The sequence below is a fragment of the Pongo pygmaeus genome, chromosome 5 (genome assembly GCF_028885625.2).
Source record: "Pongo pygmaeus isolate AG05252 chromosome 5, NHGRI_mPonPyg2-v2.0_pri, whole genome shotgun sequence".
NCBI classification, from domain to species: Eukaryota; Metazoa; Chordata; class Mammalia; order Primates; family Hominidae; genus Pongo; species Pongo pygmaeus.
Genome location: NC_072378.2, coordinates 155,269,493 through 155,513,285, shown reverse-complemented (window position 1 = coordinate 155,513,285; position 243,793 = coordinate 155,269,493). Strand labels below are relative to the sequence as shown.

General features: G+C 40.5%; 1 protein-coding gene, 1 non-coding gene and 1 pseudogene across 18 annotated transcripts; 2 read left to right on the top strand and 1 right to left on the bottom strand.

The window, feature by feature from the left end:
• Nucleotides 1-395: 395 nt before the first annotated feature.
• SCAF8 (SR-related CTD associated factor 8) lies at nucleotides 396-230,169 on the bottom strand. 17 transcript variants are annotated; one of them, XR_010126802.1, is made up of 24 exons: nucleotides 229,561-230,093; nucleotides 221,487-221,549; nucleotides 189,475-189,558; nucleotides 185,525-185,569; nucleotides 175,571-175,732; nucleotides 170,621-170,774; nucleotides 168,598-168,728; nucleotides 161,520-161,696; nucleotides 160,044-160,123; nucleotides 158,172-158,289; nucleotides 155,448-155,579; nucleotides 154,837-154,949; nucleotides 153,415-153,608; nucleotides 147,799-147,899; nucleotides 145,035-145,148; nucleotides 143,242-143,398; nucleotides 141,191-141,324; nucleotides 139,217-139,361; nucleotides 136,374-136,442; nucleotides 132,494-132,712; nucleotides 130,224-131,694; nucleotides 102,515-102,775; nucleotides 18,767-18,857; nucleotides 396-1,846 (listed from the first exon to the last, which is right to left on the bottom strand). XR_010126802.1 is itself a non-coding variant. In XM_063666754.1 (22 exons), the coding sequence occupies exons 1-21, from the start codon at nucleotides 229,588-229,590 to the stop codon at nucleotides 130,238-130,240; spliced, it is 3,879 nt and encodes a 1,292-aa protein (XP_063522824.1). In that variant the 5' UTR covers nucleotides 229,591-230,093; the 3' UTR covers nucleotides 54,096-55,242; nucleotides 130,224-130,237. The 17 variants fall into 17 exon arrangements, 10 of the variants coding, with proteins under 10 accessions (XP_063522824.1, XP_054349458.1, XP_063522828.1 ...); XR_010126800.1 differs by lacking the exon at nucleotides 102,515-102,775 and adding an exon at nucleotides 87,530-87,697; XR_010126801.1 differs by lacking the exon at nucleotides 102,515-102,775 and having other exon boundaries at nucleotides 1,813-1,846.
• LOC129039752 (U8 small nucleolar RNA) lies at nucleotides 57,746-57,888 on the top strand (annotated as a pseudogene).
• On the top strand, nucleotides 138,327-138,430 carry LOC129039702 (U6 spliceosomal RNA). Its single transcript, XR_008503420.1, has one exon. It is a non-coding gene; the product is annotated as a U6 spliceosomal RNA (small nuclear RNA).
• Nucleotides 230,170-243,793: the final 13,624 nt, after the last annotated feature.

Sequence of the window (243,793 nt, the reverse complement as noted above, 5' to 3'; positions counted from 1 at the left end):
TTGGCAACCAACACGGGTATTCCCCACACAGGCCTTATCAAAAGTCCAGGAGAAACAAGAAGGCCAGCACTTGCACCCCCTTCCCCATGTGCCCTCTGTAGTGATCCCAACAGCCCCTGCCAATGGCCACAGTGGGAGGTGGGGCTGGAAGGGAAGGTTGTGCTGGGCTAAGCCTTGCTTAGAGAAGCTGCTAGAAAACCAGATGGGATTTTCTGGGAGACTGACTTTTCTTCCCTTCCTTTCTTCCTTTCCTTCCTTCCTTCTTTTGTTTTGTGTGGTTTTTTGTTTGTTTGTTTTGTTTTGTTTTGTTTGGGTCGCAGTCTTGCTCTGTCGCCCAGGCTGGAGTGCAATGGCTTCATCTTGGCTCACTGCAACCTCCGCCTCCCGGGTTCAAGCGATTCTCCTGCCTCGGCCTTTCAAGTAACTGGAATTACAGGCGTGAGCCACCACGCCTGGCTAAGTTTTGTATTTTTAGTAGAGACGGGGTTTCACCATGTTGGCCAGGCTGGTCTCGAACTCCTGACCTTGTGATCCACCCGCCTCGGCCTCCCAAACTGCTGGGATTACAGGCGTGAGCTACCGCGCCCGGCCTTCTTTCTTTCTTCCTCCCTCTCTCCTTCTACCCTGCCCTCCCTCCTTTCTTTCTTTATTTTCTTTCCTTCTTTCTTCCTTTTTCTGTGGGCCTCTTGTAAGAATAACAGGATCGACAATCTCAAAGAAATATTTAGCTAGCAAAGCTTTCTGTGGATAGCTTTGGTCTTCTCTCAAGTCTGTCACTATCTCAAACTTGGCCCTTTGCAATCAATGTAAGAGATGCAGATAAGTTATTTTAAAAAGCATAAAGAAACAAAGAGAAACTTCAATAATGAACCCTTGCTGAGATAGCTGCACTTAACCGTTAATCTGAAAAGCATCACCCGACCCGATGGGAACCTGCACAGAGAGTGACCTGCCACCCACAGTATCAGGTATTAGCCTCAGCCACCAAGATAATCTTGGTTCAGGACATTGAGCCATCATTATACTTGAAATATATGCTATGGAATGACTTTTGGACTCTGAACACAATTATAACATTCACCAAGTCTGCCAAGTTTACCACAAGAAAAACATGTAGTTTAAATATTAAACAACTCAGGCCAGGCACAGTGGCTCATGCCTATAATCCCAGCACTTTGGGAGGCCAAGGCAGGTGGATCACCTGAGGTCAGGAGTTCAAGACCAGCCTGACAAACATGGTGAAGCCCCGTCTCTACTAAAAATACAAAACTTGGCCAGGAGTGGTGGCTAACACCTGTAATCCCAGCTACTCAGGAGGCTGAGGCAGGAGAATCACTTCAACCTGGGAGGCAGAGGTTGCAGTGAGCCGAGGTGGTGCCATTGCACTCCAGCCTGGGTGAAAAGAGTGAAACTCTGTCTCAAAAAAAAAAAGAAAAAAAAAATTAAACAACTCAATTTCTTGGACAATCCCCTCCTAAAGTATACCAAGAAATTCACTTGCAATCTGCAACCATTCATTTCACAAACAAGAGTGTGTTTCTGTTAAGGGGTCTCAAAGGTTATTCACCCCAGTAACAATATGGTCCCGTGGAAGCACCTTGAAGAACTGGATGGCTGCACTCCAGCCACAGAGCCACAAAGTTTAAAGTTCAGGAAGTGAGTTGATATCTCCATTTTAGTGTGCTGTTTTCAAATTCCCAGGTCAGCATTTGCTGGTGAGTTTCAAAGGAGAATTCAAGAAGATTTGGAAGAAGCTCCAGGCTTGCTGCCTCTTGACTGTTTCAGAGTCATTCTGCTCCTGAGTGTCCAACATCTCCAATCATCCTCAGTGTCCCCATGCTGCCATCTGTGAATAAGCGCATTGATTTGTGGTAGGTAAATGCCAAGCACTCAATCCAGGAAATTGTCATCTGAATGATTTACACACATGCCCTGAGCCCCATCGGGCACTAAAGAGATGGATGCTTTGCGAGTAAATCTTGCATGCATTAACATTAATTTAAAATAATCCGAGTTGGCAGTCAAAAGCATACTTTTCAATAAGCAGCCAACTTTTCTTCTATTAAATCTTCAGGAGAATATATTACCAACTTCTGGGAAATAGTATTTGCAAGAAGCTGAGCTTGAGTAGGTTTAAGAATTTAGCAGTGTTAAGCTGCCTGCCACAAACGTGTGAAGTCCACGTGTATGTGTGATCAGCACATCAGACTGTGTCAGAGCTTCTGTGGCCCCCACAGCTGTCTCTGTCCAAACACAACCACCAAGAGGGCTCAGGCCGCTCTGATGATGGTGCCGTCCTGAGAGGGGGACTGAGGAGCACTGCAGGGACAGAAGACAGGTTCAAAGTCTATGCAGAAGAAACCTGGACTGTGTGCTCTTGGAGATCAGAATCCAGTAAGGTGATTAGATGGCATGAGTGAGAGTGTAACAGCGGGTGGCCAGGTGCCAAAAGATTGGACAGAGCTGTGAGGAAGGAGAGAGCAACGTGCTGGCGTGAACAGGAAAGGTGGGACGGAGGTGACCTAGGCTCACCCTGAGCCAGGCAGAGGCCCAGGGCCTGGAGAGGACAGGCGGGGCATTGAAGGGAGCAAAGGCTGGAACAGAAGTTGTGATGGAATGTGGAGCTCCCTGAAGGTCAGCTTGGACTGCCTGTTCTCTACTGGAAAGCCCGGAGACCAGAGGTCTCAGAAGAAGGGAGGAGAAGAAGCCGATGTTATTATAGGGATGAGCACAGAGGCTGGGCTCTGTAGGAAGGAGGAGCGCCAGCCTGGCAGTAGACAAAGCCTTCGGGATGCTGCAGACCTCTGGGTCCCTGGGCTCGCTGATGGGTGGGTCCTCCCAGCTCTGCTCAAGGTCACCCACTGGGATATGAGAAGAAGATATCAGAATTTTGATTTGGGCCAGGTGTGATGGCTCATGCCTCTAATCCCAGCACTTTGGGAGGCCGAGGTGGGCAGATCACTTGAGGTCAGGAGTTTGAGACCAGCCTGGCCAACATGGTAAAACCCTGTCTCTACTAAAAATACAAAAATTAGCCAGGTGTGGTGGCATGAGCCTGTAGCCCCAGCTACTCGGGAGGCTGAGGCAGGAGAATCACTTGAGCCTCGGAGGTGGAGGTTGCAGTGAGCTGAGACTGCACCACTGTACTCTAGCCTGGGTGACAGAGAGAGGCTCCATCTCAAAAAAAAAAAAAAAAAAAAAAAAAAAAAGAATTTTGATTTGTTTTTACTTTTAAAAATCTCAACTTTTTGAGTTTCTATTTTACATATTTATTAGGTGGATGTAAAAGTGATTGCCATTTTTGCCATTACTTTCAATGGTAAAAACTGCAATTACTCTTGGAGCAACCTAATAAATGAACACATTAGTTTAACAGAAAGAGTATGTGAGGCTGGGTATGGTGGCTCATGCCTGTAATCCCAGCACTTTTGGGGGCCGAGGTGGGCAGATCACTTGAGGTCAGGAGTTCGAGACCAGCCTGGCCAACATGGTGAAACCCTGTCTCTACTAAAAATACAAACAAACAAACAAACAAATTAGCTGGGCGTGGTAGTGTGTGCTTGTAGTCCCAGCTACTCAGGAGGCTGAGGCCAGAGAATTGCTTGAACCCAGGAGGCGGAGGTTGCAGTGAGCTGAGATCATGCCACTGCACTCCAGCCTGGGCAATAGAACTAGACTCTGTCTCAGAAAAAAAAAAAAAAAAATAGAGAGTATATAATATATAAACAATCAAAAATTGGGAGAGTGGAATATCTCTCAAATAAACTTTAAAAACTGGGGGAGCACATGCAAACATATTTAGTTAATGTGCATGAACAGAAGACTCTGGGGGAAAATACTCTGCACGTACGGGCCTGAACTAACAATGCTGGCTGGTGAAGGGGTGAGAGCTACGAGAGGAAAAAGAACCTCCATGGGCCTGGGGGTGCAGGAAATGGAAGGAAGCGTGGTATGAACCCCATCTCTCGGGCGTTTCATCTGGGAAATCAGGAGGGATATCTCTACCCCTGTCAGAGATGAGGATGGTGGGAGTTGACCCCACAAGACGGGTCGGAGACCCCAGGACCAATGACCCCTGTGGAGGGCCCTCCAAACCAGAAGGGAAAATGTCAGGGAGGTGAAAGAAAAAATGGGAAATGCAGCGTCCCAGAGGTCGAGAGAAGAGAGACCTTCAAGGCGACAGGGTGGGCAGCAGGATGAAGGAGCTCAGAGGGAATGATCCCGAGAAAGGCCTCTTGGAATTCCACGAGAAAGTCACTGAAGACTTTTCATAAACGGCTTCAGCAGAGGGAAGAGTGTGGAGGCCGGACTGCAGGGGTTAAGAAGGGAACGAGTGGAGAGGAAATGAAGGTACAAGGTCCTGTTTAGTTTTCAACTATTAAAATGTCAGTGTCAAAGTCAGAACTGTAGGGGTGGGAGGGTGTAATGTAGAGCTTTTTCTTTCATCTGGGACCCCAGAGGAATTCCCCGTTACTATTTTAACAGTGGTAAGTGGTAGCTGTGGCTAGGGCAGTGGGACACAGTGTGGGAAATGGTGAGGCCATAAAGTGCCCCGTCCTGTCCCAGAACCCTCCAGACGGCTCAGGTTTGGTCTATGAGTTTGTGTAGTAGAGAATATACGAGAGCTCGGGCCAGGCGCGGTGGCTCATACCCATAATCCCAGAATTTTGGGAAGCTGAGGCAGGTGGATCATGAGGTCAGGAGTTAAAGACCAGCCTGGCCAACATGATGAAACCCTGTCTCTACCAAAAATATAAAAAATTAGCCGGGTGTGGTAGCATGCACCTGTAATCCTACTCACTCAGGAGGCTGAGGCAGAAGAATTGCTTGAACTCAGGAGGCAGAGGTTGCAGTGAGCCAAGATCGCGCCACTGCCCTCCAGCCTGGACGACAGAGTGAGACTTAATCTAATAATAATAATAATAATACTATAAGAAGAGCTCTAATTTTATAAAGGCAGAAGGGATACTTAATTCTCAAATCCATACGTGATTAGAAGTCTGAAAACTTTTCCCAAATATCACATCCTATTTGATACTTTAATGTCAGAAGATCTGAATAGAAATAAGTGGAAGGAAGAAGTGTTAATTATTTGACATCAGTATCAGACTCTCAATCCACAAGCAGTTGGACATCTGGTCCCTCTCAGGTGAGATGTCTGCAGAAGTGACCAAGGTTTTTGACTCTTCTGATGGTTCTCTGGAAACCTGGGAGACACCACTCCAGTATTTTGGCTTTACCCAGGTACAAAATTGTTTACTATCCATTTGACAAGTGTGAAAATAGGTTCAAAGCCACATGTAAGAACTAATTAATGCTTATAAAATTATTTGAGAGCTACAGATGAAAGGAGTGATTTAAGTGCAGAATATTATTGTCTGCTAACGATGGAGTGCATTGAACTAACCAGATTCTCCCAGAGAATAACCTATATCCTAGGAATAAAATCAGGAATTTGTTTGTTTGGTTGGGTGTTTTTTTTTTGTTGTTTCTTTTTTTTTTTTTTCAGATAGGGTCTCTGTCACCTAGGCTGGAATGCAGTGGCACGATCATGGCTCACTGTAGTCTCTGCCTCTTGGGTTTACAAGATCCTCCTGCCTCAGCTTTCCAAGCAGCTGGGACTACAGGTATGTGCCACCATGCTTGGCTAATTTTTGTATTTTTTGTAGAGACAAGTTCCCACTACGATGCTCAGGCTGGTCTCAAACTCCTAAGCTCAAGTGACCTGCCCATTTCAGCCTCCTAAAGTGCTGGGATTACACATTCGAGCCACTGTGCTCAGCCAAAAGTCAGTAATTTTGGAAGCTGCATTACACATTTTAGGTGAAAAGCAATAATTACTGATAATTATTCCGTAGCTGTTCTTTTCATTTCTAGAACTATCTTAATAGTTCACATCCTTAGACACCCATGGGCCTCATAGACTCACAGACTCTCAGGGCTGGAAGGGTTCTGGTGCTTTGCTCCTTAAACTCCCTTCATGAGTCTTCCTCTGCGGCTGCCCAAGCATGTGTGATACCTCCAGCAGGGGTCTCATTACCACCCATTCCCCTTTTCCTCTGTCTAAATCAGCTTTAAAAGTCTCATTTACCCTCTTCTGCATCTCTGCAAGCAGAGGCACATTTTAAGCTACTGCTGTCCTAAATCTCCTCTCATATCCATCCCTGGTCATTCACACCTCTTTTCCTAGATTTTTTGCACATCCTTTAGAAATCTTATTCCACTGGCAAGGCTCCAGATTTTCTGCAACAATAACTTAAACATTTTTTTTGCCACTGAGTGCTAGACTGACGAGGTCCTTTTTTGATCAATGGAATCTGATGTTATAATATCATTATTGACTCAGGCAAATCATGAACTGCTAGTACCAGTGAGTGCAGCTGGTAAGAATAAAGTAATGATGGGGCCCTCAGGCCTGTAATCCCAGTACTTTGGGAGGCCAAGGCCGGTGGATCACCTGAGGTCAGGAGTTCGAGACCAGACTGGCCAACATGGCGAAACCCCATCTCTACTAAAAATACAAAAATTAGCCAGGCATGGTAGCAAGAGCTTATAGTCCCAGCTACTCGGGAGGCTGAGGCAGGAGAATCACTTGTACCCGGGAGGGAGAGGTTGCAGTGAGCCAAGATTGTGACACTGCCTGGGCGACAGAGTGAGACTGTATCAAAAAAAAAAAAAAAAAAGGAATGATGGGGCCCACGGTTGGCTGCTTGTCCAGGCCTTGGCTCTCTCCTGCCAGATGGTCCTACAGACTTGCCTGTGCCTTGGGTTATGACGAGAGGGGCACAGTGTGGTTGGCTCAGCATAATCACAACATGTACCCCTGGAAAAACAGGAGCATCCACAAGAGGGATACCTGAGGCTGGAGCTCTGCCAGGGAGAAAAGGTGATGACAAAGAAAGATGGGAGAGCTGGGCATGGTGGCCCATGCCTATAATCCCAATACTTTGGGAGGCCGAGGCAGGAGGATCGCTTCAGCCCAAGAGTTCAAGACCAGCCTGGGCAACATAGCAAGATCCCATCTCTAAAAAAAAAAATAAAAAATTATCCAGGCATGGTGGCTCATGCCTGTAGTCTCAGCCACTTGGGAAGCTGAGGCTGCAGTGAGCCAAGATCTCATGACTGCACTCCAGCTTGGGTGACAGAGCGAGACCCTGTCTCAACAACAACAAAAGAAGAAAGGAGCCATAAGAAATAGGGCTTCATGGAAATATGTCTTGCCAAAGGGATAAGAGAGAGAGTAAAGTGCAAAGATGAAGGAGAGAGGCCAGGCACGGCGGCTCACGCGTGTAATCCCAGCACTTTGGGAGGCCAATGTGGGCAGATCACCTGAGGTCGGGAGTTTGAAACCAGCCTGACCAACATGGAGAAACCCCTTCTCCACTAAAAATACAAAATTAGCTGGGCATGGTGGTGCGTGCCTGTAATCCCAGCTACCCGGGAGGCTCAGGCAGGAGAATCACTTGAACCTGGGAGGCGGAGGTTGCAGTGAGCCAAGATCACACCATTGCACACCAGCCTGGGCGACAAGAGCGAAACTCCATATGAAACCAAACAAAACGAAACATAAAAAAAAGAAGGAGAGAATGTCGTTTGGGAATTACTCAAGGCAGCTCTTTCCACCCCACCCCCTTTTTTTTTTTTGAGACCAGTTCTTGCTCTGTCACCCACCCAGGCTGGAGTGCAGTGGTGTAACCATGGCTCACTGCTGCCTCAACCTCCCCAGGCTCAAGTGATCCTTCCATCTCAACCTCACAAGTAGCTAGGACTACAGGCATGCACTGCCACACCCGACTAATTTTTGTATTTTTTGTATAGACGGGTTTTGTCATGCTGCCCAGGCTGGTCTTTAATTCCTGGACTCAAGTGATCCTCCCACCTCGACCTCCCAAAGTGCTGGGATAACAGGCGTGAACGACTGCTCCCAGCACTCTTCCCATTCTTGATCTTTCCATGCGGATGCTCAATGCGCTTTGAGGGGGAGCCTCAATGTGCTCTGCAAACCCTTAAGTCTGTGAGTGCATGTGTGGCTATGGAGTAGGGGTTGCAGGCGAGTGTGCACGCCTCAGGGCAGGAAGGGGCTGGCTCTTACCTGCTTATTCTCCCTGGGCTCAGATGCTCAGGTGAGGGAGAAAACCCAGACGGGCTGCTGTGGGGTTTGTGCCTAATACTAAGGGGTCTACCCCAGGTGCACACTGACAAAATCTCATTCAGAGTTCAAAGAGGTAACAAAAGGAATGTGTGTGTGTACTGCATACGCGCCCACAGTATGAGTTTGGCACACATGAAGACATATGCCCATATGTTTACCCTCTCGAATTTTACAGTGCGAATTAGGAGGCTGGTTCTAATAACATGGCAATAAAACATCAAGCGTTTGTACTACAGTCTCTCACCAGGCATGGGAAAATGGTTTATCTTGGATCCTGGGGCAGCCACTCATATAATGAGAAAGTAATAGATAGAGGAACCATCCAGAAAGAGTTTCAAGGCCACAGAATTTTTCTTCTTATCCACAACAAAGTCTCAAGAATGCAAGACCACGGGCACAGGCTGGAAAACTGCACAGAAGTGGAGTTCTCCTGATGGGAGAGATTCACACGGCAGCCTCGGTTCACAGAGGTTTCATCTGGAATTTCTCTGTGGAGGGTTGTACAGGAAGCAGCTGAGTGGAGCTCTTGAAATGAGAGCACGTCCCAGAAAGACTCCAAAACTATGACTCTCATCTCACCTGAAGACAACCGCTCCTTTTTCATGCATTTGACAAGACCATTTTCATATTAGTCAGGCATTTAACTTTTATGTTCATATAAAAATTCAGTACTTTCACCAATAACAAGAAGTTTTGGTCTTGGGGTTGTTTTTTGTTTTTGGTATAGTTGGGGGTTTTGCTGTGTTGTCAAGACTGGTCTCAAACTCTTGACTTCACACGATCCTCTAACCTTGGCCTCCCAAAGTGCTGTGATTATAGGCAGGAGCCACCACATCTATCCTAACAAGAAGTGCTTTTGTGGGGGTTTTTTGGTTTGTTTTTTAAGACAGAATCTTGCTCTGTTGCCCACTGCAGAGAGGGCTCACTCCAACCTCGATCTCCTGGGCTCAAGCGATCCTCCCACCCTCAGCCTCCAAGTAGCTGGGACCACAGGCATGCACCGTCACGCCCAGCTAATTTTTCTTATTTTTAGCAGAAACAAGGTTTTGCTTTGTTGCCCAGGCTGGTCTTTAACTCCTGAGCTCAAGCAGCCCTCCTGCGTTGGCCTCCCAAAATGTTGCGATTACAAGCATGAGTCATGGTGCCCCGTCTAACAAGATGTTTTAGAAGAGCTTTTTCAAAAATATAGAAATTCAGGCAAATTGTTACCCGCCCCTCCCCCCGCAAATTAATGAAAAGGAGGCACCCTTTTCAACTTACCTCAAAAATCAAACTGTTTTGAGGCCAGGTGCGGTGGCTCATGCCTGTAATCCCAGCACTTTGGTGGATCACCTGAGGCCAGGAGTTTGAGACCAGCCTGGCCAGCATGGTGGAACCCCATCTGTATTAAAAATACAAAAATTAGCCAGGCATGGTGGTGTGTGCCTGTAATCCTAGCTACTCGGGTGGCTGAGGCAAGAGAATCGCTTGAACCTGGGACGCAGAGATTGCAGTGAGCTGAGATCACACCACTGCACTCCAGCCTGGGCGACAAGGCCAGACTCCATCTCAAAAAAAAAAAAAACAAAAAAAAAAAACAAAAAAAACTCAAACTGTTTCGAGAAAAGTAATTTTATTTTTTTACTAAAAAATTGTTTTGAATAATTTGGTACATTGTCACAAGAACTCATTGGCAACAAAATGGCTTACGAAACACAGTTACGTTTCATGTTGACAGGATGTCACAAGCCACACGTATGATATGTCTGAACTAATGCTACTCTTCTCTGTGCTCCCGTGTCACGTGACCTGCCTGTGACAATGCCACTTACATCGTCATTAGAGTTCCTGTGCCCAGCTACATGCCCCACCTCCAGCCTCCACGTCACTGAAAAGGTCTTGAAAGAGAAGACCAGGCTTCCTCCTCCTTGATTCCCCTAGAACCTGGGATTCCCCTAGAACCTGGACCAGTGCCTTGAAGAGCTGTTCCATGAACGTCTGGGGAGGGTGTGGGAAATATGGTTGGACATGGGTAGGTTGGTGCCAGGTTACATGGGGATTTAGAACCTGGACTTGACCCATCCTGGGCCAGAAGGAGCCACTTAAGGTTTTTGAGCAGAGGGTGATATGAAAACAAATTGTGGGGTGGGTGTGGTGGCTCATGCCTGTAATCCCAGCACTTTGGGAGGCTGAGGTGGGTGGATCACGAGGTCAGGAGTTCGAGACCAGCCTGGCCAATATGGTGAAACCCCATCTCTACTAAAAATACAAAAATTAGCCGGGCGTGGTGGCACAAGCCTGTAGTCCCAGACTGAGGCAGGAGAATCGCTTAAACCTAGGAGGTGGAGGTTGCAGTGAGCCGAGATCGCACCACTGCACTCCAGCCTGGGTGACAGAGTGAGACTTGGTCTCAAAAAAAAAAAGGAAAAGAAAAGAAAACAAATTGTGTTGAAGTGCAGAAATGGGGCACTGGAGTGGGAGCCCAGAGCAGAAGCTACTGCCAGAGGTCACAAGGACAGAAACTAGAGGCAAACCTAAAGGATTTTCAAACAAAAGCAGAACTTGGTGTCCCTTTCCAAAAGAAGGATATGGAAGGGTCAAAGTTGGCTCTAGAGGTTGGAGGGCTGAAAGAGGTGCCCTCCTAACAGATACTAGGGCGAGGATTTGGGGTAGGACAGAAGGTGGGGGAGATAAGTTCACTGTTGGTCATGTTTAGTTTGAATAGATCCCCCAGGGTGCAATGTCCAGGCAGTAATTATAACTCAGAAGAGGAGTGAGGGCTGAAGATTCAAATCAGCAAGTCACCCTTGCTTGCAGTGACTTCTCTGAAAAGAGAAAATGCTTCACCAGAAGAACAGGGGAGAGCTCTTAGGTATGTCCCTAAAATCTGCTTGCTAGGGTGGGATAAGTCACCTGGAAGGACCTGCCCAGGTGCTAAGGAAATTGGAAAGGGCTAGGTCAGGTGAGCCTAAGGGAACAGTTTCCTGAAGGGGGGTGGAAGAGGAGGCAGTAGGATGTCCACAGTGACAACTTTGGAAGGAAGGAAAAGTAGAAGGACCAAGGAAAGACAAGGCGGTGTTTTTAAAGGAAGTCATTCATACATGGATGGCAGACAAGACTGCAGCAGAGCAGCTGGGGCAGATGCCAAACCACAGAGCACAGACGGAGAAGAAAGAAAATATGAAAGAGCAGGAAGAGTGGCTGGAGGTGACACTTCTGAGGAGGCCGTTTGGAAGCTACAGGAAGCAGTGGCTGGAGGTGACACTTCTGAGGAGGCTGTTTGGAAGCTACAGGAAGCAGTGGCTGGAGATGACACTTCTGAGGAGGCTATTTGGAAGCTACAGGAGGCGGTGGCTAGAAGTGATACTTCTGAGGAGGCGGTTTGGAAGCTACAGGAAGCAGTGGGATAAAGGAGGGAGTGATCTTCATCCTGAGCATGCTCGCCAAACACACTCATGCCCATTGCACATGCTGAGATGTGCACCCAGCTCTCTTCTCCAGAGAGGTCCACATGGCACACATCTGAATGGCCCAGACTTCTGGACATGTGGTCCTCTGTGCCCAAAGCCTCCGGGGTACCTGGGGAAACATACTGGCTGCCTTATGAGCATGTGAAAGAAGCCCGGGTGCCAGACCTGAGCACTGAGCATTTCTTGGCACTCGTGCTGCTCATGGGGATTGTGTACAGAGAGCAGATTGGGCTGGAGGACCAGCAGGGGCACACAGAGGCCACCTCAAAGGGACATGGCAGCAGTACTGTGAGTCCCTCGCTCTCCCTATGAGTGAATGCAGTTTTGGGCAGCATGACTGAGTCCACCCAAATCTAAGCACATCTGTTGAGATTGCTGGGGAGCCAGTCATGGAACACAGACTCTGACCTCTCCTGAGTTGGAAGAGATTCGGGCTCAGAAGCTCCATCCTCAGCACCTCCTTCACACTCTGGAGGAAGCTGGAGGAATCTTCTCCCACTGCTATCTTTATGTGGCATGGATACTGTAGAAGAGTAGGAATGGGGGTCCCTGAAGGAAACTATTCTATAGCCAGAGCTTTGGAAGCCTTCAAATGGCCTACAAGCTTAGAGGCATCTGGAATCAAAGCCGTAGTGACACCTTCCTGCCCTGGTAATTCTATTTAATGAAGAATAACTATAAAGAGAGCAAGATGGCCAAATAGAACCCTCCAGCTATCATCCCACCCTGTCCCCTCCAACCTCACCCCTCAAGAACACCAAATTGAACAATTATCCACACAAGACAGCACCTTCGAAAGAACCAGAAAATAAGGTGAGCAATCACAGTACCTGGTTTTAACATCATATCAAGGAAGAGGCACTGAAGAGGGTGGGAAAGGCAGCCTTGAATTGCTTACACTACCCTTCCCCCTTCCCCTAGGAGCACAGCATGATGCAGAGAATCTGTGTCCTTGGAAGAGGGAGAGGGAAGTCATTATGGAGCTTTGCATTGCAACTCAGTGCTGCCCTGATACAGTGGAAAGCAACACAGGGCAGAATTAGGCTGGTGCCCATGGAGGGAGCATTTAGACCAGTGCTAGCTGGAGGAGAAGTGTTCGTCTCGGTAGTCAGAAGCGGAGTTCCAGCAAGCCCTGCCACTGCAGGCTCAAGTGCTCTAGGGTACTAAATAAACTTGAAAGACAGTTTAGGCCACAAGGACCGCAATTCCTGGGCAAGTCCTGGTACTGGGCCGACCTTGGAGCCAGTAGGCTTGGTGTGCATGCAACCCAGTGAAACACTAGCTGACGTAGCCAAGGCCTGTCCCCCAACCCCAGGCAGCACAGCTCACAATTCCAAGAGGAGAGGAAAGAGTAAAGAGGACTTAAGGAGGACTTTATCTTGCAACTTGAATACCAGCTTAGCCATAGTAAAATAAAGCACTAAAGTCCTGAAGCCCCCATTCGAGGCCATAGCTCCTGGGTGACATTTCTAGACCCACCCTGGGCCAGAAGGGAACCCACTGTCCTGAAGCAAAAGACAGTCCAAGAATAATTCACCACCAGCCAACTAAAAAGCTCTTGGGCCTTGAATAAATATCAGGTCACCGCAGGCCTTGGGTGAGACCCAATATTATGCTGGCTTCAGGTGTGACCCAACACACTCTCAGCAGTGATGGCCATGTAAGTGCTTGCGTCACCCATCCCCCAAATCTAGACAGCTCAGCATGGAGAGAGTGATTCCATTTGTTTGGTGGAAAGTAAGAGAAGGGTATGAGAGACTCTGCCTGGTAATCCAGGGAATTCTCTTGGATCTTATCCAAGATCACCAAGGCAGTACCTCTACAGGTCTGCACAAGTTACACTGTTACTGGGCTTGGGTTGCCTTGTAATGCACATATGACTGCAATGATCAAAGACTTAGATCACAACACTCAATTCCCTTTGAATATTTGGAAAGCCTTCTCAAGAAGGACGGGTACAAGGAAGTCCAAATTGTGAAGATTAGAATAAATACCTAAATCTTTAATATCTAGACATCAACAAACAACCACAAGTATCAGGACCATCCAGAAAAACATGACCTCACCAAATAACTAAATAAGACACCAGTGACCAATTCCAGAATGATAGAGATGTATGGCCTTTCAGACAGAGGATTCAAAATAGCTGTTTTGAGGAAACAGCAAAATCCAAGATAACACAGAGAAGGAATTCAGAATCCTATCAGATAAATTTAACAAAGAGATTGAAATAATTACAAAGAATCAGGCAGGAATTCTGGAGCTAAAATAAAAATTCAATGGACAAACTGAAGAATGCATCAGTCTCTCAACAGCAGAACTGATCAACCAGAAGAAAGAATTAGTGAGCTTGAAAACAGACTATTTGAAAATACACAGAGGAGTCAAAAGAAAAAAGAATAAAAAATAATGAAGCACACCTACAGGATCTAGAAAATAGCCTCAAATGGGCAAATCAAAGACTTATTGGCCTTAAAGAGGAGGTAGAAGAGATAGAGAGATTAGGGTAGAAAGTTTACTTAGCAGGGTGTGGTGGCTCATGCCTGTAATCCCAGCACTTTGAGAGGACGAGGTGGGTAGATCACCTGAGGTTAGGAGTCCAAGACCAGTCTGATCAACATGGTGAAACCTCATCTCTACAAAAATACAAAAATTAGCCAGGCAAGATGGCGTGTGCCTGTAATCCCAGCTACTCAGGAGGCTGAGATGGGAGAATGACTTGAACCCGGGAGGTGGAGGTTGCAGTGAGCCAAGATGGCGCCATTGCACTCCAGCCTGGGTGACAGAGTGAGACTCAGTCTCAAAAAAAAAAAAGAAAGTGGGGCTAGGTGCGGTGGCTCATGCCTGTAATCCCAGCACTTTGGGAGGCTGAGGCGGGAGGATCTCCTGAGGTCAGAAGTTGGAGCCAGCCTGACCAACATGGAGAAACCCCGTCTCTACTAAAAACACAAAATTAGCCAGGCGTGGTGGCATATGCCTGTAATCTCAGCTACTCGGGAGGCTGAGGCAGGAGAATCACTTGAACCCAGAAGGCAGAGGTCACAGTGAGCCGAGATTGCACCACTGCCCTCCAGCCTGGGCAACAAGAGCAAAACTCTGTCTCGATTAAAAAAAAAAAAGAAAGAAAGAAAGTTTATTCAAAGAGATAATAACAGAGAACTTTCCAAACATGGAGAAAGGTATCAATATTCAAGTACCAGATTACAGAACACCAAGCAGATTTAACCCAAAAAGACGACCTCAAGACACTTAATAATCAAACTCCTAAAGGTCAAAGATAAAACAAAGTTCCTAAAAACAGCAAAAACAAACAAACAAAAAAACAAAACAAAAAAGAACTCTAAGGGAGCTCCAACATGTCTGGCAGCAGTTTTCTTGGTGGAAACCTTACAAGCCAGGAGAGGGTGGCACGACACATTTAAAGTATTGAAGGAGAAAACTTTTATCCTAGCATATTATATCCAGTGAAAATATCTTTCTTTTCTTTTCTTTGTTTTGAGAAAGGTTCTCACTCTATTGCCCAGACTGGAGTGCAGTGGCACGATCTCAGCTCACTGCAACTTCCACCTCCCAGGCTCAAGTGATTCTCCTGCCTCAGCCTCCTGAGTAGCTGTGATTACAGGTGCGCGCCACTACCACCCGGCTAATTTTTGTATTTTTAGTAGAGACAGGGTTTCACCATGTTGGCCAGGCTGGTCTTGAACCCCTGACCTCAAATGATCCACCTGCCTTGGCCTCCCAAAGTGCTGGGATTACAGGTGTGAGCCACAGTGCCCTGCCAAAACTATCTTTCAAACATGAAGGAGAAATAAAGACTTTGCCAAGCAAAAGCAGAGAGATTTCGTCAATGCCAGATCTGTCCTGCAAAACATGCTAAGGTGAGTTCTCCAATCTAAAGGGGGTGTTAATAAGCAGTAAGAAATCATCTGAAGGAATAAAACTCACTGGTAACAGTGAGTACACAGACAAATACAGAATATTATAACATAATTATAATGTAATTGTGGTATGTAAACTACTCATATCTTGAAAAGGAAGACTAAAAGATGAACCTATCAAAAATAACAACTACAACAACTTTTTAAGACATAGAAAGTATAATAAGATATAAATAGAAACAACAAAAAGTTGACTGGGCATGGTGGTTCACGCCTGTAATCCTAGCACTTTGGGAGGCCAAGGCAGGTGGATCACTTGAGGTTAGGAGTTTGAGACCAGCCTGGCCAACATGATGAAACCCCATCTCTACTAAAAAAATACAAAAATTAGTGGGGTGTGGTGGCATGAGCCTGTAATCCCAGCTACTCGGGAGGTGCAGGCACAAGAATCGCTTGAACCCAGGAGGCGAAAGTTGCAGCCAGCCCAGATCACGCCACTGCACTCCAGCCTGGGTGACAGAGCAAGACTCAGTCTCTAAATAAATAAATAAGAAACAACAAAAAATTTAAAAGTTGGGGAAGTAAAGTGTAGAGTTTTTATTACTTTTCTCTTTGCTTGCTTGTTTTTGCGATCAGAGTTAAGTTGTCATCAGTCTAAAATAATGGGTTATAAGATGTTATTTGCAATCCTCATGGTAACCTCAAATCAAAAAACCTACAATAGGTAGGCAAAACAAGAAATTAACATATGCTTCCAGAGAAAAACACTTTCAAAAAAAGAAAAAAAAAAGAGACAGGTTTGGGTGGCCGAGGTAGGCAGATCAACTTAAGGTCAGGAGTTCAAGACCAGCCTAGCTAACATGGTGAAACCCTGTCTCTACTAAAAATACAAAAAATTAGCCAAGTGTGGTGGCACACGCCTGCAATCCCAGCTACTCGGGAGGCTGACACTCAAGAATTGCTTGAGCCTGAGCAGTGGAGGTTGCAGTGAGCCGAGATTGTACCACTGCACTCCAGCCTGGGCGACAGAGCAAGATGGTCTCAAAAAAAAAAAAGAAGAAGAAGACAGGAAGGAAGGAAGAAAGAGAAGATCCCAACACAACCAGAAAACAAATGACAAAATGACAAAATGGTAGTAGTAAGTCCGTATTTATCAACAATATTCAGTGTAAATGGATGGAACTCTCCAATCAAAAAGAAAAGAAGAGAAAAGAAAAAAGAAAAACAAAAGAAAGAACAAGAAATCAAAAGAAAAATAAAAACAAAAAAGAGAGTAGAATGTTGCTTACCAGAGGCTGGGAGTGGGGAAGGGGAGGGTGGAAGGATTTGGGGATGGTTAATGGGTACAAAAATAGAGTTAGATACAATGAATAAGATCTAGTATTTGATAGCACAATAGGGTGACTACAGTCAGCAACAACTTGTACATTTTAGAATAACTGAGGAGTACAATTGGAATATTCATAACACAAAGAAATGATGAATGCTTGAGGTGATACTCCATTTACCCTGATGTAATCATTATTGTATGCCTCTACCAAAATATCTCATGTGCCTTGTAAACATATACACCTACTATGTACCCATTTAAATTTAAAATATTTTAAATTAAAACAATAAGCATAGAAACCCTTAAGATGTCACAAAATAATACAGTTGCATTCAACTTCCTTCAGCAAAACTGTCTAAAAGTTCGAGATGTCCATGAGAACAATCATTGTTGCAATTTGCATGGCTCTGATCTTCAAGGAAAAAATGCAGTTTCATTCAACTTAATCTTCGGTATGATGAGCACTAATGAGGCAATAGTTATATAGCCTTTTCCTAGCACTGGCCCTAGGGCTCCATACACATCACTCAACAGGCATGGAACCCAACATGAGAGGTATTTTCCTTACCTCCATTTTATAGATGAGGAAAGCAAGCTAGGAAGAGATAGAGTCCAAGAGCTGACAGTCAGTAAGTTGTAGAGCCAGGGTTTGAAACCTGCCCCAAGGATGAGGAAGTCCCTGACCTAGAAGGGTGCCCAGTGCAGCGAAAGGGAGGAGAAAGCAAAAATGTCATGTCGCCATGGTGAGTGTGGGGAGCAGGTGTGTTCAGGCACTCTGGGTACAGGGAGGCATGCAGCCCGGGGCAATGAGTCCCAGAAAGGCTGCCTGGAGGGGATGACACATGAGCTGGGTCCTGCGTGGTAGACCAGGGCTGGAGGGGCTGGTGGTTGTGCCAGACAGAAAGGACAGCAAGAGCGAAGACATAGAGGGACCCAAAAGAGGATGAGTTCAAGGATGACGAAGGGGCATCAAGCAATGGGCTGAGGGGACTGTGGGGTTGGAGCCCGGGCTAGGACACCAAATTTTTTCCCCGAGGGAGATAGAGACCCATTCAGAGTATTCCCAGGGGAGTGACATGGTTGGACATGAGTTTTATTTTAGGTGGAAGATGGTGAAACTGGAGAAGGGAAAGGAAACCTAAAACAAGGTTAACGCAATGGGCAAAGATGAGCAATGGAGAGTAAGTGAGTTAGAAGGCAGTTTCTTTGTTTTTTTATTTTTTATTTTGAGACGGAGTCTCACTTTGTCACCCACGCTGGAGTGCAGTGGCGCTATCTCGGTTCACTGCAACCTCCACCTCCCGGGGTCAAGCAATTCTCCTACCCTAGCCTCCCGAGTAGCTGGAATTACAGGTGCCCACCACCACACCCAGCTAATTTTTGTATTTTTAGTAAAGATGGGATTTCACCATGTTGACCAGACTGGTCTTGAAAACCCTGACCTCAGGTGATCCGCCCGCCTCGGCCTCCCAAAGTGCTGGGATTACAAGCATGAGCCACCACACCCAGCCTAGAAGGCAGTTTCTTATAGCGAAGTTATTTTCTCTATATACAAGCAACGATGTGAGAGCTCCTGCATTGTTCAGAAGCTGTGAACATTTTGAAAGCAACAGAGGGAAGGAAGTCGCTTTTGAAATCTTTTCGAGGGAGCTTAGCCTTTCAAGTTAAACCACTTATTATCTAATTTTCTTTTTCACAGAATCTCTGAGGGAGCAATGCCGAGAAGGAGCAGATGAGCAGCCTCCACATCGTGAAGCTGGTGGTGGAGAGCTGCACTGTGAACCTCACCACACCAAGCATCTCACTTCTCACATCTGAGAAAACCTTGGCTTTAAGGCCAAGGTAGCTAGAGGAGTCCAATACAGGTGAGATGTTCCCGATCTCCCTGCTAACCTCAGGACAGCCTGCTCATTAGGAACTTCCAAAGACATGGGTACAAATGGAATTCACCACTGACCTGCTTAAACTTAACCCAGGTAGCTGAAGATGAAAGACTTCATATTCTGCTAGAAGCTTCGAAGCTCCATTATCTTCCAAGTCATTCTGTCCTAGAAGAAAACAACAAATAGGCTCGTTAAATTACCCACAGGTAAGCGATCAATCGACACAACATTAAATGAAACATTAAATGAAAAGCTCCCATTACATGGACAAGACGAGGTGCAATTCAGAGCGAACTACTATGATACTTCACGCAAAACGTTGGTTTTTGAGATTTTATTTACACAAGTAACAGCTAACTTGACTCTTCACTGGCTCTAAGGCCGGCTGAAGCATCCTTTAATCTTTCTACGTGATAGGAGCAAGAAATGATTATAGAGAAAACGTTGTAGGCATTGCATTTGATTAGACTCTGCAATTGAGATGTGTTCACTGAAATATTATCTCCTCATTGGTTAATACGTTACAGTGAATGTAAAACAAAGGACTCTAAGGTTCATATTTGGGGTCACAGAACTTTGGAGATGAATGGGATACACCTCCTCAAAGATGAAGAAATGAGATCCAGGGAGGCTGTCCCACCCACAATCTAGCAGCCAGTTAATGACCAAGTCAGAAGTTCATCAGCCAGGGCTCTGTCTGCTACATCAGACTTAACTTAGGGTCACAATTTTGAAATAACGGCTCTTATGAAGGCTTTTTTTTCAGAAAACATTCCAAATTTCACGCCGACTTTAAACTTTTTTTTATATTTTATTTTTATTTTTTTGAGACGGAGTCTCACCTTATTGCCCAGGCTACAGTGCAATGGCGCAATCTCGGCTCACTGCAACCTCTGCCTCCCGGGTTCAAGCGATTCTCCTGCCTCAGCCTCCCGAGTAGCTGGGATTACAGGTGCCCTCCACCATGCCCAGCTAATTCTTTTTGTATTTTTAGTAGAGATGGGGTTTCACCATGTTGGCTAGGCTGGTCTCAAACTCCTGACTTCAAGTGATCTGCCCGCCTTGGCCTCCCAAAGTGCTCAGATTACAGGCATGAGCCACTGCGCCTGGCCTAAACTTATTTTATAATCCTTCTAGATGTGGAAGTAATTTACATTTTTGCAATAAAATGCTAATAATCAGCTCAAGTCACACTTTTTCATGGAGAAATGAAAGGACTCTGCCCCATGACCTCTCACATTTTTGTCCAGAGCCTGACCTGTGTGTGCTGAGTTTCAAGAAGAAATTGCCGTCCCTGAAGGGCAATTTGCCTCCAGGCTCCATAGCATCCTGGAAAACCTTAACGCGCCTAAGCGGGTTGGGATCTGAGGCTAATAGAGTTCAAACCTCTCATTACACTTAAAAAAAACTGCAGTGGAGTCAAGCAGTCAATCCAAGAAAGAGCTAGGTGTAGAAATCCAGAAAGAAATGTAGGTTCATCAAGCAGCTATTAGCGCTGGGCTCTGTGCCTGCTGCTGTAGGTGCATGATCTCATTCTTCTCACAACTGCCCCCCGAGTGCACATGGCCACTTCCTTTTACAAATGGGGGCACGAAGACCCAGAGAGGCTGAGTTCTTTGGTTCAGTTAATATTTATCTGTGCATCTCCTACGTGCCAGGCACCAAGGTAGGTGCTGAGTGTATAAAGGAGAAATAGACACACTGTCTGCCCTCAGTGAGCTTACAATCTAGCAGGGAGGAGAGAAGGAGATTCAGGCATTTTAATCCAAACTCAGTTTTCTTTTTTTTTTTTTTTTTGGGCAAATTCTTCTAGATCCTGAATCAGAGCTAGAACTATAGATCCTGAATCAGAGCTAGAACTATGTTGTTCAAAGTGCAGCTTTCAACGTATTAAAAGGTCTTGAGATTCATTTAGTGGGTCTTGATTACCATTAAAAATACATGTATATATATATATACACACACACATATATATATACACACATATATATACACACACACATATACACACACACACATATATATATACACACACATATATATATAAATATATATATATACACACACATATATATACAAATATATATATATATATATTTTTTGAGACAGAGTCTTGCTCTGTTGGCCAGGCCACACCATGCCTGGCTAATTTTTGTGTGTTTAGTAGAAACAGGGTTTCACCATGTTGGCCAGGCTGGTCTCAAACTCCTGACCTCAGGTGATTCGCCCACCTCGGCCTCCCAAAGTCCTGGGATTACAGGCATGAGCCACCATGCCTGGCCTGATTAGCATTAAAAATATATAAATGAACAAACAAAGCAGAACAGAATAGCATAGGCTAGAAAATAGTGTGTATGTAGTAAAGGTAAGGAAGCTCACAAGGGCATATGTCTATGTATCTGTATCAATCACATAAACCTCTGTGTGTACTGGTTTGCTATGTAAACTATATTTCCTTTTGTAGGCCATGGTGGAAAAAAGTGTGAAAGCTCTTGAGTTAGAGGCTCATACAAAATGGTGAGGGCCAAGAGGAGCGAGTGTCTGCCTAGGGACTAACAAGTATCTAGCTGCAGTGAACTGGTACAATTTTGGTTTGTCACCAAGAGAAGCCTTTTAAAGGTGAGATGCCCAAATCGAATACCCAGAGATAGGAAGAGCTGGAGAAGGATTGTTAGGCAGTTCTAGGGATAAGAGAGGAAAACAGAGTCAGGGCTCCTTTCTCTTGTAGCCTGGGACAGGGGGTGGGCACCTATCAGGACATGAGGAGGCACCATGACACCAGTTCTGCGTTTGCATGAGAGCCCCAGACTCAACAAGATGGGCCCCCAATTCTAGCCCTAATTGCTAGAACTGTGGGAGCTGATGGAAGTCTACAAAACTGGCTACATCCCACTGCCAAAAGAGTACAGGAGAGCATCAGAGTCTGGAAGGCCAGGAGGTTAAGGAGTCAGACTCAGGAACCTTCAAACTATCTTTTTTTTTTTTTTTTTTTGAGACAGAGTCTCTGTCGCCAGGCTGGAGTGCAGTGGCATGATCTCAGCTCATGATCTCAGCAACCTCTGCTGAGCAGTGGCATGATCTCAGCAACCTCTGCCACCCAGGTTCAAGTAATTCTCCTGCCCCAGCCTCCCGAGTAGCTGGGATTACAGGTGTCTGCCACCGTACCTGGCTAATTTTTGTAGTTTTTTAGTAGAGACGGGGTTTCACCATCCTGGCCAGCCTGGTCTTCAACTCCTGACCTCGTGATCCACCTACCTCGGCCTCCCAAAGTGCTGGGATTACAGGCATGAGCCACCACGCCTGGCCCCTTCAAACTATCTTAATCCCCAGAACGGAGCCTCCTTTGGGATAGCAGGTTATTGTGATCTCCTTTATCAGGATATACTTATTAAATTTTCTGTTACTTTAATAGAACTTCCTTCAGACATCTTCTGGGTACCATGTTAGTAAGTTGAGGATCCAGGGCAACCCACCAGACTGTCACGTGGACACATTTTCTCAGGTTTCTGAGTACGGATTCGAGGCAAGAGAAAAAAGGTCCACCCACAGAGTAACCTGTGTCACTCATTCGTACTGTAAGGCTCTCTGACGTGCAGTATGCAATGACGCAGCCATATCAGGGCAGTCATATTTTGGTGCCTTGATTATTGAATATTTATCTGTTAACAAGCAGTAATGTGAAATGACATCAAGAAAAATTATCTTATCTATGATTTCATCCATATTTTCCCCATATAGGATTATGATGATGATGACAAGAATTGGATGTTATACAAAATAATCAGCCCCAGAAACATATAGAAAAATAACAACCAGATATTTATGTTTTATGTTTCTTCGCCCATCATGTGTGTCAGACTGTAAAAATAACAGGGTCTTTAACAAGTTCTCCTTCACTGTAGGTTACGGCCAAGGATAAAACACTAGTGTATGTTGAAATAGACAGAATAATTAGGCTGGGCGCGGTGGCTCACCCCTGTAATCTCAGCACTGTGGGAGGCCAAGGAGGGGCGATCATGAGGTCAGGAGATCAAGATCATCCTGGCTAACATGGTGAAACCCCATCTCTACTAAAATACAAAAAATTAGCCAGGCATGGTGGTGCACACCTGTAGCCCCAGCTACTCAAGAGGCTGAGGCAGGGGAATCGCTTGAACCCGGGAGGCGGAGGTTGCAGTGAGCCAAGATCGCACCACTACACTCCAGCCTGGGCGACAGAGCGAGACTGGAGTGCAGTGGTTCAATCATGGCTCACTGCAGCCTCTATCTCCTGGGTTCCAGTGATCCTCCCACCTCAGTCTCCGGAGTAGTTGGGACTACAGGCATGTGCCACCATGCCTGGCTAATTTGTGTAATTTTTTTGTAGAGATGGGGTTTTGCCATGTTGCTCAGGCTGGCCTCAAACTCCTGGGCTCAAGCAATCCACCTGCCTTGGCCTCCCAAAGTGTTAGGATTACAGGTGTGAGCCACAGCACCTGGCCAGGGCATGATTTTTTATCTTATTTAGAAACAAATGTAATAGTTCAGGAGAAACTGCTTCATGAATCAAAAGGTATCCTGTAAGTATTCACCATTTTCATTATTATCAATGCTAATACATTATTTTCAAGTAAAATACTAAAAGTAACACACCCGTAACCCAACCACTTTGGGAGGCCAAGGTGAGAAGATTGCTTGAGTCCAGGAGTTTGAGACCAGCCTGGGCAACATAGCAAGACCCCATCTCTATTATTTTTACAAAAAAAAATTAAAATAAATAAATTAAAAGTAAATGAAAGTGTATTCAATGTTTCCTGATTATGTGGTTTTGCACACATCTTAATTCCAAACCAAGGACTCAGGTTTAATTAACATGTTCAAGGATCAACATTCATAATAAGGCAGAGAGTTTAATCACAATTGTTCTTCATAACAGAAGTGCAGGTGGACTCTGGTTACTAAGTAGGTCCTATTGTCTTCATCTGATGGATGAAGTAAGAGGAGCAGAGAAGCTAAATGACTTGCCCAGGTTCACACAGTAGCAGAACCAGAGCAGAAAATCAGACCCTCCTGCCACTAGAGCCCTCACTTTTTATTCTAAGCTTGCTCATAGTTTGAGTTGTTGGTTTGCTCTTTCTTACAAAGTCATAAGCTGGGCCTGGTGCAGGGGCTCACACCTGTAACCCTAGCACTTTGGGAGGCTGAGGAGGGTGGATCACCTGAGGCCAAGAGTTCAAGACCAGCCTGGTCAATATGGTGAAACCCCATCTCTACTAAAAACACAAAAATGTAGGCGTTGTGGCGGGCACCTGTAATCCCACCTACTCAGGAGGCTGAGGCAGGAGAATCGCTTGAACACGGGAGGCGGAGGTTGTACTGAGCCAAGATCGCGCCACTGCACTCCAGCCTGGGAGACAGAGCCGGGCTCCATCTCAAATAAATAAATAATAAAAAATAAAATAGGCCGGGTGCGGTGGCTCATGCCTGTAATCCCAGCACTTTGGGAGGCCGAGGCAGGCGGATCACCTGAGGTCAGTAGTTCAAGACCAGCCTGACCAACATAGAGAAACCCCATCTCTACTGCAAATACAAAATTAGACAGACATGGTGGCACATGCCTCTAATCACAGCTACTCAGGAGGCTGAGGCAGGAGAATTGCTTGAACCCGGGAGGCGGAGGTTGCAGTGAACCAAGATCGCTCCATTGCACTCCAGCCTGGCCAACAAGAGCGGAACTCCGTCTCAAAAGTAAATAAATAAATAAAAATAAAATAAAATGTTTCATATCCGAAATGCACAAGTTTTTCAGCTTTGTTTCTTACTTTTAGGTTTTAATGAAGTTCAGAGCAACTCAAAATGTCCTTTCCCAGCAGGAGTAGTCAAGATAAACCCCAGGTAAATTCTACCAAACGGTGAAGCAGAGCCAGCAGTTCCATTCACTGCAGAATACCTGAGTCTGGGCTCCTGGCCAGCACTGGCGAAGGCCCCTACTGTACCTTCTGGCTTCACTCCAGAGACAAGAAAAGAAAGCACGCCGCCGAGCACACAAGCCAGGGTTATGCAATTCCAGCTCTCCAGAGTCTAACTTCACTCCTTCTTCTGTAGCTGAATAAAAAACGTTGCCCTTTTCTGTTTATTTGCACAGAGGGCCATTTAACATAGGAGCACAAAGAGTGGGGGAACACCACAGCCATGTGGACTAGAATGATTTCCAATCACAATAAACACTCCCAAAGAGGGAGGAAGATGGTAAGCAATATATTTCCTCTCTAACATTCTTTAAAATAAATGCACAGCCTTGGAGGAGAAGGCCTGACACGTTTCCATCAGACGAATGTGTGGGGAGAAAAACAGATCTTTGTACACTACCTGCGCTGTGCCCAGGCCCCATTCCAGACCACAGTTTGGCAACTGGATCTCAAGGGGCTGAGTATCTGGAGACTGTCTACAATGCAGTTCGTCTGGGCTGCTCTGAAATCAACAAGGCTTCATTCCTTTCCATTAGCTCTCAGCAGAGTAACATCCAGGAGGGCGCTGTGCTCTGACACACTGTGCAGAGCCTTCTGCATCCTCCAGGCTGAGTCTCAGGCCGCTGAGAACTGCTGTGATGGTTCAGAAACCCCAGTCACAGCGGGCCACAGCCAGGAGCCAGCCAAACCTAAATTCTGGGCTGTCACATTTTGGAGCTGTTCCCCCTGAAGCATGTGAGCAAAATCCACAAAAATTTTAAAGCAACATATGACTGTTGTGAAAGAGTATCAGGGATCCTATTTTCTTCATCCACTTCTGTGAATCCATTCCTTCTAATGGCTGAGTCCACGTGTCATTCTGCATTACTCACTTTGAACAAGACACAGAAACACCGAGCATCATGGCATGGGGCACACTACACACTAGGACGCCTTAAAACATCACCACCAACAAAAACGCTTGATTCGGCCACTGTCATCAGAAGGGGTAGAAGAGGCCAGGCGCAGTGGCTCACGCCTGTAATCCCAGCACTTTGAGGCCAAGGCAGGCACATCACCTGAGGTCAGGAGTTCAAGACCAGCCTGGTCAACATGGCAAAACCCCATTTCTACTAAAATATTAGCCAGGCGCCATGGCGCATGCCTGTAGTCCCATGTATTCAGGAGGTTGAGACACCAGAATCGCTTGAACCCAGAAGGCAGAGGCTGCAGTGAGCTAGGGTCGCACCACTTTACTCCAACCCGGGCAACAGAGCGAGAGTCTGTCCTTTATGGCCGGGCACGGTGGCTCAAGCCTGTAATCCCAGCACTCTGGGAGGCTGAGACGGGCGGATCACCTGAGGTCAGGAGTTCGAGACCAGCCTGGCCAACATGGTAAAAACCCATCTCTACTAAAAATGCAAAAATTAGCCAGGAGTGGTGGTGGGTTCCTGTAATCCCAGCTACTTGGGAGGCTGAGGCAGAAGAATTGCTAGAACCCGGGAGATGGAGGTTACAGTGAGCCAAAATCACGCCACTGCACTCTAGCCTGGAAGACAGAGTAAGATTCCGCCTTTTTTTTTTAAAGTCTTTTAGAAGGAGAAAAACTTCTCTCATTTTTTAAAGACATCCTCTACTCCTACTCAACACACACCTAACACTAATGACCTGACCATAGAAGGTTTCTATCAGATGATTAATCTTCACAAGGTTATCAAATTCCCATCCTAAACATCTTTATTTATTACTCAAAGCAGCAGTCCATGAACTTGTTCAGCTGAAGGATAAAAGGGACATATGGGGTGCAGGTGACATATTGCTATTATTAGTGCTGTGCCCTAGAGTTGTGCAGTGCACAACCTGTGAGACCACATGCAGTAGCCCTGATAATACTTATTACACCAGTATATACTTTTCACTCATGTATTTATAAAGTGTGTATATTATAAAAGCAATATGCATATTCTGTTTCCTATAAAGATCAGTTCTTTTGCATGTCCATGTAAATCTTATTGGTCACCCAATGCTTATTTACTAAGTGTCATTATTCTAAATGAACATCAATCAGTTATGTTTAGTGTCCAATTGCTAGGACCTCTTTTCCTTTTCCTCTTTGAATATAAATACACTTGAAAATCATACTTAATTTCACTTGAGGCATCAGTGATCTTTTTTTTTTTTTTTTCTGAGACAGGTCTCACTGTCGCCCAGGCTGGAGTACAGTGGCATGATCATGGCTCATTGAAGCCTCAACTTCTGGGTCTCAGATGATCCTCCCACCTCCACCTCCTGAGTAGCTAGAACTACAGGTGCACATCACCACACCCAGGTAAATTTTTTTTTTTTTGTATTTTCTCTAGAGACAGGGTTTCGCCATGTTGCCCAGAGTGGTCTCAAACTCCTTGGCTTAAGCAGTCCTCCCACCTTGGCCTCCCAAAGTGTTGGGATTACAAGCATGAGCCACCATACCTGGCCAACAATGATCTTTGATTTCACCAAAAGTTGGGGCTGGACTCTAATACTGCCTTATAAATTTTTATTTTATTTTATTTTATTTTTGAGACAGAGTCTCACTCTGTTGTCCACGCTGGAGTGCAGTGGCCCCATCTGGGCTCACTGCAACCTCCACCTCCTGGGTTCAAGCGATTCTCGTGCCTCAACCTCCCGAGTGGCTGGGACTACAGGTGCTTGCCACCATGCCCGGCTAATTTTTGTATTTTTAGTAGACATGGGGTTTTGCCATGATGGCCAGGCTGGTCTCAAACTCCTGACCTCAAGTTATCCGCCTGCCTCAGCCTCCCAAAGTGCTGGGCTGACAGGCCTGAGCCACTGTGCCTGGTCAAATTCTGCCTTATAAATGTCTCTCTCAAGTCTCTATTCTCTCGGGCCTTCTCTTATCTCCTCTGAGCCATTATATTAGTTTCTTAACCGTTGTTACAACCTCTAGTCTCTCACAAACCAATCTGTCACATTATAGCCGGAATTACTTCCTAAAACACCGACAGGTTTAGGTCACTCCTCTGTTTTAGAAACTTTAATGAATATGTATTGCCTAGGAGATAAAGTCCAAACAAATCACCATGGTATATGACCGATTTATAGTCCACTCAGCTTGTCAGTCTGAGCTAACTTGACTTCCAATACTAATCGATATCCACTCAGGCATCTATTCAAGAAAAATCTGTTGGGCCCTTGTAAAAACACAATGGAATTGTGGAATTACTGGAAAAAGTCAGTAAGACTCATTCCTAGATATCAGGGTGCAAACAAGCGGGAGATACAGACACGTAAATATATCATGATAATTGACCATGGTGAGTGCAAGTTGGTCCCGATCTGGCGCACCAGCCTTATATCCAGTAAATTCCCACTCATCCCTTTTTCCTACATTCCAACAATGGTAAATCTTTTGTTATCCAAAAATGTGCCATGTTTTTAGACACCCGCACATGTTTACTTCCTCTCCAGTGCTTAGAATGCCCTTCCCTATGTTACTGTCTGGCATTCTCTTGGCACATGAGTGGGTTAGGAACCCAATGGCAAAGCGGTAAAGGTCAGCAAGAGGGAAGTCAGTCCCTGGAGCAAGAGGCCCAAGCCACACCGCATATAAAGCAGCCAGCCTCTTCATGGCTGATCAAGCCCGTCTCACCCCCATGCACCTGTCCCCTTTCCCAATGTGAGGGAAGATGGTCTTTGTGTGGCTGAGCTTAGCCCAGACCGCAGAAAACTGTGGTCTCAACAAGGGAGGTAGCAGACAGCAAAGTGGGCACAGGACGCTGGCACTCTATAACATGACTTCTTTGGGGTGCCTTGCACAGCAAAAGATCCCCTGCAGCTAAATCCAGTATCTCCTGCTTCTTTAGGGCTTGATAACTGAGTATTGGGGCTCCGTAAAAGTGCCTTCTAGAAGCATTTAATTTTGCTTGGGATCAATATGTTAAGGCCACTGGTATAAATACCAAAGAAGAAATGAGGAATTCCTATTTGAAATGAAGTACAAATGACTTTCCTCCTTCTCGTCCTTTTATCCTTCCATCCTTCCTTTCTTTTGAAACAGGGAGAAATTTACATGTATGACTGGTAGATGTCATTATTGTATATATCTGAACACATTAAGCAATCCATTAAAAAATCCATTTCAACAAAGTGAAATTAACTTTAGAGTTATTCATTTAGTCTTTACTTACCCAGCAAAAGAGGGTAAGATGTGGAAGCTGCCCTCAAGAAATTCATAACTAGAGGCTACATTTTAGCTAGTTAGTCCTGCCATCTCCCTCAAAGTAAGATATTCCAACCTATAGATATTTATTAGGGAGAAATGTAAATAAATAATTTAATTATTTAATCAAATAGATCATAAGTCCACAACTCCCTCTAGGCTAAAAGTGGTGACTTTCTCAAGAAAAAAATGACTTAGCCAAAGCCCAAACGACAGAGAAGTAGACTAGAGTGTGTATGTCTGCAGATTCATTTCTGTACGTGAATATTCACCGAGAGAGGTGGATGAGCATGGATATAGATGCTTGTCACTGCTGTGGCCACATCCAGGTGAGCCAAGAGGCTGCAGAGCAGGTGGAAACTGCTAATGAAGTTTTCTGGCCAAAGATGATGTTGGGGTGGGTCTGTTGTCTTCCCCTACACCTGGGATCCACTGGCTCACCCACTCTGTGACTGGGACTCCCAGGAGGCCCAGTCCCCTTCTCCCTGGAGCCCCTGCTGGCCCCTACACTAAGCTTCCCGGCACACCCATCCCCGTCCTGGAGATGGCCTGCTCTGATGACAGGACCGGCTCTAGAAAGCAGGGCTCGTTCCACGTCCTTCTTACGCTAACTCCATCTTTTCCCTGGGAGATGCTCGCAGGCTCTGCAGTTCGGTCAGGTTTTGTGTCTTGAAGTCTTCAAACTTCTTCAGGCAAAAACCTCATGAAGTAAGTGCTGGGGGATGTTATCTTCATTTCACAAAAGAGAAAGCTGAGATGCAGGGTGGCTCACCAAAAAGATATTTAGTCAGTAAAAGCCATTCCAGTAAGTTATGAGAAAAACCAAAGATATGCCGTGAAAGTTTGAGGAAAGCACATTCCAGAGTGGCGGTTTCCCCCTCTGCAAAAGGCAAAGGCCCATCCACGCTCCCACAACGGCCATCGCCATTTCAGAATCTGAAACAAAATGTGCTTCCCAACTCTTTTCTTGCATAAAATAAACAGCACCACGTTTGAAATCATTATGTAAAATTAACTTCAAAGAAACAAGAAACACAGCCTAATAAAGGGAGGGGGGAGTTTCAGAAGTACCATTTTCAGAAGTACCATTCTCCCATATCCAACCCCCACCACTTTTCCAACTGAATGCAATTTTTGCCCAGAGAGCAACTTTGTCTGCAGAGACTACCCTATACTTGGGAAGGAAGAATGTAAGTAACAAGGTGCAAGCATCAGCGTAAGTTTCAACTTCAAAAGGAACATAATCACCGTTTCTGTAAACTCTCCCCTTCCAGATAAACAACTGTGTTCCCAGGTTGAAGATAAGTCATGTCCCATCCCCAGAGTCCTCCAAACCACACATTCCTCTTCCTGTTCCTGGCAGTCATTTGCATACATCTTAACTTAAACCAGGGTCGCTTATAAAAGGGCTTGTGTTGAACTTTATTCTATTTAATTCCAGTGCTTTCTTCCAGCTACCCAATCTGTATGTAATTAAAATCATATTGCAGCAAATGTTGAATGGTATGAAAAGATTTACCATATGTATACAATTGACTAGTTGTAGAATTTGGCATGTCTGCAATGATCCCATTAACGAGGAGCGAGCCTGGCTTATTTTGGAGTGTACGTTATATGCTTTGGATAGGTTCTGTTTTTAACTTGTACTAACGCTGTCCATGATGTTTAACCCTTTGTTAGCGGTCACCAAGAAGTGTTCCTGCATTTCAACAATGAGGACCACTGTACCCTAATCAAAACCTCAGGTCAAAAACGATTTGTCTAGTGGAGGAAGTTTCCTTTGAAAAATTTCCATTTTCTAAACCAAAATTAGCCTGCTCAGTCTTGACAAACGCTGAGCAGATACCATCAGAGCCTCTGGGATCAAGTTGAACCAAATGGAGAAAATACAGATGTAATCATCGCTTCCAAATACTGAGACCCAGGGTGCTCCTTGAAGCTTGAAAGAAATGATTTTCGGACAAAAAGAGGAAGTACTGTACTACTGCAGATAATAAACATTTGAAACTTATGTCCCAAGAGGTAGCAGATAAAATATAAATACATTCAAGAAGGAGTTAGCAAAGGTCATGCTGACAGATCTACCTTTGAGGAACATTCCTGACATTCTGTGACTGACACAGGGAGGGAAAACATCTTTCCGCCTCATCACCCTCCCCACCCCACCCACCTTTCCCACACAACAATTGAAAAAACTGGGGCCTTTGTCAGAGGAAGAACACAAGGTCAGATAAGCCTTTGGTCTGACTCTCTGGGTCAAGACTTGATATAATTTGTAGATAATAGAGCTGACCAGTTGCAATTTTGCTTTAAAGACATTCTTCAGTAAAGACTGCAGAATGAGTTGAAGTCTTTCTCAACATGTGCCATGAAGAAACATATGTTCTTAATCTGTGGGTTTAAAATTGTTTTAGAATTACATCAATGAGACATATCCTCAAAAGAAAAATCAGGCCACCAACCCCAAACACAAGAGTATAAGAGCAGTGTAGGATAATACTTCTTTCTAGCTTAATGTCTTACAACAAATCTGTTGTAAAAGTTCTTTAAAAAGGAACGTTCATCTGGAGCTTAAAAATATGCATATAGGAGATTTGACAGAGGGTATTAGTTTCTCGCTACAGGCAGGAGCCCCACTAAGCTGATCTGAGGATATAGTAAAGGCAAAGGTACCCAGCACCTCCAGGAAAGGGAGGTGGAGAAAGAAATGCCTTCATTTCATTCATCAGATCAAGTTCTCAAATCAGAATTCAAATCCTCAGTTCTCAGTGCTGAATGTTAAGCGACAGAATGTTAAGATTAGAAAACCGCCAAATGAACCTAAACAATTCATCCCTTAAAAAGGAGACGGTATTGTGATGAAAATTTCTTCTTTAAAGTTGGGTACCTGGGTCAGGTATGGTGGCCCATGCCTGTAATCCCAGCACTGTGGGAGGTCGAGGCGGGCGGATCACTTGAGGTCAGGAGTTTGAGACCAGCCTGGCCAACATGGTGAAACCCCAACCCTACTAAAAATACCAAAATTAAAAGAGGGAAAAAAATTAGCCTGGCGTGGCAGCGCATGTCTGTAATCCTAGCTACTTGGGAGGCTGAGGCAGGAGAATGGCTTGTATCCAGAAAGTGGAGGTTGCAGTGAGCCGAGATCATCCCACTGTACTTCAGCCTGGGCGACAGAGCGAGACCCTGTCTCAAAAAAAAAAAAAAAGGAATTGCTCTGAGACCAGTCCAGACAGTGCTGCCTCCATCACCACGCATGGCTTAACTGACACAGAAACACAAGATGCTTTCACCTAAACAAGGCCTCTGTGTTACCCGGACAGAGCGTTCACAATGTGGGAAGCCCCCATTTTCTCAGCCCTGGAGATCTGTTAAATCCTATCAGTGCAGGAAATTGAAAAATTCTCTTCTCAGGAGATAGTTAGGCTGAGAACTGATAAGTGGTGGGGTGAGGGGAATCTGCCTGGAGCTAGGAGGATGAGGCTGGTCCTTGTGTTTCCATAATCCTATTAAGCAGCTTCTAGCCAAACTTAATCTGGTCCTGAAGTGGATGGCTGGAAGATAATAGGTCTTGGGCTTTAAGTGTCACTTAACTATATAGGTAAAACTCTAATCTCTGGGCTCCAGGGCCCATCAGTGTAATCAAACTGAGGACTCTCAGAGGAACCTGCTTCCCCGGCAGCCTGGGGTTGTAGCAAACGGTAGTTACAAAGTGCTCCTTGGAGATAGGTGCCTTATTTGTGTGGAAGCAATTTACTCTGTTCACTAGAAACTCATCCTGTCTAGACGACAGGGTTGATCTCAAGTGTTGGAGTAAAGAGGAAATCCTCCATAACTTGCTTGCCAAGGTAAAGACTCAGGTTCACCCTTGGAGTAACTGTAATCAATCTCAAGACGTCCTCTGGGTAACAAAGGATGCTGAGACAGCTGCTTCTTCATTAGCCAGGAACACGAAGTATAAACCATCATGAGCAGAGCACCCATTAGCTGACTGCAGCTCAGCCCCCACCATGGATGGCCAATTTAGATGAATAAATGTGCTTTTGTTTAGTTGTTCTATCAATTACTAACAGAGGGATGTTAAAATCGCCAACTGTGATGGTGGATTTGTCTATTACTCCTGTAAATTCTGTCAATCTTTTGTTTTCTTTTCCTTTTTTTTTTTTTTTTTTTGAGACAGGCTCTCACTCTGGTGCCCAGGCTGGAGTGCAGTGGCACAGTCATAGATCACTACAGCCTCAACCTCCTGGGCTCAAGAGATCCTCCTGTCCCAGCCTTCTGAATAGGTGGGACTACCGGAGCGTGTTGCCACGCCCAGCTAGTTTTTAGTTTTTTGTAGCAACAGGGTCTCACTATGTTGCCCAGGCTGATCTTAAACTCCTAGCCTTAAGCGATCCTCCCGCCTTGGCTTCTCAAAGTGCCGGGATTATAGATGTGAGCCATGGTGCCTGGCCTGTCAATATTTCTTCATGTATTTTAAGCTCTATTACTGGACATACACAGTTTTATGCCTTATATGTTCCTGGAGAATTGTCCCTTTTACCTCTGGTAATATCATCCTGAAGTCTATTTTATTGTATATTAATATGGCCATTCGAGCTTTCTAAAGCATCCCTACTGTTTGTGTCACATACTCCATCTTTTTTCTTTCAACTTATCTGTGTTTATATTTAAAGGCAGCATATAGTTGGGTTTTTACTTCTGCATCCTTTAATTTCTGTCTTTAAATTGGACCGTTTGGTCAATTTTTATTTAATGTTAACTACTGATGTGATTGCATTTAAGTCTGCTGCTCGAATTTATTTTTAGTTTGTCCCATCTGTTTTTTAAATTCTGCTGCTCCTTTCTTACCTTCTTCTGGATTAATTAAACATTATTTAGAATTCCATTCTTACTTCCCTATTGCCTTTTAGCCGTGCCTGTTTGTATTATTTTTTTAGAAGAGTTAATATGATATTTACTTATTTATTTTTTGGAGACACAGTTTCACTCTCTTGTTGCCCAGGCTGGAGTGCAATGGCGTGATCTCAGCTCGCTGCAACCTCCGCATCCCAGGTTCAAGTGATTCTCCTACCTTCAGCCTCCCAAGTAGCTGGGATTACAGGCATGCACCACCACACCCAGCTAATTTTTGTATTATTAGTAGACACGGGGTTTCACCATGTTGGCCAAGCTGGTCTTGAACTCCTGACCACAGGTGATCCACCCACCTCGGCCTCTCAAAGTGCTGGGATTACAGGCATGAGCCACCTCACCTGGCCCTAATATGATTTTTAAAAGAACAAAAACAAATACCCTAATACCATCTGCCTCAGGATATCAAATCAATATATTAAATGATGTAATTGGTTATCTAGAAGAGCTGAGAATTCTCCCACCGTCACTCCTACCAAGTCCTTAAAAATAGAGAAAAGCAATTCTTCTAGCCGTTCTATGATTCTATACAGCAAAAGAATTGAGAGGTTTTTCTTTAAGTAATCTTTATAAAAATTGAAATCCCTGAACCTTCACAACTCCCATCCTAAAAACTCAGATTTCTGCACTTCTGTTATGTTTCCGCATGGCTCTTCCATGAATTTCCTCTGTACTCATGCAGGATTGCAATGCATTCTCTGAAAATACTCTCCAAAATCAAGTGTCAAGAGAGAACTAAACAAGTCTACGGCTTGCAAGGAGCGCCCTCTTGAGGTAGCCTTTATACAAATGTTGAAATCTGTATGCTTTGTCTGAATTCACGCTTCCAGCATCGCGGGGTAACAAAATCAATCAATCCAGAAGATACACCGGCTAAATTACGGATGTAAATATCTTCTTATTAGAAGTGAGTTCTAACTCCTGAAAGTCAAGATACTCTCCAGCAGAAAAAAAGCAAAAGCAAAAACAAAAAACAAAACAGTGCTTCGCTAAATGTATTCCTTAAATATAAAGTAATACAAAGCTAGAAATACACTAACAATCAGAAAGATAACATGATTCCAGCATTCTGGTGCTCCTGTTCATTTTTGATATTGTTCCTTATCTTGAACACAAAAAGGTAAGCTTTCTCCAGAGACACAGCTGGTGGGTGTGGATGTGTCACACAGTGGTCAAGAGAAAGACTCCTGATCAGAGGCACCAGAGCTTAGAAACTGATTCTGACACTTCCCAGTTTGCGTGAACCTGGGGAAGGTTTTTGTTTGTTTTGAGAGTGCAGTGGCACAATCAGAGCTCAATGCAGCCTTGACCTCCTGGGCTCAAGCGATCCTCCCACCTCAGCCTCCCAAGTAGCTGGGACCACAGGCACACACCACCACACCAGGCTAATTTTTCAATTTTTTTGTGTGTGGAGATGGAGGTTTCTGCCATATTGCCCAGGCTGGTCTTGAACTCCTGGGCTCAAGTGATTCACCTGCCTAGGCCTCCCAAAGTGCTGGGATTACAGGTATAAGCCACCACGCCTGGCCTTGGGGAAGTTTTTTAATCCCCTTAAGCTTAAGCTATGTACAAAATTAGGGTGATAAGAGAATCTACTTCAGAGGGCTGTGAAGAGAATTAAGTAATAAAATGCACATAGAGCCTTGAGCACAGGACCCAGTGCAGAGGGAGCCTTTGTGGGTGCTGGTGCTACTGATACTATCTATGCTTATAAGACTCTAATGGGGCCAGGCGCAGTGGCTCACACCTGTAATCTCAGCTCTTTGGGAGGCCGAGCCGGCAGATCATGAGATCAAGAGTTCGAGATCAACCTGGCCAACATGGTGAACCATTTTCTCTATCAAGAACACAAAAATTAGCTGGGCATGGGGTCGCGTACCTGTAATCCCAGCTACTCGGGAGGCTGAGGCAGGAGAATCACTTGAACCCGGGAGGCGGAGGTTGCAGTGAGCTGCGATTGCATCACTGTACTCCAGCCTGGGCAACAGAGCAAGACTCCGTCTCAAAAAAAAAAAAAAAAAAAAAAGACTCTAAGGAAGAGCAGGACACCAATAAAAAAAAAAAAACACTAAATCTGCTTCTCGTGTCCCTGATTATTACACCCTTTTAACTTTAGAAAAAAAAATCATTTTTTTCTGTTTTTTTTTTTTAAAACCATCATTCAGGACATTGTCTGCTAACTTTAAACAACAGCAAATTTAAGGTGTTATGCATATGATACTTGAACGAGCACAGTCAGTTCAGGGGATGAGTTGATTAAGTCACTTGCCCGATTTTCACGGTTCAGCCAAAGCTACCGGCACAGTTCATATGCCTACCCTCTGCCCTAAGCTATGGTGAGGCTGCCTCTCTGACTTGATGCTGGAAATGTGGAAGGACCATGTTCTGTTGAGATGGGTGATCTTGTCCCAAACTTCCCCTAACTACCAGCCTGGCATCAGAACAGAGGTCATGCTTACACCTTTGAACCTGCAGCCCCCAAGGTAATGCTGTTGCAAACCTCTCTGATCAGCTCTGAGTCTTCTATTTGTTTTTGTTTGTTTGTTTACTTGTTGGGCTTAGGTCTCCACCTCTGCCCGGAACACTGAAACGGCAAACAAAGCTGGGAAACTGGCAGGAAAGTCTGCAGGACTTGAACGATATTGGAGAAACACAAAGGAACGGGAGGCAGAGAGCTAATGACCTCGTTTTCCAACAGATGCAATGGTGCTGTTAGGAAAACACCCAAAAGGAAGCACCCACGTGGGAGGATGGAGATAATGACAAGACCGGAGAAAGTCGTGGGAGGTCAAACACCATCGGGCAGTCAGGAGTTGTCTGGAAGTTCCAGCAGGGCACGGCAGAAACAACTTTGCCCAGCACCCTGTGCACTTGGGCAGGGCAGGCCCAGGGGAGAGCTCAGGGCCACCACTGAAGCTTCTTCCCCAAGTGTGAGCTGGGGAACATCAGGTCACACAGAGCCGTAGGACAAACCCCAAGCATCCTCCCATAGCCTTGATTTTATTCAAAAATTCCTAGGAGGTGCAGTCGGAGAGTTAAGTAGTTTGATATAGTACAAATCATGACTTGTATATTAAAACAAACCTATATGTAGGAATAAAGGGTAAAGTTCACACATAGTTTTGTGGCCACACAGGAGTTTGTGATAAAACAAGCTATTTCATGCTTTTGGCAAATCTCTGCTGTGCCCTTGGCCCAGAGGACAGGGGATTTATTTTTCTCCTTTGCCAGTAAGAGTAACTGGGTGGGGGCCGGGTGCAGCAGCTCACGCCCGTAATCCCAACACTGAGAAGTCAAGGTGGGAAGATCACTTGAGGCCAGGAGTTCGAGAGTAGCTGGGCAACATAGGGAGACCCTGTACGTACAAATAGTTTAAAACTTAGCCAGGCATGGTGGCACGCACCTGTGGTCCTAGCTGAGATGGAAGGATCGCCCGAGCTCAGGAGTTTGAAGCTGCAGTGCGCTATGACCCAGCCACTGCACTCCAGCCTGGGTAACAGAGCAAGACCCTGTCTCAAAAAAGAAAGAAAAGAAAAGAATACCTGGGTGGGGAAAAAGTCAGAACTGCTGCTCTAAAACATCAGAAAGCCCTCCATCGTAGATGTGTGGTTTTGTGAAACCTCTTTGAGGCTTACCTACTGACCATTCCAAGTGCTTCTGTAACCCGAACCCAATTCAACTGATTAACCATTACAGGTGTAACATTAACCGTGTTACAGTGATGCAGAGCCAGAATTGCCCGGGCATGGGCAAAGGGAAAAGCTTTAACCTCCTGACTGTTCCCACCACAAGCCTGAAGTTGTATCTTTTCTTATCATCCGGTACCATCGCATTGGCTTCCGTGCGAGAAGCAAGCTCCGTGCTGGGTAACGCTTCTGACATGCAAGTCTTCACCTAGGTAGCAGGGATGCTTGGGGGACATGTAGAAGCTTCCAGAGAGTACCAGATGTTGTCCCATGTGGGGAATCCAGACTCCCCCCATGTCCTTGCTACAGAGCAGGCCACCAGCCCCTCTACTGAGAGTGGCTCAGCCGGCTTTAAAGGCGAGCCAACTTGGAGGCGCGGTGGGCTTACAGGATAGAGAGGAGCGGTGTGCTGGGGACCAGCTGGACTTCTCTCTCCTGCTGAGGATGAACTACAGCAGGAGACTGCGTTATCCCACCTTCCTCTTAGGACCTAGGAAGGCCTGGGAAGGTCCCAGAGGTGAAAACAGAAGCTATGCATAGCATTTCCCAACAGCCTCACCATGACATCTTTTCAGATCTTGATCTGCCCTGGATAGGAAACTTAAAATGGAAGTTGATAAGCCAGAAGCTTTTAAAATTAGGAACGTGTTACTCAAAGCCCCCCTTGGCTTTTGTCTTGGCAGATATCACAGCCACCTTGAGGCGTTTTCATTAGGATTGCTAGTGAGGCTTGTGGAAATGCTGTCTGTGGCCTCCTGAGGAAAGGAGGGGTGTGTGTGTGTGTGTGTGTGTGTGTGTGTGTGTGTGTATGAGAGAGAGAGAGAGAAGAGGTAGTCTGAAGTTCAAAAGCACTGGCAGGAAATACCAAGTTCTATTTTTAAAAAATTAACTTTCAATAATTACAGCTGACATCCTATGAAATAGGTAAATATAATTATCCCTTTTCTGATCAGAAAACCGGCACTGCAGAGTTCTTTTTCTTTTCTTTCTTTTTTTTTTTTTTTTTTTTTTGAGACAGAGTCCCACTATGTTGCCCAGGCTGGAGTGCAGTAGCATGATCTCAGCTCACTGCAACCTCCACCTCCTGGGTTCAAGCGATTCTCCTGCCTCAGCCTCCTGAGTAGCTGGAATTACAGGCATGCGCCACTACCCTTGGCTAATTTTTGTATTTTTAGTAGAGATGGGGTTTCACCATGTTGGCCTGGCTGGTCTCGAACTCCTGACCTCAGGTGATCCATCTGCCTCGGCCTCCCAAAGTGCTGGGATTACAGGCATGAGCCACCGCGCCTGGCCTCAGATTTCTAATATTAGTGCTCTTCCCTATGATAAAGTGTCTGACTCCATAGAGCTCATCTGGGTCCAACTCCTATTTAAAGTCAATAGAAATCTATTTTGAGAGCAAAGATTTTAGATCAAGGTCCTCTTTCAATTTATAAGTTTTAAAAAGCAAATGTTTTTAAATTGCATGTGTATTTTGATACAGGAATAATTGGAATGATGGAAACCCTTTTGGCCTCAGCAGGTCACATTGTGTGCTGTGTTGTCACTATCCTGAGTCTGAGAGGTTGGGGTAGCTGAACAAAGGGAAGGGGAGGGGTGATCAAACAGGAGGGGAAACGGCAGATGCCCCCGGGGAAGGAATCTTCTGGAGAAAATCTCCTCCATGGAAAGGAGCTTAACACAGTATGAGGGGAACTGCTCCCTGGCTTGCTAGTGCTGAGGACAGCAAGACCCAGCCCCCGACTGTGCTCAAATGCTGCTGGAGCAGCTGCAGGCGAGAGTCAGATCCAGAAGCTTCCAGCCCGTGCCTCCAGCCTGGAGAACACATGTGCCTCCTAACGCAGAGGGACGCCTAGGTCCCACTGCAGGTGTTCAGGGATGGAAACCCCACTCCATCCTGACCCTGCTTTCTAGTTTTCCCTTGGTGATCCTCAGAGGACACACAGCACTTGCAGGGGAGACCCAGGTTGCCTGGCATGCCTCACCCTGTCCTTTCCTATTCTGTCTATTCCGTCCTGGCTCTTATCAGGAGTCTGGCCCGTTCCTAACAGGAGAGCAGCTATCATGTACTGAGTCATCACCATGCTCCTAGCACTGTGCTGAGGGCTTTATCTAACAAACTCATTGGCTTAACTCTTGGCAGAGCTTCCATCTCTGCATTTCCCTACATCACCCCTGACCAGTGCATCCAAGGGATACCATGCGCTCATCCCCCTGGCTCTTCAAGATCCCCCAGATGACCACTACAGGGCCCCTTTGCTTTGATGACTACTTCCTTGTCTCAGAAAACGGCACCATGCCCAGCCCGTAGGAAACCGGGGAGTCATCTTTGACTCTTCCCTCCCTGTAACCTCCATACCTGGCCCTCCAGGAAGTCCTACTGAGGCTCTCTCCAAAAATATGCACCCTCCTTGCTCATTTCTACCTCCGTCTTCTTCCTCTTTGGGCAGCTCCCTTGGCCTATGGGAAGAACCTCCTAGCTGATCTCCTTGGCTGCCTTCCACCTTTCACCCACGGCAGCAGAAGTGACGCAATCAGAAAGACATCATTCTCTCACTTAAAATTCCTCAGGCCTTCAGCCTCTTGTTTGTTTTCATCATTGCACTTACTAAAACTTGAAATTATTTTATCATTCTTTTTTTTTTTTTTTTTTGAGACAGTGTTTCACGTCTGTCGTCCAGCCAGGAGTGCAATGGCACCATCTTGGCTCACTGCAACCTCCACCTCCCAGGTTCAAGTGATTCTCCTGCCTCAGACCCCAGAGTAGCTGGGGTTACAGGCACCTGCCACCAAGCTGAGCAAATTTTTTGTATTTTTGTAGAGACAGGGTTTCACCATGTTGGCCAGGCTGGTCTCGACCTCCTGACCTCAGGTGATCCACCTGCCTCAGCCTCCCAAAGTGCTGGGATTACAGGCAAGAGCCACTGCACCCAGCCAATCATTCTTTTTTTTTTTTTGAGACAGGGTCTTGCTCTGTGGCCCAGGCTGGAGTGCAGTGGTACAATCTAGGTTCACTGCAGTGTCCACTTCCCAGGCTCTGATGATCCTCCTGCCTCAGCCTCCTGAGTAGCTGGGATTACAGACATGCCCCACCACATTCAGCCAATTTTTTAAAACAAAATTTTCATAGAGACAAGGTTTTGCTACGTTGCTCACGCTAGTCTTGAACTCCTGGACTCAAGCAATCTACCTGCCACGGCCTCCCAAAGTGCCGAGATTACAGGCATAAGCCACTGTGCCTGGCCCTATTTTATCCATTTCTCGGTCACTTTTCCTATTAGAATATACAAAACATGCATGTTGCTCACGCATTAGAACATATGTCCCGTGAGTAACAGTCTGTGCTTGTTCATGATCTATATTCCAGTGCCTCAGTCAATATTTGTTGAAGGTTGAATAAATGACCCATATGGTACTCGGATGTTTGTCCTGCCCGCTCTTCCCACCCCACCTCATTCAACTCTCAACTCTTCAGCTCTCTTGGTTTTAGTGGAAACACTCCCACCAATGGCCTTCCTGCCAGAAGAGATTAGACATCCTACAGAGACCTTTGGTCTGGTCCCCAGTTCCCCGACACCTCCCTGAGAACTGCAGCACCTGGAGCCCGAGGTGGAATTCCTGGGCTGCATTTTTGTCTAGTCGATGCAGCCCAAGAATGAGAAAGGGCATCTGAGATTCCCTGGGTTTGACCATTTTTTATCAACAACTCATTCATCATTTCCTCTTCCAGACTGCCCAGATACCTGGCGTCTCAGAAGAGGAAGTGAGTTAGTCTCGGCTGGGAACTTCCTCCAGCATGTGAAGGCCTTCCCCCTTCACCCAACTCCTGGCCTATTCGGGCTCTGAGCCTCGGATGCTCACACCTCCAGCTGTTGACCTGTCCTTCCTTCAAGTTCTGCCTGGGTGATCCCAGGCTGGAAGGTCTGCAGGTGCACAGACATGGGGCTCAGCTCCAGTCCTCCCAGCTTCCACTAGCCGAGACACGGGACAAGTTACCCTCCCTTTCTAAATCCCACCAGCCTATGAGAGAGAACCCTTCACAGATCTGTTTTAAGGAGTAAGTGAGGAAACATATCTAAAATGCTATTAATATCTAAAAGGAATAAGAGCTATTCTTTCTGTGTGTTTGTGCCACTAGCTGGGTATGTGTGAGGGGGAGGGGAGACATGGTGCCTTCTTGCACAGAAAAAGCCCCAGTCCTGGTGCCCTCTATCCTGAGCCTACTTTTGTAGAAGGCTGGTCTCTGTTGAGGTCAGTTACCCCCAAGTGGCCCCACATCCGCCACTCGCCAGTTACTTTCCCCATTCTCTTCCCCAGTGGGGAGGGGAGGAGGAATTGTTTCAGGGACCAATCATCTGGCATTTAACCCAAGAACTTCCATTCTGTTTTTGTAGGCACATTTTATAAGGCCATTTGCATTTTTATTAAGGTCTTCTGAGGGATCGGCCAGTGCCCTGAGCCAGGGACCCTGTGAATTTCATGGGTAAGTCATGCTTTCCATACCCAGACTGTTGATAAGGACAGAGAGGAGGGCTGGTCCTGGGTTTTGGGTGAGTGACATTGTGAGCAGATGACTTCCATAAAAATAAACATTTAATTGAATTCCATTAAATGAGCACGCATCTTTTTTCAAGTCTGACATGGTAACTGCACCATCTTTCCCACATAAAAATGTGGATTCTCGAAAGATGGTGGAAATCCCAAACCTAAAGTCATCAGGAAGCAAGTGCAGGCAGCCCAGCCGACGTGAAGGAGAAGCTGAGGACACAGCTGATCTGATTACTCCCAGGTGTGTGGCCCAGGGCCATCTATTTCCCCTTCTCTCGTCCCACTTTCCACTTTCCAAACATTTCTCTGCACTAGGATGAGTAGGTACAAGAGGAAAACGTGACATGTAATTATATTGACTCTAGGCAAGCTTTTTAGCATCCTCTAAGGATTCAAAATCCCTGTGTTCTCCCTGGGACCCTAATATACAAGGAGGCTTTGTTCTATGAAAGGAGAGGAAAAACCAGGGTTTCTTGAGGGTAAGAAGAGCTCCCCAGATGCAAACTGCTGCCGGGTGCCTCCTGACAGCCATGCTGAGAAATGGAAGCCCGCTGCAGAAACAGCAAGAAAGTGCAGAACGCTGCCTTTGCTCCACGCTTGGTGCAAACATGCCAATGGCTGGGTCTAAAATGAGCATTAGTTCTCTAACCATCAGTCTGAGACTTGTCACAGTCCTGGTAACAAATGCCTGAAATGGATCTGGCTTGAATGACACCTTTTCACTGGCATGATCCTGAGACAGTCAAGCAGTGTCTTGCAGTCCTTCAGGTTCCCTGCAGCCTGTCCTCGACAGGCACGCTGGGCCTCATGTCTGGGAAATCAGGGTCCCCTCCCCACCATGCTTCAAGCCAGGGGTCCTTGTAATGCTAGGCAGCTTCTGTCTCCTTAAGGCCAATATCCTCTGGGGCTTTAAAAAATCATAACAAGGTACTTGGAGCTCCCACACCACTTTTCATCTCAGCATCTCAAAGTTGCTTGTATGCGGCTCACGCCTGTAATCCCAGCATTTTGGGAGGCTGAGGCAGGAGGATGGCTTGAGCTCAGTAGTTTAAGGCCAGTCTGGGCAACAAAGTGAGACTCTGTCTCTACAAAAAATAAAAAAATTAGCGGGCCATGGTGGTGCACACCTATAGTTCCTGTTGCTTGGGAGGCTGAGGTAGGAGGATTGCTTGAGACCAGGAAGTCAAGGCTATAGTGAGCTGTGTTTGTGCCACTGCACTCCAGTCTGGGCAACAAAGTGAGAACGTGTCTCAAAAAAAAAAAAAAAAAAAATTAAAAAATTTTTTTCGAAAGTTCCTTGTATGTAAGTGGAAATTATTAAAACCAAGCCTCAGTAACTTAACTAACCCTGGTTGTCATTTAGGAGGAGGCAGTTTGTCACTTGTGTCTGTGATTCTGCCACAAGGTGTCTTTTGGTTAAACATACCAGCTAATTATTTTCTATTTTTTGTAGAGATGAGGTCTCGCTTTTCGCCCAGGTTGGTCTCAAACTCCTGGCTTGAAGCAATCCTCCTGACTCGGGAGACTGAAACAAGAGGATTGCTTGAGCCCAGGAGGTCAAGGCTACAGTGAGCTGTGATTGCACCACTGCACTCAGGCCCATGCAACAGAGTGAGACCCTGTCTCAAAATATAGACATATATTAGATACCACATACTAGGCACATTTTACCCCTGAAATTCAAAGCTACTATAAAAAAAAATGGGCTACTGCTGATCCTTACTTTAAAAAAATTTTTACTTTATTTTTATTTTCTTGTTTTTTAAATTTTTTATTTGAGACAGCGTTTCACTCTGTCACCCAGGCTGGAGTGTAGTGGCACAATCACGCTCACCGCAGCCTTGACCTCCTGGGCTCAGGATTCTCCTGCTTCAGCCTCCTGAGTAGCTAGAACTACAGGTATCTACCACCATGCCTGACTAATTTCTGCATTTTTTGTACTGATGGGGTTTTGACATGTTGCCCAGGCTGGTCTTGAACTCCTGGGCTCAAGTGATCCGCTCGCGTCGGCCTCCCAAACTGCTAGGATTACAGGCATGAGCCACCGTGCCCAGCCCTTACTTCTTTTTAATGCAACTCTCATTATTGTAAAAATGGAATTTGAAAACAATGGTTAAAAAACGTTAGGGCAGCCAGGCACGGTGGCGCACACCTGTAATCCCAGCACTTTGGAAGGCCAAGGCAGGTGGATCACTTGAGGTCAGGAGTTCGAGACCAGCCTGGCCAACATTGTGAAACCCGTCTCTACTAAAAAACTTCAAATTCAAAATTAGCCAGGCGTTGCGGCCCATGCCAGCAGCCCCAGCTACTCAGGAGACTAAGGCACAAGAATCGCTTGAACCCAGGAAGCAGAGGTTGCAGTGAGCTGAGATCACGCTACCACACTCCAGCTTGGGTGACAAGAGCGAAACTCTGTCTCAAAAAAAAAAAAAAAAACTTTAGGGAAACATTAAATAAAAAGCAATTCATTTCCTGAGACTTTAATAAGACATTTTCCTCTATTGGAAAACTTTCTCTACTTTGGCTCTTTCCCAGATGAATTTTAGTCAATAATTCACTTCTCCATCAAATGCTTCTCTATCCCTTACCACATGTAAAGAGCACTGCACGGAACACAAAGATCAAACCCACCTTTTGCCCTTATGAGTACAACAGTCGTGGACTCTCCAGTGGCCATAGATGGACTGCAGGAGGTGAGTGAGTGCTGAACAAAACCCGAGAGCTGGACACACCTTTGGGCCACACCCTCACTGCACCGTTCCTACTGCCACTGCAATGACTGTTGACATTTATTGAAGATGCCTTTTGTCACAGGCAATGAGCTGAGACTTCAAATGTATCCATCTGATATAATTCTCTCAACAACCCTGTGAGGGAGGCATTATCATTCTCCTCATTTTAGAGATGTGTAAAGAATTAAAATAACATGCTGGCCGGGCACGCTGGCTCACGCCTGTAATCTCATCATCTGGGGAGGCCGAGGCGGGCAGATCATCTGAACTCAGCAGTTTGAGACCAGCCTGGGTAACATGGTGAGACCCCATCTCAACTAAAAATACAAAAATTAGCTAGGCATGGTGGTGGGTGCCTGTAGTCCCAGCTACTTGGGAGGCTGAGGCACAGAATCGTTTGAACCTGGGAGGCGGGGGTTGCAGTGAGCCGAGATGGCGCCACTGCACTCTGGCCTGGGCGACAGAGCCAGACTTCATCTGAAAAAAATAAAATAAAATAAAATAAAATAACATGCCATGGTCACAGAACTCGTGATGGGAGAGGTGGATGTGAGACTCACTTTCATGTGATGACTCCAAAGCCAGTCCTCTTCCTGCTTACAGACACCCACATAGCACCAGCCCTCCCAGCAATGCATGGGACTCACAGCAGTGCTGCTCCCACCAACTCAGCACAGCCTCCTTGCAAAGCTGAACTCTAAGTGGTCTTGAAAATGTTCCTGGGGCCAGGTGCAGTGGCTCACGCATGTAACCGCACCACTTTGGGAGGTCAGGGTGCGGGGGGCGGGGGGCGGATCACCTGAGGTCAGGAGTTCAAGACCAGCCTGACCAACATGGTGAAACCCCATCTCTATTAAAAATACAAAAAAATTAGCTGGGCATGGTGGTGGGGGCGTGGTGGTGGGTGCCTGTAATTCCAACTACTCAGGAGGCTGAAGCAGGAGAATCGCTTGAACATGAGAGGCGGAGGTTGCAGTGAGCTGAGATCATGCCATTGCACCACAGCCTGGGCAACAAGAGTGAAACTCCAACTCAAAAAAAAAAAAAAAAAAAAAAACCCACACAAATGTTCTTGGGACAATGAGAAAGAAAACCAGTATACCATAAACCACTGAAACTGACCCAGTCGTGCCAAACAGCCGATTGAACTCATACTGCCTTTCATTTTTTCAATGATCAGCCATGGCTTCCTTCCTATATCCTTCTGATCTCTGTGCACACAGACCTGCCCAGTGAGGTCTTCCCTGACCATCACATATAAAATATTAGCCATGACTTCCCCACTGCTGTCCATCTCATCCTCCCTGCCCTGCTCTGTTCTTTATGGCACTCATGTTCAACTAAAATATTACATGAATGCCACTGTCCTTCTCTTCCCACGAGAGGAAAACCCCTATGAAAGCAGAGGCTACAGCTCCTTCATGGGCTGAGAAGGGGAAACCAGGATCTCCCCTAACCAAGGGCCTATACTTTTATTTTTCAACTCTATTAACTGAACTATGCTTGGAGACAGCCCTCAATCCTTTAACTTTAATGCCATCTTAGGCCTGGAAGTTAAAGATAGAGTGAGGGAAATGAGCTTGGCTTCTGGGACTTACTGTCAAGTTGAATTTTCTGTCATTTAATTTCAGATCCTAGCTCATCATCAGTGAAGTCCAGCCTACTTATTTGTAACTATTAACCTTTCTAAAAGTTTGCATTGCTTTGGTAAAGCTCTAGAAATGGACGATGCTAGTGACTGCACAATATTGTGACTGTACTTAATGCCACTGAACTGTACACTTTAAAATGGAAAATTTGTATGTATTTTTACCACAATAAACAAAAAACCCTAAAAAAAAAAAAAAGAAAGAAAGAGGCTTTGTTTTGTACATTGGTGCATTTCTGGTGCTAGACAGTGTCTGCCACAAATTAGATGTGATCTATTAAATAAATGGATACATTTTAAATGAACATAATTAAAATACCACGGATCCCAAAAATGTTGTAGGGCTCAGGGTTTAAATAGAGTCCTGCGGATGGTTGTAAAGTTCCTTCATTCTGCCAAAACTTTACCTACCTCTTGAGCCTACATAAAAATTACAGTAAACAAAGAAAAAGGAAATACAAACTATCCTTGTTCTTTTTTAGGCCTTTGCCTACTTTGCACTTATGGGTTTTTGTTGTTGTTCTTGTTTGTTTGTTTGTTTTGAGATGGAGTCTCGCTCTGTTGCCCAGGCTGGAGTGCAGTGTGGCATGATCTCGGCTCACTGCAAGCTCTGCCTCCTGGGTTCACGCCATTCTCCTGCCTCAGCCTCCCAAGTAGCTGGGACTACAGGCGCCCGCCACCACGCCTGGCGAATTTTTTTTTTTTTTGTATTTTTAGTAGAGATGGGGTTTCTCCGTGTTAGCCAGGATGGTCTTGATCTCCTGACCTCATGATCCGCCTGCCTCCGCTTCCCAAAGTGTTGGGATTACAGGCATGAGCCACCGCGCCCGGCATGTTTGTTTGTTATGAGATGGAGTTTCCCTCTTGTTGCCCAGGCTGGAGTGCAATGACAGGATCTCGGCTCACTGCAACCTCCGCCTCTGGGGTTCAAGCGATTCTCCTGCCTCAGCCTCCCGAGTAGCTGGGATTACAGGTATGCGCCACCCACGCCCGGCTAATTTTGTATTTTTAGTAGAGACTGGGTTTCTCCATCTTGGTCAGGTTGGTCTCGAACTCCTGACCTCAGGTGATCTGCCTGCCCTGGCCTTCCAAAGTGCTGGGATTACAGGTATGAGCCACTGAACCTGGACTGCACTTTTGGTTTAAGTTCCTTTATGTCTGTCCAGATTCCTGTTAGCCCCCAAAATTCTGACTGATGTTTCACTGTAGGTTAAAATAATGAGAATTTCCAAACAGCGACAGAAGTTCTACCTTCTTCCTAGGACCTTCAGCAGACATAATGTCCTTAGCTAAAGAAAAATGGAAACCTCATTTGGTAGCAGGCCAGCACTGTCTGCTTGGGGCTGTGATTATCCGGTGAATTAGTTGAACCTGTGGCGTAAACAGTCCCTTGTCACAGTTAATGCTTAAGACTTGCTATAAAACTGGGGGAGTGGAGGTTGGGGAAAAGTGTGGTCACCTGAGTTCTAGTCCTGTTTTGCTTCTAACTGTCCACGTGGCTTTGAACAGTTCTTTTGACTCTGTTTCCTTATTCATAAACTCGAGTCTTTGGTACTGGAGGGCTAGCAAGCTCTTCTTGAATCAGACGAGAAGCCATGGCCCTCATAAAAGAAAATGTTAAATATGTCGAAGGTGTTTCCTATAATCTCAGGGTGTTCACCGTTAAGAACTCCTGGGGCTCAGGTGATGGTCTGAGTTCCTTTCAGCTCTGACATCCTATCTCTCTATGATTCTAACACACCACCAACCTCCCCTTATTATGCCACCGTAAGAGACCGCTCACCAAGGACAAAATGAGATAGACTTTCTATCCTTCCCCAAGTCTGAGTATTGGAGTCACATTCACCCCAGTGAAGTGCGATCAGCCATGTGCCCACCAAACTCATGAAGTCAATCAGCCCTTGTCAAAGAGTCCACTTCCCAATACTCCTCGGATTTATCTACCAGGCAGACCCTGTTCACAAAGCCCTGGGCAGACCCACCCCACCCTGGAAAAACAGATGAACACAATAGCCTTATCTCTGAATATTAGGTGGTATCATTCTTTCCAACAAGCTAGAAATAGATGAGCAATTCAATTGTCTCAGGGAAAGAAACCACATCCCATGTGACAGTGAGCCTGGTTGTCACCTACTTGTTTTCTTTTCCATTAAACTGACCTCACTTAATCATCCACAGTGTTTCCTTGCCTTTAGTTTACCTTAGGGATACAGGATGGCTATCATTTCCCGAGTGCCCAGCCTGTGCCAAACCCATTACATGTGCTATTACTAACCACCTAATGTAAACATGATTTTCATTATGCAGATGGGAAAACTGCCGGCACAACTATCTTCATCATACAGAGAAACCAAGGCTGGGCGGGGTTAAATGACTTGCTCCAAATCACACAACTCACAGGAGGCCCAGGCCTTCGAAAACTTTCCTTTCTTCCCTGTAGCCCAGGGATTCCCAAACTCGTCTGCATATTAGAATCCACCTGGAGAGCCTCTAAAACTCCCAATACCCAGGGCACGCTCTAGCAATCATAATCTTTGCAGAAGGGACACAGGATTCAGGATTGTTGAAGCTTCCCAGGTGATTCTAATATGCAGACACGTTTGATACCAACCATGGAAGCGACAGCAAGCATCTTCAGCTGCACACATTTACCAAATAATCCAAGTGGAAACCAAGGGCAAGGAATAAAAAAGCAGCAAACCGAAGACTGAGCTAAGAGGAGCTGAGGAGACACACCTGAGTGAAAAAATGTGCTTTCTTTACGGGTGATGTAAGAAATTTGGTAAGAGAAGAAACTTCCTTGATGTAAGCCTAGACAAATCCAATGGGATGCCGGTGTTTAGTGACTGTTTAAGAGATGAGCTAAAATACACTAAGCACATCTGTTTCATTAAATGGGTTTCCTTTTTGCTCTGTCCTTGGGAGGACAGTGACTGTTGTTAATGTCAATTTATGTTAGAAGCTGGTGCTTTATGAACTGAGCTCTGTGCCCAGAGCTGCTGCGGTCCCCAGTCCAGCATGGTGAACCCCATGGGCATTAACCCAGACCCGGAGCACCTCAAGGTCCTGATGGCCTTTGCAACAGCAAATACTGTTAGGATTATATCCAGTAGAGCATTTATGTCAGTTCATTTAAAACATGTATTCAAATTCCTGAAAAACTGGAGATCCATTGGAAAAACCTCAAGCCCTAACTATGCTAGAAAATAGTCTGTTGCTGTATTATCTCGGGGATCCTCAGCTTGAAGATTTTGATGGTCTGGTTGAGCATAATGAGGAATTACTACTTTTATTTGGAATGTAAGTAGGATTTTAGTTGAATGGAAGGAACATCATTACTTATGTCTTGGCTGAAGTCCAAGAAACAATGATTAGTAAATGCTTTGGGGGTGGTCATGCTTGTACTTATTCGAGTTAATCTGCTTTAAGCAACAAGTATTCTCTATAGTCTTCACCTCTGGACAGAGATGTTTGGATTTCCAAAGGAAACCTACATATCATAAGTCTTATATTCCATTTAGTTAAATTCCTGTACTTAGATCTCATGTATCCTTCTGCCTGAGAAAAAGATAGGAGCTAATGCTGAATTAAATCCACAATTCTCTGATTACCTATCGGCTTTAGTTTTCCCCCTTTGTATTTAATGTTAACATCTTTCTAAGTCAGATACAACTAGACTGAAAACATTCAATCAACTCTACTTCTATGCAACCATTCATTGTGATGGGGATCTGGGAAAACCAACCTTGCTTCTGTGTACTGCTAAGATGGCCCCAGGAAAATCAAACCAACTTCAGAAAAGAACAACTTTCTATCTTTCTATCCCACTCTCTTGCCATAGTCTATCCTTATTCCATGAAATACACTTTTTTTTTTTTTTTTTTTTTTTTTTTTTAAGTAAGAGAGACCTCTTGAGAAACTCTGAATTCTTTTGGTTTGATAGAAATAGTTTCTTGTGTTCTGTAATTTTCCAAACGTTGTAAAGCCAAAGTCCTTGTGTTTGAAAGTATTTTGAGTTCCCCCACCCCGTTTACAGGTGAAACGGGTCACTTCTCATGTTTAATTAAACGGCAGCATTCATGGATGGTGGGACCTGCATCCTTGCTAGAGTTTCAGGGTTTAGAAAAGAGGTGTTCACTAGTATAAGTCAATATAATCTCCAGGTTCTCAAATCCAAATAAAACTATAAAAGTGTTACTGGCTAGGAAACAGCAAAAGACTAAACAGTAAGAACTATTTTCTTTTTTACGATAGTGGAAAATTGAGCTAATAAAGAAGAAGTCATTTTTAGGGAAACTACTGATTTGCATCTGCCTCTGTGAGCTTCCTTTGCATTCATCTTGTGCTTAAGATGCAATACACACCCGTATTCCTATTGAACGTGCACGTTCTACTGATGTGCTCAAGCATAATTTTAATGCACTGTTCTATCTCTATCTCAAGCACAGCACCGTGTATTTAGTAAGCACTAGATACATACATGTTGGATGAATGAAGGAATATTGGTATTTGGAGACAAATTTGCAAGATTCTAATTAAAAAAGCCAAGCACAGGACCTGGAGTCAGTATGAAGAAGGTGGGGCTTCGGTTGTGGCCACACCTGCTGTACATGAGGTGAGAACCTGGGAATCACTTTCTGGGGCACTGGAGCCCCAGCTCTTGTTGCAGAACCCAGAGCTCGCCTCTTGGTCCCTGTGCTCTCCTGGCAGTCCCCAGCCAGGCCTCACCTTTGAGAGTTTTGCTTTGAGAGTGGCCTAAGAGGATTCTGGTCACTCTGCTTATGGCCTCCAGTCCCATGATGTGTGCGCTTGTGAGTGCAGTCACATTACACAGGCTAAAGAAAGCCCTTAGGCTGAGCGTGGTGGCTCATGCCTGTAATCCCAGCACTTTGGGAGGTTGAGGCGGGTGGATCACCTGAGGTCAGGATTCAAGACCAGCCTGGCCAACATGGTGAAACTCCATCTCTACTAAAAATACAAAAATTAGACAGGCGTGGTGGCGGTTGCCTATAATCCCAGCTACTTTGGAGGCTGAGGCAGGAGAATTGCTTGAACCTGGGAGGTGGAGGTTGTAGTGAGCCAAGATCGCACCATTGCACTCTAGCCTGGGCGACAGAGTGAGACTCTATCTTAAGAAGAAAAAAAAAAAGAAAGAAAAAAAAAAAAAGAAAGAAAAAAAAAAGAAAGCCCTCTAGTGCATGGACATTTCTGTACTCACATTACACAGGGAAGAGAAAGCCCTCGATTGCATGGACATTTCTGGCAAAAGTTACTTCCTTTTCCTCATTAGCTTTTTTCTTTTCTGTTGTCATGAAAGGATGGGAATGATGCAGTAAGAAGCAGTGAGGTCCCCCTTCCATTTCTGACTGCTGTGGCTCTTGGCCTGTGTGACACCGTGTGTGGAAACGTAAATATCAGTGCAACTCTCCATACAGGGTCCTTTAAGATACAATATAATATTTGCCAGTCTCCATAAAGCTTTGCAAAAAACCTTTGGAGTAGCAATTCCTTCCACTCAATAATATTGTTCCCATCCCATGATCAAGTGGACAAAATTAAAAAGAGGCATAGTCAGGCTCTTTCCCAGTTGTGCAAGCTGAGAGTCACAGCCATCTGAAAGCCACATTTATTTCTAGCACTATGGATCCTTTAGTGGATTTTAAAATTTACATCAATTTTATGAATGATATCTTTGTAGAAAATATATCTGAATACAGTACTTGAACTTGTATTTTTAAAAGTTTGGACTAAAAATGCATGTATTTTTTTCTAGTTTACAATCTTCTTTCCTAAGTCATCTACAATAATAGGCAATTGATTTGTATCTTACAGGATTGAGAGATGATTTAGTTTTGTAATAATATAAGAATGGATGAAAATGAGCATCATTTTATTTCCTTATAGCTCACAGGTAGAATATGTTTCTAAGATATTAAAAAAAGTTTTGAAAGAGATGTGTGCCTCAGAAGAAATAAAAGGAATAAATATAATATTTTTCACAGATACTAAAAGGTAAACATCTATAAAACAATAAATATGAACCAATCTACACACTGTGCCAAGCTGCCTCTCTCTGTAACCTTTAAAGAGTCCTCCAAGAGAAAGCCCTGCTATAAAAATGATTGGATTTGATGCCACCGCCATAGTCTGGAATGTTCTTCAATTTTCATAACACAGATGCAGAAATAGTGGATTTGGGGAAATCACTAATAATGAATGAAAGGAGGCTTTCTTCTGAAGCATCAAACTTCATAACTTTCTTAACTGCTTATACTTTTAAATCATTTAAAACACAAATTACTCTGGATAAAAGTAATCATCTATGTTTAATTCCTTTGTGGAGGCCATTCTGAAATAGTTTTTCCCCCTCTATGAGGAATTTATTAACCACAAAGAAATTGCATAAGACCACCCATCTCATTTGAATGAGATCTCTGTATTGGAATTCAAGTGAGAGGCCAGCATTTACTCACAAAGCCAAACAACCCCATGGGGGATTCTTTCTAATTGTGCAAATACCAAATAGCTTCAGTTTGTCAAAGTCACTTAATACTGTTTTAAAAACCAGCTCAAAACGCTTAAAGTCCCTGGAGAACGGTGACTTTTGAAAGCTTTCCTTTGCCATGGATGAAGCAGGGATGGAGTGTGGACTGTTCACTATTCATGCCGATTCACACAGAGAGCCTGTCCAGATGCTCAGGTCGAGGGGAGCAGGAGCTTCTGAAGAGGGAATTCATCCAGGGAACAAAAGCATCAACCTCTGCCCCTGTTATGCTGCCTTGGGATTTTAAAAAGATTACTCTTCCAACAGATGGGCCTTCGTGTGCACCTGGTCATTGGAAAAGCACCTCCAGCTAAGTGCTGACTGCATATGCACCCAGTGCTGAAGGAATGATCCTCTTTTACCTTCATTTGCTATTCTGTTTCTCCTCTCACCCTATCCACCGAAAAGAACCTCAGAAACTTCTATTTGGTTTTTTTTTTCCAATTTAATTTCCTAAATCATTTGCTCATATGTGCACAAGAATGGTGAGGTTAGTCACAAATCCACACTGTTCCTTTGTGGGGGGTGGGGGCTTGAGGGTGTGGGAAGTGGGAGCTAGATGGATGTTTGCCAATTGCAGGTTTAGTTACAAAAGAATAGAAGGAAAGGGATCTTTTCTCATTGCCATATCAAATTTGGTAGAGGTGCCAAGCAAGATCTAAGTTTTCTACATAGGCTCACATGTCTGTGTTTCTTTGGAGCTGTTTTATTTCTTACTGCAATATGATGGAATACATAAAATAATACTCCAACACTACGGGGCAGAGAGTCAAACAAAAAAGATCCTATCGAAAAGCCTATAATTGCCACTATATTATCTATAGCCTTCTCTAGTTTTCTACTTACTACTTAATAGAAAATATAATCAATTTAATAGAAAATATAATCAATTTAATAGAAAATCTGCTGTAAGGAGAAGCTCAAGAAAGCTTAGGTATAATCCTCAGGAATTAATTTTAATCCGTGTTATAGAATGCATATTCAAAAAGGCCTTGGCATTCAAAAATCTCTTGGCCTTTCAATAAATAAAAAGAGTGGTTGTTCAAATATAGAAAACAACAGTGAAACGCTTAAACTATGAATGTATCTCTACATCTCTATACATAAAAACTGCTCAGTTACTAGGCACAGACAGACCACAAAAGATGCACTAAGCTACACAGCAAAATAAATGACTAACACCCAAAATTAGTTTCAATTTTTATTATGAATGTCCAAAGTGACAGCATACTGTGAAAATGCTAGGTTCTCATTGATTAAATTTCAAGAGACCACAGACTACAGCATTCCAAGCACTTTAATTTTTGACAGAGCCAAAAACAAATAAAAGAAGGATAAAAATATTCTTTTGGGTGTAAAGAGTATTCATATTTGAGTTTTTGTATTTTTTTTTTCCCTGCAGGTATTGTGAACACTGATAATTTCCAAAACACAAATTCTGGTCTGGATACCTGCAGCAAACTTTTATAATCTCTGCCTGAATAAGAAGCTAATAAGAAATGTACTTATAAAGTATGTTTACGATACAATGTGATATGTCTGTTCATCTTCATTTCCTTATCTATCCTGCAAGGCTCCTTGTCTACCACCCGGGTACCTGCCGTCGGTAATAACAGGACAGGGAGGCTGAAGTGAAACACTCAGAAGAGTGTACTGAATCCTGGATTTTCTGAAAGCTGCATTTACTTTTTTTTTTTTTTTTTTTTAATGAAAGCTTAAGACTTTCAGTGTTTGAGAATGTTCAAGGAGATACCTAATGATAATGGATTAAAGCCACCAATCAAGAACTACACAGTCTACACAGATTGGGTTCAAGAAAAAAAGCCTTGGTTTACTAAAGCTATGTTTCTAGTAATCTGTAGGTCCAACACAATATGACTTTCTTTTTCCCCTCGAAGGGTTTCCTTGCCATCTGTCCTTTCCATCACTGGTACTGGATGAGCTACAGATGGAGTCTGTTGCCACTGATATTCCAATCAAATCTGGTCCTGTGGAGTGGGTATCTCTTACAGATGCAATACTGTTCATCTGAGTGGATCCCCAAAAAGAACAATTATGAACTAGAAACTCATAGAGTTTGTGTTTAAAATTTATAAAATTAAACCTGCTCCAACAGGTAATACAGGAAGGCATGCTTGCAACCTCTGGATTCAATCAGAAACAACGCCTGAGAGCACAGAGCCTTCTCAATAGGTAACGGCGGGTTCCTTTTAACGCTTCCTTAAACAAGATCCGATGTGATGCACATTAGAACTTTGAAGCACGTCTGTCTCATTTATTTCTACAAGGCCTGGGACACAGGAAGCTGCCAGGACTTCATTCATCATCATCTTGCCTGTTGACAAAAGGAACAATAACTGGTCATCACTGGTCAATGGAATAACTTTTCCTAGTTTTTTCCAAGATCATTCCTAAAGAAAAGATGGTGTCAATACAACAGCAAATGTTTCAATGTTTGATGAATTTCTGTGCTCTAAAATGCCATGCCTTCTTCCAACAGAGCAGGAAGAACCATGTCATGCAGTGTTCATTGCTCTCCAAATGCTGGAATGGTTCAGGAGACAGCCCTGTCCTGGAAGTCAGCTGACCCAGGCTCCACACATGATTCTGCCAATGACTAACACACCTAAACTTGTTGGGCCTTGGTTCCTTCACATGTAGACTAAAAGGCTTCAGTGGACCATGTCTAAAAAGAAGGCCATCCAGTGCTACCTTTTAATAGGATCATGTGGTCCTGCCTTCTTAGCTCCTTACAGAGCATAACCAAGTATGACCATCTCAAGCTGTGGCTTACAAAATACCTACACCTGGGTGTCCGTGGCCCTCGTTCAGCTTGGAGTTGAGAACCAGGTGAACTTCCAGAGAATTTTCAAAATATCTATTAGCATCTTGAAGTCCATTAAAATCTTAAATGATAGAGTGATGGGTACAGAATTCTGAAAATACACATCTCCACGTTTTCACATCTTTTGCTCTATTAAGGTCAAAGAAGTGTCTTTTTTTGTCCCTGCTTTCTTAAGAAATAATCGCATAAAAGCTAAAAAATACATTCATAAGTATAACAACATGGAAGCATTCTGTAAGAGCCTACTATCTAGTTATATAATTCTACTAGTTGGACTAGTTTAAGTAACTCCGCCAAGTAACTTTACCAACACACGTCTGGTAGCAGAGATGGGACCTAAACATAGTAAGTCTCACCCTAAAATGAATACTTTTTTTTTTTCCTTTGAGATGGAGTCTTGCTCTGTCGCCCAGGCTGGAGTGCAGTGGCACAATCTCAGCTCACTGCAACCTCTGCCTCCCGGGTTCAAGCGATTCTCTTGCCTCAGCCCCGAGTAGCCGGGACTACAGGCAGGCGCCACCACGCCCGGCTAATTGTTTTATATTTTTTAATAGAAACAGGGTTTCACCATTTTGGCCAGGCTGATCTCGAACTCCTGACCTCAGGTGATCCGCCCACCTTGGCCTTCCAAACTGCTGGGATTACAGGCGTAAGCCATTGAGCCCAGCATCATATATTTTTAAGGCATCCCGTCATGTGTGACAAGAAAGGTGGCTGAAATATTTTTCATCTTTCTCCTGTGCTTTTGGCATAGAGGGAGACGTGTGAATGATCCACACAAAACAAAACTGGTGCCCAAATATCATCTATTACTTTGGATTATTCTAAGTGTTTTGCTAATGAGTTTATTCTTCATACTTAAAAGCTACTTAAACAAAAAAAGTTGACTTAAAAGCTACCCAAGAAAGAAAAAGGCAATGAAGATAAGCTCAGTCATTTGACTCTCAATAGCAACAAGACTAAAGTTACAGAGTTATTTTCTTAGATCTGGATAAGATTTGCCAGGTTGTAACCGGATCGGGCAGTTGTCCATAGCAAATGGATATTTATGTGGTAAAGGCACAGAGATCACAATGGTGAACAAAAAGAAAATGATACAAATTCACTCAAATTATGGAGTGGGGACCTGTAAAATGATCTGTAAACACAGGCACATATACTAACACAGACTAAATGTGTGTTTCTTTGTTGCCAAATAAGAGAAATAAATGTTTCTGTCTTGACAAATGAACTTAAAATGTAAGTAAAATTTGTTATGGGATTCTGGCAAGTATTTTTATGACCATGGCTTTCTGGGATGATTTTTTGTTGTTGTTGTTTTTGAGACAGGGTCTCACTCTGATGCCCAGGCTGGAGTGCAGTGGTGCGATCTCGGCTCACTGCAACTTCTGCCCTCTGGGTTCAAGTGATTCTTGTGCCTCAGCCTCCCGAGTAGCTGGGATTACAGGCACGCACCACCATGCCTGGCTAATTTTTGTATTTTTAGTAGAGAAATGTTGGCCAGGCTAGTCTTGGACTCCTGACCTCAAGTGATCTGCCCGTCTCGGCCTCCCAAAGTGCTGGGATTACAGGTGTGAGCCACCACGCCTGGCCTCTGGGATGATTTAGTATATATTGTTAAGTGCCTGATGGCATCGCTACAAATACGTGTGAAATGATTCCTCGCTGAAGAAGGTGGGTATTGAAAAGTAGAAATGCAAGGAACAGTGCAGAGGCATGGAGATGATGGGCTTGACAATGTCTCTTGGAGAGTGCTTTAGTTTGCAAAGGCTTCTCACGTTTGTGCTCTGGTCCTTACAACAAGGGAGCCAGCTTCCACTTGGGGAGGCAGCTGAGATGAGCGAGCTCAGGCAACCTGCCCAAGGCTGGTGCTCACTTTAAAAACAACAACAACACTGAATACTTGCTCCCAACACTGAATACTGATGAATTTATTATTTCCTATGTTCTTCATCTCTTCTGCATAGTGTTATTACTACTGTTGGCACTCACATATTAAGTGCTTTATAACTAATTCTTGCAAAATGGATATAACAGAACATGATGACTGGAGCTTGCATGATATGTGATTAATGTCTCTGCATAATCAGGACTTGCAAAATAGATATAACTGTCTCCACAAAGAAAGAAACTGAGGGTCAGAGATGTGCTTTGCCCAGTGTCTCACGGCAAATAGCAGAGCTAGAATTCTGAGCCTATTAGCTTTCAATCCCCCAGTTCCTGCTTTCTCCATTGTGCATGGTGTTTTCGCGTATGCTGAGCTACTAAGCAGACACCCACTATATATGCTATGCAACTCCATTTTTAGATGTCAAATCCAACATGAGCTGCTGCATTCAAAGCCTACTCAAGTGGCTCATGCCTATAATCCCAGCACTTTGGGAAGCCAAGGCAGAAGGACTGTTTGAGGCCAGGAGTTCAAGACCAACCTGGCAACATAGAGGGAACCTATGTCTACAAAAAAACAAATAAATAAAGCCTAGTCTCTCATACACACTCAGCTACTCCAGAGATCTGTGAAGTATCTGGATCAGAGATCCATGCTGAGGGGACATGACAAAATAGGTGAGCTTATTTCAAACTCCATAAATAGCTATAGTTCTTGTGAAGAAGTGCATTCTCACTGAGTCAAGGATCACCCTTTATAAGCAGTTACCAGTGTGCACTGAGCTCCCATAATACTAGCTCTAATTTCATAGTAAATAAACAGTAGGAGGTCCAAATCCCTACTTTTCAATGGGAATATGGTGCAAAGGATAAGACCTCTTTGAAATAAATTTGAGAAGTGGTAGTGTCTGGAGGTAGAAGTAATACCTGGAGGAAAATGAAAAATTTTAGAACCAGTTTTCTGCAGCACAAATTGCCATAAACAATGTATTTGCTATAACTGTCCTTGGTTTCTAAATGCATAGTACAGTGATTCTTTCATAAAATGGACGACAATGAAGGCAAATGGAAATGAAGGTGCTGCTCAAACAGACGTCACTGGCTGGGAGTCCACTGGTGTCTGGTAACTTACATCGCTTATTTAATCCAGCCAAACAGCCCTGAAAAGTACTAGGTTGGTGCAAACGTAATTGCGGTTTTTGCCATTGAAAGTAATGGCAGCTGGGCATGGTGGCTCACGCCTGTATCTCAGCACTTTGGGAGGCCGAAGTGGGCAGATCACAAGGTCAGGAGTTCGAGACCAGCCTGGCCAACATGGTGAAACCCTGTCTCTACTAAAAATACAAAAATTAGCTGGGCATGGTGGTGCATGCCTGTAATCCCAGCTACTCAGAAGGCTGAGGCAGAAGAATCGCTTGAACCCAGGAGGCAGAGGTTGCAGTGAGCCAAAATGGCACCACTGCACTCCAGCCTGGGTGACAGAGCAAGACTCCGTCTCGGAAAAAAAAAAAAAAAAAAAAAAGTGGGGAGTAATGGCAAAACCGATTACTTTTGCACCAACCTAGATGTATTCATTAATCTCACACTGCAAATGAAAAAACTGAGGTTCAAAGGGGTTAAATAACTTAGCCAAGATGACACACCTAGAAAGTGGCAGAGACTGGATTTCAAGCTAAGTATGCCTGACCCCAAAATTATATGCCTTTTCTTTCAAAGGCTGCTTCCCCTACATACCTCAACAACTAGACATCTGGGCAGTCACCCTACACTGCAGCCCACGAGGCTATTTCTTTTTTTTTGAGATGGAGTCTCACTCTGTGACCCAGGCAGGAGTGCAGTGGCGTGATCTCGGCTCACTGCAGCCTCCACCCCCCGGGTTCAAGTGATTCTTGTGCCTCAGCCTCCCAAGTAGCTGGGATTACAGATGTGCCACCACCACACCCGGCTAATTTTTGTAGAGATGGAGTTTCACCATGTTGGCCAGGCTGGTCTTGAACTCCTGACCTCAGGTGATCCGCCCACCTCGGCCTCCCAGAGTGCTGGGATTACAGGCATGAGCCACCATGCCCAGTTGAGACTGTTTCTTGATGAGAGCCCAGCAGTGCTCAGGATTGCAGGGAGGCGCAACTGCTTCCAAAACAGCGACATCTCCTCTCACTTACAGAAATCCAGCTAAGGGACAGTGGCCAGGCTTCCAGGTCAATTTCATGAGGTCATAGAAGAGGGACAGAGGGAAAGGACCTGGCAGAGTGGCTCCTCAGAGAAACAACCACAAGGGGCCAACTGCATGAAGAAACATTGAGTTACCTTCAGTTTTTGTTTTTTAGAGTCAGGGTCTTGCTCTGTCACTCAGGATGCAGCAGAGTGGTGCAATCACAGCTCACTGCACCCTGGAACTCCTGGGCTCAAGCGATCGTCCCACCTCAGCCTCTTGAGTAGCTGGGACTACAATACTGCACCACCATACACTGCTAATTTTTTTTTTTTTTTTTGGAGACAGAGTCTCTGTCACCCAGGCTGGAGTGCAGTGGCGCAATCTCGGCTCACTGCAACCTCTGCCTCCCAGGTTCAAGTGATTCTCCTGCCTCAGCCTCCCTAGTAGCTGCAATTACAGGTGCGTGCCACCATGCCTGGGTAATTTTTGTATCGTTAGTAGAGATAGGGTTTCACCATGTTGGCCAGGCAGGTGTCGAACTCCTGACCTCAGGTGATCCGCTGGGCCCAGCCAACTTCAGTTATAATGTAAAGGTTCCTGTGATCTAGTTATCATCTGCCCCTCTTAGCTGATTTCCAAATGACCTATTAGCAGGCTGTAAACTGTGTACAGCCTGAAGAATCATCTATAAATTACAGCTGAGAAAGAGAAGGCTAGGAGGACAATATAGAGATACCATCTACAGAGAGGCTCTGACCCTTTTAAAATTAATCTCCATTTTCCCCCGGTGAAGGTCTTATCAGAGCTGCCCTGCCAATAATCAGCAAAGCTGGCAACTGGCATCCGACGTCCTCCTCTTCCTTTGCACTCCACAAAAGATGAAGGCGTGTGATTAAGAAGCCAGGAGACAGAAAATCCACGAGTGATTTGTCCCAGCACTAATGACAATGGATTAATAACCAGTGGGCTAAAAACATGATGGAGCAGTACCAAGGAAACTCGGTTTGAATGAGGGCCTCTCCCAACCACATTCAGCTCCAAGCCTCAGCCAGCCTGCCCTGCCATGTGGAAGGGAAGGTGCCAGAGTTGCTCATGGATGCCAGAACCCAAGCTGCCTCCTCCAGCTGATCCGTTTGGTCAGCCCATATGGGAGCAGAATGGCTGGCACCGAGCTGAAAGTATCAGTGTGTGCAGACACGTTTGAACATAATTTGCTAAATGTTTTATTGTTCTGTAGTTAAAAACCTACTTAAAATGTGTGGAGCTATGTCCCATTAGATTAGAACAATATGAAGTCATGTCTTTTCAAGTACCCACTGTTAAGAACAATTACAATAACATCAAGGCAATCATTTCCTATTAGGGAAGTTTATTCCTGTGATGGGGGATACCCAGGACCCCTGTTAACTGAAATCGTGTTTCCTGCCTCCTATCCATACGTGCATCACTCACACGATCCTTGAGAGTCCCCAAAGAAGCGACCTAAGTCTACCACCATGGAAAGAGGGATCCTATGAGAACTAAATCAGACCTTAGGAATTGCAAGGCACAAGGCTCTCATTTTAATACCAGAAAACAAGCTCAGAGGTTCTACACTTGCCCACGAACATACGATTGAGAATGCAAGTGATGCTCTGACTCTTGGTCCTACAATGCCCCTTGTTCATTTTGTTCAAATATCTCAGATATTATATCCTGAAAAATTATGTCATTTGGCGTGAATAATCCAAATATTACGTGAACTTTGGAACTATGATTCTGTTTTTGTTTTTAGTCACTTATGGCGGCAAGTTTCCATAGGTATTGGGAGTCCGGTGTCGTGAGCTGGTGAGAGGGAGGCATGGGGTCCCAGAGCATAGGGTCTCAGGGCATGGCAGAACCCCTCCAGCAGGCCCATGCATGGGCAGGCAGGTGAGCACAGAAGGGAGAAGCATGCACTGGGGATCTGGAATCAGATGCACTGGGTTTGCATCTTTGGTTTTGTTCTTTATTAGGCGTGCACTCCTTGGGCAAGCTCCTTAGCTACTCCCACTTTCCTCAGTTGTCAAATGGAGATTAACACCGCCCCTGAGGCTAACTGTGGGGTTGAGCGAGAAGCTGGAAGGGTACCGATTCTTCCTTCTGCCAGTCACGTTCTCAGACAGCCCTGGGGACCAAGGGGACAGCAGAGATGACACCTTTAATGACACCTGCAGTTACAGGAGCAAGGCCGGGGTTTCCCATTTCCTCTGCCTGGGTTGCTCTGCCCTCTCTGCTCTACCTTGAGGTGGCTCAACCAGCTACGCGTCTCTACCTAATGCTGCCTCCTCTGCCAGGCCTTCCCAGTAGGTAAGGCTGCCCAGTCACGAGCCTCCCTTGGTCATGTCTCCGGGAAGAGCCCTGTTCAGATCCCCATCTTCCCCCTCCTTTCCTTGACTGGGAGCTCCTCTGTTATTGATTTAAAAGGTGATGAAAAAGGCCACCTCCTTCTCATAGGTCCGGTGGCAGTGAGCGTGCTGACCACACACTCTCCACCTCCCTGGCCACTAGGGAACCAGGTATGCCCTTTCTCCACCCCAGCCCCAGAAACTAAATGGGCTGCCTCTTTCCCCCTCCACCTCCCAACACTCTCCCTCTATCTCTGGGCCATTCCTACTTGGATGAGAGAATCACCACAAGTAACTAGGAATCAAGGCACCTGTGTTCAAAAAGAAAGTCAATGCCCATGCTCCTGTCGAGGTACAAGAAAAAAATCCAAGGAATTTCTGCTAACAGCGCATAGAGAACCACACCTGATTGTTTTTGACTACGTATGACCTGACAATTCTGCACTTTGACACCCTGACACTTTGACACTGGCCTTTAGGGCGGGGGTTGGGAGATAGGACAAGAAGCTGCAAGAGAAAGAGGACAAAAACAAGTTGTTCAAGGCACCCACCACTCTGTCACCTGACAGCAGACTGCCACGTTGACAGGCTAGGAAAGCAAGAATGTAGACTCCCCATAGCCAGGGCCAACGTCTGAATTCATCTTGGTAAGATTAGACTTCCGGGCGTGGGGCTTAACGGCCATTCAACATTCAATGAAATGGAATAACACTAAATAGCTATCCTGGAAGAGGAAAGTCTACCTGCTCAGCATGTAATCATTTTAGGCCATTTGTACAAGGCAGCTTCATGACACTCATTCCACTGGCAGTACAATCACCTCGACTGCTTGGAGGCCTTCAGACTGCAGGCTGATGCTGAGAGCTGATGCATTTTACATGAGAGCTGACTTCAGATCCTTCTCCTTCTAGCTTAAAGGTAAAAAGGTTTGACTTTAAGTTTCCAAGAACAAATACTCTAAGATTAATGCATGGCAGGTCACATGATGTGCTGCTCTCACTTTAAAATCTGGCATGTTCAAAATATTTTTTTATTTAATTCAATTTAATTTAATTTATTTTAAGATACAGTCTCATTCTGTCACCCAGGCTAGAATGCAGTGGCGTGATTTCAGCTCACTACAACCTCTGCCTCCCGGGTTCAAGTGATTCTCCTGCCTCAGCCTCCTGAGTAGCCAGGACTACAGGCACATACCACCACGCCCGGCTAATTTTTGTATTTTAGTAGAGATAGGGTTTCACCATGTTGACCAGGCTGGTCTCGAACTCCTGACCTCAGGTAATCCTCCTGCCTTGGCCTCCCAAAGTGCTGGGAATGAGTCAAAGTGGTGGCATGAGCCACCGCACCCAGCCTCAAACTATCATTTAGTAGGATGTCTTCTTCCCCCTTGAAGACTAGAGTGAAAACTATCAACCTTTTTTTAGTAGAATTGAACCCATCAGATGAAAATTTTTAATAATTTTAAATGTTAACTTTAAAAAACTTTCAATATTTCTTACAGGCATGCCACATTTATGCATAAAGTATGCTCTAGAAACTCAAGGCATTAATTAAATCTTATTTTTAGTGTGCTGGAAGAAGTCAATGTTCGAAGAAATCCTATTGTTAATCTTTTTGTAGGCAAAGAAACCTTCCAAAAAGTGAACAATCACCCATTTAAAAAATTCTTCGATTTTCATATATCCAGTTTGCCGAAACAAACTCAATCTGGTGTCCTCAGCTGTCTCCACAACTGAATTGGAGAGACTATATGGCCGCCCATTTGAGCAGATGCTATTTTTTTTTTTTTTTAAATAGCTGAAGAAACTCATTTGCAAACTGAATTAGTGGCAGAGAATTGACGCGACTTAGTCAAGGAAATGACAAGCCACTCACTTTTCTGGGATGCCAGAAAATGCAGCCCAAGGGACAAGTGACCCCTGGAATATCTAGGACAGGAACACTTACCCACAGCCCTGGGTGGTGCAAGGTTAGGAGGGGACAAACGGCCAGAAAAAGTTCTTGCAGGGACCATGCTCAGCTGCCCTCGAAGGGAGGACTCAGCTATGCCTTCACTAGATCTTTACTTGTATGCATATACTTACAGAAACCAGGGCTTCATGTCTGAAAAGTGGGCACAAGGTAGCAAATACAATAATTAGGGTTATTTTTACGCTTAAAACCACAGAGCAAGGACGACTCAGCTAAGGTTCCTACTATCTCTAACATACCTAACAATCATGTTAGTGAAAGACTATACTTGAATTGCATGTCTCTCTCTATTTTTTTCTTTAGTGGAATAATAGTTTTTAGAAAGGCACAGTGTTGGCCGGGCGCAGTAGCTCATGCCTGTAATTCCAGCACTTTGGGAGGCCAAGGTGGGTGGATCACCTGAGGTCAGGAGTTCAAGACCAGCCTGACCAAATGGCGAAACCCCGTCTCTACTAAAAATACAAAATTAGCCAGGTGTGGTGACGCATGCCTGTAATCCCAGCGACTCAGGAGGCTGAGGCAGGACAATCGCCTGAATGGAGGGAGGTGGAGGTTGCGGTGAGCCGAGATCACGCCATTGCACTCCAGCCTGAGTGCAAACAAGAGTGAAACTCTGGGAAAAAAAAAGAGAAAAGAACAGTGTCTTATTTTAACAAGCTCACTGAGAACTCCAAACATGATCCAAATTAATGAACCACTAATAGATACTCTTTTTCTACAAATGCAGCAGATTCACGAACAGTTGTCTTGGGCAGATCCAAAAGGAAAGAATATAGAACAAGACAAGACTGTTTTAAAAAAAATGGGTGGCTTTCCATAATCATATTCCTCAGAGGCCTCGGCCAGGATTTGGGGCAAGAAAATTGAGGCCCGGGCGCAGTGGTTCGTGGCTGTCATCCCAACACTTTGGGAAGCCAAGGTGGGCGGATCACCTGATGTCAGGAGTGAGACCAGCCTGGCCAACATGGTGAAACCCAGTCTCTACTAAAAATACAAAAAAATTAGCTGGGCGTGGTGGCAGGCGCCTATAATTCCAGCTACTCGGAAGGCTGAGGAAGGAGAATCGCTTGAACCCAGGAGGTGGAGGTTGCAGTGAGCCAAGACTGCACCATTACACTCCAGCCTAGGCAACAAGAGCAAAAATCCGTCTCAAAAAGAAAATAAAAGAAAAGGAAATATCTCCCTTTGAAGTGTTTGAGAGCTGAGGTATGCTGAATCTGCAACCCACAGAGAATTCCCTCGCATGCTCAGAGGTGAAGAGCATGCAACATCCGCAAACACACCTCATACACAACACCCCTGGCAGGGCGCGTGCACTCCATCACTGTCCAGGCCTGTACCTCTTCACAGAAGCCCTTGACATTTGTGAGAGACACATCTCAGATATTAGCAAATCCCCAAATTACAAATCCCATAATAGTATGTAATACCCCCCTCTTAAAATAGGTATGCAATGATGATTTAAAAAGGCTGTGGTGGCCAGGCGTGGTGGATCACGCCTGTAATCCCAGCACTTTGGGAGGCCGAGGCGGGCGGATCACTTGAGGTCAGGAGTTCGAGACCAGCCCGGACAACAAGGTGAAACCCCGTCTCTACTAAAAATACAAAAGTTAGTTGGGCATGGTGGTGGCACACCTGTAATCCCAGCTACTCAGAAGGCTGAGTCAGGAGAGTCACTTGAGCCCGGGAGGCAGAGGTTGCAGTGAGCTGAGATCACGCCACTGCACTCCAGCCTGGCGACAGAGTGAGACTTCATCTCAAAAAAAAAAAAAAAAAAAGGCTGCGTGGGGTGCGGATGGCAGCAATCAACCAATCAACGAGGCTGATTCACCCACCTGAGTGACACATGGCCACCCACCCACCTTGCATCAATGCTATTCACATGTGTGCCTTAGCAAAATTAGAGTATTACCTTATGCGTTGGTTTGTAATAGCTGAAGCCATAAATGTTAGCACCAGGAATGCCAAGGTGCTCCTATTTTTCAAGCTAAGAGTCCAACGTGTAAAACCATGAGTAGCCAGCAGCTTGGGTGGAAGCTGAGTTGGCCCAGTCCCTTAGAGGGCCCATATAGTTCCCTTAGAGGAACATATAGTTCCTGCATCACAGCCTCTGTGATACGGGTTAAAAGCCACTCATCTAATATATAACGTATAATTGTTTGGAAAGCCTCGTTCCAAAATGATTTTAAGGACTACTGATGAATCTGTTCAAATCAGGGAGCAATACAGATGCAACATGCCCCTGGATCCACACAAGAAATCCCAGAGATTCCCTAGGATGACACTCTCTTCTTGTGAACTATGGGACATTTTCTTGATTGAAGTGTAATGCCCTTCAGGACTGCTTGTTGCTTTTTGGAGCTAGATCCCTGTCAACATCAGGCACCACATTCCAGGAGACTGAAATGTTTCCCTGGGCATGAAATTGTAATGTGTATTGTAGGAGAGCTCGATCCACTTTACAAACAATAAGTCAAGATGAAATGACCGCCTCCATTCAGTGTCAAGTGTTGTAAAAATGTCAGAAACACAAGTTGGCTCTTTCTCTCCCTTCATCGTATATACACTGAGAAATGGCCCACAAAAAAATTTTAAGTTGTAAGTACAGTTATCATTTGTATGCAAGTGCTAAACAAACTGTACAGTAAATGGACTCCTTTGTGTGCCAGTGGAAAGGCCGACCCTTTACCCGGCATTCCATCCACCACAAGGGACTGCAAAACTGGGTGACACTGGATTGCAAGGAAGGACAGGGTTTGGCCGGGCATGGTGGCTCATGCTTGTAATCCGAGCACTTTGGGAGGCTGAGGTGGGCAGATCACCTGAGGTCAGGAGTTCAAGACCAGCCTGGTCAACCTGACAAAACCCCATCTCTACTAAAAATACAAAAAAATTAGCTGGGCATGGTAGTGCACATATGTAATCCCAGCTACTCGGGAGGCTGAGGCAGGAGAATCGCTTGAATCCGGGAGGCGGAGGTTGCAGTGAGCTGAGATCGTGCCATTGCACTCCAGTCTGGGCAACAAAGTAAGACTCCATCTCAAGGGGGAAAAAAAAAGGGACAGGGTTAGGTGTTCTTCCCTTAAGTGGCTCGGCTGGGAGACAGAGGACTAAGAAAATATTCCAACAAGTCCCAGGACAACTTCAGCACAGCCCTGACTGCGAACTGTTTATAAGAAGTGTTACACAACCAGAAAATTATGGCCATTTTCTTTTTTGTGATGTTTCCTTAACAGAGAACTATTTATCCCCCAACAAGGGGCTCCATCCTAGTGTGGCTATAGCTGTTTGTGGTCTTCTCATTGCAGGTCAAATGGGAGGAACTGTCTGCAAGGGCGTCAAATGAACTCAACCCGGCAAAGGGCTCCTTTGCATCCATGACCCACAGCTGGGTTTGAGCTGTCAGCAAAGCTCATGTGGGGAAATCATCTCGAAAGGGCCTGATGGCCAAAACCTTTGTCAAAACTTTTGGCTGTCTTTCTCTTCAGAATAATGACAAGCTAGAATTTTTTCCCCTTCTGTAGCTCACTCTTTGGAACACCTCCCAGGATGCTCAGTAGGTATTGCTTTGGAGAAGGTGGACATAGCAGGAGCTGGACTTTGGCAGACACAACACAGGGCAACAAGGGTACACAAAGCGATGAGACAGGAAAGAGGAAGCCCACTGCTAGAAGTCACAGAATAAAACGAGGAAGGCCCAGGGAACAGGAAGTGGGCATTCGTGTGCCACAATTTCATCTGCATTATTGATTTATTTATTTATTGAGACAGAATCTCACTCTGTCACCCAGCCTGGAGTGCAGTGGCGCAGTCTCGGCTCATTGCAACCTCCACCTCCCGGGTTCAAGGGATTCTCCCGCCTCAGCCTCTCAAGTAGGTGGGACTACGGGAGCACATCACCACACCCGGCTAATTTTTGTATTTTTAGTAGAGACAGGGTTTCACTATGTTGGCCAGGCTGGTCTCGAACTGCTGACCTCGGGTGATCCGCCTGCCTTGGCCTCTCGAAGTGCTGGGATTACAGGCATGAGCCACCATGCCCGGCGTTATTTATTTATTTTTTGAGACAGAGTCTCACTCTGTCACTGAGGCTGGAGTGCAGTGGCATGATCTCAGCTCATTGCAGCCTCCACCTCCCGGGTTCAAGGATTCTCCTGCCTCAGCTTCCCAAGTAGCTGGGATTACAGGCACGCACCACCACATCTGGCTAATTTTTGTATTTTTCTGTAGAGATGGGGTTTCACCATGTTGGCCAGGCTGGTCTCAAACTCCTGGCCTCAGGTGATCCACCTGCCTCGGCCTCCCAAAATGCTGGGATTACAGGCATGAGTGACCGCGCCCAGCCTCGTCTGCATTATTCTTAACATCATGCTTCAGGAGTCTTGAAGTGGAACTAAGTTCTTGAGTGGAACCAAGGGATTCATATAAATATTATGTCTATTCATTTATTTCTTACTTAAGAAAAGGAAATTAAACTCGGGGGTATAATTTAGATGGGGCAGTATGTTAGCGTTTGTCTTTAAAAAATTTATATAAAATCCTCAATTACATTTCAAAGTAATCATTTAAAGATTATCTCAGTGGATTTGTTTTTGGTTTATTCTGTGACTCAGGCCTCTAATGTTTCTGGTATTTCTCAAACTGCCTAGGCAATTTTTATAGCAAAGTAACAATAAAAACGTGGTGGTGAATATTAACTCTGAAAAGATAGACTCATTTCTCATTTTGTACTTTCAAAAAGATTTTCACTACAACTATTTTTTTTTCACTACAACTATTTTTTTTTTCACTACAACTTTTTTTTTTTTTTTTTTTTTTTTAACCCAGGGCATGTTCTCATCTGGTCACTACAACCACTTAAATGGCTCTCTCAGTGGAGTTAAATTTTACCTTTGCTTTGTTACACATCAAAATGACACTGTTAACCCACTCTTGATAATATACATGTTTTGGGTTGTTTTTCTAGTAATGAGATGGGCTTTTACTGAGCCATCTCTATCTCTTTAGAAAAGTCCTCTTTGGGTTCAAGGTATTTTTTCTCTTGCAAAGAAAGCAACACATTTCTTATGTAAAATAAAATCCACACTCCTCATTTTCTAGCACTAAATTCTAAGCCACCCCACCCCCCCCAACCTTCCACATGCATCTGCAGGGTAATGCCAGACCATCTGAGAGGGGTGTCTCGAGTCATTCGCTAAGCTTGGTTGCAATGATAAAGTCTGAATCTGCAAATGATTTGTTTCAAATAATAAATCAGAAGGGCTCAAGGTTATTCCTGTAATAGTCATTCTTATTTATATTTAATGTTTTCTTGGGAGGGAGAAAAAGAGGTGGAGTTTAGGGGAGAGTTGTGTATACAAATGCAACTCTCCTCTAAAGAGTTCATGATATGAATTTCATGATATGTATTTCAGTCCAAAAAAAGTTCTGAATGAACCTTGGCTCTAATCAGCGGTACTGTATTACCAGGGGCAAGACTGACATTAGAGCTCAGATTTCTTTTAGGAAAACTGTAGAGAACGTTGAAAGGTCCTTGCATAGGGCCAACGATTATCAGGAAACTAGGGGGTATGGTTGCCAAATGTAGCAAATTAAAAACACAAGAAGTAATTTTCAGCATACATGTATTCCAAATATTGCAAGGACATACTTATACTAAAAATTACCTGTTGCATGTCTGCAATTTAAACTTAACTGGGTATCCTGCATATTATCTAGCACCCTACTAGGGAGTCGAGGACTGGATACCTCAAGGACACTGAACTAGCATAATAGGTTGTGTTCATTTCTACAGCAAGATGAGGGTGCTCCAGAACTGAAGACGGTTTTCAGAAGTTTATCCTTTACTATTTACCCCTGACTGTAAAAATACGCCCTTTACATGTTCTCTCCTTTTTTCCACCAGATAATAATCGTGAGCTTACGATACACACGCCTGGGACTGTCCTAGAAGCTGGAAACAAAAGGTGAATAAAGCCCCACCTCTGACCTCTGGAGTGGACACACTGGTGGACAGACAGAGTGACACCAAGTGAGCAGAACCACACTGTAAGAAAAAACTGATTAGGGGAAAAGAAGGGATGCGGGCATGGGATGGGCCTGATTTGAGGTAGGATGCTCTTTAGGGCTTTCTCTGAGACAGAAAACGTGCAAGCACTTGAGGAGTGTGAAAAAGTGAGAGGAGAGGAGAGAGAAGGGAGGAGAAGAAGAGGAAGAAGGAGAAGTGGTGGCTGACCTGTGCAAAGTGAAACACTCTGGAGCCATGTAGTATCGAAAACCAAGGGCTTTCAGGCCAATGCCATAATGCATAAAATGAGCATCCTAGGCAGTGGAGATGGGTGTCTCCATTTAGGAAAGAAAGCCTGGCCTTCTAGAGTGTAGTTTTGGAAAGTCAGTAGTTAACATGCTTTCAAATTGTGTTAAGAAGGTAAACCTGTGACCTGGAAAAATATTTCCTGATTTCCTACAAGCATTCCCATTTTGGGTGGGAAGGAATGTGTGTACAATGACTAGTCCAACATGTCCCCATCAGAGTAATCAGCGTATCCCTGTCTCTTCCTGAGAATATGTCAGAAACAAAGTTCCCATGGCTCTTGAATCCCTTCCCCTGTTCAAAAGGACAAGGACAAATACCTGACTGTAGGTTGTGGTCACAGCAGCACTGACGAGAACCAGGAAGGCTGCCGTCATTTATCAGTTATAGTTAATGACACTGCACCTCTGGCTTGTACAAAGTTCTAAGGAAGGACTTTGATAGTTACAGTAATTGGCTGGGCACAGTGGCTCATGCTTATAATCCCAGCACTCTGGGAGGCTGAGGCGGGCAGATCACTTGAGGCCAGGAGCTCCAGACCAGCCTGGCCAATATGGTGGAACCCAGTCTCTACTAAAAATACAAAAAAAAAAATAGCTGGGCATGGTGGCGGGCGCCTGTAGTCCCAGCTACTCGGGAGGTTGAGGCACGAGAACTGCTTGAACCCGGGAGGCAGAGGTTGCTGTGAGCCAAGATCAAGCCACTGTACTCCAGCCTGGGTAACAGAGCAAGACTATGTCACAAACAAACAATCAATCAATATTTAAAACAATAAACAAATCCTTAAAAACTTAAAAAATATTAAAATGTCTATCCTTATCACCTTATCTGAAAAGAAAAAAATTTTAAAAGCTTTAAGGAAAAAATACAGCTCACTTTAACCTATAAAAATGTGCTCTGGGCTGGGTGTGGTGGCTCACGCCTGTAATCCCGGTACTTTGGGAGGCGGAGGCAGGCAGATCACAAGGTCAGGAGATCAAGACCATTCTTAACATGGTAAAACCCCATCTCTACTAAAATACAAAAAATTAGCCAGGCATGGTGGTGCACGCCTGTAGTCCCAGCTACTCAGGAGGTTGAGGCAGGAGAATCTCTTGAGCCCGGGAGGAGGAGGTTGTAGTGAGCCAAGATCGCACCACTGCACTCTAGCTTGGTGACAGGGCAAGACTTTGTCTCAAAACAAACAAAAACCGTGCTCTGCTCTCTGGCACCCAGGAGTGTGGGCATGCAAATTAGGCCTATGGTCTCCTTGTGGTCTCCTAGTGCTGCCTCTCTTCCTGGGGCCTCTCATTTCAATCGAGTTCCTCCCTGAAGGACTGGAATGGGTCTCATGGAAGAAACTAGGTTGAAATTGATACCTTTGTCATACAAGATAACCCAAACTTTCCAGTTCGAATCATACCCCTAACAAGGAGACAATCTCAAATAGCACAGCTTTTACACCACCAATGTGGACGGAGCATGTGATGATTTGAGTACCCACACTACACGAACATATAAATGATAGAATGAGGACCACATAACCTCAGGTCCAAAGGGGCCCAGGTGTCTTCAGATCGATGTTTCCTCAGATCCCTGAGTTGTCTCTCTAACTTCCCTAAAGGTGACCTTTGTCCAGGGGGTCTCTCCAGAGTCAGAGTCTGTCTCCCAAGTCCTCCATTTTCTTTTTCTTTTTTTTTTTTTTTTTGAGATGGAGTCTCACTCTGTTGCCCAGGCTGGAATGCAGTGGTGCTATCTCAGCTCACTGCAATCTCTGCCTCCCAGGTTCAAGAGATTCTCTTGCCTCAGCCTCCTGAGTAGCTGGGACTACAGGCATGAGCCACCACACCCGGCTAATTTTTGTATTTTTAGTAGAGATGGGGTTTCACCATGTTGGCCAGGCTGGTCTCGAACTCCTGAGCTCAAGTGATCTGCCTGCCGTGGCTTCCCAAAGTGCTGGAATTATAGGAATGAGACACCACGTCTGGCCCAAGGCCTCCATTTTCTTTTCAGACAGCGCCAAAGGCTAAGAAGCTCAAACCTATGCCCTCTGGTGTTACCAAAGATACATCCAATCCCTCAGGTGCACATCGCTTATTTCAAGCCAGTGGCCTTAAAATCCCTCAAATGCTCTCCAGGATGAGCATATTAATCCATATATATATATATATGGATGAAATCTCAAAGTATCTATGGCATTCTCCAATGGATACACTCAAGATTTGCCCTTCAATGTATGGAAACTGGAGCTGATTTTAAAATTTCAGATGTGGTCTGATTTGTGTGGGACAGAGTAATATTGTTAAGGTAAGGCTTGTCACCCATCTCAGCTTGAACCATATTCTTCTGCTACAGAGGTCTACGCCTTCCTTAGGCTTTTGTAGCCATGTTAAACTGTACTGACTCTCTAACCTCTACCTCTTCCTCATGGGTCACAACTAAATAGCATTTTATCACACACTCAGAACAACTGAGTTTTTTGGACCTAGGTACTGAAGTCATCCAACGTTTTAGTTCTCTCTTCCACCTTCACATCACCTGTAGGCTTAATGAACATGTCTTATATGCATGTCCTCATTCACATTGGTAATAAATAAGTTGAAGAGGGCAGGTCTGAGGTTACAAATCTCTGTCTCCTTTCAGCCCTTTTAAATGGATCTGTGACAATCTCAAGAGTGCAGTGAGAATGACAAATCTGCACAAGCGATGGCGCCCCGCCTTTGAAATCCACCTGCCTGCCTCCCCAGCGCAAACCTGCAGCCCCTGGTTCTCAGCTGTCCTCAGCGTCCCTTGCTCCCCACCCCCCATTTTGTCTCCATGCTCCTTTTCTTCATCCAGCTGGGCTTGTTTCCCTCCCTCTGACCAAGGCTGTGGCTTCTGATGTCTGCTCTACAACTCTTAAGCCATGGCCAGGTAAGGGGGTGTCTCACCTCACTCTCTATCTCATTATGAGATTGGGGTCTGAGGTCCACCCTTGCAGCCCTCCACCCCAGGTTGACATAGGTCCATTAATTGGTAGTTTAAGTAGCATGGTGGGTATGAGCCTGTGGGGCTGCACTGCCGTCCAAGCCATTTCTCCTGCCTTTTCACAAATAAATTTAGTGCCTTTCTCAAATACCTTACCAAAATCCTGAGACAGCATCTACAACACTTTCTCATTCATCATTGAAGTAACCCTCTTTTTCAAAGCTGCAATCATTTTTTTTTTGGCAGGAAGTGTTATTAGGGATCCTCTGCCAGTTCCGCTGGGGCAGAGGATCCCTTTTTAACGCTGAAAAATCATTTAATTAATTCTTTTCAGCACTCTGTTGGGAATGATGACAAGTTCACTGGCCTGTAATTCTAGGAAGCTAGCTTTTTCTTTGCTTGAAAATCAAAACATTCACCCACTTCCAAGCATCAGAATCCTCTCCGGCTTGCCACAGCGGCTTGCCACAGCGGCTTGCCACAGTTCCTGTTTGGCAGCAAGTTTGAGGCCAACCTGGATGTTCTGGTTCCCAGGGAAGTCATTTTTTAAGGCAACAGCAACTTTGAAAACAACTAGGGACAATCTCATCATCTTCCCACCTATTTTAGGCTTTAGCTCCTTCTGACATGGAGTTCTGGCTTTGTCATTTATTAACATAATGCCACAGACACTTGTTTTTACATAAGCTTCATCCTCAAACCAACTTCCAGCCTCCTGATTTGCCTTTACAGTTCTGTACGTCTCTTCCACATTCTTCTTGAATTAGGTAGGAGTCTGCCTCTCCTGTGCTGGTCCTTTCAGATTTGGCCTGTCAGAGAGTAGACTGTGGGCACAAGAACCTCCTTTCTTTTTCATTAGGATTATATGTCACCTTACACATATTAGCAAGATTATACTGTGAGTTTATCATCCCTCTTGTGTCAGCTTTTGCAATGATTGGAATGTCCACCCATCTGAAACTCATGCTGAAACTTAATCCCCAACGTGGCACCATTGAGAGGTTGGGCCTTGAAGAGGTGATTTGGTCATGAAGACTCTGCCCTCATGAATGGGCTAATCCATTCATGGATGACTAGATTAATAGGTAATCATGGGAATGGGACTGGTAGTTTTATAAAAGGAGGAAGAGAGACCTGCGCTAGCACACTCAGCCCCCTTGCCCTGTGATGCCCAGGACCACCTCAGGACTCTGCAGAGTCCCCATCAGCAAGAAGGCCCTCACCAGATGCAGCCCCTTGACCCTGGACTTCTCAGCCTCCGTAACTGTAGGAAATAAATTCCTTTTATTTATAAATTACTGTTTTAGGTATTCTATTAAAAGCAACAGTAAGCAAACTAAAACAGCTTTCCTCTTCAAAACTCTGTCCACTGAATTCATTTCAGAACCCTTTGAAATCTGTCTTCCAAAAAATGTTCTAGTAAGAGCAGCACTTTAGGTATATGTGATCAATGACATGTATTATGCATAGCCGTATACTTGATAACACCCACCCATTTGCTTTACACTCTGCCTCTGCGATGGATTCCCATCAGCACCCTGGACAGATGGGCATCATTATCCCCATTTTCAAAGAGAGCAGGCCTGTGGCTCAAGGCAACGTATTGTGTAAGCGGCAAAACCAGGCTGAAAGTCCAGCTCTGGGGACTTCAGAATGAATGATGCCTCCTCTACTCTACACTGTCTGGTACTCTTTAAAACAATTTTCTTTTTGCAGTGTTTTATTCTATATGGCAAACAGAATTCTCCTATATTTTTAAGAATAAAAAATGCTCAGATTTAGAATCATGTGATTTATTTTTTCCATACTTACCCCTATCTTATACTATTTTCTACAGTATGCATTATTTGTATGATTTAAAAAATAGGATCATAATGAAAAAAATAAATAGGAATATTCTGAGACCCAATTTTATCTATATAAAGGGATAGATAAAGACTCTTAAAATTTAACAAAAGTTCAAAAAATTACAAAAGGAAAATTTTGCAAAATTGAGAAGCTTCATAGTGGAATTTTATTATAAAAATGGGAGAGAGATATACTTGCTTTTTTTCAAAGAGGCATCTAGTTGGGTGGATTGGGTGGGTGTGTGGACAGGACTGGCTAAACTTAGGTCTCCGTCTCATACCACGCGGCCACAGGTCCAGGGAGCCTGGGCTGACAACTCTCTTGTATGCACCCATTTTAAACAAACCCCTAAATAGATGGGGTTTAGAGTTGACAGGCAGATATGTCCAGGACTGGAGTCTAGCTTTTAAAGTGAACAGGAGCGATGTTCTGTTTACCACTCCTCTGCTAGTCAACTCCTTCATGGGAGCAAGTATGACTAATATATGTGGGTGCACAGTGGACCTGGGCCCATGTGCTTTAGTAAATTCATTACCTAATTAATGTGAACATGTGGGGAGTTTTTCTAAATATATTCTAACAACTTATACTGATTATATGTGCATTGTATAAATCTCATATGTACAAACTGGAAACATGGTTTTAAAGGAATGTGGAAAATTCTCAGGCATGCTGAGACCTGTCCAATGTTAGTTAGTTAAAGGAGAGAATCAGGACTAAGACCTAAACCCTACTCTAAAAAACTTAATCTAAATTGTTTTTAGAATACTGAGTTAATTTAAGTAGCTCAGTTCTAGTCAAGGCAAGTCTCAGTTTGGAAATCAAGTGTTCAGGATATACACTACAAACAGGAACAATTTGTCAATTGAACAGTTATGTAGATTCATATGTATATTTCATATTTTAAAAAGTTATATAGATCAATGATTTGGCAGCTGGCTGAAATAATTCCATATTTAAAAATCTGTTGGGAGCATCTGTTAGCAGTTTTGAGTTTCTAATGCAGACTAACAATTCGGTGATAGCAAGCTGTCTTCTTATTAATGTTCCAAAAAACACAGTATTTCAAGATTTTTAGAAGGGGAGCCAAGATTTTCTGGGATTTAGTTAAGTGAAGCATCATCATATCTTTTGCCTTTCATAAGTCTCTCATGTCTAGGATTAATAAGCAGTATGTCTTGAAAAGTGTTATCTGACTTTCTAAAAAAGATGAACTGGGACTCATAAATAGGTGGCTGACCTGCATTTACTCTTTCCCAGCCTAAAAGATAAAGTCATTTAAAAGATGTAAAACTACCATCACATTATATTTACATCATTCCCTTTCTCAAAATTATGGGATTTCCCTTGTCCTTTGCCCTTAGCCAAGTTTGAATCAAAGACTTAGGAAACATTCACCCTCCCAAAGAGGTCTATTTAGTTTCCTTGGCTTGCTTCCCCACCCCTCACAGCCATCTTTTTGTAAAATCACATCCCCCACCATCTTCAAAAGCCTTGAGACTAACCTTCCTGATGAAGCTTTTTAGCTGGATCCCTCTTAGCCACCAGATGGGGCCCAGGGAGTCGCAGACAGTATACCACGCGCATGCAGTTTCCATGCCTTCCCGCCTCCCAGACCACTGCACCCGAGCTTTCAACTGGAGGAGGGCAAGGTCTTTTCCTTAACTTCCCAAGCATCCAATACAATGCCTGGCCACTCAATTATTTGCTGGGTTAACAAATAAATGAACAAAGCCTACAGCCCAACTGATGACCAACATGTGCTCATTTTTTAGTTTCAACATTTCCTTTTTCTACACTATATCAAATAATAATGTAGAACATCTGAAATTCTACACGAATGCATTTTTAATTTGAAAATAAAGAGTAGAAAAAGTCTCTTACAGTCTGACACATTTTCTACTTCATCTTACAGTTTTTAGTTTATAAATTGTGTTATGTCTGTGAGCGTACAAGCTTTATGAATGTAGAACTAATGTCGTATCCAAACTTTATCGACTATAAAACCGGTGTAGTGTCATGCACAGGCACCCGAAAATTATTGAAGGAATGCCTAGAAGGCTGGGCAGGATGTTCTTTACCTTCCTTTGGTGAGAAAGAAAGAAGAGGCAGAAAATTAAAGAGAATATGTATATATGCAAAAGGCTATCCTTGGGTGAGAAAGAAGATGCAGATAGTTAAAGAGATTATGTGTATGTACAAAAGGCTATTACTAGAATTACTATCAGAACAAGCAGTGAAAAAGAGGAAATGAGGAGCATAAAGTGGGCATTAACCTCTTGGGAAGAAAACACGGGAAGTGAAGTATCTTTTTTACATGCTGATCTAAGTAGGTCCCCACGCAGGCCACCGTATGACAGCATAGTGGCTTTAGGGAGGACTGGGTGAAGGAACAGTAGTAGGTCAGGGATCATTCGGTCTCTGGGACAGTCAATGGACAGATGTTTACAGCTCCGAGTGCTAAACTGCTACTGTGTGAAGCCAAATATAGGCAGTTAAAAAAACTAATCATTTTTGCCAGTTTTGCTAATGTTAAAATTGTTGTCTAATACCAACCATGCCAGTACAAAAAGAGCATTAGGTGAATTTTACTTTTTTCTGTATGTTTTTGTCACTTCAGTAGAACTAGAATCTCTACTGAAATACTTTATTTTTTGAGACGGAGTCTCTCTCCGTGACCAAGGCTGGAGTGCAGTGGCACGATCTCGGCTCACTGCAACCTCCGCCTCCCAGGTTCAAGTCATCCTCCTGCCTCAGCCTCCCAAGTAGATGGGATTACAAGTGTGAGCCACCATGCCTGGCTCATTTTCCTGTTTTCAGTAGAGACAGGGTTTCACCATATTGGCCAGGCTGGTCTCAAGCCCCTGACCTCAAGTGATCCACCCTCCTCGGTCTTCCAAAGTGCTGGGATTACAGGCATGAGCCACTGTGCCCGGCCTCATCTACTAAAATACTTTAAGTATATGGAGGCTACCCAAGATCTATTTGCTGAATGAATGAATGGTTTCTCACCAAGTCCTTAATATTTAGAATATTCTAGAACTACGTCAGGTTGCCACAGTGGAAGTATTCTTGCATTCTGCTGCCAAAGATGTTCTGCCCTTGTACACGGATTATAAAAAGCAGGATTTAGTGCTGACACGCTGGCTATAATTCAAAACCTTGTGAGAGTGGTCTCATCACAGGTGATACTATTGATCAAGCATTTATAGAGCATATGCTAGAACTGTCTCCAGAACAAGGTACCCTTTTATCTTCCCATTTTTGCAAGACAGTTATTAAGGCTGCCTTGAGTATAAGAAACTGATTCAGGGGTGACAATAGTCTAAGGCAATTATGGCACAGCCAAAATCTGATCCCCAATTTTCCAATTCCTGCTTCCTTTGAAACCCAGCTGTGACATCTGTATGGAAGAATGCTACTTCCTCATCTTTAACTGTTAAGTAACGATTCAATCAAAATTATACACTAACGCTTTGCTCCAAACTAGAGAAATCATGGCTAAAATGCTTTTTTTTTTTTTTTTGAGACTGAGTTTCACTCTTGTTCTCCTGGCTGGAGTGCAATGGAGCAATTTCGGCTCATTGCAACCTCTGCCTCCTGGGTTCGAGCAATTCTCCTGCCTCAGCCTTCCAAGTAGCTGGGCTTACAGGCATGTGCCATGACGCCCAGCTAATTCTTGTATTTTTAGTAGAGACGGGGTTTCTCCATGTCAGTCAGGCTGGTCTCCAACTCCAGACCTGAGGTGATCCACCCGCCTTGGCCTCCCAAAGTGCTGGGATTACAGGTGTGAGCCACCGCGCCTGGCCTGAAATGCTATTATTGAGAAAGCAGACAGAGTACCGAGAATCCCACAGTCAGTTCATTACCTTAACTCCCTCGTCCTGGAGTGGCTCTTTCCCTCTAGAAGATTATAAAGGTAATACTGCCACCAACATTAAACGAACCCATAACCTGTGTCCCAGTCATTCTTCAAGCCCTCACTCTCAAGGCTTTACTTACTGTGTGCTCACACTCAATCCACACATCTACACCTTGGTCAGTCCTCACCCCACTGGGTCCTCACCTTCCCCTGAGGGTGCACTAGGAGTGGCTGAGCCAAGTCTTCTCTCCCGGCCCCACCTACCACCACCTGCCCTTTGCTTAATCCACTCATTATTATCCCCAGCTGAGTCTTGCTCCCAGCCACACTGAGCTCTGGTTTCTGGATTCTACAAAGACATGCGATATCCTTTAAAAAAAAAAAAAAAAAAGAAACAAAAAAAGACAAAATTTCCCACCCCAAACACAAACACAATCCTTCTAGCATTTTCCTTGTGCTATCGAGTGGTTTTCCTCATAAAGACAGGAGTACGATTACTAAGTGCTCCCTTACACTTAACGCAAATGTGTCTGTGCCTAAGTTTTACTGTATACAAATATTCAACCTAATTGAGTACTTATGATTATATGTGATGAATATTTTCAGCTTACTATAATAAAGAGTGGTAATTACAGACAAGATTTCCTTGCGGAACATCGGGAATGTTCCAGACTTTCCCCAAAAGTAGGTTTTATAACCTGCTTGCTGCCACGTGTTTTTGCTATGAAAGGAATGCTGCAGCAGCTGCATGGAAGGGTGCTGGTGGTCACTAGCAGCCTGCTTAGCAGAGCACAGGTATCTGGACTTTGGAAACAAGTCACAACACAACCACATGCATTCCTGATTCAGATTCTTGCAGAACCTTCAAGTCTAATATACAGAAGATGCTTTCAGTTTGTTCCTCAGATAGGAATATCAACACTATATACATACACACTATAAGGCTGATATAAAATGAAAAATGAAATATCCACCCAAATAATTGTAGTCCAGAGTTGTGTGAGACCTACTGTAGGAAAACAGACTATTTCCAGACAGGGCTATTGGAGGTCAGCAGTGATCTTTTATTATTTTTTATTTTTTTGAGACAGGGTCTTGCTCTGTGACGCAGGCTGGAGTGCAGTGGTCTGATCACAGCACTGCAGCATCAAACTCCTGGGCTCAAGTGATTCTCCCACCTCAGCCTCCCAAAGTGCTGGGATTACAGGCATAAGGCACGGTACCTGGCCAGCTGTGATCTTTTAAGGAAAATTAAAGCTTGCTATGGTGTATGTCATTATTCAAAGTAAAATCCAAGCCCTTTTCCTGTAATAGCTACTGTTGCGTGTACATTTTCCCTATCACCCATTCATCTCTCCTGAATAATCTGTGGCACTTCCCTGTAGGCCGAGATCCCTACGTCCTTGGGCAGCACAGTGATCCTCCTCCTTTCCTCCCTCAAGTCTGGGCTAGCTTGTGGATTGGCAACAGCTGTGGACTGGTAGGAGCACAGGGTCAGGGAGCGCAGAGTGGCTCATAAGACAATCTTAAAAGAGATGACTAAGCCTACAGTATACCTGGTCCTTTGAAACAAATACAATAATGACAGTCATGACTACTCAATACATAGCAGATGCTGTGCTGGGAACTGATGTGAATTACCTTATGCAATCCCCAAACAGCCCTATGAGGGATGCACTGGTACTAGCATTCCTGTTTTACAACAGGGAGTTTAAGTTTAGACAATTTAAGTAACTCCCCTGAAGTTCCATGCTGTTGTATGGCAGAAAGTGGATTTTAATCAGATCAACTTCAAAGGCTCATACTTTCACCTGACATCAGACTGCCTCTTTCTTATCTTTTTTATTTTTATTTATTTATTTTTTTGAGACAGAGTCTCACTCTGTCACCCAAGCTGGAGTGCAGTGGCGCAATCTTGGCTCACTGCAACCTCCACCTCCTCCAGGGTTCAAGCGATTCTCCTGCCTCAGCCTCCCATGTAGCTGGGACTACAGGCATGCACCACCATGCCCAGCTAATTTTTTTGTATTTTGAATAGAGATGGGGTTTCACCATGTTGACCAGGCTGGTCTCGAACTCCTGACCTTACGTGATCCTCCCACCTTGGCCTCCCAAAGTGCTGGGATTACAGGTGTGAGCCACCGCGACTGGCCTGCCTCTTTCTTTTTTTATTTGAGATAGAGTCTCACTCTGTTCAGCCCAGGCTGGTATGCAGTGGTGCAATCTCAGCTCACTGCAACCTCCAACTCCTGGGTTCAAGTGATTCTCGTGCCTCAGCTTCCCAAGTAGCTGGGACCACAGGTGCGTGCCACCACGCCCGGCTAATTTTTGTATTTTTAGTAGAGACAGGGTTTCACCATGTTGGCCAGGCTAGTCTTGAACTCCTAGACCTCAAGTGATCCACCAACCCTGGCCTCCAAAAGTGCTGGGATTACAGGCATGAGCCACCGCGCCCAGCCCATACTGCCTCTTTTACATGAAAGAATCTTTGCACTTAATTTCAATTAAAACAGACTTGCCACTATTTTTATTCAACAAAAATAAACTTTCTTAATTACACTGAAAAAACTCCAAAGTATTTTTAAATGAAAAGATAATTAAGTGGTGAACATTCAGAAAGCCATTTGGTGTTGAAAGGAAAAAAAATGGTACTCAATGTTCTATTAGGCTGTTGCAAAAGTAATTGTGGTTTTCTTTCTTTTTTTTTTTTTTTTTTTGTTTTGAGACGCAGTTTCACTCTGTTGCCCAGGCTGGAGTGCAATGGCGCAATCTCAGCTCACCGCAACCTCCACCTCCCAGGTTCAAGCGACTTCTCTGCCTCTGCCTCTGCCTCAGCCTACCGAGCAGCTGGGACCACAGGCACGAGCCACCACGCCTGGCTAATTTTTGTATTTTTAGTAGAGACAGGGTTTCACCACATTGGCCAGGCTGATCTCAAACTCCTGAACTTGTGATCCGCCTGCCTTGGCCTCCCGAAGTGCTGGAATTACAGGTGTTGAGCCACCGCGTCCAGCCATAATTGTGGTTTTTGTCATTAAATGGCAAAAGCCGCAATTACTTTTGCACCAACTTGTTTGCAACAAAAAAGTCAAGGCCATAGCCATATCCCTCATATTCCTAAAACATAAAGAAGATAAGCTGGTTCCTTGAAAATCAACCAGAAAAAAAAAAAGTCAGGCTTCAGCATTTAAAGTGAATTTCTGGTTGTGTTTACACATAAAAACTAACTTGGAAATTAGATAATTTGTCTACAATAAGCATTAAATTTCAGTTTTTGGCAATGTTGAGTAATGAGATATTCCACATAAGATAATTTTTCAGAACTTCACTTACAACTGCAATACAAATCCAACTCAGTCTACAGTGGCAAATTTGGACCTAGTAAGACACCAGGCCTTGGCTTGTCTTTGGTCTTTATTTGTTAAGAGTTTTCTGTCTTATTTCACAACGTAAAGCTGTTACTGCTTGCTGCTGTCAGCTCTGCACTAGATGCTGGTATAGTCACTGTACTAGATGGTGGAGTTTCTTGCTCTATGGGACACACTGTCAGCCTCATCTCTGTAATTACTGTGAACTAGAAAATCAAATGGGCTGGGTGTGGTGGCTCACACCTGTAATCCCACCACTTTGGGAGGCTGAGGTGGGAGGATCACCTGAGCCCAGGAATCGAGACCAGCCTGGGCAACACAGTGAGACCTTGTCTCTATTAAAAATAATAAATATCAGGAGGCTGAGGCAGGAGAATTGCTTGAACCCAGGAGGCGGAGGTTGCAGTGAGCCAAGATCTCACCACTGCACTCCAGCCTGGTGACAGAATGAGACTCTGTCTCAAAAAAATTAAAATAAAATAATAAAATATAAAATGATAAATAAATAGGCAGGGCACGGTGGCTCACGCCTGTAATCACAGCACTTTGGGAAGCCAAGGCAGGTGGATCACCTGAGGTTAGGAGTTCAAGACCAGCCTGGCCAACATGGTGAAACCCTGTCTCTACTAAAAATACAAAAATTAGCCAGGCATGGTGGTACATGGCTGTAATCCCAGCTACTCGGGAGGCTGAGGCAGGAGAATCGCTTGAACCAGGAAGGTGGAGGTTGCAGTGAGCTGAGATCGTGCCACTGCACTCCAGCCTGGGTGACAGAGTGAGACTCTGTCCCCCCTGCCCAAAAATAAGTAAAAAATAAATAGAAATAAAATAAAATGACTAAGATTTCTAAAAAGGTGTCTGAGAGATAAAGCTGAGTTCATTCTCAAGTGCATACATTGCACTGGACTTCACACGTGGGCTTCAGAAGAAACCTGTCTGCAATCGTGCTGACCAGGAGAAAGCCGGCCCTGCTGACCCTGTCTGTCTATCTGCCTGTCAACACCCGGGAGCTCTTGCCCACTCATACACACAGCCCACCAACACTCAGAAGGCCTGGCACACCCTAACAAGCCCCTGGACCTGGTTGCTCACACCCTCCTTGACCAATTCCCCAGGCAATGATCATCTGACTTCCCCAAAAGGCGTGCCTCTTTTAGTCCTCTATTTGCCCCTCCAAAACCCATCCTGTCACAACATCTTGGCTGTACAGAAGCCTCTGGTACTCACTTTCTGGTTTTTACCAGCCATGTTAAGGAATAAAGGAAAGTCCTGGGCAAGTGACTTTAAATAAGTACCTGACTGTTTGAATGGTTCTGGAACCAAACCATCGGTTTGTTTTGTTCTCAAGTGCTCATCACAATGAACATTCTGATGGTCTCTTTGAAGGCTACGATACTAGCAGAGTAGGCATCAGCCATTTCAAATGCATAACTGACTCAGTGGATCACAACTCCCAAGCTGTTTCCTCACACAGAAGCACCACACTGAATTTAATGGTCCAATAAAGAGGTGTGTTAAGAATATGAGGTTGGAGAGAATATAACTTAGTTTGCACACTGTACACGTGCAGCCTATGCCTCTGGTTTAAAAGTAAAATTAAAGTTTTACAGTGACCTGTTTATGTAGTTTGGACAAGGCCGATCAACTCCATGAGGGCTGGGCCACATCTCCTCTGTCCACTGTTGTTATCTACTGCTCCCCATGGCACCAGGTACCTACAGGCACTCAACAAATGTTTGTTGAAATAGATGTCTAACTCAAAGTTAAGAGCCATTCTGGGGCATCAGCTACCTATCAATCCTCCTCAAAGAAACCAGAAAGTTGCTACATCTGACTTCCACCTCAGAGTTGGTTGATACCCACGCCATACCTGTGTATATAGGGACACACGTCTGCCAAATTCTCACAACTCCTGTCTCCTTTCTAAACGGCTCAAATTTCATGTGTTGTTGTATGACTCGTGACTACTGTATTGTATTCATCTGATTTCACTAGTTAAAAATGTGATGACCACACAATGTATTGTATATGGAAGAGTGACAGGCATGCTAGAGTGACAGGCATGCTAGAGTGAGGCAACCTGGGACATTCAGTCATGCTAATTTCAAGTAATGTGATAAAGAATCTCTGCTTGACCAAAGTGAATTTCACCTACGTATCTTGGGCCTAAAATAAGAACAGATAAATTTTGAGTAAAAGTTCAATGTAACAAAGGCACAGCAGTGACCCTGTTCTATTTCAGGATATACCATCAGAGGCACAAATGCTAATGGGAGGAAGCCTGGCAGATTCCAAACGCACCAAGAGATTGCTTAAAGATAAAACAATTTACCTTCATTGGAAGCAGAAAATGTGGGTTGGAGAATTACAAGATTTTTTCCATATAACTTTAAACTTTTCTCAGTAACCAGGCAAGATTTCCGAGCCAGAATCTTTTAGCCAAAAATGTCCCTGTACAGTACCCTCACAGAAGTCAAATTAACAGGAAGATAAAAAGCCAGGACAACCGGACTCAACACTGTTAGTTACTGTAAAAAAACTTCTATACCCATGTAACAAACCTGCGCATGTACCCCATGAACCTAAAAGTTGAAATTTTAAATGGTAATAACAGACACTCAATAAATACTTATTAAACAAACTACTGAATATAAACACATTTTCCAAAATGCTTTGCTGTTTATATTCAGTGGGTCTATTCTTTGAGACACTTTGCTCTGTAGATATAACTCTTACTGTAGGCGAACATATTCTAGTAAAATTCCCTATACCTCAAATTTTATTTTATTTTCTTCTCACTGATTTCAATTATAAAAGTGGGATTTCCCCTATTGGAAAAATACAGTGGAAGAAGATGACTGTGCCAAAATATCTCTCTAATATTGAGTTGGATGTAAAGTTTTATTATGTCATTTTATAGAAACAGGATCTCACTATGTTGCCCACGCTGCCCTCAAAACTCCTGGCCTCAATCTATCTTCTTACCTAGGCCTCCTAAAGGGCTGAGATTACAAACGTGAGACACTGTGCCTGGCCCCACTGAAATATTTCAGAATCTCAAATTTTCTATTCCTACATTTCTTAAGGAGGACATGTAAAGTGAAAAGAAATACCTTTTTATTTCCCTTTTAAATTATAAGGAATATGAACACTCCCACCAGGCCATTTAATTTCAACTCAACAATATTCACTGAGAGCTAGGCATGGTCAGGCATTTTGCTAAGCACTGGGGATATCAAGTTGCTACCAGTAATATCTAAAAATTAGCTCATGGATATACACAGCCAAACTGGCAAAACTGGCTTCATAGGTTCCCAAATTGATAAAGGACTCTACAATAATCAGTGCATAAAAATGATCTAGCAAAGCAACAGCAAATACCTCTGACCATGACAACAGTTTCAAACATTAAGACAAAATTATTTATATATGCATGGAATTCCTTCACTTGCTCTGCTGTCATTAATTTGCAAACTTTCTCTCCTGATCATTCTCCAATGAATGATTTATTATTATTACTACTATTACTTAACGTAATTCTACTTAAGAACCTACATAAATGGGTTCTGCAAAAATGGTACCAAACATGTATCTTTAATTTCCTAGATTTCACAATTTAGCTAATTCAAATTTACAGCTGTCACTGTTTATATTTTGAGTTTATATTGGAGAATTGTATTGAACTGCATTGGAATATTTCTCAGGCCCCTTACCAAAATGTTATCAAAAGATATTAAACAAAATTGGATCCTTTTGTCCTTGCTCATTCATTTTATTCCTTGTTTAAAAGATACTGAATGCAAATGCTTTCAACTGAAAAAATTTTAAAAGATATGGTTTTCTTATATATTTAAATTGGCTACTAAACCCCAAATGCCAGATTTTGAAAGCAATTTCCCAAATGTCACATGCAGCTGTCAAGCGTAGATTTAAAAATGAACAAGATGACAAAGACAAAGCCTTGTAGGACACAGAGCACACAGGAGCTCTCAGGAGCTTTGAACTTGGTCCAAGAGACACAATTATTTGGGGAGAAGAGGGCTCACATGGTGAAAGCTGGTCAAGGTACACATGAGTTTTAACACGAGTTTTAGTTACACTAAAAATCTCTCTAGAAATTCAATCCAGCTGAAATCTAAGCTATAATCACTAGGAAAACTAAAAATGTTCCAGACTGAAAGAACTTACTGGGTAGACATTGGCCATACAAATGAGTAGAACATTACATTCTTTTAGTTTGTCAAACTTAAATTGATGGTCTTGAATACGAATAGATTCTGTGTTTTATAGTCAACCAACTGTCCCCTTTTTTAAAATCTTCAAGAATACGGCAGAAGTGAAATCAGATGGAGAAGTTGGTTACATGTCAGTGAGCCGAAAGAACACAAAAATAGCTTTAAACATAATTTGGTTGATAAAATATTTTTCAACAAGGATTTCCATTCTTTAATTTGATATAACTCATTACAAAATCTGCGTATAGCCAATAGATAAATGCTGGATCCAGATCCACATAGGATTTTGTAGGTCCCTACATACTTTTCCGGGTTATTAAGAATGCATCTCATGCTGAAATCTACAGGCTTCATTAGCAAGATGAAGTATTATTTTAGGCAAACAAAGTGAAATAACTCAAAATCTGAAAAGACAAATGGCAGAGCATGGGATCTGAACACACAGTCTGCGGTTATGAAGAGAAATTCACATCACAGATCATGAAGAAAAAGGACACAAGCCCTCAATAAATTTCCATCATAGGGTCAGCTACAAACTGTCTTAATCCAAACCACGTAGAACGGATGTTAAGAACACAGGAGTTGCCATCAGACACTCCTCAGTTAGAACTCACCTTTTGCCCAAATTAGCTGTGTAACTTGGGCTAAACTGTTTGTTTCCTCATCTGTGAAGTGAAGTAATAGTGCCTATTCTCATGTGGTTGTTATAAGGATAAATTAATTTACGTAAAGCATCCAGTATAGTAAGTACTCAATATGTAGAAATTATTACAATTATTATACAATATCACTGACACCACCACAATGATCAGTAACGCCTTCAAACCTTTTGTAGCCACACTCCACAGTACTGGGATGAGGAGAAAGAGAGCAAGCCGCCACTTGTAGATATCTAGAAAAGTCCAGCGAGGCCCAGGGCACAGGTGAAATCCATACACATTCTAGGACATCGAGCCATCAGTCCATGTCCTGGCTCTGCTGTGATTTTAGGTTTCTAATTGGGATGCAAGATAAAATACAGGATGCCCGGTTAAGATGAAATTTCAGACATATTTATATTTAAAAAATTATTCATTATTTATCTGAAATTCAAAAGTAACTGGGTGTCCTGTATTTTCATTTGTGAAACCTGGCAACTCAATCTCTAACGCCCCTTTTCTCTCGCTCATTCACTGAAAAAGAACCCGAGGGAATTCTGTTTTATCGTCAACTCCCTGACAATGAGAATGTGATTTCTAGCAACAAAACAAACAACACTATTCATTTGCAAAAGCTGTATTAAGTTTCCCCAAATTTCCAAGGAATTTTTGCCCTATCATGTCATTTGATGCTTACTGTAAACAGCTATCTTCACTCCTGCTTTATAGATGATGAAACCATGCAGACAGGTGAGCTGTCATCATTTCACAACTGCTGCTAAGTCCCCTCCAATCATTTGCCACATTATCAGATTCCACATATCTTCCCTCAACCATGAGGATTTTAAAAAGCTTTATTTTGCATTATGAAAGCACGTTAAACATGCTTTTCAAATTCCCTCCTCTTCTCCCCAATTTGACATACTGAGTTCTTATTCATGGGCTGGAAGATCTTTCAACTGCCTTCTGGCTCTAATTTTCTTTGATCTATGACCCACAAAGTTGCTAAATCCCAAGGCCAATTCATTCAAGAATCTCCGACAGACTTTGTGCCTCCAGACTCAGCCTCATAGCCTGCTATTATTTGCCCTTCCTCTTGCAAGACAAACTCTACTATAATAAAAGAATGTGAAGGTTCCACGGAGCTTGGAGACTCTCACTACAACCATGTTGCTCATCACCTGCAGCACACGACTGCATTCAGCATCACGCTCAAGGGTATCCACAGCTGCATTCAGCATCACACTCAAGGGTATCCACGGCTGCATTCAGCATCATGCTCAAGGGTATCCACGGCTGCATTCAGCATCACACTCAAGGGTATCCACGGCTGCATTCAGCATCACACTCAAGGGTATCCACGGCTGCATTCAGCATCACGCTCAAGGGTATCCACGGCTGCATTCAGCATCATGCTCAAGGGTATCCAGGGCTGCATTCAGCATCATGCTTAAGGGTATCCACGGCTGCATTCAGCATCATGCTCAAGGGTATCCAGGGCTGCGGGGAGCTGCTTCAGTTCATTTACCTCCAAGTCACCTCCCTCCCTAGCACGAGCCACTTCTTCGAGGGCAATCTTGGCTTCTCTCAGCACAAGGCGCCCTCCTTTTCCTCCACAGAGACTTGTCTCTACCTCTGCCTCTTCCAGCACAGTAAAAAGAGCACATGAACTCTTGAGTAGTAACACCCTCAAATAATATCCCTACACAAATATGTTCATCCAGTCCTTGCTACTGGTTTACTTCTTGAATGGCTACTTTTTTTCCCTCCTTACTTTTCTACATGTTTATGCACAACAATGCTATCTGGTTTTCTTCCTTTCTTTCTTTTTTGAGACAGAGTCTCACTTTGTCACCCAGGCTGGAATGCAGTGATGCAACCTCCGCTTACTGCAACCTCCACCTCCCGGGTTCAAGCGATTCTTGTGCCTCAGCCTCCCAAGTAGCTGGGATCACAGGCACGTGCCACCATGCCCCACTGATTTTTGTATTTTTAGTAGACAGGGTTTTGCTATGTTGGCCAGGCTGGTCTCAAACTCCTGGTCTCAGGTGATCTGCCCGCCTCAGCCTCCCAAAGTGCTGGGATTACAGGCATGAGCCATGGTGCCTGGACAGAAAATTAGAACCATGTCTCTACCTGGTTTTGGACCAGTTATTTTGCTTATTTTTCTTAGAGATGGGGTCTTGCTCTGTCACTGGGCTGGAGTGCAGTGGGGCAATCATAGCTCACTGCAGCCTCAAACTCCTGAGCTCCAGAGATCCTCCTATCTCAGCCAGCTGAGTAGCTGGAACTACAGGTGTGCACCACCACGCCCAGTTAATTTTTATATATATTTTTAAAAGATGGGGTCCTGCTATGTTATCCACATTGGTCTTGGACTCCTGGCTTCAAGTGATCTTCCTGCCTCGGCCTCCCAAAATGCTGGAATAACATGCATGAGCTACTGCACCCAGCTGCTGTCTGGTATTGAATAAATAATGCAAGACGGCAAAGGTGTGGCTTTCATTAGTTTTATCCCATATCCAGCCCATTAGCAATACACATATACTGTGAAATGTATGCTTTCCTGAAATTCAAGTACTGCTAAAAAGACAGGGAGACTTTAAATCTAAAGCTGCCCTCCCCAAATTCCATTTCCATATATCTTCTAGGATACTCAAATCTTAAGAATGAATATTAACAACAAGAAGGGTCTGATACTCCTAAAGTCTGTAGTCTTAATTTTTCTCTAGAATCTAGATCATGAAAAAAAAAATAGTTACCATGTATTCAAATGCTTACCGTGTGCCAGTTCTATTCTAAGTATCATCACACTATTCTGTGATGTTAGAACCTTCTGAAACAGATGTGAAACTGAGGCACAGGGCAACTGAGTAACTTGCCTGATGCTGTAAGACCAGGGAGAGACAGAAGTTAGGCTCCAAAGACACGCTCTTTACCCATACAGCATCCGAATGCCCTAAATTAAAATGCTGTAGCTAAAATTTTACACGTGAAACAGGTCTGGGCAGAAGGAAGGGGATGTTCGTGTAAAATAAAAAAGGTAAGGTAAAATCATTCTTTCTCCCTTTGACCTTGCATATGATCCTTTCTGATCAAGGCTGGGGAGGTGATAAAGGCTCTGGTGGTTAAGGAAATGATGTTCCAAAATGCAGAAAGGGGTGCTGGGACCCAAAATAGAGGGGGAATTGAAAGACAATTTCTGGCTTTCTCAGCCTTTTTCCTGAGACCACTCCTGTTTCACATGACTCTACTAGTTAAGGAGGTAAGAATGTAACTGTAATCTGAACCAGGGCACCTGCTGCTGACAGACTCCTACTGCCTACAAGAGAAACTGCAAGCTCTTAGTGAGGGCCCCTCACAACTGGAGGGGCCAACCAGAGCTACTCCCTGCCCTCCATTCACTCCATACCCTTTCATGCCTTCGAGTAACCCCTGCAAATGCACTTCACTTCCAGCAAGCTGCAGGACGCCGGTCAAGTGCCAATTTCTCTAATCGCCTTCCCTACTCCACCCCTTTCCACGGTTCATGGATGCATTTCCACGGCACGCTGCCACATCTCTGCCATGGCGCCAATCACTCTGTCCAGTAATTACCTTCCTGACTGCATTGTGGATTCCTCAAGGGCAGAGACCTTGCTTTCTTTTAGCGTGTGCCTGGTGCCTATGTGTTTGCTGAATAAATGAATGCATTCAATGTAGGGATGATACATTCATTCAAGTCTTAATCAGGTTAAAAGTTTAGAATTTTAAAATTATACAGAGTATTTTCCAAGCTTAGAGCTTCCATATACCCAGAAGAAATGCCAGTCATCCATAAGCATAAATTTAAGAAATTCATTTTTCCTTCAAATACTTCTATTAATATGCAATAAAATTACTGTATTATTTAAGCATTTTAAAGAAGGAAAATATTGAGTAAAAATATTCCAGCCGGGCACAGTGGCTCAAACTTGTAATCCCACCATTTTGGGAGGATGAAGCAGGTGGATCACTTGAGGTCAGGAGTTCGAGACCAGCCTGGCCAACATGGCAAAACCCCAACTCTACTAAAAATACAAAAATTAGCCAGGCGTGGTGGTGCATGCCTGTAATCCCAGCTACTCAGGAGGCAGAGGCAGGAGAATCACTTGAACCTGGGAGGCGGAGGTTGCAGTGAGCCGAGATCACGCCACTGCACTCCTCTCTGGGCGACAGGGAAAGACCCTGTCTAAAACAACAACAACCAAAAAAAACCTTAATATTCCAAAAGTTACAAGAGTTTATCATAGTGGAAAAAAAGTTACTGAAAAGTGACCTAAATAGTGTTCTATTTCCTGAGCCTCCATAAACAAATTATTTGCAAAATATATCTCAATACAATGTCACTCTGTTAACTAAAATAAGTTCTCTCCAATAGTCTTATTTATTAAACGTATAAAATACCTGGAAAGCAGTGAAAAGTAATTATTCTTTTTTTTTGCGGGGGACGGAGTCTCACTCTGTAGCCCAGGCTGGAGTGCAGTGGCATGATCTCGGCTCACTGCAACCTCCGCTTCCCAGGTTCAAGAGATTTTCTTGCCTCAGCCTCCAGAGTACCTGGGATTACAGGCACGTGCCACCATGCCTGGCTAATTTTTTGTATTTTTAGTAGAGACGGGGTTTCGCCATGTTGCCCAGGCTGGTTTCGAACTCCGGAGCTCAGGCAATCTACCCACCTCAGCCTCCCAAAGTGCTGGGATTACAGGCTTGAGCCACCTGCCCAGCCGATTTTTTTTATCTTGTAAAAAAACCAACCTGTAACTTAGATTTATAAAATAGGTGGTGATGCCATATATTCCAGGAGAAGTTCTCTCTGTCTCCTAGCCATCAGACCACCTGGATTATTGGACATAATTCAGCATTCTGGACTCACTACACATAACAGACCCTAATATAGCTGGGGGAAACATACAAAAAAGAGGCCTACTTCTGTCTTTGATAGCTGATTTATAGAAGTTAAAATACAATCACATTTAAGAAATAGCTGGTATCATATTGTACTATGGAATGTTCTATTCCAGGCTGTTTAACCTTTGTGTGTGTGTGTTTTGGGGTGGGGGGGGTGAGAGGGAGTATTCACACGTGACTCGTTTAAAAATCTGAGCACAGGCCAGGCGTGGTGGCTCACGCCTGTAATCCCAGTACTTTGGGAGGACGAGGCAGGTGGATCACCTGAGGTTAGGAGTTTGAGACCAGCCTGGCCAACATGGCAAAACCCCATCTCTACTAAAAATACAAAAACTAGCTGGGCATGGTGGCACACGCCTGAATCCCAGCTACTCAGGAGGCTGAGACAGAATTGTTTGAACCCAGGACGCGGAAGTTGCAGTAAGCCAAGATTGAGCCAATGCACTCCAGCTGGGCGACAGAGCAAGACTCCATCTTTAAAAAAATAAAAAAAATCTGAGCACGGATTTTTGGGTATTATGGTAATATGGCATATAATTCCAAGGAATATCATGGTCAACCTTATTCTTAACACCCTTTGCCTAAGAAATATATGGCTCTTAAGTTAATCACAAAGATGATGTAGTTCATGGCCTTCTATCTAGTCTAGGGAAACCCTACCATCCCTAAAGAAAGGCCAGATGTTTATGAGACATCACATTTGGGTAATTTTTCTGCCAGTTCACCTACCTATAATAGACGATAGCAAGTTGGAACCAAAATGTCTCAGTACAGTTGGTTTATCCCACCTACATAGAGGCAGTGACTATGTAGATAATTGCTTAGGGATACGAGGTTTAAAAGTATACAGTGAACATAAAAACTTTAACTAATATCAGTCTCACCTTTCAAGACCAAATTTATACCTATAAAAATGTGTCTATATATTTCTGTGCCAGATATTGGTTTCCCTCACTCCAAATTGGTATGTGGGTAATAAACTTTGATTACATAGAATTTGAAAGTTAAGCCAGGCATGGTGGCTCACGACTGTAATCCTAGCACTTTGGGAGGCAGGGGCGGGCGGATTGTCTGAGCTCAGGAGTTCGAGACCAGCCTGGGCAACATGGTGAAACCCTGTCTCTACTAAAAAATTACAAAAAATTAGCCAGGCATGGTGGTGCACGGCTGTAGTCCCAGCTACTCAGGAGGCTGAGGCACAATAATTGCTTGAACCTGGGAGGCGGAGGTTGTAAGCCGGAGCGCACTGCACTCCAGCTTGGGTGACAGAGCAAGACTCTGTCCCCCCACCACCCCCACCAAAAAAAAAAAAAAAAAAGAAAGTTAATAAAGTTAATAGAGAGTCCAAATACAAATAATCAAATTTTTTAAAATTTTTAATTGGGTCTGTTGAAGACAAATGCACAAATGCCTTATAAATGACCTAACAGATTTCTAATGTGAAAAAATACTATAAAAATTGGAATGCTACAGAGAAATACTGAAAAAAAAAAAACTGTATTTTGTGACTCACTGAAACTAGGACATTTAATCGCAAAAAAAGCATCAATATCAGTCACTAAAAACAGCAACTAAAAATGTGATTATGTACTCTGTACAAAAAATTCCAGATTTAAAAAAAAAAACTCATTGTACAGGAATGAACACAGGAAGAGCTTTAAATTAAAAAAAGTAGAGAAAACTTAAATCACTAAAGACTCTATACACATCTGGTTCCTTGACATAGATGTTATTCATTGAGAGTTAGTGAAAACACAGAATATACTCTGTTTTGATCCTCAGAGAGCAGTCAATAGAGTGAGGTTTAAGAATTCAGCTACCATATCCCAGCATGAGTTCTATTTAGGAAAAAAATGGGTATGTAATTACAGCAGATTGAGTATTTACTACATTCTATGTACTATTCTAAGTACTTTACCTATATAACTCAATGACTGCATACCACAATGCTGTGAGGCAGGTACTAGTATCAAGCCCATTTTACAGATGTCGAAACAGGTGCAGAAAGGATAACTATAAGATAACCTCATGACTACTAAGTGGCAGAGTCATAACTCAAATCCAGGCACTCTCTCCAGGACCCACGTTGCTAACCACTGCAATGTGCCCTCTGCACTGAAAATTACAGTGTTAGAGCTAAAGGGACCCATGAAAACACCTGCATTGTAGTCTCCTTCTGTAAACTGAGGCCCAATCACATTGGTCTATGATTCCTCGCTGCTTGCTCCATTCACGACATTCCTTTATCACCTTTTACAGCCACCTTCACAGGAACTTGGGTCATTGCACAAGGCTGACTGGAGATTTACACATTTGCTTTGACTATCTGGTAAGGACACCATTGCAGTTTTATAACAAAACAGCATTTTGTTCAGTTCTCACATACTCCTCTGTTATCAGAAGCCTCTGTGGCGATAATCATATAAAACAATACCCTATGAATATTTTGTTGGACACTCAGAGAATCAAACACTATGTAGCATGGACACTATAATAGTGTAAATGTCTAAACAGTTTTAATAAGTAAAATCTCATTCTTAAATAGATGACAGTACTGAAAAGAATACCTTCGAAACGATTTTGGATTTGCAAATTAAATGTTAAGAATAGATGAAAAAGTCTCCAACCCCACCTCAGATGCTGAATCTGATGAATGTTAAAGTTCTTTCAAACCCTGAAACTGAGAGTCTGAATGGCTGTTTCTGTGAAATCATAGTTTCTGGTGCTTCGGCTGATTCACCTAAGTATACTATGAGACAGTGTGCCAGGGCTCTACTCAACCTCATCAGAATATGCTCCCATTATGTGGACAGACAGTAACAGGTGACTCTCAGGTGATGACAGGCAAGTGATTTTGTTAAGAGGTGAGGTGGGAGTGGGGTGGGAATTTGGTTAAGTTCCCAGAAATATCAATGATTGTTATTAGTTATAACATTCTAGGATAACTAGCTCATCCCTAGAAGCAAACACTGGGTTTCCTTTTATAGGTGCACAGTGACCTCTACTGGTACAAGTATAGAATCCCAAAGTGCAATTTTCTCCATAAGTGATTTTCAGAGGCACAACTAAGAATATTTATTCTTTTAAAATGACACCAAAAAGAAAAGATATAATTTAAAAAATACTTATTTTTTGAAACCTTTTATAATTTTCAATTAATGAGATCTCCTCTTCTACCAGAATTAGACATTTCAATTAAAGTTGTCCAAACACATAATGTCACAGAATGCAAAGAACTAAACAGTATTTTAATTTAAAAATCCTGCTGCTAAGTGTTATGGTGTCAAAACTGCTATAAAATATAATTATTTTGGAATAACTCTAATTTACCCAAAAAGTACCAAAGGCACCAATTATAGAAGAATTATAGCGCATATTTAAAATTTGCAAAATGCTTTGAAACTTTGCATTGTCGAATGCTAAGTAACTCACCTTCCCGTGGATATTTTGCTTCCCTGATTTTAAAACAATTAAAGCATTGGTTTTCTCTCTTAAATCCCAAAGGCTATCAGAAATAAACTGTAGGGAGGTTTATTACATTTCTAGAAACTTCCAATAGGCAAGTTTTATCTGCATGTGAAACAATGCCAAGTGAGATGCTGACGTCAAAGACAGCCTCCATATGTGTCATTATTTGTCATGCACATCAAAATACTGTACGTGAGTTCGAAGGAAAATGAGTTTTTAAAAACCCATGGCAATATTTTTAATTATTGTAGGCTGAAATTATTTCCTTCAAACTGTATTTCCGTAACTTTCCACTGCAGAAAATGAAGTAGAAAAGAATTTAAAATAATACTTTTCAGTGAGGAACACTCAAACCAAATTTCATTCCAACAGCGGGAGAATACAGCTTCCTTAATCTTGCCCATTTTGTTTGTTTTAACAAAGTATAATAAAAATAGCTGTGAACTAGTGAGTTAGCCAGTTTTTGCCCAGAATAAATATAACAGAGTTCCTTTTCAAGAAATTATTCATTGCTTAGATAAGAGTAATGAATTAGGAAAAATGAAGACTTTTTATTTAACTTTGATAACTAGGACTCGCATATCTGTATGGCACATTTCCTTTTCACGATTTCTGTTTATTAATTAATAGCCCATATTTGCTGTACTACATGCAAGGCACTGCTGGGGATACAAGGGTTACAAGGCATAGTCCTTGCTCCTGAGGAACCAGCACTTAGGGAAAATATGACTGCTATACAAGTAACTATAAGAACATATTTTATTTTATTATTTTATTTTGAGATGGAGTCTTGCTCTGGCACCCAGGCAGGAGTGCAGTGGCGTGATCTTGGCTCACCACAACCTCCACCTCCCAGGTTCAAGCAATTCTTGTACCTCAGCCTCCCAAGTAGCTTGGATTACAGGCGTGCACCATCATGCTCGGCTAATTTTTGTATTTTTAGTAGAGACAGGGTTTCGCCATGTTGGCCAGGCTGGTCTTGAACTCCTGACCTCAGGTGATCTGCCCACCTTGGCCTCCCAAAGTGCTGGGATTACAGGCATAAGCCACTGCGCCCAGCCTATAAGGACATATTTTAAATAATTAACCCTTAAAAGACAGAGTTTTTACTAAAAAATGATCTAAACTTTTCATACAACTCCCTACCGCCTCCCTCCCCTACCCCTGCCCCACATAACAATATCTGTAGCCACCTCGTGGGGCCCTGCTTCTGCAGACCTGTAAATGTCTTCTCTTTCCTTGCATATTTGGGGCATCAGATGGGGAAAATTATGCTTCTGGCTCAAGGAATATCCATATTAACCACTGTTAAAGCAATTGCTGGGCCAGGCATAGTGGCTCATACCTGTAATCTCAGCAGTTTGGGAGGCCAAGGTGGGAGGATCGCCCGGGCCCAGGAGTTTGAGACCAGCCCGGGCAATATAGCAGGACCTCCCCTCTACAAATAATTTTTAAAATTAGCTGGGCATGGTGGTTCCTTTCTGTGGTCCCAGCTACTCAGGAGGCTGAGGCAAGAGAATTGCGTGAGCTCAGGCAGTCAAAGCTGCAGTGAGCTGAGATCATGCCACTGCACTCCAGACCCTGTCTCAACCCCCCACCCCGGCCCCGCCAAAAAAAAACAACCCACAATTGCCACCACACAACTCCTACTCAAATAATCGTATCAGTAAAATATGTCCTAGGATCACATAGTGAATAGACACATACTAACAGCTTTCAGTAGTGAAAGGTGAAGAGAAAGAGTGAAGCCCCAGGGTGAATCCATCAGGGCCTGGCCTCTGTTTTGTACTCTCTACTCTCAGCCTACAGGATAATGCTTTACTCACATAAGGATAACACGGGACACTACAAAAGCAATTTTCTAAAAGTTAACTCTAATTCCCTGAAAACATTCATGGGTTTTAAAATTATAAACATTAAATCACAGCCGGGCATGGTGGCTCATGCCTGTAATCCCAGCACTTTGGGAGGCCGAGGTGGGTGGATCACTTGAGGTCAGGAGTTCAAGACCAGCCTTGCCAACATGGCAAAACCCCCTCTCTACTAAAAATACAAAATTAGCCAGGTGTGGTGGTTGGCACCTGTAATCCTAGCTACCTGAGAAGCTGAGGCAGGAGAATTGCTTGAACCCAGGAGGCAGAGGTTGCAGTGAGCCGAGATTATGCCACTACAATCCAGCCTGGGTGACAAGAGTAAAACTCTATCTCAAAACAAAACAAAACATTACATCAAGAAATTCCATGTAACTACTGAATCCCTGAGAGTGCTCTAAAATAACATGTCTAAGAAAAGAAAAACATCCTTCCAAACTCTGTCAAGACTGGGTAGAACAGAGAGGAGAACAGGAAACAGCTGAAATGCTCCTCAGTAGAGGACTAGAGCACCATGGGAAACTGCAGATACTGGGTACAACAGGAAAACAGGAAACGTGTTTCTCAGGAGAAAATTGGTTAACTAGGGCCAGGCGTGGTGGCTCACGCCTGTAATCTCAGTACTTTGGGAGGCCGAGGTGGGTGGATGACCTGAGGTCAGGAGTTCGAGACCAGCATGGCCAACATGGTGAAACCCTATCTCTACTAAAAAAAAAAAATACAAAAATTAGCCAGGCATGGTGTCAGGGGCCTGTAATCCCAGCTACTCGAGAGGTTGACGCATAAGAATCGCATGAACCTGGGAGGCAGAGGTTGCAGTGAGCTGAGATTGTGCCATTGCACTCCAGCCTGGGAGACAAGAGCAAGGCTTCATCCCAAAAAAAAAAAAAAAAAAAGAAAGAAAATTGGTTAACTAAATTATGGTTAAGCAAATAGCAGAATATTATGCAGGCATTACAAATGATGTGCAGCTTATATGCTCGGGAAGCATCTAGAAGAACACATGAGGAACTAACAATGGTTGCCTCTGCAGAAGAAGAATTAGGCTGGCTGGCTAATTATGAATTTTTTACTTCATCTCCTTTGTTATTGGTTGAATAAGTTATGATAAACACGTATTATTTTAAAATAAAACAGACAAAAATGTGAAATAAGCACCATTTTGAATGACAAGAAGAAAAAGGAAAAACGACTGTGCTGTGGATGGCAGAAAGAAAACAGGTATAATGAGATCAGCGTGAGAGATGTTCACGACAAAAGAATAGGACAGAGTACCGAACTTTTAAAATTTTTGGTCAGATGAACAATCTGATGAACTCATTTGTCAAAACAAACTATATTAATTTGAAAAAATAAAAAATCATTGAATTGAGTAAAGTGACAGCATTTCTGAAAGGAAATAAACCTCTACATGAAAAGTCACTCAGTGTGAGAATGTTAAAATTTTTATATTTTCTATTTCCACAGCTATCCTCACATATTTTCTTGTCTGCTTTAATCAAGGTATCACCCCAGACAATGTTAACCACTCCAGGAATTAGCAGTGAACAAAACCATATTGTCCTTCACTCGTGGAAGCTTTTGTTGCACAAATTTCAAAAGCCTTGTCAAAGGCAGAAACCAGTTAGCACAAAGAATTGATGTCACAGGATAAACAATTTGTACAAATCCTCAAGATACTCGAATGACAAGTTCTGTGCTTAGGACAACATTCTCTATGAGGACAAAGAAGGCAGTAAAACAGTTTCAAGAACCACCACACTTCAAACATGTAACACTGTTTTTAAATGCTGATCAAATGTTAAGGCTCCAAAATGCTATCATTAAGAGATTCATTTTTTCCCTTTATTTTTTGAAAGCATTGTTCAAAAAACAAGTAACTATGTTATCCAATATGAAATTGCACAATATGAATTTTCAGCTTAGCAACTAGTCTAGGTAATGATTAACTGGAATAAGGCAATGACAGGAAGAAAACCCAAACCAGGTGAAGCTGTGGCTACAAACTACAGAATGCTCACCTGCCTAAGGGGGACACAGAAGGGAGAGTCTGGGACCGAAGAGCAAGAATTCCATGTAGACTTGGAGTTCCTGATCATTCAGCAGTCATTCATTTCAGTTAAGGGTAGACTTCGCTCTCGTGAAAATGTGCGTGTGAGTGAGACTATATGAGGAACCTCAAGAAAGAGAGAAGGATAACTTTTTAAAAATTCCCTGGAAGATATTGGGGTAGGCTAATTAAAAAATCAATAAAAAGAAGCAGAAAAGAAAGCCAGGACAATGAAAACTCCACTTATTTTACAGTATCATCTGAGACTGGCAACATATTTTACAGATTACATTCCCAAAGTGTGTCTGTGTGTGTGTGTGTGCACGCATTCATGCATGTATGCAACTATGCATTTAAAGACTCAATTTTATCAGCAATGAGAACAATTTTACAATTCTGCTGTCTTCGTGGCTGTAACCTTTACTGAGTCAATTCTCTTGTCCACTTTCAAAGACTTATCATCTTGGGAAACTAAAATAGTAATATTCCTAATCTTCTGGCAAAGCTAACCATCAAATGATCAGTAAAGAATTTGCCCCTCATGAGTATATAACAAAGTCAAATTCCTGCACTAGTTAAATTATCTGGCAATGGCAAAATTCTGTTGGGGATTACAAAACGAAAGGAATGTTAATAACATTCCAAAAATAAGTCCTTTAAAATTAAAACTACAAGGAACTTTAAATTAACAATTAAGAGTATGCTCCAAGGGAGATGCATCTAATACCACACAACTAATAAAATGAATTGACAGTCCTGAAGGTATGAGCGTTTATCCTTTAAAGGTGTCAAAATGTTTTATATTCAGCTAAAAGATTTCATGCTACTATGACCAAATTTAATGGAGACATCTTCATTTCTGAAGCAGAGCATCTATAGCAGAGTCTCCAGATGCTCTATTTCAATAAAAGCACAATGCAATCTAACAGCAGATTTGAAAATCAAATATTTCCAGAAAACTGGTAACCGGAAAAACTGAAAACTGATTTTTGCTATAGCTAATGAATTTTTTAACTTTTTCACTTGGTAGTAAAGCTGTCTCAGGAACATTTTGTCTTTTGGCAGCTAGTAGGAATTTCAAAATCCCACTTTCTCCTTGGAAACGTTATTGATTAGGTCTTTTTTTTTTAAGAGGGAGTTTTGCTCTTGTTTCCCAGGCTGGAGTGCAATGGCGTGATCTCGGATCACCGCAACCTCGCCTCCTGGTTCAAGCGATTCTCCCGCCTCAGCAGGGATTACAGGCATGCACCATCACGCCCGGCTAATTTTGTATTTTTAGTAGAGACGGGGTTTCTCCATGTTGGTCAGGCTGGTCTTGAACTCCTGACCTCAGGTGATCCACCTGCCTCGGCCTCCCAAAGTGCTGGGATTATAGGCATGAGCCACTGCACCCGGCCTGATTAAGTCTTTTATGGCTGAGGCTGTACTTAACACCCACCTTGATGGGATCCAGTTAGTCACTTGTTTCTCATTTAAATATACAACCAAGTTGCAAACTACAAAGCTACACAGTCTACATCAAGCTAACTATACTATATATAGTTTGATGTATAATCAATGTACAACATGATGGAATCTTGTAATACTACTAGCTACAAAATGCTTTCTCCTTTCTTTGAAAAAGACTTGCATTTTTAAAGCCAGTGGAAAACAATCCAAATTAAAAATCAACACAACAGATATACAGAAAAAAAGAAGAGCTAGGAACAAATTTGCCTTGTTAAAATGCTTCTCTTAGAAAGATGATAGCTTGCACATTTGCAACTAATCCACCTGATGCACAGAGCATTACTGCTGCTGCTGTCTCTTCTTGAACAAACACAGGCCTTGGGCTTTACAGACTAATTCAAATGTGTATAAATCAATCGCTTCCTTCCGGCTGTTGCTCTTTTTAGATAGCAGACAAGAGGCTCTAGTTTAACGATGGCAGTCAGGATGGACACATTAGAAAGAAACATTTTAGTTTCAATGTTACCATAAAACCAGAACGAAAAGCAGCATGCTGTATTATACATTACAATTTAGGTTCCATTTCTAGCTCCACCTAAAATGAATATGAACAAACTCATTTTTAAGTGTTTGTCAGTCAAATACAATAATAGTCTAAATTTATTCACATATGTACCAACCAAAGCCCAATAAAGCTAAAAGGAAGCCAAGTGTAATAAAAAGGCAGCTATAAGGTCTTGTGTTTGAATTTTTACCCAGCAAGAAATAAATGATACTTAGTAATCCATCTTTCCCCCCCACTGCCACCCCTGCACACATCTAAAATAGGCTAACTTCACCTATTCTAACTTCTGAGATTGTTTTGGAATTCCTGTTTTAATTTTTTTTTTTAAGACTGGATGGTTAAGTTACTATAATTTTTAGATACAGGTTCAATGGTCATTATAATATACTCTAAGGAGGGGTCTAATTATTATAGGGGATTTCAAATTTGCAGTCCAACAGGCAGAGTAGAAATCATTCAATTCTAGAAATTGTTATCATTAGCATTCTTATAGAAGAAAAATTTAATGAGATTTGACAGATTAAACACATACACCACAGGCTGGGCTGCTATGTGAATAATATTCAACCCTTCAAAGGGGGAACCGTTTTACTAGGTAACAAGAATTGCTTGCACTGTGAGAAATAGTGCAAAACTAACCCAAAAACACCAGCAGATTATTTAATGTTCTTTTGGCTTCCACCTAATAAGATACTATAAATAATATGGTCTGCTGGGAAATGTCCCATGTAGAAATAACCTAATATATAAGAAATGAGAAGGTTCCTTGCTAGAGTAACTCTATAGAAAATTAGAATTCTTTCATCAGTGGGTCTCAAAACATAGTATGCATATAAATTACCTGGATTGCTGGGTAAAGATGCAGGCTTCCTCCACCTACTCCCAAAGCTTTTAGCTCTATTAGGTCTTGGGAAGGGCTCAGCCTGAATTTTAAACAAATCCTTTGGGTATTCTAATACAGGTATCCATGGTCCACACATTGAGAAACACTGATCTTAAAGGTGTGAGACATCCTTTATAGCTGGCCTCTTCTGTAGGGTGATTCCACGGGGGCGGTGTGCTCTGTCCAAAAGTGTGAATTACCTGCCATTTCATCATTAACCTATAATGAAAATTTGACAAGGAAAGCTCTTGGTTTACAAAAGTCACTTATTAAAGTGAGAATTTGTGTTTTTTAAAAAAGAGATTATCCCCCAAATCACAAACTCACTAAATAACAGCTGATTGTCTAGAATCTATTATGTTAGCTAGACAATCTATTATAACATTAGGGTCTATGGGGACAATGAAGAGAGACACGGGGGAAAACAGTGGGGAAAAAAGGCAAAAGGCAATAATCTACTTATAACTCTGCCTAGACTCAGCCTTATGTGTCATACAAAAGTGTACACCTGGCCAGGCACAGAGGCTCACACCTGTAATCCCAGCACTTTGGGAGGCCGAGGTGGGCGGATCAACTGAGGTCAAGAGTTTGAGACCAGCCTGGCCAACATGGTGAAACCCCATCTCTACTAAAACTACAAAAAATTAGCGGAGTGTGGTGGCAGGCACCCATAGTCCCAGCTACTCGGGAGGCTGAGGCAGGAGAATCGCTTGAGCCCGGGAGGCGGAGGTTGCAGTGAGCTGGGATTGCGTCACCGCACTGCGCCTCAAAGAAAAAAAAAGTGTATACCCCACACAAGGGCACTATGGAACAAACCCATTAATGAGTCTCTCCAACCTCATTTTCACACCATACACAAAACTACCACATTAATCTCTCCTTAAACATCAATTCATTTTTCAGTTAGAGAACCTATACTAAGTACCCTGACTTCTCCTCTCGAAGTCTCTGTGAACTATGAACTACTCCGCTTCTGAAGCTGAAGATTCTGTATAACCCCATCTCACTTAATCAATCCAACCATAAGTCTGTCACTTTCTCCTAAAGTGGATTTCCCAGCTCCAATCAGATGGAGCTCACATTTCATTAACTTTCGAGGGGTTGACTCTCAGGCTTTATACCTTTGCTCTAGTTGGTCTCATAACTGATCAGTATCTCTACATGGAAATACCTTTCACCCTGTCTCAGCCTTTAAGATAGTCCTTCGAGGCCAACCCCAAATCCCATTTCCGCCATAAATCTAGTCACTACTGCATTCTTTTCTCTTCATATGGAGCATTTCACACCTTCACCAAGTACTGAAGCACTTGGCTATATTCAACCTTGCATTTTTTACACCATTCTTTAGTATCTTCCCCATCGCCCACCACCTTTCTAAGTTCCTTGAAGGCGGTAACACTTACAGAATTTCCTGGTATCTCCATCCCCACCCAATCTCTCAAACAAAATGCTAGCGTATAAAATTGGCTTGATAAATAGCTATCACAATTCATGCATTTAATTATCATCAAATTGCATCCCAATGAATATCTGTAAATTAATTAAACAAATATCTGAGCAACCATCATACATCAAGAGCCATTCATAAGCACTGGGGCTATCCTTTGTGAATTCTTTGTCCTCAACTGTCTTATGTAAGCCCTTAAAACAATTTGTCCTCAACTACCTTATGTAAGCCCTTAAAACAAAAACTATCTTTTTTCTGCTACTAGCATCACACGAAGATCTATAGCAGCTCTTTATTACAGATTCTGAGAGTTAACCAGAGCATTTTCTACTCTATAAGTTACTGGCACCACTATGACAGCTGAGAAGAGAAGCTAAAACATCACTTTCCCCCAGACCAACAACACTGAGTGTTCTATTTTATCACACTAACAACATGAGATTAATTTAAGGTATGGAATTTACTTCCCATGGGTGCCCTATTCAGTACCTGGTAGATACATATATTAGATATCAGCTGTAATAATTTTTATTTTAAAAGCCACAAAATAAAGATACATATAAACTGCCATCATTAAAGATTTCTATCACTATGATTACCTTTTCCTGAAATAATAAAAAGGACAGGACAATACACATAGGAAGAAGGCTTCTCAAGGATTAAAAGCTCTTACGAGACTTAGTATTTATTATTTTAAAAAATCATGGTAAAATGTATACAACATAAAATCTGCCATTTTAATGGCTTATATATTTATATTAAGAAAAATATTGAAATAGTACTGTAATACTGACTAAAACATGGGATTCTTTCTTGCAAAAAACTCGCTATGATTAATACCTGAATTTGGAAACTAGTGTTAGTAAATATCTTTTTTACATTCTACTGCTGAAAAAGTAATTAAAATATGCCATTAGTGGTTAAATTATTTGTATTTCAGGTAGTAAAATAAAACACAATACTAAATATTATACTTTCCAGTTTTTCTTTTTTTTTTGAGACTGAGTCTTACTCCTGTTTCCCAGGCTGGAGCGCAATGGTGCGATCTCAGGTCACCACAACCTCCGACTCCCGGGTTCAAGTGATTCTTCTGCCTCACTCTCCCGAGTAGCTGGGATTATAAGGCGCCCGCCACCATGCCCAGCTAATTTTTGTATCTGTAGTAGAGATGGGGTTTCACCATGATGGCCAGGCTGGTCTCGAACTCCTGACCTTAGGTGATCCACCCGCCTCGGCCTCCCAAACTGCTGGGATTACAGGCATGAGCCACCCCGCCCAGCCTATACTTCCTAGTTTTTCTGCATTCTTTTCTTAAAATTCACAAATGGTTCCTAATAACTGTAGCCAAAAATCTTTATAAAGACAGCTTATTGAGATAGCCTGGCCAACATGGTGAAAGCCTGTCTCTACTAAAAATACAAAAATTAGCCGGGCACGGTGGCACATGCCTAGTCCCAACTACTTGGGAGGCTGAGGCAGGAGGATTGTTTGAACCTGGGAGGCGGAGATTGCAGTGAGCTGAGATTGTGCCACCACATTCCAGCCTGGGTGACAGAACGAGACTCCATCCCCCCCCCCCCTAAAAAAAAGCTTATTATGTAACAGGTACCTGCTAAGTACTTTACATGCATTACTGCGTTTTTTCTTAGTGAGGTATCAATTCGCATATGATAAATTTCACCTTTATCAAGTGTACAACTCAGTAGTTCTAAGTATATTGACAAAGATGTATAACCATCACCACCACCACCACGAATTTCAGAACATTTTCATCATGCTGAAAGGGAACTGTACCCATCAGCAGTCACTCTCCACTCTTTCCCACCCCCTCACCCCTAAGCCGCTGGTAACCACTTATCTATTTTCTGTCTCTACTGACTTGGCTTTTCTGGACATTTCATATAAATAAATCATAATATGTGATCTTTTGTGTCTGGATTTTGTGTGTGTGTGTGCGTGTGTGTGTGATGGAGTTTCGCTCTTGTCGCCCAGGCTGCAGTGCAATGGCACGATCTCAGCTCACTGCAACCTCTGCCTCCTGAGTTCAAGCGATTCTCCTGTTTCAGCCTCCCAAATAGCCGGGATTACAGGAGCACACCACCACGCCCAGCTAATTTTTTTGTAGTTTTAGTAGAGACAGGGTTCCACCATGTTGGTCAGGCTGGTCCCAAACTCCTGACCTCAAGTGATCCACCCACCTCGGCCTCCCAAAGTGCTGGGATTACAGGCGTGAGCCACCGCGTCTGGCCTGTGTCTGGCTTCTTTTACTTAGCACAGTATCGTCAAGATTCAACCATGCTATGGCATGTGTTAGTACCATGCATTATTACTCTTTAGGTCTTCAAAACAAACACTTAAGCTCAACACAATAATTGGCCCATTTTACATTAAAAAAAAAAAAACTGAGACAATGAGACATGAAGTAACTGGCCCTCTTTGAGTCTCTCTGAATTCAAATTTGTTCATTGCATTTCTATACAGATGTGTAAACTGTAAACATTTAATTATATACCAACTTATATGGAATAAAGTATACATTAAAAAAGAAAACTGCTACGTAGGCCCATGACTATAAGTCACAATTTCTTTTAAATTTTTTCTTTTCTAAAAAATACAGCCAGTGATCTCTATGGTGTTTTCAAACTCCAAGATATTGTTAAAACATTAAAGGCTTATTCACTTTCTCTTCAACTCTGATCTGGTGCCCAATCTTTCAGAATAAAAGACTAATTACTAAAGATCACTGATATCTGATATATTGTTGAGAATATGGCTTCATAAAGTATACAGTGAACTCAACAGGTCAACATGGCAATAACATAGTTCATAGTAAGAAAAGGAACTCAGTATTTACTTATATTATCTGTAAATAGTAAGTGTTTATATTGCAACAAATAAAAAAGTAGCAAACATCATTTTTAGGGTTACAGAATTTTTTTAAAAGTCTCTCTGGAAAGATCCTGACAGCTACACATGAGGACACTTCCAGGAAGAATTATGGATGAGTTCTTGACGAACTGATCCAGAATGTTATATATAACTGAACACTTCAAACTCAGTGTAAAATCTGCCCAGCAGCAGTCAGTAGATAATCTTTCTGGTCTTCTGGTAATCTTAAGGATGGACTGACTGACTTAAAATTGTCTGTCAGCATGTGTAGGTGTCTGCCATAGGTAATAACATAGATGTAAATGGCAGCTGGTGTATGAAACACCCTAACTGAATACTGTCTGTATTTGGAAAAAGCAAGCTGAGTTGCTCAGAAAAGGCAAATATAATACATAAAAGACTGAAGAAGAAAGAAGGGAGTAAACCAGTCTATATATTTATTGTAGAGCAGAATACATATTTATCGCAACATTATGTTACGTTATCTTTAATCAGAAATAGCATTTTAAAGATGTGACTTAAAAGAGTCTGAAAACTTCACTGAATTATATTTGAAAAAAACACCCCAAGACATTTTAATAAGTCTTAAAACACAAATTGAAATACCAATGTAGATTTTATATTTATAAAAATAAGAATCAGCATTGTCAAGCATGGTAACTCCTTAATGGAAACTAACCAGAAGTGAGAATTACAAAAAAAAAATTTTAAATATAGTTTGGGACAGAGAATTCTGAATCATATAATTTTAATTAAGGTAAACAGCCTATATTATCAGCAATTGCCCTTCTAGAGTAACGCTATAAAACAGGACTTCCTGGAAATGTTCTGTATTTGTGCTGCTCAATTTGGTAGGCACTAGCTAATGTGGCTGTTGAGCATTTAAGTGTGACTGGTGTGACTGAGGAACTGAATTTTTAATTTTTTATAAATTTAAATAGCAATATGTGACTAAAGGCTACCATACTGGACAGTACAAGTCTTGAATAACACGTGACATCATGCTGTAAAAGGACCCTACCATTACTGTTCAGGAAACTTTCAAAAGTTAAAGAGGAGACTAGGGTTATTCATGTTGGGTGGGCAGGGAAGAGACAACAGGAGAAAAGAAATGTCCAAAGAAACCTAAATTTGACCTCCATGATTTTAGCAATGTTTCCTTCAAATCCATGGACTAGGGCAACGAATATTAAAAATAAAATAAAATAAAGAAAGAAGGAAGGAAGAGAGAAAGGGAAGCAGAAATCACAAAGACAGAAGGAAAGATTCCCTAAGTAATGGCCACTAAGTATTAGCAGCAGTCAACATTTATTATGCAGTCTGTTTTATGTATTGTACTAAGCACTGCACATGTATTTTCATTTGACCCTCAAAATGAGTCTTCCAGGTACTTTTTATTTCTAGTTTTATAGATGAGGATATTGAGACTTAGGAAGTTAATTTGCTGAAACAAAAATGCATCTTCTAATGAAAATCTAGCAACTAGCATCCTTTCTCTATGTTCTAGCTGTATCTTACGTACCCATCTGTTACAGCAATTCATACCTTATATTGAAATAGTTTACTGGCTGTTTCTCACTAAAAGGTAAACTCCTTGAAGGCAGGAACTGTGTTCTGTCAATACCATAATATCTTTCTCAATTACCTACTGTCACCAATTTTTATCAAGGCATCTGAAATATATATATTCTTCAATAAGTATTTGCTGAATTGAGTATTAATTTGTTTCTACATTCCAATGATAAACATGTGGTAACACACTCTCTTTCTCTCTCAACCCTCAGGCATCTATATTTGAGTTTTGAAATGGGTTGAAAGTCTGTTTAAAATAGCATTTTGTAAACTATTTCAAATAATCTAGAAAGAAACTTGGAACTCTTATAATCCAATAAAAACATTTAACTTTAAGCTATTTTTTTTCAGGCCCATTAATTTAAAATATCACATTTCCCATATTTTTAGAAATATTTTAATAGAAACTTTAATACTGTGACTGAAATATTTACTACACAAAAGTTGTGCCATATAACAACATTAACCTCTGTATGTTGATGTGTAAGCACGGAAGACATACCTCTTAAGGTACTTGAGCTGAACATAGTGCCTATGTTAACTTTTAAGTAATAAAGCTTTGATGGTTTCCAATCTTTTCATCTTATTTATCAATGACACTTTTTAAAAACCTTTCACATTTTACTAAATTCTATTCTCTCCTAATGGGCACATTGCCAGTTTCTGCTAAGGTAGAGTGAGGCCTAGGACAAACTTAGGGAAGCCTGTCAAAAAATCAGAAAGAATCAAAGAAGGTATTCCCTCAGTCCTAATCCACAGACTTCCACCTCAACATTTCATGAAATTCAATCTATAAGCAAAACAAAAATATTCATATGAGACATGCTGTCAAGGCTCTAATATTACCAGAGATGGTATCAAATAAAACTCTTAAATACACCATGGAGCAGCTCTAGTTAAAAAATGATCTCGCCTTCAGAAACAACTGTACATATGGCTTCTGCTAACTGTTGTCTTACGAGGAAACAAAATCATTATTCAGTTTAACTGCTATTTTTAAATTTGTTTTACTTTTGTCACTAAGCTTATTTACAAAATTCTTTTAATCTATAGTAACATCAAAAATAAGACTTCAAATATATGAAAACCCGTGTTTGTTGGGGAAAAGATAAATGAACTACAACTAAATTTTAACACACCTATGAATCACTTGAGCATCTTTTAAAAATGCAGATCCTGATTCGGTTGACTCTGGGATGGAACCTAAGATTCTGAGCATCATAAGCTTCCAAGTGATGCTGAAGTTGCTGGTGCAAGGCTTTGTGTAGCAAATAACTAATTTTTCCAGATTTCAGTGGTTTGATTCTTCTAGGTTTTGTTTTGAAGACAGGGTCTTGGCTGGGTGCAGTGGCTCACGCCTGTAATCCCGGCACTTCGGGAGGCCAAGACAGGTGGATCATCTGGGGTCAGGAGTTCAAGACCAGTCTGGCCAACATGGTGAAACCCCGTCTTCAAAGAAAAAAAGAAAAAAAAAATTAGCCAGGCATGGTGGCAAGCACCTGTGGTCCCAGCTACTTGGTACTGAGGCGGAGGTTGCAGTCAGGTGAGATCATACCACTGCACTCCAGCTTGGGCAACAGAACGAGACTCTGTCTCAAAAAAAAAAAAAAAAAACAAAACAAAACAGGGTCTCGTTTTGTCGCCTAGGCTGGAGTGCAGAGGCGTGAACACAGCTCGCTGAAGCCTTGACCTCCTGGGCTCAACTCATCTTCAAGCGATCTGCCTACCTCACCTTCCCAAGTAGCTGGAACCACTGGCGCACACCACCATACCTGGCTAATATTTTTAGGTTTTTTGTAGAGATGGAGTCTTACGTTGTTGCTCAGGCTGGTCTCGACCTCCTGGGCTCAAGCAATCTTCCTACCTCAGCCTCCCAAAGTGCTGGGAGTGTACTGTGCCCAGTCTCTTCTCGTTTTTTAAATGTTCATTTATGCTTTCAACAAATTTTTACTAAATGTGTTCTATGAGTCAGACATTATAAGCATTAATAAGATCTCTGTCCTCAAAGACTTCATTTGTTTAAAATAAAAAAAGCAAACAGGTCAACAAGTAGGAGTCTCCACGGTGGAGATGAGGACAGCATTTCAGAGAGAAGAAACAGTCAAGCAGTAAAAGCACTCTGGAGGAACTGCTAAGAGTATCAAATTGCTGAAACACATGGTATTTACAGCAGAGATCAGAGAAGAAACTGGAAAAGTAAACGGAGTTAGCTCATGATGAGGCCAGCAAGTCAGAATAAGCAGTTTAAATTTTATTTGGTAGGTTATCACAGAAATGAAGAACTTTTGGTACATGTGTTCAGATGTGTATTACAACATTAATGATCGTATAAACTAATAGCAGCTAACATTATTTACCCAGAAACTGTTCCAAGAGCTTTACATGTACTCAGTCACTTAACTCTACATCAACCTTATAACATTGGTACTAACATGTTCATTCCCACTGAGAATTCTGAAGCACCGAAAAGAAAAATGATTTGCCCTCAATTGAAACTCTGGCAACGTAGCTCCAGATGTTATGCTCTCTCTTTACCTAGGAAAATTCTGGAAAAATTACTCTGGTAAGCATTGCAGAAGTTGTGTTTGTCAGTGTTGAGCCTGGAAGGTAGTTTTGAAGCCACTGGAACTGTCAACGAAGGACTGAATCAAGGCCGAGCGTGGTGGCTCAGGCCTGTAATCCAACACTTTGGGAGGCCAAGGTGGGCAGATCACGAGGTCAGGAGTTCAAGACCAGCCTGGCCAACATGGTGAAACCCCATCTCTACTAAAAATACAAAAATTAGCTGGGCATGGTGGCATGCACCTGTAATCCCAGCTACTTGGGAGGCTAAGGCAGGAGAATCGTTTTAAACTGGAAGGTGAAGGTTGCAGTGAGCCAAGATCATGCCACTGCACTCTAGCCTGGGCAACAAGAGCAAAATTCCGTCCCCCCCCCCAAAAAAAGGACTGAACTAAGGCAAAGGCAATGGAAATGCAAATTTCAGTTATGTTTAGTGAGTAAAAAATCCTAACCACTTTGTTACTAAGGGATGTTATGAGAGCAAAAGAGAATAGTTTCCTAGTCTCTAACTTGGGAGATGGAAAGAATGGGAATATCAACCATTGGGAAAAGAGAAAACATTTTTGGTGGGAATTAGGAAGAGAAAATATAGAGATTAAGCTTGAGATACTTATAAGGTATCTAGATAGAAAGTCAGGCAGACCTGAGTATCAGTGGTGTACTCACTGGTGTGCTGGTCCTAAGTGAGCTCATGTGGGCATGAACACGTGTGAATAGATGGAACCACATGGGAAGTTGTAGAATTCAAAGAAGAAACACTGATGATGGGCACAGGAGAGTGGTCTGCAAAGTCAAGGGAGTAGTTTCAAGAAAGTAGTCACTAACATTAAATCTGTGGTGCTATCAAGTAAGATAAGCAATGAAAATGGCTGCTAGATTTGGTCAACAGACCACTGGTGACTTTGGAAAGAAATTTCAATGGATTGGTGGGGTCAAAAGTCAACGACAGTGCACTAAGGAATAAAAGATGAAGAGACTGAGATAAATGAACTCTTCCCAAAGGTCATTCTACAAAAGAACAGACCAGTAACTAGAAAAGAGAGAGGTTTTATTCCTTTTTTACAAGTGAGAGATTTGACCACATTAATAGGAACACCTGGTGTCAGTGAAGAGGGAGAGGTTAAAAAAAAAAATACAGGAAGGCTGGGCGCGGTGGCTCACGCCTGTAATCCCAGCACTTTGGAAGGCGGAGGCAGGTGGATCACCTGAGGTTGGGAGTTCCAGACCAGCCTGACCAACATGCAGAAACCCCGTCTCTACTAAAAATACAAAATTAGCCAGGCGTGGTGGCGCATGCCTGTAATCTCAGCTACTTAGGAGGCTGAGGCAGGAGAATCACTTGAACCTGGGAGGCGGAGGTTGCGGTGAACTGAGATGCACCATTGCACTCCAACCTGGGCAACAAGAGTGAAACTCCATCTAAAAAAAAATAAAAAATAAAAAAATACAGGAAAGAGAAGATATTTGATGAAGCAGTGTTCTGAGTGAACCAGGATAATGAAAAATTTGCTTAGGACCTACAGCGTGATACGTCTAAAACTAGAGCAAGGTTTCCCAGCCTGGGCACTCTGGACATTTGGGGACAGTTCTTTGTTATGGGGTGGTGCCGCCCTATGCGCTGTAGAATATTTAGCAGCACCCTAATCTCTAATATTCACTGGATGCTAGCAGTAACCCACACCAAGTTGTGATAACCAGAAAGTGTCTCCAAAAACTGCTAACTGTCCCCTGGGCAGAGAAAAAGCAAAATCAACTCTAGTTGAGAACCACTGGTCTTGAGGCAGAGACCAGATTATTTAAATGAGCTGAGAGGTTACTGAAACAAATTACTATAGTCCCATCTACTAGTTACCTAAGGAAAAGAGGCAAGTTTCTCTGCTGGGAGGGGAGTAAGATGGTAAAGGTGGCATGTGTTGTGGCGAGTAGAAAAGTTTTGAAATAACTTGGTGAAATTCACCTACGGGAAGGTAAAACTGGGTATCAGAAATACTTTTCCCCCTCCTAGACTTAAAGGGCAAGTGTATGTCTCATCTCTTTATGGGCTCTCCAGAAAACAGTACACAAAAGGAACCTGAGGCATGAAGAAGGAACTGAGGGACCTTATCAAAATATTATTTCCAACAACTTAAGAAATGGGGTCATCCTGAAAAGTGTTCTGACCCTAAGAGGACCCACCTTTTTGTTTGCCCAAACAAGAGTTTTAAGGTCAGAAATTGAATTTATCTTTTTTTAACCAGAGTATACAATTTGATCATAATTTTGTAAAGTCTTCAATAGGAAGGCTTCTATATTTTATTTATCCCAAACCCTATCCATTACAATCAACACTTTGATTTTTAAGACACGAAAATAATCTGGTGTTTAAAATTAGGCATTATCTTTGAAAAACTGTCACATGAACTTTCCTATACTGCTGGAGATGAGTCCATATTATTATCTGTGCTCGGTATAGGAAATACTAGTATTTGTACCTTGTGTCCTGAAAGCTTAATTACTGCACACTGTAAGAAACAACTGATCCAAAGATGTTGTAACTAATTGAATCTCCCTTCAACTTTATCTTCTAAATACAGTCTTTACTTCTTAAAAATCTGTTTTAACAATCTTAAACTTCCTGAGAAGGTTGAAAATACACTTGCTCACAATACAGCTTATGAGTTCCATGGCACTCATAAAAGTGAAGAGACCAGATGTAAGATAACAACTCCTAGCATCTGTCAGCATTATTAACAAGGAAAGTGATCTGCAGAGAAACTTATGTCTTTAAATATCTCCCAGCCGGCACAGTGGCCACCATCTGTAATCCCAGCTACTTGAGAGGCTGAGGTGGGAGGATCACTTGAGCCCAGGAGTTCAAGGCTGAAGCAAGCTATGATTGTACCACTGCACTCCAGCCTGGGTGACAGAGCGGAATCATTAAAAACAGTAACAACAAAACAAAAACCTCCAAAGATATAAAACTATAAAACCGTGCCCTAGAAAGTTCTCTTTTTCCTACAATCACAAAGTGACTGAAGCACCTTTATGTGCAGCTCACAGAACTGAATTTGCACTTAGCAATTTTCTTTAAGAGATCTAATGCATTTCAACATGAGTATCACTCTAAAATATGCTGAAACAACAATCTCAGATATGACAGATTCTCACCTGTGATAAACCTCAAAATCTGCACATTTTCAAAAATATAACATTTTTTATTAGAAGCCAACTGTTGGTCATAATCAGTTTCACTATGGCTAAATAAAATCCCTGTAGGCTCTACAACCATTTGAAGTTAACTTGAGTATGAAAAGAGAAGTGCTTTGGATACATTACCAATTCTCTTCCAAACAGAGAAAATTCAAGCTGAATTCTCTTTCAGATCTACTACATGTACTAATGAAAGGACAAAAAAAAAAAGGATTTCATATTCCAAAGACCAATGTGGGCAACATCATTCAAATGTATCTCTAACTGCAACTTGACCTGCACACTTGACGCCTCATTTGATGGTCTAAGATAGGGAGCATTTTAGAAAAAGTCCATGAGCTTTACCCAAAATCTGACTGCAAAAATAATATGCAGGCCTATATCCAAGTAGGCAAACACATTTACTGAAGGCAAACATGTTCACACAGCAATCATGGTCATCTCTACAGCTGTTATGTCTCTATTCTCCCAAAGGAAACAAAAATGATTTGGAAACATGCCAAAGAGCAGTCTAGACACAAATAATTCAATTATAGTTAGCAAATCTAAGACTTTCAATACCCAGCTCACTTCTTAAGCTATAGACAGAAAAACAACTCTGTATTTATTGTTACAAGTTATTAAGTCAAATTACTTCAGAGCCAACATTAAGCAAATCAGATTTTATTATACTAGACACTTCAATTAATTGAAAATACTAGGTTTGAACTCACTGACTGGGTCAAGTTCCAAAGTGAAAATATTTATGAGACTGTTCTTATGTTTTATTTTGTTGTGTTTTGAGACAGGGTCTCACTCTGTCACCCAGGCTGGAGCCCAGTGGTGCCATCACAGCTCACTGCAGCCTTGAACTCCTGTGCTTAAGCAATCCTCCCACCTCAGCCTCCCAAACAGCTGGTACTATAGGTGCACACTACCACTCCTGACTAATTCTAATTTTAAAGTTGCTTTTAGTAGAGACAGGGTCTCACTATGTTGCCTAACCTAGTCTTGAACTCCTGGCCTCAAGTGATCTGCCTGCCTTGGCCTCTCAAAGTGTTAGGATTACAGGTGTTAGCCGCTGTGCCCAGGCTGTTTTTACATTTCTTAACAATATGGATCCAATCTTTGAAAGTGCTCAATATTAAACAGTCAGAAAGGCCATATGCATTGATTTCCATGTTCACAGGATACTTTAGTCTAATATATTTGGATTACATTGGATATTCATCTCTGGGCCCATTACTTCATAAACACGAAAACTTGATTTCAAAAAGAATCTGGATATATTAAGGTGGTAAACAATGCTTGTGCTTTTCTAAAACAGTCTTTTTACTGGGTTCTCATTAGTTTTGTTTTCTTTTGGAAATAACACAAATGTATGAGTTCTTTTCTTTTTCTGACTTCAATTCTGTTCCCTTATAAAATTTCTTCCTTCAAAGCAGTTCAATAAAAATAAATTGCCCCTTTAACATTTTTTTATAAATAAAGTTTTAACATCTGAAAAAAATTAACTGGGTTCAAAGGCCATGTATTAGTATGTTTTTAACAATGATTTAAAACAATTTTGACAACGTCAAACCTAAAACAATTGGCAAAAGTTGTAGTTATTCCATTTAACAACTCCATTAAGGATTCCTTTCCCTATACAGAGGTAAAAAGAAGGCTAAAATATCATTAGGGCATTATGACATCTATAAAATGTAGAGCTAATAAATGTTACCTGTATTCCTCTCTGATTAAAAATACTAACTCAGGAACATAAACATGTGAATGATTAAATTGTGCAAGATGTGATTTTGCATCTCAAGGCAAGTGAAGACAAAGAATGGTATTGGTATGGTGTTAATCAAGGGGCAGTAACATGTAACAATTCACAAATCATCCTAAGTACTAAATTGTGTAGTACAAACTAAGAAGACACTGCAAACTAACATTAACAACTGTTAATAAAGGCATACAATTTTATGTGGTAAACTGCTCCATGACCAGGGATGAAGAATAGGTTTCAGATCTAATGCTAAAACTGTGACTTACAGTGGCTGCCTGGAGAAATGTGAAAAATATTGGGTAAGCAGTAGAGTCCTGGGATAGATTAATGGTATATGCCACAGCTGTGAGACAGAGCATGTGTCTCTTGAGAGAGGGAGAGAAATGTTGATGCACCTTTTACTTTTTTTTTTTTTTTTTTTTCAAGGATCTAGACAAAAACTAGAGTGTGGTAGCACAAGAAGGCAAGTTCCAATACTGACATTACAATGTTAACTTTCCCCAGGCTCAAGGTTTTTTCTATCGTTCAAGTTGTGGGAAAGGAAGTATGTGAGTCTGTCCTTTGGGGCTTGAAAGATTCTTAATTACAAACGAAAACTAAGAACAGAAGGATTTGGGAAACCCAGAAACAAAGGTGTTAGGGTCTCAATAGTCCTGTTACAGAGGTAAATTACAGATTGTACTGTCTTTTGAAAGCAGAAGGGTAGAGCAATCATTAGGGTGGCACGAGGGTATTGAGAGTGCTACGCATTGTCATTTACTCAATAAGGTGTAGTATTAAAGAGGGCCCAAGGGTGTGCATCAGGCTGTATGGGTAGGAATAACCTAGCGGTTTTTCTTTCCTGGGCTTAATTCCCTAACGAGATAAAATACTTGATGTTTAAAATTTTGGGTTTTTAAAAAAATCACCCCAAGAAACCTTCTGTTTAACATGTCCCTCTATGTACTCGTAATATACAATTAGCCGAACGTTATTTTTATTCCAATGAATCAATCCTGAACATGCACACTGACTCACTGAAAAAAAGCACCTCACTTTGCATTCATCAGTATGATATAAAGGAGTTTAGAATAGTGGTTAACAAACCAAAAGTCACAAAAAAGCACAACAGAAGAAAGGTTTCTCCTTGCTTAAAAAGGTCAAAGACCAATAGCGGACACATGCCTGTCCACTGCTGTACCACTCTCAGCCATGAGTACATCTGCTCTCGGAAGCCTTGTACAGTCTCAATTAACTTTTGGCAGCTGGTCTAAACAAAGTAGCTAAAGCAAATCCACAAAATGAACCACAGTACCCAAGCGACTAAGAGCACTGGGTACTAATTTGAAAGAGCACTATTAGGCTATAATAAATCAGAATACGAATCCTCAAAAATGACTGAAGGTTAGTATATTCTTCAGCCAGCTCTCAGTAATATTACTGCTTTGAAAATTATAGGTGGTTCTCTTGCTTACTCTCCTCTACCCTGAGTATACATTTAGTATTAATCTCTGGTTACTGGAGAATTTGCAGATATCATTATTCTGTATTTTATTTATTGAGACAGGGTCTCCCTCTGTTGCCTAGGCTAGAGTGTAGTGGCACAAACATGGCTCAATGCAGGCTCAACTTCCTGGGCTCAAGTGATCCTCCCACCTCAGCCTCCCGAGTAGTTGGCACTACAGGTGCACACTACCATGACTGGCTAATTTTTATATTTTTTGTAGAGATGGGGTTTCGTCATGTTGCCCAGGCTGGCCTCAAACTCTTAAGCTCAACTGATCTGCCCACTTCAGCCTCCCAAAGTCCTGGGATTACAGGCAAGAGCCACCACCCTGCCCAGATGTCATTATACTAATGAAGACTGAGTTGTTCCTGATGAGAAAACGTATCAGTCTTCAACGATCCAGTTCTTGCTCTCCCTGTAAGTGGACTGAGGTGAAAATGGTTTGATAGTCTCTTGATCCGGAAAATGCCACAAAACCATGCAAATCAAGAGGTTCAAGTTGTCATGTTCACTCAAGAACACTTGTGAGAATGCCCAGGCCATTAAAGGTAGGCATATACAAAAAGATCCCCAAGTTATCCGAAAGATGTCACTTTATAGAAACAATGTGTACCATTTTGACATTACAGGGTGGAGTTGGTAGGTGTGCCCAGGCCAAACAGTGGGCTAGACACACGGTTGGTAGCCCAAAAAGAATGCTGAATTCTCCCTGAACATGTTTAAATACACAGGGAGTAATGCTGAACTCAAGGTTTAGATGTAAATTCTCTGGTCACTGAGCACATCCAGGTGAATCAAACACCCAAGATGTGCTAGCCACTGTCCTTTCAGAGCTCATGGTCAGATTCATTTGTATGTGAGCTCCCTCGGCTACATGGAGATGATCCTCGCTGGAAAGAAATTATTCCTAAACCACAATTGTTCTGTGGCTGCACAGAAAAAAAAAATATCCCAGAAGAAACTGAAGAAACAAAACTTACGACACAGGCATAAATTCAGAATAAAATATATGCATACATAAGTTAAAAAAAAAAAAAAAAAAAAAACCTAAATGCTAAGAATTTGGTAAACAGATGTGAGACTTATGCAGAGAAAGATGATACTGGTTTTAAGTTGTCTAATTCCTGAGAGAATACTCAAGGTACCATAATTAAAAAAAAAAAGATCAAAAGAAAATCTACAAGGCTTACTTGAAGGTTCTTTTAAGGATAAAGTATAGAATACGCATATGCACGCATGCATATACATGTATGTGTCTACACACACATGTATTTCCAACTATGAGCTATATTAGAATATTAGAAAATTATAATAGAAATATTAGAATATTAGAAAATTATAATATTAGAAATATTATAAATTCGAAATGTTAAGCTAAAAATGTAAATAGCCAAGAGAGAAACAAAAGTCAAGTCAGATTACTCATTGAGCAATTAAAAGTCCTTATCATGAAAAATTAACCTGGCTCAGGCCAGGCATGGTGGCTCACATCTGTAATCCCAGCACTTTGGGAGACCGAGGTAGGCAGATCACTTGAGGTCAGGAGTTCGAGATCAGCCTGGCCAACATGCTGAAACTCCGTCTCTACTAAAAATACAAAAATTAGCTGGGCATGGTGGTGCACGCTTGTAATCCCAGCTACTCAACAGGCTGAGGCAAAAGAATCTCTTGAACCTGGGAGGCGGAGGTCACAGTGAGCCAAGATTGCACCACTGCACTCCAGCCTGGGCGACAGTATGAGACTCCACCTCAAAAAAAAAAAAAAAATTAACCCTGCTCACCCATTCCCAGCTGGAATAGATGCTCTTGTTCAGTGTGCCTAGGCAGGTATTTTACAACCAACTAGACAAAAGGCAGTGTTGCATAATTACTTTCTTTTTCCACCAGGTCACCAACCACTTGAAGCCACAAAAAGGAATGAAGAGCTATCGTAACTGCTTAGAACAAAGGGAAAAGTAGCAAAGTATTCCTCTGGAAAAGCAAAAAAAACCCACAAAATACCTGAAAGGACTTAATGACTAACCACAAAGTGTTAGCCTCATTCAATTATCTGAATGCAGATATCATGACTGTGCAAGATATAGCTACACTATTCCTATATATCCTCTTAAAAAATCACTTCCATCTGATGTTTGGTGGCTTAGAAAAAAACTAAGGTCATACTCGTGTTTACAGTCACAGGATAACTACAATACTAACACAGCTAAAGAGGTTGGTTGGGACAAAATTATTTCTATAACTTGTAATGAACCCTCCCCCGCATCAGAATTTCTCCTTCATCCATTAACACACACACTCTACTATTAAGAGAAATGTGAGGGCAACAATATTATCCCCTAAAAAGTCCACCTGTTACATTTTTAAGCTCTGATAAGAAATTAAATGACTGCTTTACATTTAAAAGTTCAGATAAGTATCACCGTTGTGCTGCTCGTGGTTCCCACTGGGGCCAAGATCCCTACTGTTTTCCTAAACCGGCTATTATGAATGACTAGATTCCAGAATTAGAATATACATATCTAGAATCCCTACATTCCATAACCGCACAGATTTTGCTATCAGTGCTAGTTAAGTAAGTTCATTTCTCTCCCCGAATAGATATTTCTTTTAAGGTCTCAAATTTTATTCGACAGACTTTGGGATAAAATGGCTTTAAATATGCTTTTCAAATTCTCTGTATCATATGGGGAACAACAACAATCTAAAAATTGTCTAAATATGGTGTTTCATACAATGGACTGAGTCAGACACAATTTAAGGAAATGGTTAATTTATTTCAGTGATAACTTTTTTTATCATGAACATATTCATGGGAAAAAGATATCTAACTCTTTTTTCCATTTCAAAACAATCGGCCTCTTTCAAGTCCCATGGAAAAAATCTACTCTTAAAACTTTCCTACTTAATTGAATAAGAAAATCAGCTACACTGTCTTTAACCAGTAAATTATTACTATCTCGACATATTTAGACAATTAATGAAAGGAAGAAAACTTTCTAATCATTTTTCCTGAAATTAGATCACAGTCATCTCTCCATGACACACCCACCATCTGGGACAACAGGAAGCATGCCAATAGCCTAGTGAATTAAACAGCTGTGTTTAAAGGTTGGTACTAAGGACCAGAAACACAAATAGAGCTCAAAAAGTTGAGGCTTTGGAGACAGAGCTATACAACTCTTTTTCCCCAAACTTTGGGTTGTATACTCAAATTTGCAAAAATAATTCCTTAATTGATCGCAATTAATCTACAACACTGACTTAGATGTCCCAGTCTCCATTAGCCATTACTGACAATTAAAGCAACAGTGAATACCTATACAGTTCCACGTGCCAAGCAGTGTTTTCATTGCTTTGGTGCACTTCAAAAACAAAACAAAAACCAGAATTCTCCATTCAGATTTCTATATAGGTTATAGGGGGCCGGGCACGGTAGCTCACACCTATAATCCCAGTACTTTGGGAGGCTGAGGTGGGCGGATCACAAGGTCAGGAGTTCGAGACCAGCCTGGCCAATATGGTGAAACTTCATCCCTACTAAAAATACAAAAATTAGTGGGACATGGTGGCACGCACCTGTAGTCCCAGCTACTTGGGAAGCTGAGGCAGAAGAACTGCTTGAACCCAGGAGGCGGAGGTTGCAGTGAACCGAGATCACGCCATTGTACTCCAGCCTGGGAGACAGAGCGAGACCATCTCAAAAAAAAAAAAAAAAAAAAAAACAAAAAAAACACAAACTTTTGGGGTCCTTGTTAAAAGTCACCTACTTAGTAAGGACCTATATACTTATATAAGTTGGATTTCAGTCAGACCCAAAGCTGTTTTTTACTTAATCAAATAGATTTTGCTAGTTAATACTATGAGAAAATTTTAAAAAGTATTAAACTTCTAATAATATACAAAATATTGAACGAATTGGTTATTTGGTAAATAAAACAACCATTTCTAATATGACACTGAAATGGCAAAATGATAGTCACATTACACTAGGGAGAAAATTTTAATAAGCAGACAAAACAAAATGATAACATTGTCCATTCTTTCAAAGCACTGACATACAGAAGCGAAAAGATACAACAGTGCACATTTTCAGGGTAGCTATGTTTACTGAAGTCTAAAAATTTCTCCACCTTTAAAAGTCAGCATTATTTCTTGATGGAAGAAAAATACACAGTAACTGTTTTTTATGTAATACTAATATTATTGGGTTTTCTTTGCAAATTCCTTTAGTTCAAGTATTACTAAAGAAACATAAACATACGGACATTACAAATTCAGCTAAAAAACTAGGTAGTGCTGACTATCCTGTTTAATGGTAATATATGTATTAGGTATTTAAATTTGATTATTATAGCACAAAATAATTTTAACATGGAATTTCTATAAAGATGTATTTTGTCACTCTACAGTGTGCCTGCCTCTTCCACTGTGTTTTTTTTAAGATGTTCGTCAATTTACCCAATTTTGTCATAGCTGTTATCAACTGAATTGTGTCCTCTCAACCCCAAAAATATACGTTAGAAGTCTTAACTACCATGTCTGAAAATGTAACCTTATTTGGAAATAAGGTCATGGTAGATGTAATTAAGATGAGATCACACTGGAATAGGGTAGGCTCCTAAATGAATATAACTGATGTCCTCATAAGCAGAAGAAAACTTGAACACAGACATGCGCAGAGGTAAGATGATGCAAAAACATATGAGGAAAGACAGCTGGGGGGTGATGGAGGCAGATATTGGAGTGATGCATCTACAAGCCAAGAACACCAAGGATTGCTGAGAACTGCCACAAGTTTGGAAGAGGTAAGGAAGGATTCTCCTCTAGAGCCTTCAGAGAGCATCGCCCTGCTGACACCTTGATTTTGGACTTCTGGCCTCTGGAATTGTGAGAGAATAAATGTTACGTTACCCATTTTCTTCTATGTTGCTACAGGAGGCCCAGGAAACTAATTACAAAGACCATCTATTAAAATCTACCATTCTAAAAAAGCATCTTGTAAGGTAAAGCATTGAAGTCAGCAAAACCTGGGTTCAAATACCTATGCAAATCAAGAGCTGTGTAACCAACCATAGGCATCTTTTGAGTTCGCCTCTTGTAAAGAAAAGATAACAAAGCCTACCACATAGGGTATTTCTGAAAATATATTTTGTAGAATGCCTGCCACACTACAGGTTCAAGTCTCTCCACCCTCAAAACCCTTCTCTCCTTGTAGTTAGAGTGCATTAAACCTATGGTCAAAGACTATTTTGCTAGCAAAAATATATGAAAACAGAAGGCTGTAATTAAAATATTCAATACTTTATTAAAAATACCCTTCTAAATGGAGTCCTTGATGGTTTTGCCAACTAAAAACCTATATCCTGACCCTTGGTATGACCGCAACGATATAAATGCAACCCTAAAGCAATTTTTATCACCACAGAATACCACCTCTTAAATAGCAGTTATCCTTTACACTTCTGAAGATTATTTAACACAAATCTTATTTTACTGAAACCCTTGCTAACGTATAAACTTAGTTCAGTAATAAACAGACTCATTATTAAAAAATGCTTGTTCACGTGCAAGAACATTTCATGTAATAATAAGCAAGATAATTACTTTTACGAAGATTAGTGGAAATATAACTCATAAACTTGATAAACACGTTCTCCAATGTGTGGATTAGGTAAGAATACGGCCACAATGGTCAGAGTCATCTGTCCAAGGACTCTTGAAAAAAGTTATCAAAGGCCAGCATCATGACATGCTGTGGATTAAACCTTATATGAATATAAAGTTTAGTGACCTGAATAGAAGACTTGAAAAAAAAAAAAAAACGAAATCAGGTTATATATTCTAATAAGGTAAAAGAACTGTAAATTATCCACTGCCACTAAGGACAAAGACTAGTTTCTAAACTCTTCATATGAATGGAAGTGGTGAGTAAACACTAGCACTAAATGCTTACTACGTGTAAAAATAACTTTACACATTTTGTTTAATTCAAGCCATGGAATATTCCTAAAATAGGAGTTTTATGCACAAGAAAATGGTACTAAGTTTTAGTTATACATGCAGTGTATAAATGTTAAATTTTGGAAAGAAGCTGCCAAAACCAAATCCTAAAATATAAATTTGTAAGCAATCACTGGCTCTGCTTTACAAAGCATTTTAAAAGATATAAGCAGTTTTAAATTTTATTTAATTTGCAGGAAAAAGTGTATTCAAAAAGAAATCTTAACATAAATGCCTGCCTCCAAAATAGCCAGTTATTAAGAAATTTAAAAATATGCCATGGTATAACCTTAAGAAAAAAAAAATCATGCAAATAGGGGCCAGGTGCCTATAGGGGCTCACACCTATAATCCCAGCATGTTGGGAGGTGGAGGCGGAAGCAGAGGCAGAAGGGATCACTTGAGCCCAGGAAGAGTTCAAGGCTGCAGTGAGCTATGATCGCACCACTGCACTCCAGCCTGGATGACACAGCGAGATCCCATCTCAAGAAAGAAAACAAAAAAGAAAAAGAAAAAGAGAAAAGAAAAAGAAGGAAGGGAGATCTAAGAAAATCAAACTTAATTATTTAGCTATAGGAAAGGGAGATAGCCCGCTACATGTTTCTAACAATGAAAACAATTTAGTGGTTAACTGTGGCTGTAAACATGTGGCTGGTTGGGTTATGTTTTTCTGCATATACATTGCCTAATATCTGGTAAGTCTCTATCATGTCAGGTACTTTCTCTGATGGTACAAACTAATTTTTGAATCTGGTACACAGTGTTTAAATCTTCACTACAGTGAGTCTGCAAAGTAACTTAAATCTGTGTCTTGGGTCTCTCTTCAGAAAAATAGTGAAGTAATAACTACCTTATAGGACTGTCGTAAGGATTATATTGTGCAGGTAATACAATTATTCCAGTTCCTGTCACAGAGCATGTGTCCATTTAGTATTAGCTAATATTATCTTTAATAATAAAAATTTAGCCCTTCAGATTAGCTAATAACAAACGATGTTTAAAGGCTCAGTAACTTGTCCAAAGCCACACATCCAGCTACTGTTAAAGGCAGTTTTAAAAACCCAAGGGCAATAAAATTTGTGCTATTTTTAAAAGTGTTCCAATAATGTTAAGTCTTTCCATTCCTCTTAGTTTTCTTCCTCAACTGGTCATTTACAGAACAGAAAGCTTATTTCATAGACTTGAGGTAATTAAATGCTAGAAATGATGTCAGAAATAATCACTTAGTGAAGGGGCAGCAAATGACTTTCAATGCAAACAACAAATCCAATTGATGGTCCTTGCCTGGAATGATGGGGTCAAAAAGGAGCCTGGAGTGCTCTATGAGAAGGATTTGGAGGCTAATTCTGAGAAAGGCAGAAAAATAAAACAAAACAATGATAGCTGCCCACAGGGGTGGGGATGGAAGTCGGGGGAGAGGGTAGGGAACAAACACAGGACAACCAGGTGCTATATTTCCACCATTGCTATTCAAATACAATATACTTAAACTATCTATTGAGCTCCACGCAAAAACACCCTCAATAACTGAGGCATCTAATGTCTCCCATACAATATGAAATTAGCCCGTTAGCACAATTCTATCCCTTGATATACAATATATATTTTACAAATTACTTAGAATATTGTTCTGTGTCTTGAATAAACTTTAGAACAAGAAGCCCGAGTCATTCTAAGTGTACATATGGGAGTAACAGAGCCTGATGAAAAAGGAGGAACTTAAGTGGAGGGGATGAAAAATGCCTAAGCAAAGCTCATGCCCAAATAATTCACTGATTTGCATTAGTTTTGACATGCATATCTAAGTAGTCTTACTAATAACATTGCTTCTAGACCCTGAACACCTACAATATTGTTCCAAAGAGATTCTTTCTATAATCAAAACATTTAATTACATGTATCAAGTAAATTTTCCTTGAGGTATTCCATTAAAAAATGGAATACCTTTTTTTTTCCACTTGCGTAAAAAAAAATACTTCCCTACAAAACCATCTCATATGCTTCCTGCCATCCCTTTCTTCCTATAACTCATCTTTAGATTAATGCTTAAATTTAGGCTGTGATAACTGACTTCTCTACTTTTGAATCATCCTTCAACACCAACTGCCACAGTTAACTGTATGCTTTGTTGAAACACTAAACATAATTTCATGTAACTAAAATATTTGGATTTTTAAAAATGTTAAGAATCTCAAGTGTATGGTATAATAAAGATGTACATATTTTAATATATCTAAAATGGTGGTATGTGGGGATTTAAAAAACCATATATACACAGGAAGGTGCATGTATGCATATATTTTATATATATATTTATCACCCTCAGGAGATTCTGTATTAGTAAGTCTGTGGTGACCACCCTCTACTCCCCATACCCCCACCAAAACATTTTCAGAGAGCTCCACAGGTGCTTCTGTTACACATTTCCTGCCTGAGGACCAGAGAGAGAGGACATCTCAAATTGCTTTCAATATTTATGTGCCCATATTTAAAGTATGCCTTTCCACCAAAAAAAAAAACAATCTGGGCCCTTAATTTTAAGTTCTAGTTTTAGAAAGTTTTGCTGGATATCAAGATACCTTGTTTATAAATCTTCCATTAAAAATTATAATAATCAATATTTCTCCTCAGAAGTAATAAATTTTCAGTATCTACAATTTGTTAAGTTTGAAAGATATCATATATAAAACCACAGCATGAACAATATTAAGATTTATAATTCTGTCATGCCATGACTACTTAAAATAATTTAGACCTTTATTTTGCTTTATTTAAAAATGAATATAAAGATACTTGCCTTTCTATATATTATGTAAGTAAAATATTTTTAAAGAGAAATATGTTAAAGTTTTCTTTGTAAGTTAAAAGCCAAGTATTTTATTAATATAGCTCCCAATAAAGTAATGATGATGAAGGCACATAAGGTATAACAAAGTTTTAATATTAGAATCTTCTTGTTCATTAAAGGTTGTGCCCATCTCATATATAAATATATATTATATATATAATCTGTTAGATATATATTTGTTAGATATCTAATATATATACACAGAACAGAAAGCTTATTAGATATCTAAAGCTTATTAGATATCATATATATTAGACATAATAATGAGGAAAAACAAAAAATATTATCTAAATCACTTGAGGTGATGTGTGTGTGTGTGTATGAAAGTTTAGACTGGGATGGGTGGCGGTGGCTCACACCTGTAATCCCAGCACTTTGGGAGGCTGCGGTGGGCAGATCACGAGGTCAGGAGATCGAGACCATCCTGACCTACACGGTGAAACCCTGTCTCTACTAAAAATACAAAAAAAATTAGCCGGGGCGTGGTGGCAGGTGCCTGTAGTCCCAGCTACTTGGGAGGCTGAGGCAAGAGAATGGCCTGAACCTGGGAGGCGGAGCTTGCAGTGAGCGGAGATCACGCCACTGCACTCCAGCCTGGGCGACAGAGCGAGACTCCATCTCAAAAAAAAAAAAAAAAAAAAAAAAGTTTAGACTGGTAGAAAATTTATTCAAATTAACTGAGTAACAGTAATGTTCATATATTCTCACTAAACTGAAAGTCCATTTCAATAATAAATACTGTATTTATTTGACACTAAGAAACTTTACATTTATCTCTGAATTAGGAATGTATCTATAATCACTAGCATGCCATATTAGCAGCATTTTCTATTTCTGAATGGTGTTTCTTACAATCCATGGCACCTTATATCCCACGAAATACAGTGTTTATTTAAAAAGCACTTTTTCAAATTAAAAAGATGACTTCTCCTTTTTAAATTTACAAAGCGTCCCCTAATCCCCAAACAACCCTAAATGTGTGGTTCCTTAAACTATAATCTTTTATATGAGTGAAAAATGGCAAATAAATTTAATGAAGAAACTAAACTCTCAGGACAAAAGGAACTGGTCTGGTAAGAATGCAATAGCTTAAATAATGAATGCACTTTTATCTATTAAATATTATATGGAGTTACTTCCAGAGTTTTAAGTAATTTCACACTTCTAGTATTTTCATCTTCCAATACTTTCAAATTATTTGTCTACCCTTTATTGAAATAAAATTAAAATAAAGGAACATATGATGCAGATTACTCTGCTGTAAAGTAAGTTTCTATCAGTGTATGCATTTACGCTAAGAACACAAGCTAATGTTTAATGAAATGTTTAAATACAGATAAAAATTTAAGAATCAGTGGTTCTGTTCGCTAATACTGCAGAAAGGCATATCATTCTAACATGTCACAAATTAAAACACTACGTGATTTAGTGTCTAGATATCACTGCAACACTTCAAACCAGTGTATTAAAGTGGTTAGGTTACTCCTTGCACATTTCTAATTGCTAGTATTCTAGTGACAGAATTGTGACCAAAAGCATAAAAAATGTGATAGGTCCTATGCCAAATTTATCAAAGTAAGATAATTAACTTTTCTCTCCATCATTTAAAAAATGGCAAATGCAATTATGAGTTTTGAAAATTCCGAATGAGGATAATCTCCTTTCACTTAAATTCTATACAACAAAAAACAAGGACAAAGAACAAGCACATGATAATTTCTTTTAACTATTTTAAAAGAGTGTCATCACACATTTCCAAGATTGGTTTCTAGATACAGTACTGATAACTGGTTAGGTAACTTTCACCACTAGAATCTTCAAACCAGTGCAATGCTTGTACATTTTTTTTTTCAAGTATACACATGAAGGCCCAACAGTGATAAGAAGCTTGGCATCAAAAATCACTAGAAAGTCTCATGCTTTTTATCGCTACTTAATCCAAGTGACTGTCACTTAATTTTAATAATGGTAAACACAACTAAACTAGTTTGAGAGAAATCTCAGCCAATATAATTTCCTTAAGGGCAAGGCCAATATTTCCTGAACATTAAAACTTTGTACCCATGTAATAGTTTTTCCTCATTACCCTAAGGAAAAAAGAGCTGAAACCAACTCAAATTATTGATTGAATTGAATTACCTTGGAAGTAAATACCATTGAAATATTTTTACTCTTTACTTTTCTAAATAACAAAGTAAATACTGTACTATCTCTGTTCAGAACTTGTAAGAAGTCTTTCATTTTTGACCAGGAACCTTAAAGTTCTTATAGCTCTCTAGGTCATCAGAGGGAGGCAAGACCAATCCAATTTTAAATGTCTGGTGTGTTCTATCATTTTTTGGAGCTATCTTTGCTTAGAAATTTTAGATAAACAGAGCAAATGATGAATTGCTGGTAAGGCACTGGAAACAAAATGACTACTCATAGAACCAAATAAAAGCCTTCCATTAGAAACTAAAAAACACCAATGGTTTTATATCTGTGTATATAAGTAAAACCTAAAAGAGAACAAACAGCAAATAAAAATTAAAAGCAAAAGCAAAAACAAACAGGAAGCCAACCCCCACTTTTTTTCCTACTCAGTTTACCTTGGTGGCTACAGTGTTACCCAGAGCCCTACAAAACACATGATGGGTATTATGTTCCTGGTATACATATTAATGTCTTTAAGTCCACCGGCACCACTACACATTTTGTGCAATTAAGAAATTAACTTCAGGCACGTGACCAGTGAGTACTTTAGTGTCAGTACTATCTATGCAGAATAGCAAATATAGTGTGAAACAAAGCAATGCAAGTAGTTATGTGAAATTTGGCTCCATGCTAACTCTGGCTTCATGCTTACCTATATTAAAAATAGAACTGCGAAACTACCAATGTATCTCTTTATAATATCTCTTATTTTACCTTCATCAAGACTAAGAGCTTTAACTATAACCCATGTTAATTAGCCAGATTTCTCCAATATTCTACCAGATTTAAAAGAATATTTTATTATCTAAACTTTTTCAACTTTCTATTTTCTCTGTATGTGCATGAAGATGGACATACAGAGAAACAGAAAAAAACTACATGACTTCCACAATAAACATACACAGATATTATACACATACTGAGGAGGCTGCATGATTTTTATATCAAAGTACATGCTTTTTCCACCACATAGTTCATTGTTGTTATGATAGAAAGCTTTTGCAAAAAATAAGCACATGCTAATAATAATTCAAGGTTTTAAGAATTTATAGGTTAAAAAAATACAATTCCTAGAACACTGTTATCAAACAAATAAGTTTTATTGGCATCTAAAAACAAAATTCACCCAACATTGAAACGTACTTTAATATTTATGTTGTTGTTTTCTTGTTTCTTTTTTACTCACTGCAGTATGAGGAACAAATCACAAACACTTACTTTGGAGAAACAGAGACCATAGTGTAGATTTTACAAAATCACTTTTTAAAATCTCTGTATTGTGCTCCTCAAATACCTAGAGCCAGTCTTTGCATAAAATATCACAGCTTTATCTATAACCTTAAAATTCTGCAGCAGCCTAAAGATATGGATAAGATATACCACCACTTGCTATTCTGAAATATATCTATTACCATATCCAACCTAATGATAGTTATCTAAAAAATTCTTTCTTCCATAGGAAGTCTCTGACAAGCTGTTATTCATTTCCTTGACGTTAAAAGAATCTGGGGCCAACATTTATATTTTATCAGAAAAAATAAAAAAAAAGTTTACCTACCATGTTCATATTAAGAACAATGTCTATACAAGTCAGTTGTACAATTATTTTAAGAGAAAGGTGAACATGAACATCAGATTAACTTAATTCTGGCAGACAAAAGTGAACAACTATGGTCCAGTCAGCCATTATCTATTACAGAGAGATGACAACTTTACAAAAGGTATCTTTTACCTACTGAGTGATGATTATGTCCCCTCAGTTTCTGTGCTTTCTACCACTGGTTCACTTTCTACATCAGCAACTGTGTCACTCTTCTCCTTGTTTATGTCATTTGAAGATGTCAGTTTTTCATAAAGTTCAGGATCATTCTGTACTGGTATAGGTGGTGGCTGAGCATGTCTCTCTGTATTTTCACCATTAACCTGAGGCACATTATCACCTTTTCGTTGAGAAGTGGCCCCTTCAAAATAATCAAAAACTCGAGCATGAGGAGGGGGAACCCAAGTGTTTTGAATTCTGTCTCGTCCAAGACGATTTCCATTCATTTCTCTGCAGAAATCAAAATCTCTGTCATCCCTATCCCTTTGCCTCTCCCAGGGTCTTCTGCGGTCATCAAAATCTCTGTGAACTTCTTGTCCAAATCCTCGGTTCCAAGGACCACTTCTAGGATCAAATCGATAGTTTCCAGACCGAAATCTACCTCTTTCTTCATGTAAGCCTTTTGGACCACTATAGACTGGTAGAACCCGATGCTCTCTCTCATCAAAATCTCCTCTATGCCCCCAGGGCTTCTCTGGATTAAAGCCAAAGTGGTCTCTTCGACCAAGATGATCTATACCTGGCCTCACAAGATTCTCTCTTATATCTACAGGAGGTCTTCCAAAATGATCCCTACCATCTAGTGGAGGCCGTCCAGGACCTTCTCTTGGATCTATAGGCCGCCCAACCACATCTCTAACATCCACAGGGGGAGGTCTACTAATGCTTTCCCTGGTTTCTATAGGAGGAAACCGGTAATCTCTATCTCCTTCCTGTTGAATGTTATCATTCCCAAGTGGTATCCTTTTTTCTGGGTTAGTAACATTGTCTACGCTTTGTCTTCCAGGAGGTAAAAAAGGTCTTTCTGGTTGACTAAAAATATCTCCTGGAGGAAAAGGTCCACGGGGTGGTGGATGAAGAGCTGAATCAAGTACCGATGGGGGTGGGATTCCCCGTTGGGGTGGAATTCCAGGCTGTATTAAAGGGAATCTTGGCCCAGGTGCCTGTGGTATTAGTCCTGGACGAATGTCTAACATTGGTATTGTGGGCATCCTTTGATTAGGGATACTCAAGGGGGGTAAGTTTTGAGGTCCAGCTGGTGGCTGTGTTCCCAGAAGTCCAGAAGTATTTGGAACATTTGGTGGCTGTACTCCTACAAGTCCAGAATTGTTAGGTATATTTGGGGGTAGCACTCCCAAAAGTCCAGAACTATTTGACACACTGGGTGGCTGTATTCCCAATATTCCAGAGTTATTTAGAATATTTGGTGGTTGGGCTGCAATAATCCCAGAACTACTGGAAACATTAGATGGCCGGACCCCAAGAATTTCAGAATTACTTGATACATTTGGTCTTTGGACTCCCAGAATTCCAGAATTGCTTGTCACATTTGGCGGCTGTCCTCCTAAAATTGCAGCATTACTTGAAATATCATTTGGAATCACTAAAAAAAAAAAGAGAAAAAACTCAAAATAACTGTCAAAAGTTTCCAATAATTTTAGACTAATCAGCTGCTTGTATCCCCCAATAATCAAGGTACATTAGTTACTACATGAAATCTTTTTAAGTTAAACAGAAATGTCAGGTATTATACTGATTTTCCACCTTTAATGAAAGCCTTTCTAAACCATAATTCTTTTTTTTTTTTTTTTTTTTTTTTTTTTAAAGAACAGGAGTGGTGGTTTAAAAGGCTTTAGGACAGGAAAGAAAGGAAAGGAAAGTACGCTTGGAAGAGACCCAAACAGGCATCAACCAAACAGGTATCAAGGTCAAGTGCCTCTAAACCATAATTCTTAATGTACCAACAGTGAGACCATAGAAAAAGGACTTACTGCTTTCAAACATCATATTTATCTTCTAGAGCTAGATGGGTAATACCTATTAGAAGTAAGTTCCCGATAGAAGTTACTCACACCTAATACTTGTTCATTTTTATCTTCCTATAAGTATACAGATTTTGTGCAATATTATTTTGACAACACACTGAAGTAATCCCAATAGGACAAAAAAAAAGGGGTGGTGGTGTGAGGGTCTTAATGGAAATGTATTGAAATCTAGATTATCCTGAACAGAAGGCCACTTTTTCAAATAGAAATTTTAGGACATAGTGATCTCTTTTAAAAAAAAGTGCAACATTTCAGCATCTGTAGATTGAAGTGGTTACAAACGCATGCCACCCCAGAATTAAACACCAAATACAGAGAAGGCAACCTCTTTTTTTAAATTTTATTATGATTATTTACCTGATCTGGTGTTTTCACCAGAAGAAATCTGGTGGTCTATAAGATGAGGTACTTTTTCTTCAGGCTCTGCCTGTTTAGTTGGAGCATTAAAAACATTTCCAGCTGGCAGAGCGGAAGTAGCAAGATTGCTGGCAACAGAACCGCCTGGTATAACAAGGCTACCAAATCCAACATCTTTCACAGTTTCCGGTGTCATGGATAATGACGGCTGCACTAAAGCTGTTTAAAGAGGAGAAAAATATATTTCAGATTTAATGAGTCAATTCATGTGCTAAGTTTTCTGGCAATTTGAGTATTTAATTTAATGGCATCTCTGTATTACTAAGCACATTATATAATAACCAATGCTCAAATGACAAAAGGAGTCATCACGAATAGGCTAAATTACATTTAGAAAGCTTTATCCAAAAATAGGGAAAACTAACAATTTTCAGAAATATTTCACCAAAAATGTTAAGACCAGCACTCAAAAAAAGTAAATTCTAGTAACAAAAAAATTGATAATTTTCTAGGAATGCCAGATTAAGTGAATGTCTAAACATACAGAAATGACTAGTGCAGACTGAAATGTATGAGCATGAAAATCTGCCCAATCCCCCTGCAATTACAATGTACTAGGGTCCTAACATTCATTTAACATTACCTTTTGTCAGATGAAGTTAGAAACTCATCAGATGAGAATACATACGGTGGACTACAAATATGAAGCTATAAACTTTCCATCTTAAAGAATGGGTAGAAATATCCCTAAGTGCATTTGTCACACATATTAAAAAACACAACCAGAGGAATACAAAATAATTACACAATTAAAACTTTTAGTCCAATATGTCACTTACAATACCATAAAATCATACTTGGAGAACTTAGGAAATGTTTTATCTTCATATGTAACTCTAGATTACCTGAACAAACTGTTAGCATACAACAGAGCTACAAAAATAAAAACACCTGTGGTCATGCACAAGAATTAAGAGAATTAAATGAGACAGCAAAGGCAATTTGGATAGCATCTGGCACACAACTATTTCTCTTTTTCCATTAACTGACTGCAAATTTTCCAAAATTATTGAACTAGGAAAAAACTGGGAAGTTGGCTCTAGGGTAAGCCTCTGTGAATAGTGAATTCAGAAATGACTTCTGAACACTTTGTCTAATTTTCAGAAAGAATAAACAATTCTTCCTAATGAACCAACAACAACAAAAAGAACTTTTAAACCTATCTTCTTCTTGAGACAGAGTCTCGCTCGGTTGCCAGGCTAGAGTGCAGTAGTGTGATCTCAGCTCACTGCAACCTCCACCTCCTGGGTTCAAGTGATTCTCCTGCCTCAGCCTCCCGAGTAGCTGGGATTACAGGTGTGTGCCACCACACCTGGCTAAGTTTTGTATTTTTAGTGGAAACGGGGTTTCACCATGTTGGCCAGGCTGGTCTGAAACTCCTGACCTCGACTGATCCACCCACCTCAGCCTCCCAAAGTACTGAGATTACAGGCATCAGCCACCATGCCTGGCCAAATTTTAAAGCTATGTACACACTGAAAGGGAGAAAAAGTTTAAGAATACAAGGAAAATGAATTAGATATCAAAAGTTAAAATCTTTATATATCACATACACTCTTCAGGTCTAATTTCTGAGGTAGGCTTGCCTGAATTACTAAAGGTTTTTTCAGAAGTTTGGAGAATTACTGTAGATAAAGAGTAACTAGAATGAAAAAATTATTAAAAGGGTATATTTAGCATTTCTGTAATGTCCAATGATAGGAAAAAGGAAATGAATAAATGTCCATTTCATTACTTTTGAAATGTCTATTCTAGTAAAGAAAATACAGATAACAAAACCAAGTAAGCTAGAGTGTATATCCCATAAAAATGTAAAAAAAAAAAAAAAAACCACTTATGAAACTGGCACCACAACTACAAAGAAAAGATTTATTTCAGGTAACCCTGATAAACAGTAATTTGATTATACATTTTTTATTAAACTTTTAGGTTCAGGGGTACATGTGCAGGTTCGTTATATAGGTAAACTTGTGTTTGTTATATAGGTTACTCATGTTAACAAACAAATATTTATAGATACCTGCACATGTACCCCTAGTTATGATTATACACCTTTGGGATAAAAAAAGTGGCAGAAAAATCTTAGTGTCTCATCTGGTAGCCTTGTTGGCAGTAACACTACTTTCAAACTACTATGTGTATGTTTATATTGTACGAAAATGAAAGGCAATCATGTTACTGTTTTCAGTATATGAGAACACAAGCAAATATAAAAATCAAAGTAGCTAATTTAATAATAGTTCATATTCATTTTTTTCTGTTCAAAATGCACATTTTCTAGTTTTGTCCACTAAAAATTCCTAGACTCGATGAAAACCCAAGAGCAAAATGAGAATCTAGTACCCAGACTGAATTCTCTAGATACCGTACCCCAACTGGAAAAATGGCTGATTCTCAGAATGGAGGGAGGAAAACACAAGATTTGTCTGGGATATACTGGGCCAAAAAGCTAAGTAGCTCTCAAAACTAATGTGACAGGGAGGCAACACAGGTCTCCCACCGTCCAAAGATGAAACACTTTGCGCTTCAAAAAAAAAAAAAAAAAAAAAAATGCAACTGACTAGAAGTAAAAATCCATTAATCCATAAATACTAAAGAAACTGAAGGAGAAAAAAAAACGGAGAGAGGGACAAGGGAGGAGAAGATGAGGAGAAATAAGAGAAATCTCTCTTCGGTCACTGGGTATCACTGGAAATACCTATAGATCTCATGACTCTGAGAAATGGCAATTAAAGAAAAAAATAGCATCTACCCTGACTTTCCTGTATAAACCACACTTCAAGGTAACTAAGTACCATTACCTGATTAAGGAAAACTTTTTCTTCATTTAAGTTAAGAAATATGGAAGGAATTATACATTTAGAAAGATCACCACTCTGCAACTAATAAACAGTAGATCTAAGAAACAATGATCAACGGATGAAAGGAAATGTTTTTAATGACCAGGTTCCACTGTTCCACTGAATGTTCTGATCAATCTTAACATCATTAAAAGGGGAACAAAACACCAAGAGTGAATCAAAATGCAAACTAAGGACTTTGGGTGATAATGATTTGTCAATATAGGCTGGCTAACTGTAATATACGTACCACTCTGGTGGAGGACGTTTATAATGAGAGCCTGTGCATGTGTAGTGGGTGGGGGTTTATAGGAATCCTCTGTACTTTTGGCTCCATTTTGCTGTGAACCTAAAAAACTGCTCTAAACAATTAAGTTTTACACCGCCTCCCCTGCTCCAAAAAAGGTGTAGGGCAGGAGGACAAAAAGGCACTGCCTTTTTGTGATAGATAATATCAATCCTACAGCATTTTGCTTCTCAAGTATTCTTGCTAAAACAGGTGAACCGGAATCTAAGCAAGCCTTTGGTGCTAACTTCCATTTTACAGGAAATGCAAAGACAGTAATTTCAGTACCACAAAGAAGCAAAAAACCAAATCCATTATTTAAGCTCTTATATACAGAATGAACTGTTTCTTCAACAAGTCACGAAGCATTAAGAAAAGGAAGGGAGGACTGGGGCAGGACTGCGCTAACATTAAGACATTTAATACACATAGCAAAACAAAAAACACACAAATAGGATGAGAGGACCTTCTCTGAATTTTGACTAAAATAAAACCAATCATAAGAGTTTAAGACAACCAAGCAAATTTAAGTAAGAACTGTCATTTACCGTTAGTATTTTAGAAATTATCTAACATGCATTTGTCTTAAAGTTTTCATAATAAAAATATTAACGGTAATTCACAAGAATGAGAAATCACACACTAAAATTAACACTACCATGAATAAAGAAAACTCTAAAAGTAGAAAGCTTACATGTTGGTACTACTGGTGGAATCGTAGGGGGTGGTACAACAGGTGGGGGAACTGGAGGCGGCATGAAACCTACATGGAAAAAAAAACCCAAAAAAATAGCACAAGAAAAATTACTTATTTTAAATCAAAGATTCCAATAGCTACAAATGAAACTTCATATTCTTAAAATGGACTACAACCTCATATTTATATATATATTTTCTATTTTAAAAATGGCTTTTATATACGCTGCCTTATTTGATCCCTAATAAGCTAGGTAAAGCAAAGAGATCCTGATTTATGAGAACATCCTATTTATTTACTCATTCAAGTCCCATAGCATGCTCTATGGTGCTGTAAAATCAAAGATTAATAGGAGCCAGGTAAACTGTTTATATATGCCATTTTATTTATTTGATACGTGTGTTTACTCACTAGATCAAAATATTTCCGTTAACTTTGGATAACACTATATTATGTTTTAAGCACTGAAGTAAATCTTCAATTTAATATTGGCTTTTTAATGATTTCAATTAAATTATTAATTTTAGATACCAAGTCTATGTTTCCCAAGCTGGTCTCAAACTCCTGGGCTCAAACAATCCTGCTACTTCAGCCTCCCGAGTAGCTGGGACCAGAAGCACACACCATGGCGCTCAGCTTCTTAATCATTTTAAATATCACACTATAAATTTGCTTCTTTGCATTTTTTGAAATATAAAGCTACCATTACATTCGACTAGAAAATAGTGACTAAAATAATTTTAAACTATAAAATCTACTTTGGTATTCAAGGTTTGTTCCTCCTCTCACAATCCTGATTGTAACTAAATTTTGTGGTAAATTATATGATACACATATTTAATTTTATTTTTAATAAAATTTACCTTTTGTACATTTTAAAAAATGGCTAAAAATAAGGAAAGAATAAAAATACATGATTTTTCAACAAATTAATAACAATGACTTTATAAAGCCTATATGGTTATGATTTTTGAAATAATCACTTAAAAATATCTTCTGAAATATTTAATTTTGAAATCACAAATACAGAAAATTAACAAACTTTTCAATATTTAAAATAGTTATTAAAATCTGTATCAATTTCCAATTACACATTAAACTGTAATTTAGAACATTTACATGACCTATAAATTCCAACCATTCTCAAATTTATTTTTTAGTCTTGCTAAAAACTCTACCCGACATCTAAGAACTTAAGTTACAGAAGTCAACATACTGTATTTCTTCTAATATGCAAATAATTCATGAATTCAAATACATTTTGTTTAATTTGGAAAAACTATATATATATTGTTTTGACCTAATAAACTTTGATAACAAAATTCTTGAATTAGAGTTTCTAGGTAAAAACTATAACTTAAATGCATATCTCATCAATATGTGTATATAATTGCTTATATAGTTTAAGATGGAGCTTTTAGGCCGGGCACGGTGGCTCATACCTGTAATTCCAGCACTTTGGGAGGTTGAAGTGGGAAGATCACTTGCTTCCAGGAGTTCACAAGTATCTCCCCATCATTCTAACCTAACCTCCCATGGTCTAATAATAAAAGCTTTTTTTTTTTTTTTTTTGAGACAGGGTCTCACTCTGTCACCCATGCTGGAGTGTAGTGGTGCGAACACAGTTCACTGTAGCCTCCACCTCCTGGGCTCAAGCCTCCTGAGTAGCTGGGACTACAGGTGTGTACCACCTCGCCTGGCTACTTTCTTATTTTTTGTACAGACAGGGTGTCACTCTGTTCCTGGGCTGGGCTTGCGCTCCTGCACCCAAGCAATCCTCCCACCTCAACCTCCCAAAGTGCTGGGATTACAGGTGTGAGCTACCACGCCCGGCCTAAAAGCTCTATCTTAAACTATATACTTAAGTTGTGTTTAAGTAATCTATAGTTTTTACCTGGAAAACCTAATTCAAGAAACTTTTTTTTTGTTTATCAGTAATTTATTAGGTCAGTACTTGCTTTGGCAGCACATACACTAAAACTGGAATGATACAGAGATTAGCATGGCTCTTGTGCGAGGATGACACATAAATTTGTGAAGTGTTCCATATTTAAAGAATAAAAATAATATATTAGGTCAAAACAAAGTATTACAAATTCAATTAGCCTTTTAAATATAATTTCTAATGTCAAAATGGAGCCTACTGATTCTTAAGAGAGACAATGCAAATTTTCTGATGAAATGCTGATAATTATTAGAGAACTTTCATATAAAAACTGCAACAGAAATTTTACATTAAGAGTAATAATTCTTTTTTTTTCCACCTTTTTTTCTTTTTGAGACTAAGTAATTGCTCTGTTACCCAGGCTGGAGCGCAGTGGTGCGATCTTGGCTCACTGCAACCTCTGCCTACCAGGTTCAAACCATTCTCCTGCCTCAGCCTCCCGAGTAGCTGGAATTACAGACCTGCACCACGCCGTCTAGCTAATTTTTGTATTTTTAGTACAGATGGGATTTCACCATGTTGGCCAGGCTGGTCTCAAACTCCCGACCTCAAGTGATCTGCCCACCTTGGCCTCCCTAAGTGCTGGGATTACAGACGTGAGCCACCATGCCTGGCCATGGTTTTCAATTATTCTAAAGAAACTCCATTTTTCTCTGTCAGTGCTGCTTCTCCCACCAATCTGCATCCTGAGAACAAGTTAGAAAATAAAATTCTCTGGCGCCTACCACAGACCGAGTAAAGCAAAAACAGTGGAGGCTGGGCCCAGCAATCTGTGCTTTAACAAGCCTATGCATGCCAAGGTCTCAGAACCACTGCTCTATGGTATTTAAATCTGGAAGAAGAACTTAAATGATAATCTAAATAGAGTTCAAATATTAAAACAAAAATTCCTTACCAGGTGGTGGTTGTGAAGGGTTAAAACTTGCTCTTAAAAAAGGAGGTGGAGGGATTGGACTGAATCCAGGAGGAGGAACCGGCATCGACACAGGAAATGCTGGTGGGACTAAACTAACTGTAGGCACGGCTGGCGCCACTGGAATCTTTTGTGGATAGACAAAAAAGTTCACTCATCAGTTTATTCACCTGCATCTTGGAACAACTAAAGGCAAATTATTCTATTTCTCTTTCAGGATGGTAACAAATACTATTAAAAAGGGTTTTATGCCCCCCTTTTTGTATACTTGCAAGTGAACCTACTTAGGGTAAAAACAAGGCAATGTTATTCAACAGATAGTTTTTACCTGGAGATTATGAATTTGATCTTACATTCAAGTGATGTAAACTAATGGTCACCTAGTTCAACACTGAATATTATGCTCCATTTTAAACTGCCATCTCCCACTCAGTAATACCTGTTATGCAACCTAACCACCATTAGGAAGCATGTCAATAACAGCTTTAGAATGGCTCAAATTTCTCATAAATTTATTTCCTAATCCTAGCATAAGTACCTTTTACTCACTCTAGGTAAAAGTCGCAAGTATTCATCTGCACCACAGCTTTACCTCTCTTGTAAATTTCACATTACATCAAGTGTCTATTCAACATCCCAATTGTGCTGACAGAAAGATACTTCTACCTAACAACACGTATGAAACAACTGATTTTCCAGTCGTCCTTCCCAAAAGAACTCTTCTCACAGTCTTTCCCCGTCTCAGATAATGGTAACTCTATCTTTCCAACTTATTGGACCAGAAACCTTGCCTCTGCTTTTGCTCATAATAACCCCAAATCCAATCGTACTAGGAAAAGTCCTGTTGGCTACAACACCTTCAAAATATACCTAGTATCTGACCATTTCTCATTACCTCCACTATTTTCTCATTACCTCCAGTGCAATAGACACTCCAGAAGTCTATTCTGAGCCACCACCAGCTCTCATCTGGATTGCTACAACTGTCTTTTAACTGGTCTCCCTGCTCAAAGCTCACTACAGCCTATTCTCAAAATAGTAAACTCCTCTGCTCAAAATAGTCAAAATAGTCACTCCTCTGCTCAAAATCCTCCAACGACTCCTCATCTTTCTCTATCTCTTTTTGTCACATGTAAAGACCCACCATCCATCTTATTCCAAGTGAAAGCCCAAGTCCTTAGAGAGGACTGGCTTTATTCTAGCCCACTTAACACTCCTGGACCACACCAACCATATTCCTGGTGTGGGACCTTTGCACTGGTTGTTGCCTCTGAACAGAATGTTCTTTATCAGATATCCACATGGTTAATTCCCTTAGAGCTTTTAAGTCATTGCTCAAATTTCTCATTCTCAATTAGGTCTATCCTCACCATTCTATTTAAAACAGATCAGCCTTACGCTACCTTTTTCCTTCCATAGGATCTCATAATCATATTTATTTTACATTTTCTGTCACCACTATTGAGAATAAAAGCTCCAAAAGGGCAGAGATTTGTGGGGGTTTTTCACTGATACCTAGAAGAGTGAGTGTCACAGAGCCAGTACTCAATAAATATTTGTTCAATAAACAAACATATTTAAATATGAATGACATCATTTCTAAAAATAATTTTTCAAAAAATCTTAATCAAACTCATTAAAATAACTTACTGTTCTATCAATTTGACTCCTCAGAAAAACATGAACCTAAAAAAATCCTCGGAGTTTTCAGAAACAATATTTCCATATTTACCTTTATTTTAAACCTAAGGTGTTTAGCACAATGATACCACGGCATTAGCAGACTTTTTTTTTTTCTTAAAGAGATTTAAAAGAAATATTCTTTTCCCTAACACTACTGACAAACATTTATTCTGATATGGAGATTTTCATTCCGGTTTTATAAAGTAAATACATGATTAAAAACAGAAATGTAAAACACCACAAGAAAAAAAAAAAACCCACTTCAACACTAACCTGCAACATAGCAACAGGAGGAGGGAAAACCTCTGCCTGGGTTGTGACTACTGTCTCCTTTTCAACTGGAGTTGGGCTCTGAGTTGTCTGGACCGTCTCTTTAACAGGTTCTGAGCTTTTCACAGTTTCCCACTCTAAACAAAATATTTGAAATTGATTTCCTTTGGATAGCTGCAACTTTTCATTTTCTTCTTTGTATTCATTTATTTCACATCTAAATCCTTCATCTACCTTGGCACATCTTTAAGATATATCCACAACTGTAGGTGCCACTCTAGATTTCTGCCCAGATTAATGATTAGGATACTACGGAGTTCAAAAAAACCATGACACATGAGACACAAAGGAAAGACACTAAAATATTTCATCTAAAGAAAACACTTAGAGGGGATACAATAGATATGTATCTCAATGGCTGGCTGATTTAATAAGAGGAACTAACCGTACTCAATTTTTTATCACAAAATACAACAAAGGAAGACCAACTAGGAGAGTATTAATCCAATACAATAAAATCCTTCTGAAAACACAGCTATGCAAAAAGAGAACAAAGAAGCTCTAATGGTTCCTCTCTCATGCTTCTCCATCTCATTCAAAGTAAAGATCAAGTAAGACAAATAAGATTTACATTACTTTGCCCCTCTGTACCCATCTGCCTTGATCTCCTACTACTCATTCCTCACTCACTCTGCGCAAGCTATAATGGTCTTCTTATTTTTGAATACAAACATGGTACTTGCTGTTCCCTTCATATAGAATGCTCTGGCTGCATGCCTTACCCTTTCGACTATCACATTCTCCATTAGATCTTCTACAACCACATAAAAACTGCAATACCTCCCACACCCACACTGCCCATCTCCCTTCCCTGATTTTTTTCTTAGAACTTATTGACACTAAAGTACTATATAGTTTATCTATTTTATTATCTGTTTTTTTCACAGATAATAATTGTGTGAAACATGGGCTAGTAAACTTTATAGCATTTGAGGCTTTATGGGCCATGTGTTCTCTGCTGCAAGTGTTCAACTGTTATTGCAAAAAAAAAAGTAATATAAAATAGGTAAACAAGTGAGCATGGCTATGTTTCAATAAAACTCTATTTACAGAACAGGCTACCAACAGGATTTGGACCATGGGTATTAGGCTGCTGACCTCTGCGCTACACTCCACAAGAGGAAGAATTTTTGTCTATTTGTCTCACTGCTATAATTCCAGTTCCTAAAATTAGGCCTAACACACAGTAGAAACTAAAATATTTATTAAGTGAATACACTGGAATAAGCAGCCATTGGCGGGGGTGGGGTGAGGAGTAGGCCTGACAGGAAGAAAACAATAGAAAAAAATGGTTCAAAATTTTACATTGGTCTGAGAAACAAATATTCTGAAAATGAGCTAATTCTGATAAAAGAGCTACGGTGTGAAGAAAAAAGGTGTGTATATATATTTCAGTTCTTTTTCAAATGTTTAGATTTCCTATTGGTTATAACTGCAGATCATTTTGTCAATTTTTAACTGAAATCTTTTAAAATAAAAAGACAATTTTGGGGAAAAAAAAAAAGCAGGCTGATGATTATTTGGTATTGTAAAAGGCATCCCAGAAAGTATATAACATTGTATGAATCTGAACTCCCTAAACTACGATTCTATTGCTGCTATTTTCAACATGGATACTACTCAAAATAATCTGCAAAGTGTTTCAAAAAAACTTCTCAAGTTCCCACTTAAACTGAAGCAATTAGAAATATTTAGTTTTAAAAATCCCTCCCACACATAACTCTCAAGTATCAAAATGAAAAAAAAAACAAAAACATATATTTAAAAATGCTACATTTATATAGACTTCTATACTTTCTAATCTATACTTTGACATCTATAAAATAGGTCCCATTAAGCATGTACCCTAGGGCATAGTAATGTATCTTTTCTCTTTTTTGGGAGATGAATCCAGGATACACAGTTAACGCTGTCATCCCAAATTCATTTCAGCTACAACCTTCTAAGCATACTTTTTTTTTTTTTTAACAATAAAAAGACCTTAGAATTCTTACCAGTATTTACAGTCTCCTGATCAATCATGCCTCCTTCTGCAAAACCTTCCAAGTCATCCACTTTAACTTTTTCCCATGGTATATACGTAACTCCAAGATCCACATCCCAGAATTGTTTGTATTCTGTTTTTACACCTTTGTTTAAAGCCCAAGCAATCTATTGTAAATGGGAAGAGGAAAAAAGAAAAGTTATATACACGTACTATAAAAACAAGGTAAAAAGTTCAAAATTTTATTTAAACAATGTAAACACAGTAAAATTGGATTTAGAAAACAGCTGGAAAAGCAAAGCTGAAAAACTAATAGTAGCCAAAAAAATTTTTTTCCAGTTGTTTCTCTTTGTCTGAGACAGGGTCTCACTCAGTCGCCCAGGCTGGAGTGCAGTGGCATGATCATGGTTCACTGCCTTGACCTTCTGGGCTCAAGCGATATTCCTGCCTTAGCCCTGCAGCGGCTGGAACTGCAGGCAGGCAACACCATGCCCAACTAATTTCTGTATTTTTTAGTAGAGATAGGGGTTTCATCATGTTGCCTAGGCTGTCGCAAACTCCTGGGTTCAAGCGATCCGCCCACCTCGGCCTCCTTAAGTGCTGGACAGGTGTGAGCCACTGTGCCTCGCCAGTTTTGTTTTTTAAAATAAAACTTACATTAGACATAGTATTTACAATAAAGGATTTCCACTTCTTATTGTAACTCTAATAGTGCAATGCATTTCCAAAGAAAATCCAAATCCACTTTTCACCATAAAAATGTCAACCTACATGAGGGGTGATTAGAATAGCATTTTCTTCACTTTTTGAGACAGGGTCTCACTCTGTCGCCCAGGCTGGAGTGCAGTAGCATAATCATGGGTCACTACAGCCTTGACTTCATGGGCTCAAAAGATCCTCCCACCTCAGCCTCCCAAGCAGCTGAGACAATAGATGCATACCATCACACTCAGCTAATTTTTAAGTTGTTTTGTAGAGATGAGGTCTCGCCATGTTGCCCAGCCTGCTCATAGACTCCTGGGCTCAAGTGATCCTCCCACCTCAGCCTCCCAAAATGCTGGGACTGCAGGTGTGAGCTGCCACACCTGGCCTGTTATTTTAGAAAAAATCTTTTATTCCAGAGGAGACTAGGGACACTTTAGTTTACACAAGAAACTTAGTCATGAATGAAAAAAGATGAGCATATATTAACTTTAATGAAAGTAGTTAAGTTTTTAATTCAGTTGCAGAAACTGATGAGATAAATAAACTTCAAATAACAGAAATCAAACTGAGTTAATCATAGAAAGTAATGGAAAGATATTCAAAAAATTCTCAGTATAAAGATTAGGAAGAAAATAAAAATATTCTGATAAATAATCTCCTCACAAGGGCCTGGTTTATATTTAAAAAAGATGTCAAGAAAAAAGAAGAAATCAATAATATAATTAGAAGGTATAGTTAAGGAGTACTCGGAGGAAAAGTGAATGAAAGACAATACTATAAAATGAACACATTCTGCTCACAGAATGGTGCCCTAGTTGACTCAGAAAGCTGTGCAAGTGTAATTTCAAGGAAGTAATTGACTAAAGTTCTCGTTATTGGACTTATTTTTACCTACATCTAATTCTGTAACTCAACGAACTGAAACGATAAGTTTCTGATGAGATTTGTCCATAACATTTAAAAAGAATATAATAGAGACATTCTAATAATCCAATAAAAGAAGAGCTTGTGACCCTTTTGTGAAAAACTCAGACTTTAACATAACAGACATTAAAAATACTGCCCCTCTACCCCAAGTTCCAATCCACCAAATCTCACCTTAATGACCTTGGACCCAATTTTATATGATCCAGAACTGAGTTTCTGAAGAGCTCGAAATGCATCTTGTCGATGAACCATGCAGACATAAGCACAGCCCCGGGGAGGAATCATCTAATAAAAAAAAAAAAATTGTTTCAAGAAAAGGTATAAGAACAGAAACTCATTCTGGTATTTTATGGTTTAAATGACACAAAACATTGACTACTTACTAATACTTCAACTCAATTTTGATAGATTACTGACTTATTTTCCCCTTTCTTCCTCCAGCTGTTTATTAGTAGGTACAATTCATGTACAATTAATAACTCAATTTTTAAAATCCCAAAATTCAAAACTCAATTAGGTATCATAAGCCACGATAAATGTGAAATCTTAAATATCACATGGCAATATTTTCTGAATACAGAAAAAGAACTATTAAAAACAAAACAAAATGTATAACTTCATATATATAATACCACCAGATAAAAGGGAAGTAGTATTATATAGCCAAAATATTTGAAGGCAACAATTTATTCCTAATATTACTTCAATTTTTCCAAATGTTATACTGAGTAATGCAAAGAGGATTTTTCTTTTGGGGAATTATCTTAATATAAAATCCATAATCTGAAACAATTGATGATAAAAATTTTCAGTCTTATAAAACTTTATTTTGTTCAAGTGCTTCTGGCAAAAGTTTTAACATAAAGAGAATAGCCTCAGTGTTCAGATCTGAGACTGATTTATAAAGCCTTTAACTATTCTACACCAGACCATAAAATTATACTTAATATATTAACTCAGAAAACTATTCACAGCATTTGTTTCTTTCTGAGAAACTCAAAAGGCATTCTATCATTTTATTTTCACTCAATACCTAATAAGCCATTATCTGTTATTAAAGCTTACATAGAAACCTTTTCCTCAGCCTTGCTAACACTTCAAGCTACTGCCTCTTTAATATTAATATCAAACTTCTTAAAAGAGAAATCTATCTAAACCTTGACATTCTTCTTTATCTACTGCAATCTAGCTCTAATTCCTCACTAACCCATTGGAAAATATTCTACTCTCTTCAAGCTCACCAATGACCTACTAAATGCCAAACTGAATGGACTTTGTCTTTGAAGTCCCCAAAATTAAATGAGTGGATTATGAATCTTCATTTCACAAAATAACTTAGTGCTCATTAATTTATAAGTACTATGCTCTCAAAACGTAATACAATAGAGAAGAGGGATAAGGCAAACAGATGCTCAAGGGACCATGATACAAGAAAGATTACAAATACGATCATCAAACACGAAAATCCAAAATGCTACTTGGACACAAGGTCTGTTCAGAGCAATGATTCCTGCTGTGCGTCAGAATCACCTATGCAGCTGTGAAACTTTGCTAAAAATTTGAAGACACTGAGCATGGGCATCCCTAATTTTTCAAATGTCAAGACATATTACTGATATGCAGCTAGAACTGAGAATCACTAGTTTAAAGGTAGGGGTAAATCAGAAAGAAACTTCAGAGAAAGTATATGGTTATAGACTCTGAAAGACAGTGATGCTTTTGACAGGTAAAATCTAAAGACAAAAGAATAAGAGAGGAAGACAGCACTCTTGTGGTATAGAAAGAGAAATCTGAAGTACCCAAGTTGAAATCCGTAACCAATCATCTTTTTATCACCTGTGTAACTCAAGCAAATCACTTAGTTTCCTCATTAGAAAATAACAGTATTTGAATTACTTAACCAGCTTCTTATGAGGCTCCAAAAAGATCATACACAGTCAAAAGTAAGATGCAAAATGGTTCAACTCAACTCAAATAAAGAATTCTGTTACTATTACAGAAAAGTCAAGTTTGGCCATTTAAGGAAGACTGGGAATTAAGACTAGAAAGGAAAACTGGGCAATTTTCTGATAAATAATGATAAAAAGATCCCACAGACATAAAACTGTAACCACAGGGAATGAAATCAGACGCCTGATGAATTAAGTCTCCTCATACTTCCTGTTTACTAGGATGGATGGATGGATAACTGTCTCCCCAAACAAATGACAACAAAACATTTCATCACACAGCAGGAGGAAGAAAGACAGAGAACACATAATTTTTAAATAAAAGAACAATTAAAATAGCTAACCAAAGATGTCTGACCTTCAGGGAAAAGCATCAGGCCTCATGAAGAATAAAGGAGGAGACTGAGTGGTGCAAAACTAGTGCAAGAATCAAGAGTGAAAGAGTTATGCTCAACTTACTAGCAATTCGCTGGCCATACTGATTTTCTTACCTAACATTTGCTCTGTTTGATAAAAAAGAGAGTAAAAGAGCACGAGAGGGCTAGAGAGTGAGAAGAAAAAGGCAAAAGAAACTGGGATCCTAAGTCCAGCTGTGTCTCCATGACTGCTTCTGTGGTCATGTGCAAGTGACTACAATTCTGTGGAACTCTCCATTTCCTCAGACGCAGTTTTTAAAAAAAGGAATTAAACCAGACCACACATAGGGTTCCTGCTAACTCAAACATTCGATGATGGTAGGAATCAAGCATGCTACACTGCTATAAAACTCAAGAATATTTTGTTAGAATTCCACTAAAAAATAAAAATAATTAAGGAGAGAAACAGCACCAAAATAAACACAGACATTATCAAAGTAAAGCAATCCTTTTAAAGATGTGTATTATTTAAGGCAGACATTACTGGGCTAATTAGGAACAGAAGTGATTCTTTGTATTAATAAAAACCTCCTTTTTTAAAACCTTAAATTATTAAGAACTGATACTTGCATTAATGGATTCAATCTGTCCAAACTCTTCAAACAGGTTGGTTAAGTCTTGCTGTGTTGCCTTCTTGTCCACTTGCCCAACCCAGAGAGTTGTACTACATACTGTCAAGACATAAGAGACAAATGACCTAAATCATATAGACACAGTTACTTCTTTCAAAAGTAGTTGAGGAAAAAGCAGTAATAAACATAATAATTAAATTTAAGATAATACATTTAAAAATAATTGTCAATGAACACTTGCATCTGTTATGTTTAAAATCAACTAAAATCACAAGTATTAATTCACATCTCTGCCAAGTCAACCACTTACTTGTCACCTGTTTTCAAGCTTGGCTGCATGCTTGAACCATCTGTGGATGCCAGGGTCCCACTCTAAGAGGATGAGTGGCATGCAGTGTCAAAGACAGGGAACTGAGAGTTGTAAAATTCCCTAGGTGACTCTAATGTGCAACGAAGTTTCAAACCCACTTCTCACCGTAATCCCATTTGTGAACCTTTTTTTTTTTTTTTGAGACAGAGTCTCACTCTGTCGCCCAGGCTGGAGTGCAGTGGCACAATCTCGGCTCACTGCAAGCTCCGCCTCCCAGGTTCATGCCATTCTCCTGCCTCAGCCTCCCGAGTAGCTAGGACTACAGGCGCCCGCCACCACACCCGGCTAATTTTTTGTATTTTTAGTAGAGACGGGGTTTCACCATGTTAGCCAGGATGGTCTCGATCTCCTGACCTCATGATCTGCCCACCTCGGCCTCCCACAGCGCTGGGATTACAGGCGTGAGCCACCATGCCCGGCCTGTGAACCTTTTAAGTGTCTTTCTGTGCTGGAAGGATTAAGTGAATGTGTCTCCCTAATCAAGAGATAAATCTAAAAATAGCATCTTATCCTTAAGGAAACAATCCTTTCTGGGAAGATACAAAGGGAAAATGGCCAAATCAGAACCCCCTAACCCCTTGAAAGACTTGAAGATACTTAACCATTGAAGGCCATATCCCCTTAACAAATATTAAACATGAGACACCTTGCCTACTTTCAGCTGTACTGTTCATGCCTCCACGAATGCCTCCTTTTACAGAAGACATTTATTTAAAAAATATTTATAGCTGACACCTTTGCAGAATTTTCATACATTGTATTTGGATTTATGTCAATGTCCACATTTCTGGCTACCTTTGATCTATAATTAAAGACAGGTTTAAGGCAGGTTTTACTCTATGGCTAATTTAGCCCCATATGAAGGTACCCTTGGCAAGATCACTACTGAGTGCCCTAGGCTTTTCAACCAGGTCTCTCCACACTGGCTAGTCAGAACTCTTCTAGACCTGTGTAAGCTTTAGGAATCACTTAGCTAACACAGAGTCCCTGGTCATTGTTCTTTCCCTACAAGCTGTTTATCTCCTGTAAGTCTTACCCTATGCATATTCAATGTAATCTTCAACCAAAGTCTCAAGGAGCTCTGCATTAGGTTTTTTTTCATTTGTTTGTTTGTTTGTTTCTGAGACAGGTCTCACTCTGTTGCCCAGGCTGCAGTGCAGTGATGCGATCTCGGCTCTCTGCAACTTTCACCTCCCGGGCTCAAGTGATCCTCAGCCTTGTGAGTAACTGGGACTACAGGTGTGCGTCATCATGCTCAGCTAATTTTTCTTGTATCTTTAGCAGAGATGTGGTTTCACCACATTGCCTAGGCTGGTCTCAAGTAATTTCAAAGTGCTGGAATTACAGAGGCAAGCCACCATGCCTAGCCTTGTAACAGTTTTTTATTGCTGCTATAACAAAATAACATGAAGTTAGAATAAAACAAATACATTCCCTTATAGTTCTGAAGATCTACAATGGGTCAGCAGGTATGCATTCCCTCTAGAGGGCTCTAGGAGAGAATCCGTTTCCTTACCTTTGCTAGGTTCTACAAGCTGCCTGCATTCCTTGGCTCATGGTCCCATCCTCCGTCTTCAAAACCACCTCCACAACATTTCCCAAATTCTCTCCCCTTTCATTATCACATCACCTTTTCTCTTCAACGTACTTGCTTCCCTCTTATGTACCCGTGTAATTAAACTGGGCCTTCTGGATAATCCAGGTTATCTCCCCACCTCATGATCCCTAATTTAAAAGGGCCTGAAAAGTCCCTTTTGCCATACAATGTAACATATTTAAAAATCCCAATGATTTAAATGTAGATACCTTTTAGGGGGCCATTATTCAATCTACCACAAACCCTTAACAGAAGTCTGGGCCTCTGTCATGGAAAAGATCCCCCCACCCCTTTATTTTTGGAGACGAGGTCTTGCTCTGTCACCCAGGCTGAGGCTGGAGTGCAATGTCCTAATTATAGCTCACTGCAGCCTCCTACTCCTGGGTTTAAGGCATCCTCCTGTCTCAGCCTCCACAGAAGCTGAAACTATAGGCACACCATCACCATGCTTGGCTAAGTTTTTATTTTTAGTACAGACATGGTCTTGCTCTTTCCCAAGCTGGTCTCAAATTCCTGGCCTCAAGCAATCCTCCCGCCTTGGCCTTCCAAAGTACTGGGATTATAGGTTTGAGCCAGTATACTCAGCCTTAAGGATTCTTTTGTGTTTTTTTGTTGTTTTGTTTTGATACAGGGTCTTGCTCTGTTCCTCAGGCTGGAGTGCAGTGGCACAATCATATCCCACTGCAGCTTCTCAACCTCCTAGGCACAAGTGATTCTCCCACCTCTTGCTTGAGTAGCTGGGACTTACAGAGGTGTGAACCACCTTGCCCTACTAATTTCTTTTTTTTTTGGGGGTACAGATGGCATCTCACTTTGTTGCTCAGGCTGGTCTTAAACTCCTGGCCTCAAGCAGTCTGCTGGCCTGTGCCTCCCAAAGTAGCTTGGATTACAGGTGTGAGCTGCTGCACCTGGCATTCACTTTTTCCTCTTTATTACTGGTTCTGCATATTCCAGCTGCCTTAATCTCCCTGAACTCTGTTCTATATTTCCCATCTCTTTCAATATTATCTCTCTACACATTTTTCCCATAGGAAACTCCATTTTTTCTCCCCAGAAAGCATTAAAGATTCTTGCCATCCCATGCAGAAGGGACACTTGATTCCTGGAATGTTATTATTCACTGGTGCTTTATATCCCCTAGACTATTCATGAAAACCTTGTGTTCTAAAATCCATGCTAAAGACCAACAAATCGTATGAAAACACTACCATATGTTTAAAATGTGTTAAGAAAGAATACAAACCACAGGAAATTGATACCGCTTTTGAATAAGGAGAGTTGTGAGGTAAACAATCAGAGATTATTTTTCACTGTACAGGCATACCTTGGAGCTACTGCAACTTTTGTTCCAGACCACCACAATAAAGCAGATATCGCAATAAGGTGAGTCACATAAATTGTTCTTCCCAGTGCATACAAAAGATATGTTTACACTACACTGTAACCTATTAAGTGTGCAATAGCATTATGTCTAAAAAAAAAAAAAGTACATACCCTAATTTTAAAATATTTTATTGCAAAAAAAAAAGAAAAAAAAAGAAAAAAAAAACAATGCTGACATAGAGACAAAGTAGGCACCTGCTATTGGAAAAATAGTGCCAATAGATGTACTTAATAAAGGGTGGTCACAACCCTTCAATCTATTAAAAAAAAAAAAAAGGTATCTTCAAAGCACAATGGAGTGAAGTGCAATAAAACAAGGTATGCCTGTATTTGGTTATGCGTTTTTTATTCACGTGTTTTTTATTTTCTTTTTTGCTGTTTGTTGTACCCATGAAAATAAAACAGAAATAAAAAATAAATTCCACGGTTGAAAACTATGTAAACAGCACACATATGTTTACTGCGGCACTATTCACAGTAGCAAAGACTTGGAACCAATCCAAATGTTCATCAATGATAGACTGGATTAAGAAAATGTGGCACATATACACTATGGAATACTATGCAGCCATAAAAAAGGATGAGTTCATGTCCTTTGCAGGGACATGGATGAAGCTGGAAACCACCATTCTCAGCAAACTATCACAAGGACAGAAAACCAGACACTACATGTTCTCACTCATAGGTGGGAATTGAACAATGAGAACACTTAGACACAGGCGGGGAACATCACACACTGGGGTCTGTCGGGGGGTGGGGGGGGGTGGGGGGGGTGGGGTGCTGGGGGAAGGATAGCATTAGGAGATATACCTAATGTAAATGACAAGTTGATGTGTGCAGCAAACCAACATGGTACATGCATACCTATGTAACAAACCTGCACATTCTACACAGGTACCCTAGAACTTAAAGTATAATTTAAAAAAAAAGAAAAAACTTAGATGACAGGTTGATGGGTGCAGCAAACCACCATAGCACCTGTGTACCTATGTAACAAACCTGCACATTCAGCACATGTATCCCAGAACTTAAAGGAAAATAAAATAGAAAATTAAATAAATGGTTTAAAAAAAAAAAAACTATGTAAACAGTGACATCAACAACATGACAAATTAAGTGAGAAATTAAACGAGAGCGACTCCATATAAAATCCTTACTCTAATATTGGCAAATAGATAATTCTGAACATCTTAATGGTAATCATGCGAGAAAGCACAGTAGAGATTTTTGTGGTCAAACGTTTGACATTATTTCTTTTATCAGCCAGCACTAAAATGTTTAGACGTATACCCTAACCCTAAGGGACAAACAAACTTCTAGAGCAAGGATAATCAATATTATCAGGTTGACACTAGCTCTCACAACCGGATAAAATTCATGCAAGATAGCCAAGGCCTACAAAAACTCCCAAAACTTAGTAAGAAGATGGCTATTGCCTTTTATTATAGGCCTGGGTTTCCAAGACGCTCTAGTAGCATAAATTATACCAATCATTTTTCTAACTCCCTGGCAGAGGGAATTTATGTGGAAGTCTTCAGAAATTAGATAACACAATCAATGTTTAGCTCTTTGGAAAGAATGACAATTTGCTCGATTTTATGTACTTCTTTGCCCATATGTAAACTCTTAGTTCATCTTAAAAGTCATAACCCACCAAGAACACCCTAGGCAGAATTTGGCACTAATTAAAACTTATTTTGCTGTGCTTAACATTCCTACCAAGTGAACTCTCCCCACGCCTGCTCCAAAACCAAACCCCACCACTACCAAATCTGTTCTAATCATACGTAACTGACTAACATGTAACCGTGCAAAGTTTGTACAGTAGGAATTATCCTGTAGTGCTAACCCATAACGTTATAGTTACTTTAAAAATTAGATATAGCTAAGTATATGCTTCCTTTAATAATTATTCCCACAGATCTGGTGGCCATAATTGCTAAGAATACTATAGACAGAAGTCACTGTGTCCATGCTACAGATACCAGCCTAGTCTGCTTTTTCAGTCAATATGTATTTTCTAACTTGCGTTTGAAAAACAAACAAAAAATCAACCCTCAATGACCTTGGTATTTGAATGGAATCTGTTCTTCCTTTTTCTTCTCTTCGCTATCATGTTACAAAAACCAGAGACAACATTACTCATTTACCAAACCACTTTTAAACTTAATCTGAAAATAAAATTTGGCTGAGAGACTTTGTAGCAGGTAACTATTTTTTAAATATTAATTGAAACCAAAGCACTGCAGATATATGTTACTTACCACTTAGTGTTTTAGATCTAATTGGAGGTAATCCCTTTTTCTGTCGTTCTTTCTCCCTTTCTCTGGCTCTCCTTTCACTTGAATACGACCGTGATGATTTCCTCTTTCTTTCTCTTGAGCGGGAGCGTGATCGCTTTCTGTGTTTACGCTTTCTAGAGCCAGACCGTGACCTAGACCTTCGTTTTCTTGGTGATCTACAAAAAATTTTCATTTTACTTCTAATGACAATGTTTTCTTTCTATCAAATCTGTCACTTCTAAGTGAGGGAAAAAAACAGTAACAAAAAAAGTTGTCTTATATTTAGTGACAATATGTTAAAATATTCTGAAGTACAATCAAGTCTCAAAAATGCGTTTTACTTAAATCCGTGTGCTGCTTAGGTCCATATTAGTTGGCAATGATTCTGAGTATTGGTGACTATTCACAATGAAGAGGAAAAAGATTCTAGAAAGGGTCTCACTTTCTCTTAGTGTATTCCAACTCATTTTTCAAACAGAAGAACAGGAATGAAAGACCAAAGAAAATTAAAAGACCATTTAAGTGTCAGAGCATTAGGCATTAGGCCACTACATAATTCTGCTTAGTAGTTTCCAACTTATAAAATTTTATGGTGCTTGTAGAAGGTGACACTGAAACACTTTCTTTTTTGCCTGTCAACCACTTGCCATTGAGCTCTCTTCAAAATGCTTAGTAAGATGCTGCTAATGACAAATGAAGATATCTTCAGCATTAAGATTGTTACTGCTTCAGGAAAATAACTCAGTGATACGCGGTGGGTCTAGAGAAAGTTGAACTGACAGGCTCTCATTTGCAATAGATAAATATAAAGAACTTTGTGACAAGAAAAAGAAATGACTGAAAAACTCATCAAACGTACTGCCCCTCTTCCAGCATTTACTGTTCAGATTTTCAGGGGCATTCATATGCAAAAAATAGGATACAAAAATGTTAAAGACTGATGCCTTTAAGTTAAGCTCATGAAGAAAACTATGTTTCCTAACGGTTTGGTATTACAGTTAATGTTTATAAAAATAAATTTTGTAGTTCCATTTTTATAACCATTTTTGGTATCACTGTGAGATGAATGGAATCCAGGAAATATGGCCTGACTTAACTGTTGTTTAGGGGCAACAATATTCTAAATTGGGTGTCATCATAATATTAACTAAAATAAAATATAATTCAAAATCCCTGTCTCATGATATGGCTGCCAATCTTATGTAAATTACTGAAATAAATGGCCACAGATATACCAATTAAAACAGAACAAAGGTTATCTTGTTTTTGGAATAACTTTTTTTCCGAGAGACTGTGAAAAAATATGTCATCCCAAGGAAAACATTTCCTTTCATCCTGATGCAAAGAAATAAAGCCAACATTTTAAAGTTCACACACAGCTATTATTAAATATCATTGTAGAACCTTGAACGAGATCGTGAATGTGTTCTTGATCTTGAGCGAACCGCCACTTTCTTAGCTTCTTGTTCAAAGACCTCCTCTTCCACTCCATCTTGCCCTTCATCTATATCCATATCCTTGAAAGTCAAAAGAACAGCAAACAAACAGAAAGGCTAGTTGAGACAGAGTTATACATTGACAATTCTGTTTTTAAAAATACTGACAATAGGAGCATTCATGCCTAATACAGGGGTGTCCAATCTTTTGGTTTCCCTGGGCCCCATTAGAAGTAATGTCTTTGGCCACACGTAAAATATACTAACACTAATGACAGCTGACGAGCTTAAAAAAAAAAAAAAAAAAAAAAAAAAAAATCGCAAAAAACAAATCTCATATTGTTTTAAGAAAGTTTACAAATTTGTGTTGGGCTGCATTCAAAGCAGTTCTGGGCCATGTGCTTAGCCTAGGGGCCATGCTTAGGCCTTGGACAAGCTTGGCCTAATAGGTTAAACAATTACAAAGTGGAGCTTAAGTGTGGGAAAAATATATTCAGGGCACTGCTAGTATAAAATATTTTATATGATTTCTTCAGCCACTTTTAGAAATTTATGACCCAGAAAAACATTTACTTTTACCTGTTGCTGAATATCTATGGAATCATCCAAATTGACTTCAGGTTCAAGAAAATGCTGCTGACTACTCCCTTGTGATGGTGACGCTGAATGCTCTGACCCAAATGTTCCTTCCTGACTATCCTGAGGCGTGGCCTATTGAGAACATATACAAACACACAAAGATTGGGAGATACTTTTTGTTATGAATGAAAATGTAAACACAGCAAACATCACAATTACATGTTTAAAAACAAAAGCCATACATAAAAGAAATTCCATGTTAAATCATTTATAAAGTAATCAATCCAAAATTAAACATTTGTATAAACTCAAGTTTATATGAAAGCAGAGAACAGCTCCATAAAAGGAAGGGACTAAAATATTAAAATGGTAAAATCAAGTAAATTTTCAATTGTGAAAATATAAACTACAGAGGATTAATAAAGAAATTACAGCATGAAAAATATATAATGGCAGTCAGTTAAATGAATCTAGATTTTTCCCTGATGATTGGCATTAATAAAAAATGCTATAAAGAAAAAACAGGCCAGGCACAGTGGCTCACGCCAGTAATCCCAGTACTTTGGGAGGCTGAAGCGGGTGGATCACGAGGTCAGAAGTTCAAGACCAGCCTGGCCAAGATGGTGAAACCCGTCTCTACTAAAAATACAGAAAAATTAGCAGGGCACGCTGGCAGATGCCTGTAATCCCAGCTACTCAGGAGGCTGAGGCAGAGAACTGCTTGAACCTGAGAGGCGGAGGCAGCAGTGAGCTGAGATCTGCATTCTCAATCTCTCATAGGTTTTATACTATCTACCTTATAAAAACAGTTCTAGTTTTCTTTACCACTTTCTTTTCTTCATTAGATTCGTTTTTGAACAATGAGGTTTTTCAGAACTTCTATTCCATTCAAAGGGATCTTATTATTCTAAGCTGTGAAATTTTGGAACTAATATATAGAGTAATTAACTAAGCCCAGAGTTCTCTCTTTTGGGTAGGTGAGATTCTTACAACAGACTCGCTCTCTCTCAAGTTTATTTTTACTTCCATAACATGGTGTTAATTACAAGCTGGTCAAGACTACTTGATTCTGCTAAGAGACAGACCATTAAAAAAATAAAGTACTACCAGGATTACAGTGCTTCTGCTAAACCTTCTAAAATGAAACTATGACTAAAGCAATTCACAAAGTGTTACATTTATAGCTCAACAAATCTGTTGTTTGGATAAATTCTTCCATCACGACTACTTCCTGCCTCTCTTAACAGTTCTGTGATTTTTGTATTATTATATCACTGATGACCTGTTTTGTTTTCTTTGAGTTACAACTTTGTTTTTTCTTTAAACAACATCTAAATGTTCTTAATTGTGTTCTATCTTTAACTTCTGGGTTCTCAGGCAGATATATTTGCTTGACATAAAATACTGCCCCTACTCTGGCCACTTATATCAGAATTGTTTCCTCAAAAAAAGGTATGAAACTCCATTCTCATAATTCTAGGCATGAGTTCCAATGCAGCAAATATCATTAACATCCATTTTATATTATTGTTTGCATTAAAAAGTCAAGTTCAGACCCCAATGTCTCAAGTTTGCTATCTCTTCCATCTAAAATAACCGTTCCCTCCTCCATGCTCCTAGAATCCTTCGGTTGTACCTCTGTGACAAAAATAAAGAATTCTGCCAGGTGTTCATACAGATGTATGTGCTCCATTAGAGAAGAGGTTACCTGATGCCACAACCTCATTTCTGTTCATCTTTGTATGTATCACTTGCCTAACAAGTGACACATACTTAAAAATATTTTGTGATATTTTTGTTAAACTCATTAATGCCAAAACTTTTTTAATATTAGGAAGCATGCTGGGGAGGGAGGGGGGGTTTCCTAATACTTTTATTCGGAACAGTTTACACGCGTAACCATTTCTCACATACAGCAGAAAAAGGCTTTGTAATAAATTTAATCCTAGCTCTACAACTTAACATATTTTATCAATTCTAAGGTGCAATATTTTGTCAAAGCTTATCAAATTCGTAAGATGAATTTAAAGGAGCCTTACAACTCAAAAGGATGTTACATTTAGTTATCGGTGCTTTAAAATTCTTGGCTATGCATAAAATAACCGCACATCTTAAGTCAGATAATATATAACACTAGCTGTACACTGCTGCATGAGATGTTTAATCTCACCGAGCTTCAACTTCCTCTGGGATAAAATGGGAGTCATAATGCCCATCTCCTGAGGGTTAAATGTATCCAAGCCTACAACATACCTAACAAAGCTCCTGCTACATGCTAACAGCAAATACGTTTTAAAAATTAAAGATAGCAATCTACATGGCCGTCATCATTGTCAACAATAACATAATCATCAACTTGCTTGATAGGGAACACAAAGAAAAACACGTTTAGTTTTAAGTGGTAATTCTGAAACCCCCTCCATCCTGTTCTCTACTTCCAGTATACTGAAATTAATTTCTACAATGTGGATTCATAAGTTACCAGAACACAATTTGATGACAGAAAAAACCATAAAGGTCCTGAAAAAAATGGATCTTACTAATAAGCGTTGAAAAAATATCACCATAACAAACTTTAGAAAGAAATAAAGTAGCTGGTAAAAGCTAAATAGTTGAGAAAATATTCTATTAAGACCAATTAAAAAAAAAGCCAACCCACAAAAATGCCAATTTATAGAATATAAATAGTAATAACTCTAAAGACCACAAGATGGGGTTATAAACCTTTTGAGGCTGTTGCTGCTCCAAGAGCTGCTGTCTGAGATGTTCTAGGTTTTGCTGTTGTAGTTGTTCTGCTATCTGATGAAAAATGGAATTGTTCACAGATTCTGAAACGTGAGAACTAAAAGGAAAAACAGGTGGAAACATATTTTAAAACCCACTAAAGATACTATGAAAATAACTGAGTATTCAAAGAAAACAAAAAAGTCAATTCAATAAAACATATTCTACTGCATGTTTTCTTTTGCAATTTTAATACTAAAAGTAGAATACTTGAGAACATTAATATATTAAAAGAAAAATACATTCTTCAATTGTACATCAATAGATGCATAACATGTCAGAGATGCTCTGCTGAAGATCTGATATTACCGTCTCATGCTATTAAATACATATAAAGTACTGCTTTTTCATTAGAGCATATTAAGAAAATCTCCATATTTTTTAAAAGTTTAAATATTTAAACATTGTTACTTTAACTCCTCCTCTTACTATGAGACAGAAAAATAGTCTATCAATCAGTATGTATGAAATCTACCATTGTAATTGACCATAAAATTTATAAAACTAATATTCTTCCTTTAGAAAATCATATACATCATTAGGTATGTTAACAGAGGCAGATACTGTTTAAATAAGAAAAAATAATCGTTTAACTATATTCTTGGAAATTCACACCTGGAATACACCTGGGATTCTGGGTGCCACAAGGTAAGACATTAACAATAAAAAGGGCATCCCAAAAGAGCCAAACAGGATGGTGAGAAGTCTTGAAACAGTTGGAAAAAAGTGTACTTCATCTGAAGCAAATAAACCTAAGAGGAAGAATGATACCTATCTTCAAATAATGAAAAGCTACATCTCTAAAGATAGCAGAGTAAATTTGATTCCTTGCTTCAGAAAGCAAAACGTGGGTCAGTGTATATTAACAGAAAATAAAGGAAACAGGATTCAGCTCAACAAAAGAACACACAATAATAACAATTAGTTAACTTCTCATCACAGAAAGCATTAAAATACTGGATAAATAAACTGTATCATCAGGACTGTTAAAGGAGATTCTTACATTGTTTAGGACACTGATCAACATGATTTCAAATGCTGCTTGCAAGTTTGCAATTCATAATCTAAAATACTAGTTTTTAAATTCTGTCAAGGGGAATCATTTTACTAAAATGATACATTTGTATTTAACATATTCTAAAATTATGTTTTTGTTTATTACCCCAATATATACAACTAATAACTTCTGTTTGAAACAAGAGACCCACGGACTTTCACCATTCATCCTTCTTCCATTCTCCCAACTTCTGCCCCTGCCTCCTCCAACATCTTCCCCCTACTAGTCCATTCACATACCCTCACAGAACCTTGGGCACTGCAGAATTGTTCAGGAAAAAAAAAGTAACTGATTTAATAAAAACATACAACACATTTCTTTACCAAAAAAAAAAAAAAAAAAATCCTCATAACTCCAATCCTTAATTCTGATTAGGTTGATGTGTTTCCACAATTTCATATGCTTTCTAGAAGTGGCCTCTAGCACTAGAAGCAAGCTTCATTCCTAGTATTCCAACCACTCTTACAATTAAGCTAAATAACTTAAAGCCTAATATGGAAAATATTACAACCAGTTTTACCAATATGTATCAATGTTCTTATAGGTAACTTTGATATAGTCTATTTGCAAAGATCTGAGAAAAGACTCAAAATAATACAAAAAGACAACAAGACATATCTCTATCACCTTTGTATAATGTTAGAGGTTCAACAGCTTGAAATAATAACCCCAACTTACTAAGTATACTTAGTAATTAAGATGGCAACATCCCACCCAATATAAAAAAACTATGGCTATAAAGAAAAAATTCTTACAGTTGTGAAGCTGGAATTTCCTTTTTGGGTTCTTCACTATGCTCAGAATCTTCCCCAAAATCAAACCTATCCATCAACTTCTGGGGGAAAGAAGGAGAAACAGACATATTAAAAAGTGCTTCACACAAATACAAGTTACAAATGCTATTTTAAATGTCAATGGCATTCCGTTATCTCTATCATTTAATGTGTAAATAAACGTTTTGTATCACTTTATACTATTATAAAGTGTTTTGAGTAGATCTTTAAAGCATTTTGATATGTATTATCTTACATAACAAAACAAATTATGATAGAGGCAGGATAAACACTAATACTCAAATTTTACAGAAGACTAAGAATTAAAATAATTAGTTGGTTTTTCCATGGTAATAAGCTTGATAAAACATCTAGGGCCATAATCAATGGGTCTATTCCTAGTATGGGTCTCATCTTAGAATGCTGTTATTCTTCTGAATGCTCAATTTAAAGGCTTTTTATGTGGTCTAGCTATTTAGTGTTAGACTATATTAGACTTAGAAGCTGCTGGCCAAAACAGTCTAAGTAATAATCCAATAAATCAGTATCTACTTTCCTATAAAAAGTACAAATTTTAAAAATATGAACACCACTTCCAAGTAGTATGATACTCCCATAATTAATAAGCATATACTAAGAATATCACACACTGAATTGTACATGAAAGATTTTAAGTTTTAGAAAACACTTTAATTATTAATAATTTAGGCATCAACTTATTATAGTTACAGTATAGTGACTAGTTGTAGAGAAGTTTTCCTTTAAACATTTTACATATTGATTAAAGAATTTTAATTTTTGCAGGTCCAAATTACAGAACCCAGAGCATCACAGTAAAATGCGGCACCCATGAAAGTAATCAGACAAGCTCAGAAAATAATCACTTGCCTCAGTGGTGAATACAAGATTTTACTGACTAGTTATTTTTAGTCAAATGAAAATATTTTAAATGTTTCAAGAAAAAAAAAAAATTTTTTTTTTTTTTGAGTCAAGAGTCTTGCTCTGTCACCCAGGCTGGAGTACAGTGGCTCAATCTTGGCTCACTGTGACCTCTACCTCCCAGGTACAAGCAATTCTCCTGTCTCGGCCTCCCCAGTAGCTGGGATTACAGGCACGCATCATCTGGCTAATTTTTGTATTTTTAATAGAGATGGGGTTTCACCAGGTTTGCCAGGCTGGTCTCAAACTCCTGGCCTTAAGTGATCCTGCCTGCCTTGCCCTCCCCCAAAGTGCTGGGGATTATAGGTGTGAGCCACTGTGCCTGGCCTAAGAAAAATTTTTTTAATTACTTATTTTTTTTCAGAAGTTTGAACCTTTTGTAAAATTCAGACTGTCTTATACAGTGTACAGGAGATATTAAAAGTCTACAATAAAATTTATTTATAGAATTAAAATCCATATGATAGTGTATAATATTTAATAATTCATATAGACTCGATCCGATATTTTAATTTCTACCTTGTTAAAGGAGACTCCCTGTTCTAAGGGAGTAAGAGTGTTGGCAGCTGCAGCTGCAGCTGTAAGTTGTGCCGTAAGAGCTTGCAACTGAACAACAAGACCAGCATCTAGGGCCTGCAGAATGGAAGGCTGGGGCTTCTGTTGTTGTATCTGTAAGGTTTGTATTAATTGTTGAAGCTGGAGAGAAAAAAAATATATTACAAAACAGGTGTTGGGTTTTTTCTGTAAGAGTGGCCACCTAAAACTTTTAGTCAGTAAAATTAATCATTCCACACTCTCTTTGAAAAAAATACACACTATTAATAAGTTAATTTTTTTGAAGTTTTTCTGTGTACCTTATATAACACAGTACTTAATAAGTTTGTCTTACTTCTGGAAAGTCAGCGAACTTTAAACAAAATAAAGTGATCTGTGACAACCAGATAAAGCACCCATCACAAGCTGACACATTTTTCACTACATTTCTCAACCTTGTTCAATTAACTCTTTAAACTCAGTAAAAGGACGAGTACTGAAAATAGCAGCAGCTTTTGCTATTATTCAGAATTACTACCATCTGAGCACGTGCTTCCTGAAAGTTGGAGAGTCATTAAGAAATCTGTTTCTCAGAGTAGAGTCTGGCAACTAGTTATTAATAATAGTGTCATCTAGAGTTGAAGGCAACTCTTGTTCCCACTATGTACCCACCCCTGTTAAAAAACAGACACAACAGTGAGATCTTTAAGAGATTCTATAAATAAGAAAACCCTATATACATCCCAGAAGTAAATGATAATCAATCTGGTTATAAGCCTGAGTTAAATCCAAAAATTATTAGTTTAAAAGAGAAAAATAAAGACAGCAAAGCTACTGATAACCAAGACAACTGTACTCTTGAAGTTCAACTTCTAGGATGAGAGGACACAAAAACTATGTAAGATGACAGTAAAGTAATTTCATGTCTACTTAAAACAGTTAACACTAGGAAACAAACTAGAGTCACTTCACTATCAACTAAACATTTTCTATAAAACTATTAAAATGATAGAAACACCGTATTTCCCCTTTACACTTTTTAACTGCTCCTTTTGACATCTCCATTTTTCCCAATTGCACTGTTATTCTTTTGGTCACCCAGGTAAAAAACCACTGGAGCATCCAATTTTCTTTCTCTACTCTGACTCTGCAGTCTATCAATTACTGTCTTACTGACTCTGTTTGTACTATTCCTTTCAAAGTTTCTTCTCCTGTCAAAAATATTTATTTTAATAGGCATCTTTTAAAATAAGAACACTTGCTTTATGAATTGTTTCCAAAATATTACAAAATAAAATTACTAATTCTATAATTTCATCTAATATACAGTTAATACTCAGTTTCCCAACTGTCTCAAAAATGTAGAAAATAGATTCAACCTAAGAGTACACATCGGTTTTTCAAAATATTTTTAAGTCTAGAATGGCCCCATGTTTTGTATTGTATTTTCAGAAAGTATACAACCTTACTATTTTTCATAAACATTACCCTCCTTACCAAAACCAATACTACCAAAAGAAAGATATTCTGTCTCTAGACTTCTCCTCTCTCTAATCCATGTAAAGTACTGTTAAGATCATGTGACTTCAACATAAAAAGTCCTTGGTGACTCCCCATTGCTTACCAAATGAATCCCTTATTTCTGAGCCCACCATTTATAGTTTTCACAGCCCAGGTCACACTTAAGTCTGCCATTTAACTTTGTCATTAATAGCTTACACAGACTATCTTTTCCTTCAAACAACTCAACTCTACAATATCCTTTGTATATCCAACACTGTAATGCTTCTGTACATCATTCATTCATTCCACAAAAACATATTGAACACCATCTACAACCTAGACATTGGACAGGCAGCAGTCAACAACCATAAAAAATTCTTGCCCTAGTTTAGCATACATTCCAGTGGGAAGAGGTAGAAAAAAAACCAAGTAATTATATAACATAACAGAAGGTAGTAAGTGCTAAGGAAGGAAGTAAGCAGAGGCGAGAGAGAACGGAGTGTAAAGAATGACAGGTAGAGTTTACAGTTTTAAATAGCAGTCACGGCCGGGTACGGTGGCTCATGTCTATAATCCCAGTACTTTGGAAGGCCAAGGCGGGCAGATCACTTAAAGTCAGGAGTTTGAGACCAGCCTGGCCAACAAGGTGAAACCTTGTCTCTACTAAAAATACAAAAATTAGCTGGGTGTGGTAGCAGAAGCCTGTAATCCCAGCTACTCAGGAGGCTGAGGCAAGAGAATTGCCTGAACCCGGGAGGTCAAGGTTGCAATGAGCCGAGATTGCGCCATTACACTCCAGCATGGGTGACAGGGCAAGACCTGTCTCTAAATAAATAAATAAATAAATAAATAGCAGTCACTGAAGGCCTTATTAAAGTGACATTTAAACAAAGACAAGAGATGAAACCGTATGAATATATGAGGAAAGTGGGTTTTCAGTATAAAAAACTTCAAATGCAGAGATCTCGGGGCAGGATTATAGGTAGTTTATTTAAGAAACAACAAAAAGGATGGAACGAGTCACAGGAGAAAGAGGTGAGAAAGCAAAGCAAAGGATAATATAAAACCAGGGTGGGGGGCTGGGCAACATAATCAAGTCTTATCATTAGTTAGAGAAGTCTATGAACTGGTGATAGAAAATGTTGGGAAGGGAACAATAGATCAAACTGAGAACATACAAGGACCAATGAAGTGATTGTTGAAACCTGGGCTTTTAGTGCAGGCGCGATGGCTCGTGCCTGTAATTCCACTGACTTGGGAGGTGCAGGTGAAAGGACTGCTTGAGGCCAGGAGTCTGAGACCAGCCTGGGCAACATAGTGACATCCTGTCTCTATATAAAAACAAAAAAATTGGCTGGGCACGGTGGCTCATGCCTGTAATTCCAGCACTTTGGGAGGCTGAGGTGGGGGGATCGCCTGAGGTCAGGAGTTTGACACCAGCCTGGCAAACATGGTGAAACCCCGTATCTACTAAAAATACAAAAATTAGCTCGGCGTGGTGGCGGGTGCCTGTAATCTCAGCTACTCAGGAGGCTGAGGCAGGAGAATCACTCCAGGAGGCGGAGGTTGCAGTGAGCCGAGATAGCGCCATTTCACTCCAGCCTGGGTGACAGGGTAAGACTTCATCTCAAAAAATAATAATAAAATAAAATAAAAATAAAAAATTAACCAGGCATGCTGGCTACAGGTGTAGTCCCAGCTACTTGGGAGGCTGAGGTGGGAGGATCGCTTCAGCCCAGGAGTTCAAAGACGCAGTGAAATACAACTGCACCACTGCACTCCAGTCTGAGTGACAAAGCAAAACCCTGTCTCAAAAACAAACAAACAAACAAAACATCTTGGACTTTTACTCTGAGTGAGACAGGGAGCCACTGGAGGATTCTGAGCAGAGGAGTTGCACGAACTCTCAGGTATGAAAAGGGTCATGCTACCTGCAGTATTGAGAACAGACTGTTGTGGGGTAAGGGTAGAAGCCCCATTAAGTGGTTTCTGCAATAAACTAGCTAAGAAATGATGGTGGCTTAATTCTAGGAACTAGTGATAGAGGTGGTGAGTTAGTGATTCAGAATATATTCTGAAGGCAGAGGATTTCTTAACAGATTGGATCTGAAGAACAAAGGGAAGAAAAGAATCAAGGATGACTCTTAAGCTTTTGGGTATGAGCAAATGGAAAAATCGCATATCCATTAACTGAGATGAAGATGCAGGTGGAGCAGGTTTTGTTTGAAAGACTCAGAATTCACCATTTACTCTTAATTGTCTCTGTCTATGTAGCTCATCCTTAGCATCCATTTCTTACTCATCCTTTAAAAAACAAATTTAACTGTCATCTGTATAACAGAACTTTCCTGAACCAATTGTTCAAGCCAAAGTATTATCTCTAGTTCTGAATTTCCAAAGCCCTTCTTTTCTAAACTTCTCCCATGATTCTTATTAATTTTAAATTTAATTACATTTATGTATTGCAATTAATCTTGATTATTAAACTTTAGGCTTCCAGAGGCCAGAGAATGTTTCTTGCTCGTCTTGTATACTCCAGAACAAGGTACAGTGCCTCAAACACTGCAGGTCAAAGTAAATGTTTGCTGAAGGTTGAGCGAATGAAAAACAACCAACGAAGTGATATAGTATCACTGGACTTCAGACACCAAACTCTAAAAAACTTTAGCTTGATTTGAATAGTGAAGGAAGGGTGAGACGTATGAAAATTGGAGAAGCACATGATAAAGTAAAACGGAGTGCAACACAAGCAAAGAGAATACTTACATTAATTTAGAGAAATCTATGAAACTTTGTCATCTAAGTAATGAAAAATGTTAGAAAAATATAACAGGTTACATTGAGAATAACTCTAAATACCACAAAGTTGGATTTTATTCTATGTATAATATGTAATTATTGCATGTTCCTGAGCTTAAGTTTAAAACATACAAGATCATTGATAGGCTGGGCACGGTGGCTCACGCCTGTAATCCCAGCACTTTGGGAGGCAGAGGCGGGCAGATCACGAGGTCAGGAGATCGAGACCATCCTGGCTAACACGGTGAAACCCTGTCTCTACTGAAAATACAAAAATCAGCTGGGCGTGGTGGCAGGCACCTATAGTCTCAGCTACTCGGGAGGCTGAGGCAGGAGAATCACTTGAACCTGGGAGGCAGAGGTTGCAGTGAGCCAAGATCGTGCCACTGTACTACAGCCTGGGCGACACAGCGAGACTCCGTCTCAAAAGAAAAAAAAAACATCACTGATAAAGATTAATCTTGCAAAGAATTAAAATGATGGATCAAAAAGGGAACAGAAGCAGCAAAGGGATCAAAAGCTATTCAGAGGAGTACATCAACAGTCCAAAAATGAAGAACTAGGGTAGTAACAGAAAGAAATAAAAAGCAAGCATAAATTGCAATAAACCTAAATTTAGAGCAAAAACACAACACAAAGTCAGATGTGCATGCCAAAGTTAGTTTTTAAAAAAATTACATACAACTATGAAAAACAAAACAGATTGTTTCTAATCATAAACATTAATAAAGTTTATTCAGGAAAGGTAGCGTAAGTGAATACAAATAACCAAAAAAGAATTGAAAAATGTTATCAAAAATTAATCTCCCAGAACACACTAAACCCTAGAGGAGCTTGTGGTTCCTTTTTTTTTGTTTTTGTTGTTGTTGTTTTTTTTTTTTTTTTTTTTTTTTTGAGTCTCACTCTGTCACCCAGGCTAGAGTGCAATGGCGTCGTGATCTCGGCTCTCTGTAACCTCCACTTCTCAGGTTCCAGTGATTCTCCTGCCTCAGCCTCCTAAGTAGCTGGGATTACAGGCATGTGCCAACTTGCCCAGCTAAATTTTGTGTTTTTAGTAGAGACAGGTTTCACCATGTTGGCCCGGCTAGTCTTGAACTCCTGGCCTCAAGTGATCCACCTATATGGGCCTCCCAAAGTACTGGGATTACAAATGTGAGCCAGCATGCCTGGCCCCTAGAGGTTTTTTGATTAAGTTCATCCAAACCTTCCAGAGGCAGGAAGCACTCAGGTTGTACTGTACAGAATACAGAAAAACGTAACCATTTCTAAATTGATCTCACAAAGCAAGCAATAATCCTGATTTAAAAATAGAGTAGGGTGATAAAAACTAGGAACCCATCTCAGTAGAGTTGCAAATAGAAACTAGTTGTGAAATAGTTTACACTTCAAAGCAAAACAAAAATTACAGAATATTTAAATGTACTGCCTCAAAGGATAGCATGAATTTGAGAGTCAGAAAAAGAGAGAGAGAGAGAGAGAGAGAGAGAGAGAGAGAGAGAGAGAGAGTGTGTGTGTGTGTGTGTGTGTGTGTGTGTGTGTACAGGACTGCAATGCTGAATCATTATAATAAAGTCTAGTAATCAAAAAACCATACTATTATCTTCACTAACAAAATTTTAAATCAAAACCCCATAAAACACTATCATCTAGAAAAAGGAGAATATGCCCCTCATAAAGAATACATATCTCGAAACAAAACCAACATCACAGTGGGACAAAAATGAGGTATTTCTATTTGAGTCTGAAAAAAGCTAACAATGAGTATACTATCATTATTTCTATTATGATCTCTTCCATAACTTAGTGCAATACATTAAGAAAACTATATATAAGTACTTAAACTGAGGACACAGAATTATCATTAGTTACAAATAATATAACTGGAAAATGAAAGAAAATCAGCTGAAAACTAAGAGAAACTGGTATTGACTACAAAAATCCAATCTATTCAAATATATTCATGGAAATCAATCTAAGAAATTTGAAGAATCTACATTTAAAGAGCTACAAAGCTTAATTAAGAGACATAAAAGATTTGAACAATAAAAGTATATGTATAGATACAATGGAAAAACTTGATATTATAAAGACAGCAATCTTTCCCATTCCTCGATTCAATTCATACATGTTGTGTGATTCCCCTCTATTCGTGAAGTTCTAGCCACAGAAGCCTTCGTCTATTCCTACAATATACCACATTGCTTCCCACCTGAGGACCTCTATACTTGCAATTCTATTTCTTATCCTCCTGTCCTGCCATGACTAGTCCATTTCATGTCTCGATTCAAAAGTCACTTCCTCAAATACACCTCCTGTTGGCTATCCTCTCTACTTCTGACCCCTTCCCCCAAATCTAGTCACTATAGATTTACCCTTTCTTAATGTCATTAGTCACTACCTACGATAATTTTGTCATACTTTTTTTTACCATCTGTCCCCCTTAAGATAGGAGGAGGTCTTCTCTAAGATAGGACTCCTGTCTTGTTACTGGAGTGTGATAGCACCTAATAATATTTGGCAAAACTATGTGCTAATTCCGTATTTTGGTACAGAATAAATTTTTATAGAATAATTTTTAATGACATGAAAGCATTCATGATGCGCTATTAAATGACTTAAGCAAGTAACAAAGTATACATAAAGGTCCCATTTTTATAAAACTAAAAAAAGCACATATTCTCTAAGTGGTATGTTACAAAGTAATACATTAGGAAAATATTAAACTCTAAATTATTCTTGACATAACGGAAAAACCGCTCACCTGCTGGCCTTGAGGACTTTGCAAGATCTGAGCTACAGCCGCAAGTGTATCTGTATTTGTTATCTGAGACACCCACGGATCAGGTAAGCCTTGGACCACATTGGCTGGAGTCACAGGTGTCACAGGAGTTCCTTTTAAAAAGAACAACACACCCCCCAAATAAATATGTAAGGAAATAACTAAGACTAGAAAAAGCAGAATAATTTATTACTTTTATTAAAAACATGCACACATATTGTTTTTATTTTATTGTGTCCACTTTGAAAAAATCACTTAAAATCCTTTACAGAATTAGGTACATTACACACACACACACACACACACACGCCCCCCGCTCAAAAGGATCTGTCCAAATTTGTCCTCCTCAATTAACTAAGTTACTGTAGTGTCCCCACTTATGCTTGGGAGATGTGTTCCAAGAACTCCAGTGGATGCTTGAAACCAGAGCTAGCACCAAACCCTATATATGATATGTTTTTTTCTGTATGTACACATATACCTATGATAAAGGTTAACTTATAAATTAGGTACAGTAAGAGATTAACAACACTAACTAATAATAAACTATACTGTGAAAAAAGTTATGTGAATATGGTCTCTCCCTCTTTTTCTCTATCTGTCAAAATATCTTATTGTACTATACTCATCTATTTTCAGACTGTGGTTGACTGCAAGCAATTGGAATCACGGAAAGCAAAACCGTGGATGTGGGGAGACTACTGTACTTTTAAAGCCTACAATACTTAACAGCCATTAAAAATCTTACTTTAGAGACAAAAATTCAGTAACATAAGGAAATATTCAAAATACAATCTTCAATAAAAAAATTTTATAGTAAGTACACATAATATAAAACCATGTTTGGGCCAGGTACAGTGGTTCATGCCTGTAATCCCAACACTTTCAGAGCCCAAGGCAGGAGAACTGCTTGAGCCCTGGAGTTCGAGACCAGCCTGGGCAACACAGAAAGACTCCGTCTCCAACAACAACAACAACAACAACAAAATTAGCCAGGCATGGTAGTGCATGCCTGTTGTCCCACCTACTTAGGAGGCTGAGATGGGAGGATCACTAGAACCCAGGAGGTCGAGGCTGCAGTGAGCTATGATCACATCACTGCACACCAGCCTGGGTGACAGAGCAAGGTCTCAAAAAACAATACATCAATTTTTGTTCATACACACACATACACACACACACACACACACACACACACACAATACATACGAAATGCTAACCAATTTAATTCTTGGAGCTATGATTTAAAAAAAAATTTTTTTTTTTTTTTTTTTTGAGACAGTTTTGCTCTTATTGCCCAGGCTGGAGTGCAACGGCGCGATCTCGCCTCGCTGCAACCTCCGCCTCCTGGGTTCAAGCGATTCTCCTGCCTCAGCCTCTCCAGTAATTGGGATTACAGGCACCCACTACCACACCCAGCTAATTTTTTTATTTTTAATATAGACAGGGTTTCACTATATTGGCCAGGCTGGTCTCCAACTCCTGACCTCAGGCGATCTGCCTGCCTCGGCCTCCCAAAGTGCTAGGATTACAGGTGTTAGTCACTGCGCAGGGCTGGAACTATGATAAAAAATTTTTTATCATAGTCATTTAAATGCCTCAAGAGAACATGATTTTGAAATTTTGGTTTTGTTAAATAATTGTTTCAGGGTTTCTTAAAAAATATTAAGTCCCCCTAGTATCCTATAAATACCAAGTTGATACAAATGCAAGTATAAGAAGTTACAGATAACCTAAATCAGGAAAAACCTAACTGACACACCAAATTTCTAAGGTTCATTATATTTATGTTTCTGTGGATTAAAAGAAAATCAGTGTTCTACATTTTAGAAATAAGTACATACAAACATAATATCTAATTTTATTTTTCTCTACAAATATTTTCTTTCAATTATCTAATGCTGGACAAATTTTCCTGCACTGTCGAATTATTTTTTATATGAACAGTCATCCAAAAAGTATGAATAGAATATTTAGACAACAGATCTATATTAAAGCAACATACCTGGAGTATTGCTCATAGCAGTGGTAGTGCTGGCCAAAACAGGTGTGACAACTGGAGGCGGAATCCCAGCTGCCATATCCAAAAGAGGCTGAATAATCTCACTCTTAAATACATTATTCTTCTGCCATAAGTTTAGTACTCTCACTATTTTACTCTAGAGAAAAAAAGAAACATGACATTCTGGTTTTTACTCTCAAAACCTTAGTACAGTCATTTCATAGAGGCTATCTGGGCCCTGGATAGAAAGGAGAAATTAAAATACTTCAATGGTACTTTCTAGCCCTAAAATTCTATGTTTCTATCATTTTTGCATTTGCTACCCTTAACGTGCTTGAAAACATGTTAATTTGGATAGACGTACAAAGTAAATGAAAGCTCCACTTAGCTGAAGGCAGAGATGATATCTAGGCTTCCTCTCTTATGTCACTTCTAATGATATGGATGGTAACGCTGGCTGGAGATCTGTCTTAAGGATTCTGAGGATGAGCCAGGATTCATCTCAGTACTAACGTTATATTTATAGTTGATTTTAACTTTGTCTCATACAATGTCCATATTTTGAACAAATACGTAACTTGTAGGACAAAGTCCTTATCTAATGTGACTTTTTAAAACTTTCATTTTACAATCTACTTGAGGACAGGGCATTTCCTCATGTAAGAATTTAATCAAACTACTTCCTTTTTTGAGCATCCTGACATGAATGCTAATTCCCTACTGACACTTTGAACCAGAGATGGACAAACTTCTGTACAGACAGAATCTGAAGCGTAACCATTTCTTCTCTCTTCATTCCCTCTTTTATTCTTTCCTCTTCCCTTTCCCCTTGTAGAATGTCAATGTCATACTGGCATTACTTAATCTGGCCCTCAGAACGATGAATCATCTTCTGTATGAATAATGTTCTACATTATTTCATTTCCTAAAATTTGAGTCCTTTACCATTTTGTAAATTTAAAAAAATAATAAAAATAAAAAACCTGCTTGCTACTGGCAAGTAGACTTTGACATCTGTGAACCATCTCATTTTCTCTTCTTGATATGCCCCTGAACTGCAGTACTGCATCCAATTTTATATTCCTCATAGTCTCAACATTGCCCATCCCAACCCACACTCTAATCATTTTACCACCAAATAAATCACATTTTTGTTTTAGTCTCAACCTCTTTCTGGATTACTCAAATAGTCAGAGTTCTTTGTATTTTTTGTAAGGTTCCAGTCAGTCATATGGCAGCTGCTATAAAATTCATGAAATATTTACAATCTATATAACGTTGCTGCTGATCTTGGTCTCAGGCCAACTATGTCAACACATTTTTTAAAAAAACAAAAAAACTTTAGTATCCTCATTTATAAAATAAGACAGTATACCAGAAGGATTCTCAGGTCCCTTTTCTCAATCTCCAAACTGTATCAGACTGTTTAAGCCAGCTAGTATTTTAAATGTCTAGCCACTCTCAAATTTTGAGCATCTTGGGAGGGAGATATATGCCTTGTTAGTTACAGCTCTTCTTATAGCGATACTATAACGTACTTCTATTTAATTACTTATACTCTAATCTCAGTCATTTCATATGAAAATCTATTTAGTTGGGAAATTCTATTTAACTATTGCCTGTCTCTTGTTATATTCTGTGTATTATAAACTTGAAAAGACTAGTTATTAGTGACTTCAATTTCTTGGGTAATTTTGAAATCTAGTAACATAATTAGCAGTATTTAGAGAAAACTTGGTAACTAGAAAAATTCCTACTTATACGTCTCCCTTGGTTGTATTAAAGTTTTACAGATCCTGAAAGCTTCAAACTTATAGGCAGAAAAATATGCCCAATGAAGAATAATGTCTCAAGATGTCCTACAGTATTTTGTAAGAAGTATCAGCAGTTCCATCTATTATACCTTGCTTCTTGAAATAAACATTTCACCCAGAGAACACTTATGTCAGAGTAACAATATCCTGAATTCATATTATCACTAATAAAAGCAGAGTGATTATGTAATAACTATTTTCTTGATACTATCACCAAACAATCTGATTCACAACTGTTTAGCACATAACTATTCTGCAAACAAGTACTAAGTCCTAGTTACTACTATTGTGATGCCACTTATTCCATTAGGAAAAAAAAAAAGACAGAGGCTAAAATCAAGTACAAAAAAAGAGGCTGGGTGCGGTGGCTCACGCCTATAATTCCAGCACTTTGGGAGGTCGAGGCAGATGGATCACAGGGTCAGGAGATCGAGACCATCTTGGCTAACACAGTGAAACCCAGTCTCTACTAAAAATACAAAACATTAGCCGGGCGTGGTGGTGGTCGCCTATAGTCCCAGCTACTTGGGAGGCTGAGGCAAGTGAATGGCATGAACCCAGGAGGCGGAGCTTACAGTGAGCCGAGATCGCGCCTCTGCACTCCAGCCTGGGCAACAGAGCGAGACACTGTCTCAAAAAAAAAAAACAAAAAACAAACAAAAACAAAAAACATTCTGTTAAATGTATATGTTTTACAAAGTAAAATAGCAATTTTCAGAATAAAGATCTGGTTCATCTTTAAATCCCTCATAACATTACAGTGACATATTTTTAAACTATGTCCAAACTACATTAATGTGCAAATTTGTGTATTTCAAATGAAGCACAAGAAAATTAGAGACTGCTTCATACTTTGATTTGACTATTTCTCCACTCTAAAACATGAGCACTCGGAAAATGCCTTATATTCTGCTTTATATAAAAATCTTTCAGTTTCCAAGCCACCCATCATATACTTTAAAATTGGCCAGCACCTAACAACTATCATTCCATATATCTACATACGATGTCCCTCATTTATGATTGAGATTACAATGTTAATCTACTCTCTCCTCCTATGGTTAAAAGAAAGCCCTATTCCATAAACCCTAATATGAGATATTATATTATGAAATCTACACATTCAAGAAAGATTTAATCATCAGAACTGACAGAAATCCAAGTCCAAACTAGTGAAATTTCTAAATCAAAGTAAAGTGACTTCTAAAAAATGCATGTATAAAATTTCAGATTAGTACATTACTTCAAGTGGGAGTCTAAAGTACCTATTTTAAAAATCAATTATGACAGGTCATTTAAAAGAATCATTCTAGGCCAGGCGCGGTGGCTCACGCCTGTAATCTCAGCACTTTGGGAGGCCGAGGCAGGCAGATCACGAGGTCAGGAGATCGAGACCATCCTGGCTAACACGGTGAAACCCGGTCTCCAATAAAAATACAAAAAATTAGCTGGGCAGAGTGGCGTACGCCTGTAGTCCCAGCTACTCAGGAGGCTGAGGCAGGAGAATGGTGTGAACCCGGGAGGCAGAGTTTGCAGTGAGCCAAGATTGCGCCACCGCACTCCAGCCTGGGTAACAGAGCAAGACTCCATCTCAAAAAAAAAAAAAAAAAAAAAAAATTAGAAGCATTCTTTTGCCTGCACAGAATTATTAAAGTACTAAGTAATTAAAAACAAAAATCAAAAACTTTCTGTCTCAAGTAGTATATCCAAGAATAGTTCACAAAGAATATAGCGCAATAAATTTATCTCCGGCCGGGCGCAGTGGCTCACACTTGTAATTCCAACATTTTGGGAGGCCATGGTGGGCGGATCACAAGGTCAGGAATTTGAAACCAGCCTGCCCAACATGGCAAAACTCCATCTCTACTAAAAATACAAAAAAAAATTAGCCGAGTGTGGTGGCGGGCGCCTGTAATCCCAGCTACTCAGGAGGCTGAGGCAGGAGAATCACTTGAACCCAGGAGGCAGAGGTAGCAGTGAGCCAAGATCATGCCATTGCACTCCAGCCTGGGCGACAAGAGCAAGACTCCATCTCAAAAAAATAAAAAAATTTATCTCCATAGCTATCCATTATAACAAGATTTTTTTCTGATTCAAGACTATATAATAGTTATGAAAAATAACTACTTAATCTTGTTATACTCAATATAAAGGTGAACAATTTGTGGTGAGCTTTGAAGTTTTGTGGTTCTTCCATAAAACAAACATGAATCGTCATCTATTCTCATCTTTTCATACTTAATCAACACTGCAATCAACCCTGTCAGAAAAAGCACACCTAAATTTCCAACATCCAAAATAAATAAGCTAAACTCTCAGAGCAAACAAAAGGATAAGCAACTCCTTTTTATGCTCGCTCATGATCCAAAGCTTTCTTTATACTTGCTATTTATAGAATATTTACACATTTGGATCTTACACATACCAGACTTACTAGTGTGATTAATAAAATTCTACCATAATAGAAGAATTTTAATATGCAGTTAAATATCAACTCATGTCAAATAATCACAATTCTGAATTGACTGTGTGTGTGAATAAGTTTCATGTAATTCCAAAAGCTTATTTTAGCCATTTTATTTAACACCAATTGCTTCAACAAATTAAAAAGTGGCAAATCTGCTACATCTTTCTATACTCTGTTTAAGAAATTCAAAGAACAAAATGGAACATGGATACCGTAATAATTAAATATTCAAATCTGAAATAACTAAGAGCAAATGAGAATATACAGTCCTGTGCCACTTAATGACAAGGATATGTTCTGAGAAATGGCGTCATTAGGAGATTTCATCATTGTGTGATGTGTACTTACACAAATCTAGACGGTATAGCCTACTACACACCTAGACTATATGTCATATTCTATTGCTCCTAGACTACAAACATGTACAGCATGTCACTGTACTGCATACTGTAGGCAATTTTAACACAATGGTATTTCTGTACATAAATGAGAAATGGTAAAATTAAAATACGGTATTATAATCTTAGGAGACCACCACTGTATATGCGGTCTGTCACTGAAACATCATTAAGTGGCACATGACTGTACTAAGATAATCTGAAGACTAATTAGGACCAAGAGGCTACTGTATCTACTTTAAAAACAAACAAACAAACAAAAACAGCAGCATACCTTGTCATCCCCAGGGCAACGATATAAATTCTGGAAAGTGCTAATGATGTTATTACTAAATCTGGGTGCAAACACATCCTTTTCTTGACCAAACTGATGTCGGGATTGTCGCACAATGGAGTCAATAACATAAAGTCCAGGTACTTTGTATTCTGGTTTACACTGATGAAAAAAAGAAGAATGAAAGGGGAAGGAAACAGAAAGGTAAAATTCTTGATAGACAAAAATCATCAAAAGTCCTGTGTAAATACAAAGACACTGCCTATGCTGAGGTAATGAATATTCATACATTGACTACTCCAATATCATCAGTTTCTGGAATGGCATTTTAAAGAATCTACTTTGGCTACTCTATACAATCAGAAGTTCTAAAATAGTACTACGTAACTGGCTTCAATGACATAAAACAAAGTGATAAATAAGGTACCATTATAATCTTTAAAATTTGTTTAGTCATTGTGAAAAGCTACATGGAAGAAAGAAGCAAATTCAGGAAAGAAGGGCTCTAGCAAACACACTGCCAACATGCCTCAGACTTCATCTGGAACACACAACAAAAGGGTTCCTATACAAATGAAAAGAACAATGCCAAATGGCAAATTATAACATTGTTAAATACAGAGGCCAGAGTTTCCATTTTTTTCTCAAATATAACATCTATAATTCTGGGGATCTATCCTATGTCATCCAGCCTGGAGTGCAGTGGTGACATCATGGCTCACTGCAACTCCGACCTCCCAGGCTCAAATGATCTTCCATCTCAGCCTTCCAAACAGCTGGGACCACAGGTGCACAGCACCATGCCCAGCTAATTCCTATATGTTTTTTTGGAAGAGACTTGGTTTCACCATGTTGCCCAGGCTAGTCTCAAACTCCTGGGCTCAAGCAATCCTCCTGCCTAGATCTCCCAAAGTACTGGAAATACAGGCACGAGCCACCATGCCCTGCCTCCCCTACTTTCTGAACACAAGCTTTTTTAGCCTTAGTTAGGCAAGCACAATGAAGAATCCTTTTACTTGCAAGCTTACTGCACAGCATCTTCAGATACACATACATTAACATTTTGTGGGACAGAATTTCCTTCACTGGTAGATTAGCATTTTTGCTACATAAAATGGCAAAAAAGTTCTTTAGTATGATTTAATGTTTTAAATAATTTTAATACTTGGAAAACTTGGCTAAGTCATCAACTAGAAACCTGAGAGATGAATCAAGACAAAGAAATCTGAAATACTTTAAAATTTTTCTCTTTAAGTACCATTAGACTCAAAACAAGAATTCCTAAGACTCTCTAATTGAAACCGCCTTTGCAAAAATTGTAATTGAGGAAGTTATGATAGTGAAAGCGAGTAGACCTAACCAACTCCATCTGGCTTCTAACCTTTAAGCTGTCCTTGTCATTCCTGGGCCTGGGCCGAACTAACCTTGAGAGGGAATTTAGTTTATGGTTTGACTCAGAAACAAAATATTTAATAACAGCCCTTTCCCAAAAAGACCCTCTTCTTGCCTGGGTACCAGTCTGCCTTTGTAAGACTAACAAATTAGCTGCAAGATTAGAAATTACAGTTTAGGGTCACAGAGCCTCTAGCTGCAAGAGTCTGAACCTCCCCAAATTGCTCCTGAGTATAACATCACTATCGTAAAAGATCAGTGCTTGAGATATTTTGCAGACCTTTCACTGGACGGATCAGCTGCTGTCACCCAGGCTGGTAATCTGGATCAACCAGTTCTGCGATCCCACCCAGGAAGAGAAGACAGCAAGAAAACCTCACTTCGACCTCCCTATCATTCCATCTCCAACCTGACCAACAGCACTCCCCACTTCCCGAGCCCCTACCCACCAAATTATCTTTAAAAACTCCGATCCCCCATTCCCGAATGCTCTTGGAGACTGATTTGAGTAATAATAAAACTCCAGTCTCTTGCACAGCCGGCTGTGCGTGAATTACTCATTCTCCACTGCAATTCTCCTGTCTTGATAAATTGGCTCTGTCTAGGCAGCAGGCAAGGTGAACCCACTGGGCAGTTACACAATGGCATACGGTATTTTTACTCTAAATAATTTCCTAAAGCATATCACATTAAGTTTTTATAGATATACCATTTTTCAACTATATTCTAGTAATTTCCAATTTCTTATTTTATAGAGAAATAGCCTTTTTAGGGGGAGAAAGGTAAGAACGAATAGGGAGAATGCACCTTTAAGTATATTTGCATGATTTTTCATTTTGTCATCTAAGTTGTCATCTGCAGGTTATCATCAGTTATGGTTATTTGTCAAAGAACCTTCTAGGTAAGTTGGACCATATATTTTGCAATATACAAATACACCTTAAATAATTATCCTATTTTTAGAATTTGTGCTCCCACCTGCAGCTACTAAAAAGTGGTATTAATTTAAAGACAACAAAGCTAGAGTGGTAGAAACAGAATCATGTGGCTGTACCTGCAAAGCACTGAATAATACTAATGGTGGCATGTAAGAAAGATGGCTCGACAGATTAGAAAAATTTAAATCTAACAATACCAAGTGCTGACAAAAATGGGGAGCAACACAAACCCATGCATTGCGAGGAGGAGAGTAAATCAGTATAATCATTATAAAACTAATTTAGTATTATCTAGCCATGGTGAAGAAATGCATATCCTGTAACCAGCAATTCCAGTCCTACAGAAATGCAAGCTGTATGAGGATACTTATTATCTTACATATGTAAATATTACACTGTTCACAGCAATACTGTTCAGAATTGCAAAAACTAGAAAACACACACAATGCCAACAGAAGTGGGCAAGCTGCTGTCTATTCACATAATGGAAAATATACAGCAACAGATAGTAATAAATACTGCTACACACCACAAGAATGAATCCTAGACACATGATGTTGAGTAGGAGAACCGTATAAAAAGAATACATACCATAGGATTACATTTAAAAATTTAAAATACATTAAACCACTTTAAGAATTCATTTTATACAAAGTAAAACTATAATGTCAAGCAAGGACGTGACACAAAAGTCAAACTGGTTACTTGGGTAGGGGGTGTGCAAGACATGATTAGGAAGAGGCACTTGGGGCTTGTTGGCTTCAAAGTTCTACTTCTTGAAATGAGTGGGAGCTACACAGGTCTTCTCTTTATAAAAATTTGGCTGTATATATTGTTTTCTGTACTTTTCTACAGACGTACATAGAAATTTCACAATAAAAAGAAATACAGTTGTCCTTCAGTAGCCTTGGGGGATTCGTTCCAAGACCCCTGCAGATACCAAAATCCAAGGATGCTCACGTCCCTTATATAAAATGGGCAGTATTTGCATATAACCTATGGACATCATCCCATCTACTTTAAATCAGCTCTAGATTACTGTGAATACCTAATACAATGCCTACACATCACTTCATTCACATTGTACTCAGTGTATAGGAAATTCAAGTTTTGCTTTCTGGAATTTCGTGGAATATTTTTTCCCCAAATTTTGATCCCAATAGGCTGAACCCATGGGTTGGAACCCACAGAAACGGAAGAGTGACTGTAATTATATAAACATCCCTGGTTTCTTAAATAAAGCAAGAGGCAAAAGTTTCTCTAATCATAATGATTAGGAATGACTGATAAGCTTAACATATATTTGAAATGTAAATTTAAAAAGTGTGGAACTTGTGTTGATCTAAAATATCCTAGGGAAGAGGAACTTCAATAAAAATACATATGAAAAGTGAGAATCTGGAAATATACTCCTTTCAAACTATTTGTGCCCATGTACAAAAAAAACTCTTTGTATCCTACCTCCAAGTGTAAAGGTATACTTATGATAAAAGTCCAGTTACAGAACACTGCACCCTACATGAAAAATAAATAAATAAATAAATATATATATATATCTCTCTCTCTCTCTCTCTCAAGACACCAGAGGTAAGTAAATATAACAGCCATCTTTCTTTTTATTGTTTTGAGACGGAGTCTCGCTCTGTCACCCAGGCTGGAGTGCAGTGGCATGATCTCGGCTCACTGCAACCTCTGCTTTGTGGGTTCAAGCAATTCTCCTGCCTCAGCCTCCTGAGTAGCTGGGATTACAGGCATGTGCTACCATGCCTGCCTAATTTTTGTATTAGTAGAGATGGGATTTCACCATTTTGGCCAGGCTGGTCTCAAACTCCTGACCTCTCCAGTCATCTTCCCACCTCGGCCTCCCAAAGTGCTGGGATTATAGGCGTAAGCCACCGCGCCTAGCTAACAGCCATCTTTCAATGTGTACTCAATCCTTCCTCTGGAAAAATATCAAAGAGCAGAAGAATAAATGCTTTGCTTCACTGAAAAATATATACATATCCACTGCAAAATATCAACCACCATTAACAACCATGTACATATAGCTACCAGATCAACTTTCTAGAAAACAAAAAACTTTAATGATGATAATCTCTAGACGGTTTAGCACCATCTTTTCATTTATTATTTAAAAAGTAAATGTAACTTGAAAATCACCACAAACAAGCCACATTTCCTGCTCTTACTAAATATGCAGCAGGAAATTTGAAAAAGGTAATCATAGCCAAAAACTTACAGATTAAGGCAATAGTAACTCATCTACAGATCATTTTCAGACCCATAAAGATGAAATTTATTCTTGACCTCACTGTATCTAAGAGTAGCCACAGTACCACAGAATGTATTTCACTATAACAAAGCATCTAGATTTTATCAAAATAAATAGTTCTGAATGATAATATTCAACCTTATTCAGAATCTAGTGGACAGATTTGCTTGTAGTACTCATGCAAAAAAAGGCAAGGGATTTCATACAGACAAAAAGAGTTGGGTAAACTCTACATATTTTTGGGACAGAGCTGAGGATTTCATCTCCGCATTTCAAACCAGCAAATGAGAACACAATCATTAGCTATGGATGGTAGAAAAGTCACCAAATCATGAGGTCTCTGGCTCAAAATAAAATTTATTGCCTTTAGGATTCAGGATAACTAAGGTAAGTTAGTTATTTATAATGCAGATATAGGGATCTATGATGGTTAATACTGAGTGTCAACTTGACTGGATTGAAGGATATAAAGTATTGATCTTGGATGTGTCTGTGAGGGTGCTGCCAAAGGAGATTAACATTTGAGTCAGTGAGCTGGGGAAGGCAGACCCACTTTTAATCTGGGTGGGCACCACCTAATCAGCTGCCAGCAAGTATAGAGCACGTAGAAAAATATGAAAACGGGAGATTGGCCTAGCCTCCGAGCCTACATCTTTCTCTCATGCTGGACGCTTCCTGCCCTCAAACACTGGACTCCAAGTTCTTCAGTTTTGACATTCAGACAGGCCATCCTTGCTCCTCAAGCTTGTAGACAGCCTGCTGTGGGACCTTGTGATCATGTAAGTTAATACTTATGTTAATACTTAATAAATTCCCCTGTATATATGTATACCCTATATATGTGTGTATATATACACATATCCTATTAGTTCTGTCCCTCTAGAGAACCCTGACACAGGATCAAAACAGAAGTTCTAAAACCTGTCTTCTGAAGTTTCCTTATCTGTTTCTAACTCTAGCCTCTGCTGCTGCTGCCGCCCCCATTTTTTCTGTTTGTTTGTTTTGTTTTGTTTTTTGAGACAAGCTCTTGCTTTGTTGCCCAAGCTAGAGTGCAGTGGCACAATGATGGTTCACTACAGCCTCAACCTCCTCCTGAACTCAAGCCTCAAGCAATCCCTCCACCTCACCCACATAAGCAGCTGGGAACACGGGCACTTGCCACTTTGCCCAGTTAATTTTTGTAGTTTTTAGGCTGGGACAGGGTTTTGCCATGTTTGCCCAGGCTGGTCTCAAACGCCTGAGCCCAGCCTTGGCCCCTCCCAAACTGCTAGACTGTAGGCATGAGCCAGAGTGCCCAGGTGCTTCTGTCTTATAAAGCTAAGACACAATCAGCATATGAACTGATTTTTGGCAAAATCAATTAGGACAAGGCCAGAGGCCAGAGTATTCTTTAGAGTAGTTTTCTTGGCCTAAAGGAAATCATATTTACTGTTAATTTTTCATTTACTGTCATTTATTACTCCATAAATCTTTCATGACTAAAACATGGGTTCACGGATAATATATGACCAAACTGCAGCCACACTTCTCCCTCACACAATTTATGGTATATGAAGAGAATATAAAATGGTACGGCCATCTTGGAAAACCGTTTGGTAGTTTCTTATAAAATGGAAACATGTACTTACTATCCCAAAGAAATGAAAACTTACATTCACACAAAAACACTCTGGGTATACAAGTGTTCCTAGCAGCTTTATTCATAATAACCAAAAACTAGAAACAACCCAGATGAACCCCAATGAGTGAATGATTAAACTGTGGTAAATTAATACCCTGAAATACTACTCAGAAATAAAAAGGAAGGGAACTATATGTCTCTTCTGGTTACTGTAGCCTTGTAGTATAGTTTGAGGGCAGGTAGTGCGATGCCTCCAGCTTTGTTCTTTTTGCTTAAGATTGTCTTCGCTATATGGGCCCTTTTCCTATTCCATGTGAAATTTAAAGTAGTTTTTTCTAATTCTGTGAAAAATGTCAGTGGTAGTTTATGGGAATAGCATTTAATCTATAAATTACTTAGGGCAGTATGGCCATGTTCACGATATTGATTCTTCCTATCCATGAGGATAGAATGTTTTTCCATTTGTTTGTGTCCTCTCTGATTTCCTTGAGCAGCAGTTTGCAGATCTCCTTGAAGAGGTCCTTCACACTCCTTGTTAGCTATATTCCTAGGTATTTTATTCTCTTTGTAGCAACTGCGAATGGGAGTTCATTCATAATGTGGCTCTCTGCTTGGTGTATATTGTTGGTGTATAGGAATGTTTGTGATTTTTGCACATTGATTTTGTATCCTGAGACTTTGCTGAGGTTGCTTATCAGTTTAAGGAGTTTTGGGGGCAAAACAACAATGAGATAAAGTCTCACGCCAGTCAGAATGGTGATTACTTAAAAGTCAAGAAACAACCGATGCTGGTGAGGGTGTGGAGAAATAGGAACACTTTTATACTCTTGGTGGGAACGTAAATTAGTTAAACCATTGTGGAAGACAGTGTGGCAATTCCTCAAGGATCTAGAACCAGAAATACCATCTCACCCAGCAATCCCATTACTGGGTATATACCCAAAGGAATATAAATCATTCTACCATAAAGACGCATGCACACGTATGTTTACTGCAGCACTATTCACAATAACAAAGACATGGAATCAACCCAAATGCCCATCAATGATAGACTGGATGAAGAAAATGTGGTACATATACACCATGGAATACTATGCAGACATAAAAAGGAATGAGATCATGTACTCTGCAGTAACATGGATGAAGCTGGAAGCCATCATCCTCAGCAAACTAACACAGGAACAGAAAACCAAAGATCCCATGTTCTCACTCATAAGTGGGAGTTGAACAATGAGAACACATGGACATAGGGAGGGGAACAAAACACATCAGGCCCAGTTGGGGGTGGGGGGCGAGGGGAGGGAGAGCATTAGGACAAATAGCTAATGTATGTGGGGCTTAAAACCTAGATGACAAGTTGATAGGTACAGCAAACCACCATGGCACAGGTATACCTATGTAACAAACCTATATGTTTTGCACTTGAATACCAGAACTTAAAGCAAAATTTAAAAAAAAAAAAAAAAAAAAAAGGAAGGAACTATTTGATACATGCAATAACTTGGTTAGATTGTCAAAAGAATTATGCTGGGCAAAGTAAGTCAATCTCAAAAGGCTACATTCTGTATGATTCCATTTATATAACATTTTGAAATGCAAAGTAGAGAAAGAGAACAGGTTAATGACTGCCAGGCATTAGGGATTAGGGATGGGGAGGAGGAGGAGGTGAGTCGAGTATGACTACAGAGTATATAAAAGGGAAACACAAGGCATCCTAGTGGTGAAGGAACTGTTCTGTATCTTGACTATGGTGATGTTTATATGAATCTATATGATTAAACGGCATGGAACTAAATGCATACATATACAAATGAGTGCATGTAAGACAATTAAAATCTGAATAAGGTTAGTGTGTCAATAGGTGACTGTATCAATGTCCTGATTGTAATATTTTACTACAATTCTACAGAACATTACCACATGGGGAAACTGAGTGAGGGGCACATGGGATCTCTACATGATTTATTCCTACTGATTTAATGACATATGAATCTACAATTAGCTCAAAAGTATAAAAAAAGTGTATACACACACACACACACAGAGCTTATTTTAACCATTACACAAATCTGTTGCTGGATCTCTGATTTAAACAGGGTAATAGCAAAGCATTTAAGTTTTTCCCCATACACTGATTGGCTTCTTCAGATTGACTGTAATTATCTCACGATAGAGTAACTTTGCTCATTCCAGGTCTTCCTAAGATTCTGACACATTTTATTCAAAGTACCCTACCCCAAATCAAATCAGTCAACAAGCATTTATCCATAAATTCACTTTTACCTTTTAAACCTTTACTACTCAAATTGCAGTTTGTGAAGAAACATCATCTAGGAGCTGTTACAAATGCAGAATCTCAGGTTCCTCTCCACACTCAGTGAATTAGAATCCACATTTTTAACAAGAATCCTAGGTAAATTCCTATTCATCAAGTTTATGAGGCACAGTGTAAGACATTAAAACTTATTGCTGGGCGCAGTGGCTCAAGCCTGTTAATCCCAGCACTTTTGAGAGGCCGAGACGGATGGATCATTTGAGGTCAGGAGTTCAAGACCAGCCTGGCCAACATGGTGAAATCCCGTCTCTACTAAAAATACAAAAAAATTAGCTGGGCGTGGTGGCGCATGTCTGTAATCCCAGCTACAGGGGAGGCTAAGGCAAGAGAATAGCTTGAACTCGGGAGACAGAGGTTGCAGTGAGCCGAAATCGTGCTACTGCACTCCAGCCTGGGCGACAGAGTGAGACTCCATCTCAAAAACAAAACAAAACAAAACCAGACATTAAAACTTTTAAAGAAAGATCTTTAATCAGAACAACAATCTCTGAGAAATGCTTTTAAAAGCATTAGACCAAATAAAATTTTCTAATCACTAACATTTTTAAACTTTAAGTGAAACAGACAGCATACTCGTTATTCAACCCTTTATCTTAGCTTCAAGTTACCTAAACCACTTAATCCCCAAATATGTTTTATCGATACTACACACACACACACACACACACACACATTTTTTGAGACAGGGTCTCACTCTGTTCCCCATGCTAGAGTGCAGTGGTGTGATCTCAGCTCACTACAACCTCTGCCTCCTGGGTTCAAGCAATTCTTGTGCCTCAGCCTCCCAAGTAGCCGGGATTACAGGCATGCACCACCACGTCAGCTAATTTTTGTACTTTTAGTAAAGACACAGTTTTGTCATCTTGGTCAGGCTAGTCTTGAACTCCTGGCCTCAAGTGATCCACCCACCTTGGCCTCCCAAAGTGCTGGGATTACAGGTGTGGGCCATTGTGCACAGCCTATCAATACTATATTTTAAATATTGAGAAAACAAGAATTTTAAAAAAGAAAAAAAAACTCAATCACGTAAAGGCTAACTAACTTATTCAAAGTTACCTAGCCAGTTGAATGACTGAAATCTCACTTCAAAGCCCGCACCCTTCTCCCAGGTGAAGAACATAAACACACTGCAACTTTGCTGAATCCTTAATGCCACATGACACCGATTCTCAAACTGGCTCTGCTTACATTTAGGCACATGAACATAGGCAGAATACAAACCTAAGTAAAATTATCTGAAAGGCACTTTCATTTTATTTCTTAATTAGAAAATAAAATAACTGGAATCACTTTTTAACAGTCCACTAAAACAACTTAAACTTGGGTATTTGATCTAAAGAAGAGTACAGGCATTAATCTACAATTATAGCACATGTATGGAAAATTATATACTTACTTTCTGAATAAACTTCTCAACACTCTGTACCACATGTTTATAGAACTAAAAGAGGAAAAAAATGAAGTATGGTTTTAAAATCAGTTTGAGGAGACTGAAATTTCCCGCTAACCATAGGTTTTACATGCTCCAAAGGTCTATCAAAACAATTATCTTAACCAAGAATTTTGAGACAAACATTCTTGTCACTCACCTGCATATGCAACTAGCTGTGCTATATAATTAGTAAAGGGCTTCTCTAAAGTAGATGTATGATCAGTATGTCCAAAGTGCATTACCTTACCATAGATATAAAATAATGCTATTGAAGACTTTCTGAAAGCATACTTTAACAAACAGTTGTGTTGACTGCAAAATACTTGTAATAAGTACTGGTGGGTGTATATTCTTGTATTCATGAAAGGAAAAGTACAGATTTCATATAGTATAATTTTAGCAGTTAAATCAAGGGAAATTTGAAAAATCAAATAACTACAAATAACATAATAAATGTATGTAAGGTAGTTGTTTTCAACTTCATTTATCTCCTTCTGCTTCTCCTGGAGAATGAACTGCAAGAATACAAAATAAAACATAGAAATGTATAATATCCTAATGGATCAGACAAAATGAATCAGCGGAAGTGAACATGTACATTAAAAATTAGTAATGGGCCACTATCAATTTTAAGAAAACTTAGAAGATTTAAGTTTCATAAAATATAGCACTATGAATAAACTTGAAATAAATTATAAATTTAGCATATAGTATATAAATTTGTGCCTAATAAATTTTAATGCCACAATAACGATACCATATTGGCGTATTATTTCTGTTTAAAGAACTTGAATTGTGCTTCTCTTTATACTTTTTTTTTTTTTCCTTGGAGACACAGTCTCACTCTGTCACCCAGGCTGGTGTGCAGTGGCACAATCTCAGTTCACTGCAACCCTCGCCTCCCGGGTTCAAGCGATTCTCCTGCCTCAGCCTCCCAAGTAGCTGGGACTACAGACGCATGCCAGCCACCACGCCTGACTAATTTTTGTATTTTTAGTAGAGACAGGGTTTCGCCATGTTGGCCAGGCTGGTCTCCAACTCTCGACCTCAAGTGATCCACCCACCTCGGCCTCCCAAAGTACTGGAAGTACAGGCGTGAGCCACTGCGCCCAGCCCTCTTTATACTTTTCTTCTCATGAATTATGCTTTTTAAGGACATTCCCTTAGACTGAAGAAATATGAACATTCAACTAAACCTCAGCACTAAATCCAGTATTTATAATAACAAAAATAAAAGAAAACATGATGAACTCATATTCACCAAATCAAAACCTACAAATTTAAGTCTGGCTAAAGTTACTTACAATAAAGTAAGTTTACTCAATGGTTTAAGTTACTTAAGTAAAAAAGCCAAAACAACTACTTAAAGTTATTAGGCACTTTATAGGCCCCTAAACATTTAAAAATCAATATGCAAAATATTAAATAACTACACATTGAAGGAACAATTCTGGAAGACACCTTGACAGTGTTCTTTGCTTCTAGTTACTATACATAATTAAAATAAACCTACTTCCTAAATCTTAACTGAAAGTCTATTAATTGTCATAGGCCTTCTTCCACAATAGGTTTTCTGGGAGGTTTTGTTGACAGTGCAATGTTAACCATCACTCATTAATCATTTCTATATAAAAAACAATGACTTACCTCAATATGAAACACAGTATCATTTAAATCTGATTAATAAAATGTAGTTTTTATATATATATATACACACACATACTAAATGCAGTTTAAAGTAATAAAGTGGTGAAAAACAACTGGTCTAGAGTCTTCAAAAATGTCAATGTCAAAAAAACAAACTGCTGGGTGACAGGACAAATAAGTATGTGTGATCTTGACTGGATTATGAAAAAGCAGGGTTGACAGCAACAGCTACTAGTCAACAATGCAACAACGTTAAAATGTAAGGATGAACTGTATATTAGATAATTATATCAAAGTGAAATTTTTTGCATGTGATTGGTATATTATGGTTCCCTAGGAAAATGTCTGTATTCTCAGGAGTTTCAAATTCAGGTATGTATCAAGGATTAAGTGTTATTATGAATGAAGTCTCTAACTTCCATATGTAGCAAAATGTTAATCAGCAAATCTAAGGGAAGAATATGTCCTGCTCACCATAATAATTTGCAACTTAGGTTTAAATTTTTTCAAAATTCAAAACGTTAAAAACAATAAGTCAAAATAGTAAAATATATCATAATAATAAAGATTAGACTCTTTTTAAAAAACATTACTTCTTTTTTAAAAAAACTTTAAGACCCAAGATCTCACTATGTTGCCCAGGCTGGCCTCAAATTCCTGGGTTCAGGCGATCCTCCTGCCTCAGCCTACCCAGTAGCTAGGACTAACGATGTGTGCCACTGGGTCCAAAGAGTTAGACTCTTGACTGACAGAATTCTAGATTAAAATTCTAGCTATATTTACTCCTACTACTTCAAATTACTTAATTTCTCTCAGACCCATCTGACATCTGAAAATAGAAAATACTGTTTGCACCTATACCTCATTAACTCTATTAAGAAAGTACTCTGGCTCAACAAGTTATGAAAAGTGCATCAATTACTAATTTTCACAAAAAAAAACACGTTTCCACACTTTCAAATGATCATGATCATAAAAATCAGATAATGCAGAATAAAGTACAAGAGAATAAAATTATTCCACAGTGAGCCTATCAAATCCTCTAAAAAATCATGTCTTTGAAACATTTTCTGGCTTCAATGTGCTTATAGTTACTGTCGTTCTCCTCTCTGATTTTCTGCCATGTAAGTACATGGATTTTAACTATTGATGTAAGATACTAACAAGTCTGAAAACTAAGCTGTAGCCACTAGAAAACTGCAAAATCAACGAATCATCTGAATTTTCACCCAGTAGTAATTACTAGTAAATAGGAATCTGTTAAATCTAATACAGTGCTGTTATTTAAAAGATAATTTAAATAGTTGGTGCTTTTGGTTACGGTTAATATCTTAATTCAGGGCAGGAAAACATATCACTGAATATTCATAGGTTAGTACCTATTTAATTAGAAATAAGTACTCATTCATTCTCAATTTTAAGAGGCCTACTAATTCAGGAAATCTTAGCCTAGGGGACAAGAACTTCTTGGGGAAAAATCTACGGCTGAGCTTGAAAAGATCCTTTTGCCAAAAAGTTTCTATAAAATTTTGTGCATATGTGTATTTCTCCAGAGGATCCAACCTTTTCCTGAGATTTTCAGAAGTATTCGTGAGTTACCACACGGTCAAAACCTACTTTATGAGAGCAAAGGTTAAATGTCTATGGCCTTTTCCCACAGTTCAAATACCTGATACAATGAGTCACAACTGTTTTCCTTAATGGCCTATTTTCAAATCTAAAATATTAATAGAATCAATAAGAAAAAATGAATATATCAATATATAGAAACCTTTTACCAACTCAAATTTCAAGGTTCTGCCAAGTCAGTGTGGCAAAAGACAGTGTTAAACACATTCTCCATAATGTGGATATATGCAAAATATTATCTAAGAAAGGTGAGGAAAAATGACTGCTTCAAAAAATTTATGGAAGAATGTTTAAGGAAGAACATTTATCAAAATGTTAAATGTTCAGGAGGCTGAGGCAAGAGGATCACTTGAGCCCAGGAGGTCGAGGCCACAGTGAGCTATGATCGTGGCACTGCAGTCCAGCCTGGGTGACAGAATAAGACATTGTCTCTAAAAAAGAGTAATAATAAACATTAAATGTTTATCTCTAGGTGGGAGAGTCTACAGGTGACAGATTTTCTTTTTTGTGTTTTTCCACAATATGTGTTAACACTGTAAAGTGAAAAAGAACATATAATCCATAAAAAATTATCCCCCATCCAAACTATTAATATAGTTTTTTCTTTTGAAAATAGAAGAGTAAAATTTATTACTCACCTTAATAGCTTTGATGGCTGCCTTAGTAATTTGGGTCATTTTCGCTTTCGAAATGGGTGGTTTATAGTCATTCAGGGAATACAACTGATGAAAAAAGAACAAATTTACATACAGCAAAACTCTCCAAGCAATTACATGAAACTACCAAACATGTTCATTTTTATATTCTCAATGAAACCAACATACTGCTTTTCTTTTACAAACCAAGCTCAACATCATTGCCCATAAGGCAAATGCAAATCAAAACTATAATGAGCTACCTCTTCACACTTACTTGCTTATAATCAAAAAGACAGTAACAAGTGTAAGCAAGGATGTGGAGAAACTGGAACCCTCATACAATACTGGTGGGAATGTAAAATGCTGCAGCAGCTTTGGAAAACAGCTTGACAGTTCCTCAAAAGATTAAACACAGTTAACATAAGACCCAGCCAATTCCACTTCTAGGTATGTACCCAAGAGAACTGAGAACATGTATTCACAAAGATACTTTTTGCCACCTGAGGGTTGAAAAAGAAAGAAAAAGAAAGAAAAAATAATAATAACCTGTACACATGTGGTCATTGTAGCCTTATTCATATAAAATTCATTTAAAATTCATAAAAAAGCAGACACCCAAATATCTGTCAGCTAATGAGTAAACAAATGTATCTATTCAATGAAATATGAGCCATAAAAAGAAAAAAAGTACTGATACATGTTACAACCTGAATGAACCCTGAAAACATTATGCTAAACTAGAGAAGCCAGGTGAAAGAGGCGGCACATTATATAATTCCATTTATATGTAATATCCAGAAAGGGCAAATCTATTGGTGGTTGTCTAGGGCTGAAAGAGTTGGAGATAAATGAGGAATCATTGCTGATGAGTAGAGTGTTTCTTGCTGGGATGATGAAGATAGTTTAAAATGGAATGTGATGATGGTTGCACAGAACCACTGAATTGTATACTTTAAGTTGACTGATTTTATAGTATGTATCTCAATAAAACTTTTTAAAAATGAAGGGCTCTGGCCGGGCAAGGTGGCTCATGCCTGTAATTCCAGCACTTTGGGAGGCCTAGACAGGTCGATCACCTGAGATCAGGAGTTCAAGACCAGCCTGGCCAACATGGTGAAACCTTGTCGCTACTAAAAATACAAAAATTAGCTTGGTGTGGTGGCAGGCGCCTGTAATCCCAGCTACTCGGGAGGCTGAGGCAGGAGAGCTGCTTGAACCCAGGAGGCGGAAGTTGCAGTGAGCAGAGATTGCACGACTACACTCCAGCCTGGGAGCCTCCAGAGGGAGACTCTGTCTCAAAAAGAAAAAACAAAAAAAGGGCTCTAATGTTTAACAATAATCCCACCCCATCCCCCTATTTATTTATTTATTTATTTATTTATTTATTTATTTATTGAGACAGGGTCTCACTGTGCCACCCAGGCTGGAGTTCACGGGCATGATCACGGCTCACTGCAGCCTCTACCTCCTGGGTTCAAACGATACTCCCACCTCAACCTCCCAACTAGCTGGGAGTACAGGCACACGCCACCACATGGGCTAATTTTTATATGTTTTGTAGAGGTGGTGTTTCACCATGTTGCCGGGGCTGGTCTTGAACTCCTGGGCTCAAGCAATCTGCCTACTTCAGCCTCTCAAAGTGGTGAGGTTACAAGCATGAGCCACAGTGCCTGGCTCACCTCCAAATCTTTGTTTTGAAATTTCTCATATAAGCAAAGGGAAAGAATCCTACTTCAGTGTGAGGCAATGAGGCAACAGACAATTACTGATTAAAACTTCTATTATATGCACAGATGCTGATTTTTAAGTATAACACTGTAAGATATTAATTAGAAGTCGAAACTAAACTTTGGCCATCAGAACACTGCAAAAACAACTTCAACAGATTTTAAACGCAATTCAAACAGAATATCTTGGTTAATTAACTACAAACTTAGGGAATCCTGCATAGCTTTTACTTCAGCACCACTTACAGCATTCAATTCTACTCATTTTTGCCCTTTATATCGCAGAAATCTGCCCAGTGTTCCCCCATATTTGTCTCCTCTCCCTCTACCAACTCGTATTTCAAAATTCTAACCTCCATACCATGACCACAGTGCAATTTACCTTAATCTCTCGCCTGAAGAACAGCATCTAAATACATGCGGTGTGTTCTCCCTACCATGTTTACAGCTATCTTTCCTTCCCCCCCCAACTTCTATTTTAGAATTCGGGGGTACATGTGCAGCTTTGTTACTGGGTGTATTTTGTGATGCTGAGGTTTGCGGTACAAAAAATTCCCATCACACAGGTACTGAGCTTAGTGCCCAACAGTTTTTCAACCCCTTCCTCCCTCCCTCTTCTAGCAGACCCCAGTACCTACTGTTGCCATCTTTATGTCCATGAGTACCCAATGCCTGACTCTCACTTGTGAGAACACGCATTTGGTTTTCTGTTCCTGCATTAATTCACTTAAAATACAGCTATCTTTTCAAAAACTAATCTGATCAGGTAACTGACACCCACTCCTACTACCCACCCCCCTTAAAATGGCCGATGCCTTCCCACTCTTTGGATAAAAACAAAAAAACTGTGTATTTAAGGCCCTGTCCATTCTAACTCCTGTCTACCTTTCCAGCCTCATCTTACACTATTGTCCCAGCGTTCTATTCTAGACACACAGTGGTCTTTTTTCAGTTCCCTGCCACAGGGCCTTTAAAATAGGCTTGTTTCCTCCATTTGGAATACTCTCTACCAGGGTCTCTCCAATAGTTAATGCACACCCATCCACCTTAAAGCATCACCTAATGAGGAAAGGCTTCCCGACCTCACCTCCTCAACCAGATCAATACTCCCTCTTTTATGCTTTCTTTGTGCTATCATTTATAATACCTGTGAAGCATTCATTGCTGTAATCTGACGTTTACTTGTATAATTATTTAACTAATACTTGATTTTTTAAAAGATATGTCACAGGGTGATGTTGACTGACAGTAAGAGACAAAGGATGCAAGTTCCTTTAATGAAATTTAACTTAATAAGAGTTTAACCAAGGTCAGGCACAGTGGCTCACACCTGTAATCCCAGCACTTTGGGAGGCCAAGGCAGGTGGATCACTTGAGGCCAGGAGTTTGAGACCAGCCTGACCAACAAGGCGAAACCCCATCTCTACTAAAAGTGCAAAAATTACCCAGGTGTAGTGGTAAATGCCTGTAATCCCAGTTACTCGGGAGGCAGAAGCATGAGAATTGCTTGAACCTGGAAGATGGAGGTTGCAGTGGGCCTAGATTACGCCACCACACTCCAGCATGGGTGACAGAGCGAGGCTTTGTGTCAAAACAACAACAACAAAAACCAGTTTAACCAAAGACCAACTGCTGCCCAAATGGAAATGAATCCTGGTAGAAGTGCAAACATGCTTCCCCTTTAAGTTCTCATAAAGGCACCCATCTGTTCACGACAATGGTCGACAAGAATTAGGATCCCATCACATACTTTCTAAGAACTTTTTATTTTCTTCTTCTTCAGACAGGGTCTTGCTTTGTCACCCAGGCTGGAGTGGTACAGTGGCATAAGCATCGATCACTGCAGCCTTGACCTCCCAGGCTCAACTGGTCCTCCTACCTCAACCTCTCAAGTAGCTGGGACTACAGGCATGGACCACCACACTCAACGAGTGTGTGTGTGTGTGTGTGTGCGCGCCTCAACCTCTCAAGTAGCTGGGACTACCACACTCAGCTAGTGCGTGTGTACCTCAACCTCTCAAGTAGCTGGGACTACAGGCACGGATCACCACACTCAACGTGTGTGTGTGTGTTTTCTTTTTTTGTAAAGACGGGGTTTTGTTATGTTGCCCAGGCTAGTCTTACACTCCTGGGCTCAAGTCATCTGCTCACCTCGGCCTCCCAAATCTCCCTGCTGAGATTACAGGTGTAAGCCACCACACCCAGCCTACTTTCTAAGAATTCTTAAGCTAAGATCCTTAAACTATTAAACTCTTAAAGTTAAGATCTGTGTCAAACTCACAGGGAATTTTAATATATTCATGCCCTTTATTCCTACCTGCTTTAGAAAATCTACCGGTATACCAGTCTTCTCACCAAGTTCAAAATAATGTTAACACATTACTACAGTGCTTACACAGCAAATTATGTAAAGTAAAGGTCAATTTCCCAAAATTTCCCAGCAGGCCCATTTGAAATCCATTCCTGTCCTCTCGTACTGGAGAATAAGGTTTAAGAACAGAAAGCCTACATTTTTTGTTTAGTTTTTTAAATTTGCATTGTATCCTCAGTGTCTGGCAGAGAATAGATATTTGTTAAGAATGAACAAAAATAAACAAATACAGGACACAACACCAAACAAGCTTTGTACAGAAAGATCTAAATTTTAATTCCAACTATGTCCCCTTATTAAAAGTTGTTAAACCAATTAACCTTAGTTTTCTATTTACAAAACAGAAATAATACTGTTTTCACAGAAACATCATATAGAAAACTTTTAGAGCACACTAGAACAGCTCAATAAGGGTTAGCTATTATCAAAATTAAAAGCTTTCTCTTTGATAGGCATTCTCCATTACAGTGAATAATAGTAAAGGACCAATCAAATCATATTCACTCAGCCATGTGAAAGTACATCCTACTGCTGTTTATATTACTAGGGTAATGAAGAGGCATCAGCTTACCCCGTGCTTGACAACACATTACTTCTTTCATTTTCTGTGGTAAAGTATGGAAGTTTCAATCAAGCACTAGTCCATATTGTAGCAGACCAAAGCTTTGTTTTCTTTTGGGAGGTGGGGAAGGTGGGACGGAGCAAAAAATATAATTTAGACTTCTAAAGCATTTTCAACAGTCTTAAAAGCAACTCTTATCTAAGACTCTTCCTTAAAAATGCACCCACTGCAGACACTCAAGTTACTATTCAGGGAAATACTGGGTAATACATTACATTTCAAATGCTCACTTAATACAGTCAATTCTTGAACAAGATGGGTTTGAACTGTGCAGGTCTACTTTTATGCGATTTTTTTTTTTTTTTTTGAGACAGTGTCTCACTCTGTCGCCCAGGCTGGAGTGCAGTGGCGTGTTCTCAGCTCACTGCAACCTCTGTCTCCTGGGTTCAACTGATTCTTGTGCCTCAGCCTCCTGAGTAGCTAGGACTTTAGGTGCACACCACCACACTGGGCTAATTTTTATATTTTTAGTAGAGACAGGGTTTCGCCATGTTGGCTAGGCTGGTCTCAAACACCTGGGCCCAAGCAATCCACCCGCCTTGGCTTCCCAAAGTGCTGGGATTACAGGCGTGAGCCACTGCGCCTGGCTTACTTTTATGTGAATTCTTCCAATAAATATTAGAAAATTTTTGAGAGATTTTTGACAATTTAAAAATACATGCAGAGGAACCACATAGCCTAGCAATATTGAAAAAACAAAAAAGGCATGTCACGAATGCATACAATATATGTAGATACTAGTTTATTTTAGTTTATCATTTACAAACATAACATACATAGCGCCATTCACAGGAGAGAGAAACATAAACAATGTTAAAGATGAAGTATTAATCATGACCACAAAAACCTCTAGTATAATAATTTCATAGCCACCTTCTCTTGCTATTGCAGTGAGCTCGAGTGTGAGTATCCACTTAAAATGCCACGTGATGTTAACCATTTCTGCATAAGCAGTTCATCTCTCTAATAAATTGCATATCGTAGTAAAAAATGGTATCTTGCAGTTCTTGAAGGTTTTTCATTGTGTTTAGTGTAGTAACATGAACCTTGAATACCACCACAGACCCATGGGAAGTGGCAATAGTGATGCTGAAGGTGCTCTCAAGAAGCAAAGTCATGACATTAAAAGAAAAGCACTGACTTGCTTGATATGTATAGTAGGTTGAGGTCTTCAGCCGCAGTTGCCCACCTTTTCAAGACAAACGAATCTGGCCTATAAAGACCATTGTCAAAAAAGAAAAGGAAATTCATGAAGCTGTCACTGCAGCTATCTCAAAAGGCCAAAAGCCTCGAACTTTTTATGAAATACCTTTTTATCTTGTATTGAAAATGCAGCCTCTGTGTGGGTACAGAATTGTTATAAGAAAGGCATACCTACAGACTCTAATATGATTAGAGAAAAAGCTAAGTCATTATGTGATCCTTAAAGCAAAAGAGAGGTGACAGATCTAAAGCTGGACAATTTAATGCCAGCAAAGGATCACTTGATCATCTTAGAAAGAGGTATGGCTTAAAAAATGTCAAGATACCAGGGGAAGGTCAGGCATGGTGGCTCATGCCTATAATCCCAGCACTTTGGGAGGTCAAGGCAGGCAGCTCACTTGATTCCAGGAGTTCAGGACCAGCCTGTGCAACATGGCAAGACCCCATTTCTCTAAAACATACAAAAAAAATATTAGCCAGGCGTGTGGCCTGCGCCTGTAGTCCCAACTACAGGCTGAGGTGTGAGGATCACTTGAGCCCAGGAGACAGAGGTTGCTGTGAGCTACGACTGTGCCACTGCACTCCAGCCTGGGTGACACAGTGAGACTGCCAACTCACAAAAAAAAAAAAAAAAGATAACAGAAGAAGCAGCTTCTGCCAAACAAGAGGCAACATGTGATTTCCCAGATATCATTAAGAATTTAAGAATATCGTTGAGGAGAATGAGTATCTCCCTGAACAGGTTTTTGCAGATGAAAGTACCTTATTCTGCAGGGAAAAAAAAAAAAAAAAATACCACAAAGAACAATTATTGGTAAGGAAGAGAGGCAAACACCAGGATTTAAAGCAGGAAGGTACAGACTAACTTTACTGTTTTGTGCAAATGCAGTCAGGCTTATAATCAGGACTGCCCTTTCTATAAAGCTGCTAACCTGAGCCTTGATAGGAAAAGATAGAAGACACTGGCTGGCTACCAGTCTTTTGGTTGCACAGAAGGAAGTCCTGTGCAAGAAAAACGCTTTTTTTTTGGACTGGTTCCATCAATGCTTTGTCCCTGAAGTCAGGAAGTACCCTTGCCAGTAAGGGACTGCCTTTTAAAATTCTTTTCATACTGGACAATGCCCCTGGCCACCCATAACTCTATGCAACAATGAAGGCATCAAAGTAGTCTACGTGTCCCCAAACGAGACATCTCTTAATTCAGCCTCTAGATCGGGGGTCATAAGGACCTTTAAGGTTCATTATACACTGTAGTCTATAAAAAGGATTGTCAATGCTGCGGAAGAGAACCCCAATAGAACATCATAGAAGTCTGGAAGTACTGTACTCCTAAAGATGCCACCACTGCCACAAAAAAAGCTTTGAAACCTGTGAAGCACAAAACAATAAATTCCTGCTGGGCAAAACTGTGTCCAGATGTTGCACATGACTTCATAGGATTTATAACAGAACGAATGAAGGAAATCATAAAATTGTGGATATAGCAACAAAAAAAAAAAAAGGGGGGGGGGCTGGAGGGAGGTGAGGGGTTTCAGGATATGAATCTTGGAGAAATTCAAGAGCTAATGGACACCATGTCAGAGAAATTAACAGAAGACAACTTGATGAAGAAGAGTGCTTCCAAACCAGTGCCAGACGGTCAGGAAGAAGCAGAAGAAGCAATGCCAGAAAACAAATCTACTTTAGACAATCTGGCAGAAGGGTTACAATTATCCAAGACTGCTTTTATTTTTAGGACACAAACCCTCCCATGACACAGGCACTAAAATTAAAGCCAACAGTGGAAGAAGAATTGGTGCCATGGTATAGAAACATTTTTAGAGAAATGAAAAAGCAAAAAAGTTGGACAGAAATTATGATTTCTGTAAAGTTACACTGAGTGTGTCTGCCTCTCCTGCCTCCCCTTCCCTCTCCTCCACATCTTCTGCCTCTGCCATCCCTGAGACAGCAAGACCAATCACTCCACTTCCCTTCCTCAGCCTACTCAACACAAAGACAAGGGTAAAGATTTTTATGATGACCTACTTCTACTTAATGAACAGTAAATATACTTTCTCTTTCTGATAATTTTCTTAATAACATTTTCTTTTCTCTTACTTTAAGGATACAGTATATAATATATATGACATATAAAATATGTGTTAATCAACTGTTTATTTATTGGTAAGGTTTCTGGTCAACAGTAGTCTACTATTAGTTGGGGAAGAGTCAAAAGTCATATGATTTTCAGCTACACAGGGGGTTGGCGCCCCTAAACCTCCCATTGTTCAAGGGTCAGCTGTACATATGCCTCCAACTATTTCTACAGAGTCTCTAAAATCTAATTTGTTAAATCTGATCATCAGAAAACATCATTTCATCTAATTCTTCACTGAATGCCTTTACTATTAAGTTCTCAACTTTAAAGGTTGATAAAAATTTCCCCTAGAACAGTGTCATTTACTGATCCTATTAAACAAATAATCTACTTAAATCCAGAAATTAGAGAGTGATTCAGTTAGCTTGGTGCTTACTTTTTATCAAAGATATGTGATTTAACAAGTTTCCTGCTTCTTTCCTTGGCTTCTAGGGATCTTGCTGATATGTTTATTCTACTAATCTGAACACACATTTCAAATGTCTACTGGCATCTATTTCTCTGCTATATTTAACTAGTTTCATTGGATACAAAAATAAACTGTTTTCTATTGTGTTTAATTTTGTTAACTAAGCTGTTTTATGGTTCTTTATAAATCGGTTGGAGTATAAGTTTATTCAACATTTACTGAACTAATGTGAACCCAGCACATGACTTCAGAAGCACTCTGTCATCATGTAGTTTCCAAATAAATTTGTCCAAAATCTAGGTGTTCTATACAGTTCACTACCACTCAATCCCAAGCATCAAACTTAATCCTCCAAAGACCTCCATCTGACGGTGCTGGTGGTATAGTGGTGAGCATAACTGCCTTCCAAGGACCTCCATCAAAGACCATTTGTTGAGAATGTTATGAATGACACTATAACTAACAATCAGTACTTTAGAAAAAGAATATGATGATGATGATGGCCCATTAGAAGCTTTTAATAAACTTCCTTAAATAATGTACATAAAGCGACTATATTTAATTTACTTACATCTACAAGACATGACAATGCCTGGTACACAGCAAGCATTCAATAATAAACCTTCATTATCCAACGGATAATTTATTAATACTGCTGTAACCCACGGCTATTAGAACTACCAAGCTTCATTCCAATTCTCATTCTAATCAGATAATGTTAACCTGCCTCCAAGAATTGGGAATGTTATTCTCCTCATATTCTCAAAATCTGATCCAGGATAGAAAACCATGGTTTTACACTGAAAAACGCTGAAAAAGAATGAAAGCTGATTCTGGGACCTTACTTTTCCTTTGCCTGCTGATTCCATCTGTACGCTTGGGTGAGAAGACCATGGCTACATGCTCCGTAGGCTTGGGCTCTCCAGCTACCCAGTGTTCTCTATAGGTTTCCATCTTATCAGTCTACTTCTTGGGATCTGGCTCCCTGCTGCCATGTTTTCCAAAGTCTTAAGTGGCTGCTGATCCCAGTTAGTTTGTTCCATCAAATTCTACCTTTTCTGGGGCTACTGGTGCCTGCTGTGCTATCACTCTCTCTCTCTCAACTTCCTAAATGCTTCCTAAATGAAAAGTTTATTCCCCACATATGCCACGTTCTAATATTATCTAATGTCAAATGACCAAACCCTTTACTTGTGCAAATTCTCTATGCTCATCTGACCTCAGGGATTGAAATAATCTACCAGTCTTCACCTGTCCTTTTCTTTGGCTACTCAAGACTTATCATTTCAATGAAAATATACTAAACAACAGATGAGACTCCATCTCAAAAGAAAAAAAAGGAAAGAAAATATACTAAACAAGAGCCTTGGTTTTCAGTCTAATTAATTCATTCTTTATGTTTCAACTCCCATCATGTACATTAAAGAATGTTCCTTAAACTTGTAAAATTTTAAGTTTCTATACTATCACTTGTAGGCACCACAGCAAATGCATATTTTTAATCTGAAGACTTCTGTAAGTCAAATCAATTTCTAATTCCTCAAGGTTTGAGGAATCTTTTACCTAAACTGAGATGGCTACTCCATCACAAAACTTATTTCTAATCAAGATCTTAAAAGCACTCATCAATTAGATCCAGCATCAGCCAACTTTTCTTCAAAGGGCCAGATAGTAACCATTTTAGCCTTTGCAGGTCATACTGTCTCTATCACAACTCCTCAGCTCTGCCCTTTGTAGCAGGAAAACAGCCATAAACAATTTGTATATGAATCAGCACAGTGTGTTCCAATACAACTTACTTACAAAACCAGGCCAGCCCCTGGATTCCGTCAACATTCTCCATCCTACAGATGTGGGGTTTTTTTAAGTTTTTTTTTTTTTTTTTTTTGCTTTATTGATAAACAATGCAATCTCACACCCCTGGAGAACATATTTATGTCCTCTCCTCCTCTATGCATTAAATGAAACACATTACCCAAAACCCAAAATTTAACAAAACGTTGTACCTTCATGCTTGTTATTTCAAGTAAGTGTCTTCACTTCAAACATTTTTGTGCCTTTCCCAATTTCAGCAATATGAAATGAATTCTACTATGACCTCAAAGGGCCCAACAAACAGCTTATTATCAGTTACATCCCAGAGAACCATCAACATTTTGCTCATGTACAAGGTTGCTGGTTCTGTGATCAAAGGAATTAACCTTAAGAGTGAACCTAAAATAACTAAATGTAATCAACCCAGTCCATCTTTCTTAACAATGGTCCTTTAAGCCCTTGAGAGTACTTATTAGAATCCCCCAAATCTCCAAAGAAATCAGAAACTTCATAAAAGTTTCTGCAGCCAACACAATCTTGATACTTTGAATTCAAGACAGCATGCTAACCAGATATTTTTCTTTTCTTCCTCTTACTGGGAGGACAATAAAGAACTCAAGAAAGAAAAATGTATAAAAATTCACAATGAAAAGCAGAATGAAGAGGGGAGAAGAATCAGCAGAGATGTCACAAACTTCCAGAAAATGGAAATGTGATAAAAAGATTGGTAAATGATGAAATGAGAAGAAAACCATAAGCTATAATACACACAAGAAAATACAACCAAGGAGGAAAACACTTTGTCGTGGAGAATTCCAAAGTCTCACCACCACAAATAAAGGTATTAGAGGGCAAGAATGACACAAGTGAACTAGTGCATCACCTCCTGCTGCAAAAAATCAATAAATAATGTCTAAAACTGACCATTCCAGAAACAGCAATATAAAATTATTATTTTGGGATATGACGGTAACTACCACAACTAAAATGTTAAGAATTAAAACTACACTACAGATACTTGAACTCTCAAATAAAATCCCTTATTTTATAATCAGAAATAATATGGCTATATTTATAAGTGATAGTAATGCAACTTTCAAAGTCTCAAGGTAAAATATTTGTATTATAAATAAAAATGATAGCTCACAAAAAAAACATTAAAAGGAAACACTACAAAATGATCATTGGTTTCGTTAGAATAGCTTCGGTAGGCAGAATTCTAAGATGGCCCCCAAGACTTCTACCCTGTACACGCCCTATATAATCCCCTCTATCTAACGACCCATCCTTCAGTATGGGTGGGACTTATGACTATGGCGGGACAGTCACTCCGAGGATAACTATTGTAGTAGACCAGAAATGGGACCAATGGCTACTAGGACATGAGGGTAGCCACTAGAAACTGAGAGTAGCCCCTAGCCCATAGCCAGTAAACAAAAAAAGAGACCTCAGTCCTACAACCATAAGGACCTGAATTCAGCCAACAGCCTGAATGAATTTGCAAGACGGCCCGAAGTTTCAAATGGGAGCCCAGCCCTGGATAACACCTCCATCACCCAAGTGAAACCATTAGCAAAAGACCCAGCTAACCAATGCCTAGATCCTGACCTATGGAAATTGTGAAACAAATATATGCTGTTTTTAGCCACAAGCTAAGTTTGTGACAATTTGTTACACAGCAATAGAAAACTAATACAGTAGAAAAAATAAGTGAATGCTTTTATTTTCTAGTGTGTATAAACTTGAAAGTTTTCATATTTTTGTGAAACTTTTTATTAATAACTCAAAGTAGAAATTAAATTTAAAAACAATATCTGCTTTTTCCTAAGTTTACAAGTGAAAATAAAAATTCAGTATTTTGCATACAGGAGTAAAAGGTAAATAACAGATTTGTTTCACTAATAAACTGATTTCGCTGATAAAATAGGACCAAAGAACAGAAACTTTAGAAATAACAGCAGCAAATTCCATACTAAGAAAAGCATGTTCTAAAATAATATGACAAACAGTGACTTTTATAGTCCCTTAAAATAAAAACTCCTTTCAAAACTTTTTCTTCCTAAGGTTTTCAAATTTATTTATAAAAAATATTTAAAATAAAACTTTAAATATAAGCTTTGGTTAACTTCTAATGACACAGCAATATTCCTGAGTGATCAGAATTTTTAAAGATAAACAGCACAGGCCAAAAGAAGATGTTACAGACATATCCTCCCAGATCAGGTTTTTGATAAAGCCAAAGCTCCTCCCTTTTATACTAAAAAAAGACCAGTCTGAAAACTTCCAAAGTGATTTTTTGTTTTTGTTTTGTTTTGTTTGGAGAAGAAGTCTCTCTATTGCCCAGGCTGGAGTATGGAGTGCACTGGTGCAATCTCAGCTCACGGTAACCTCCACTTCCAGGGTTCAAGCAATTCTCCTGCCTCAGCCACCCGAGCAGCAGGGATTATGGGCACCCGCAACTATGCACAGCAAATTTTTGTATTTTTAGTAGAGATGGGGTTTCACCATGTTGCCCAGGCAGTCTCAACCTCCCAACCTCAGGTGATCTGCCTGGCTCAGCCTCCCAACAAACAAAGTGTTTCAAAAGCATCTTTGAAAAAAACAGACCACATGTAACTGCAAACAAAGCACATAAAATCTGAAATGTTATACCTAATAACTCACTATCAAATGTAACAAATAATCTTTTAAGAAAAATGCTTAGAGCCAAGTACAATGGCTCACACCTATAAATCCCAACACCACTCTGGGAGGCCAAGGTTGAGAGGATCGCTTGAGGCCAGGAGTTCAAGACCAGCCTGCACAGCACAGCAAGACCCTGCCTCTACAAAAATTAAAAAAAAAAAAAAAAAAAAAAAATCAATGGGACATGGGGGTGCATGCCTGTAGTCCCAGCTACCTGGGAGGCTGAGGCAGGAGGATCATTTGAGCCCAAGAGTCCAAGGATGCAGTGAGCCTTTACCACGCCACTGCACTCCAGCCTGGGTGACAGAGCAAGACGGTCTCTAAAAAAATTTTTAATAAAAAATTCTTAGAATTTTTTGTGGCATAAAATATTTTAATATGAAAAAATTGGAAAATACAAAAAAACACAAAGAAAAAAATGTAAACTATCTATAATCCCACAATTCATCACCCATTCAAAATATATTCATTAGCACTAGGCCTCTGTCATGAAACTTAATCTGCTTTTAGAGACAGACAATATTCTAATAAACTAATAGACACAGCAGAGTGTAGTTAAGTATGCAATAATGTGGTGAAGAGTATGCGTTACTGTATGTATTTCTCAGAATTTCAAATCTAGAACACTTCTTTAAAAAAAAGTATAAGACATTACAAAGGGAAGTGATGTTTATTTTCCTAAAATTGTAAGTCTGAAATATGCAAACATCTGTCTAGCAAGATTAAATCTATCTAATCTTCGTAAAGGAGAAAAAAGAAATCCTCTTTAATTTAAAAAAAAAAAAAAAGAAGAAAAGAAAATGAGCCAGAATTTTATTTTATCTATTTAGAGGCAGAGTCTTGCTCTGTTGCCCAGGCTGGAGTGCAATGGCACCACCTTGGCTCACTGCAGCCTCCACCACCCGGGTTAAAGTGATTCTCTCACCTCAGCCTCCCAAGTAGCTGGGATTACAGGCATGCACCAACACACCTGGCTGATTTTTTACATTTTTTGGTAAAGACAGGGTTTTCACCATGTTGGCCAGGCTGGTCTTGAACTCCTGACTTCAAGTGATCTGCCCACCTCAGACTCCAAAGTACTGGGATTACAGGCGTGAGCTACTATGCCCAGCCCAGAATTTGATTTTTTTAAAGTGCTTATAAAATTATTATGATGGCCAGGCACAGTGGCTCATGCCTGTAATCCCAACACTTTGGGAGGCCGAGGCGGGAGGAGCACAAGATCAGGAGATCAAGACCATTCTGGCTTGATCACGGTGAAACCCCGTCTCTACTAAAAAATACAAAAAAATTAGCCAGGCGTGGTGGCGGGGCGCCTGTAGTCCCAGCTACTCAGGAGGCTGAGGCAGGAGAATGGCGTGAACCTGGGAGGCGGAGCCTGCAGTGAGCCAAGATCTCACCACTTCACTCCAGCCCTGGTGACAAGAGCGAGACTCCGTCTCAAAAAAAAAAAAAAAAAAAAAAATTATTATGACATCTGGAGATTCTAATATCCAGATGTCATTATTAGTATGAATAAAAATAAATAATTTTTTAAAGATTATTATGACAAATCCAAATGCTATATGCTAATTATCTTTGCCTATGGGCTACAACTGTTTTCACATAAATAATTAACATTTGTATTATTAAGCAGGATATGCCATTTTTCAAGCATGGCAACTGTCTAGGATTAATATTACAGTTTTGAATACTGTTAAAAAAGAGATCTATTTTTGAAACTTAGTTTAAAACTGCTTTGAAACAAAAATTGTAATCAACTCTCCCTTAAAACCAAAAACTCATCTGCATAAGTCCTTTAATTCAACACACAAATTTGCACATCCTTTCTAAACCCTTGGAATAGAGGGAATTAAAAAATACTCTAAAAAAGGTACATAGGCTTTACAGTGCCAGCCAAGATAGAGTAAACCAAACTACGAGGCCTTGCTTTCGCACTGATGACAACTCAAAATCCCCAACTCAAGACAAAAAGCAACTACCTGAGTAATCCGGAAGCAAAACAGCAGGCAAACTGTAAACCAGAGTCAAACCTGAAAAATGACCAGTGAAAGCTAAGGGGACGGGGTGGGTGGCTGTGTGTGGGAGCTGAGGTAATTTCGTAGTGTTTGGTATGATCTATGATCTCTTAGCTTTGATCTCAGTGCTAGGAGAATACAGAAAGGTGTAGCCAATACTAGTGGGAAAAACACTAGGAGAAACCCCATTCAGACAGAATACTAGGAAAAAGGACTCCTCCATGCTGTAGAGGAAGAGGGAAGGAAAAAAGAAAAAATTTTCCCCTTCTCCCTTCTGGCCTTGCCAAGGGTTTGAAGGCAGACCCTGTTACCACACTGGTACCTAAATCTCAAGAAGATCTATCTGTGGCTAATGGAAGAGGAAACAGGGGTCTCTATTATCCAAAGAAGAGGGGTGGGAGTTCCTATTTTTCTTTTTCACTACTTCACTCTAAGGCTGAGCTTGGAAAGAAACATGACTTTTTGGCCAGAGAAACAGGGAAAAAAGAACACTGGCATCTGGAAAATGAATGGGAATCCTAGAAAGAGAAAGAGAAGAGGATCCCCTAGTTTTGTGTATGAACTACGTCCTGGGCTCATACTAGAATTACGCCTGCATGAAACAGACCCAAAGAAGGACAGCAAAGGCTCTAAGAACTACAATCCATGTAAACCACTGCCCAATTTCTAGACTAAATGGAGTGGAAAGTATGCTGCGCGCACCTCAAAAGAAATGCTTTGAGAACTGAACTGACATTGGAACCACCACAAAAAGGCAAAAGAGAACTCGCATCCTGAAGTTAACCAAACTGACTGCCTGATAAACAAAAATCAACATCCTTCAGAGGATTTTGATGAAGTCTTACAACATAATACTAAAAATGTCGCCAGCATATAAATGAAACTTGGCCGGGCACGGTGGCTCAAACCTGTATTCCCAGCACTTTGGGAGGTCAAGGCAGGTGACTGCTTGAGACCAGGATTACAAGACCAGCCTGGGTAACATGGAAACCCTGTCTTTACCAAAAATACAAAAAATTAGCTGGGAGTGGTGGCACACACCTGTGGTCTTAGCTGCTGAGGAGGCTGAGGTGGGATCACTTGAGCCTGGGAGGCAGAGCTTGCAGTGAGCCAAGATTGCGCCACTGTACTCCAGCCTGGATGACAGAGTGAGACTCCATCTCAAACTTACTTCACACACCCCAGAGAATCTGTCCACTGCTCAAGGGAAAAAACAATCAATAAATGCCAATCCCAAAATGACACAGATGATGGAGTTCTCAAACATTTTAAAGCAGTTATAATCATCCAGAGACATATGTACATGTATATGTCTGTGTGTGCACACATATGCAGATACACAGATCTATCCATCCTTCCATCTATCCCATCCTATCTTTCCATCAATCCACCCATTTTGGAAAACTTTAACTGATAATCTTCAATAAGTAGCAGCCAATAAAAGTATTTTTTTTCATGTCTTCCACCATGTGTTACATATTAGGTATCCAAGCATGTGATGATTTGACTTTCATACAGTAGTTTAATATAAGGTTTCAAAGGTAATCAGGCAACCAAATACGAGCTAGCAAAAGCAGTTTATCCAGCTTTCTCACACCTAAATTCACTTGAACAGAGCAGATTAATTTTACTCAAAAAAGGAGAATGCCAAAGCCATGGCTGATGATATAAATTTCTCTTAATTTTTCCCTCAGAACTTTACTTTTGACAAGTTTTGCAATCATGTACCTATAATCCTACGCCAATATTCATAGGTATAAAAAATATATTTATTGGCTGGGCACGGTGGCTCATGCCTATAATCCCAGCACTTTGGGAGGCCAAGGCAGGCAGATCACTTGAGGCCAGGAGTTTGAGACCAGACTGGCAAACATGGCAAAACCCCATCTCTAGTAAAAATAAAAATTAGCTGGGCGTAGTGGCGTGCACCTGTAGTCCTAGCTGCTCAGGAGGATTGCTTGAACCCAGAAGACAGAGTTTGCACCACTGCACTCCAGCCTGGGCAACAGAGTCAGACTCAAAAAAAGAGAACTTATTTATTTATTGAGACAGGGCCTTACTCTGTCACCCAGGCTGGAGTGCAGTGGTGCAACCTCAGCTCACTGCAACCTCCATCTCCCAGGCTCAAGCGATCCACCTCAGCCTCCCGAGTAGCTGGGACTACAGGAATGCACCAACATGTCCAGCTAATTTTTGTATTTCTTGCAGAGACGGGTTTCGCTATGTTGCCCAAGTTGGTCTTAAACTCCTGAGGCTCAAGCGATCCGCCCTCCTCCGCTTCCCAAAACGCTGGGATTACAGGCGTGAGCCACCGCGCCCAGCCTAAAGAACACATTTCAATGCAACAGAAAGTTTCACTCTGAAATAATCCCCAACATCATTTGTTATAGTATAAAATAATCATCCTTGTATACAATGTATACATTTGAGAGTTAATCATCATGTTCTAACTCAAACAGTTTTATTATCAAGGTAATAATCAACTAAAAACAACTAGACAATTGGGGAATACAAAACCAAATTCAACTGATTAACAGTTCAAAGCTAAATGGTAAACAGGCCAAGCCAACATTCGTCTAACTACTGAACACCAGCACTATATTCCGCCCTTTAGAAAACAAAAAATAACATTTAGGCCCTCACCTCCATTTATCTAACAATCTACTGAGGTAGAGGGGGAGAGTGATATACATATCATTATTAAAAAATAGTGGGTTTCTCAGCCTTCTGAGATTTTTGACAATTCAATAATGATCTCAAAGATCTCTAAAATGTAATCACAGGTTATTCCGCAGAGACACTAATTCAAAATATATGTATTAAACTTAACTATTAGTGATGAAGCATCTTTGTTATTCTCTCCTCACACTCCCATATGCATTTAACAGAGAAATAATACTGTATACAAAAGTGGTATTTAGGACCTCAAACTTTTCCTCATTAACACAAGATCTAATGACACAATTTGGTGTCAAAATAAAAATACTGGGGGAGGGATGTATAAGTGAAATAAACATCCAGTTAGAAACCACAAGCACAAAGTTTAATAAGAAAATGTAAGTGAAATAGACTGGGAAAAGAGCATTCCAGTTACAGCTATGATTCCGCTTCCACGCTATTTACATTTATAACATACTCATCAATAAATCTCTCTTTACAGTGATTTACAAAAAGGTAAGAGGTGGCTATTTCCCAATGGAAATGCATTAGAATCTCAACAGAACTCTGTGCTTTCCTACTACAAAATTACTGAGTTCCTAAACCAACAAGACACACAAATGGGAATATATAGTGCATAGCTTTGCATACAGTAAATCTTCCTGTTTCACAGCATCTTTATATGCAATGTATATAATAAGCATATTCCTATTTATAGTCTTATAAAATAATCTTATGTAAAGTCTCAAATCCATAGCTCAGGAACCTGTACAGCTGAAGGCAAGGGGAAACTGAAAGGTTTTTAGAAATACAAAATGATTCAAGCAAAATCACTATTAAAACTAATAATAATAAAAATTAATCTAATAATCTGGGCCAGGCATCCCAGCACTTTGGGAGGCCAAGGCGGGAGGGTCACTTGAGGTCAGGAGTTCGAGACCAGACTGGACATGACAAAACCCCATCTCTACTAAAAATAAAAAAATTAGCCGGGCATGGTGGTGTACATCTGTAATCCCAGCTACTCGGGAGGCTGAGGCACGAGAATCCCTTGAACCCAGGAGGTGGAGGTTGCAGTGAGCCAAGATTACACCACTGCATTCCAGCGTGGGCGACAGAGCAAGACTCTGTCTAAAAAAAAAAACAGTAATAATAATCTAATAATCTAAAATATCTAGTTCTACTATATGAACTAGAGAAAAAGAGCATAGTAAATTAGGAGCCAATTAAAAACTGACTGCAACAAACCAAAGGAGAAGTGATGAGGATAAGAGCCAAAGTGTTAACACTGAGAATAAAAAGAATGAGAAGGATGCAAAATATACATTTTTTAAAAAATAATTCCTTAGATTTCATGACTGACAAAGGTATGGATGAAAGAGTGGCATCTAAAATAATTCCAACTTTTCAACTCTGAGTATTTATGAACATGATTTTACTACTGATATAAACAGAAGTCTAAAAGTAAGTTTGTGGAGGAAAGGCAAGTTTAGACATGAGGTGACAACAATGATTTCAAATGCACATGTACACAAAATACCTTGAAGATATCAGACTGAATTCCAAAAGAGAAAATTAAAAAATACAAGTAATTTCTGAAGAGATAATAGTTGAAAAGATAAGGAATAAATACTGAAAACTAAATAACAAAGGGAGAGTAAGTAGAAGAGCCTATAAGGCCTAAGGATAAAACCATTTCAGAAATGAGACTAACCAAAACAAAAATTTGAAAGAGACAGGGAGCTGCATGAGAAAAACGATAAAGACAGTAATATACTTTTCATCTGTGAGGTCCACTGTCCTCACAGTGGACTAAACACTAGCACAACTGTTTTTGCTTTCAGAATGGCCTGATAAGATTGATATTTACTATTCTCGTTTTATAAACACATAAAATTAGGTTAAGTGACTTAACTAAAATCAAACTGTTTGTAAGTTATGGAACTGTGTCTCAAACCCAGTTCTTCTCACTACCTAGGCACTCAGATGTAGTCCAGTTTCCAAAAACAAAACAAAAAGTTCACTAGCTAGCAACGTCACTGAATCAGATGATGGATGACTGTGGTGACACACCATTTAATAGCACCAACTGAATAACCAAGAAGACTTTAAAAACAAAAGATTATAAAGCTTTTGAGTCTACTGATCAAATAACAGCTAAATAAACTGCATTTAAACATGAATTTTAAGCATGAATTAAATAAGCATGATCAAGTAACAGCTAAATAAACTGCATTTAAACATGAATTTTAAGTCTTCAATAGGGCTTAAGGATCTTCAAACTCTTAAGCTCCCTTTCTCTAAGTGATTTAATTCAAGCAGTATTAAAATAGACTAACTCCGCCTTTCTCCTAATGGCTAAGACACATACTGTTTGGGTTTGGAGAAAATATTACACAGGCACAGTGGCTCACGCCTATAATTCCAACACTTTGGGAGGCCGAGGAGGGAGGATCGCTTGAGCCCAGGAGTTCAAGGCTACGGTGAGCTATAATCATGCCACTGCACTCCAGCCTGTGTGACAGAGTAAGAGTTCCACTCAAATTAATAATAGTAATAAGGTAATAAATGCTCACTGTGAAAAAAATCAAACTATTAAAAGGTCTCATTCCTGCACCCTATCCACCTACTGCTTTCTTCAGAAATAACCACTGTTAAACAGCTGGTAGGCCACCTTCCAGAGTATTCTATATGCATCTTTCTTCATAAATATTATAAATATGTACATTGTATACATGTATATATATAAAATAGACACTTTATACATTTATTTATTTACTTTTGAGGCAGAGTCGCGATCTTGGCTCACTGCAACCTCTGCCCCCTGGGTTTAAGTGATTCCCCTGCCTCAGCCTCCCAAGTAGCTGGAATTACAGGCGCCCGCCACTATGCCCAGCTAATTTTTTTTTTAATTTTTTTTTTTGAGACAAAGTTTTGCTCTGTCGCCCAGGCTGGAGTGCAATGGCACGATCTTGGCTCACTGCAACCTCCGCCTCCCAGGTTCAAGCGATTCTCCTGCCTCAGCCTCCCGAGTAACTGGGATTACAGGCGTGCGCCACCACACTTGGCTAATTTTTGTATTTTTTAGTAAAGATGGGGTTTCACTGTATTGACCAGGCTGGTCCCAAACTCTCAATCTCAGGTGATTCACCTACTTTGGCCTCCCAAAAATGCTGGGATTATAAGCGTGAGCCACCACACCGGGCCTTAATTTTTGTATTTTTAGTAGAGACAGGATTTCATCATGTTGGCCAGGCTGGTCTCGAACTCCTGACCTCAGGTGATCTGCCTGCCTTGGCCTCCCAAAGTGCTGGGATTACAGGAGTGAGCCATCGTGCCTGGCCCACTTTATACCTTCCAGTAAATTAAAAAAAAAAAACAAAAAAAAACTGTACTCCTTTTTACTGCTTAAAACTGATGTTCTTAAAAGCCTTGCTGGATTTAATGAAACAATGAAATTCTTTTAAATGATGACCAGTAATAATATTAGTCTAAAATACTGGCCGGGCATGGTGGCAAGTGCCTATAATCCCAGCTACTCTGGAGGCTGAGGCAGGAGAATCGCTTGAACCTAGGAGGCGGAGGATGCAGCAAGACATGATTGCACCACTGCATGCTAGCCTGGGCGACAGAGTGAGACTCCATCTCAAAAAAACAAACAAGCAAAATACATTATAGTCTGTATTTTGTAACTGTCTGCTGTTTGTTCAACTATTTCCCCAACTTGAAATATATGCTGAACATAGTCTAGCACATTCTTTACAACTCATAGTCTCTATAACTTTTACCCACTATTAAATTATGTTATAATATGAAGATACTTTCCAGGGCAACAGAGATATCCACAATGACACTACATGTTCTCCAGTTGCAGCCTCTTAAAAAAAAAAAAAAATTAAAATTCCCAGTATCCCCTAGTAGTAGAATAAAAGTTGTTTAGCTTTCCAAATACTTTATAAAATTATTAGATTTTTTAAATATTCAAACCAACGGAGAGGTAGTCAGGAAATATACCATTATCTCTATTTTTAAAATGAGGCTAAGAAAAGATTAATTAGAAAACTTGTTCATCAGGATTAGTACGTAAGGGATCTTAAAGGTCATCTTATCTAATCACATTTTGTAAATGATAAAACCACCATCTCCTTCCTGGCGGCCAACTGTCATCTGTCACATGTTACTTTACAGCAATCAGATTAATTTTGAAGCCTTTTCAGGCTTTAAAAGGCCTCTAGAGACTAGGAACCTTCTAAACAGTAGTTTGCAAAAATCTAAATGTAGTAGTCACAAAGTAGCCATCATTGTTAAAATGTGAAAATTAGAAATATACTACAGATACATTAAGGATATAGACTTAAAGAATAACCACACTCCTCTCTTTAAAAGAGGGTACAAAATACATGAGCTTTGGACTCAAAGACTTTTTAGTTTTCTGCAGAGTGAGTTGCTGGAGAACTGTTGGCCAAGTGGGTGTTACTGTGCAATACTTCCTTGCCAAGGAAAGCGTATTTTCTGTGGCATCCTATTCTACAAGCAGGAGAGGAGCAGCACAGTAGTATGCTCCTTATTCTGTCCCAGAGTTAACATGAAATATTAATAATCTATTAAGAATCACCAATTCCCACTCCTCTCCTCCCTCCACCAAACATAAATATTACGACGATCACACTCAAAAAATCCATAGTAAAAATAATGAAAACAGCAGTAAACAAAGAGGATATAAATGTGGTCTAATTAGGCCACTAACTATGTGCACCTAGTAAAGGTATGACTAAACAAGTTTAATCATTTCTGAATCTTGATTCCTCATCTGTAAAACGAGTCTTTCAGATGTGTCTTTCAGGTCTAAAATTTGTAGTTTTGGCCGGGCGCGATGGCTCATGCCTATAATCTCAGCACTTTGCCAGGCCAAGGTGGGTGGATCACCTGAGGTCGGGAGTTCGAGACCAGCCTGACCAACGTGGAGAAACCCATCTCAACAAAAAAATACAAAATTAGCCAGGCAGGGTGGCGCATGCCTGTAATCCCTGCTACTCGGGAGTTTGAGGCAGATCAATCACTTGAACTCGGGAGGCGGAGGTTGCGGTGAGCGGAGATCACACCATTGCATTCCAGCCTGGGCAACAAGAGCGAAACTCCGTCTCAAGAAAAAAAAAAATGTGGTTTTTAGATATCAGGTTTAAGCAAGACAGTTAACAGGGAACCCAGTTATAGAACCACAACTAGCTATTCCTATAGCTACAAATGCATAGTATGTTTGTGATGGCCTTTAGCCACCCTATTCTAAAATCAAAGAAAACAGAAACAATTCTCCATGGGAGAAAATAAAACACAAAAATACACTGGTGTATATATGAAAATAACTTCATTTTAATTTTCCTGGGATCCACACAGTCCACCTTTCTTTAATTTCAATTCATTCCCATGTCTTTTGTAAACATCAAAATGAAAACATAAGTTACCTTTTAATATAGTACTATTAACAATGAAAAGGACAAAATGAGAACAAGAAAAAGAATAATTCATTTATGAAGCTTTTTCGCAAAAAAATACCAGAATTGTATTAGTTGGAATTTCCCAAATAAATATGGGTTCTATATCTAATGACATAGTCTTTAAATGCACAATTCCATGTACACAATAAATTGCTTACAGTAGACTTCAGGCAAAGAATTATGTAACTAAGAGTAAATAAAATGCTGAATAATATGAGTGAGCTTAATGTTAAGAAATTCTAATAAAATCTCATTAAACAAAATTTGAATCCTTAATTTTATTCACAGGCCATTCAATTTACTACTTAAGTTTTAATTACACACAAGAACATCTGGTTGTATAGGCAGAATTTAAAATCAAGCATACTTCACGCAGACTTGCTTTTGAATGTCTTATACTCACAAACCCAACATGATAGGGATGGAGGAAAGGGAGGGAGGGAGGATAAACCTGAGGATGAAAAGATTCTACAAGATTTTCCTCTAGGCTGGCTTCTCTTCTTTCCCTACATTATCACCCTAAACAACTATACTGTCCCCTCAATCTTCATTTCTAGCCTATTTTCTCCAGATGCCCAACCCATATATTTAGCTAGGTATCTCCACCTTGATGTTCCACAGACAACGAATATTCAAGATGTACAAACTACTGTACTTAACAAAACAGTAACCATAATAGTCTTCGCGTGGTTGAGATTAAAGGTGATTTTAAGCCTCCTTCCACAGTCAGGATCTTTCTTTTATTCTTGGTGAGAAAAAAAAAATCCCCCATCCACCCTATCCCCCCCAAATTATTGTTCTCCTCAATCTTCTTTCTCTCCCTGATTTGCCCATCTTAGTGACTGGTACCATACCCTTAAATCAACCTAGTTACTTAAACCAAAGCCCTGGCAACACCCATCTTCCTCATATCCAGCTCCCTATTATTACTAAACTTCTACTGCAGTCATCCCTTCCTCTTCTCCCTATTAGTATTACTTTAATTGAGCCCCTCATCTTCTCTAGACTAATTTAACCTTCCTATCCCAAACTCATCCCGCCATTGCCATTCCCTGCTCCACAAAGATGCTAGTCATTTTTCCAAAACAAATTTAAAACTTGTGCTTTAATTTAAAGCCCTTCAGACTCTCAATTCCCTTTTGATTTAGAAGGAGGTCCTATGCATGCTATATAAAGGCCCTTCATCAGAAAACCCAAGCTTAATTCTCTAATCACTCCTGCCTACCCTATCCCCTACCCAAAGCTGCAATTTCCTTGACAATGAGCTTTTACGTTTTGCACACAATGCCTCCACCCTTTCTACTATATACATCACAGTGTACACAGCAGAAAGTACACAAAGTATACACAGGCGACATCACTACTCTTCATATCATAATGCTCATCACATTACTTTTTATCATATTCCCAGCCCCACCCCATCAGAAAGAGCTTTCTGAGGAAAAGGCTGTGTAGGTATCTAATGTTGCAGACTACCCTGCAGAATGGCTGACAGATGGCAAGTAAGTAACAAAGCTCAAACAACCAGCAACTTTCCGTGCACTCTTTCCAACCACCAGATGCTATTACTATTAAAACCTTCATAGGCTATTATTGTATTACAGCAATCTGAAAACTGTTTTGTAATTAAAATGAAAAAATCGATAATTGTGTAGGACTAGCAAAATAAGAGATTTTAGGCCGGGTGCGGTGGCTCATGCCTGTAATCCCACCACTTTGGGAGGCTAAGGCAGGCACATCACCACGGTCGGGAGTTCGAGACCAGACTAATCAACCAGGAGAAACCCCATCTCTACTAAAAATACAAAATTAGCCAAGCATGGTGGTGCCATGCCTGTAATCCCAGCTACTCCGGAGGATGAGGCAGGAGAATCGCTTGAACCCGGGAGGCAGAGGTTGCAGTGAGCCAAGATGGCGCCACTGCACTCCAGCCTGGGCGACAGAGCAAAACTCCATCTCAAAAAAAAGACATTTTATTCATAGGCCTTCACCCATAGGATTATTTGGAATTAATAAACTGTTACAGCTCTAAGAGGACTCAGACATCTAATTCTTTGCTTTTGCAAATAAATCAAAGTACTGATTAGGAAATTTTGCACAAGAATGATGCTGCAGCCTCTAAGCAACTCCTTTAGGATTTTACTACTCTTCAGCTAAGTTGCTCACAACTTTCATTCTTGAAATTACCACCAAAACAGAGACAGGCTTCTAAAAACTTCTGAGTTATCTCATAAAATGAGAATAAGGATTTGGAATTTCTTGTTCAACAGAAATTGCTATAAAAATTAAAACCTTATTTCTTGATGTTAAAAAAAAAGCCAAAGATATTAATAATCTTCACAAAGGCAAATTTAAAAACCACTCATAGAAGTCATTTCAGCAAAAAAAAAAAAAAAAAAAAGTAACATGGTAAAAATTCATCTTGACAATTTTTATTCAAAGGTGCTGATATTCAGCCAGAGACAAGATGGATAATCTGCAAACAGTTCTTAAGCTTTTATTAACATTTAGTAAATAAATACGAGTCCTATTAGTAAACTTTGTCCCTATTTTAAGAAAACCACGTAAGCAACTATATCCACAGTGGCTCTCAACTTTGGATAGTAATCATTCTCGTTCTCATTTATTCATTAAAGCCTTTTTATGTATGTGAATAACATTTTTTAAAAGTTCTATAATGCACATGTACTTATCAGTAAATTAGGTCTGGGTTGTTTGTGCCAATTAGTGCAGTTTTATTTTATTGTCTTCCTTTAGCGAGTGCAGTAACGCACTGAAATCATAATGACTAAGAATCACTTTCAAATAAATATTACACTTCACAAAAAAGGAAGAGATAGAAAGCAATGAGCTAACCTTTTAAAATTTTGCCCCCTTTACTTAATTTTTTAAATCAACTTTCCCAACAACAATCCTCTCTGCAATTAAAATGTAAACAACTTTCAGTAAATAAAATGGTACTAAATGAGGAAAAACAAACATGCATTGCTAGTACATACACACACACACACAGAGAAATGAATGTAAACTCCATGAAGGCAGAGGCTTGTTTTGGTTTTTCATTTGGTCTGTTTTGTACACTGTTGAATCCTAGTGCCTAAAACAGTATCTGCACGTAGTCAATGCAAAAAAAAATGTGTTAAATTTTCCACCAGGCAGCTTTTCAAGTTGTTTTGCTCTGTTTTTGATGTTAAAATAAGCACGATAAGGCCTTTATGAGCTATACTATACTGCTCAATTATAATTCTTGTTTACAAGTAGCAAGTTATTAATCAAGTTCTCGCATTTCTAAGTTTATTGCTGGGCCCAGCAAAGTATATAGCCTTTGGCCTGTTTTGATAGGCCCTCAAACTAAGGATGGTATATGTATACATATATGGGTTTTTTTTTTGTTTTGAGATAGGGTCTTGCTCTGTCACCCAGGCTGGAGTAAAGTGGCACGATCTCAACTCACTGCAACCTCCACCTCCCTGGATTAAGCAATCCTCCCAAGTAGCTGGGACTATAGACATGCATCACCATGCCCAGCTAATTTTTTTGTATTAATATTTTTTGTACAGACATATTGTTTCACAGTATTGCCCAGGCTGGTCTGGAACTCCTGATCTCAAGCAATCAGCCCGCCTCAGCTTCCCAAAGTACTGGGATTACAGGCCTAACCACCACACTCAGCCGAACGGTTCTATATTTTAAGGTTTGTAAAAGACGAAGAATATACAAAGAGGCCCACAACACCTAAAATATTTACTAATACTCTACAGACAAAGTTTGCTGCCCCCTGGACTGGAGATTCCACTCATAAGAGAATACATTTTCTCTAAATATATACTTTCTTTCACCAATCAGTAGAATCTGCACTACTGGATCTCTTACCTGAATCCTTCTCCATATCTAAGCCCCTGAATTTTAGAATGTTATCTGAAGAATGTTAAATAAATGCTTTGCTGTTTTGGTTTTTTATCAGAGCATAAGTAGTTATGATGTTGAAGCTAGGAAAAAGTAAATGATTAAAGTTAATTTATCTTTAATGTTTCACATACTAAAAAAAAGCAAACAAGGATGAAAGGAAAAAAGTCAAAATGGAATATAAACAGAAAAACTTGAACCTAACTGTATTTCAAATTAATAGCAAAACCACTTTAAGTAGGGGAGAAAACTAACCAAGTAATGTTTGAACATAGTATTTTAACTACATGCCCTTAGGCAAAAACAAAAAATGAATTATAAACAAACTCTAATTAATAGGTTTGTTTACAGATATATGCTTTAGCAATTCTGAAACTACTTTCTATGTATTTCAGGAATGAACAAATAATAATATATTGTAGATAACAAAAGCTAGGGTTCTTGCTGTCAAAGACAGACTTGGAAAGAGGGAAAGCTAGAATGAACCCTACTGTGTTTGACTGGAATTGAAGATACTATGATGAATTCATGGCTTTTTAGATAAACAGATACAAAACAGATGAGAAAGAGAATGTATGTATATATATAATTTACAGTTCTATCTATTGATAGATATACACACACTAAAAGAAACTGTAGAAATGGCTGATTCCTAGGCTGGGGTGGGAGTATTTTATTACACTAGAGAATAAGACAACTCAAAAAATAATGAGGACTTGTCAAAAGGACAAAGGAGCAAGCTTGCCTAGTCAAAACTGAGACAATCAGAGTATAAAGATAACTCAGTGAATTAAAAAAAAATCCATGAGTTTAGCTGGGTGCTGTGGCTTAAGCCTGTAATCCCAGCACTTTGGGAGGCCAAGGCAGATGGATCACCTGAGGCCAGGAGTTCAAGACCAGCCTGGCCAACATGGCAAAACCTCGACTCTACTAAAAATACAAAAATTATCCAGGCATGGTGTTGCGTGCCTGTAACCCCAGCTAGTCAGGAGGCTGAGGCACGAGAATCTCTTGAACCTGGGAGGTGGAGGCTGCAGTGAGCTGAGATCAAGCCACTGCACTCTAGCATGGGTGACAGTGACAGAGTGAGACTCTGTCGCCAAAAAAAAAAAAAAAAAAAAACCACCATGAGTTCATACTAACACACATATACACCTATATATATAAATGGGAAAGCTTGTAGAGAATGCGAACTAATAAATACAAAAATGATAGACTCGGAAAATCACCATTTGGCAATCACCATTAGTTCTGATTCAGATAAGAAGACACTAAAATAAACGGTGAAAATTTGACGAGTAGCAAGGTATTCGCATCAGAGTATCTCCCCAGAAGATACTACTAATAGTTACAAAGGAAACACAGTAACTATACAGTAGGGAAACCCTGCAGATAAAAATTAACACCCCAGCCTGAGCAACATAGCCCAACCTCCTCTCTACCAAAAATCTAAAAAATCAGGCAGGCATGGTGGCATGCACCTATAGTCCCAGCTACTCAGAAGGCTGATGTCAAAGGACTGCTTAAACCCAGAAGTTCGAGGCTGCAGTGAGCCATGATCACACCACTGCACTCAAACCTGGGCAACAGAGCAAGATCCCTGTCTCTTTAAAAAATAAATAAACAAAAGCTCTACATCCCTATTAATGGAATATATGGACAACATGATTCTTGATATGGTGCGCTGAGAGGAATACAATATTACTCCTGGAGTGTTCCTGCCAAAAATATAGAGCCCAAACCTAATCATGAAGGAGCAGCAAATCAATATTAAAGCAATTCTAAAAATACGGGCCTGTTTTAATCATCATCTTAAAGGTCATACAAGAAAAGAGTAACCAATTGATTCACATTAAGGGAGACTAAGACAAGTGAATGTAAGGTGTGATGTAGAATTTAGTCTAGTAAGGACATTATTGATATGGTTAGTGAAATCTGAATACGATCTACAGACAACAGTACTGTATGAAAGTTAGTTTCTTGATTTTGATAATTGTACTATAGTTAAATAAAATGTGCTTGTTTTTAAAATATACACAGAGTTATTCAGAGGTAAAGGGTACCATGAATTGCAATTTATTCTCAAAATGTTCAGAAAAGAAATTATGTGTTCATTTGTATGTGAAGAGACAGTAAGAAAGCAAACATGGTTACAGGAGGCAGAGAAATCTGGATGAAGTATACACAAAAATTCTTCATCATTCTTACTATTTTTCTATGAATGGGAAGTTATAAAAAGAATGAGAAAAAATAAATTTGTATTTGGACATAATACCAGTAAAAACGAAACAACCAACCAAAAAAACCTATGAAGAATTGAATGATGGTTCCCCTTTACACCTAGCACCAGGGGTTGAGAACTAGGTCCTTCTAATTCCTGCTCTAATGCTTACAGAACTGCATTTCCTTGGAAAAATCACAACTGTTGGGCCTCAGTTTCCTTGTCTGTAAAATGGGATGACACCTATCCAACCATTCTCACAAAGTTAAAACTAAAGATCCACGGAAACATGGTAATGGCTGCAGAAAAAGAGGGCAGAGTATAAAATACTACATATTATAAAGGGGTTCACTTTTTTCTAATACCTACTTTTTTTTCTTTTTAATTTTTGTGAGTACACAGTAGGTACATAGACTTGTGTACATAAGATGTTTTAATAAAGTGGTTAACTTCCCCCCGCCAACCCCCACCCACACCCGGCCAGAGTCTTGCTCTGTCCCCCAGGCTGCAGTGCAGTGGCACAATCTCAGCTCACTGCCACCTCTCCCTCCCTGGTTCAAGCGATTCTCCTGCCTCAGCCTCCTGAGTAGCTGGGATTAAAGGTGCACGCCACCACACCTGGCTAATTTTTATATTTAGTAGAGACAGGGTTTCAACATGTTGGCCAGGCTGGTCTCAAACTCCTGACCTCGTGATCCACCCACCTCGGCCTCCCAAAGTGCTGGGATTACAGGCGTGAGCCACTGTGCCCAGCAAAGTGGTTAACTTCTAATAAATGTTTGGTAAATTAAAAGTACTTCAAAAATATGTAAGACAGATTTTTTTCATCATAGTGAGCAGCTGTTACAGAAACTAGACATTTGCTATATCATGTTTTGATTTGTAAAAAACAAAATTACTTATTCAAAACTCACTTGAAGGGCAAAAAAGATTTAAAAAATGTTTTTTACTCCAGAGGATTTTACTCATATATTTAAAATATTTCAACAAACTCAAACACTTATGTCTATTTTTTCTTAACCATAAAACTTCATGGTATCAAAAACATTGCTAGATCAAAGAAAGTCATTAACTAGGATTTGGTCAACCTTTGAGACATTGATCACTGTACAGAAATCTTTATTTCCCAAGTTCTACACACTAAAGTACATGGCAAACTATTTCATCTTTCATTGATAAGCTACTCAAATGAACCCTGACGAATCACATCAAATTCAGAAAATATTTATAAAAAGGACATCAAATTTCTCAGGTACTTAAAAGTTTGCTTTAAAAATGAAAATACTTATCAGTTTATTCTTCTAAATTCATAAGGTTTGGTCTCCACTTAATAGTTGCTTTTTAAAATCATATGCATGTGGAGACTAATGATTCTCACTGACAAAAGAAAACATTCTTAAAGCTGTATTTTATAAGAAATAGTTAAGATTCCAAAATATCAAATGGAGATTTTAAAACATATGTAACAGACAATTTTGTATAAAACAATGTAGCTAGTCATATTTTCCCACTGTTTGAAAAATCATTTAACTAAGTCTACCTGTTCAGTCTCTATTTTGAACAGTGGACAGGCAATCTGTACTCTAAGAGGCAAAATGCTAAGAACGGATCAGGCTGCAACCAACATAGTTCCTAGCAAAGAAGCAATGCTGGAGTCAGTAATGCCTGCACAGCCTCCCCAGCTCTGCAGCAAGTTCAATACACAAACTGCTAATGAGACAAAAGGAAAAGAACCACAACAACATAGGCTCCAAGAGGGCATGGCTTTTGCTTGTCTGGTTTACCACTATATCCCAGGAGATGGAAAAAAAATCCCTAGGCTGCGATACATGTTCATTAAATATTAGTTACATGCATGAACAAATTAATGAAAGAATGAAATCCTACATCTCTCAAGTCAATCTATATAAATTACATTAAGTTGCAGAATTATTTTAAAAACAAATCTGGCATACATCAACTTAATAGTCAAAATTGTCTTTAGAGAACATAAGAAACCTAGTCCCCATTCTGACTAAATAAAGAAATGTCAAAGTTACTGAGATTTTTCCTGACCTATAGTAGGTATTTTAATACATTTACATAGCCTTCTTTAAGTTTAAAGGACGGCTGTATCAGAAACTCTTATAAAACAAAATTAGAAAGACAAAACAAATGCATAAAATCAAAATCAGAAAAAGCAAATGCATCATGTTTACCATCAAATATGAGATAGAATCCATTTAGGTAAGAAATCACAAACTATAGAAACATTTCTCATCAGCATTTATTTCTCATAACCAATAGTACCTCTACCACAATCTGCTGCCTCTATAATTAGAATATCAAAAATTCAATTGTCTTTATTCCTATAGCATATATGTCAATAATTTGTCATCTTATAATGACAAAGAAATTCTTCAAAAGGTGTATTTTATTATTAAATTAAGAGGTCTGCAATTCACTCAAATAGTTCTCTTTTGTAAAATCACATGGAGCAGAATACAAGTAAACACAACAAAAGTTTATATATGACTTATGCTCACTATTGAGCGTAAAACTTTTTTCTCCAATTAACCTATTTTTTGTGAAGCAATTCAACTTATTCCCTAGATGCTCTCTTTTAAGACTACCAATCTTTTCTAAGTGACAAACTTCATTCTGCTTCCCAAGTACTAACCATATAATCAAATACACTATTCCACTACCAATTGAAACCTAACATATTCCAAAGGGCCTGCCTTATGTGGGTTATCATCATCTTACTATGCTTCTTGTGTCCATGCTGCTGGAAAAGCAGTCTGTACAAGCAGGAGTAGAGGCACAATCCTGAGAGAGAGGAGTAGAGAAAGATGTTGAGAACACAAAACCAGACAAAATGAGCTCACTTAAAAGTTCAGGAGCTCAGCCAGTGTTCAAGGTCAAGGTTGATTACATTCTTTCACACCATTATGAGTTAGAAGTTGTCCAAAACAGCATAACTGGCCTTAGAAAGAGATACCTGAAATTGTACGTACAACTAGTAATATTATCACTAATTCTAAGCCACCGATACCCCTTCTGAAAAAGCAGCAAATGGGCTGGGCGCAGTGGCTCACACCTGTAATCCCAGCACTTTGGGAGGCCGAGGCGGGCGGATCACTTGAGGTCAGGAGTTCGAGATCAGCCTGGCCAACATGGTGAAATCCCGTCTCTACTAAAATTACAAAAATTAGCCGGGTGTGGTGGTACATGCCTGTAATTCCAGCTACTGGGGAGGCTGAGGCAGGAGAATTGCTTGAACCCGGGAGGCGGAGGTTGCAGTGAGCCGAGATCACGCCTCTGCACTCCAGCCTGGGCGAAGAAGCAAGACTCCATCTCAAAAAAAAAAGAAGCAAATGATCATAGAATATGACTCTTTAGGACACTGGGGCTATAAAGTCCCCTAAATGTTAATCAAAATTACTATAACAAATTCAGTGCTAGTCTAGAATGAAATAATTGAACTCCACGAAACATGCATTTCAATCATGCCTAAAATTTTTTTATATTTAATGATGCGTGATTAACACTCTCAAATCATGCAGTCTCTCAAAACCATTATCAGTTTCAATTATCCTTGTATTCTATTTTTAAGGTAGGAAAAAAACTTTTATATGTCATTTCAAACAGAAAAACAGCAAAATCAGACTTGAAAATAACATAATTACTAGACAACATAAAACTCACGATGGATTTAACCTAACTGAAATCTTCAATGGACTAGTCCCCTCTCCAACTCTCCTCCCCAAAGTAATAACCAGATGTTCAGAAATGTTAACTACCTTGGCCAAGGTCATTTAGCTACCTAGGATTGCATCCATTCATTCAAGAAATCTTACTTAGTGGCCAGGCACGGTAGCACACGCCTATAACTCCAGCACTTTGAGAGGTCAAGGTGGGCAGATCTCGAGACCAGGAGTTCTACACCAGCCTGGGCAATATGGCAAGACCCCGTCTCTATTCAAAACACAAAAATGACCCAGGCATGGAGGTGCATGCCTGTGGTCCCAGCTACTCAGGAGGCTGAGGTGGGAGAATTGCTTGAGGCAGAGAGGCAGAGGTTGCAGTGAGCCCTGATGGCACCACTGCCCTTGAGCCTGGACGAACAGAGCAAGACCCAGTCTCAAAAAAGAAAGAAAGAAAAAGAAAAAGAAGAAAAAAATCTTTACTTCACATACATACTGTGTATTGAGATACTGTGCTATGAACCAAGGACATGAAACAAAGGAAATATAGTCATTGTCCTCATACAGCTTATTATCTAGTGGTAAAGACTATTTAAATTACTTAAAATTGTTATGATCACTGGAAGAAAAAGCACAGTGTTTTAAGACAGTTTAACAGGAGACCTAAATCAGTGATTCTGAACCAGGGTCACTGTGCCCCCAAAGAAACATTTAATAATGTCTGGAAACATTTTTGGCTGTCATAATTGTGGAGGGTGCTAGTGGCATCTAATGCATAGAGGCTAGGGATGCTGTAAACATCCTGGAACGCATAGGACTGCTCCCCAAGCAAACAAGTATCCAGCCCAAAATATCAATAGTTTCGAAGATACTTAGATCTTGGGTTCTCATATGAGCAGAAAGGGGTTAGTGAAAGACTTCCTTCCTTTATAACACTAATATGCTACATCTTTAAAGGACTTTCACAAGGTAAAAAGAAAAAAAATATAGCCTGACTGACAGAATTAACCAGAACTCCCTCTAGAAAATGATAATAGGAAAGGAAAAGCAGAGACAGATTCCCTGGTAGATGAAAATAAAAGACAAATGCAGTGTTTTATAGCTGCTTCCCATAAATTCCCTATCCTGAACCATCAACAAAGGAAAAATAGACAAACTAAAAACAAATTTCACATGTTTATATTATTCCCTCTACCTTTTCCACTTTTCTCTACCAACCCATGTCTACTACTAGATGTTGGTAAGATTATAAAAAGTCTTGTAGTTAGACAAAATACCCACCCTGGATACAAATTTGGAAGTAAAATAAAATGGAGATGGGAGTTCACTTTATAGAACAGAAAAATGTAGTAGATATTAAATTGATTCTGGAAAGCCCACACCCTGGAACAGTTTAAAGATTAATCTATCCGAAAGGATCCCAAAGACAAAAAATACTAAGAATTTAGGTATCCTAAATATAATTGAAGGTAACAGAATCCTCTCAATTTATGAACTAAGGTAAATCCAGAAATTAAACTGAAATTATTCTTCTGACATATCTCAAACCTACATATCTGGTCCTACATCTTCCCACTCAGCCTATTCAGAGCAGCAAGAGAAATAGATCATGGCGGAAAGGCTACATTGTAATACACTAGCTATACAAAGGACCTGAAAAAAATAGATCACTGATTGCTATTTCATTATATTAAAGATTTACTGTTAACTTTTTTGAAGTGTGATTAATGGTAAAGGGACTACTTTTGTTTTTTGTTTTTTTTTTTAAGTACTTGAAATTTAAAAGAATCTGGCCAGGGGCAGTGGCCCACACCTGTAATCCCAGTACTTTGGGAGGTCAACACAGCAGGATCATTAAAGGCTGGGAGTTCAAGAAAAGCCTGGACAACATATTGACACCTCCCACCCATCCCTACAAAAAATTTAAAAATTAGGTGTGCATAGTGGCACATGCCTGTATTCCTAGTTACTCAGGAAGCTGAAGCAGGAAGATCCCTTGAGCCCAGGAGATTGAGGTTACAGTAAGCTATGATCCTGTCCTTGCACTCTAGCCTGGGCAAGAGAGACTCAGTCTTAAACAATAACAACAACAATCTGCTGTATTTTAAAATGCCCTCTCAAACTAAAGAACAGGTCATGCACTGCCACTGTCTCACGACCCCTTTTCAAAGAAACAAAAAAGGAAACAAAAAAACAATAGAACAAGATCCTATCAGAATGACCTCCAAATAGTGATCATTCTTAAGTAGAGAGTGTAGATATGCAGCTCACATAAAACTGCTGCATTCCAGCAATCAATGCAGTCCCAAAGTAATCCACAGATTTAGGCAGTTCAATCTGCGACCCTTTACACTAGGAAGAAATGCTAAATCATTACAAGTGCCACCATCTCAGAGCAGCAGCAACTGCAATAGCTTGCACTCATAATTCTCTTATGGTTAACTGCTCACCCATTGACTCTGAGGAAATCTTGTATTCTAATCTGAACTTATGTCTTTCATCATTTCAGAATTGAAAGTAGTGATCATGGGATTAAACTTTCATCACAGTGATGATGTTTAAATAGAAATTATTTTTCTCCCACATAATTAGCACGGGGCACTTAAAAAATAAATTATTGAGCCTAAATCTCATTTAACTCATGAGAAGAGAAATTTAGCACATAATTCCTGCACAATTAAAGGATCTTCTGACATAGTAATTTTTAACACAGAAGTGAAAGGTCAACTCCTTTGAGAAATTATGGTAGGGAGGGTAGACATGACAAAAACAACTCATACATATCTTGCATAAAGTCTGGGATTTTCATAGCTGAAACTCATCCACAGTTTGCATATTAAAAATCTATAGTATTGGGGTTTTTTGTTTTTTGTTTTTTTTTTTAAGCAGTCTCACACTGTTGCCCAGGCTAGAGTGCAGTGGCTATTCACAGGTGCAGTAATCACTCTATAGCCTCGAACTCCTGGGCTCAACAGATCCTCCCGCCTCAGCCTCCCAAGTAGCTAGGACTACACACACCCACAATTCACAAAAATCTATACTCCTAAAGTCTCTGGCATCTTCCTGGTTTTCAAACCAATGATCTCCACAAAATTAAAAGATGCGGGTGATAAAATTCAGTCTGGAAAAACCTGAGCCTTAGCAAGCCATAAAAGGTGAGTATTTTTTGTATTTTAAACATTTAATTTGGGGCAGGCACCATGGCTTAGGCCTGTAATCCCAGCACTTTGGGAGGGAAGGTAGGCAGATCCCCTGAGCTCAGGAGTTCAAGACCAGCCAGGGCAACATGGCAAACTCCATCTCTACAAAACAAAAACAATTAGCCTGAAACAATTAGCCTGGCGTGGTGACCTGTCAACAGCAAGTACCTGTCTCAATTTTTCTGATTCAGGGTTGCACTGTTGCCCGGACCAGAGTGCAGTGGTGCAGCTCACTGCAGCCTCCACCTTCCTGGGTCATGAGATCCTCCCACCTCAGCACCTGCCCCCTCCTTTACAGCCCTTCACCCAAGTTGGGACTACAGGCACGCGCCACCGTGACCAGCTAATTTGTGTTGTTGTTGTTTTGTAGAGATGGGGGTTTCGCCATGCTGGCCAGGCTAGCGTGGAACTCCTGAGCTCAAGTCATCTGCCCACCTCGGCCTCCCAAAGGGATGGGATTACAGGCATGACCCATCGAGCCCAGCCTATTTTAAATATTTTAAGGTGAAGTATCAAAATATCTTGTTGACAAACATTCCTGATTATTCTTAGAGCTAAATTTTGATTCCTTACAAAGCAAATGGAATTGACAATACAATGTTTCAAAGATACTTTTAAATTTAGCAGAGAAAGTTGTGATGGATTAAGCCCAAAGATAAACACCTTTAAAAGCCAAACTGACTATGAGCGTCGAAAACATCCTTTTCTCCTAATCCTGCAACTAGAATTCCTTTTTAATTTTTGTAATTTGTAACACATAATTTAATGGGAAACAATCATTACTGAACTACTTCTCAGCATATACTTATTTGCAATAACGTTTACTACACATCAGCAAATATTACAACATTCACAGAAACTGCATTCAAAATAAAAAACAGTATTATGTATTGTTTTATGTTTAAAAAAAAGTATTTTTCTGAATCTTCTTCAAATATATTTCCCTTCCTCAACTCTCTGACTCTGTACTGCTATTTTTAAGCTAACCCCACTTTGAAACACGGTGAAGTTAGAGCATATAAATAAATAAGGAAGTTACAAGACTTAAGTTCTTTGAAATCCATAAGGGGAAATGGGAGAGTGCTACATACACTAAAATGGGACTACCACAAACCTCAAGTTCCTGTAAAATGAGAAAACAGGTGAAACACCTACCTAAACATGTAAATGTTAGGCCCCCTTATCCTTAATTAATATTAAAACAAAAAACTGGAATTAACATTTCTTCCCTACTGTGACAAACCACAGCACACTAACCACTTGTTTACATCTAATATTTGGGAGCTACTGTTTAAAACGTCATGGATGGGCCAGGCGCAGTGGCTCATGCCTGTAATCCCAGCACTTCGGGAGGCCGAGGCGGGTGGATCACCTGAGGTCAGGAGTTCGAGACCAGCCTGGCCAACATGAGGAAACCCCATCTCTACTAAAAATACAAAAAATTAGCTGGGCATGGCAGTGGGCGCCTGTAATCCCAGCTACTCCGGAGGCTGAAGCAGGAGACTCACTTGAACCCAGGAGGTGGAGGTTGAATTGAGCCAAGATCTCACCATTGCACTCCAGCCTGGGCAACAAGAGCAAAACTCCGTCTCAAAAAAAAAAAATGTCTTGGATGGCCCTTTGAGGGGGGGGACCACATTATTAGGAACCCCCCCAAAGACAGACACCCATCAAAGTGTGTGTGTGGGGAGGGGGGTGGCGGGGGGAATTAAAGCCAATGAGGGCAAAAAAAAGAAAAAAAAAAAAAAACCCCAGGCGTGGTGGCTCACATTTGTCATCCCAGCACTTGGGATGCCAAGGTGAAAGGATCGCTCGGGCCCAGGAGTTCAAGACCAGCCTGGGCAACATAACAAGACCTCCTCTCTATAAAAAATAAAAGTGACGGGCGTGGTGACACTGGCCTGTAATCTCACCTACTTGGGGGGCTGAGGTGAGAGGACGACCCCTTGGGCCCGGGAGGCAAAGGATGCAGTGAGCCAAGATCACACCACTGCACTCCAGCCTGGGTGACAGAATGACACTCCTCAAAAAAAGAAAGATAGCTATGAAAAAAAATGAAACACCAGGCGCAGTGGCTCACGCCCATAATCTCAGCACTTTGGGAGGCCAAGGCGGGCGGATCAGTTGAGGTCAAGAGTTTGAGAACAGCCTGGCCAACATGGTGAAACCCCGTCTTTATTAAAAATACAAAAATTAGCCGGGCGTGGTGATGCGCGCCTGTAATCCCAGCTACTCGGGACGCTGAGGCAGGAGAACCGCTTGAAACCGGGAGGTGGAGGCTACAGTGAGCTGCGATGGTGCCACTCCAGGCTGGGTAACAAGAGCGAAACTCTGTCTCAAAAAAAAGAAGATTCCCAAGTCTATTCCTCTAATTTATTAATGTTAAAAATAAAAAATGTAGTATTAAAAAAGAAAATGCTTTCCAAAAAAAGTTATGTATCACCGCTATTGAAAATAGCCCAAATATTATCTACCGTTTAGCCTCTTGGCTAAGATTCCCAAATACTGTTTTTCTTTTTAGAGAAATTAAAACAATATAAAACTATTCAACGGCATTTAAAAGTACTGTCCTATTTGGGCCGTCAAGCAAAATGCCTCGTATTTTAAGAAGTAAATATTAAAGATACTCTTTAACAATCATAGTATTGAATAAAGTATTGGCACTTTAAGAGTTCATAAAATTTATGCTAATTTAGTTACCAGCATAATTACACTTTTTCTTTTTTTTTTTTTTTTTTTTTGGGTAGAGTCTCACTCTGTCACTGGGCTGGATTGCAGTGGCGCCGATCTCGGCTCACTGCAACCTCCGCCTCCCAGGTTCAAGCGATTCTCCTGCCTCAGCCTCCTGAGTAGCTGGGATTACAGGTGCCTGCCACTACGCCCAGCTAATTTTTCGTATTTTTAGTAGAGACAGGGTTTCACCATGTTGGCCAGGCTGGTCTTGAACTCCTGACCTCGTGATTGGCCTGCCTCGGCCTCCCAAAGTGCTGGGATTACAGGCCTGAGCCACTGTTCTCGGCCATAATTACACTTTCTAAGGCGTACGGGTAGGGATACCAATGCTGACTGTGCAGATGTGTACTTGCTATGTTTGATGTTTACATTAAGGCCTATTGAAGTCGGAGTTTAAAAAGAAATTGAATACATCAAAACCTGTCTTCTTCCAGACTAGTAAATTCAACCACACAGTGAAAATGGAATCTGCTTTTTAAAATCTCGTTTGACACGTCAATGAGCCACCGAGAAATGTTTCCCCCAGAATCTTCCATCTCTCGATGCACAGATCTCTCCCTACCATTTGTCTTTATGTCGTGATGGATTAGAAGAGGAGCGAGTAAAAATAGAAGATATTGCAGAATAACCTTTGCCTGCCTACCAACCATCCAATTAGCTCAAGTCCCTAGCTGGCAAATTACCTAGTCAACAATGCCTCAATTATAAACACTACGTGTAACGTGACCACAGATCAACACCCCGTAAGTTCATTTCCCCCACCGCCCCCAATCGGTGTTAGCCTCAAAGAGGACCCGGGAAGGTCTGGAGAGTGATGTCCAGCGTCCACTTAAACCCTCAAAGGCCCAGGAAGGAGGTGGGCGGGCCAGGCCTCGGCGGAACTGACCTCGAGGGACCTGTCGGGAGTCTCCGGGGGAGGGCCCAACCGGGTCTCTCCCTCCAAGCCCGCAGCCATTCCATAGGGCGCCGGAGACGCCAGAACCTCCCTCCGCCCCAGGGCGGCCCTCCCCCAACCCTCCTCCCGGACCCGGGGGAGGGGCACCCAGAGGAGAACCACCCCTCCCCCACAGGCACTGCTAGGCCACCGCTCACCCCACCCTTAAAAAACCCGCAGGCCCGCGCCCACCCTCCGGGCCCCGGCCTCGACCAGGGGTGGGGGCGGTGCGGGCAGAAGCAGGGGAACCCGGCTGCCATACCAACCTCGCTATTGAAGGTCTTCACGGCCTCCATGTTGTCGCTGCGGAGGCCCCGAGCCCGGCGGCGGAAGAGGCGGCGGCCACTGCACTGGGTGGGGAGAGCGAGACGCGGGCTGCTGCGTGGCCGCGAGGAGGGGGCGCTGGCGGGAGAGCAGGCCGCTGCGACCTCGGGACGGAGTGGAAGGGCACGCGCTGGCGGGGAAGGGCTCCCTCAGCGGCAGCGCGGCCCCGGCATGGCCGCTAGGGCGGGGGGAGCGCCGTTCTAGGGAACAGAGGCGCTGCCGGGGCGGGTCGGCGGCGGGCGGGGGAGGGGCCGGACCGCGGCGCCTTCTCTTCTCCGCCCCGCTCCGTTTCGGTCCCCCTCCCTCTAGCCCCGTCCCCTACACTCTCCACCCCCTTCTTCCCCTTCCTCCGACGGGCTCCTGTTTCACCTCCCCGCCGCTCGGGCCGCAGGAACCAGCCCCGCTCGGCGAAGACAGAGGAGGAAGCGCTGGCAGCAGCGGCTGCGGCATCCAATATGGCGGACTCGAGTCGGGCCGCGCAGCTCGGGGATCCGCGGCGCCAGCCAGCGCGCCCCCTGGCGACTGGACCGTGCGGGCCCCGGCGGCCGCGCGGAAACCATCGAGCGCGCTGGGGCCAGAGCGTCGCCGCCCGGAGGCCCGGCGGGGCTCCTCTGCGCTCGCCTTGGCCCCGGGGCCGCCCGCGCCTCGCCCCCTCTCCGCGCCCCGCGGACGCAGGAGCGAGCGCTGTGGCATCCCGGGGAACGCCGCGGCGGGTTTGTACTGCAGGAGGAGGCAGCTCCAAAGCGCGGCTCTAAGAAGAGCCTAAACATGCCCAAGAAGCGGCAAGTTTAGGAAATGTGCGCGTTTCCCTTGTTTCCCAGTGTATTGGTCCTTTTGCACAAGCGCTAGGGTTTAGTTGTTTTTCAGAACTTTACTGGACAGTGCCGTAAACATCCGCAGCCTCCGCCAAGAAAAAGTTCCTGGTCATCTATTTAGTAACTGAATTCAATTGTTTTAATTGCACAGGGAGGGAACATTAGAAACCAAAGCCTTGGATCCGGGTTGGGGCAGGCGGCGAGGGAAGCAGGCATGCAGCAGCTCCTTGCAGGAAGTGCCCGCTGCATAGGATCTAGGGACTGGAGTGGCACAATGAGTGCATTTGTCTGCAAGGCGGGAAGGGGACCCTAGAATGCACAACACTTGAATAGATGAGAAGGGAACCCGTTTGTTTTGGAAGATGAATTGTTCTAAAGGAATTTTGCCCTAGGATACTTGGAGTAACGGTAAATACAGTATTTCTTAGATGGATTAGGAGATGCTGCTAGTAAAAATCCTTCTCGTGCAGCGCAAAATAAGGTACCAGTTTAAAAATATTTATTGATGTTAAAAGATAGGGATGTATCGTGGAACCCCGAACACTGCTGTCCTCTTGTTGAAAGTCATTTTTCAACATCACTCCCAAATTCACTCAAAGGAAGAGAGGAACATGAGGGCAGGATCGTACTTTTGGAGAGTTTTGGAATCAAGGTAGCTCCTAAGAGCTGTGCGCAGAGCCCTGTGAAACTGGGAAAGTAAGGCCCTTCTTGAGGTTTCAAGAGCCTTCATTCTACTTCTTTGGCAGCTTTCGTATAGGGCCTGGCTACTGACAAGTTAACAGGGATAACTCACTAAGTGCTTTTATATTTACTTTCAAAATCTCAAATTCTGTCACAGATTTCTCCACCGTCTCCCATCTTCAGGCCTAGCCATGATGATGTTTTACCGACACTTGCAGTAGCCTCCTAACTGGTCCCTTGCTTGTCTTCCTACAGTTCATTTCCAGACAGTAGCCGAGGGATGTTTTTCTTAGGTAAATCAGATCAGGTCACTCCCTTACTTAAATCCCTTAAATACTTTCTCATTGCCCATCTGATACCATCATAACCTCTCACCATGGCCTGAAGGCCCAGCCCAGCCTGCCGCAGCTCACACCACCTTCCCTTGCTCCCTGGCTGTCCTCCTGCCACACTGGCCTTTCTGTTACTTGACAAGAAGCAGTGTTTTCATAGGTAGGACAATTGTGTCTCTTCACACAGGGTGCTGTTGCTCTTGTCCTTTCTCCATAGCTGACTCCTCCTCCTTCAATCTTCCTGAAAGAGGTCTCCTAATCCCTCCATCTAAAGGAGCATTTACTGTGGCTTGAGAAAGTACTGCACTCAGTTCTGTGCGTGCCAGATTCTCACAATCAGAAGTCACTGCTTTGAGGCCGGATGTGGTGGCTCTCGCCTGTAATCCCAGCACTTTGGGAGACCGAGGCGGGTGGATCACCTGAGGTTAGGAGTTCGAGACCAGCCTGGCCAACATGGTGAAACCCCGTCTGTACTAAAAATACAAAAAAAAGTAGCCAGGCGTGGTGGCACGCCCCTGTAGTCCCAGCTACTCGGGAGGCTGAGGCAGGAGATTCGCTTGAACCCGGGAGGCGGAGGTTGCAGCGTGCCGAGATCACGCGACTGCACTCCAGCCTGGGCAACAAGAGTGAAGCTCTCTGTCTCAAAAAGAGAAACAAAAAGAAAAGAACGGAAAAAAAGGCGCTGCTTTGGCCTGTGAGGGATTATTTAATCGGTCATACATGAAATGAGTGTTGATGGAATTACTTAGGCCTGAGAAATTAAAATGCAATACAAGCTAAAGGATAAAATCAGTGGTTAACATGCTTCACAATTTGATTTAATAAAGCTTCCACATTCAGAATGGTAACAGAGAGCATAGTTTGATCAGGGGAAGCAGCAGGGGAAGATACAGAGAGCAGCCTAAACACAATCTTTTTTTGGGCGGGGAGGCGGGACGGAGTCTCGCTCTGTCAACAGGCTGGAGTGCAGTGGCGTGATCTCGGCTCACTGCAACCTCCACCTTCTGGGTTTAAGCGATTCTCGTGCCTCAGCCTCCTGAGTAGCTGGGATTACAGGCACGTGCAACCACACCCAGCTAATTTTTGTATTTTTAGTAGAGACGGGGTTTCACCATGTTGACCAGGATGGTCTTGATCTCCTGACCTTGTGATCCGCTTGCCTTGGCCTCCCACAGTGCTGGGATTATAGCCGCGCCCGGCTTTTATTTTTTATTTTTTATTTTTTTGAGACTGAGTTTTGCTCTTGTCGCTCAGGCTGGAGTGCAATGACGCAATCTCGGCTCACCACAGCCTCCGCCTTCCAGGTTCAAGCAGTTCTCCTGCCTCAACCTCCCAAGTAGCTAGGACTACAGGCATCTGACACCACGTCCAGCTAATTTTTGTATTTTTAGTAGAGACGGGGTTTCACCATGTTGGCCAGGCTGATCTCAAACTCCTGACCTCCGGTGATTCACCCTCCTCGGCCTCCCAAAGTGCTGGGATTACAGGCATGAGCCACCTCGCCCAGCCTTAACACAATCTTAATATGAGAAGGCGATAAAGCAAGAGAAGGGTTAGAGGAGAGCCTGGGGATCCAGTGCAATGACTATATACAAAATTTATACACAACTACATACAGAGTGTGAAAACAGTACCCGTGTGTGTGTGTCTGTGTGTGTGTGTGTATGTATGTATGTATGTATGTATCTATGCTAGGATTCTGATTGCCAGTATAACCAGCCAATTTGAGCTAGTTTAAGCATATAAGAATAATTCATTATTACAATACAGATTTTTCTCATGTAACCAAAAGTCAGAAATGTAGCTGAGTCCAAGGAAGGGACTTGAACCAAAATAGAAAACCTAAGAGACAATGTAATCTCTGCTTATCTGCTTAATTTTTCTATTGCTTTACCCAATTCTCTGTTTTATCTAGTGGAATCTATTACTTTTGGTTTTATAGTTCTAGACAACTTGAGGACCTGAATGAAGACCTCTTCCTTCCCAAATCCAAATTCCCAAGAGAAGAAATAAGGAATTTCATTGACCCAGCTTGGATTAGGTGACCATCACCAAGAAACTGACCACTAATTTGGTTCTGTAAAGACTGATATGAAATAGTGGTCAGGAGTACTTCAGTCATTGGAAGAGATATTTCATAATCTAAAGTTTCTGGTGTTCTCCTGTAAATGTTGTTATCATCAGATTGTCCCTGAGGACTAAATAGTTTCTGGGAGTAACTTACAGAGACTAATTCAGCCATGGCCAAGAGGTCAGAGTCAAAAACAATCTAGAGCAGTAGTCACCACAGAACTTTCTGGGGTCATGGAAATGTTCTGAATCTGTGCGGCCCAATTCAGTAGCACTAGCCCTGTGTGGCTACTGTGCACTTGAAATATGGCTAGGGCAGCTGAGGAAGATAATTTCCAATTTTATTTTACTTTAATTGACTCATGTTTAAGTATATGGCTAGTGGCTACCATATTGGAAAGCATAGGTCTAGCTAGAGGGTACTCGCTCCCGTGGATAGGGCACTTCTTAGATAAGGGATAATTGTGAGGTAGCACTAAGCAAAAAAAAAAAAAAAAAGCTTGTGAATTATCAGCTATTAGAAGGAATAATATATGTTTATGAGGTGCTTTTAAAATGGGGCAAAAACCTGGAGCATTGTCTAAATTAAAACTAATTCCCATCCAATTGGAAAAAAGAAAACTTAGGAAGCAAACATTTCAGAATGCTTAGTAAATTAGGGTATAGAGACAAATGAATAATTATACTACCAATAAAATGATTTTTAAAAGATTGTGGGAAACTATTTGGCAGTTCCTCAAAAAACTAAGCATAGAATTGCCATATGATCTAGCAAGTTCACGTATGTGTATGTAGCCAAAAGAACTGAAAGCAGAGACTTGAACACGCATGTTCAGAACACTGTTACAATCGTTAAAAGGTGGCAGCAACCCAAGTGTCCATTGATGGATGAATGGATAAACAAAATGTGGTACAATGGAATATTCAGCCTTAAAAATGAAGGAAATTCAAGGCCCAACACGGTGGCTCACGCCTGTAATCTCAACACTTTGGGAGGCCAAGACAGGCAGATCATCCAAGGTCAGGAGTTCGAGACCAGCCGGGCCAACATGGTGAAACCCCATCGCTACTAAAAATACAAAAATTAGCTAGGCGTGGTGGTGCGCTCCTGTAATCCCAGCTACTCGGGAGGCTGAGGCAGGAGAATTGCTTGAACCTGGGAGGTGGAGGTTGCAGTGAGTCGAGATCATGCCATTGCACTCCAGCCTGGGTGACAAGAGCAAAACTCCGTCTCAAAAAAAAAAAAGAAGGAAATTCTGATACATGCTCTAACACAGTTTTACCTTGAAGACACTGTGCTAAGAGAAAAAAAGCCAGTTACAAAAGGACAAGTACTGTATGATTCCACTTATGTAAGGTACCTAGAATAGTCAAACTCAGAAAGACAGAAAGCAGAATGGTAGTTTCCAGGGGATGGGGGAGAGAGAAACCAGGAGTTGTTATTTAATAGGTACAGAACTTCAGATTGGGAAAATGAAAATTTCTGGAGGTAGCTGGTGGTAATGGTTGCATGACGGTGTGAATGTACTTAATGCCATAGGGCTGTACACTTAAAAATGGTTAAAAATAAGTTTTATATGTATTTAATCACAATTTTTCAAATTTAAAGAAATGGTTAGAATAGGACTAGAAATATAAAAGAAATGTATATGACAGACTTAAGTACAAAGGCGTAGAAAACAAAATGTATTTTAGCTCTAAAAGCATGTATGTAAGGCCTGAAAATGATATGAAAAATAAAAATTTTATTAGTATACTAGGATTATGAGATTTTTAAAAATATTTTGTCCCTTTCTAATAATTCAGTAATTTTCTATCTCATTTTTTTAATGGGCACCATATAATTCACAAAGTCGCCAAACTTGATACCCAAACCAGGCATCCTGAGAGAAGCATAAGATATTAAAAGTAAACATTTTACTTTTACCAACTTCATTTAAAATAAGTAGGAATTTTGGGTTTGATAAGTATTTTGTTGCCTAATAAAGAAGGAGTTCTTCCTGGGTGCGGTGGCTCATGCCTGTAATCCCAGCACTTTGGGAGGCTGAGGCAGGGGGATCATCTGAGGTCAGGAGTTTGAGACCAGCCTGGCCAACATGGTGAAACCCCATCTCTACTGAAAATACAAAAATTAGCCGGGTGGTAGTGGTGCACACCTGTAATCCCAGCTACTCAGGAGGCTGGGACAGGAGAATCGCTTGAGCCTGGTAGGTGGAGGTTGCGGTGAGCCGAGATTGCACTACTGCACTCCAGTCTGGGTGACAGAGCAAGACTCTGACTCAAAAAAAAAAAAAAAAAAAAGAGGTAGTTCTTCAAATGGCTAGAGGTAAAACAGCACACATCACTAGTAGTAGTAGTCAGAGATCAAGAAAATTTAAATTTATACGCTTTATAGTTTAAGTACTGATTTAATGTTAAATTTGAATAGTGGTTTAATATTAAACTTAAATACTGATTTAGGTTTAACATTTGTTCCCCAATGAGTACACTAGCAGATTCATGACTTTCTCTTTATGATGAATCTTTTTTTTTTTTTTTGAGACAGGGTCTCGCTGTCACCCAGGCTGGAGTGTGGTGATGTGATCTCAGCTCACTACAACCTCCGCCTCCCAGGTTCAAGCGATCCTCTCACCTCATGCTCCCATGTAGTAGGGACCACAGGCATGTGCCACCATGCCCAGCTACTTGGTGTATTTTTCTTTTTTTGGTAGAGACGGGATTTTGCCATGTTGGCCAGGCTGGTCTTGAACTCTTGAGTTCAAGCGACCTCCCCGCCTCAGCCTCCCAAAGTGCTAGGATTATAGGCCTCAGCCACTGCACCCACCTGATGAATCTTTTCTTTCTTCTAACACGTGCACTCCTGACCCACTCTACAAACACGATTTCTTCCCAGGCTTTCCAAATCAACACTACTACAAGTTGCTTGTGAAAAGGTGATATTTTGCATGCGTTAAAGTCTCATGCTGTTTTTGTGAGGTAATAGATTATGCTTAGTATAAAAATTTGGGGCTGGGCACACACAGTGGCTCACACCTGTAATTGCATTGTTTTGGGAGGTCCAGGCGGATCACTTGAGGCCAGGAGTTCAAGACCAGCCTTGGCAACACAGTGAGACTCCCATCTCTGTATAAAAATTTAAAATTAGCTGGTCGTGGTGGTGCACACCTCTAGTACTAGCTACTTAGGAGGCTGAGGCAGGAAGATCACTTGAGCCCAGGAATTTGAGGCTACAGTGAGCCATGATAGTTGATATGATTTGGATGTTTGTCCCCCTCCAAATCTCATATGAAAATATGATTCCCAATGTTGGAGGTGGGACCTGGTGGGAGGTGATTGAATCATGGGGGCAGATCCCCCATGAATGGTTTAGCACCATCCCCTTAGGGGCCAGTGAGTTCTTGCTGAGTTCACTAGAGATCTGGTTGGTTCAAAATCTGAGACCTTACCCTTCTCTCTCTCTTGCTCCCTCTCTTGCTATGTGACACCCTGGCTCTTCCTTTGCCTTCTGCCATGATTGTAAGCTTCCTGAGGTCCTCACCAGAAGTAGATGCCGGCACTATGCTTCATGTACAGCCTGCAGAACTGTGAACCAATTAAACAGCTTTTCTTTATCATAGCGATGCAAAAGTTGACTAACACAATCGTGCCACTGCACTGCAGCCTGGGTGACAGCAAGACTGTGTCTCAAAAAAAAAAAAATTCATTTTTGGTTCATTTCAGATTATCATTGAAAAAGAGAACAAATTATTGTGTTACAATAGAATGAAATAAGTCTCCAGTGTGACTTATTTCAAAAGCCACCCAAAAGCCATTTCCTTATTTCCCTAGACTCAGTCTAACTTGCTGCTACAAACACATTATAAATCGAGGGCACAATTATAGGAAGCATTGAGATGCTCAGCAAATAAGGCCTCACAAGGTTACAATATTTTAAGACCACATGATCTTCGTATCTTTGCATATTAGCAACTCAATTTGACACATTCGAAGTAGATCAGAGCCTTGTGAGCAAACTAATGATAAACACTCAAAAGACTGATATTTATCCCTCCAAATGCAAGTGTATTACTTTACTATATGATTTATCTCTTTGAAGTGACTGGAATTCCCCCGTCTCCTCTTCAAGATAAGTCTTCAACATCAAAGTACCTGGGAAACAAATAATCTAAAGTAGCTTTGATTATTATTATTATTATTATCTGAGACAGAGTCTTTTTCTGTGGCCCAGGCTGGAGTGCAGTGGCCTGATCTTAGTTCACTATAACCTCTGCCTCCTGGGCTCAAGCGATTCTTGTGCCTCAGCCTCCCAGCTGTAAGTAGCTGGGATTACAGGTGTGGGCCACCACACCTGGCTAATTTTTTAAAATTTTTGTAGAGACAGGAGTCTCGCCATGTTGCACAGGCTTATCTCAAACTCTGGGAGTTTGATCCTACCTTAGCCTCCCGGAGTGCTGTGATTACGGTCATAAGTGACCACATCTGGCCTGGATTTCTTTTTGAGAGTAAATTACTCTTCCCTTTGTGTGTGTGTGTGTGTGTGTGTGTGTGTGTGTGTGTGTGTAGGGGAGCTATTTTTGTTTATAAGGGTAAACTTACAATTTTATTCTGAAATAAAGATCAATAATATGAAGCATTGTTCCACCACACTGTAAAAATTTAAACTGTGTCTGCATTTTAGACAAAATTCAGTCAACTTGGAGTTGGGATAAAATTTTGGCATGAGGATAAAATAGATTTTCACCTGTTTCTGGGCCTAGAGAGGATTGTAGTGTCTTGACTTGACAAAGGGAGGACATAGTCAAAGGCTCTCCCATTGTTCAGAGGTAACCTGAACCCTGTAGTCTAGTATTTGGCTGGGGAACTACTAGAATTCTTGCCATTCTGTTAGTCTGGCACAGTGAAAGACAAAGCTTTGCAGGCAAGTAAAATGGAGGCTAAGAATAATGGTATTTGTACCTTAAAGGAAATAAAGTTATCTTGGTTACATGGTATCAGTTCATGGCAGTCAAATTATCAACTGTTGCCCTAAACTACCTATGGTTTAAGGTTTAGGAGTTTGCATTAGATTTAGTAAAGGGGCTTCATTGGTGACTTTAGTGATAACAGCATCAGCGTAATGATAGGGGAAATCAAATTGCTTTGGGATGAGAGTAATTTAAACTTTTTTCTTTTTCTTTTTTTCTTTTTATTTTTTTTAGATGGAGTCTCGCTGTGTCGCCCAGGCTGGAGTGCAGTAGCACGATCTCTGCTCACTGCAAGCTCTGCCTCCCGGGTTCACACCATTCTCCTGCCTCAGCCTCCCGAGTAGCTGGGACTACAGGCGCCCGCCACCACGCCTGGCTAATTTTTTGTATTTTTAGTACAGATGGGGTTTCATCGTGTTAGCCAGGATGGTCTCGATCTCCTGACCTAGTGATCCGCCTGCCTCGGCCTCCCAAAGTGCTGGAATTACAGGCGTGAGCCACCACGCCTGGCCTTAAACTTTTTTCAAGAGTTACAGAGAGGAGATTAAAATAAAAAAGTTGTAGAGAGGAGAAAGAGAAAATAGTAGTTAAAAGGGCTAAAAGGTTAAGAGCATGGTTGCTAAACTATGCTCCAGTGTGTCCTGAGGCACAGCAACAAATTCAAAGGAATGAACCATAGAAGGAACAGAGAAGATGTCCAGGGAAACATACCAATGCTTCAGACACCACAGGAACTACTAGCTCAAGGGAATTCACAATTTCAGCATCAGATTGTATTATGTTCCCTCCTTTGTGAAGTTGGGTTTCTGACAGTTGTTGGGATAAAAGGGAAATACTGAGTGAAAATTGATGTGTGCAGAAAAAAGAGTGGAATTGTTCAATCTGATTTCAAGGCTTTGAGAGTTGTGAAGTGCTGGACAGGCATACACACTCCATTGTTATGTCATTGTGCTTATTTAAAAATGAAAAAAATAGGCCAGATGCAGTGGCTCATGCCTGTAATCCCAGCACTTTGGGAGGCTGAGGCAGGAGGATCATGAGGTCAGGAGTTCAAGACCAGGCTGGCCAATATGGTGAAACCTTGTCTCTACGAAAAAAAAAAAAAAAAAACACACACACACACACACACACACACACAAATTAGCCAGGCATGGTGGCACGTGCCTGTAGTCCCAGCTTCTGGGGAGGCTGAGGCAGGAGAATCGCTGGAACCCGGGAGGTGGAGGTTGCAATGAGCTGAGATGGCACCACTCCACTCCAGCCTGGGCGACACAGCAAGACTCTGTCTCCAAAAAAAAAAGAAAGAAAGAAAGAAAAAAAATTATTTTCTTCTATTTACATGTATTACTTTTTTTAAGTGGTTACTAAGTTGTTAGGACATAAGTACTTGTTAAATTGTTTGGACCTTGGCAGGCATCATTTAAAAAATGGTTTGAGGCCAGGTGCGGTGGCTCACGCCTGTAATCCCAGCTCTTTGGGAGGCCAAGGTGGGCAGATCACAAGGTCAGGAGTTCGAGACCAGCCTGGCCAACATAGTGAAACCCCATCTCCACTAAAAATACAAAAAATAAGCCAGGTGTGGTGGCAGGCACCTGGAATCTCAGCTATTTGGGAGGCTGAGGCAGGAGAACTGCTTGAACCTGAGAGGTGGAGGTTGCAGTGAGAAGAGATGGCGCCACTGCACTGCACTCCACTCCAGTCTGGGCAACAAGACTGAGACTCCATCTCAAGAAAAAAAAAAAGCATACATCTTACCACCTTGCCATTTTTGTTTTGATTTATTTTAAGAGATTTGTAGAGAAGAATGGATTAGTAATCACGAAGAGTTATAAAAGAGAATTGAGTGTGGACATTGAAAGAATTAGCATTTGAAGCACAAAATGATGCTGAAATGGAACCTAATCTTGTCTGCAGGGTCAGGACAACCTGCATAGTCTTTAGGATCTACAATCATGGCCCTCTTAACTCCCGGGGACAGTTGACACCTTAAAATGATAGATTTCTCGAAGAATGGCAGACAAGAGTTCCTAAATACTCGTATTGTATACTATCAATACTAATTAAAATACTTTTTTTTGTACTTTTTCTGTTTTGTTTGTTTGGCTGTTTTTTTTTTTTCATGTCCATCCTAGCGGATGAGAAGGGGCATCTCATTGAGTTTTGTTTTGCTTTGAGACAGGGTCTTGCCCTGTCACCCAGTTGGAGTGCAGTGGTGTGATCATGGCTTACTGCAGCCTCGACCTCCTGGGATCAAGCAATCCTCCTGCCTCAGCCTCCTGAGTAGCTGGGACTGCAGGTTTGTGCCACTACACCTGGCTAATTTTTTTTTTTTTTTTTTTTTTTGGTGGAGACAAGGTCTCACTATGTTGCTCAAACTGGTCCCAAACTCCTGGGCTCAAGCAATTCTCCCTCCTTGGCCTCCCAAAGTACTGAGATTACACGTGTGAGCCACTGCGCTTGGCCAAATTTTCTCTTTTGTTAGAGACGTGGTCTGACTCTATCAAACAGGCTAGAATGTAGTGGCATGATCATACCTCACTGCAGCCTCAAACTCCTAGACTCAAGCAGTCCTCCCACCTTGACTTCTGGAAGTGCTGGGATTACAGATGTTCACCACCATGCCTGGCCAAATTTTCTTTTTAAATTCACCTTTCATTTGATAGAAATGAAAAAGAATCCTCAAAGGCCAAGCAAGTGGAAGCAGGAATCCAGAGAAATAAGGAAGACCCGAAATGGCAGAATACTGTGAACATCTACCAGTCCCTAATGTCACCAAGCATTGATTCTGACAGCCATCGAAGACAAATATACAGGACATGAGATGACCAACTTATGGAGGACAATACACAAAGCTTGTCTATAGGTGTGGCGGGGGAGCAGCAAAGAAATGTGCCTGTCTCAACATTGGAACTAATGAAGAGAGAGGGGAAAAAAATTCCTCTGAACCACAAGTCATACCTCATGCAAGTTTGTGGTCCAATTCATAATTCTTGGGTGACGTGAAAAACCTCAAGCAAAGAAAGTCATTTGGTACTGGGTTGGCATGCCTCCAGGCAATTGACAGAGGATCTGCAAATTCTCTCAAGGAAAGCACCTTTAGATGGGGCACAGTAGCTCACACCTGTAATCTCAGCACTTTGGGAGGCAAAGGTGGGCAGATCACCTGAGGTCAGGAGTTCGAGACGAGCCTGACCATCATGGCGAAACCCCGTCCCTACTAAAAATACAAAAATTAACTGGGCATGCTGACGCATGCCTGTAATCCCAGCTACTTGGGAGGCTGAGGCAAGAGAATCACTTGAACCTGGGAGGTGGAAGTTCCATTGAGCTGGGATCGTGCCACTGCACTTCAGCCTGGGCGACAGAGTGAGATTCCGTCTCAAAAAAAAAAAAAAAAAAAGGAAGGAAAGCAAATAAGATTACAATTAACCATTTAACAGGAAAACAAAGCATCATGAGTAAAAGCCAACAGAAGCAAAAGACAGCAGAATCAGAGCAGCAAAAAGTTCAGCTGGTGAAACTGACAGATTCGGAATATAAAATTTTCAATAGATTTCCTGGAATATGGTGGACTAGGTTATTGAGACCAACCCCATTACTGAAAAAAACAACAAATGCTGGCTAAAAGGAAAAAAATCTGGCCAGGCAAGGTGGCTCCCACCTATAATCCCAGTGCTCTGGGAGTCCCAGGCAGGAGGATCACTGAAGCCCAGGAATTCGAGGTGCTGTGAGCTCTGATCACATCAGTGTACTCCCGCATGGGTGACAGAGAAAGACTTCATCTCTAAAACAAAAACAGAAAGAAAGAATAAAGGCCAGGTGATTGGCTTATGCCTGTAATCCCAGTACTTTGGGAGGCTGAGGTGGATGGATCACCTGAGGTCAGGGGTTCATGACCAGCTTGAGCAACATGGTGAAAACCCATCTCTACTAAAAATATATAAACTAGCCAGGAGTGGTGGTTCACACCTGTAGTCCCAGCTACTTGGGAGGCTGAGGCAGGAGAATCGCTTGAACCCAGGAGGCAGAGGTTGCAGTGAGCGGAGATCACGCCACTGCACTCCAGCCTGGGCAAGAAGAACGAAACTCCAAAAAAAAAAAAAGAGAGAGGAAAGAAGCAAGGAAGAAAGGAAGGGAGGGAGGGAGAGGGAGGGAGGGAGGGAGGGAGGAAGAAAGGAAGGAAAGAAATCTTAAAAACTTTGAAATCACTAAAAGCAGGACAAATCCTAAAAGTAAGAACTCAGACAGGCAAGTAGAACCTGAAACTGATTGTTCCTCGAGAGCAGTTTCCATTTTAGACAAACTTGAACTTTGGGTTTTGATAGTCTCCTGGGGTAAAGGGGGCAAGAGTCAAAGCCTAGGGGGAATGCATGTTGGGAAGGCTGATTTGGAAGTCTCCTCATATCAAGCTGGCCCCCTCAAAGGGCTACAGCCCAGGATTAGGGCAAAACAGAAGTAAATTCATTCCTTTCTCTACCCTAGGGGACTCTGAGAAAAACTCATTTGTCTAAAGAGCAAAGACGAGACAGTGCTGAGAAGTGTAACACAACCTAGCCTCTGCATGGATTTGCAGCTCAAAAGTATATTACCTGGCCAGGTGTGGTGGCTCACGCATATAATCCCAGTACTTTGGGAGGCCAAACAGGAGAATCACTTGAGCCCCAGAGTTCAAGATTAGTCTGGGCAACACAGGGGGACCTCATCTCCATAAAAAATACAAAAAATAGCCGGGCTTGGTGGCCCGCATCTGTGGTCCCAGCTGCTGGGGAGGCTGAGGTGGAAGAACAGCTTGAGACCAGCAGGTGGATGTGGCAGTAAACTGAGATTGCACCCCCACACTCAGCTTGGGTGCAGAGCGAGACCCTCTCTCAAAAAAAAAAAAAAAAAAAAAAAGAAAGTACATTACCTTAAGCCCTAAATGTAGTTTAAAGTGTTCTCAGAATAGTGCCCATAGGCACCTAGGATAAGTCAATGCAAGACCTCTCTGCAGGACTGCTCCTTCATCTAAGGCTATAAGGAAATCATGCAAATAAATTCTCAAGGATAATGAGTGTATTAATTTTCCATTGTTGCTGTAACAACTTACCATAAACTTGGTGACTTAAAATAATACACATTTATTATCTTACAACTCTTTTTTTTTTTTTTTTGAAACAGAGTTTCACTCTTGTCACCCATGCTGAAGGGCTGCAAAGGCGTGATCTTGGCTCACTGCAACCTCTGCTTCCTAGGTTCAAGTGATTCTCCTGCCTCAGCCTCCCAATTAACTGGGATTACAGGCACCCATCACCACGCCCAGCTAATTTTTTAAAT

Coding starts and splice junctions, on each gene's coding strand:
- SCAF8 (XM_054493484.1), bottom strand. CDS start 230,068: ATGCCGCAGCCGCTGCTGCCAGCGCTTCCTCCTCTGTCTTCGCCGAGC. Junction 145,149..147,798: donor GACAGATTGAATCCATTAAT/GCAAGTATCAGT, acceptor TTTTTTTATTAG/ATGATTCCTCCCCGGGGCTG. Junction 139,362..141,190: donor CTCCTGTTGCTATGTTGCAG/GTTAGTGTTGAA, acceptor TATCCACAAAAG/ATTCCAGTGGCGCCAGCCGT.